A 210,169-nucleotide genomic window follows, 5' to 3' on the forward strand; every position below is an offset into this window, starting at 1 on the left:
CTTCCAGCTCACTACTAAATGCAGGAACAACAAGTTACGAAACACGTTTTAACGAAAAGCTGCAGTGAGACAATTATCGGTTTGAACATATGGCTACAATTTGGGGTGCAGTGTACATGCGCGCGGCTTCTTGTACTTTCATCATGACTCAGCATTTACTTTACAAGTCTTTGCTGCACAGACCACCTAAAGAAATTACTGGCTTGATTAAAATATAAGATAAAACATTGATTTTATGGAATAAGATTTAATTAATGTTTGTGCATTAATGTGGGTTTGGGGACATGATACATTTGATTGTGGAGTCAAGAAGACAAAAGGAAGGCGTGCTCTAAACTACACACATTCCCACACGTGACAAATGCAGGTTTACAGTCGGCCCACATATTTGGGGTGGGACCCCACCATGTAACACATGCCATGCTATGATGTAACAGCATCATGGGCAGTATTTAAAGAGGCCGACCTCTTCCCCGCTCCTGCATCTGTTCCACTTATTGTCTGAGATTCGACGAGAGGTTTGGTTATTGTCCCTTGGTAAGGCTTTTCAACTCTACAAATCATATCACAATACAGGCAAATTTTACCTTTTTACTTTTACTGTTTACTTTCCTGTTAATATTATTAATTAATAAAGCTTTGTTGGATTGCTATGTTGATTTTAAAATGACTCTTATGCAGGATTTGGAGTATGATTATACGCCTCATTGCTGTTAAAAAATCTATGGAAAAACAAGAAAAGTTGTTCATAGCTGGGACAAAGTTCAGCCAGAGGGACGCCTTTAGAGAATCCTGATCTCTAAAATATCTGTCCCAAACTGCTCCTATAAAGGTAAGACTTAATGACTTAAAATTTGATTTCATTAAAATTGCATTGCTTCTTTTTTAAACCCATGCAAGTACACAGAACATAATGAACAGCAGTCTCATTAAAGCCTGTACTTGGGGTGGGGGGGTGGGGGGGGGGGGTGGGGGTGCTGCTTTTGCTGAATAGAGGTGTTAAATGAGCTTATGGCACACACCAGCTGGAGGCATTACTAGCATAGTGAGTAAAAGAAGCTAGGATCAAGCGTGTAAAGCAGATCCATAAAATAAGCAACACTTGTCTTCCTGATGGGATGTAACTCTCATGTGTCAAATTTACAGATGCAGTTTTAAATAAAAAACATTTGTCTCTGAATGCAGTGTGTTTGTGAAATTTGTTTCTGTCAGATTTTGCAGGAACATCTTGTCGTGTTCACGTTCACAAATACAACGCTTGTGTTTTTGAAAAACACTGTGGAAAATGGTTGGATTCAGGCCTGCAGATGTGCCACCTTCGGCAGCTGTAAAGTTTGTGGGAGCAGGAACTGCAGCCTGCATCGCTGACCTGCTCACCTTTCCCTTAGACACAGCCAAAGTGCGACTGCAGGTATTAAAGTATTCTTGTGTAACAAACACAAAGCCAATTCTTGTAACCTTAGTAGCCTGAACTTTCATTGCACAGATCCAAGGAGAGACCAGAGGCTCTGCTGCTACAGGGAGCGGCTCTACGGTGAAGTATCGAGGGGTGTTCGGCACCATCGCCACCATGGTGCGTACTGAGGGTCCTCTGAGTCTTTACAGTGGGCTGGTGGCAGGACTCCAGAGGCAGATGAGCTTTGCGTCTGTCCGAATTGGTCTCTACGACTCTGTTAAACAGTTCTACACTAAAGGCTCTGACCGTGAGCATCTGTGATTGGATTCTGACAGTTGTTTATTTGGTTGAGGGGAAATTTTGACCAGTCTCAACTGACATCTCTCTCTTCCCTGGTTTAGATGTGGGCATTGGGAGTCGGCTGCTGGCTGGATCTACCACAGGTGCCTTGGCGGTTGCCATTGCTCAGCCCACAGACGTGGTGAAAGTTCGCTTCCAGGCACAGGCCAGATGTCTTGGCCGTGCCAGGCGCTACTGTAGCACAGTGGATGCTTACAAGACAATTGCCAAGGAGGAAGGCATTTGTGGTCTGTGGAAAGGTAGCTCAAGCTTCCAAAATGCGTGTTTTTAAAAGGCTGCTGCTTCATTTCTTATGATGCATCTTTGTTTTCGATGTCACACAGGCACAGCTCCAAACATTGCACGTAACGCTATTGTTAACTGCACAGAACTGGTGACCTATGACTTCATCAAGGATATGCTCCTTAGGTCCACGCAGCTGACAGGTAAAACACAGTGGCTTCACAGCAACATCACGCATGTGTATGATATAGCACTCAGCCCTGGGTTCTGTGCACTCCACAGATAATCTGCCCTGCCATTTTGCATCAGCCTTTGGTGCGGGGTTGTGCACAACAGTGATCGCCTCCCCTGTTGATGTGGTCAAGACAAGATACATGAACTCTGCTCTTGGCCAGTACAGCAGCGTTCTCAACTGTGCTGCTGCCATGATGACCAATGAAGGCCCGCGTGCTTTTTACAAAGGGTAACCCAGTGATTCCACATTCATTTGACAACTCTTAATGTGAATGAAACGAAACCAAAAATGTTTTTGCCTCCATTTCCATTTTCTTAAGGTTTATCCCGTCTTTCTTACGGCTGGGGTCCTGGAACGTGGTCATGTTTGTGACGTACGAGCAGCTGAAACGAGCAATGATGGCAGCGAATCACAGCTGCAAAGCTTATCTGTAATCTCTACTGTCTCTCGATGGGCTCGTGTTCGACCACACTCACATTGTCTTTCATTTTTGTTATCTTCCAGCGTGTTTACAGAAATATTCTGACAGAGTGCAAAGTGCAAATAAAAACAGAAAGACACGATTTGCAAATGTATCAGTATTGCTCTCTCCTGACAGACATGTAGCCACATGAACAGTCCAATCAATCATTCTGATTACACATGTATTTGGAATGTGATTAATCTTTAAAAGACAGAGCTTGCTTGATCAGATACTTCCTCTCAGTAGAAAGCGTCTCGGGGAACTTAAGGTCAAAAGTAATTATGAGGTTTCCTCTCTGGGAAGGATTCTTGGACAGCGGCATTCCTTCTCCGGACAAGACTTTTTGGTATCTAGGGCTGATATGACATGACAAACAAATCAGAGAGCGGAAACTTAATGCAGTAATGCACAAAATAAAAACACAATAATCATTAAGTGTTATAGCAGATGGTTATGCTGGACATTTCTTCCTGTTATAAGGGAGTTTTTCATTCCCACTGTCGCCAAGTATTTGCTCATAGGTGATCATATAATTGTTGGAGTTTTCTCTGCTTTTTTTCTTTTGGGGGGGGGTTGTATTTCCTTACAATACGAAGCACTTTGACGCGACTGTTTTTGCACTCTGGCACTACATAAATGTAAAAACAACCAGACTGGGAAAAACTGTTTTTCAAGACAGTGACTGAAAGCACTTACTGGACAATGTCATTGATAAGAACAGAGAGCAGCCTGCCATCTAGTGTCTGCACGTCCACAGAGAAGCCAGTTAAAGCCTGCGAACAAGGGAATCAGCTTACAGCTTCAAAGAAACCTTTTTGCATGGCCAATAATCAATCCATGACATGACTCACCATCTCCAGAGTAATCTTTGCTTTGTAGATGAGGTCATTGTTATGTCTCACAAACAGAGGATGAGTCTTCTGTCGCACAATAAACACAATATCTGCGGGAATGCTGTTTGGTCCCTGAAGGTAAAACAGCAAAACAAAATAAAAAGATTACCATGCAGCAGTCTTTACAGACAGTTCTTTATACATTCCCTCCCTGGGTAAAGGAAAGAATATACACAAACAAGGCAGTGGTACAGTCAGTACACATCATCATAATAAAAAAACAGAGTAATAAGAAGAATAGCTTTGAGCGCATAATTTCTTTTGGCTAAAATTGCCCAGAGTACAATAAGCAAAATGCCTTTTGCTTATTGTAATTGGGTGTTAAAACCGAACATGCTTACTTTTGGTAGTAAGCGTGTTCCATTTCAGTGAACCTATAAAAGATCTGCAGGAACAACGTACTTGTGTGCAGTCTATGCAAAGTGCCAATTTTAGGAGAACCTTCACAAGTAGTTAGTCATCAGTTATACTTGCAATAGCAGAAAAAGGAGTACAATAAATTATAATTTGTTAAAAATTCCCCTCTCCTTTGTCGCATTCAGCCTTTTTAATGCTTACCTCTACTATCTTTTCACTAATTGCTGCACTGCAGTAATGTATATACCACAATAACAATGGCAACCTGCTAAATTTCCCTTTAAAGCTAACTGCACACTGAAGCCTAGGATTGATTACAGCAAAAAATACATTTCTGGGTTATAGCAGCCATATAGCTCGGAAATGGCATCGGAGCCACGAACCCAACTCAGGCTGTAGGAAATATTTATGTATAAAAGGATAAAAATAATACACTATACCAACTCATGAGCTCACTTTCAAACCCCCCATTTTAAAATGATGTGTAGGCTGGTTAATTACCTGATCTCCCTCTTTGGGGAAAGTAATTCTTGTGCCTTCGTTCCATCCAGGCTTGACATCTATACTCAGAATCTTGTCTTTGATACTGGATGTGCATCCATCGTCATTCATGACCTGTAAAATAAATAAAGCATCGCACAATATATGAGGCAAAATCAGTGCTGTAGTATGTCTTTGTGATGGCGTTTTTTATTTTATTTTTTAATGCTGTTGTTTAGTTAGCTCTAAACCCCATGAGGAGCTTGCAGTCTTATAGATGAGTGAATCCAACAAAAGCCACGGGAGGGAGAAAATATAAACATGTCTTACTCTGCGAGATATCTTGATCTTTTTTGTGCATCCATGGAAGAGATCGTCCAGGCACAAATGAAGGTCTCTCTCTATTGGGGAATCTTGCGTTTTCGCCACTTGTGGCTGCAGGCCACCAAACTGAAGCGGCACATCATTTGTGTAGAAGTCTAGTAAAAAAAAAGAAAAAAAAGAAGGGGGATTAAAGGATTAAAATCGAAAACGCACATTCACTGTCGGGCTTTGATTATGTTTTTTTCTCACCTGCAAATGGGTTGTCACCCCCAAAAAACTGTTTGAATGTCTGGTCAGGATTCCCATGGTAGACGTATTTTGATGACCAAGTTCCATTGCTGGCAAACTCAAGTGGAATACCACCTCTCAGGCCCTCCTCTCCAAACTTGTCGTAAGTTGCCTTTTTTCGAGCTTTCACACAGAAAATTGGCTTTGATTCACACACATATGGTACATTCTGCATACAATAAATACAGCCTTTCCTCAGACCAAAATACACTTCACTGTATATAAGCCTGTATTACTATTTTAATATTAACTGGTATTTAAAAAAAGCTTTCTATTTCTGATCCTTATAACAGTTTCCTGCTAAATGTTTTTTTTAAACAAAAAGCTTTAAATACAAATCTGCAGTTATTTCCACTTCTCCTTTTACAAAAATGTTAGTATTGCTTATAATATAACCAATTTTAAACTGAGTTGTAGCTGTGCGTTCATCTATTGCATTGTTTGAAACCGTGAGTGGGAGGGTAGATACAATACATTACGATACTTTGCGTGGTGATATTGTATCGATAGAGAGTCACCAAATATCAATATTTTATAAAGAAATACAAATACTCAGGGAGTACTATGAACAGTAGGACTCATCTTATATTGAGATGATTTTATGTATCTCATTGTCTTTTATCCTGTCTTCCTTCTCTCACCCCAACTGGTCGCAGCAGATGGCCCCGCCCCTCCCTGAGCCTGGTTCTGCCGGAGGTTTCTTCCTTTTAAAAGGGAGTTTTTCCTTCCCACTGTCGCCAAAATGCTTGCTCATAGGGGGTCATGTTATTGTTGGGTTTTTCTCTGTATGTATTATTGTAGGTCTACCTTACAATATAAAGCGCCTTGAGGCGACTGTTGTTGTGATTTGGCCCTGTATAAATTCAATTGAATTGAATTGAATGTAAAATCAGCTCCACTGACAAACCACCCAGGACTGGACACACTTAGCTTGACAAAGTTACATGCTAATTAAGAGCGAGCTTATGGCTCATAAGTAAAAACAGGACAGCAACCTCCTTGCAGCTACAAAATATTTTTTTAAGAATCAGTGACTGCCTGCTCATAGAATTGAATTTTTTCACATTCTGCAACTGACGAAACAGTTGCCCAGAACGTGAGGGTCTCGAACACAAATGGTCAATTTTGATTGGATGGCAGTTGCAGAGGTCACCTGAGAGGAGGCAACTTTTCAGCAAACAATCTCAGTCTGACTTAGACTGACTGCAATCACTCTCTGAGAGAATGTCAAATAACTGACTCAACCGGCTCCCAGGTGGCTATATTCTGGTTTTATTTACATAGAACAGGAAGGTTGCTGGTTGCAACCGAATGCAAAATCACTTATCGCGGGAATGTTATACACCTTCCTTTGATAATTCAATTGATTTGTGCTGCTTAAAAAAAGAATAATAATAGATCATCACAGTATATCAGTTAAACTTCAGAGATATCAGTCTGTTCAGTTGGGAAACATGAACCCGTCTGAATCCGTTTCGCTTACTTTGGTTCAAATGAAAGTAACGCTGGAGAGGCATCAACGAGACAACCCCACCCAAAAACCTGACTGTTTTTGCTGTTTGTCAGTGAGACATACATGCAGCCCATGCAGGTTGCACAGGTAGTCGAGCTCAGTTCTCTTCACACAGGAGAGACACACACAAGCAGTGAGGACATGTGACACACATGAAAGGGTCTTGAGACACTGGTGAATGTTAGGCTGTCTGCCTGATCCTTCCGCATGACAGATTTGGAGGGTTCCACAGACCTCCACGTGCTGTTAGGTAGGTGATAAAAGAGTTTGCCAAGAAACAGACACATCTGTTGCCTTCTTGAGGTAATTTTCGAGAGCACTGGAAATGTTCCTCCTGTCCCTTTTTATACAAAGGAACAGACATGGGTACTGATGCTGTGGTGATGCCCCTAACTGCCCAGCTCTTAGCAGCTCCACACTCTTGACACTGCTGACAGATACACCTTCTTACATCGGCTCTTCCTGATTTGCAGTCCTGGAGCAGCTGTGCACTGACTATCTTTGCAACGTGAATAGGCTGCAGGTATCATGTCATTCCACCAGAATTGAAAAGTAAAGTCACAAAAAGCAAAGCTAGAATGAACTGAATCACGAGGGATAAGGAACGACCACTTTCATTTGCACCAAAGCAGCTGAAATGGATTCAGTACGATTAACTGACTTTTCCTTAGACTGTGATCATCGAGTGTCCCCTTATTGTTTTTATCCGTGCGGTTTCCAAAATAAAACACACTTCAGTCTCGATATTCTTCCACTTACGGTCGCTTAAAACATCATAGGCTTCACCCAACTGGGTAAATTTCTGGGAGCTTCCAGGCTCTCTGTTTCTTTTCGGATGAAACTTCAGTGCAAGGCGTCGATATCTAAGAAAGAGAAAGAAATAACTGAGGAATAACAGAACAAGCCTCATTATTAAGCATGTGAGTTTCACATGTATTAAATGACTTACGCCTTTTTGATGTCTGCATCTGTTGCGTTTCTATTTATTTCCAAAGTCTCGTAGTAATCATTACTCATTGTGAAACTAAGTATTTAAAACCACATTTAAACATCAAAGAAATATCCAGCTAAAACACAGAGTGCGGGTGCGTGAATTGGTTTCCACGGAAACGGCTGCTGGGAGACTCTCGCGAGAATTGCAAACACTCGCGGACATTGATTTAAAATAAACTATAACAAGAAACAGACTGCAGTCCAGAGAAGACTGCTCGTCTTCAAATAAATAAGAAGAAATTTAGAAGTAATAAACGTTGACGGGAGTTGCTACTTCGCAGTGAAGTAATTATTACTGACCTCTTTCGAAAGCTTTTATAGTGTGTCATTATTTAATGTCTCCGGGTAGTAGTTATTGTCTGCTTTGTAATATAGCCTAGAATCATATGCAGATGACCACGATATTAATGAATAGCTGTGCAACAATCTGATAATCACTCAATGCTAGATCCCAACTAGGTCAGGTAGATAGGGTCACTTGACATTTTGCATAGCGGATTGCTGGCATGTGTAAACTCATTGTTTGTTAAATAAAGTTAAAAAAAAAAAGATTGCTGGCATGTCTCGTGTTTGGGGGCCACCACTGCATTATTTCTTCTGTGGACTTGCAGAACAAACAGTAGGTAATGAGTCAGGCCAGTTACTGTAGCTTCAGCATACCGTGATCTTGTCTATTTGTAAATTTTTGAAGCACCTTGGTTATTTTGTACCTCGACAGTCATTTTGAGATTTTATGTAAATTAACTGTAATATTATTGGACATCAAACCTGTATGTATAAAATCAAAAAGTTAAATGTGATTTGAACACTGAATGTCTCTGACTATAATCACTTTTTCAGTACACAGCTAAACATCTACATTTCTGTAACTTTCATTATCTTGTAGTAATTGCTGCCAGAAATTATACAGAAACAGATCCAACATCTCAGCACTTAAAAAATAAAAATATTGAACTGATTTATCCAAAACACATGTCAGAAACACAGATCAATACCAGCAGCGTTGACAAGTTTACTTTTATTCTTTCATTTGAATCCATTCCAGAAACGTTAAGGACTACAACGCTATACAAACTGAACTCTCGCCTGTAGTTTTACACAAAAATTGCACAATATTTTCAGTATGATCAAAGTGCCACTTCGAGGCAGCACGTGAAACAGCAGTTGCTCGCTGCTGAGTGTCAAAGGTGGTCCAGTTTGGATGCATATTTTATTAGCGACTCATACCCAAAGTGAAGATATTAACAGCCATACAAAAGAAACAGGAATCTGATAGAAATAAATATTACAAGTCATTGTGGATTAAATACATATGTAGAATCATCACTAACAAGAAATCAATGCCAAAAAATAAAAACAAGGAAGTGTTGATAAAACGGCATACCAAACCTAATTAGATAAATCCAAAGCCAAGGAAGCCCTCTACAATTCAACTCCAAAAGGCATATATCTCCACATCTAATGTCTATTGTCGGATTTATGAGAAAATCTACAAACACTATCTAAGAAAGTTTTAGTCTATGTCAGCTAGTCTTTAGGGAAAAAAATCTATCCAAATAAAAAGTAATAGAAAATGGAAGCCAAGGTAAAAATAATCCATCTCAATAGACGTGTGGGCAGAGGAGGAAGGACGGTAATGTGTTTGATGCAGTCATGTTATGCATTTGTGCTGGTTTCCATGGTGTGTAGGTGTGAGACTGCGTGACTGTGCAGGTCGTGTTGGGAGAACTGTAACCCAAGTTTAAAATAAGCTCCTAGCTCACACTTCATGGGTGTGTAGTACACATGTCTACACCCAGCACTCCAAATAATGATTTACTTTGAAGCAATCCTACAACCTTTTCCTCATTTTATCCCAAAATGTTAAAAACAAAATAGTTTGAAGAAAACACCTAAATTAACTTCGGCCAATCAAATACAAAAGCGCTTATTGTGTTAACTGAAAAATGCACACAACACATTCACATTGTGCTTATTAAGCTTAAAGCAATATTTACTTATTTTTTCTTTTTTTAAGGATTCTCACTCTTAGACAAATACATTGATTTGATGACTTTGACACACATCGTCTTTCAGTTTGGTTCAAAATCATCTTTGCCCACAAACTATTCTCATCTTTCTTGTACTACCATCTCTGCTGAAATGACAGAAGGCTTAGTTCAAGCATAAATATGCAATGTTTCAATATGTTTCAATGCATGTGTGTTACAGTGCAAATATTCAATTTAAGTACAACTGAAGTGACTTTCAGAGCAGCCCGATGGGCTACCAGACTTCCATGATGGCGAGGATAACGGATGTAGTGTTCTCTTTCAGGCTGGGGGACAGTGGAGGGTGTAGTGAAGGATATGGGCGCAGAAAAACTGAATGTATTAGATAGAAACATTAGCAGGAACAGCCTCCTTCACTGGTAGGTTGCTCTGGTGGTTTCTCCAGCTTAATGTCAATCACTGAAAGGTTTAGGAGTTAAGAAACAACATTGAAAAGGAACTCTGAAATGCATTGGCATTGATTAAACAAATAAATAAATTAATAGCTCTAGATTTCTGCTCAAGGAAAGACAGTCACACTTTTTTGGCACAATGGTCCAAAATGTCCCATTGGTGTTCAATTAGCCTGAGATTACCGTGATTGTAAATGCCAGAACGTTTTACATTATTTTCATGATCATTAAAGTAGTCAGTGACCACATGTGCTGTACAGGTAGAGGCCATTTTCACACTACAGCAGTGGTATTGCCCAATTCACATGTATTGGTTTATGACACATTCACAATAAATTACAAAGGGACTCTCCTATAATGGAGCACTTGTTGATGGTGGGAAGGAAGAAATAGCTTAACAGAAAGAGATCTCTGGCAAAACCAGGCACCAAAAGGGTTGAGGTTTTTAAGTTTTAAAATAAAGTTCTTAGTTTCAAAAATGAACTTGTTAATTTTTAAAGACCCTCCCCCAACTAAATATTTTTCTATTTGCTGAGTCATTAAGCAAGACAATTTAAAACTAATACTGTTAACATATACTGCATTCTCTCTCTGCATGAGACAGAATGCAAAGCTGGTCTTCCACCAGAAAAGCTTCTAGTTGTTGGGCTGCTGGGGAGTTAAGAGTGCTATCCACCCACTGTACTGTGTATATGGCGTGCCAAAGTTGGAAAGTCTTTCAGCTCTACATGAACTTCTGTGGGTGTTAGCTGAAGTTTTTACCTTTTAATGGCAGGAATAAATTATCATCGTTCAGATATTTTACAAGATCAGATGCTTCAACTCAATGTGACGACTCATACTGGTCTCCATTTAACTGAGGTCAGTATTTCACCACTTATTGCTAGACAGAATATTAAAGTAATCTTAAATATTCTTATGGACACATGATGGCTTATGCTATAGTTACATGGCAAACTTATCAAAGCTGAAGTCAGTAAAAATCATAACAACATCTTTATAACTCAGTCTGAGTTCAGACTTAGGCACGTTTCTAGGAGCATGACTGACTAATGTGAATTCACTGTCTGCTCTGATCTGTATCAGGACAAACTTCAAAACCTTTCAAGTCTGTTTCATACCCTCCAAAAATAGACCATCAGTGCAGAGTGTCTTTGATATTATACTCATTAAAACAGGCATCCAGCTGAATCTCAATAGGTGTCCTCACTGGTAAAACAAATCTAGAACGACATGTGGGTTAAGCAACAATAGTGAGATGTCACAATTCTGCACTTGATTCTCCCTGTGGCCGTGCTTATCCATATGACAGACATAAGAGGGCAAAGAGACCTCTGACTCTGCTCTGTCATGTCAGATGCAGACACTGACATGTACACAAAAGGATACTGTCCTCTCTACTCTTGTCCTGTGTGGTGTCCATGCCAGGGAGGGCAGCTGCCACACGACGGAAAAGCTAGAGGGAAAGAGAACCACATGTATTCTTTCAGACAAGGAATATAGCGAGGGCATGATAAAAAATACAAAATGAAATTGGCACAGCATGTTGTGTATAATCCTAATATTAACTGATCAAGCATAAGGTCCACTTGAAACTCACACAGAGAAAGACACCCAAGAGAGATTTATCAAATTTGATCTCAGTTTAGCAGCTTGTGTCTCTGACACTGTAAACCAATTTCTGTGCTGCATCGGTGATTTGAAAAGAGGATGGAGCTGAGCTTTAGTGACATCTTCCATTGACAAAGCTTGGAGGATTTTAAGCGATGAATGGATCCATTCATAAAATTCAAGAGAAATGTATGATGATGCTCAGCATCCCCTGCCCCCACCAAAGAGCGTCGTGGAAGCAGACTTATGACATGCAGAGTTCACAGCAGCAGTAACACTATTGCTGTGGTGATCAGTGCTGTGCAGGTTGTTGATTTGCAAACTCTGGTCCCCATCTCTAAGACTTTGTGATAAAAGGTTGGCCAATACAAATCATTACAGGGGGGAGAGAGCTTGAAAAACAACCAGTTCTCTTCACTAGTGACCAGTGGAAACTGATGTTTAAAGCACACCTTTTGCACACATGCGTGTGAAATAGAAGCCAATCAGAAGAGAGGACTATGAGAACACATACACATGTAGGTGCACACGCTCTACCTGTTTGACATTGTAGCCTGTCTTTGCACTTGTTTCAATAAACAGAACATTCATCTCTTTCGCTCTCTGTTCTCCCTCCTCTGTGGTTATCTGTCTGTGATGAGCCACCGCGAACAACACACAAACACCCACCAGGACACGCACATACCCCCACAAACATCAACACAGAGACAGGGGAAAAGAAACACAGACACTGTGATTATGTTGAAGAGCATTAACAAGCCGTGCCCTTCCTGCTGCGGCTGCCACCACTGCCCAGCACCAAAGGTTTCCCAGTAAACTTCCTGGAAAAACAGGAAGAGAAGTGAAACTTCCAACATCTCAACCATAAATGTTATATTTTCTGTGTTTGACTGAAAAAAAACAGGGTTTTGGAGATCCAAGGCATTGCTAGGCCAAGACGAGTAAAAAGTTTGTAAATAAGCTTTTAGAGGAGCTTGCAGGTAACAGGGAAAAGCCATACACGAGACTGACACCCACACACTCTCATCACCTTTAGCAAGAAAGTGATGAATACTTGTTTTATTTAAAGAAATACGCACAAACAAGAGCAATTTAGACTAAGAAGCCCTTTTCAGACATGCACTCAATTCTGTTAATTAGATGGCATCTAAACGCAGAGGTTACAAACGCACATCACTTCTCCACCTTTGAGTTGCTCAGCTCACTAAAAGACATGATTGTTGTGGATAATCCCCTAAACTATAATAATGTGAGGGGAGGAAAAAATAAAGTTTTGGCATGAGACATCAGCTTTCAGCTTTTGTCCATGGTCTCACTGCCAGAAATACTGCAGAAGCCACAAAGCCACTCCTTTGATACATATGTTAAACAGGCTTTTTTATTCCACACGGGACAAAGTCCAGCATCTACACTGGTCCATAAAAATCACAACCTACAGTGTAGATTTAGTGATTCACTTAGTGGTCACTTATAAGCTTGGGGCAACCGTGGCTCAGGGGGTTGGGAAGCTAATCTGTAACCAGACGGTCGCCTGTTCGACCCCCTGCTCTCTGTCCTGGTCGTTGCGTCCTTGGGCAAGGCACTTTACCCTACCGCCTACTGGTGTTGGCCAGAGGGGCCGATGGCACGACATGGCAGCCTCACTTCTGTCAGTCTGCCCCAGGACAGCTGTGGCTACAACTGTAGCTTGCCTCCACCAGTGTGTGAATGTGAGAGTGAATGAATAGTGTGCCTAGAAAAAGCGCTATATAAATGCAATCCATTATAATTATTATAAAATTGACCTAAGTGTTTATGGTTGCAATTGCATATATACAGAATGTGGCGTAATAACCCCCCAGAATAATTTGGGACACTATATCCTACTTACTATAGTGTGAAATTTGGCGCATAGCACACAATAAAATCATGATTACTGTAGCTTGTTCTGTCAGAGTGGGGATGTTTGAAAGAAGCGTTGATGAGTATTAATGTAAAAGAAAAGCTCCATGTCCAAATACCAGATCAAAAATTTTATGCAATCCATGTCTGAAAAGGGGCAACTTCAGGAACCTAGCCTGACTTTTATTTTCAGAGGGAGACCTTTGGAGGTGAAACCCAGGAGGCAGCATCTACAGCAGGGCGTCAGAGCACGGCTCACACACACACTCTTACCTGCTTTACGTTGTAGCCCGCTTTCGCACTAGTCTCAATAAACATTACATTTAGTTCTTTGGCTTTCCGCTCACCCTCTTCAATAGATACTTGCCTGTGGTAGATAAAACGGTTAAAAGACTCACAGCAAGAGACAATACAAATTCAAAAAAAGGCTTAAAAACAAACAAAAAAAACCCCAAAACAGGACACTTTCAGGTATAATGCATGAAAGAAAAAAAATCAGTGAGGCCACCAGTAACAATCAATAACTTCACTTCTATGCTCTTCATGGAGTGCCTACTTTAACAAAGGCAGAAGGAGGGAAACACAGATTACCTTTTATCTGCAAGGTCTGTCTTGTTTCCCACCAACATAATGATGACGTCACTTCCTCTTTCTGTTCTCACGTCATCAATCCATTTTGTGGTTTGCTGGAAAGAGTTGACATCTGGAAGACAGATGGAGATAAAAGGCCTCAGGTGAGAAAACACAGTGGTTAGTGACAGCAAGGCAATAAGCAAAGAGAGTTACAAGCTGAAAAATGTGCAACTTTTTTTTTTAAATTAAAAAGAAAAATATGCTTCGGTCATACTAGTGTATTTAAATGGAATCAATGCATTCCTCAGCATCAACGATGTGAATAACCTAGGGCACTCCCAGTGGACAGGTGAGCCACATACTTGTAATGTCGTAAACTACGACTGCAGCTGCAGAGTCTCTGATGTAACTTGGGATGAGGCTACGAAATCGCTCTTGCCCCGCTGTGTCCCACAGCTGCAACCTAATCTGTGGGGCAGGAAGGGAACGGGGATGGAAAAAAAAAAAAAAAAACAAAACAAGAAAAAAAAAAAAAAAGAACAAGATGAAAATGAAACAAGAAAAACAAATAGACAAATGGGGTAAGTTTATGGGACAAAAAAAATTAATAAAAGGAAATAAAGTTGGACTAATGGGAAAAGATAAAAAGAGAGAAAGGTGAGCACGTAGTTCATGCAGGCAGTGAATAAGCACCAGAGAGAGCTAGCTTCCTGGGCCTTTGGGAGGGAAGAAAGAAGTAATCACCCTTCACTTGTCATCAGCCCTCCTCACTGGATCAAGTAAGGTGTTTAATTTCAAAACGGTGATGAGAAAGTAGATGAAAGGGTAGGAAGGAGAGGAAGAAAACTCGTGTTGAGGGAGGTATGAACAGAGAAAAGAAGGATTGTCCAGGGGGATACAACACTCCTGATCACAGTAGCAACGTACAAATGCTGTCTCTGTGTGTGTTAGAAAGAGCATAATTCAGTGGCTAAAGAAAAGCAACTGGACAAGAAGAAGAAGAACAAAAACGGAGGTACTGGTTGTGCCAAAAATAAACTTACTGTTCTGTCTTCAAGATACATAGTTTTCGACAGGAAATCAATTCCTATTGTGGCCTGAAAAAAAAAAAGAATCAACCAAATATTCACAGTCATTTCCAATGAGTATTGCTGTTGATATTAGGCATCATCAATGATTATTAAAGTTAAAAGTGGAGGTGTTAAGTCTCACTTGGTAGGTGTTGTCGAAGCTGTCGTACATGAACCTGGTGATCAATGAAGTCTTTCCCACTGCACAAACACAAACAAGAAACTCTTAAAGAGTGCAATGACCACACGATCACTTTGATTTTGGAGAAGAATTAGGTACACCTTTTCCCCCGGAAAAAAGAACTGCATTTATAACTGAATCTATTCTACATTTTCCCCCAATTAGAACAAAATTTAAAAACTGAAAATGCTTTTTACACTTTCTGAGCACCCAAAGTCTTCAAACAGATTATTTTATCTGAACAACTGTCTAAAACCTAAACACATCTAATTTACAATAACATAAAGCTAGCCAGCCGCTTTTAACTGGTTCACTAATAATTTCAGCTGTAATCAAAATAATTATTTCGGGGCTAAATAAAAGCTACGCAGATCTCTGAAAGCTTGCAGAAATGAAATGTGTTTAAAGTTATTCAACCCAAAGCAGCTGCTGTGGCCCTTTTCCACAGATGATGACCACTAATAACAGAGTAAACCAAGCAGCTTCATGTCACACAACTCCCACTGCCCTCTTGTCCACTAAGCGTGTAGTGCACAGCTGTTCAAAGTAATTCAGGAGTCAGAGGGTTGAGCAAGGCACAGAGAGAAAAAGGGCTGTAAGCAAAGTTTGCCATTTATGTCTGAACTCCCCCCACCCGTGTATCCAGGGTGCTGATTTGATCCACAATGGAGGGTTTGTGTCCATATGTAATATAAAACTCTGTAATGTTGTTTAACACACAAAACTACGCTTTACAAACTTTGCAGCTGTAAAATGCTTCAATTTTTTTCTAATCTCATAGAAAAACCATTTATGAACACCTTTAACACATCAGGGACAGTCACACAGTAGCTCTGAGTACTCGCACAGTGCTGCCAGTTCTCAGACTGTTTTTGCTGAGCTCGAGTTACATTATCAGTTACAATGTCCATCAAGGGATGGTGACAGGGCTACAGACAACACTGCTGTTTACAAGGCTTAAAGGAGCCACAGCTTATCACACACTGTCCGATAAACGCAGTGTGTCTGTCCCATCTTGGTGGGACTTACAGGTCATATTACAGCAAAAACATTTATTACAGTTTTGTCAATAATGTCATCAAGTTTTGGCTTCCTTAATTCTTTCCTAGTTTCATTTATTACAGCAGCTTCTGAACTCACATCTTTTCCAAAGAGATCTGTATTATTTTATATGCAGTCTATGGCACAGTGCGACTGAAAGACAAGTTTTATATTTTGGGAAAAAGGTGTGCAGGGCCTCTTTCTACATTTGCATTTTTTAATGTTCTTGGGTATTTTTTATAATAAATATTTGTCCAATGTAATGGTTCTGACATTTCTTGTAAGTAATTTCGTCAGTTTAGATGTTTATTATGCATTTAGCTTCCTTTTTTTACGAGTGATTGGGTTTGCTATTCTTCTCACATCACAGCAGGAGAAGCCATGACTTCTTTGTTTCTTTCTTGCTGGAAAAGAATGAATAAATAGTGCAAAATCTCATCTTGACAATAGCCCCTTTTTTGTCTTCCCTATTGTCCTTTGGTGGCTATCTGAGTTCACGTTTGATCCAAGTTTCTCTTTACCGAGAATTCCAACTTCATACTGTTTTAATAAAGCAACATGAAACAGCTAGTTCAAATATGTTGCAAGTAGATTCCAAAGAAAGAGACAACGCTGGACCAATAACCCAAATTCTACTTTAAACCCTAAAATCTGTGGACACCGCGGACGACACAACGAACAGCCACACAGCTTTACCTAAGACATGAAAAACAGCCAACACGAACCCTCTGTGTGGACACTGAAGGAGTTTAAATTAGTAGGGAGATCGCAGGAATGTTGCATGGCAAGATCGGCCAATTTGGAAGTTGCTCCAGGGTCGAAATTATGAATTTATGATCACTCTAGTATTATGAACATCTTCTAAACACAGCAGGGTATGCCTGAAGTTCACCTATCCTTCAATAACGAAGAGATACCAAAAAATAATGCTGGTGCTTCATAATTTAACATCCTGTTAAATGACACTTGGTAATTTCCGATGCCTCCGTTAATGATGTGTTATCACAGCCCGTCACACAACTGAAGTAAGAGTCCATTTTTACAGACATGATTCATTTTGAAGGAAATGAATCACCTTTTTAGTCGGGCCAAGGCGAAGAAACTGTTCGTAACAAGTTACTGTGTCGTAATACCATCACTGCCAAGTGTTAACGATACGTGGCTAACGTTAGCTAGCTGGTTGACGTTAATCACCCACCAAACTCTGGTGTTAGCTAAATGTCCAACAGAGCAAAAATGTAAATCCTACATCCCACAACACTGAAAATTACCAACAGACTTACCGCTCTGTTCACCAAGAAAGACCAGTTTAAATTTTCTTAAAGGGTTTCCGAAGTCTCCGGCCGAAGACATGACTGAATCAAACCTTGACGTTACTTTTCGGGAGCTTCCTAGCTAGTTAGCTAATGCTAACTAACCAGTTGTTGTCAGTTATCAAATATCCAGAGGCAGCGAAAATGAACAGCCCTACTCGTGGCTGACTTGAGCAAATTTTGTGCTCAAAGCGTATTCCTTCAAAGTCCAAGTCAATATTAAGCACCTCACTAACTACTGCGGCCAAGTTAGCGTAACTCTTCTACTCTGTCAATTACACCCAACCCAACGAGCCACCTCGGGCCGCTCTTCTTCAGAGACAACTTTATGGATAGATGTGTCTTCTTGGCATGTTCATGTGCTGCCCTCTGCTGGTGGAGCAAAAAAACCCCACAATGAAAAACCAGACTGCTCCTTTGGCAGAGCAACGCACTAACACATTTGATTCAGTAGATTTTATTTTTTATTTTATTTCACAAAGTTGGAAGCATTATGAGAAGAAAAAAACTACCGTGCTAAGGACAGAGAAGAACAGAAGGAAAAGGCACGGTGTGTTTTTTAAAGCCCACTAGAGGGGGCACTTTCATCACAGGTAAGATTTCACTACTAAGCAACTTTAATGGGAATCCCAGTAATGTTTAAAGAATTAGACGGTGACTTTTACCGATGGTTAAATTAAATGGAAAGATTTTTTTAACATCCATCCATCCATTCATTCGCTTATCCTGTTCAGGGTTGCGGGGGTGGGAGGTGGGAGTGGGGGCTATCCCAGCTGTCTCAGGGCAAGAGGCCGGGTACACCCTGGACAGGTCGCCAGTCTGTCGCAACCTATCCCCACTAACTGCATGTCTTTGAACTGTGGGAGGGGTCGCACTCATGATGAAATCCCTCAGAAGCAGAAGATTAAGAAAGAAAACAGGCACTAATACATGAATATTTCTATTAAAAACAGTCCCCAGTAGTGAGTAAAATTTCTTTCTTTGTTACTCAGAGTTTTTAGGTAAACTTTATTTCATTTTTTTTCCAATGTAGAATAAACGTTGTTTAAAGAAACGGTGTAACACTCCTATATAGCATTCGACAGTGTTAATCAGTCCTGTTGGTGCTGAAAGAATAGCATTCTTTTTGTTCAGCCTATTTTTAAACCTCACTGCAATGTGCACATGTTCAGCCTTATATTCGCTCTATTAATGCCAGGTTTTGCTGGCAACCATGTAGCATCAAGCCAACTGGCATTATGAGTCCTTATGAAGGAAATTAAATCACAGTTGAGGGTAGCAGTTTGTAGCTGTGAAAGTGGATGTCTGACTTGTTAGTTCTATTATGTCAGACACTTTTTAAAAATTGGTATCAGGCTGTGATGTTTACAGGACCCTGTGTAGCTTTTATTGGATTAATCATGACCTTCAGCTCATCAGACAGCTGCTGTCCTGAAGGATGAAGCCCAGAGGCAACATACAAGGTGGTTTACTTACTCCACCCAAGGACAGAAAAGATAAGATAAGATAAGATAAGACTTTATTGATCCCACGGCAGGGAAATTTGTGCGTTACCTCAGCTCAGGCACAGATAGCAGAAGAAAAATCAAAAAATCAAAATAAAATACAAACAAATACAAAATAAGTAAAATAATACACTATACACAACGGTAGCATACACAGCATGTGATTATGGATAGAGGGGTGTATGAATGACTGCCTGTCTACCTGTTTAATTCTGTTAGTGTTTTAATAAATTCTATAAATGATCCACTCTCACATACAGCATGTATGAACAGTACACCTCTGCTTTTTTACCTGCAGTCATTTAAATACCAAATCAAGATACTTATAATCTCCCACTGACTGATAACCACTTTTGGTCTCAATATTTTGTCATTCCAGCATCCTTGTTGTTAGGGTAATTTAATTCTTACATAATTCCTATTAAAGATACATGTGCTGTGTAAGGGCATGTATTATTTGTGTGGACATATCCATCCTGATGAGATCAAAGATGAGCTCAAACAGAAAATAAATTAAAATGTCAGAACCCTACAGATGCAAGTGTTTTCTTCAACTATTAATTAACCAGAGGAAACTGACTTCACCCTACTGTTCACTAGCCTGGATTACATTTACATTTTAGGGGTTTTAAGTATAAAAGGCAATGCATTATTAGTGTATGGGTACAGTATGTGAGTTCATGCCTGCTTGAGCCAGCTGTTCTAAGTCACTGAAGAGAAGACACACCTGCGCCCCGCTCTCATTCATGTGCCATGCAGCTCTGAAGTCTCTTTGCAGAGCAGCTGACGGGCTGATGCCAGCCCTTCAGCTGCTCTGGTTGCGACCCACGCCTCATTAAACTTGAGCCATCAACTTGAGCCGGCTGCCTCTCCCCTCCCTCTTTTCTCTCCCCTTAACAGCACTCCTACGCCACATGTCCTTGGTCAGGGAAAGACCCCAAATCTCCCGCCCCTCCCACTGAAGATGCTGAATTAACAAATTCTCCATTGCTCCCGGTCTCCCTCACTCAGTCATTCTCCGTCTCTCACGCATAAGCATACAGAGGGATGCGGCACGTGTGTTTCCACGCGCACAGCAAGACGGATTGCGCTGTAGACCTCTGTAGAGGTTGTGCATTTTGAATGTGCTCACGTCACTGCCTTTTGCTCATTTTTGAAAGATCCATCAGCACCCTGAATTTGAGGAGGTGCTATCAAATTTCCCCCGAAGCTCCTAAAAGTCACCCACCTTATTCTGCAAGAAATGAGCTGTCAGCTTGAAAAGCGTGTAATCCAAAATCAAAGGAGCATGACTAAAAGGAAGCATGGTGCAAAAGAATCGAAGCTGTCACCTCAAGCCATGACTTCATCCTGGTGCGCTGGTCTCATGTCAGGCCACCGCATCATTTACTTCTGCAAAACTCGACTCAGTCTTCTAGATGGGAAAACCTTGCTATGACTCCCATCTTGGGGAAAAAAAGTCTTTATTTTTTTCTTCTTTTTTCTTCTCTTGTTCAGATAAAGAGAGTGTATAGGGGATGTTTGTGCATTAGTGTATGAATCTGACTGTATCCATGTGCGTAATGGATGGAGACCATCAAATTCCCACACCACCTTGATCTAATGTCAATGTCACACCAAAGTACAACACTGTGCTCATCTCTCCCGTGAGGGAGACTGAACGCAAGGGCTCTAATGGAGGAGAGACTGATGAGGAACAGAGAGAAGATGAAAAGGGGAAATCGGAAAAAAGGGGTATGAAGGTTAGGCCAGGGTAAAATAGGTGTGTTGTATTCCCCAATACAGTAAGATAGAGAAAGGGAGGGGATACGTGGGGGATGGGGTGGAGCAGAGCTACAATTCTCCTGTAATCCTCCTCCTGGAATCATGAGGTTAGATGATGGGGGCGGGGGGGCGGGGGGGGGGGGGGGGTGTACCAGGAAGAGAGCATTTGAAGTGAAGGGAAACACACTGGAACAAAGGACTGCAATGAACACAGGGCAGGAGGCACAGTTAGATCACAACTCCGTCTTTTCTGTGCAACATCAGGCAGGAACAGGCACAGCAGTACAGTGGGAGGCATTCTTGCAAGCATAACCGAAGCAGAGATCAGAGTAGCAATCCAAGCACATTTACAAGAGGAGGCAGAGAAGGAGGGAGGGCGAGAAGGAGGGATGAGAGAGAGCAGATCTATGAAAGGAGGAGGAGGGGTGTTGCATGCTCACACAGTGTGACAGAGATAGAGCGATGAACGAGGCTAAGACACACAGAGAGAGAGAGGGAGAGAGGGGAGAGCACAGAGCAGAGATGGGGACCGAACGCTGAGACAGAGGTAGTTGGAAGGACTCAGATCTGCAGAACAAACGTGAGGAAAAGGAGGAAGAGAGTGAAGGTGAAGGAGAGCAGGAGGGAGAGAGGCGGGAGGGAGGGGGGTGCAAGATGATGGAGCCCAGAAATAGGTTTCTCAGGACAGCTTTTCATCCCTGCAAGACATGACTCTTGGTGTTGGACTGTGCTGAATTTAGCCAGGGGGACAACACAGGACAACACAGGACAGCAGGTCTGCAGCACATTGACTGGGTTCAGCCTCACTGGATGCAGCAAAGCAGCTGATTTATTACTGAGGGGATGGGTGGCAGCGTGTTTGAGCGTGTGTCTTGGAGCGCACGTGTGTGTGCATGTGTGTGTATGCAGGTTTTTATGGGTCCTTGTAGCACTCAGAGCTGTGGGAGCGACCATTCCTCCAGTCATGAAATGACATTCAGCAGGCAGGAGCTTTGTGTGCTGGCGTGGATCTGCAGTCCTCAGTAGGAAGTGCGAGAGTGGGGATTCAAAGCTGTCATCGAGTGCGTGTGTGTTTACAGTGCCATTGCTGAGGTGAGCCGAGGAGGATCAGCTATATGTGTTGTGTGTGTGTGTTTAGGTTGGAGTAGCAAGGGTGCAGCAAAGGCAAAGCTTCTACACAATGCAAGGACGATTGCAGGGGAGCACCGATGGCAGTGAGTGCAGCTAAAGTACAAGGAGTGCCCTGGGGGTAAGGTGGAGGACAAAGGCAGGGACAGAAGAAGGAGAGGGGAAGGAGAACAGAGGCAAGTGGAAAACAGAGGGTGATCATGGCTGTCATTCAGTGAGCTATAGCATATGCTGTAGCGCAGAGCGGAGTGGTGCGGCAGGGGGAGGACAAGCATCACTGCACAGGGGAGGGGGAGAAACTACGGGAGAGAGAAGGTGGGGGGAGTGGTGTGTGTGTGGTGGGGAGGCGATCAGCTCAGCACCTCTTCAGCACCTGGAAGAGGAGCAGAGCAGGACAGGCCCAGCAGAAGACATTCATTCATTCACGTGCACAGAGATGAACTGATAAGCGGCTAGGTCAACGTGTAGAGGTCAAAGGGAGCTGAGGTGTGACGGGAGTGGGTGGGTGGTTTGACTGTACTCTCTGCTGGTCCTGAGAGCAAGGCGAAGGAGTTCCCTGGAGGAAAGGGGGGTCAGGTCCCCAAGCCCTGTTTCTTCTGACCGTTCTGCCCCCTCTTCATCGCCATGGGAGAGTGGACGATTTTGGAGAGGCTGCTGGAGGCGGCTGTCCAGCAGCACTCTACTATGATCGGAAGGTAAGACATGGATTTAAGTGGGAAGGTGGTGTTTTCTGGTTTTGTGTCCGCGGTTTTATGTCAACTGATGAGCTGGGATTTTTTTCTTTCTTTCTTTTTTTTTTGCACATTACATGCTGTTTTGTATGGATCTGTGGATGGCATCTGTACAGAGACTACCCTTCTCAAGGCTTGTCCCAGTGCTCTCCTCTGTTCCACTATCCCTCACAGTCCTCCCTGCCTTCCCCGTCCTTTCTTCCTCCCTGCTCTCCTCACTCTTATCCTCCACACCCACTATTAGTTAAGGCATAACCTAATTGCACATAGTCAGCAGCAGGCATTACGGTTAAATCAGAGAGGTTCCTATGTTTTTACTAGCTAATAGCCAAGCTATTGATAGACTATGCTTGATGCTGCTGGCCACAGACCAATATGACAGAAGGAGGAGAGGGGACTAGGAGTGAGAGGAGGGGAGAGCAGAGGTGCGGAAGATGAAAGGATGGTGAGCAAGCAGGTGTGGAGGAAGAATCATGGGGGGAGTTAATGACTCTGAACTCTGAGTGATTTTATTTCCTAAAAAAAACAAAAAAGTTAATCCAATTAGTTTTGACCAGCAGACATTGTTATACTTTGCGTGAGAGTGTTTCGTGGCGGAGAGTTGAACAGACGAGCTTTTAGTTTGATTAGCAGTGGAGACATGCCACGGAGACTTGCTGTAAAATTGGTGTGAAATACGTGCCCCACATGCGTGCCCCACATCATCTCTGTGTGATTAATTGATTGCAAAAGTGGAATTTTCCACCCAGTGAACACAATCCAAATGTCCCACTTGGATGCTCATTTGGCAAAGTGAAGAGTCAACATGCTTCAGCCTGTGAAATCTGGATGTATATGTCGGCCATTTAAAAACTGCTTTGCTTTGGTAAAAACAAAAAGTAACAGTGAAGACTGTGATCGCCCTGCTGTGTTCATTAACTCAAACTCAACAAGGACATGGCCTAAACGTCTTTTTGCTTCAGTGGTCTTTTGTGTGAGTGTGTGTGTTTCTTGCCCCGTGTAAGTTAAAGGACTGCAAAATGGCTCATGTGTTCATTGTCTGTGAATAAGCCAACATCCTCCAGTGGCACTGGAACTGCGTCAAAGTAACAGAGATGATGTGAGCTACACATTTATACCAAAATTTCAGCTGATCGGCAATTTGAAGCTAAGACAGAGATCCTCCTTCCAACCAAATAATTTCAGTCAACTAATTTCTATATTTTAAAAGTGCATTAACCAACGAATTCATCTGGTCCAGTCCTCATATGGAACAATAACCTGGACGCTGACTTGATTTAAAGATGCATTAAGCAATCTCACAGTCTTGTGAGTCCCTCCCATTGATGGCTTGGGAGTACTGTTGTAGCACTGAGAATCAATATCCCACTTGGAAGCCCTACACAGCTTTCAGCTAGTTGTTTTGGTTTCTTTAAGTGGAAAAACCAAAACAATGCTGGTTCGAATGAATGTGGGCAGTCGCTCCCGGTACCGAAGCTAACTGTCCTGTGTAAAAAAACTCAGAAGAAACTGGTAAGCAAAGTTGGAGATTTAGCAAATGAAAAAAAACAAAACAATTATGAGTTGGAAGGGCAAACAAGGGCTAAAACGCCAGTGAATATTGGAATTACATTCAACAGGTGGCCAGATAAAGGAGACCGAAGGGATGTCCGTGTTGCTCTGTTTCTGCTGGATATGTGAGTAGGCAACTGTTTGCTAACATGTTAGCCATAACACCTTGATAAGCTAGATGCTAACTGTTGTGAACTTGTTTTGGAGTCTTTCCGCCCCCTAGTGGTCAAAAATTACTTAATGCAGCTTTAAAATAACAGTTCTGGAAGCTGAATCAGTAAAATCCTGTGAGCACAGGGTACAAAGAACGCTGAAAATTAATCTCTGGATGATTCACGCCACCTACAGATTTTCAGAGGCACAGAAGCAACTCTCAATTTGTCTGCTACCTCTTTCAGAAGTCATAAAGACTATTCTCATGATGCACTTGGTTTTTTCTTATATGCATAGTTTGAGCTATTTGTTGATCATGCACTTCACTGGCTGAACACTAATAAAGGGTATCCTGAATACCAAAGATGTGTTTAGTAAATCGAGTGGTACAGTTTAGAACAGGGCACTTTTTTGTGTGAGATGTGATAGCGTTTACTATATTTATTTTCTATTATGTGTCAAACTGTCCAAAGACACGTGACATTGGATAGTTAAATGATAGTAAAAAAAAAGCGCATCTCCATCATATAGTAGTATGAAATCCACAGTGAAATGCTTTGTAAATGATCCCCGTGTGTTTGGCTTTCCTCAGAGTGTTTGTCCTACAAGGCTCTTTAGTTGACCCTAGAGCATTAGCTGTAACATTATCTGCTTCCCAGTGGCGGGGTTTCCTCCATTTTTCTTCCATCTGCTATGTAAGCCAAGAAACCTTTGTTTTTGAGTCTCTCTGTACATTATTTGTTAGCATTTTTTGTTTTAGGCCCCCGAACAGCTTCTTATTTTCTCTACGCCGCTTTCGATTTTGTCCCTTTAGTTAGCATGTGTGCAGGATATCTGAAGATGTACAGGAAAACTCACAAGTACCTTGGACAGAGAGGCCGTGGACTAGCTTGTAGCAAGTTATTTTTAAGTGGTGATATTGCTTTTCAACTATAGAAAGGAAAAGAAAACATTAGACATTCCTAGGTTATCTCAGCAGTAAGACAAAAAACAACAACAACAAAAAATGCCTTGACTCCTAAACCTAAGCATGTGTCTGCATGGTCAGGAAATCAGTGACACATAATAATTAAAAGACAGGAATCATGTTTCTGGATGTACCAGCAAGTTGGAGAATTGTTCACCACTGGCACAGTTTTGTGCTGTCAAGGTGCCTCCTAGATTGTTAACGCCAAACCCCACACTAAATTATGTGTGGAGTCAAAATTGTTGCACTGACCTCTATGGGTTGAAAGGTTCAAGTCTGTTGCACCACTGACCACAGCCAACAACCATTGTTGGCTGTGGTCCATTGCACTCGTGAACACAACCGTGATGTAGTGTTGCACTGTTGTGCGTCGTGAAGTCCTGCACTTCACAGGGTGTGGCATGCAGCGACTGGTAGATGGCATCACAAGTAGGATGTTCAGCCTGTGTGTCGTTACTTTGACAACGTTTGCATGTGTTCGCTTGCAGTTTTAATGGATGCGGTTCCAAAGCACAGAACAGTGACGTTTCGACATAAAAGGTCTCCCCTGCATCCAAACTTTGGAACATGGTTGCATGTCAGTCATCTTTTTTTGAGTGCCGACACGAGGATGCAAATCCACTGTGAGACACCGACAGCATTTTCAGATGTTTAGACTGTCTTTTTGAGCTACAATTAAGCTGTTTCTTAATTGTAGGTTTAAGCTAACCTATGCCCTGGCATAGGATAGATAATTAGCTCAGGATTACAGAAGAGTGTTTGAAATAGAAACGGACCAACTACACTGTGGCATAGGTTAGCTTAATTATGGTCTTTGATCGAGACAGACAAATTGAGAGTTGCTTCTGTGCCTCTGACTAACCACAGGTGCCTTGCGTATTATGACTCATTCAGTTATTAATGTTGTGTATTGTGAAATCTTCATAAGCTTGACTTCTAACTGCACAATGTACAATGTGTGCATGGATAACCGATGACTGTACTCATGATAACATGGAAATGAAAATCATTGTCAAGGCTGCAGTAATCCACCTCTATCCCAAACCAGTTTTACAGTTATGATAACCCTGAAATCTTTTGCATTAGATAGTATAGTCAGTCTGAGTCTGTTAATTGTAACAAATTAATGACATTTCTGATAAGAATGGAGGTCAGCACACAGACCTGTATATCTATTTTCTGTACCTAATAAAGATTTAACAAAATCTGCACTGAATACGTGATGTTTGTTAGCACTATCCTCTCCAACTTAAACATTCAGGCTCCAAAATTAGGAAAACGAAATTGTTATTTTATTCTTATGCCAATGGCACAGCTCTACTTGTGTACATTTGTGTAAAACATGACACTAGCAGCCTTGATAATGTTTGTGGTTGTTTTCTATGCATATTAACTGACTTCTGGTTACAATTAAAACAATAATTTCATTTTTTGTACATCTACAGCCTTCACAATAAAAATTTTACAGCAGTAATTTACTTTTTGTTTTGTCCTATTCGTAATTCTTGCTGATATACAATCTCATACAAATTAAGTATTTAAGTGGGTGCGATAGACAAATAAATTACATGTCCATATAATACTGCAAACTGAATGTGGAGGCCATGCATCTAACACCTAGGCGCGTCATTTTTCCCAGTCCTTAATCTGTATACAAAAATCACATCATTACAATATATTTTAAAGCACACAACTACAGGCAATAAACTGTTTAATATTCACATACAGTAATACAGTTTGTGTGTGTGTGTGTATGTGTGTGTTTCACATGTGGTGCTCAAACCATTTGCAGATCGCAGGTGTGAATGTTTGTGATGTCTACCGTGACAAAAATGCGTCCGACCGTGTGAAGATCAAGCCTTTGGGTGCGAGATATATAACTTGCCTCTCCTTGACTGCATTGCTGTAGTGAGGTCAGCGCAAAAGATGAGCTGGAAAAAAAAGAGGCAGAGATAATGGAGCACTAGAGTGATCTGAGGAAGATAAAATAATAAAGGTAACCGGATGGATAGAGAGGAGATGATGGGCGCTGTAGAGGCAGAACAAAAAAGCTGCAACGGATGGATGAGGGTGGGGGTGAGACAGAGGGAGGAAGAAAAGTTTTCCCTCTGCAGAGGTTTATCGCTCGGAATCTGTGTCAGAGATCCTTCAACTGAAGTTGCTGGCTGACCCGGCACACAATGTTGACAGCAGTGTTCATGAAGCAGCTCTTTTAAATGTTCAGGTTGATTCTGAGATAAAGTAAATGCAAATGTCACTGTCTATGCTGTTAAAGCCACAAAAGTACATTTCCATAGATTACATTCTGTAAACTGCATTTCAATCAGATTAAGAATTAGTTTACAAAGTGCTGTTTGCTGTTATTCATTTATGCACTTTTAGATTTCTGCATCTATTTACCCTTTATTTGTTTTTTATTCTGTGATGAAGCTCTAAATGATCCATTATTCATCATCTATCACTCCCCACTTAAGCAGTATAAACCATAAAATCTTAATAAATGCTTCGTGCCTCTTGTTGCACGTTGCAACTGATGTCAAGTCATTCATTAAAAATGTATGCAGAGTTGACCAGCCTTTTAATGCAACAAAGTGGTGTATGAAATACACCTTGTTGCTCTGCAGTGCTGTTTATATGGCTGGAAGAACCTGCACTTAGACAGGCAGCCCGGAATGGTTTGACGTGACCGAACATATCTGGGTTCTTGTTTGTTGGCTTTAAAAGCAAGATGCACTCTTTGCCCCGAAGTTGTTCACTCCTGCAGTTTTCATGGTCATGTTCTTTTCCTAAATGGGTCAGGATATCCACAAGAAGGCGGTACCCTACTTTGAGAAGGGCACCCTAGTTCTCCCAAAATAATCAGAGATGCAGGAATGCTCTGCGTGAATTGAGGACATCATCCCTTCTGACAGAATATACTTCATGTATCATTGATAACCATCTTCCTGGATAAGATTTATTCCACCCGAGAAGGTTTTGTTGCAAAGCAAAACAACGGCGTCCATATTGCAGCATTAGAAAGGATTAGTAATCCATCATCGTTCGCCAAGGAGCAGGACTGTCGTTCAAATTAAAGCATTTTCCTGCACATCTATAGTTGTCATTAGTTTATTTGTGCAGCAGTCCCTGATGTTGAATGAAATTGATTGCACGGTTTGCCACTAGCGCTGAGCTCAGCTTTCACTCAGCGCGGGCTATTATTCATTTCAGCAACACATCAGCGGTGTGTGTAAGAGTTTTATCGGGCATGTAATGTTTCCCCTATGCATAGCCTAAATGTATATTTAATGACTTCCCACATGTAGTGATATTTTCTGATTCGATTCAGACAGGTTTTGTTAAACTTTTATGAATTGTGAGCCTGTTATTAAACACCCAAACTCCCTTAAAGAAAGCATTTTGAAGATGTTGTTTTTTAAGGTAAAAATGTAGTCCAGGAAAAATGTGCACCAGAGACCGAAGTAATGACTAATGTAAATGCTTATTTCTTTTTCTTTAACATAAACAAGGGCTGGTTTAAAAGATGTGAAGTAAGGCATGCATGTATGTGGGCTGCACTGAGATTTTTAAACTATTTGCAGTGTTCTAATTATTCATTGCTTAAAATAAAGACAAACTTTAACTTCCTCTTGGGTAAATCCTGGTGGCAAAGATGTCTAACTAGAAATGTTTGACACCGACAACCTAACAAATCTATGATACTATGATACAATATGTAAAGCTCCAATCTAAAATAAAAAGAATAAATCAGTAAAAAGTAATAAGCAGCCTATTCTACAGGTGGACAGATCAATCCCAATATCGATATTATCTATGCCAACCCTGGTATTGGTATTAGATCTATGCTAGCATGATAGGATCAATGCCTTATTTCTATCCTAAGTTCAGTAGCCCATTGAATTGTGTTATCTATTGTATTCACAGCCTATGGCACGTTTAAACAACAGAAGGTGAAAAGCTGAAAGGCGCGTTTCGTTGTGTTAACTAATTATTGTGGAAATTAAAATTCACAGTTAATTAGTAGTCATTAAAATGTGTTCAGCATTTGTCAAAATGATGATGATTCAACTCATAAATCACGACACCACTGCTCTCCCCTCCATATGCTGTCTTTATAGGTTCAAAGTATCGGTATCAGTATTGGTATCAGCAGTATCAGTCCTGTATTGATCTGGCATCAGCTCGATACCAAAGTTTGCAGTATCATACACCACTAGCCTAATCACAAACTTAGCCATCAGCTAGTGAAGGTTTAAAATATGGACAGAGTTAGGACGTGGGCATGGCTGAGTGGGAGAGACATGAAATAAGCGTTCACCTTGCACAGGTGGACGGTGCTATCATGTTATATTGTGGGAAGTCAATTTACAGGAGCCAACCACATTACTAGAGTCTGACTGTCTTTAATGGCACATTGCAGGTTTAGGAAAGAAAACACGCAGTTTGAGGGTCATTAATAACAAATACATTTCCCTCAGTTGAAATAAGAAATTAATACACACATTAGAAGGAAGTTAGGGACATTCATTAATGTGCAGATTGAATCATATTTTACTGTGATACATAATGACAGTACTTACAATAGTAAGCCACTTGATTTGGAAAGTAACCATCATGTTAGTGTGCTCTAACTTTCAGAAAGGACAACTGATTAGAATTTAAATAATCTGCCAGAAAAGCCACGAGGCAGGAAGCTGTTTCACACCCCAACATATGCAAACACAAATATTATAGACAGGTTATTGTATGCAACTCTAAGCCAATGTTTAAATGAACAAAAGCTCGCACGTTGTGATGAACAAAGCATCTGAATTCACAAAGTGTTTATATGGTCTTTCAGTAACTTCTAGTAATTAGCTTGTGATTAGAAGCTTTTAGAGCTGTAAACTCCCACTAATATAGATCTGTGTTTGCTGGTTTTATAACTAGCAAGTTATATATCATAAGTGCTTTTCCAACCTTTTTCCATGAGGCTAAAACTCCATTAATACTTTTTACAGAGAAACTTGCTACATACAATTTTACTAAAAGCCTTACAATTAAATCTTTGCAACCCAACACACAATTTAACCAGCGCTGACAAGTAGCAAAGGTTCTGTTTACTGACCTTATGTAGAGGCTACATTTTAGCAGCGGAGATATTTTTATAAAAAAATAACCATTCCAGACATTTACTAAGATTTTATGTGTTTTTTGCAATTAAACAGTCAGATGAAAAGCCCCTACATAAAAATTAAGGTTAAATATGCTACTTTAGGAAAACTTGTGAGTGCTGTTTGAAATATTAGGGACAAAAACTTCTAACAATTTGTTACTTTTCAGCACCAGATTTTTATGCTTAAGAAGATATCCTCTGAAGACAAACATACAGTGCAACCACATGAGGCAGCTGATTTTTGTCTGCTGCAAGACTTAAAGGTTCTGGCACTAAAACATATTAGAGAGACAGAGCAGAGCTGATGCATTCTGGGAACTGTCAAAATTAAAAAGGGGTCTTATGCAACGTCCTGAACAAATACCATTTAAAGTATGAGTCCAATTTCCCAGTCTTGCTATTTTGGGTAGGTCTGAAAAGGTCAGGCTCGGTGACGCGGTGATGTTTCCTGTTTTTATCAAGGATAGCTTTGACTACTTGTTATCTAGTTTGGGAGAAACTTGTGTGAAACTTCAGAGCTGCGTAAACTTAGCTGCGCTAACCTGTAATCATCTCTTTTCTCGTCAATATCAAGCATTTCATTAATAAATATATAAAAAAATATCTCCTGTAACTCCTTCATCCTCAGTAACCAGACTTCCATTACAGTGATGCTGAGTCATTTGCCCTGTCAGTCGCCCTTGTGTATTTATTTACCAAAAATGTCAATATTTTTCAATTCAATATCCATTTAATTCAATTTTATTTATACATCACCAAATAAAAACATTAAAATCGCCTCAAGGGGCTTTATATTGTAAGGTAGACCCTACAATAATACATAAAGAGTAAAAACAATCATATGACCCCCTATGAGCAAGCACTTTGGCGGCAGTGGGAAGGAAAAACTCCCTTTTAACAGGAAGAAACCTCCAGCAGAACCAGGCTCAGGGAGGGGCGGCCATCTGTACAAAAATGTATTACAGGAATAAAATGGGAGACCTGATGTGTGTAAAATCCCATCATTACGCCAAATACTGTACTGTAGGCCAAGATGTCATATAAATGGAATCTTCTGAAATTGTATATTGATGTGATCAGCAAAACGTGCTGGTTCGGGATACACAAAGAAATGCTGATGCCATTTATTTGGTTTTCAAGTTATTTTAGATAGAAACACTTATGCATAATGTTTGCCTCGCTAGCTTGAGTCGAGATGAAAGAGTAATTTTAGATGACATAAAGACAAACGGGATAGAGGAAAGCTGCATCTGGCGTGCTCTGCATTATCATCGCGCATGGTTAGGCCAAGCGATGAGTTAACAGAAACGTTGTGTGTAGGAATTTCTTCCCCCAGCTTTCTTTGAGTGGCGTGAAGTAGTAGCATAAAATAAAAATACTCATCATAAACCGTTCTAAGGCATCTTTCTCAAGTGCAGCTGTAATGGTTTTGCTGTGAAGATTGAGATCTCGCTGTTGTCTGTTAGCTGAGGTATAATTGGCACAGATACCTGTAGAGTGTCCCCCAATTAACTTTCCCGTTTCCTCCGTTATTCCTGCAAAACAGCTGGAGGCCATTTCCCTCCGAGATGTTGAATGAGCAAGTGATATAATTACATTTCTGCCCATGTTGACTCTGAGTCGTGGCACAGTGGAAACTAGCAGGATGAAAAAGCTGTTGTGGTTTGAGTCTGACGTCGCTAAACTCGGGCAGATTTTTTAAAACCGTTTCTGTTTCACACTCTAAGTAACGTATTTCAAGACAGCAGGGGTAAGAGAACCACCGCAGCTCAAGTTTAGCTTAAATTACCGTATTCGTCACGCTGACTCGTAGTTGCACTTCAGGCATTCGTGCACATCTGCCGGATATGTGGGCAAGACCTTAAACTATTAAAACACTTTAAGAGAGGAGCAGTGATGAGAGGCGGGTGGATAGAAATGTCTGTACTCTGATAATTAAGCTGTCTAATTTCAAGGCCCGGTAAGGTCTTTATTCATTATGTGCTGCCATCAGCAATCATTGGAGCTTATTATTGAGAGCGTATGGGTGGCAGGAATATTTTTATCCAGGTTTCTTCACAGCTAACTGCACTTATCCAGCGCTTCAGAGGCCAGTCTGTGCACCTTCATATATTAACAGTTACTTTCTTATATTCACAATCTATGTATGAAAGCAAGTGTAGGTTTTCTGGTGCATTTGTGCTTGTGGGCCTCTGTTCTCCCTGGAGGCTGGCGACAGCAGCTGCTGCATGAATGAACGTGTGTGTGTGTGTGTGTGTGTGTGTGTGTGTTAAAGCCTCTGGGAAAGACAGAGCTTGCATGTCCAGCCGACACACCAGCTGATGAGCAGCTAACATTACACTGCACACACAATCTTACAGGTCAATCAGCTGCCTGAGGATCACTTTGAAGGTTAACGCAACAAAATACCACCTCATTATCTTTACTTCCTCCTATTTCTGTCCCTCTAGACATAAACGTTAACATGCCCATGAGCTGCTGTTTGTCTCTGCGCTTTATGAAAATGTCAGCTGTCAGTGATGAAGCCCAAGAAAGCAGATATTAAAAAAGAAGATCCAGACGTGAACACGATCCACAGACGCAGAAGGATTGACTTCTAAATCTTATCAAATCTCCTGGACAGTGGTAGGGATTTAGAAGGTCTCTAAAAATGTAATGATTAGTCTTAGCTTTAACCGGGTCCTCCGGGAAGCAGGATGCTAAATTAGGTGACAAGTGGGGACTGATGTGGGAGACAATTTAGCAGCCATTTAAGAAACTTTTGGTGACAGGAACCATGCTGTGATATGTCGTAATGCCTGAATCTTTTTCATGCCCACTTATATGAATCAACTCTTCAAGTATTTTAATATTCTGCCCCATGGGTTTGAGACACTAAAACTTCTGACATCTTTTTCATTATTCATGATTGTTATTGAATATTCTGCAGGTTCAGGCCTTCGTGCTGTCCTAATCTTCTCCTAGTTACCGTATTGGCTAGTTATGCTGCAGGACTTAAAGCACTGATGTTTGCAGACAACGTTCGGGCGCTGCTTTCTGCTAATGCAGCAATCTGCCCCATGCTGATTATTCCGTTATCCAGCAGTAGAGCAAACACATAAACCACCACACACAAACAAACACACACAGCACTCAATACTGGGAACACCTTGGGATTTTTTTTTAATGACAAAAAAAGCAGAAGCAATGACTGGATTTTTAAATGACTGCAATGCTGCGCTACTTTAAAATTGAACAAACTCTGAGGAGGACAAGAAAACTGCAACCACAAAGTCCTTATCCCTCTATATTTATGTAAAAAAAAAAAAGCCCAGTTTTTCGTTTAGATGGTGGTGACTACAGACAAATACATACTGACCTATGTCGATGTAATGAAAGACTGGTATAGAGCACTATTTAAAATTTTTGTCAACAGATTTGGATTTGGTCCATCACTAAAAAAGCTGTCACAATGATGAACACATGACAGCATAGTGGAAAGTTTGTCGAGATGAACTGATATTACATGTTGCAGTACATCTATGTGGATGCACTCATCGGAAATCACGATGCATGACATTTTAAGAAGAAGAAAAAGCTTCAATCCTCTTACCTTCAGTCTGAGGACAGTCTGAACTAAGAATATTTCAGTTCAACATTAAAAAACATGTCGCCCATGAGTCTGTGGCATTACACACAGATGTTTACAGCAGGAAGATTCAGTGGCATTAAGTTGTAATTATGACATAGTAATTATCACTGGGCAGAGAAGCAGCCAATGTCTTTTATTACCTTGATTAGAAAATCAAGGTGGAGTGCAGAAAAGCTGCTCTTGAGCCTCTTGCATGGTTTTAAATCAACATCCAGCACTGCAGATTCTCACACTGACACTGACCTAGAGTTAGTCATATATCCTCTATCTTTTAAACAAATATTTGCATACAGACGAGCTGTGTCGACCACAGATCTTCGTCCCTGTGAGCAGAATGCGTCAAATCTTCCTGTGGTGCAGAGAACCATCAATATCATTCATTCAGCCATATCGACTGCTGTCGAACCACTAGTGAGCCCGTACACATCAGGCTAACCGCAAAGGAGCAGATGTTGACAGATGTCTTAATGTGAATGACACACAGGACCAGATTTGAACTTCTGAAAGTCCAAAGATGCGGGGGAGCTTTATTCTGCTGGATTTTTAACCATGATGGAAGTCAGTGTAGCGTGCACGCTGGCAGCTGCTCTGAGCACAGGCGACTGTGAGTCTTTGCCATTTTGCACAAGTCATACACATGGCTGACTCTTCCTCTTTGTGTCTGTGTCCTCGTGCCTGTCTTCTTCGCACAAAAAAACACACACAGGCATGCATTCGCAGGTGGAGCAGCGATAGTCCTGCAGCAAGGCACTGCTCTATTTTAAGTCTGTTTCATGCTAACGCATGTTCCCCTGGTGTACCTCTTACCTTCACCCGTCTTTCCCTTGGCTTCAGCAAATTGCCTCCTCTTTCACATCATTCAAACAAATGTATTTTTTTTTGACTTGTCGGATATTTCTAACAACTGTAGGCTATTTTTCCCCCCCATACTGGGTGTCTATACAGCCATCCTCTGCAGGTTGCTGTGGTTACTGGTCACTGAAGGTCGGTAGGCATTTTGAGCCCTCATTAAAAGATAAAGTATGGAGTCTCATTTTATAGCAAACAAGTTAGGATGCACGTGCATATTTAAAATACAACAAAATCCCATTACTTTGGCTATTGTCCTACGTAGCTGCCTTTCACTTCAGGGCCAGCTCCCATCTATCTCTATCCCTTTACTTCCCGTCTGTGGCCCCCTCTTGTGCTTGGATACAAGAGTGTGCTAAGCAACTGGCTCTTCCACACAGGGAGCATTCACATCCACGGCTGTGGCATAAATACCAGGGAACTCAATGATGTGCAGGCTTTCCTCGCTCATTAGAAAGAGCTGACACTGCAGCCCTAAAGCCAGAGTCCTCCTCCGCAGTGCCCATACTGGATCGACACCATGAAAATAACAGAACAGCTGTACTGCTCTCTAGATCCACCGGTCCCTGGACACAGCTTTCTATAACTGCAGCAAAGCACTAATGATGCTCAATGGGAAGTCCATGCAGTTTTTAGCAAATGCCACCTCCTCGGGAGAGCAGCTCCCTATAGTTGAGGCAACTCGTTCTTTTCTATGTGAGCTCTTTAAATAGCTACACATCTTAAAAGCTTTGCAACTGTGACGGTTGTTGCCCCTTAATACGGTGCATGCTTCTTTCCTCACTTGGGAGTCAACAATGAAACAGAAGGAGGTTATTTATACAGCAATATACTATTCAGTTGCTTTGCAACAGAGATATTTTGGTATGTTCGATAAAAGCTAATTAACACTAGGGGAAATATGCTAACATGCGAGACTGATTCTTAAATCAGTGGGTGTCTATTATAGCTGTTGCCATTCAGTTCCATTTCAGTCCAGCTGTGAAAATGAGTGTGAAATCATCTTTATCTTATGATTAGTGACCTGAGGTGCGCATGCTATCTAGAGCACAGCTCCATCATCCCAGGGTATTGTTTATCACGGCAGCTGCTTACAAGCACACAAATACGTGTGCACACGCACACACATGCAAAGTGAATGTAGTGTCACTGTCCCTTTAATTTTCAGAAACGCATATTCAAAAAAATCAAAACCACTATTGTCGACAGCACCTATTCACCATTAACTTTATACCGACTCACTCGTACGGTCATGCCCACATATAATGTTCCTTTGTGGATTTGCTCCTCATTAACTGATGCTGTCTTTCTCCTGTTTCACCACCTTCCCTTCCTGCCCTCTCTCCTTCTGTCTCTGCAGGATCCTGCTGACAGTGGTGGTGATTTTCCGTATCTTAATAGTTGGCATAGTGGGGGAGAAGGTGTATGAGGACGAGCAAATCATGTTCATTTGTAACACCATGCAGCCCGGCTGCAACCAGGCTTGTTATGACAAGGCATTCCCGATCTCGCACATCCGCTACTGGGTTTTTCAGATAATCCTGGTGTGCACGCCAAGCCTGTGCTTCATCACCTATTCTGTCCATCAGTCAGCCAAAGCACGTGATCGAAGCTACTCTCTGCTGCATCCTTACATGGATCACCATGGTCATGGCCACCATGGTCGCCACCATGACCACCACTCTCGTAAGCTTCATGCCCGAAACATCAACGGCATCCTGGTGCACCCCGACAGTAGTAAGGAGGATCATGACTGCTTGGAGGTCAAGGAGATCCCTAACGGACCCCGGGGACTCCCTCCAACTCACAAGAGCTCTAAAGTGCGACGGCAAGAAGGCATCTCCCGTTTCTACGTCATCCAGGTTGTGTTCCGCAATGCGCTCGAGATCGGCTTCTTGGCGGGCCAGTATTTCCTGTACGGCTTCAATGTGCCGGGGATGTTTGAGTGCGATCGCTACCCATGCGTGAAGGAGGTGGAGTGTTACGTGTCCCGTCCCACAGAAAAGACTGTGTTTTTGGTCTTTATGTTTGCAGTTAGTGGCATATGTGTGCTACTTAACCTGGCAGAGCTCAACCACCTTGGCTGGAGGAAGATAAAAACGGCCATCAGAGGGGTGCAGGCCCGGAGAAAGTCCATCTGTGAAGTGCGCAAGAAGGATGTTTCACACATGTCCCAAGCCCCAAACCTGGGCAGGACCCAGTCTAGTGAGTCAGCCTACGTCTGACAGAGGCTTCTCTGCCTGGGGGCTCAAAGACCTTTTAAATATTGGAGAAGAGCTTTTCCCTGGCCGCAGACCACCCATCAGTAGGCACAAAACTGACAACTGCATTATTATTCAGGGGCACAGATGGACTCTGTGTAGTGACGATGAACCATTACTTCACCAAGTAGAGTTTTTGACACTTTGAAACTAAAAAGGTAACTGTGTTGCTGTAACATTGAGAGCTCTGCTCTACCTAGGTGACACTAGGTGCCTTCACAGAGCCCAACTGACAAAACTGAGCAATTACAAATAATATTAATAGACTGTAGGTTTAAAGGTTGTGTGAGGTTGAATTATCTGAAGTTCTTCATTATTTGCCTTTGCTGTAGCTTAGAAATCCTCTCATTTTCCAATTATGTGTGCATATGCAAGAGCTTAAGCGCGTGCATGCATACGCATGTGTGTGGGGAAAAAAAGCCAATCTCTGACTCAAGTCAGGATAATTGAATGCTAAACTAATCTGAGCTACTGAGAGAAAAATAATGTCCACACTGTTAAGACCACACAGTGGACAAACAAGCACCTTTTGAACAACACAAAATGATCAGCACTAAAATGTTTAGTAAACTGGAACACATCATTTATTGTATCAGACTCTTTTCCTAAAATTTCTCACAAATCTCCATATTCTTCACCGCATTAGGTGCCAAACAGACTGCAGACTCACATCACCCGAGAGCTTCTGCTCAAAATAGGACACAGGGTGCACTGAAGATGAGGTAGATTACTTTCCAACACTGTGTCAATGCACCACAATGCTCCCAGTGCCTGCAAGGCACTGTTTACGTTCACACACAAAAAAGGAAAAAAAAATCAAGTAAAGTGTGCCAGTGTTTGCACTTTGGCTTGTAAAATGTTATTGCTGTTGAAAGCTTATGAATGGAATTAAACACTTTAAACAGGAAAAGTATTGTAGTCACAAATATTTTAACATGTAACCTCAAGCTTTTTTTCACAAGCTGATTTGGTGCCATATTTCAAAGTTACTGTACATAGATGAAATGTTATAATTACACTTAGTGTTTTCACTATGCGGTAGAGATAGGCTGTACTTGGGTGGGAGAATAGGGGCTTGGTTGGTTATGAAAATTAATCATAGATTGCCAGCTTTAATGAGATGTATTAATAATGTGCTCTTTGTAATGCCTTTACCCTCTGATGGAGACTGTATGTTCCAAGAAGTGACTTCCCTCTATGGACTCTGAAAAAGGCATGTAACTGAAGCATTATTAGAATGGATAGCTTATGAGATGTAACTTTAAAAAAGAGACTGTTTAATTTATTTGCATCCTGCTCCTGTGAAATGTAATACTCAGCATGCATGAAGATGAAAACTATAAAGAGATATGAGCATAGAATCTCGTTATGGGAATAATGAAAGCAAATACCTGAAAGGCGCCACAACTGCAGCAATAACAATAATAATGATAATATATAGTATGTGACAAAAAATATGTGAATAAATCATTATGCAGTGATTTTGGCTGTGCTTTGTTTAACAAAGATGTGATAATTACTATGCACTGTTGCCTTTCTACTTACGTTGTGTGGTGTTAGCTGATAACAGTCATGCAGGTACACCATGCAAAAAGGAATTTCACTGGAACACTACATCAGCATATGTTTATTGCTATTACTACTGCTAATGCGGTGCAGTGTAGGTTCAAGCGTAAAGAATGGTGAGTTTCAAAAGTCTTCATTTAAAATACATGGACGAAAGTAGGGGGCCAGTGTTCTGACAAAACACCCTACCTATCAAGTTGTCCTAGATGTTGTTACTGCGCATGCGCACAACTCAAAACGCCCATGTTTTTGGTGTTAATAGTACACACCTATTATTTGATCCTACCCGGATCTTGTGCGTGTGAAAAATGGTTAGTATTATATGTTTTACTTCTTTATTACAGTTGATACTTGTTTTCTGTAAGCTGTTGTCAATTTGTTAACTTTTCAAGCTAAGTTGCGTTTTGTTTTGTTTTTTTCAAAAATACTGCAATTTGGAGTCTCAATTGAAGTCATATTTCAAGTCTTGATTTATTACTTCTAAGTTTCTGTAAACTGGCATACAGCGTAAACCTTGTCAATTAATTTTAGTCCTCCTGCAGTTGGTCGACACCACGCTCCGCTGTTAGCACGTTTTGATAAGTGTGATTTGGCTATCAGAAAGTCATACCTATAGATATGTACGATGGAGGCATAAACCACCTAAGGTAGTATATTCTAATGAGGTAACACGCATTGATAGACATGACTATAAAGTTACGCTACGGTAGGATGTTTTGACAAAGTAGGATGTTTTGTCAGAACACCGGCTACACGTTACACCTACAGGAGCTGCTCGGTCATGGAAACCAGTGCCACGAAGCTCCCGGTGCACAATTTTTGTGCTTACGTTAATGCCACAGGAGGTTTCTCTGCAGTTACTGAGTCAGCAGAGCATTGGCGACTTTTATGGACTATACACTTCAGCAGTCTCCGACCCCAAACTATATGTGGTCTCCCACTTTTTGGGTAAGTTACTATGGTTACTATACACTTTGCAATAATACCACTTACAGCTTATCATGAAATATCCAGAAGGGTTTAAATTTGATTTCTTGTGACTAAATGTTTAAACATCACCTTTCTTGCTAGCTGTTGTCATAAATGCTAGTTAGTTAAATGTGTTATTCCTATTTTATAAATGTTCAGCGACATTTAGAATGTGATTTGACTAATGAAAATGTAATTAGGGGTTTTATATGAGGATTTTCTGTCTTTTAGACTAGTTGACTAGTCCATTTCTTTTTTCTGTTTAAATAAGTAGAAAATCAACCGCCAGAAACATTGCCAGTATCATTGGTGGCATCCTATTACAGTATTACAAGTTCTTCAGAATGACCCAAGTGTTGGTAAAGACTAACTGCACGGCTTGGTGCTTGATTTTTATACACCCACAGCAAGGGACTGAAAACACCAGAATTTAAAGGTTAGGAGGTGTGGGCCTATACTTCTGTCCATAAAGTGTACTGTAAGTGAAACTAAACAAAAACTGCATTAGCAGTGTAGTTAAAGCGAAACAGAAACTTACATGCGTGTAGAATAAGTAGCTGTCTGTGGTGGTTGAAGCTGACTTTCCAGAGGGAGCTGCTTCATTGCTGTTCCTGCTGCTGGCTGGATGAATGAAATAAAAATCTTAAATAACATAATATGACTTGTTGTGCTACCAAATGTCTAAAACATAAAGCTATTATTATTTGTTATGTATTTGAAATTAGATAAAAACACAAAACTAAAACCCCATTTAAATATCTTTTATCAAATACATTGTAAGAAGCTGCCAAAAAATAATCTTGTTAGCATCAATTCCTGTGATACAGCCTTCAGACTTCCTTTAAAAGTAAACCCGCCTTTACTTTTAAACATATATATATATCATTAGCATTATTTATATGTTGAAACCACAGATATGAAAAGATTTTATTGACATATAGCCCTGTAACCTCGTAATGAGGCTACATCTGCTAGCATAATCAGCGTTACACTGACGCTAACATTAGCATGACTGTCACAGCAGCTGCACATTTAGCAACTTCTTTATCAATAGTTCAACTAAACTTCCACACATAAAATTACCCAAAATAGTGGTTCGCTACAAAAAGACAGAGATCATAGGATATTGTGTCAATAATAAGTTACTACTAATAAAGTAAAGGTTTAGAAGAACTAATTTGGTAAGCTAGTAAGTTCCATTTCTAGCTGCACACATGACATTGCGATACAACATTAAATGTTCTGTAGCTTCATGCTGTGTGGATTACATACAGTGGGGCAAAAAAGTATTTAGTCAGCCACCGATTGTGCAAGTTCCCCCACCTAAAATGATGACAGAGGTCAGTAATTTGCACCAGAGGTACACTTCAACTGTGAGAGACAGAATGTGAAAAAAAAAAAATCCATGAATCCACATGGTAGGATTTGTAAAGAATTTATTCGTAAATCAGGGTGGAAAATAAGTATTTGGTCAATAACAAAAATACAACTCAATACTGTGTAACATAACCTTTGTTGGCAATAACAGAGGTCAAACGTTTACTATAGGTCTTTACCAGGTTTGCACACACAGTAGCTGGTATTTTGGCCCATTCCTCCATGCAGATCTTCTCGAGAGCAGTGATGTTTTGGGGCTGTCGCCGAGCAACACGGACTTTCAACTCCCGCCACAGATTTTCTATGGGGTTGAGGTCTGGAGACTGGCTAGGCCACTCCAGGACTTTCAAATGCTTCTTACAGAGCCACTCCTTTGTTGCCCGGGCGGTGTGTTTTGGATCATTGTCATGTTGGAAGACCCAGCCTCGTTTCATCTTCAAAGTTCTCACTGATGGAAGGAGGTTTTGGCTCAAAATCTCACGATACATGGCCCCATTCATTCTGTCCTTAACACGGATCAGTCGTCCTGTCCCCTTGGCAGAAAAACAGCCCCATAGCATGATGTTTCCACCCCCATGCTTCACAGTAGGTATGGTGTTCTTGGGATGCAACTCAGTATTCTTCTTCCTCCAAACACGACGAGTTGAGTTTATACCAAAAAGTTCTACTTTGGTTTCATCTGACCACATGACATTCTCCCAATCCTCTGCTGTATCATCCATGTGCTCTCTGGCAAACTTCAGACGGGCCTGGACATGCACTGGCTTCAGCAGCGGAACACGTCTGGCACTGCGGGATTTGATTCCCTGCCGTTGTAGTGTGTTACTGATGGTGACCTTTGTTACTTTGGTCCCAGCTCTCTGCAGGTCATTCACCAGGTCCCCCCCGTGTGGTTCTGGGATCTTTGCTCACCGTTCTCATCATCATTTTGACCCCACGGGATGAGATCTTGCGTGGAGCCCCAGATCGAGGGAGATTATCAGTGGTCTTGTATGTCTTCCATTTTCTGATGATTGCTCCCACAGTTGATTTTTTCACACCAAGCTGCTTCCCTATTGTAGATTCACTCTTCCCAGTCTGGTGCAGGTCTACAATACTTTTCCTGGTGTCCTTCGAAAGCTCTTTGGTCTTGGCCATGGCGGAGTTTGGAGTCTGACTGTTTGAGGCTGTGGACAGGTGTCTTTTATACAGATGATGAGTTCAAACAGGTGCCATTCATACAGGTAACGAGTGGGGGACAGAAAAGCGTCTTACAGAAGACGTTACAGGTCTGTGAGAGCCAGAGATTTTCCATGTTTGAGGTGACCAAATACTTATTTTCCACCCTGATTTACGAATAAATTCTTTACAAATTCTACCATGTGGATTCATGGATTTTTTTTTCACATTCTGTCTCTCACAGTTGAAGTGTACCTCTGGTGCAAATTACTGACCTCTGTCATCATTTTAAGTGGGGGAACTTGCACAATCGGTGGCTGACTAAATACTTTTTTGCCCCACTGTAGGTGCTGTAAATCCATCATGTTGTGCTTTCAGCTGCATAGACTCAAAACCTGCTTTAACATTCATTATTCAGCACGGAGAAATGATACATGTTTGAGAGATACATCAGTGCACTCTCTGGGTTTCTGTTGATAAATAATACATATTTAATCTGTTCACTTGCACAATATAAGACTCCCGAGTGAAGCAAATTTACCACATTACAAAGTGAGAACTTCCCATTGTGGTTTTTCTCTTTTACTCTCACTGATTTCACATTTTGATGCTAAAAAAATATCATTTTAAGATTTTTCTCATAGTCCTGCTTTTGTGTGCTAGGATTGTTGTGAGTCATCAATAAGGTACTAAATAGGATGTGATAATTTCAATAATGACCATGGTTACTGAGGGAGAGAAAAGAGAGGTGGTGGTGCTGGGAAGGAGGGGGGAAGTAAACCTTTTAGTGTTATTAAAGCTTAAGCAGTGCAGACGGCATGTGGCTACATCCTGGGAAATACCACAAGAGAGTCAAGGGGGAAGGAGAGGAGTGGTAATAAAGCTGATTGTCTGATAGGATGTAAAGTAATGAAACTTGGTGGTTATTCATTCACTTAAAGGTCAAAGTGTGTCTTTATTGACATGTGGATAGCTGTGATTGACTCTCCGTTGTGACCAATATACCTCTGCATCAACAAGCACCCAACATTCACAGGCACACGCATATGCACAGACCATAATAAATATCTAAACAAAGGCCTTGCTGAGGATGTAACCAGACTGGTTGCTGTGGTGACATGAGGGCAGTAACGATGTTAAACACCACAGAGACTGCAGCAGTGAAGGGCAGAAACAGCACTGCACCGCATCTCCTGCAGTCGCCACACAGTAGCACGTCAATACTTAAGACTCATGATGAAAAGTTAGAAACACATTGCGCTGTGTTTCATTCTGCAGCATTGCAGCAGCAGCACACAAGCATAAGATAAATAACAGGTCAGGCACCTGAGCTATTTCTAATTAAAGTGATATGTAAAGAACTTAAACTTACCATGTGAACCTCTAAGAATCTGTGTTTAATTTATGATACTATCTACTTAATAGAAGCTAAGAATATTACAATATTTTGTATTTCATGTTCTCTTAATACTGCTGTAAAATAAAGCTGTCTCAATGCCCACATACTGTACCAGCACATTTATACTATAGCACTGCAGTCCATTTAGTAGAGCACAGCCACATACACTCAAGGAGTTCACCAACTGTCTCCCGTGAATTAAAGCATGAATTAACAGCACTGGTTGCACTTTAAGTTAACTTAGAAAGTTATTTCATATTTAGTTTATAATTAACTGTTAACAAAACAATGAACTGAGAATTACTAATTTGATTGATCATTTGTTTATAAACTACTGAATATTATAAATGCACATATTCCTTAAATAAAAAACTCATTATAAAATGTAAATACAATGAAATACTGTACAGTGCATTTGCACTTGGATGAAGGTGAAATTGCTAATATTGTAACCAGTGTATAAATACACATGAGTAGTGGCAACGGCATCAAAACAAGGCAGAATCTGAAGAAAATTAACACTCAGTCAGACAATGTACAACAATATGGCCCAGACAACAAATCCATAAAATTACAACATGAAAATCCACAGTACCAAAAATCCTCAACAACTTAAAAATATAAAAACATACAGCATTAAAGATAACAAATGTGAGTGAATATTCACCCACTGTTTACTTTTGTGTGGACTAGCTGTTTGATTATGTTTAATTTAGGTGAAATTACAGCATTAACAGTGCACCTTAAAAGCACTGACGCTTAAAGCCGTCTGGTCTGTAAAAATAGGAAGCGGAGGGAGGGACGGGGGAGGCGTCTTTATAAGAAGCATGGATACGTAACGAGCCGGGAGTGAAATTTGTCTTGTTACTGCTGTTCTGATGTGTCATCACGCTGATGCCACAGGACACCTTGTGAGAAGCTCAGATGCCAGCAGCAATGTCATAACACAGTGTGAAAAATAATACGAGAGCCAATTAGAGTGTAATTATTGTTGTTTCTTATCAGCTGGGACAAATAAAATATTAAAATATAATAACCAGTTCAATTAAACTCTATAAGGAAATTAGTTTTTAATACACAGGCTAAAAACAGAGTAACAATGGTTAAACCTTAACAATCTTTAGTAAACATTGTTAATGTATCTCCTATCAGATGTTTCTTATTCGAGTCACCACAGCAGCTCATTTGCTTCCATATATATATATATATATATATATATATATATATATGTTTTTAATATATTCACTGTCCATTCTCTGACCATGTACAACTATTCAACTGTGCCTCTTTAACTTCCAACTTTCCAATTTAAATCACAATTTATTAAAGTTTAATTAGCTGAAGCTGAAGCTTACACACTGACTTTATTAAACCTATCCTACTGACAGTAACTTATTTTTCTTAGCTTAAGTTAAATAAACAAAACAACCCCCAACAGGGTGTACCCCGCCTCTCACCCTATGTAGCTGGAATAGCCTCCATCCCCCCTGGATAAGGAAAAGCAGAAGAGAATGGATGAATAGATGGAAAACATCAGTAGAACATAATAAATATTAATACAGTTGAATGAAAAATGAACAAACCAACACTGCCTGGCAATAAAAAAATAAAATTGAGTGCGACCAGTTTGCGGCGGTGATCGAGGTGCATTCCACACGTTAACGCACTTTTCAGCATCTTCACCCTGATCCACTGGGAGAAGCTGAGCTCCTTGACTTCAGTCACTCACTCTGCAGACTGCTGCCCTGCAGTATTATGACTCAGATGATGTATTTCTTATGCTTTCTAGACACGCCACCACTCATCAGTTTCACTTGTACTCATATCTGTTTCGGATTAGGCTAGCTTTTTGTGTTGTCCAGCTTGAAAGTGAGGTGTTCGTCGCATATACTTCATCATTCTTTTGATTATCAGTATAATGGTTACATTAGACCTCTCGGCACATGGCTTTTTAGTGGCTACACGAGGCACCATCTGTGTCACTTCTTTATTTGTCTTTGTTTATTTCAGCAAAACCAGATCTGACTTATGTGGGTATCTTACCTCCTCTTGGCTGTAGATTTTACTGTAAGCACATCATCAGATTATTGCTGTGCTTTTGTGACCACACAGATCTCTGTGTGAGTCTCTCAGTGCGACCCCTGGAGAATCCAATCAAGTGTAGTAATGTTTCTGGTCATGTCAGCCTTTAAATTGACCTCACCACCACTGTAAATGGATATATATTCAGAAAATAGACGTATTTTTTCCTCCTCTGTGCAATCATACCAATCCTTTCACAGAAATCCATCAGCGTCTTCCCATCAAATGCCCTTCTGCTCTGTGACCCACTCTCCACAGCTGATCCGCTGTTATAGTGGTGATAAGGCAGCAGTAAGATGGGAAATCATTTCATTATGCCTCTCCTGTGTTCCTTTGATATTTCCCTCACTGCCCACTCACTAATTCATAAAGATGAAATTAGAGTTGGCTTATTCTTCTCTGGAGCCTGTTCCTTGTCTAGTCTCCTGTCTTGGATCATCAATTTGTGTCAGTCTCTATTCTGCTCTCTGCAAGTGACTCGGTCGCCTTTTGAGATATCCCTGCTTGGCACAGTGTCTCTCCTCATCCTCTCTCTCTGTCTCCATCTGGTCCATCTCCACCTGACTCATTCTTATTTTTTCTCCCCCCCCCCCCCCCCCCCCCCCCACATCTTTATTCTGACCTCAGCTTTATCTTTGCCCTTCTCTGTCTTTACTCCTGAAAACCTGCTCTGGCTGTTTCACCTGGAGCTCACAGAGAATCCATATTAATTCCATTTGCTTTCACTCCATGTTCCTTTTCCTGTTTGTTTATATCTGTCAAAGCAGCTGAGCTTCAAATCCAGTCCGTGCCCATCATCTCCCCTCTCCTAAACTGTCTTAGACTCTGTCTTCTTCCCTGTTCTTTAGCCAGAAAGGATTTTCTGATCCCATTTTAGAAAGACTGCTGACAAAAACTGGGAACAGTTTGCTGTTTTTCTTTTCTGCTTTTAAGTCATATGTCACTGCCCAATATATAAAAACACCCAGCATGCCCCTGCGGGCGGTTTATCCTTCAAGCTCGGGTCCTCTACCAGAGGCCTGGGAGCTTGAGGGTCCTGCGCAGTATCTTAGCTGTTCCCAGGACTGCGCTCTTCTGGACAGAGATCTCCGATGTTATTCCCGGGATCTGCTGGAGCCACTCGCCTAGCTTGGGAGTCACCGCACCTAGTGCTCCGATTACCACGGGGACCACCATTACCTTCACCCTCCACATCCTCTCGAGCTCTTCTCTGAGCCCTTGGTATTTCTCCAGCTTCTCGTGTTCCTTCTTCCTGATATTGCTGTCATTCGGAACCGCTACATCGATCACTACGGCCGTCTTCTTCTGTTTGTCTACCACCACTATGTCCGGTTGGTTAGCCACCACCATTTTGTCCGTCTGTATCTGGAAGTCCCACAGGATCTTAGCTCGGTCATTCTCCACCACCCTTGGGGGCATCTCCCATTTTGACCTCGGGACTTCTAGGTTATACTCGGCACAGATGTTCCTGTACACTATGCCGGCCACTTGGTTATGGCGTTCCATGTATGCCTTGCCTGCTAGCATCTTGCACCCTGCTGTTATGTGCTGGATTGTCTCTGGGGCATCTTTACACAGCCTGCACCTGGGGTCTTGCCTGGTGTGATAGACCCCAGCCTCTATGGATCTTGTACTCAGAGCTTGTTCTTGTGCTGCCATGATTAGTGCCTCTGTGCTGTCTTTCAGTCCAGCTTTGTCCAGCCACTGGTAGGATTTCTGGATATCAGCCACCTCCTCTATCTGCCGGTGGTACATACCGTGCAGGGGCCTGTCCTTCCATGATGGTTCCTCGTCTCCCTCCTCTTTCTTGGGTTTCTGCTGCCTGAGGTATTCACTGAGCACTCGGTCAGTTGGGGCCATCTTCCCAATGTATTCTTGGATGTTCGTTGTCTCATCCTGGACTGTGGTGCTGACACTCACCAGTCCCCGGCCCCCTTCCTTCCGCTTAGCGTACAGCCTCAGGGTGCTGGACTTGGGGTGAAACCCTCCATGCATGGTCAGGAGCTTTCTTGTCTTTATGTCAGTGGCTTCTATCTCCTCCTTTGGCCAGCCTATTACCCCAGCAGGGTACCTGATCACGGGCAGGGCGTATGTGTTGATGGCCCGGATCTTGTTCTTACCATTCAGCTGACTCCTCAGGACTTGCCTGACCCTCTGCAGGTACTTGGTGGTTGCAGCCTTTCTAGCGGCCTCTTCATGGTTCCCATTTGCCTGCGGGATCCCCAGGTACTTGTAACTGTCCTCTATGTCTGCAATGTTGCCTTCTGGTAGTTCAATCCCCTCAGTTCTGATGAGGCCTTATTGGTATATATATATATATATATATATATATATATATATATATATATACTGTCTGACTAATATATTTAAAGCTGCAAAGGTTTTCATTTTCAGCCTTCTCAGCCTTCAGTCACCACTGTTCTGATATCTTAGTGGATTAACTCATCTTTGAGAAAGACAGATTTGGGGTACGTCTCAAAAGTACCCTCAATAACACAACTCTTGCAATCTGCTGAAACTCTGCAGCTTTTCTGGTAATTTTGATAAGTGGAAGCATTTTTTTTCCCTTTTACACAGACCATGCTGTGTTCATGACAAGGGAGAGTTGTGCTTTCTTCATTTTCCAGATTTATGCTTTGATGGCCTCTTTAGGGTGTTGTAAAAAGGAAATAAAGCCTGAATACTGCGATAATATTTAAGATCTGCATTTAAGATCTGGCTGTCTCAGCTTTTTCTCTATATATATATTCACTCAGCACCATGTTATGTTTAGTTGGCTTTGTCCTGGTTATTTTAGGGTTCGCCTGCACAACCCCACTCACACCTAACATTTGATCACCCATCCAGCTGCTACACACTAAACTGTTTTTTTCTTTATTTGCTGAATAAAATGGTACATTTTTGATCAGTCTGTGTCTCTCCCATTATTTGTTATGGCTGTTGAGTCCGACCATGACGAATGTTGCATGAAGAATGTTTCATGTGCAGACACACATGCAGTACATCTGTTCCCCACAAATGTGCAAAGATGCCATTTGTCATTGAATCTTTCACTGGGACCCAAATTAGCCACTGTAGCAATAAATTCAGGAAACATGGACAGCACGGGTGTTATGTGTTCTCCTTTTGGCAACACTGGCCTGGTGCCTACAAAAAATGATACATTTTATTTATAGTTAACATGAATTGCGGCTATTCATCTCCCATTTGATGCCACTCTTATTTTGCTGATCATGCATGGCTTTAAGATTGGCTTCAAGCAACCCGCAGCAGAAACCTGGAAATATAAATTTAGTGAGAAAATGCTTTTAGCTAGTTAAAGTTTAATAGTTATTGAAATTATGCCAGGCAATATGATAGGCAATCCCAGTGTGATCACATTATCAGTATGGCATTCTTTCTCACGTGGTCCTTTCTCATGAGAGGTTAGAGATTTTTTCAATACAAAAGATTAAGGATCCTAAAACACGACACAGTGTCAGACAGGTAGAGCAAAACAGAACAAAGGACACTCTTTAATCTGGCACAGTAATAGTTAAACAATTTCAAAAGCATATATTTCAAAGACTGAGATGTCATAAGAAACAAATGCAAGAAACGAAAGCAGAAAACTGTCAAAAACCAAAGGGGCTAAAGACAAGAATCAGACTGACATGAAACAAATGCATAACAAACTAATTAACTGATTAAAAGAATATTAACCAGGGCATGTAAAACAATCATAACATTGTAACAAATAGAGGCAGGAAATAAAAAGCAAAAGATTCACAAGGAAAGTAATCTGAGTTTAACTGAGACGTGAGAAGCACACAAAGACAAACAGATGGCATGAAGGACCCACAGGAGACACAGGGGCAAGTTAACCACTAAGAACCACGACAAGTCGACACGACACTATCATCTTTTGTTCTTGAAATGCATAAACAATACATATTTACCACATACTAAATTAATAAAACTTTGCTAGTACTTTGTTGGATCCCGTTCATTCTTGCCTCTTTTAGATGCCTTTGTTCTTTGTGGAATAGATTTCACAAATTTAACAAGGTGCTGGCAAAATTTCTCAGATTTTGATTCGTATTGACATGATAGTATTGCAACACTGCCACCAGCAGCCTGGACAGGAGGAATTCATGCTTTCATGTTGTTTACATCAAATTGTGACCCTACCCTCTGAATGTCAGAGCAGAAATCATGGCTCATAAGCCCATGCAACGTTTTTCAGTCTTTTGTTGTCAAATTTTGGTGAGTTCGTGCAAATTTTAGCCTCAATTTCCTGTTCTTAGTTCTTGGCCTTCTGTTTCTACAATCACAGTGTTCTGCATTCAGAGACTCTCTTCTGCAAAACTTTGTTCTAACAAGGCCTTATTTGACTCACTGTTGCCTTCATATCAACTTAAAGCAGCCTGGCTTTTCTCCTCTGACCTCTGATGTTAACAAGGCATTTTTTCTCAGAGAAGTGCTGCTCGCTAGATATTTTCTTATTTTGGACTAATCTGGCATAAACAACATGCCACCTTCAAAGTCACTTAAATCACCTCTGATGCTCAGCTTGAACATCAGCAAGTCGTCTCTATGCCCACAAGCTGCCATGTGACTGGCTGATTAGATAGTTGAGCAGATAATTCAACTGCTCAACTGCTAATGAGCAGTCGAATTAATAAAAAGACCAGTGAGTGTAGAGCTGCTGATGTCGTTGTTCTTGGAGATTTTTTTGTTGTTTGATTTTTTGCATACTGTGTGTGCATGTGTGATGACATGATTTAGAAGTGCACAGCCAAAAATGAACATGCTGCTTCATGATGTCAGCTGCAACTGCCAAACAGGATAAGTGTACATCACAAAGACATTGTCCTCACACACAGGGTGGCTCACGATTGGCTCACAATTTCAAACATCCCCCACCTGTGCACCTCTGTCCCCTGGGTCAATAAGCAGAGGTCAATTATATCTGACATCATTTTGCAATCAACCAGCAGAATGCAATTGGAATCCAATTCTGTGTAACAAAGCTGCAAATTTTCCCCCTGCATGTGCATCTGTGCATCAAAATCTGATGTGAAATGTAACAGAGCAATTACAGCCGGGACTGACTAACACGCACCATCTCCATCTTGACCACGTCTATTGCAGGGCAGACCTTCATTTTCTGCACAACTGCTTCCTGCCTCATAGCATTATTACAGGGACGATGTGGAGAACAGGAGATTTATATGGACATTTAGGGGTCGCAGTTTAGAGCAGAGTGTCAGCAGACTAAATGTTATGTTTAATGTTTTAGATCATACAACGCCCCCAAGAGGACTGTAGTGCATACTACAGCTGCAGTTTAAATCTCTTAACTGTTAGCAAGTAGTAAAGCCAGTGCTTCTCTGTACAATAGAGTTGTCACTGTACATCTTATCTGTGAAATGACAAATTTCTTTCCTTTTTTTTTGGGGGGGGGGGGGGGGGGGGTAAACTTTGGGTAAACTCACTGATAGAATTTAAATAGACTGCATGCTTCCTGTTGTGTACTTTACCCTCGAAGGTCAGGCACTGAAACCACCTGTGGTCTGAACATGTAGATTTCTTTATTAGTCCACAGATATCAACATCATGACACCTCCTGCAGTGCAAACCTGCTGCTGCTGATGTGTGGTTATATGGGCGTAAAGGGAGAATCACTTCATGTTGAAGGGTTTTTTCAGTTTATTAATATAACATTGCACAAAGAAAACTTCAGATGGTGTGAAAGGTCCTTTTCTTATCGATTATCTTGATGGAGGCTTTTCCATTCTCTGCCCTTCAACATTAACACAGCATAACAAATTGTGCATGAATTAAAAAAGAGATGAGACAATCATAATTTCCCTTTCCCTTTCAACCCAGTAAGTAGTTCACCTGATCAACAACATCTGAGGCTCTGCAGTACACAGCCATGTTAGCATTCAATCTCAAGCTGGCATTCAGCCACAAGAGCCATTATAGAAATATGCAAACAAAGTGAAGGTCCAGTACAATGAGTGCAGCTAATACATTACCAAAGGTTGAAAATAAAAGCATTACATCCTTGGACTGCTTCCAAATATTAAATTCCATTTCGCTTTTCATCTCTACCGCACAAAACACTGGCTTCAAAACACAGCAAGAGATAAGACCCTGATTTTATAGATGCACTCTATTTATTCAGTCATTATTTTTAAATAAACAAAGAAAGAATAAAAAAAGAGGCTATGCAAACCACACAGTAGTGCTCACAATGGTGAAAGTAGGCATTTTAGTTTAGCAGATTATTTTGAATTTTGCACGTCAGCACTAAGTGTGGCTGAGTATGATAGGAATGCTGCGGGAAACAAAAGCTTAAAGATGTGATCTGCTCGATGAAAGGTTATTACAATATATCTTGAAGGGGGTCATAATTGTGCAAAGTAACCAATTTCAGGACAATCCACCCAACAATTTTTTATATATTTAAGTGTGCACGAACCAACCAACAAACCTGGCTTGTTAGAACTTGCAGCTGTACCTACTTTTCTGACCAAGGACAGCCAGGTGTACCTATAAAGAGTGTTATAGCACTCTAAAGTTCATCAGTCTAAAATAGGTCTGCATTTAAATAATTCATCTCCTGGCATTAGGTTTATGGTCTCCATCTGTTTCTTTTCCTTTGCTTGATTTTACAAACCCTGATGATCTCACGGGTATTTCTCCATGGGTCAGCTCTTTTTCAATTAGCAGCTTAGCATCTCCCAGCATGATCATTAACACCCAGCGGCATGTCCACCAACCTGAAATAAAACACATTCAAATGTGTTCTCAGCACAAGGTTAAACACGGAGGGCATTTTAGTTCTCATTTGAACATATTTTAACTTGCAATTGCACTTGTTTGCACCCCTGCAGTGGGAGAAGCAGTGAAATGATGTCACCTGATATCTGCCACCCTGAGCCACCAGATGCTGCTGTTGCGCAGGAACAGCCTATAGAGATGTAAAAAACCAAACCAAAGCTCCCACTTCTTATTGAAACAGGATTTTGTAGATGGAAAGTTTAAAATCAAGAAAAGGTCTGTAGATCTGACACTGGGAACCATCAAATTCAAGGCAGGTGATTACGTCACAGCTCTCGGCTGAAGGATGAAAAACCAGGGAGGATAAGCCTTTAACCGCTTTGCCGAAAGATGAGAAAGGCTGAGTGTGTTTGACTTTTGTTCCGAGCTCACCAGCGTGTGGAATTTCTTATGTTTGTGTATATCTGATATTTACAGGTTTGCTGGATAATCTTCCCACGCAGATTTCTGTCATCTGCATGAACATGAACTTTGCTTTGGGTTCATGTAGAAGAGGAAGGGAAGAAAAAAACCCCTCATTTTGTTCTGTTTTCTCGTGTGTGCTACTTGTTTAGTTCAAAGAAAATAACCCAAAGTCAAATAAAAAAAATACATTTATGACGGTGGAAGTACAGCTGACTGCTACTGAAAGTGTGTGCAGATACAGTTTATGTGCAGAAAAGAGGAAACGTTCAACTACAACCAAACCTTTCAAGTTCTATCAGACGTCTGTCTGACACAAACCTTCACTTATATTAAAACTTCCCAGCATTTTTTAACACCTACACTCATGATGAGCGGGTTTAATTGATGACTTCAGACAGTGATAGCTTCAAACAGTCATTTCATGAGAACTCTGCAGGTCCTGACTTGCTTCTATGGACAGTGGCTGACAAGGCTGAGATGCCTCAGAGGGAGTGTCCCCCTCTATAAACTGTGCGTTGTATCTGTTGAAAGTGTGTGCAAAGCCAAGAACAAGTTTCAGCTATAAGAAAAGACACTGTGACTGAAATAAAACCCTGACAGAGAGGAAGGGGGATTTACATTTGACATCTGCTTGCTGTCTCTTTCAGTTTCGGCCTGATTTGAAAGACCACAGTGAGCAGCAGTTTGATTTAAGGCACTAAAAACTCTCGTATGTGCGCTCCCCTGCTCTCTAATTACTGGAACTGCCTTTCCCATGCTCTGTCAGGCTCCACTCGAGGATTTGATCATCCCTGCCTCCCTTCTGTCCTCCTAATCCCATCTTGTTCTTCAGTGGTAAAGGGTGAAATTCAGAGAATTCTTTTCAGTGACCACACCAAACTCTGAAGTCACATGTCTTGTTTTTCCCTTCCCGCCCGTCTCCTAAATAAGGAATTACAATTTGAGGGGGGAAAAGGAGAAAGAGCGTAGGGGCGGGTCATAAGAGTGAAATAAGAGGACCTGAAAGGCGTAGCTCTCTCTTGCTCCCTCTTTCTACTGAAGTGTAACACTTCAGGGGTGTTTGCTTCGCTTGATCCTGCCACTTCTGTACTGTGCACTCTGCACTGTGTTGTAGAGGAAGAAGAAGAGCAGACACACAGCAGCGCCAGACCAACCCCACCTGCATTCACCAGAAAGCTACTACACAAAGTAAGTAAAGGCTCCTCTTATTTTCCTCTCAGTTTTTTTGCTTTTTTTTATTCTCATCAGCAGACATTTTTCTGCTTCTTTATGGATCTTGTGGCTGATTCTGGTGCAGAAAATATGAAAAATATGATACTGCTTCTCATGCTCTCCACCCTTGCTCTCTGTCTCCTTCCCCCTTGCTTGCGTTTGGTCATACACAGGCCGAGGCAATACACTGAGTTAATATTTAGCCATTCCTATGTGGATTCTGCGTGAGCCTGTGCATTCTTCTGTTATAAAATCCCATTTTGTTTTGTCTGGCTTCTCCTCTGAACACGCACCTCGTGCTCACGGCATGTGAGACCTAACAATTCCAGGAAATGTTAACAGGTTCAGCCTCTGACAAACCTCTCATCGCTACTGCCTAATAGTATATAATTTTCCTCTTCAGGGTATGTTTTGAACACCAGGTTGTTGGTTCAGAAAGTGGCAACTGGCAGCTTGCTGCTGCCACATTTTTTGTTAGATTTATGGGCCTTGATAAAGTTTTATAGTTTGAGAAACTGACGTTAGGTGGTGACTGCTATCTTTTGTCATGAGGTGGAAATACAACAGTGGGGACTGTGCAAGATGAAGGAAGGCAAGAGCATGAAGAAATAATCTCGGTCTGGATCCACCGTGTTCACATAGTAAGGATTTCAACATGAGCTGATGGTGCAATTTTATGAAAGCTGTGCAAGCCTCTTGTAACAGATGTCTGCAAGTTACTAGAATATGATTGTTTAACAGTTTGGAGGGTGGAGTGAGACAAATGACTGATGATGAGTAACTCGGTCACATATGGAGCGACATCTGAGTAACTTAACGGTGTCTTACTCAGATTTCTAACGGTTTCTAGTTTAAACTACACAAAACAGGCATTAAAAAGTCCCACTGTGTCAAACTGAAGCAGAGGATTAATAAAACGATGGTGTACAGTAAGACGTCTGGGAGAATGAAGGCTTCAAATACTAGATTTAGTGGATTCTATGATCATGCAGTTTAAATGATTAATCTGCAGTGTTCTCCTCTCTGATTAGAAAAACACACACACACACACTATAAGACATGCACTAATTAGGTATGATAATGATCAGGAAGTGTTCAGTTATTCATCTTACACAAGTTGTAAGTATGATTTGGTCATTTAGAGGTGTTACGTACAATTTCAGCTGAGTGGCTGTTTAAGCTTCAAATCATTTTGTGGTAGTAGCCCACTGTGGGGTGAGATTGTGAGATGGGAGGGAGTAGATGTGACTTTATGATTACAAGATGTTCCCACTTGACCACTCCCAGTTATGTTTTTAAGTGCACAGCTCTATGTGAGCTTCTAAGTCACGCTTCCATAAACACCTGCGCACACACTTCTAGTTGCAGTTTTACAATTAGGTGGACAATCATCCCTGGAAATGCTGCTGCGAGTTACAGCGACATTGGCCACTCATACATCAGATTTCACGCTCAACATGGGGTTAATCTGAAAGAGCGCCTTCTCTGATTTCGTCATTCCTTGCAAGACATTCAGGTCCTGATGTTTGCAGCTGCTTGATGTAACGGGCATGTCCGGACACCACACAGATGGAAGTCGTCTGATTGAGAAACAGGCTACTTAGGAGTTTGGATGGCTGAGTATTTTCCTCGCTCTTGCTGCTGTTAACAAACAACTTTTGGAATAACTCTGGAGACAGGAAGACACTTATCCTCCGCATGACCACATAACCACTGCAACCTCAGACAATGAACAGAGAACAATGTGTGTGTGTGTCTATAGCAGCTCCAGCGTGGAGCTGTGGACACAATGATAAACTGTCAAACTTTCTACACATATTGCGTAACACTAATCCTCTGTTTGGCTAAAGGTGTGCCTGTATGTCCTGGAGCAACATCTATCTATATAATTCTAAGTGTATATTAAAGTCTGCAGAATTAAAAATAGATCCTCCAATTTTTTACGAGTCAGATGTGATTCTGGATCCTGATATTTGCAGAGCACCTGCTTACCTTAGATGTTAAATGTGCAGATATTATCACAGTAAATTAGCACAGTAAATGGAGAAAAAAGGGGAGAACGAGCTATAATCATCCCCATCTGTTATGTGGATTCGTTGTGCGACTCGATTTGGATCTGTAAAAGCAAATTGTGTATTGCGATAGTATTTCTTTCTGTTTTTTTCTTACAGACCGTTTCCATAGTGAGCAACACTATGTTGTTATGTTTAGATTCCTGTATATACACAGCTACCTTAGTCAGGAAGGAAATGACAGCTGAATGTGCAAACAGGATGGAGGGAGTAGGGTGGTTTGGCTGAGGCCAACAGGAAGTTCTTTGTGCATTAATATGTCAGATAAACCAACCATAATTACTTTCAGAGTGCAACAAAGTTGGAATTCCTCAAGTCATTAAACACTTTAATTTCCATTGTCAGAAATGTATTTGCTAAATAGCTGCACTGCTGCGGCCTGGATAATGGAAAACTCAGATTATTGTGTGCATTGCATGGTTAGTACCCTGCTCACGCTCCTGTCTTCAGGTTGTCATCGGCTTCTTTTCTAATCCATCTAACCCTGACAGTATGGCAAATATTCTTATTTGTTTCATACATAGCAGAGATTTGAGACAGATGAAGAGCGCACTAACTTCAAATGATAAATGAGCCTCTTGAGGTGTGAAAGTGACGACCAACAAAAAGATGCTCACTTTTAGAAAGTCTCCTCAATCTAAAAGTTTCAAAGTAACAGCTCCTCATAAATAACAGAACATTCAGTGGAAACACATTCACTGGATTGATTGCATCTGTGGGTGTGAGCGGGGCAGGCATCGGTATGTGAACACTATTAAATCTATCAGATATTAGAATGCTGCCAGGGAGTGGAGTTTGCTGAGCTACCAGCCTATCTAACATTGACTTTCCCTTCCATTAGGATTACAATGGCAAACAGAGGTCCCTCCTATGGTCTGACCCGTGAGGTTCAGAGTAAGATTGATAAGAAATACGATCCAGAACTGGAGGAAAGGCTGGTGGAGTGGATCGTTGCCCAGTGTGGATCTGGAGTCGGTCGGCCCCAGCCCAACAAGACAGGCTTCCAAAACTGGCTCAAGGATGGATGTGTGAGTTCTAGTTTTGCAGAAGTGTAAATGTCCTTATAAAGCATTGTAATTCACTTTATGTGCAGTGTATTGAGAGGACTCCGTGTGTGTCTAGGTGCTGTGTGAGCTCATCAACAGCCTGTATGGAGCCAACAAGCCAATCAAGACCATCAAGAGCTCTGGCATGGCATTCAAGCAGATGGAGCAAATCTCCATGTTCCTCAGAGCAGCTGAAAGTTACGGAGTCACCAAAACTGACATCTTTCAGACTGTAGACCTCTTTGAGGGTAAGATAACCAACCAACCAGAGCTTTTCTTTACTGTAACAATTGAGACTCAAGAGGGAAAATACAGTACAGGTTCTCCTCCTTGTATTTCCGTGGGCTCTGTTGATGTGAGGATGTTGCATGTCTGCAGGCAAAGATCTGGCTGCTGTCCAGAGGACCCTGATGGCTCTGGGAAGTGTGGCTGTCACAAAGGGTGATGGGAATTACAAAGGAGACCCCAGCTGGTTCCATAAGTAAGCTTTTCCTCCTTGTCCTGTAAATATGCTAGCCTCTGAGGAAAGATGAAACGCAAAGGAGGTTTGAGCACTGACTGACGTCTGTTTGTGTGTGTGCAGAAAAGCCCAGGAGAACAGGAGAGATTTCTCGGAGGAACAGCTGAAAGAAGGCCAAAGTGTCATCGGCCTGCAAATGGGCACAAATAAAGGAGCATCTCAAGCTGGCATGACAGGCTACGGACGCCCCAGGCAGATCATCAACAACCCCTGAACCGGAGCAGTTCTTAAACCGCCCTCCTTCTGCCCTCTGGAAGGCCAGTGAGCAAGGAGGAAGAGACTTTGACTCTTACCTTGGATATGAGGAAAAATGTGACCTGACTGTTTTTCAGATTTTAACGGGACCAAAATAGGGACCAACGAGAACAAGTGCACATGTAGATCTTTAACAGTAGAAATCAAACATTTAACAATGTTTCTTTTGTTTGACTCATTGTAAATAATTTTTTTTGTTACAGAATCAAAAACAGTTGCTTTGCATGTTTAAACTCATTACCTTAAAATCATTACTGGAGACCACAATATTAGACATGTTTGATTTCTTACCTTGCACAGACAGGGAGCTTCAGACCATTTCATTACAACAAAGAAAATCTGCTTGCAGGGACTTGAAACCTGCGTGAGAGAAGAAATCCCCAGAAATCCCCCACTTTCAATGTTCTGTTTGCTTTATTCTTTCCTGTAACATCTGCATTATTGCAGTCAATGCCTCTTCTCAAAACTCTAGCAGCACGCGCATTCAAGGACACCAAAGATGTAAGACTCTGTCATGAAGTCTTTAATTTAATGATAATGTTCATTATTTAGTGTACACTGTCTTTGTTGACTTTATTCTTTCTGTCCTTCTGATGACATAGCCGTCAATTCATGGACGTCAGGATGTACTTAAATACACCTCCGAGGATTGTTCTGAGTATTTTCCCCACAACAGCTGCAGTAAGACACAGATATTTTATTGTGTCTTACTGCAGCTTTTCTGGGTACTTAGTGTTACAGCTTCACAGATTACAACCTTAAGCAGGTACCAAGTTGCAGCTGATTCAATTTGTACTGGAATGAAGTAAAAACTTAACGAAAGGTAAGACACGTACAGTTTGCTGTGGTTTACAGTAATGTTAGTAGGTTATAACAAACGCATCCAGTAATACAGCCAAGTTTAATTAACTTTAGAAAATAAACTGCCTGGTTTGAAAAAGGTATAAACGACACTTGTGTGTGTTTTTACTGTTCTATTACATAATCTATTGTTAGATGCCGTGAGTCAATCAAAATGTTGGACCGCCTCTTTGAAATAAAGTTTGATTTAACTTTTGAAGAAGCCTCTTTTGTAATGAATCTATGGCCTAAGGAAGTGTGTCCTGTTCACACTCAATGATGTCACCGTCGCTATCATGACTCTTGATAACTGGTAGCTGGTAAACTGCAACCTATGTGCCTAGCAACAGATAATAAAAACATCAGTTTCTGCAGGTAGTCAGGGCGACACGTATGTTTGTGTGCCGTAAAGCTGAGCTGTACTTTAAAGAGAGGTCAGCTAAGGCTGCCAAAGGCAAAGGTGAAGAAAATAATGTAAGGGAGTAATAAATAATGTTGGACTTTGCCTACTTTGATGGAATAAGAGAAGCCAGTGAGAGACTATCGTTATCGCTGCCAGGGTTTTGTTTATACTGTGTTCTTGCTTTGGTCCAGCTTAAGCTGTTCAGAATGAAATGACTCAGAAACAGCCAGAGATGGAAAAGAGCAGCAGTAGAGAGAAAACAGTAAAAGAAGATGCTTTGATGAAAAAAGAGGAAAAAGCGCAGCTTTAAAAAATAAAAAATAAATATCCAGATGGAGTCTGGAGATTAAGGTGGCTTGGGTCAGAAGGAGTACAGGTCATGACAGAGGAGGATTTCAGATAGTAGAGAGCATTTCCAAAAAAGGACGAATCATTGCAGGAGGAGGGTTAAAAAGAGACTTCCTTTTCCTCTTCCTTCTTAGCAGGAAACTGCGTAGGTGCTGACACAAAGGGGGTAAATTAGTATAATGTAAATGGAGGTGGAACCAGTGTGGAGCAAAGACAACAACACTGTAGGTTATCCATCAAAGCGCAACATGTACTTGTGTTTTTATAGTGACTTATTTTCACAATAAAAGCATTAGTCTGAGAAAATTGATGACTTTGAAGATAGCAAGCAACTTAATACTACTAATAGAGCCCACTCTGCTGTTGATAAGCTGTGGCCCATTAGCGTCAGCGTGACAGCAGCTGTTATCTCTGCCAAAGCCCAGACTGTTATAAGAGTCAAGATGTGTTTATGATTTCAAAACTAATATTTATTTCAACACTAGCAGACACGCGTGGAGTGTTAGTGCCAAATCAGCACCAATGAACTCTTGAGTCTCACAACATGTATCCAAGTTTATTTGCACATCCACTGATATAACAAGCAAGTTTTTTCTTTTTTGGTCATTGCAACACATGACAGATAATCTACTGTATATTTCTCACTCACTGTGTGTTAATAGGCCTCTCCTGTTTTCCTTCTCTCACCCCAACCGGTCGCAGCAGATGGCCCCGCCCCTCCCTGAGCCTGGTTCTGCTGGAGGTTTCTTCCTGTTAAAAGGGCGTTTTTCCTTCCCACTGTCGCCAAAGTGCTTGTTCATAGGGGGTCATGTGATTGTTGGGCTTTTCTCTGTATCTACTGTACAATATAAAGCGCCTTGAGGCAACTTTTGTTGTGATTTTTCATCTCTGCTAAGCTCCTTTATTGACTGAATATCCACACTCCCCGGCATCTTTTCCAGGTACACCTGCTCAGCTGCTCATTTACGTAACTATCTCTCATTAGCCAATCAGATGGAAAAAGTGGAAAAAGTTGCTGGTCTGATGAGTCTTGATTTCTGCTGGGACATTTCAGTGGTAGGGTGAGAACCTTGTTGAATCTGTGCCATGAAGAATTGAGGCAGTTCAGAAGGTAAAAGGGGTTTTCAACACAGTACTGGCAAGGTTTACTTAAAAAAGTGCCATGCACATGTATGGATACACTTTTACTCCTTGCTTTTGCTACCTTATCTTCTCTTTTACATAACTAATGATTAGTTAGTGATTTATTTTTCCAACTGTTTTAGAAAGTTGTGGTAAACACGGTGCCTTGAGGTTTCACAAATTTAAACTGTGTGAATAACGTGTGCAGAAGCTCTGTGGTGGTGGGACCAGAACAAGTTATTTAAACTGGGTGTAACTTGATTTGTGTAACTAAACCCAAAACAGGAAAAACACACTTTCCCTTTTTTTTATGCATAACGATCCCTGAGTGAGGAGCATCACTCCACAACAGTGGCGCTAAATACAGTGGTTGAACTGTTTTACTTCCAGGGAGGTGCTTGTGTAACTATTTACATAGATTTAAATAGCAGTTTGAGGCAAAACATTGTTCCTGACCCGCAGTGCTGAAAGGCAGCTGAAATTAGTGAACCTGAAAAACCCATCTGTTACATTTGAATTATCCCACAAACAAACAAAAACACACGTCACTCAGCTCTTCCTCTTTTTTTTTCTCATAGTCACAGTCTTTTTTCTTTTTTTTTCTTCAGATAATTTGAAAGAGAGTAGTGGTGCGCAGCGTTTTTTGATAGAAGGCCTTTCATTCCCATCAAGGTTTTGATGAAAGTGTGACTGGGCTCACCGCAGTGGAAGGTACTTTGCTGCCATGGAGGGGCATAACAGGGCGGATTATGATCGCCTTGAGATTAGAGAAGCTACTTTTTTTGAGCCAGTTTGAATATTTGGACCAGCTGGGAAAATGTGACAGGGGAAGCTGATGTAACACCTCCTTCCCCTTATTCAGCCACTGCAGTGCTGCTGGATAAGACACATAAGGGTTGGGAGTAAAGCCCCCCTCGCTCCAGTGGCTGCAGGAAAGGGCTGATTCCATTACGCCAAAAGGTCATTTGGGAACCACTTAACTATGCAAGTTTCAGCATTTATTTATTCAGCGGTGTCTCAAGAAGAAGGTTACAACATTGCATACAGATATCATGACACAATGAGTAACTTCTGTTTAATTTCTATAAGGACCTAAACATGCAAGCAAGAACCAGTCAGACCGAAAGTCATCTGGCCCAAACCTGAAGATCCATGTAACTCAAACGGCCTTTCAGTCTGATTATCAGGCTAGAACTAATGCTACTGTTAGTAAAGTTAGTTAGGCGGGACACTGATTGACGCAGTGGAAAAGTTTTTGCACACCATTTCAGAGCCCTGGCTTCAGTCCATGACAGTAGGACTTCTGGCTTGTTTAAAGTGAACAGTGAGAAGCCAGTGAGGGATTGCATGCTTTTTGCAGGACTAGTGACTACTACTGGCTGCTCTGTGTGCTCGGTTTCACAGAGTCCTCTTCACAAACACCAACAAAAACTGCTATGGCCTCCTTCAAGAAAGTTCAAGAAAGTAGTTTGTCTGTTTCTTAGCTGTGTTGTATGTATTTGAATGAGAATTGATCCTGCAGGTTTTAGATATCACCCTGGTTCAACACACCTGAATCAAATGATTAGTTCATTACCAGGACTCTGGACATGTTGAGGAGGTTATTTAGCCATTTAAACAGCTGTGTTGGATCAAGGACACATCTAAAACCTGCAGGACACTGGCCCTTGAGGCCTGGAGTTCCCCCTCCCCTGGGATACGTAGTGTGAATGGGCCAAACCTGGAAATCTGACATCATGTTTTTAAAATACAAAACAAAAAATGGGCGACACTGCCCTGATGTTCTCATAGAAACATCATAAACACAACTTACTCTTCTGGGTCAAAGGAATGAATTCATGCAGGGACATTTTAAGTCTCACTGTTAGGTTCTCTGTTGGTTAATGAAGTATTGAAACCAAACACATAACTACTACATACATAACTAATTGACAGAATGTCCAACTTCCCCCTTCATAAAGTTCTTTTTCTTTTGTCCGAAAAGGAAATAAAACCAAAGGTAAACAAAGTGATTTTATTAATTTCAAAAATGTCTATTCATATTGTAATTATATCCTATCATGAATTATTTTATTTGCAGCAGTCATGTGGCGAACCTCTGATAGCTGCAGTATGCTAACTTCCCCAGTTTCCACACAATCCCTTTGATTTAAGGTGTTTCCATCGCCATCACAAATGAACTCCATTTATTTTTAAGCTCTTCAATCTAATCTAACAATGAAAATGAGAACTATAATCTGATAACCTAACTATCTGTACAACTATACAGTTTAATTCTAGCACACTGGATACACATATAAACTTTTTTTTAAGTTCCAAACTTCCACAAACCAAAACGTTGACAGCTGATTTATATGTTTACCCATGACTGGATCAGTTGTGTTATGATAGGCATTGTTTGTAGATATGTAATTTCATTCAGGGGAAAGTTTGAATTCAATTTATTTTTATTTTGACAATAATAATGGCTTTTGCAATAGATGTCATGCCATAAATGAGAGGGGATAAAATTTTAATGCGCTTTGTGGGCGAGTTTGATTTGTACACAATGTCAGGAAGGGACGTGAGAGGTTACGAGTGACGCCTTCTTTTCAAAAGTCACAGTGCTGGAGCATAAATCTCATCAAAAACGGAGAACAAGCAAGAGCTGTGTGAAAAAATAGAAGAGACGCACATTTTAGAGACAAGCGCAGGTTTAGAAACATTAACTTAGAACACACTATAGGTAGAGAGACTAGCTTTCAATATATATAATAACATATTTATCTATATCTATAATGTATATATTTTTATACATTAGGTGAAATCAAAAATATTGATATGCTTCTTGCACTCTGTGTGGCTTTGTGAGGTCATTAAATGACAACACAAAAGGCTGCAGATAAAGAATGATCACCTTAGGTGAAAGGCCTTTCCAGACCAAAGACCTGCTGAATTCATTTTAGGATCCAGACAGTAAAGGAGAGGTGCATTGTAAAAAATAAGTGAATATAGGAGGATTATTCAATAACCTGGTCAAATAGCAGAAAGGCCCTTTGGAAGGCTCAGTGTGAGTGAAAAAACTTTTTTTATGTATCTCCAGAGGAAATTTATGAGAAATATGGTGAGTATTTATTACACCGTGAGCATTTCACAGAGCAAGGTTAGCATTTATTTTGTTGCATTGACTCTTTATATCCACATACAACTACAACTGTGGTTTTCCAAATGCAGAAAGGCAAAATAACAGTGGGGACTCAGCTGGAGACTGCAATTTTAGATTATAAATGAATGGTTAAGGATAAGATGTCACATCACTTATAAAATTACCTCCAGCGTAGCTTCCCTGGAAATACAAGTAAACGAGTCATTGGCATGAATATAGCATCAGAAACCACAGAGGAAGGTGCTGTGGTATCGCTGCATGTGGTGTTTGCTCTTCATGTGGTGGCACTGAATGAATTTGGGTCAGATGTTGTGTAACATAAATTAGGAGGCAGGTGTTTTCCCCTGTTGGTGGTTTGAGGCAGAGGGCTGAGAGCTGAAAGGTTAGTCCGCAGTTCAAATCCCTTTGAGAGGAAAACATAGCTGTGAGGGGAGAAGGGGACGAGCTGAAAGCTCATTGATTGATTCTTACTTAGCCTGCCAAAACTCACTGTGTACTTCATCGCCTAATCAACATCAGTGTTTTACCTGACTTTGTTTCTACGAAGGTGTGCTCTTGCTGGAGAGGTATGCAGGCCTAATTGAATCGCGCGCACACACACACACACACACACACACACACACACACACACACACACACACAGGTCTCCTGGTAATAACAAATCAGACCTTCCGATGTAAATAGTTGCTCTGTAGCTAAAGCAACCACAAACAATTTATTACAGGGACTTTTTTGAGTTGTTTGAATTTCTGCTTTTATCATAACAGCTTCTGTATTTCATTTCCTCTGAAAGGACATAATCTGATTGTGACATGTGACAGGATGATCTTAACCTTTTACTTCACAAAGGTCTCAGAACAACAACAACAACATATGAGACCCATCATACACTAAATGCAAGTCACATTGTATGATGAAAGAACCAGAACCCCATGAGTGAAATATGACCAATTCAGACTGGAAATAGAGCAACTTTTTTTTAACCTCTTAGGACCTGGCGTCCACGTATGTGGACATCACATTTTGGCTTGTCTAGACCAAAATAATACATTTTGCTCTACAAAGGCCTGATATCCAGATACGAGGACGTTATACTGCCACTTTTCTATCAAAATGTAAAATAAATGTCCTTATATGTGGATCTCATTTCTCTCTGAAACAAAAATCAGGTTAAAAAAAAATCAGGAAATTCTTTGTTTTTACATTCATCAGGTCCCAACGTCCCAAATATCAAAGATAAATTAAAAATTCATGCCATGGAAGAGTTCAGCTCTCAGGAGGTTAAAGGAATGAACAAATTCCTGTTTCACAACAACTTCGTGGGGATTTTTTTTAAGTTGCAGGGTGGGAATCATAAAAAAAATACAACTGCAAAACCTTTTAAATTATTGCATTTTGTGTGTGTGTGTTTCAATAAATGGAGTCACAGGCATATCTGTGTAGCACAAGTGATTTCCTGAGCTAGGCGACTGTGCCCCCTGCTGGGTTATAGAGTCACTGCAGCTGAAAATAATGAGTCAGGCTGCTGTAAGTTGAATAAATATGATTTATGTGGGGAAAACACAAATCTAGGCTGCAATTTTTGGCTTCTGCTGTAAAAATTTGGGAACAACTTTCATGATAAATGAGCCTCTGTGGCTGTTTGTGTGAGCTGTTTATTGTCTGAGGGAGATGATCTATTGGTTTGATAGCCAGCAGCGTGTTTCATCTGCTGCACCAATCATTCCACCTGGCAAAACATTACAAACCTTTAAAACACAGGGTCATAGATAAGATGAAATCTGGGGCAGAGGTGAGCAGAGCAGGAACCGCACAAAGGACCAGGAGCAGATTACATCAGGGTGTTTCCTCTGATGCCTGCTGGGATTACAAAGTTCACGTTCAAACAGTGTGTTGACAGAAGGAAAATTGCAATATTTATCCTGGGTCTACATGGCTGGCTTTTACAGTTCCAAAAACATTAAAGGGATATTTAGACTAAGCGGTCTGTAGACAGGGTGTACATGTGTTTATTTTCATTTTTCACTGATCCACACAATTAAAAAAACTATAACAAAACCTGTCAACAGGAAGACCTCGTGCCTCTGACAGAAAGAAACAACTTTATTTGTACTTTTCAAAACAGAGAGTTACAAAATGCTTCACAGTTTGAATAAAAGCCACACATTCAAGATAAACATCCACATTCCACCAGACAGACACATTATCAACTTTACGATCAGACATTCAATCCAACATACACACAAATAGCGACACAATGGCCCAAAATAAAGGGGAAAAGATTAAGGAAAGGCTAAGCAATAAAATCAGAGCTGGGGACAGCTAGGAGACCCTGGTTAGAGGATGGGAGAGGCCGGCGTTGTGCCAAAAACTGATCGTCTGCCAAAAAGTGATTCCCGGCATTTGCCAGAAAATTACTGCAGGAATTGAAACTGTTATAAAGGACTTGTTGGCCTGTAATCTGTCATCTCTCATATCGCTCATGAATAACATGAAGTCATTTTGAGCCAGAAAAAACATTCACAAGGTAAAAGCTGTTGTTGGCAAAGTGACTTTCATATATTCTTTATTTATTTATTGGGATATAAGGTCTCAGTGACATTAAAAATGTGTTTTTCAAGAGAGATCAGGCCGAGAGGGCAGCAAAAATTGTGACAAATATAACTTCCAAGAAGGTCCCAGAAGCTCTGTCCATGTACAGCGTTTTATGTTAACATAAAACTGGAAGCCAGTGAACGGATGCAGGAACAGCTGTGACTATGGGCATGTGAAAAGTGAGTTACAATAATCAAGGCGGGAGAAAAATGTAACGTGCGCGCAGTCACAGTTGAGCAGTGCACCTAATCTGTTTAATGAGTCCACACTGCAACCAAGTGCTGTTGAAGTGTTACATTAGGGGGATAAACTTAGTGAAAGCAAACTAATTAAGCATTGAGAAACTCTATGGAGCCAAGGAACAAGCAGTGAGCCTTATTAGTGTCTTTCTCAATTTGGTACTCTGATTAAATGGCTCCCTTTGTTGCCGTGTAACACTTACACACAGCACTGAAAAATACAAAAGCGGATCCAGCACCTCAAATTCAGGTTTCCTCCTCTTATTTTACAAAATAAATCATTATTTGCTGATGTCAAAGACAAAAAAACAAAACACGATTAGGTCCTTGTTTTCATTATTTTATTATTTATTGGAATGCTTTACCTCAATAACATAACAATAAGCCAGAACAGTGCAAATACTGTGTCACAGCAAACACAGAGTCCAGCTTACAAACGTCCTTCTTCCCCAACATTGTCATTTCATGACACTCACACAATCCGGTACCGGACACGCTGTACACACCCGCCCTCATGAACGCTTAAGGCACGCACACGTACACCATTTATATTCAACACGTCACACAAATGTGCAGAGCTTAAGACAGCAGTAACATTTGACATCTCGATGCTCGACAGCAGACTCTGTCGCAAACAGTGTAGAACAGGCGGCTGCAGCAAGCTCACAGACAAAAGGTTTTCTTTACATGGCCTGTGATGCTTTATAGTAGTTAGCATGATTATAGTACGTTCAGCTTAACCATGTGGCTAGACTCCCCCCACTTCAATAACTACACCATGTACGTCAGGATGGCGGGGTCGGGCGAGGTTCAACCACAAACACGACGGGCCACAAGTAAAGAGGCAAGAAGTGAGGAGGAGAGATTACTGTACATCTAGGTGTTAAGCAGGGAGAGGGAGAGAGAGCTGGTCTGAGAATGAACATTTGGATAATGCAGTATGTAGCACATCAATCAGCCTAACTCAGGAATTATTCATGATCAGAAATACTTTAAAAAGAAAAAAGAAAAGAAAAAAGAAAAGCAGGACAGCCACTGATTTTCTCCAATCTTCTTACTTTGCTTTATAAGACAAACAAAATCAAGCATACTGTTGCAAAAAAGCAGCACATTTTATGCATAACCTATTTTAAAAACATTCAAATAATCTAATTAATGACGCTATTCCACAATGTAAACACTACTGCTAGCTCGGACAGAAGCTTCGTACTTTAGCAGAGAGGCTGGAGGTATTTTGGAAGACCTAAAGATTACCAGAGAAGTGGATTGAGCAGCATAAATCTCACTAATAAATATGCAGCAATGTGTGACATTCACTGACTGAGTAATATAACACAGAAGCCTTTTTACATTTAAGCTGAGGCTCAGTTTCAAACAAGCATGAAGCGAACAGCAAGATGTGGCTCGAACTGAACATTTGCGCAACACAGGAACCAGAATAATTTTAATCTGCGCGCGCATGTGTGTGTGTGTGTGTGTGTGTGTGTGTAGCAGTGAATTATGCAGTGATACATTTCATAGTGATTAACAGTTTCAAACAATAGTTACACATCAAGTTCAAAAGTGAACATTAAATAAACTAAGTGCTCTCGCTTCGCAGAGCAGTTGTTAACGTGCACAAAGACATAATTAGTGAACTGAAAAAACTATTAGAGTGATTTAATATGCTCTATGCATTGCAGTGTTACACATTAAGCAAAAAAGAGTTAGTTCTTTTAGATACTGCTCACTGGTAAACAGCGTGCATCTCAGCGCTATCTTCTCTGCAGCAGTTGCTTTTCATCTCGTGGACTGTTGAGGGGTAACTTGATTGATTCTTTATGATTTTTGGGAGATTGAATGACACTGAAGAGATTTAAGTGTAGCAGAAATATCTCTTTATTCTTAAAACTGACTAATGAAAGTTTATTTGTACCTTCAAAGGAAGGATTTGGACCCCCTCTGTGTTGGAAACCACTGCTCTTTGGTGTACTGGCCACACTCATAACATTGTCCAGTGTTGACTAAGGTTCTGCCATCTAAGCGCACAATGAGCAGGGACATGTGTTTGACAGAGATACTTGGCAAGGAATTGTTTTATGGATATTAAAACATGAAGAAATAAATTAGATGGTGCTTTGTGTTCCTGCAGTACAGGTGAGGGACAAAACACTCGTTTTATCCACGTGCCGAGATTAATTTGTGTGCACGTGCCACTGCAGTCCCTCGTGATCTCATTAAATCTAGTCTAAAATTAAGAGTTGCACGAACTTGGTGAATCCGTTTCACATTACTACTGCAATCACAGTGTCTACGTCGGTAATGAGGTCTCTCTCCCGCGTCGCCGCCTCTCCCACACCCAACCCTCTGTTCAAGAATGTGATCCCACACCCCACGTGGGCCCACTCACATCAGGTTTCTTCATCCCCCTGAGCGTGAGCCCTTCCTCCTTCAGGTACCAGGGGCATGTCTCAGCCACTGCAGCAGCAGGAGATGAGACATGCCTCTGGAGAAGTGTGCTTCGTGGCCGTAGCCCTCAAACCAGCGATGCTCGTCTCTCCTCTGGCGTCTCCTCAAGAATCTGCAGCAGCAGGTCACTGAGGGGCTTGGCCACAGAGTCGTAACCTGCTGAAGTAAGGTGAAGGAAGTCAAACATGTCCTGAGTGCTGATGGTTCCATCGGAGTGGACGAACTCCCTGCTCACATCCAAGAGCTGAGCCTGGCTCAGCCGTGGCAGCCAGGAGCGCAGGTGAGCGTTAACAGCAGCGTTCTTCTCCCTGAGTGGGTTGGGCCGTTCCCCTCGAGGCAACAAACCCTGAGGACCACAGAAACAGAGCTGACTTATTTACTGAAATTATTATATTAAAGGAGACATATCGTGCTAATTTGGAGTGCCATTTTTTTATTCTTGGACTCTACTAGACAAGCTCTGAATGATTCACTGTTCAAAACACTCCTTAGGCACCTCTGAAGAAGCTGTTTTAGCTTCCTCCACTCTTTTTAAGCCAAATATCTCCTGATGGATGCCTCTGAAACAAGATTTGAATAGCAGATGGTAGGAGTTCTGTGCTCAGCCAGAGTTATAACCATGATCCTACTGACTATACCGATCCAACATGAGAAAAAACTGAGCTCTGAGCTCACAGTGATGACTTGTACATAAGTAAAAGACGTGTACTTTATTAGCTACACATGTTCAACCAATCTGTATGCAGACGAGTTTCTAATAACTAATATCAAACTGTGTGCCCACAATTAAAGGAAACTAACTTTCCTCTGTCTGTTGGTTATATTGTGGCATCAACTCCTCAGTCATGTTATTTAAGGCACCTGAAATTGTATTCAAGTTGTGTGCATATCACCACGTTAAAGAGCCTTTATGTTAATGCTCAGGAACAAATGTCAATATAATTGAAAGTTCTAGCTCAAAATATGAGTTTAAGACAAACAAGCAAGACAAGATGCAACATATGACTAAACTTACCAGGACAACTATCTTTGCCTTGGGGAGGCGAGTAGTGAGCAGTTCTGCAATGGCAAGAATTCCTCCTGCAACCTGCTCTGCTGTGTGCTCATAATTGTTGGTTCCTACCCACAACACCACCACCTGGACAAGAGGACAGACAATTTATTCACTTCCGCTAAACACGTCCAACCCTGCAGAATTTATATCAAAGCGAATGACATAACATATGAGATACAACACAATTAAGCGACATTTTGGGTTTTTTTTAGAGCAATTAAGCCAAATGGATGAATATCAAGTTTAACAAAGAAGTTAAAGAGCATTGACTTCTGCCGAGGTCAATGCTGAAACTTGCACTTATGAAGAAAGAGCTCAAGATCTACATGAAAGTCACAAAACTCGGAGGTCAGAGTGTGTGAAATGTGAAACTGTGGACATCAGTGTGGACGCATTATACTGTCCTCATCTGCCTTTCTGTTAGCGGGCTCGTCTCACCTTGGGGCGAATGTTCTCCAGCTCTCCATTCTGCAGCCTCCACAGTACATTACAGGTGGTGTCCCCTCCAATGCCAAAGTTGAGCGCGTGAAGAGGGGAGAACAACTCCCTCCACACCTTTGGACAGAAAACCATGAATATGCATTTGAGTCAGGTCGATTATGATAACTAGTGCGTCATCAAGAAAAATCAACAGTGAGCAAAGATAAACGTATGGCTTTTATTTGCTGTCTTTATTGTGCAATTCAAGACACATGAATCACATCCAGATGTGTCCTGTTTAATTTAAAAATGTTTTCTAAGACTTTACTCTGACCTCATACTGATGCATTAGTTGTACCATGGAATCCCCCACAAAGAGCACGTCTGGCTCAGCATCCTTGCACTCCTGTACAAACCTTGAATGCTGTAAAAACCCAAGAGAGCTGGTGATATAGTGCATGACAGACCCGACAAATACAAGAACATCTTTAATTTATTAAAAATAAACCCCTCTCTGCTTGATTCTGAGAACTTGCCCCCTGATGTAAAACTCTGCGTTTTGACTCTCTAAATCTGAGCGGTATGATGACAGTCGTGAGCCATCAGAGTCAGATAAAAAACCTCAAGCTTGTTATAGGCGAGATGCGTCTGGTGCCCTATCTGACAGAGAGCTCCGAGTAAAACAGACTGTCTCAATGACTGCCCTATTAGCTTTGGGAGGATTAACTTTGTGCAGACTTTCTAGAAAGATCCACTAAACAAGCCAAACAAAGTGATGCACTGGAACAAACAAAGTCTTCTTAGTGACTAAAAAATTTTGAGCACATGGTTGATATTTATTTAGTGGCCTTTTCTTTGAGTCAGATCATGAGCTTATAACTACTATAATAAATGTTATCAACATTGTCATCCATTCTTATTCAGACACTAATATTATTAAGAAGATCAAAACATCAACTGACAATGGCTACATTTCACTGTGTGTTATCCTTGTATAACTATGCATGTGACAAATAAAGAACCTTGAACAACACAACTGGCTTCACGGGATTGCAGCACAGTCATAAACATCTGTGTTTAAGAATTAGAAATAAAAACATAATCTCAGACTAAGGTCACCAAATCGAAGCGATGTCTTATAGTGGCGCATCGATTAACATGAGAAATGTATATTATACTAAGCTTTAGTTTAATTTGCAAGAGTTCTCAGCAATAAAAGTCTCACATCGTAAGCGCTCCAAGCGTCACACAGAAACTCCTGATGGGGACAGCGTGCAAAATTTAGAAGACTCCTACTTATCAAAGCCACACATAGGTGCAGATCCAAAGTGCCATCCCATCTGAGCTGAATTATACAACTGGTTTTATTTATTTATTTATTTACTTTATTTATTTAAACACTGACTTAATACTAACAATTACCATGGAAACACATAAGGGAACTATCTTTGATAAATAATGCACATCATTCAGACCGCCTTCATACATCAGAAGGATATGAGGTATTAATGATAATACAGAGTAAATGTTTACAACACTCTAACAATAGAGATTCCCTAATTTCCTTCGGGATTAATAAAGTATTCTGATACCTGTGACAGCCACCGTCCATCTCCTTGAACATCTTCTACTGGCTGAGGGACTGCTGCTGGGTTCACGTCATCCCCACTCATCCTGAAAGAAATCCTAGCGCTTATTTACACATGCAATAAACATGGTGCGACCTACAGGAGGGGGAAGGACGTCATGCTGATGCCGGGCACAGAGGAAAGCATCTGCACCACCTAGCAGAGAGCAGCGGGGTGATGCAGCGGCTTAGCGTTTCGGGAGCAGACAGACTGGCCTAATGCGGATTGCAGGCCACTCTCGCTCTCAGTGCGGGTGTTTAGAGATCACAGAGCAGATCGCATTAACTCCGCTAGGCTACTGTTTATCAGACGTTAGCTTGTTAGCTGCTTGCTAATGACTGGAGACTGTTGTGGCTGCATCTCTGATACACGTCTGTCGTGCTCGTCGTTAATTTAAAAAAAATAAACAAATAAAAATATTTTTAAAAAATTAAATTACTTATTTATTTACAAGACAAACTACCTGGCAGGGTGTCACTTGTCGGCTCTCCTGGGTGACCCTTAACTTTTTATTCCCCGGCCTCGCTGCACCGCTGTCAGGGAGTCGACGCGTATGATGCTCGCTAGCAAGTGTTAGCAGCCTCGAGCTAGATGAGACAACAAAAGGTGTGTCAGAGGGAAAGCACAGAGATCGTTCCAGTGGCAAGAGTGCCCGCTCGACACCACCAGCCGAAACACCGATCGAAGGAAGAGTGGATTCTTCCGAGTTCAAAGTCTTATCAGTGCTATCGTGCACCTGACCTAAACCCGGGCACAGCTACCTTCTGTAAGCTGCGGAGGTCGCTGACACCAAAACACAGCACCGAGGGGAGGTTTTTCCTCAGGAGAAACCGCAGGGCAAAAACACACCACCGCAACAGCTGATCCCGCGAGGAATCATGGGTAGGTGGTCGCGTGTTTGAACAACTTCGCATTTTTCTGACAATGAAATTATATCAAATTTTTTGATGATGATAGTTAGTGTAAGACCAGACATGAAGACATGCTCCTATGTCTGAGTATGTCGTGCAGTTTAGTTTTCGGAGTGCGACGGTGATCTCTCGTTGATGCCAGCCCGGCGTCAGCTGACCGCATTGCATCACGGTCGTTAGAGCAAATGCTGCATTCTAGTACTGTGGAAAACACAGGAAATAAAACATTCCTGCTCTCTGGCCGTAGGTCTACATTTGGCGGAAATATGCTTTACATCAGTAATGTCAAACCACCACTAGCCCACCAGTGGCCACCACCACATACACCCCGCTTTGATCTTAAGTGGAACAAACAGTGAAATCCCCCCTTTCTGTCAGAGTAAGTAACTTTACCAACACTCTGAGTACCTAAAGTATCTTAATATATCAAAAAGAAGTGCAATTTCAATAGTATGTTGCAGTTTTTCTAGATGATAGAGAAATCCTTCTGTAGTAAATAAACAAACAAACAAAAAACCCCAGAAATTTCTATATTAGCTAATGAAAAAACAAGAACTATAATAAAAAACAGTTAATCTTTATCTACCTTTCACATTTTCCAGAAAAACAAAAGGAAGAATAAAAAAAAAAAAAGACAAGATTAAGACTGTGCAAAAGAGAATTCTACCACAAATGAGTAGGGGAGACCGGGGATAGTTGCAACATGGGTCAGTTGTAACACTTTCAATTTCTCCAATCAGGGCTAAGTTTCAAATGATGTGACTCATCCTGTGCATGCCCAACTCAGTTCTGCTATCACATGTGGAAAATCAGCACATTTTGTCAAACACAGACAATTTAACACGAAAAAAAGTAATTTGTATGCCAAAAAGTACGTTTTTCCCATTTATTTCAATTTCTAATAGCATTATCTGCTTTGCAGCGAAACTCATCAAACTTAAATTATGTTATTTGTATGTCTATGGGGATATATTCTGTGTAGGTCTTTAGTGCTAATGTTTTAGCCGTTGGCTGTAATGTTAGCTAGTTCATGGCTATAGGAGTCTGGGTCAGTTGTAACAGCAACAGTCTGGGTCAGTTGTAACAATAATGCAGATGTTAAAACTTACCACACTATTACTTTAACTTATATTAAACAAGTTGGGGCAACGACATCAGCAGAGAGAGGTTCACTGGTCGCATTTGTATATGCGGTTAATGCCATTGGCAACACAATTCCTCCACTGTTTGTGTTCCCACACATACATTATGCAGACCTCTGTGTCAGAGATGGACCAGTAGGAAGTACTGGTAGTGGAAATGGGTGCAAGAAACAGATTTCCTCATCTTTCTGAAGCACTTTGAAAACCACACCAAGGTAAGCCATGATAAAAAGTAATGGAATTGCGATGCTGGTGAACAACTACATTTTTTCAGCTTCATTGTTATGTTCAAAATTGGTGCAAGAGTTGTAGGTTATAATGCCCACTGAGCCAATGAGGCCAAACTCTAGGAAGACCAACCAAAATTAATGAAATATTCAGTTGCAGAAAATTCCATAATTTGTCTTTTTTGGGGGGTTGGAATATGTTCAAAAGCTAGATTTCGGCATTCTGTCACACACACACACAGAGCTACATAAATGGCTCTAAGTGCATTCATGTGTTGAATAAACAAAGATTACATGTTAATGTTTTGTCAGTACCCTTATTTCATTGTGTTACATTTCACCCCAGGATATGTTACAACTAACCCAGACTATGGGGTTAATTGTAACATTTCATTCTTTGTGTTTGAGACCATACCATGCAATGGGTAATTGTGCTGCAGAGAAAATAGCTGCACTATTTAATAGCAGAGACATGTAAATACTTTGCATTACATTTTGAATCCACTACCTTAACAGAGCTTCAATTTACAGACAGAAATGTCAAAAATGTTACAACTATCCCCGGTCTCCCCTACAAAACATTTTAATAAATGTCATTAATGAATCTAAGAAACAGCTGCAAGAAGGTTTGATACAGAAATATCTCTGTAATCCTATGTTCTGACAGGTGTGTTCACCTGTCACTAAAAAGGAGAGCTGTACAGTTGTTTAGGAGTGATTTCCTGAAGTGTTCAGCGAGGCTGAATGAGTCTGAGGAAGAATGGGCTCTGCAGTCTCTTTAGTGTGTGGCTAATGGAGCGGGAGCAATGGCTGTGAATGATGATCAGTTTGTTCAGTGACTTGTCCCTCACTGACTCCAACACTTCCAGTTTCCGACTAAACAAACTGAGCCTCAGCCATTGTTAATGCAGATTTTCTTTTTTTCAGTGTAAGCATTCTTCATGACTCTTGAAGAACCTGTGGCTTTTTCAGTAACAGAAATCAGCTTTATAATAGCCTTTCTTTGTTCCTGGGAAACTTCGAGGTTGCTTTTGTTTGGCTCACTTTTACATTTTACAAACTGGCAGATAAGACATGCTAAAAAAATATCCTGGGACATTTATTTAAACACAAATTGTCTTTACTTTGATTTCACATATGGCATGATTCACCATCACTAAAACCTCTTTAAATTCTTTTAGTTCTTCCTTTATTTTCTCCTGTTTGTATTATGTTTCTATAATGCCTTTTCCCTCTTAATCCTTACATTGCCCAGCCAAGTCCCCAGCGGTGTTTGTTAACCAACTGAAACAGTCCACTGCTTTTCTGCGTGTGTAGACGTGCCCTGAAAGCTCAATGAAAGGTTTGAAAGAAGTGTCGCTACTCTTAGGGAAAAATAACTCATACCAAAATGAACCACCAGATGGAGCCCCTACACATCTCTGCTTAAGTTTTCAGTAGATCAAACCAAGCCACCCATACCAGCTAAAATACCCCGCACAGTACAACTGAGCCATACCAGATCTCCAGGATTCATGTTTTCCATTTCATTTATCACTCATATTGTCAGATGCTATTTTTTATACAATACGTTTACCTCCTAAAACATACCTGGAAGACCTCTGAAAGTAAATAAACCATTATGAATTTCCCTCAATGTCAGAACTTTTAAATTTATTGTTTTGTCATTTTTTAAATCGAGAATAACTAAACATCAATTAAACTCAAATTAACAGTGCCTATCATCGGATTAGCTTTGTAAGTATTTGTTTGTTTGTGAAGACAAATCCTGAAGGATATCAAATTTATCAGTAAATAGATAAAGCCTCAAAATGAGATTTTTACAAACACTGGCATCCTCTTTATAGATTTACTGGTATCCCAGACCACAATTTGTAAAGCTATAGTGAATATCTTACTTAGATTTGGTGTGTAGACCACAGGTCCACTACGGAGGAAGACAGACTCAGTTGTAAGATAAGATAAGATAAGATAACCTTTATTAGTCCCACACGTGGGAAATTTGTTTTGTCACAGCAGGAAGACATTAGTTGCCTGGTCAGACCTAATTGGAGAGCTTCTGATTCTGCTGTACATTGTATTAAATTATAAAGGTATATACTCATCTAAGCCTGCATCAGCATAACTACATTTTTAAGACAAGCGTATGACATAGACTGTATGTAAAAGCTGGATGTAGCTACTGTTTATGTTGTCTAGAGAAGTTGGGAAAGTATGATGATAGCCTATGTAATATAATATCTCTCAGTATTCATTTTGACAGCAAATCTTGGTATTATGGTGTAAAAATGTAAATGTGTCTATCTAACCATAATTGCACAGAGAGGTAACTTCTGATTGCACCACTTCCAAACTTGTAACCATTTTCTTTGGATTTCAGTTAGTTCAGATTGGACCCTGCCTCTTGTCCTATAATAGCTGGGATATTGTAGGACAAGAGCCCCTCCACGCAAAGTGCTGTAATGCTGGTAACTCTTCCTATGCAACTCTGGGTGCTCGGATTAATTTTCAGATAGTTTTTGACTGACTGGAGGAAGCAGTTTGCCTTCAGGGCGTTTTTTGTTGTCTTATTTACTGTTTTCTATAGCGAGTTGGTAAGTTTTAGGTGTCTGACGCATTTAGCTGTGTAAATAACTGAATGTGCTCTTTGGCTACGTTCACACTGTAGGTGTTAATGCTCAATTCCGATTTTTTGATCAAATCCGATTTTTGTGTCTGCTTGTTCACACTACAAATAAAATGCGACAGCAAACGCGCTCTAGTGTGAACGCTCAAAGCGGCCCGCATGCGCAAAAGAAGACGTCACACACAACACGCTCTGTACACCCAGAGCAAACCATATTGTTTGACTGATGGGCCTTAATATAAAGACTTCGGACTTTAGAATTAAACTAATCAGATTATACAGTACATAAAATATACGTGAAAGTAAAATGTTCACGTTTCCCCAACGTTGTCTTCTCAACAGTTTCACTAACATCTACACTTATTGGCCAGGAAGCGTTCGCGATGTCTTCTCCAGAACTGATAATTGGCGTCTGTCTTGTGTCAGTGACGTAAAAGACGGATTTAATGCGACATGACCGTTCAAACAGCAGTCGCTTTCTAAAACATCGGATATGTATCGGAATCAGTACCACATACGAAAGTGACCCAGATCGGATTTGAAAATATCGATTTTGTGCCGTTCACACTGTCATACCATGATCGGATATGGGTCGCATAGGGTCCAAAAAATCGGATTTGATGCGCTTTCGCCTGCAGTGTGAACGTAGCCTTAGAAAGTAGGAGTAAGAAGAAGGTAGGGTTGAAATGTGTCACGTTTCGACTCAGCGGTTGTGAGATTACATGGGCATGTGTTATGCAATAGGCAAAACTCCGCCTACAGGTGCACTGAGGTTTTCACTGTCCAAAAAAACGGCTTTGTCCTTTTGGCAGCGATAGTCGCGATCCGGACTCTAATAAACTTTCATGAAGGGATTTATACAGAAGAATTAATCAGGCGGAGTATGTATCGGATATTACCTCTGCTCCTCCTGGGAGGATTCTTCCTGACAGGTGAGTTTTAGGAACTTCCGGGAGGTACATCGCATTATTAACGTGTTTCACAAACATGGCAACCGTGTTTAATAAAACGAAACACAAACGAAACATCAAGTTCGGAATCTTATTTGGTCTCTGAGCTGTAAAGCCCGTGTTATTCTTTGGGCGTTCACGGTGTAGTACAGAGTATAAAGTACACTTACGTGTACTGCGACCAGTTTCTGCTAGTATGCCGTAGCAGGCGTTGATAAGACCGTGTTTGGATTTGAAGCCATGGATTATTTCTTTGTATTAGATCATACTTTTAACTGACAATCACTTTATTAGGTACACATGTTCAGCAGCTTGCTAACGCAAATATCTTGTCAATCACATGGCAGCAGATCAAAGCAATTAAGCAAGGTGACCTGCCGAAGTTCAAACTAAAAAACGGGAAGGAAGGGGATCCAAGTAACCGTGAAAGTGGCATTTTTGAAATACTTAGACCAGACAGGCTGGTCGGAGTATCTCAGAAACTGCAATGGTCTGAAAAAGAAAGCACATCCAGTATCCGTCAGAGGAGAATAATGGGCCACTACCTTGAGTTTATATGAAGGCAACAGTAACTTAAAATAACCACTTGTTACAACCAAGCTGTGCAGAAGAGCATCTGAATGCACAACACATCAAACCTCAAAGCAGGTGGGCAGCAGCAGCAGAATGCACACTGTGTGACACTCCTGTCAGCCAAGATCAGTAAACTGAGGCTACAAGTTGCACAGACTCACAAAAATGGCATAACAAATTACAGAAGTGGAAAAAGATTGTCTGGTATGATGAGCCTGGATTTCTTCTGTGACCATTCAGATGGTATCCGACGTAAACAACATGAAAGCATGGATCTGTTCTGCAGTGATTCAGCCTTGTGGTGGTTTAATGGTGTGAGGGAAAGAATTTCTTTGCGCACTTTGGGCCCCTTAGTACTAACGGAGCGTCGTTTAAACACCACAGTATTGTTGTTGACCATGTTCATCCCTTTATATGACCGCATCACTCATCTCATGATGGCTGCTTCTTAAACTGATCTCAAACTGTTTTCCTGAAAATAACAATTCACTAGCTAGGACCACATCCTCACTTTAGGTTTCACAGCATTTCTAGTAGATAATGACAGATGGCTTGAGCATAAATTGAGGCTGTGGTTTGGGGAAAGCCTGAGAGTTGACTGGCAGCAGCTCTCAGGCCAGGCAAATCCCCATGTACCAATGAGAAGTGAATGAATTGAAAAAGGAAGGAAGGGAGGGACGGTGGGGCACGAAAATGAACAGCTTGTAGTGCCAGGAGGGTCGAACTACAATGAGTTCACTGTACCTAATAGTCTCCACAGTCACTAAATCTGAATCCATCTTTGGGATGTGCTGGAAGAGGAGATCATCACGCATATGCAGCTGACAAATCTGCTGCAACTGTGCAATGCTGTCATGTCAGTATGGACCAAAATCACTGAGAAATGCTTCCAGCTCCTTGTAGAATCTATGCCACAAAGAATAAACACAGCTGTGAAGGCAAAAAGGGGTCCAGCAAGGAACACCTTAGTATTAGTAAGCTGTACCTAATGAAGTGCCCAGTGACTATATATGCCACACATACCGTTACTATCCACAATTCATGCCTTAATCCATGCAAGTAATTTCATTAATATTTATTTTTTTAATATCCACTTTTTTGTGGATATTAAAAAAAAATCAACATGCCATACATGCAATGTGTCGGTTTGACTGTAGACATTTGAGAATTTAAAGGCTTCAGCAACAGCTGTAATGTTTACAATCAAAAGCCAAACACTGTGAAAAAGCTTCTTGTATAAGAACAGCTTATATATAAAAGAGGAAGTCAGAGCCCCAACTTTCTATATAAAATGACATAATATATTTAAAAAATAAATATGTATGCATAGCTGCAGCTGTCTGCAATACAACTTTATGCAAAAAACTATAAAAACGACTTTTAATTTATTTTGGAAGAAGTTCGAACATATACATTCACATTAAGTACAGCATGTTTGTGCTGCTCATGATGGATCCCATACCTTTATTTTTCCTTTATTGTGGCTTCCTTTTCTTTCACTGTGTTTCTCTGCATGTTGTCTTGAGGTGTCTTCTGACTGTTTTTAAGAATGCCAGTCACTCATCTTCCTTTTTGCATGTCATTCTGAGCAACTGACGCCAAAATCCACTTGAACCAGCTGCTATTTGCAGCTTAACTTGTGTGTTGTTTTCGAATGTAAATCTAAGCCATATGCAACATGGATTTTGCATTCTTCTTTAACTAACATGTGATACGTGAGCTGGACAGCATTTGGTCATACAAAGTCATTTCTATATCTGATATCTGAGCAGGAATCTATTCAACATTTTAGGAAACATCTTTAATTAACAAAAAATCCATGTTTGCAGTGTGATTCTTACTTCTAAACAGGAAACTTGCACATAACCTCTGACTGCAGGGTTGTTTGATGTGTGATCACAGTACTTTTGGTTTTTTCCAATTAGTTTTCATTTTGTTTAGTTTTGACTTTTTTCTCTTTAAGTCATCTTAGTTTCAGTTAGTTGTGCAGAGTGAAGTTAGTTCTCCAAGTTTACAAAATAGTTTCAGTTGTAGTTTTTTCCCCCCCAAAAGTTAAATTTGATTTTAGTGAATTAAATATTTTTTCACTTCTGGTTTAAGTTTTCAGTTTAGCTGTAACTAACAATATTAACCTTGGTCTGTAAACACAGCAGATACATTGACGGGGTGTTCCCACACTCTCGGCCATGGAGGAGATAATTGAGAGGAGAACTGAAACTGGCCTTGTTTGTTTGACCATGGCTCAGGGGGTTGAGAAGCGTATCTGTAACCGGAAGGTTGCCGGTTCGATCCCCGGGCTCTCTGTCCTGGTCGTTGTGTCCTTGGGCAAGACACTTTACCCTACCGCCTACTGGTGTTGGCCAGAGGGGCCGATGGAGCGATATGGCAGCCTCGCTTCTGTCAGTCTGCCCCAGGGCAGCTGTGGCTACAACTGTAGCTTGCCTCCACCAGTGTGTGAATGCGAGAGTGAATGAATAGTGGCATTGTAAAGCGCTTTGGGTGCCTTGAAAAGCGCTATATAAATCCAATCTATTATTATTATTATTATTTGAAGAGTATCAGCTGTGTGCTCCCACAGAGCCTTGGAAAGCGTTGATAAGTTTTTCAGTAATTCAGATTTAAAGGCAAGTTTATTTGTATAGCACAAAAAATAGTTATTTCTAAAAACGTAACTACTCTTCTTTTATTAAGGTTAATGTGGTTTCTTAACTCTTATTCTTCTGTCTGTGTTGAGCTGCTTCCTTATTTACCAGGGATCTGTTAACCATTATACTAAAGAGCTTCACATCCCATTAATTTAGCATGGAAAGAAATCCTGTGTCTTACTGGTGCTGGAAGTCTCTGAAACTGCCATCTTTCATCTGCAACATATCACTAAAATTTGAAACATCCTAATCTGTTTATTGCTTCCAGGCTGGACTATTGTAATTCATTATCATCAGATTGTTCTAAAAGTTCCCTAAAAGGGCTCCAATTAGCAGATCTTGAGGTAGATTAACACTAACCTCATAGTAGGTGTGCAAGTACAGATGTTGTTAAATTACAATTTGCTGTGTTCGTTGTTGTACTGGCAGACATGTAAAACCACAGTCAGGCTGTGGAATAGATTGTCATGTCGTTGCCATAAGAAAGTAACAAACTCACATTTTATATTGAAAGGCAGTAAAGTTCTGAGGCACATGACATGGTGTGTCAAGGACATTACTGTGTTTAATGAAATGGGCAGTTTGAACTAACTTCAATCTTGATTGTTCTCGTTTGGTCGTGTTTATTTCAGGTGTGCGGCATGTTACTGGGATAGAAATTAGAACGGAGAAGGAAATGGAAGCAGTCAACGGGACGGATGTGAAACTAAGCTGCACCTTCAGTAGTACTCATCCAGTGACTCCAGGTTCTGTCACAGTATCCTGGTACTTCCAACCCCTGAATTCAAAACCCGGCGAGTCTGTGAGTATAAAATAGATTTTTTTTAAATGTAATAAAATTCAGTCCATAAGACTTTCAAATAATACCTAATTTCTTCCTCTCAATTTCAGTCTTGTATTAGCTTCTAGTTTTATATGTTTAAAGTTTCCAGTGTGTGTTAATATTTTCTATTTCTGCACTTCCTTTTTTTTGTCTTTTTCTGTAATGTATGTGGCAGCTGTTTTACTACGAGAATGAAACGCCTCACCCTCCAACGTCTCCGCAGTTCAAAGGGCATGTAGTGTGGTCGGGAGATATCATGAGAAAAGATGCTTCCATCACTCTCCAGGACGTGAATCCAACTTTTAATGGCACCTACAGCTGCCAAGTGAGAAACCCTCCAGACTTTCAAGGCAATATTGGAGAGATCAACCTCAGAGTGATCAACAAAGGTTAGACTATTGGACCTCAATATCAAAAATGACACCTCGTGGATTGAATGATATGATTCATGATTTGGTTTGCTACACAGTTTGTTATCTGCTAAACAATCTGCTAAACTGCTAAAAACAAATAAAGGAAGACTTTGAAAACATCAGCTCACAATGATCAAAAAAGATCATGCTCAATATCTTCTCTGATCTGGACTGGATGATGTGCTAGGAGCGAAAAGATGCCACATTGTTTGAGGGAAATTAAAATGATTAATCCACAGAGGGCTGAATTCAAAGACAGAGAAAAATACAGCAGGCTGGGCTATTTAGCCAAAATTTCATTGCAGTAACTTCAAATGATGGTCAGTAGTTTGTAAGGCACCAGAGACATTTGTATGTGTATGTATTAGAATAAGTCTTTTAAAGACTGATGCGTTGCATATATGACGATTCTGTTACTTTTGAGATGAAAAGTTTGACTCATTCATCGCATCGTTATCAGAAGCAGTACAGTGAGGGAAAAGAGACATTTAAAAAAAATAGAGAACGTTTTAGTATGTGTCATATGATTGAATGAAGCAGGACAGTGTGATTAACCACTGGGTCGCTCATTCATCTTTACTTTGTCTTCTTTCTTGCTCCTAGTGTCCCTCTCTGAGATAAGTTTCCTGGCGATCATAGTTGGAGGTGCTTGTGGTGTAATCCTGCTCATTCTCACTATCATTATGGCAGTGAAGTTCTACAAGAAAAAGAGAAGGGAAGATGACTTTGAGCTGCACGAGCACGATTTCAAAGACCCAACTGTGTGGTGAGGGCCAGAGAACTCTGTCTTTTGGGACTGGTGTGGACTCTGGTTGGCTGTTGGGTTGATTTTCCTGGAGGAGATGACTAATAAGGATAAGGGCATCTTCGTCTATGTTTTTTCCTCTATTGTGAATGTCTTGAATATTAATGTATTTTTTTTTTATTCAGTTATTTCAGTATTAGAGCTCAAACACCCTTTCCAGTCTGTACACTTTTGTATGTGTGTATATACTATTGAGACTTTTCTACAAAGTTGGTCCTGATTGTGACTACTGAATACTTTGTAACAGAATTTTTTAAATGTAGGTTATGGATTATAATCATGGTTGGTTTTTATAATGGTGGTTATTAATACTTGTTCACAGCAGCAGTTCTAACTGAATGAGTGAGGCTGTTTTTCTGTATAATCTTTAGCATTTTACCATTTAGTTAGCATCTTTCAATCACAGGTTATTTTATTGTAAATTTTATAGATGTCAATTTTAACTAGAGCACCTTTTTGAGGTAATTGTACGTGGTCTTCAACATAAAGAAAAGCTGATACTGCTGCGGTGAACTGAGTTAAATGCGCTCTGCTGCCTTCTACTAATGGGTTACATTACAGCTTTGGCAGGTGAAAGCTGTCTGGGCAAAATCTTCTGCTTTCTCGGTGAGCAGCAGCTGCAAGAACAACTGTTGCTTCACAGCACTTGTCATTTTATAAATCCAAGATCCAGGGAACAGTGAATGGGTTTTAGTGCAGAAGTCTTGAACTGTCGAAGGTAAGAATCAGTTCATTGATTTTCTGGGCTCTGGGCTGGGTTGGTTTCAAGTCGAGGAGTCTGGGTGTCTCCTTCTCTATATATAATGGGTTTTTTTTGCTGAGGTAAACCAGTGTTGTTTTGTATATTTGCTTCCCTTTTGATTGAAGCCAGTATCCCACAAATAGTCCTTCTCATTGCATCTGTGTTTGTGTGTGACTGTTTGGTGGGGGTGCTTCAGCAAACCCGAGGAGGCAGAGCATCTGACAGCCTTGCAGAAGAAAAAAGAGGTCAGTTCAGACGATGAAGAGTCTGAGCCCAGCAGTGGAGATGATGATGATGATGACGATGACGATGACGACGATGACGATGATGATTAGATAGATGTATTTTTCTTGAATTCAATTTGTTCATTCACACAAATTTATTGGGCTGATCATGTGGATGTGATGCATTCAGAAAGTTTTGTGACCGCCCATGAAAAGCAAAAACTTCTGATTGAAATCTAATTTTTCCCTGTAAAGAAACTCTCCCCGTGCACCTCTGGAACACTTCCACCATAGAGGCTACTTTTAGATATTAACCTTATATTAAAATGTGAGTAAAAAGAGAAAAGCAGTGACTTGCAAATAAGTTAAAACTTTTATTTATTTGGAAAAAAAATCCCAAGAAAAAATGTTGACATATTACAATGTTTTTGTTTTGTTTTAAAATTTTATGTCAGCAGCATGTTTCATAAAATTCTGGATTTATTTCACAGTTTTTCTTAATTTCATCATGTTTTTTTAAGGAAGACTTGTTGACAGTATAGAAATGGATGTAGCTTCTGTGACACTGCTCCCTGGTCTCTGAAGTCTTTGAAGTTTTGAAGCTTTCAGATGACGTTGCCATCTTGGTTTTAAAAAACTGATATGATGAGGCTGATATGAAACCAGATCCTTAGATGATGTAATGCTGGTTTGTTTTAAGACTCTTTCATACAGCTTCTTCTTCTTTCTTTCTTTTTTTCTTGCCTCAAAGCTACTTCCATTTTTTTTATACTGTCTATGGATAAACTGAGCTTCTCTTGGATTCTCTTCTGAGACTTCTAGTTTGCTGCTCTCCAGTTTAAGATGAGCATATACAATAAAATATCTGTCAACATTTTATATCTCTTCTTAGTACTTTTTCAGTTAAATATCAGGTTATTACTGCATTCTGCTTTATTGACATTTTACTTGCTGCTTTATTGACATTTTACTTGCTGCTATAGTGTAGTTGACAGGATTAAAATATATTTGGCTGAACACACATGTTATCTTTGCAAAGCTACCTTTTTTTTCTTCCTTGCCAAAAAGCTTGCATTTGCAGACAGCAAATCTCGACCAATGACATTTCAGCTGAGAAAATCAAGTGTGTTAAGCTCCTAGCATTAAACAGAAGTCATGTGCAGGTTACAACGGTTGGCTAAGCTCACTCCTTTTTAACTATTACAAATTATTTCCACTTCCCAATGTGACGCACCAACCAAAGCTGACTGATTCCAGCTTTTTCTGCACAAATAAAGAACTTACACGACTATTTCAGTACTCCACATACATACTCCAGTATATAGGCGCCGATGTCTGAAATGTGTTGAGTTGTCATTTCATTTTTTAATAACTGCGACAAATAAATGCCAGACTTGTTCACTGTACTGTTTATGATTGCTATGTTGCTTTGTTGTTGTGTAATCTCATTGGGGATTTCTACTCAAAAACTGGACATGTATTGCCCTTCTGGGGTGTCCATGAATGTTTACTGTTAAATAATTGAACTGTAGATGTGTAAAGCGTAGGCCCTAGTAAGATGTTTCATTGCTAACACTACCCTGTTGCCAGTGTAGATAGTGCTTATCTGTGCTGCTGCCACAAAAATGTGTCTCTTTCTTTCCAAAAGTTCACCAACAGGTTTATGAGCAATGACTACTGTTTACTTCACGGACAACTAGCAAGTTTGTGTTCTGCTTTTTGTATAAAAAGTGAAAAATAAAAATTTCTGTTCAGTGACTTTGGAATAAAGTTTTTTGTTTTAATCATAAAGGCTTGTGAATTCTTTTTGAATAGAAGTGATCAGGGTGTGTACAGAGAGGCTCGATATTAACAGCTCAGTAGCATGGAAGAGAATGCAACATACCAACTGTCAGCCACTCCTCGGTGTGTGTGACAGTGAGTTATTGTAAGTCACTCTGCCCTAAAACAGTTGATTGCAGCTTACAGTTTGTGCTGGAAAGTCACTTTGATGTTTTCTGTGTCTTCAAATAATTTGAAACACTCTCACTGGGACAGTTATTGAAAGGATATTGGTGACTTTACTTTGACACTGCTCACAAAGAGCATAAATTCACAAAAACATCAAACAGATGTGGAACACATCACTGGTAACTTGAATGCTCATTTTTTGTATTCCTGAAATTGAATTACATTGTTACCTGTTATGTTCATATCTGTCCTAAGATAAATCTAACTCAAGCTGCTGGAACAATATTAGTTACTAAGGCGGGGTGGAAAGACTGGGACGTGCAGGAACCTGCCTGGAATTGTCCAAGCTTGTCAAAAACCCCATCTGTCGCCCTACTGATTCATTTTTTCATTTTATATTGTGCGGTGTATTTGTTATCATTGAAAACAACTCGCTGAACCCCTTTACTTTATTCCTTTTCATTAGATCAGTGTAAGTGTACCATATTTAACAATCACAGAACCACATAAACGTGCTGTGCTTTTTTTTTTTTTTTTTGCTGTGAGAGATTAACTTACCTCTCATTAAAAGAAATAATGTTTTGGAGTGATATGACAGTTTAGTGGCTAGGTTGGGTATCAAACAGGTGCAAATGTTTTGAAGTCTCTGGTTGGATTCTCAGCTGGATAAATAGTTCCCATCTTTTCCCACTGCCGATGTCAGATAAAGTCATTGTGGCCAAACATGTCGACTCTGGTCTTGTTTGTTCAAAGGACTTTGTTCAGATGCAACTTTGTAAACCTAATCTGAGCTGCCATGTTCTCTGCAGAGAGAAGAGGCTTTCTCCTTGGAAGCTCTCCAAACACGCCAGACATATTCAGACTATTTCTAACTGTGCTGTCATGAACTGTAGCTTTTCACATGCTAACTGAGACCTTTTCACTGCTGTTTTTTGTACACATCATTCTAACCTTTCTCTTTGCACATAAATATATCTGTGAAATGCACTTTATGAAATAATCTTCCTTTTTTTATATAACTGTACTTACAGCTGTCAGAAGTATATGTACACTCATCATGGGCATGAATATCATAGTAATTTAGGACTTTTAACGATTTCTTTGTTCATTTTCCAGGATGGAATGATTACACAGTAAACATTTTAATTAATGTAAAAAAACAAGAAGGTGCCCAAGTTTGGCATGTTTTATGAAAGTGAAGTGAAGGTGAGACTGTACCAGTTGTCAAGCATGGCAGTGGTATAACCATGCTCTGAGGCTGTTTTTCTTTAAGTGGTACAGATACATTACATGTGATTGGGGGCGACCGTGGTTGGGAAGCTCATCTTGTAACCGGAAGGTTGCCGGTTCGATCCTCTCTCCAGCTCTGTCTGTCCTGGTCATTGTGTCCTTGGGCAAGACACTTCACCCTACCGCCTACTGGTGTTGGCCAGAGGGGCCGATGGCGCGATATGGCAGCCTGCAGGGCAGCTGTGGCTACAACTGTAGCTGCCTCCACCAGTGTGTGAATGTGAGAGTGAATGAATGGTGGAATTGTAAAGTGCTTTGAGTGTCTAGAAAAGCGCTATATAAATGCAATCCATTATTACATTACACAAAGTGGGGTAAGAAGGAGAAGGAATACTTCCAAATTCTTTAGCTTCACCTCAAATCAACAGCTAGACAGTTGGAGCGTGAACACGGCGGCATACATTACATCAAAACTGGTTTTGGAATGGATAAAGCACACTAACATTAAGCTGCTAGAATGGTTTTCCCAAAGCCTCAACCCTGTTGAAGATTTTACAAACTACACTTGAAAATCAGGTCAGTTCAAGAAAACCAACCAATTTAAACAATCTCTACTAATTCTTAAGAGAGGAGTGATCAAGTATACAAGTAGATTTATGCCAGAAGCTTGTTGACGACTACCAAAAGCATGTGGTTGCAACTAGCTAAGGTAATTTTACCAAATATTAGTGGGGATGTTTGTATATATTTTGGCCTGTGTGCATACTTTTGACCATGTGTAGATTAGAGAAACTCCAAAATCCTTTCAATCTTGTGCCTCAATTCTTAGTTTTTCAAACTTTTTCAGGCTGTATGCTGTAGAATTATTCCACCCTGTAAAAAGTTCAAAGAAATCATTTAAACACCAACATTAACATCGCAGTCATGCAGCAACACAGGAACCACCAAGGTTCAAGCCTGCAACATTATGGAAACTGCTGAAACACCAGCGTCACTGTCCACAGTGAAGCAAATGTCACGTAGCCTCGGACTGAGAGTGTATCAAACAAGAAAGACACGAGAACTACGAAGTGTATGCAAACTTCTGACCAGAGCTGTAGTAAGGCTAACACGAAAGGATTTTTACTTGTACTGAAGTATTTTTACAGATTCACGTGTTTTGCTGCAGTAAATCCAGATACCAAGATTTTCTTTTAAAAGTCTGAGGTAAACTTGAAAACATCTGCAAGTCATAATGCATTATGTGAGGGACATGTCTACCAGTAAATACAATATAATTATGTTTTGTACTGGCTGTAAATTGACGTGCTCTCTGTGTAGTTACAGTCATCCTGCACAGGTCTGCAGTAGCTCTCTTGTCTTCCTGCAGCACGATGCTGTTGTTTTTTTCCCTTATTGCAGTTCTGGAAGAGTTCCCGCTGCTGCTGCATTGATACTCCAGTGGAGGGGCCTGCAGAGGAGAGCAGTGAGCCTGCAGCCTGCCCACGTTATCTCCCACCCATGAAACGTCTCCACTCTACCTGCTGTGACCTTGCACCAAACCTTACCTACCTGTACGGGTTTAATAATGGAGGCGTGAATAATCCACATCAGTAATCCCTGTTAGTGTATATTTGAAATCCTATGATTATCATATTCATAACGTACGTGGGATTACGCCATTCAGCCTCATGCTGTTTAAACAAGCACAAAGAAATAACTTTGCTCACTCAACTTCTTATGAATAATACTTTAGCTTACATACCAACATGCATGCAACGCCAAGCCGACTGATTGTATCATATACTATAGAAATAACAGTAATAACATAATATTTCTATTGCTGACTATCTGAAGTTTTGCACAACTAACACAAAACATTAATGTATTTTAAAGAGTGTATGAACTTGTAAATTAAGAAACAGAAAAGGTGCAGTTCGTTATTCCCCCCAAATAACACCTTTCTCAATAATCACAGCATCAACTTGCAAATACGAAAACACAGTTATTAGCATGTAAGGCAAATACTTGCAGTTAAAGCCCTTGGAATCGCAAATCTCTCCATTTCTTTTTCTTGTAAACGGAAAAACAAAATTTAAAAAAGTACTATCAGCAGCGGAAAACAAGCATGCATGGATGTGAGCAGATGTGAGTTGTCCCTGTGTCCTCTATTTGTCCAGCTGTACCTCGACTCAGGTGACAAGCTCTGTCACATGGCCTCTGCTGCATCCTCGTTAAAACTCACAAATCTCTCTCTTTCTTCTTTTTTTGTATTTGAAAAACCTTTTGTGACCATAGAGGCACCTAACAGATGGAGTCTGACAGGCAAATAAATAAATAAACCAGTCAAATCTGTAAGTTAAGTGCTAAGCATTTTCTGCTGCGGTGAATAGTGCTGACACAAGGCATTGCTGAGCTGTTGTTGACTGATGGTCTGTACATTTATGACAAAGAAGCTGTCGTGCTTTTAAAAAAATGACTGTACACACTCGTGTATCATAATGGACTTACAGCAGAGTTTTAGCAGATTAAAGAACAATATAACAATACACAAGATAGTGTGACTTTGTATGCACTAAATAGGGCATACTGCACATAAAATATGCTAATTCATAGCTCTGAATGGTAATGCGATGCAAGAAATCTTCACCTTACAAGACAAAACGACAGAAGAAACAAAATAAGAGTAGGGGGCAGCTTTTAATGATTACAATTAAAAGAAAAAGACATTTTAAAACAAGTCTGTGCAAACAAGAAGCTACTTTACTGCTTTCCTCACCCATTGTAAATCTCTCACGTTGCAAAATATGGTTTTGCCCAGGAAAGAACGATGAAAGAAGTATTTATGGTAGGAGCTTTTAAATGTGTGTCTTACAGGAGACCTGGGGGATCTGTGGTTACGTACCCAGCCTCCACGTCACCCTGCACTGCAGAACTTTTCTCTGAGCTTCATAAACACTGTCAAAAGTGCCTGGGTGTGTACACCAATGGGGGGGTGAATGAGACAAGGAGTTGTCTGGGGCATTGGAGGGGGGGGGGGGGGGGTGCAGAGGTGAGGTAAGAGAGAGGTGGCATGCAGCCAACTGAGAGGACAGAGAAAAGTTGGGAGTTAGCCGGAGAGAAGAACAGGGAGATTTATCTTCACTGAGGCTGTGCTGAGGAGGGATAAGAGCCCCGGCGTTTTCCCTGGATGTCTGTCTCTCGGTACCTCTATTTTTTTGCTTACATCCCCCCTCTCTTATTTAATTGTCGCTCTTCTTGGCTGGCACTGCAATGTGGCTGTCTCTGCAGTGAAAGTGCTGCCTGGCAGATTCTCCTTGAGTGAACCCTGGTTGCGCAGTGAGTGCTGCTCTGCCTCCGTCCTGTCCACACTGACTCAGCTGTGCATGCAGTTGGTCAGCCTCTGAGTGAGCACCAGCTGCAGGAGCAGGTAGGCAGTAGCAAAGTTAAACTGTGCTTATCATCAAGTCATGTTTCTTTTCACTCAGCATCCTTTATTTTTATTTTATTTTATTTTTTTAAAAAGGTTATTGTATGTGTAGGAGACTTGCATTTTCTGTGCACTAATATAACTTTTTACTGTACTGCTTGTGTATTCATCGCGACAGATTTTAGTTAATTAACCTTTTTCCTTCCTTCTCCTCACTCTCCTCCTCCTCTGCCCACCGACAGTCCCTTCTAAAGGAGTGCTACCCTGAAACAGCTGCAGGTGCAACACTTGGAGTACACGCATCCACAGAGCAGCTTCCTGATTTTTCCAGTGGACAGAGAGTATTCTCCTAGCTTTCGGGGCCAGTGTTGGATACTGCAGCATCATTTGTTTTGGAGCAGCTCTAGCAGCCATGAAGGTCCGGTGGATTGGGGTTGAACCCGTGAGGCTGGGCCCTCCACACACAACCTGTGGCCTGGTCTTCTCTTTGCTGCTTGGTAATGTCTGTCTTTCTTTTTATGTCATATGATGTGTGCAGTGTTAGAAAGCTTCATCTTTTCCTCACATCAGTATTTATTCATGTGTTTAGGTAGAATAATGATGCTTTGGTATTTCTAGGTCTTATACTGACCTTCATCTCTGACCTATGCAGAGCACAACAATTTGTGTAAGAAATAAGAAACACTATGATTATTTTTGTTTGGGTTGTCCTTGGTTTTTTTTTGTTGTTTTTTTTTTTTTTTTTGCATGATGTTGCATTTTACATATTGCTCTGAGCCAGATGGAGTAGAAGTAGGACAGTAGGTGGAAGTCTTGTAAACTAACTGGTTTTGTTAAATTCATATGAGTCGTAAAGTTTTGATGGCTTTTACAAGTAAGCACAAAGTAACAGTACAAGCCTGAGATTATTTATAACCAACAGATAGGTAATAATGTGGCTTGACACTTCAAATAATCATTCAGAGCTAATACTTGATGCTGATACTTGTGCTTTGAAATACCCACATCCTTTTTAGAGTCATAACTTAATTTCTATTCATGCCTCTCTTGGGGCATCAGTGCACCAAACACACATTAAACATTTAAAGCTCCCTTGTTTAAAACATCTTGTGTAGGAGATGTAGGCTGTAAGGTTCCCTTATTGTCCCAGTCCATTTCAAGTCCTGTAAGGTGCATAAAAATGAATCTATTGCAATAAATATCCTGTGTTCCCCACTTTTAATACCAAATTCTTTTCTTTGCATTGTGTTACATTCACACACAGGAACAGATGAGTAACTGTCACTGTCTGGCCAGATTTTTCATAAACAGATCAGCGATTTTTCACAGGTGTTCTTTTTCTTTTTCTTTTTTACAATGTAAAAGAAACTTTCAAGAAACACGTGCGGAAACTGCACAGTAGGCCAAATCTGCAAATGCAGGTGGCCAGCAGCGAGAAAGATGCTACAGCGGTTAAACCATAGCTCAGGACAGTGATTATATTACAGGAGTACAGAATGATATTTGCCTTATGTAATGCATTTATTGTATGATGCACTGTAAGGTGCTTTACAGGATATGGCTAACAGCCTGAACAGAGAGAATAACAGTTTTATAGCCACATGTAGGATAAAGAGAGGCAGGTACTATGGAAAATAGATTTTATTTTATTTCTGAGTTATTATTACTATCTGAATTATGACTTAGACAAATCATCTTATGTCTTAAGCATTATGGCATTGATGGGCTTGATTTTTAGACAGTGTTTAGTCAGAACATTTAAAAGGTAGATGTAATTTTCATGGACGGTATGTGTCTTTATTTTACCTTCAAATAATGATCTGTTCTTGTCCCCACATAGCCCTCACAGTAGTTGGTGGTTTTTTGCATACATCGATTAATAAAAAAAGAAGAAGAAAATGTTGACATATGTGGGTTAGAAACTGGAACACCAGTGTGCTACTTTTATCTGAAACACCAAGACTCACGAAACAAGTTTTAATGAACAGTACAGAAGTTGGATTTAGAAGAGAGCAGTAAATACCAAAAGGTTTTCATTGTGTTAGGGATAAAACAGAAATAAGATGGGGGTTTTTTAATTTCCTGATCTTGTGTGAGCAGCTTCAGTATCTACACTGATAGCAACAGTGTCCTTGTACTGGAAAATGTGTTAGTTAAGGACACACAGAGGGGCTAAAAGAATGAAAATAAAATCAAACAAATACTGTGAAAAAACTAGTGATAAAAGAATAAAATAAAACATGCATGCATGAGACTGCAGAGTGATTGTGCTGCTCTCTCATTACTCCTTTTCTGGGCTCACTGGACTGCATAGGAGCAGTTGAGGAAAAGATTAGAAGGTGTGATTTCTTTTTTTGTCAGGGCAAGAGTGAGCTGAGAGTGAATCGATAGCATGCACACTTACAGTGCCCCTCCCCCGTCTTTCGCTTTGTCAGTTTGTGTTTCCTGTTCCTGCAAATGGTGCTTGTGAGATGTTGACCTTGAGCATGTTATGCACAAAGTGTCCACAAACCACAGGGCAGAATCACAGGAATGTTACAACGAGTGTAGGACATGTTACTACTCTCATGCAACTACTGATCATATAATAGGTCTGTGTTAGTGTTTCTCTGCATTAAATCTCCAACCTGCAAAACACACTGTCAGCATGTACTTTACCTCACATCCTTCACAGGAAGCACTAAGCAAAAGGCACATTAGTGGTGTAGGCCAGAGAGAGAGAGGAGAGCTTCTGTCTGTCCTCGACCTGCTGAAATTATATACTGTAGCCATCTGCTGTCTGTGACCTTCACACAAAAGCAAGTGCTAAGTTCGAATGTCTTACAGTTGTGGTCTGAAGTTTACATGCACTCATCACGGGCATGAACGTTAAGGTAATTTGAGGACTTTTATGATTTCTTCAAACTGTTCGTCTGTACATCTGTAATGACTTACAAAAAACAGGGATTGGGTGTTTTCTCCAAGTCACACTGGACCAGAAATATACATTTACTCACATAAAACATTCAGTAAATGGGGTTGAAAGTTCTACACTGTTTTGGTTTTTGGTTTTTTTGACAAAGCAAAGGCTTATTAACTACTCATGGTCATGACTGACTGCAACTGGAACATTGGAAGTCCAAGGTGAAGATCTCAGGAGAATTGTAGATTTACACAAGTTGGGAAGGTCTCTTGTAGTTTTTTCAGATGTGTCACCACTTCGCTGAGGTCTGTTAGAAGTCCCAAACTGGCACCCTCAGATAAGAGGCAATTGGTTAAGAGGTCCAGGAACCACAGGGGCTCAAGCCTGCCATGAATGGAAAACTACTGGAACTCCAGCATCACTTTCCACAGTGAAGTGGGATTCCCATCATCTACTAAGCGGGCATCGACCAAGGAAGTAGATCGTGTGCCAAAATCAACACTTTAAAGCTCAGCTGAAATTTACAGCAGCCCACCTCTGTTTTAAGGTCATTATAGATGTGCGCTGTCATTTCACTCTGATAAAAGAACAGTTCAAAGAAACTGTTAAAGGCCCCAAATACCAGATCATGCATGTCCATGATGAGTGCATGTTAACTTTTGACTACAACTGTATGCCTGATATGAAAAATATATATCAGGTATACATAAATTGAACATAAATAGATAAAAAAATAATTGAATTGAAATATGTAAAGTATAATCACAGCACACTCTGATGCTGATGGATGCTGATGGTCCTTGGTGTGCAGTTACAGTTTTCACAGCAAAGTCACAGCAAGGACATTATGGTGTTCTCTTACCAAGGGTTTGAATTGTTTAATGCTATTAATAGAAATAATATCTGTGGTTTTAAATATATTTTCATAAAAGAAAAACTTAAGTGGTTGATAGGATAAATAATTTGTGATCCATGCCCATTACACGCAGTGCTAGTAAGCAGTGACTGTGTACAGGGAGTGCAGAATTATTAGGCAAATGAGTATTTTGTCCACATCATCCTCTTCATGCATGTTGTCTTACTCCAAGCTGTATAGGCTCAAAAGCCTACTACCAATTAAGCATATTAGGTGATGTGCATCTCTGTAATGAGAAGGGGTGTGGTCTAATGACATCAACACCCTATATCAGGTGTGCATAATTATTAGGCAACGTCCTTTCCTTTGGCAAAATGGGTCAAAAGAAGGACTTGACAGGCTCGGAAAAGTCAAAAATAGTGAGATATCTTGCAGAGGGATGCAGCAGTCTCAAAATTGCAAAGCTTCTGAAGCGTGATCATCGAGCAATCAAGCGTTTCATTCAAAATAGTCAACAGGGTCGCAAGAAGCGTGTGGAAAAACCAAGGTGCAAAATAACTGCCCATGAACTGAGAAAAGTCAAGCGTGCAGGTGCCAAGATGCCACTTGCCACCAGTTTGGCCATATTTCAGAGCTGCAACATCACTGGAGTGCCCAAAAGCACAAGGTGTGCAATACTCAGAGACATGGCCAAGGTAAGAAAGGCTGAAAGACGACCACCACTGAACAAGACACACAAGCTGAAACGTCAAGACTGGGCCAAGAAATATCTCAAGACTGGTTTTTCTAAGGTTTTATGGACTGATGAAATGAGAGTGAGTCTTGATGGGCCAGATGGATGGGCCCGTGGCTGGATTGGTAAAGGGCAGAGAGCTCCAGTCCGACTCAGACGCCAGCAAGGTGGAGGTGGAGTACTGGTTTGGGCTGGTATCATCAAAGATGAGCTTGTGGGGCCTTTTCGGGTTGAGGATGGAGTCAAGCTCAACTCCCAGTCCTACTGCCAGTTTCTGGAAGACACCTTCTTCAAGCAGTGGTACAGGAAGAAGTCTGCATCCTTCAAGAAAAACATGATTTCCATGCAGGACAATGCTCCATCACACGCGTCCAAGTACTCCACAGCGTGGCTGGCAAGAAAGGGTATAAAAGAAGAAAAACTAATGACATGGCCACCTTGTTCACCTGATCTGGACCCCATTGAGAACCTGTGGTCCATCATCAAATGTGAGATTTACAAGGAGGGAAAACAGTACACCTCTCTGAACAGTGTCTGGGAGGCTGTGGTTGCTGCTGCACGCAATGTTGATGGTGAACAGATCAAAACACTGACAGAATCCATGGATGGCAGGCTTTTGAGTGTCCTTGCAAAGAAAGGTGGCTATATTGGTCGCTGATTTGTTTTTGTTTGGTTTTTGAATGTCAGAAATGTATATTTGTGAATGTGGAGATGTTATATTGGTTTCACTGGTAAAAATAAATAATTGAAATGGGTATATATTTGTTTTTTGTTAAGTTGCCTAATAATTATGCACAGTAATAGTCACCTGCACACACAGATATCCCCCTAAAATGGCTAAAACTAAAAACAAACTAAAAACTACTTCCAAAAACATTCAGCTTTGATATTAATGAGTTTTTTGGGTTCATTGAGAACATGGTTGTTGTTCAATAATAACATTATTCCTCAAAAATACAACTTGCCTAATAATTCTGCACTCCCTGTATATCTACTTAAAAATGGTACAAAATAATCTAAAAGGTGACTTTTCATTGTTAATCGTGCATCTCTTTTTACTGTACAAAAAAGTACAGAGCACAACATGTATTCTCCTGCCCATGAACATAAAAAGTTGAAGGTTTTCAAATCAGTTTTAGCATGATACTGAGGAAAATGTATCTGTGTTACTGACATTATAATAACGTTGACAACTAAGATAAGAAATGTAAATGATGGGCTGACATTGTGGGAAATATCCTTTATTCACTTCCTTGTCTAAGTGCTACACTTCTGATGAATATGAACTAAAATCCAACCATCAGTAATTCTTATTGCTGATGAATTTTTATATTACGCAAAATCAAACAAAATCTCGTCTTTTTCTTGACTTAAAAGCAGCGATGAACTAAAATCTCTACAGGAATTCACTGTTCCCAGGTCAAAAACACCCCAGCATGTAGCGTCTATCTTATTTATTTACATATGTTTTTCCCCAAATTAAACAAATAAGATGCTATGAGTCAGTGGAGGTTATCAAATCTATTTTACATTACTGTGCAAAAGACTTGAACCACATCCTTCTTCTCATTTCTTTATATTTTGCAAGCAAAATTGGTGCAGTGTTTTTATCGAAAAGTGTAAACATAATGGAAATACAGTATATAGGCCAAAAACAGAGATTGTATGATACTCATGAGCTCGAAAGTCAATATTTGGTATGACCACCTTTATTCTTCAGCACAGCCTGACTTCTCATCAGCCGCTTTCTTCTCATTTCTTTAAGTCTTCCTCGGGAATAATTCTCCAGACTTCTTGAAGGACATTCAAACCTCTTCTTTGGATGTTTATGCCTTTTGTTCTGTTCTCTGTCAAGATGAGCCCACCCTGCTTCAGTAATGTTGAGGTGCAGTTCATGATTTATATTGTTAAGCTGCATGTTTTTCTATTTATGTGTGCTTTTACTGCATCGGCAGTAAAAGCACACATAAATAGGGATAATTGTTATTATTTCAGATGGTACTGCATGGATCAAAGTCAGACAGTGCTTTTCAGTTTCGATAAGATCACCAACACCGCTGGCTAAAATGAAATCCCAAACCATCACAGAGTCTCCCAGCCAGGGGGTGCAGATGGCATATTCTCACTGTACCTCCATCCTGACAACCTCCATACATATTAACAATGATTTGATCCAAGAATTTTGATTCCTCGCTCTATATGACTTGTTTATTTTCAGTCCTGTTCTTGTGTAATTTGCCATAGCTCAGCCTTATATCCCTGTTTCCCATTAAGGATGGCTTCACAGCTCCAACACCATTGTGAAGTTTGCTGACGACACAGTGGTGTTGGGCGCCATCTCCAACAACGAAAGTCTGTATTTCAGGTGTTAGCATAAGCACATAATAATCTTTCATTGCAGGTGCAACTGTAATCATGTTATACACATATTGCATAATTAAAGGGTTGAAGCTCGGTCAAGTTAATTAATGGTTTGAAGCTACGGGCAGCGCGATATCTGGCCGATCAATGGAGCAAAGTTCAGCTATTGAAAGGTTGCCTACATGTTTACAGTATAATTTACTACATATTGCCTGCGTGCATTCAGCAGCCTGCTGCACTGGAGTTTGCCTGGTAACAGATGACGTAGAGGGGGGTCATGTACTGAGGTTAACAACACAGACACATAGTCTGTCTGGGTAAACTGATTGCAAATGTTGTGTAAGTCTAGAAAAGTGTAATAACAGGATGCATCTGGGAGGCGGTGGAGGAACTGAGAAAGGAACTGTTCTGTTTTAGTGACGCGAGTTACTGGTCATCATAAGTATAAATATTACACCCACCTATTGTCAGGCGGGAGATGGAGCCTGATATTTTGCAGAGCCCATCTTCACCACATATATGTGTTTTAATAAAATCATTTGTGTTGACCCACTATGGACTTTCAGTCATATGTCTCTTCCTCAAAAATTCGAACCACGACACGGCCTACATGGATGAAGTGAAGAATCTGGCATCATGGTGCCAGGACAACCATCTCCAGCTGAACGTTGGCAAGACCAAGGAGCTGGTGGTAGACTTCAGAAGGGGTCAGCACAGAGACTACAAGCCCATTATCATCAATGGAGCTCCCGTGGAGAGTGTACAGTCCTTCAAGTATCTCTGTGTCCACATCTCCTCAGACATGACATGGTCTGCCCACATTCAGGTCCAGACCAAAAAGGCTAGGCAGCACCTGTACCACTTACGACAACTGAGGAAGTTCAGGGTCTCTCCAAAGATCCTCAGGGTTTTCTATACAGGCACTGTGGAGAGCATCCTCACACAGAACATCACATCCTGGTTTGGGAACAGCTGTGTTAAGGACCAAAAAGCTCTTCAGAGAGTGATCCATATGGCAGAACGCTGCTGCAAGGACACTGAAGATACTGAAGGGCCCGTCCCATCATTATTTACGGGTTGTACGGAAGCCCCAAACGCAATTTCATTGTTCTCTGACAATGACAATAAATACTTAAATGAAATGAAATGAAATCATGGCAACAAACTGGTCCAACTTCTGTCCGGTAGAAGGTTCCGCATCATCCGGGCAAGGACAGAGAGACTCAAGAGGAGCTTCTATCCCCAAGCCATTTATAGATTCAACTAATCAAATTATTTTTTATTCTCAGCTGTGTGTAACAATGTGCCTAAAAATACAATTTAAAATTGGTTCTTTTCTAAGTTTTCTGCCATGAATGGACACAACAATTGTTCATCCTTTTAGTTAGATACATATTTTATGCTTGAATAATTCAGAGGTCAGTGACAAAAACCATTCCTATGAAAATGGTTAGGTACAAGGACTGCACTAAAATTGAATAAAAAAGCAACCAAAGAAAACCTTTGACCTTCAGAAAGCCTGGAGAAATATTGCTCAAGAGCATTTAAAAAATGACAAATAAAACAGACAACTTGAAACAAATATAAAGAAAGAGCTGTTTAAATGCTTTTTCCCGGCCTTGGTATCAACTAGTTGGTAGGTGTAGTTGTATATTTAACAAACAGATATGAAATTACTGCCGGTCTTCTAATCTAACTCTCAGCAAGAAAGCAAATAACCAAGACAAAAAAAAATTATTACACCAGCATACAGACCTCACACTATGGTACTGCACTGTAAGACTGGTGTATGTCCTATCTTCATGTTTTTTGCCATTCCTCTGCTTTTCAGGTGCGTGGTCTGCTCAGGCCCTTGAGATGTCTGTCGGGAAAATTCCCTTCCTTCAGGCAGTGAATGGGAGCACAGTTACTTTGCCGTGCACCTATGCCAGCTGTATTGGCATTGAAAATCTCTACTTCAACTGGCAATTCAATGACAACGGCACTATGCAAAAGGTAAAAACCTTCCACGTGATTCAAAGATTTCTGTTTGTTTTTTTCTAACTTGTGCAGTCGGCAGCAGTTTTGAGATGACTGATATCTTGCTGATCCCATCAGGTCTGTGAGTCAGTGATACCTTCAGAGGGGGTGGTGCCAGATGTGACTATATTCCGGGAGCGTGTGGAGTTTGTGGGGAAAAACCATCATAATAACGTCTCCATCTTGTTGTTGAACATCACCTTTGAGGATGGGGGACAGTACACGTGTTTTGGACGCAATCCCAGAGAGCACCACAAGAACCATAGTGCCATCTTCAACCTCATAGTGGTTGACGAGTGTGAGTGGTCATGGTCTATGACATATGCCACAGTGTCATCTAATTTATTTTTCTTTCATTACAAAGTTAAATATATCCTGTTAGATTTTAAGGACATCATTGTTAAACTGTAAACCAGCTTTTTTCTGCCCCATTGAACTAGTCATTTGAATGTTCATGTTTTCACACTGATATACACCAATCAGTGCATAACACCAATGACCACTGACAAGTGAAGTGAACAACACTGATCTCTGATATGGCCACCGACCTAAGCACTGTTGCCGACCATGTGCTCCCTTTGATGGAAGCGTTAATCCCTGTGGACTCTTTCAGTAGGATATTGCGTTGCAAAACAAAAAAAAAGGTTCAGGAGAGGTTTGAGGAGCAGAGCAATGAATTTGAGGTGTTGACTTGACCTCAAATTCCCCTGATCTAAGTCCAGTTGAGCATGTGCTGGACAAACAAGTCAGATAATCAGATGCCCTGGAGCCATGCCCGGGGAGGGTGCCCGAGGGCAAGCGTCTGGTGGCCGGGCCTTAGTCCATGGGGCCTGGCCGGGCACAGCCCAAAAAGGGGACATGGGCCCATCCTCCCGCAGGCCCACCACCTGCAGGAGGCGCCATAGGGGTCGGGTGCATTGTGTGCCGGGCGGCGGCCAGGAGCGGAGGCCCTGGCGGACTGATCCCCGGCGGGTATTCTAATATCCCCTCAGCTAGCTGCCGGTACGTTGGGGTTTTTCCCGGTGGATGAGAGGGTTTGTTCTCTGCGCCTTAGGGTCGGGGAACGGGTCCTGACTGTCATCTGCGCTTATGCGCCAAGTGGCAGTTCAGAGTACCCAGCATTCTTAGAGTCCCTGGGTGGGGTGCTGGAGGGTGCTCCACCTGGAGACTCTGTTGTCCTGCTGGGAGACTTCAATGCTCACGTGGGTAATAACAGTGAGACCTGGAGGGGCGTGATTGGGAGGAACGGCCTCCCTGATCTGAATCCGAGCGGTGTTTTGTTATTTGACTTCTGTGCAAATCACAGTTTGGCCGTAACGAACACCTTGTTCGAACATAAGAATGTCCATAAGTGCACGTGGCAGCAGGACGCTCTAGGCTGCAGGTCAATGATCGATTTTGTAATCGTATCACCAGACCTGCAACCATATGTTCTGGACACTCGAGTAAAGAGAGGGACTGAGCTGTCAACTTATGGTGGTGGTGAGTTGGATCAGGTGGCGGGGGAGGACGCTGGACAGACCCGGTGCACCTAAACGTGTAGTGAGGGTGTGCTGGGAACATCTAGCAGAGGCCCCAGTCCGCGAGATCTTCAAAGCACACCTCCGGCAGAGCTTCAACAGCATTCTGAGGAACACGAACCAAATGGTGGACACCAGAGGTGAAGGGAGCCACCAGGCTGAAGAAGGAGTCCTATCGGGCTTGGTTAGCCTGTGGGACTCCAGAGGCAGCCGACAGGTACCGACAGGCGGCTCGGGCAGTGGCTGAAGCAAAAACTCGGGTGTGGGAGGAGTTCAGAGAGGCCATGGAAAAAGACTTTCGGACTGCCTCGAAGAGATTCCGTCAGGCGTCTCAGGAGGGGAAAGCGGTGCTCTACCTGCACTGTGTATAGTGCTGGCGGAGCGCTGCTGACTTCGACTGAGAAACTTGTCAGGCGGTGGAAGGAATACTTCGAGGACCTCCTTAATCCCACTGACACGTCTTCCGAGGAGGAAGCAGAGTCTGGGGATGAGGGGAATGACCCGCCAATTTCCGGAGGCGAGGTCACTGAGGCAGTTAAACAACTCCTTGGTGGCAGAGCCCCTGGTGTTGATGAGGTCCACCCCAAGTTCCTGAAGGCTCTGGACGTTTTAGGGCTGTCCTGGTTGACACGCTTCTACAATGTTGCATGGAGATCAGGGGCAGTACCCCTGGACTGGCAGACCGGGGTGGTGGTCCCCATCTTTAAGAAGGGGGACCGGAGGGTCTGTTCCAATTACTGGGGGATCAGACTCCTCAGCCTCCCTGGGAAAGTCTATGCCAGGGTGCTGGAAAGGAGAGTTCGTCCGCTAGTCGAACCTCAGATACAGGAGGAACAATACGGTTTTCATCCTGGTCGCGGAACACTGGACCAGCTCTTTATCCTCTCAAGGATACTTGAGGGTGCATGGGAGTTTGCCCAACCAGTCTACATGTGTTTTGTGGACTTGGGGAAGGCATTCAACCGTGTCCCTCAGAGTGTCCTGTGGGAGGTGCTGCGGGAGTATGGGGTGTCTGGCCCATTGCTGCGGGCCATTCAATCCCTATACAACCGTTGCAAGAGCTTGGTTCGCATTGCCGGCAATAAGTTGGACTCGTTCCCGGTGGGTGATGGGCTCCGCCAGGGCTGCCCTTTGTCACAGATTCTGTTCATAATGTTTATGGACACGATTTCTAGGTGCAGCCAAGTGGCGGAGGGCTTTCACTTCGGTGGCCTCAGAATCTCATCTCGGCTTTTCGCGGATGATATGTTTCTGTTGGCTTCATCGGGTGAAGGCCTCCAGCTCCCACTGGAACGGTTCACAGGCGAGTGTGAAGCAGCGGAAATGAGGATCAGCACCTCCAAATCTGAGGCCATGGTTCTCAGCCGGAAAAGGGTGGAGTGCCCACTCCGGGTCGGGGATGAGTTCCTGCCCCAAGTGGAGGAGTTCAAGTCTCAAGGTCTTGTTCGCAAGTGATGGGAGAAGGGAGCAACTCAGTGATGGGAGAAGGGTAGTGACCGAAAGCATGAGATCGCGGATACAAGCGGCGGAAATGAGCTTCCTCCGAAGGGTGGCTGGCCTCTCCCTTAGAGATAGGGTGAGAAGTTCAGCCATCCGGGAGGGGCTCAGAGTAGAGCCGCTGCTCCTCCACATCGAAAGGAGCCAGCTGAGGTGGTTCGGGCATCTGACAAGAATGCCTCCTGGGCGCCTCCTGGGTGAGGTGTTCCAGGCATGTCCCACCGGGAGGAGGCCCCGGGGCAGACCCAGGACACGCTGGAGAGATTATATCTCTCGGCTGGCCTGGGAACGCCTTGGCGTTCCCCCGGATAAGCTGGAAGAGATGGCTGGGGAGAGGGAGGTCTGGGCTTCTCTGCTTAGGCTGCTGCCCCCGCGACCCGGCCCCGGATAAAGCGGATGAAGACAGATGGATGGATGGAATAACTTTATTTATAAAGCGCTTTCAAACAAAGTGCTGTGCAGCTATTTGACTGTACTATAGTCAAATAGCTACAGTACATGGTAACTCTATTGGAGCCCATGCCTCAAGGGGTCAGTACTGTTTTGGCAGCAAAAGGCAAATGACACCATGTTAGGCAGATAATGGTAAAGTTATGGTTGATTGGTGTATAAGGCAGTCACAGAAAGGGTGGTCTTCCAGATGCTCAACTGGACTGGTAAAAATAAGAGAGAACATGCATGTGTCGAAGGCAAAATTACAGAGCTCCGCAAGAGACATAGGAGAAAATGGGACATGGGAGCTGAAGTTTTGCGAGATCTCGCAAATGTTTTGGCCGCATTCTTTGGAGGCCACCAGCTTCAAGCCGACCGGGAGGTCAAGGCACGATGTGCCGGGAGTGCGGTGTTCTCCCCGGCTGTAGTGGGCCTCATCCTCCTGCTAGCTTCGAGATGGTGGGTAACAGACGTCTCTGAAAACGTTGGAGCACTTTTGCAAATATGTGATGTCATGATAAACTGAGCAGATATTAGACATTTACACAGCTACATTCACGCCTCAAAATATCTTAAAAGTTTATTTTGTGATCCACAAAGAGTAAAATTAAAACTAAACTTGTTGGAAACGAATTGGCTGGGCCGCGCCATGAATTCTGGGATAGGTTGGGTTACGAAGGATACACTGACTCGGCCTTCAAATGCAACCTGCGAAGTATGCAGTCTATTTTGCGAGATCCCGCAAAAGTTTTGCTACATCCCAAGTTAGTTTTGCGAGATCTCGCAAAAGTTCATCTTAATTTTTTTTTCTCCCATGTCCCTTGCGGGGCTCCGTACAAAATAAATCAGGTCGCACATAAATGAAAAACATATATTTGTGCAGTTAAGAAAAAGAAATCTGGTGACATTTCATATATTTTTTATATATATTTAAAATATTTTTAAATGTATGTAATTTCATATTTACATTTCACAGCTTTTTTGTTATTCTAAGACTGATAAATGTAGAAGGAGCAACGGTCACAAGATCAGCTAAAACAGGAGGTTACCCTGAGACAGACAATGCCTGAACAACATGTCATCATGTTTAGCTACCTTCATCAGTTTTTACCTGGTCATTTGTTAATGCCTGCAGTGAGGGAGGTGGACAACACGCTGACCATCATCATAGCTTCGGCTGTGGGTGGGGCAATTGCACTGCTGATGGGCTTCATGCTGCTCAAGAACTTCACTCTCTTTGTTCTCACCAAGCTTGAGGAGAAGAAGTAAGTTTTCTTATAAGCAATGATCTTTCACTAGATTACACAGTTGGTGCTTGGCATCAAGTTAGATCAGCCAGTATATGTACATGCTGAGGATTTTCAGCTTTGAACTGTTGTGTGTCTACAGCTTTAACACTGTCTCTTTTACCTCCAACTGCAGTAAGGAGTGCCTTGTAACTTCATCAGGGATTGACAACACAGAAAATGGCCTCTCAGGATCCAAAGCAGATTCAAAACCAACACCAAAAAAGAAATGAGACAGTGCATGTAAAAACAAGTGTATATAAATATGACAGTGCTCATATTTATATACCTTCTCTGGATATTTGTATATGCTCATGTGTTTGCGCACATGCAAATTCATTATGTTCAAGTTAAAAGCTTAACTCTGGTTGTGGCCTTCAGAGAGGGAAATTATATCAAATGTGTAAAGAGAAGTAACTGTCCAGATGATGTACAACAATATTATTTAAAATGTGCACATCATTTTTGCATAACTGCATAATTTACATAAACAGTAGCAGATTAGAAATTAGATGAAACTTTATTAATCCCTCCGGTGGGTTCCTCCGGGAAATTCAGTTTCCAGTCGCACAGCACCGACAGAAGTTGCATGTTACAGAGTTGGAATACCAAATAAAGGGGTAACAACTAACACTTGACTTATTTAGGATATCCAGACAGTAACTGAGCCTGGTGAAATGTAACAAACAGGTAATATATTGAGGCTTGGTGGAACACGTCAGAAATCTCAAATGATCATTATCCTCATGTTGTCTTTCTGGGTGGGTCAATTAAGACGTCACTGCTCCAGCAACAGCAGTGAAGGTTTGAGCTTAAATGGACTCAACAACACAATACAACATGAAGAAAGAAGATACTTTACAAAAGACTATGTATTTCAGGAACTTGAAATTAGTTTAAGTGATTAATTTCCTATTATTTTACGGGCCCTGTAAAACAAGACGTTTGAGTAACTTCTTAAATGAATATTTGGGAATTCAATTCACAACTACAGTCTTAATCTGATACATTGTTACCAACCTGTGAAAAAATAGTAATATATCTGTCGGCATAATTTGCTGTTGTTTTGTGTTTATACTTTCACCATTACATATTATTTTATATACACAATTGATACCAAATTTAAATTTTGCTTTGTGTTATACGGCTATGTGAAAAAGAAAATACGCCCTCTTTCAGTTCTATGATTGTACATCAGGACATAACAACAACAACAACAATAATAATAGTAACAAATGTACTTAGTGTGTACACTAAGTACAAGATTCATTAGCTTGTACAATCATATTTAACAGCAATAAATTGAAGAGGTCAGTGTCTCTCATGTTGTTTTTAGAGGAATTCTTTAGTCCACTGAGATGTGCAGGCATTCAGGCACTGTATGTCTGCACACCTCTACACTCCTAAGTACTACCTCAGCATTTTTGTTTCTTTTTCAGCCATTCTGTACATTGCATTACCCAATTTAGACCACAGCTTTAGCTGTCAGACAAATGGCTTCACATTTAACATCAAACTGACTCTAGAATATTTTTGTAATAAGAGGAGTTTGTGGTTAACTCCGTAACTGTGAGGTATCCAGGTCCTGTGGCTGAAATCAGCCAAATCACCACACCGCTACCATCACGTTTTACAGTTGGTGTGAGGTGTTTTTTGCTGATGTGCTGTGTTTGTGTGGTATTGTGCATTATAGCCAAATGTCTCCACTTTGGCCTTGTTTGTCCAGAGGACATTGATCCAGAACTTCAGTGGTTTCTCAGATGCTATGTTATTTTTAGAGAGAAGGGACTGACATGTTGAGCCTTTTTTAAATTGTCGTGTCATTAACTTTAACATTCACATGCTAACTGAGACTGTGGAGCCAAAGATATAGCTCTTAAATTTTTTTCAGTTTCTCTGTACACTGCATGGTCTGACCTTGGGGTGAATTTTCTGGGATGTCCACCCCTGGAAAGACTGGCAACTGTCCTGAATTGTTTCCACATGAGAATGAGCTTACTCACAGGAAAGTTCAAATTGTTTGGAAATTATCTTATGGCCCTTCCCAGCTTGATGGCCAGAAACAGTTGTTTCTCTAAGATCATTACTAATGTATTTCTTCTTTGGGGTTTTTGGGTTAACAAACACCTGAATGCTCCTAACTGCAATATTAATTCCTAAAGATCTACTTATTTTTTTTCATCACCTGAATTTACGTAATAAAATTCCTGTTAAGAACCAGATGGTTTGTTAACATGTCGTGTCATGGAAAACCTTAGAACTGAAAGAGGGTGTACTTTCTTTTTTCGCATGACTGTACGTACTGTTGGCAAGTGCTTCTTGAAAGGATACTACTGGGTTCCTCTCTATAATATTTTAAGACTTACCTTATCATGTAAAGGCCCCTGAGATACCTGGAGCTCTCTTAATAAAACAAAAATGAACTAAACTGAATAAAGGGAAAGCAACTGCAGGCTCTTATTTAACCACTCAGAAAAAACCTTCAGTATATTGTTTTATCAAGAAAAATGAAAAAACAATTGATGTGCACATTTTATGACATCGTAAAATGAGGATGTAATGTAATGTACACAAGCAATACTGTGTGGGTCCATTGCTGAAGCGATTATTAACTGCTACCACAACCAGAGTTGGAAAAAAAATATGTGACTGTTTTTCATCTGAAGTCAAAGAAACTTTCTTTGTTTAGGTGCTTGAAACAGGGAAAAAATGCAATATAATACAACTGGTCTGAACCATCCTTTAACTAACACCAAATTCACTTACAACAGTAAATATATCTGTATAACCTTTTACACAACATTCAGATTGTCTGGTTTATTCAAACAACTAACACAGAGACTGTATCGACAGAATGCGGCAGGATTCAGCCCAGTTCTTCATCCTCTTTGCTTGATATAAAACACAGGTGCCTGTTAGTGCTTCTATGCTTGTCTGTCACTTAGGACGGCTACATGTTGTAAAGCAGTTTTTAAAAAATCAAAAACAAAAAGTAACACAACAAGCTTCTTAAAATAAAGGATAGACAATCCCCTGAAACATCCTCCCCCTCCTAGAAAAATGAATGACCCCCAAATGCTGCTTTTAAGACAAATAATCAATGCATTTAAGCATGTGCAATATGGGCAAAGCCTTTAAAAGATGTTCCTTTGGAAATACATGTTCTGCTATACCAACACCGGTAGCATCAGCTCTGAGTTAGCTGTAAATCCCATTTTGTACCACGCTAACTTCATTGTGCTAACAGTGTCTGAGGTTAAGCACTACATATTCCCTCTGCTTAGTATGCGCCTGTTGAAATGGCTTTTCTAAGCACTGACAAACAATCATTTAGTTAGCGGTTTACTCTTTGCAATAAATAATTCTTACCCAGCGCACTGCTGAGAGAAAAACTGACTGGGTATCCATGCACGTGCACTCAGTAAACCACCCATAATAATGTGGGAATATAATTGGTTGGTCTGGATTTCGCAGGTTGAGTAGAGGGGCTGTATGGCAGGGATAATCTGTTCAAGCAGGAATAAATGATGCTCACTGACTGTGCCAGACAGGTAAAGGGTGACCAGATCCCAACAAACTAAATGTGGGACAAGCTCAGTGTATGTGTGGCACAAAGTGTGACATGTTAGCAATGCTGGGAGGCATTCAAATATTTAAATCCAACTTTCCAACTCTCTTGCTCAGTAAATGCAAGAAAAATAAAAGGAAGCTGAAGTTTGGGGCTAAAAATGCTATGCAGTACTATTTAAAGTGGGACATCTGTTCACCTGAGACAGGGATGAACCAGGAGAAGAATTAATCAGCACCAGACCCAATGAAATAGTCATATAATATTTCCGGGGAGTGGCATGTATGTGTGTCTGCCATCACCGTGGCGCTCCACATTTATAGGTAATCTTAGAGTAATCTATTCTCAATCCTAAATAACGTGACGGTTTGAAGGCTTTCTGAAACTCACCCTTATGTTAATAATTATGTGCCTCTGGTCTTTTAACAAAGGCTCAAAGCAATATAGCTATTACAATGCTATTCTAAAGATATAGATGTATGTTTCTGTGTATGTATTATCCATATGAGTGTTGGTTTTCCATTGTTCAGCTAAGTTAACCAAACAGATGGTTAAAGGCTGTTGTTGAACACTGATGATGATGGTTTTTTGATTGCAATTGATGGTAACAGATGAGTGTTACAGAAAAAAATATGCTTATTTGCTTGTCCTCCTGTGAGTAAAATGATAAAATTGGTATCACTCTTTCACAAAGCTACTACCACCAAGTCAGTTAGCTGAACTTACCTGGCTTTTTCCAAATGTGACAGCACCTCAAAAGGTTTATCAATTCTGATGAACACATGTGAGTGTTTGTATCAAAGCACTCATCTAACTCTCAGCAAGAGAACAAGCAAACTGATTTCTCATTCTCAAAACCTTTGAAAAACATATTGCAAGTAAGCAAAGCGCTGGAAATATTATGGGCAATATTCATTTGATGTTCCAACTATGGTAACTATGTTTTGATTGCAAGAGTAAATCCACCTTAGAGTCAGATCTTAACTCCTAGGCTGTTGTTGTGACTTTGGAAACACGAAGGCAAAGTTGTGCAAGATCGTAAGTTAAAAAATATTTAATCGCAATAAATATATTTAATTGTAAAGGGTGGATTTTCTCTGAGTGTAAAAGATCCACTTCTGTCAGGTGTTGTTGGTTTTAAGGTTGTTGTTTTTTTCTTTTTCTTTTGTTTTATTATTGTGTCAATGAATTAATTAACTGAGGAAAATAAGCTTTAAGTGGATGTGCCCAAACAAGCTTTGGGTGAATGTAAGATGACAAGCGACTCTATGCAAATCACAACAGAACTGAATGTGAATTTGTTGTACTGTACCTTGACTTAACTGTGACAGCTCTGTATGCAATACAATAGCAGGGGATGTCGTGGATCAGGGAGTTTTAATGATGGCCCTCATATGGATAAGAAGCTGAAAGCTATACAATCCAATGGCACACGTTGTTGCTCTACATGTAAGTCGTATTAGACTTAGAGCTTATTTTGAGAGAAGTGCATGTTATGTTATATGGCAAAAGCCCAAAGAGTACACTTTAATGTAATGCATCTTTTTTAAAATTGCGTTTTTCTATTTCTTTTCCTTATAAGGATGTAGGGTGAATGGGGAACATCCAAAGGGGAGCACGGAGCTGACTGGAGCCCCTGTACTCGATCGGACCTCAGAAAACCTCAGAAAGTCATACTCAACCGCTGCTCTCAGTAGAAAAATACAGCTGTGATACTCTTGCTCGCCCTCAAATGATGTCCCCATTTCAACCTCTAATTCATGCATACCAACTCTTGATCTCTTTACTATAGAAAAATAAAGTTTTGGATATAAATCTGTCTCGTGCTGTTGGAAGTGATGCATCACTAAAGTAGATCTTTGACCTCACTGCCTCCTATTGGGCAGAGGGAAGAAGAACAATGAAAACTCACCATTTCTTACCCTAAAAAAAAAATCAAAGATTTGAAGATGCAGCAGTGGCGTATAAACACATGAACAGGGATGTGGATAAGAAATTCTCAGTGCATTGTGGGAAGTCCACCAACAGCCCAAACCTTTAGCAGCATAACTGAGGGATGGTCCAGGATCATCTGATGAAGTAGTAACTATACATTTCATCAAAGAGGACAGCTTTAAACCTAATCTTAAAAGCAGGGCGAGTCTGCCTGTTTCACAGGAGGGCTCTGCCTCTCATTCTACTATTAGAAACTCTAGGAACCACAGGTAAGCCAGCAGCCTGTGACCAAAGTGCTCCACTGGGATAATATGACAGCAAAAGACACGATTGGGCCTGATTATTTAAGACTTAGACGGATTTTAAATTCAGTTCTGGATTTAACAGAGAGCCAATGAAGAGAAGCCAAAATGGGAGAAATATGCTCCCATTTTCTAGTACCTGTCAGTACTCTCAATGCAGTGATCTGGATCAAGTGAAGGTTTATCAGGGGTCTTTTAGAAAAACCAAGGTAAAGCTATTCAGAGTAAGCATTTAGTTAAACACCGTGTTTCTGACATTTAAAGTGCCACCTATAATAACTTTAATAAGTGGAAGCAACAATATGTTTATATCCTTAAATTATCTTTTAATTTCTGCTTTAAGGGAACCTTTTTACATTCTGTGATTTTGATAGCTTTCTGGTCACAAAATGAGCTCATAGCCTGTGGAACACCATTAAATCTACATAATGGTTGCATAAAACTGGATTAAGTTTTAAAAATTGTATCACATTGAATTATGGGAAGTGTAGTATCTGGAGGTTTGTGGTTTAAAGGGTACAAACATTTTTTTAATTTTCTCTCCAGACATTTTAAAGTTAAAAGTCAGATGGCAGAAATTTTAAATAATAAGATGAACATACATGACCTGATCCCTCAGAGCACTCAGGCTTCAGATGGTTCTATTTTTTGGTAACAGCAGAATAACATTTTAATAGCTTTGTTGTATTCTCTGTATTCTATATTACTAATCCACACCTATTTATTGTGCACAACTATAGTGGTTTTTAAATCAAACGATCAGTGGTTTTGCCAAAACAATATGTACTGATTGTTTAGGAATAACAGCCATCCCTATACACACAGTTTGTACAAAGTCTCCTGCTTTCAGAGGCTCAAAAGTAACTTAGCTTACTTAGTAAGTTAGCTGAGGCTTGGTCCTTCTGTCAAATTATATAATTAAAAGTATGAACTTGATTCCAAGGAACTTTTAATACCAGATCCAAAGATGTGCATATGTAAGTGAAGGAGGCCGAGAAGTTGCCAAAATAGTAAATCACTGTGAGGAGATTTGCTCAAATGAGCCGTTTACATGTCTGATGTTAGTTCCACCAGCAGATGTCAGTAGTGACCTGCATGTGGAATTAAATGTTCAAACCTCGGGTCAGATCAGAGCACAGCAGCCTCTGCAGACTCAGGGAGGGGTGGAGAGGATACCGGCTGACAGACTTCTCTCCAAGTTAAAACAGGTTCGACATAGACTGTTTTAATGACCCCTTTAGTGTCAAACACGCATAGATGCACTTGTGCCACTTCTATCATAGGCTGTTTCCTGTTTTGGATGCTACTGCAACTTTTTTGAATGTGGAAACTGTTATTAACATTTAGGAGATGATTTATTATTATTATTATTATTATTATTATTATTATTATTATTATTATTATTATTATCATTATTATTATATAAAAACAATATTTGGTCGGGTAGTTTCACTACAAGCACTTTTAATCAACTGTTTGCCGCAACAACAAAAGAGCAATAAAAAAACCTCTTAATTCCAAAGACCTCCAAGTTGTAACTCGAAATTAAAGTATCGTCACATCACATCATCTGATTCACTTCATAGTGAAGGGCAAGTCTTAATGTTTACCTTAAAAACCCAGAATCAAAAACGAAAAAAAACCTTGATAATAGATTTTTTTTTTATTATTATTATTATTTTGTAATATGCAAAGTAAATTTGTCACGCAGTCACATTTTACACCGAATTTTGCTGAATTCGATTAATTTTCTATTGGGTTTTTTCATAAGTGTAGATCGTCGGTCTTTCTGTTGGCTTCTTGAATGCACACTGATGTGTAGCTCCAAGCAGAGGATCACTTTTCAGATTCACCGCCAGAATCCACAGTGACTTTAAATATTCCATGAACTGGGAGTGTCCTGCAACTTGCCTCTCTCCATTCATTTCTGTGAACAGTGGAACTTCACATCGCGACACGGAGCGGAGCGAAAGGGGCGAAGCAGCGATGTAGGAACTTAATCACAATCCGTGAGGGCTTCGCTCAAACCTTTTATCCTTCGTTTCATTTACCTGCGGCGCAGTCTAAAGTGTCATGCCCCACACCTTGCTACTACCTCCTCCTTTCTTTCAGTCTGCAGTGCATTTCTGTGCGCAAATGTCTACGCATATGCACGGCTCTGAAAGACAAAGAAAAAGAAATCAGTTGTGGCTTACTGACATCTGCAGCGTCTCGGCCCTGTGATTAAAGCCTAAACTGAAAGGAAAGCATAGTGATAGATTTCTACTCTCTAGGCGGCTTTTGTAGCTCCACATTGCGCAAAGAAAAGGCGATCACCAGGGGCGCACAGGTGGGTGCGCTCTCCAAAGGTGCCAACAGATCTGTGTGCGCAGCTCCACCGCTCAAACAGTGTGACAATTTGGACACAACTGGTCCATAAAACACACTGTTCGCCTAAAACTAACCATCGGCTTAGCTGCAATCCATCGTTCCGCTGTGTTTGATCAGTATAGGGAGGATGGATTTGTATGCACTGTAGTCTTGGGAGGAGAGGAGGGACATGGGCGGGGCTGAGGCGCCTCTCGTTTCCCCTCCATGCTTAGCGGGGCAGCAGGGCTGGAGAGACCTCCGGGGAGCACAGTCGCCAGTCCAGCACGGAGACCCGCCTGGCCAAAAAAACGCGCCTCACACTTGCCAGGATTGCCAAATATTCCTGAAATATATACCTGCTATTTATGGCATGTGGCTTGTAACTTTACTCCTGCTGTACTCTCTCCAAGAAGGTAAGAGAAAAAAAAGAAATGCTTGGGATATTTCACACCATTCATACTGAATGCTGGAGTTCTTCCTTCTTTCTATTTATATTTTTAAGTTGGATGAAATGTACTGAAGAGGATTACGATGCATGTGATGGTTTGGATGATTTGTGGCTTTTGCTTTTTGGTGCATCATCGAGTATTTTGTAATGAGTAATTTGTTGAAAAAACAAAAGATCATTTAAATTAAAAAAAATGCATAAAGCCTCCGCGTTGAGTAAGTAGAAAATGTGTGAAAGTAAAGGTGTGAAGTGCTTTTTTTTCACCTGGATGTGTAGTGGTTTTATGCAGCGGACCCTGATCTCGCAGATGGTGCTGATAGCACGGATTGTTTTCGCATTACCAACTCCAGTTATGAATATGTAAAATGGCTGAATAGGGAGAATGAGGTGCAAATATAGAGGGAGGGTTGAGACAGAAATGAAAACATGGAGCGGCCTGCAATTACATAAATTGATTGGCAATTTTCGAACACATTCCCCTCAAAATGTTGCCCTCTTGTAAAGTTTTTTTTTTTTTTTGAAAGGGGTTGGATGCGCGTGATTTTTGAAATCTTGACGCTTTCATTGTGTAGCATTTGCTAATTGCAGCTGTTTTAATGGGCTGTATTTGACTGCGGGCGCTCGCTTCCACAGAGATGCTCTCTCTTTTTTTTCTTTTTTTTTTCAGGACGAGATTTTAAAGGGTATTAATTGATTTTCCTGTGTGATGACAAATTGTTCCCATTTTAAAATGGATGACAAATAAAAGGCCCATTCTCCTAGAATGGCCTTATTAGTTTAATAGGTCTCCACCCACATAAAGGCCATAATTAAGTGTATTCAGATTATGTTCCCCCTTATTTAATTTATTTGGTCCTTTTGAAAATTCCCCCTTTTTAATTCTGTCTGAAAATGTAAAAAGAAAAAAAAAACCGGAGTTGCATTTGTTTAAATAGATTCTGGGTTTTTTTCCTTTCTTCTTCAGTATATGCAGCAAATCCCTGACCCTATTGCAAAGTTGATCTTCTGCTATTGCAGTGCATTATAATAATCCCGAACAAATCTGAGTCCAAAATACCAAAATTCAACACCATCTCTAGATGAGAGCATTTTATAGGCCTTTGTGTAGCCTATCTATTTAGAGACTTGTTTAAACATTGTTTTTCCTTATTAGCAGTGGCCCTGAGAAGCTGTAAATTTATTTAGCAGAAAGTCCGGGATACGGTGGATTGACAGGAAGAAGGAATATGGCCGTTCTCGGTGCAAACGATCTCAAGTAGGCCATTAGGTCCATTTGCCATTTTTAAGTTGTGATATTTTCTGTCTTTCTATTTTTTTTTAAATTAACTAATTAATTTACTGAGGTTTTTTTTAGTTATCCAATAATATGACTTAGCTATATGCGCTACATGATTTTTATTCAGATTTAATTTTGATTATTCATACAAATAAATTATTCAGTTTGAAAGCTGTCACTTCATTGCCTCGCTGGCTTCTGTGGAATCGTATTAATATATGCGCAAATTTATTTCACCAAATGAGAAACTCCAGGGGCGTGGGTGCAGATTATAGACTTGCCCGGTCATGTTCCTCGCTAATAGCGCACCTGGACCCCGCGGTAGTGTTCGCGCGTGTGCCAGCGCGTGCGCCCCGGGTTCTTGTTTGTGTGTTTGTGTTGGCGGGCGCGTGGAGGAGGGCAAGTGACTGGGACGTCCCTCTTGGTTTGGTTGTTAGCTTGTGTTTTGAATTTTCCTGAAACTCGAAGTTATTTTACTTATTTGTTTTAAATATAAGGTTCTTTACGACACAATTTATACACGAATAATGTTTTTAAAGGGTACTAAATCATGTCGGAGGGTTTAGGAGACAAGCAGGACGTAGGGTAAGTAATAAATGTTCAAAGAAAAGCACATACATACATTACAATTAGCATTATTTGCAATTAAACGAGGATTTATTTATAGCGCTAACTGGTGGTTTTAAAGTGAAATTAGGTATTTTCATTTTGCTGCTAATGAATTATAGCCACAGACCGTATTCAGTGTAACTGTGGATTAATTAGCAGGTTATAAAATCAAGTTTCATGTGTAAGGCCTGCTGTAGGCCTGTTTTGAATTTTAATCTGAAATCTAATTAATTAAAATGGCAAATTTTATGTATAGCATGTGAATGATATATCCCAAATTTTAATTGGAGGTGTGTAAAGCGCTAAGGTGAACCTGCTCCCTGCGCTCTCCGTTGCTCATCCCCCTTGCCAATAGAAATGTGAAAAAAATCCCCCCTTTTCCCTTCCCAGCCCAATTCCCTGTGCTTCTTTGCAGGGCTACACAATTAAAGCTGCAATCTGAGCTTTATGCACCACTCAATGACAGAGATGTGTGGTCCACAGGGGTGCCAATCATCACTCAGGAAGGACCCAGGCCTCCATTTTATTTGCCCTTTTTTAACCAGATCAAGCCTGGCATCATTTAATTTCACATTTAAGAATGTAAAATTAAAACTTAAAGAGGTTAAAGGAAAAGTGAAGAGCTTTCCGAGTGACTTTGCCCTTTTGAACAGTAAAAATACCCAAATTCTGACTTATTTATTTCAAACTGAAATGTTTCACAGCTGAAATATGAATATAGACATTTCTAGGAAAAATATATTTAAAAAAATGAAAATACAAGAGTTTAATGATAACTGATCAGACTTTATTTAGCAACACAAAGCCCACGTATCATTGACGATTTAACAAAGAAAACATTTCTGCAGAAATTCGTTGCCAAATGGTGGGGAAACTGCTGGTGTTCGGCAGCAAAAAAAAAGGGGGTTATTGCACTTCCCAGCTCACCAATAGGACGTCACAGCTCTGTCACTGTCATCCTGCTCTCCCATTCGCCCTGAAATCTATTATACATGCAAATGAGTTTATAAATAAGAAGTCATCAATGAAAACAAGAGAAAAAGGGTGCAAACAAATATCAATTACAGTAAGAAATTTGTTTATTTTTTAATTTTTTTGTTTCCAACAAGAACTCTGTGTAACAGCACCAAACACAGTGCCAAACAGATCCAGACCTCCTCCAAATTTTATTGGATGCCGGCGCTGCACATTTTTAGAAGGAGGGAGTGTTCAGCAAATCTCAAATCTCTGAAGCAAGTAGTTGTTTTTGTTGGATCTCCCTCTCTCTACCTCCATCTCTCTCACTCTCTCTCTCTCTCCGTCTCTCCCTCCCTCAATCGCTTCCTCTCGCAGTAACTCCCCTCCCTCTCTTCTCCCTCATCACTAGGCAGAATTAAAGGTTGGGGGAGGGGCAGTTTATGCAGACTGTGCTGGGACTTGTGATCCACAGATTTGATATTCACATTAAGAGAGAAACTGGCTGCTTTGATGTGAGGGGGAGCAGGTCCCAGGGGACTGCTGAAGTAGCACACTTTTTTTTTTACTGACACAGCACACTCGGGGGTGGTTGGTGGTGGGGGTGGGTGCAGTGGGGAGCATATTGTTGGGGACAGGGTGTACAGAAAGACAGTGGGTGGGGAACAGCGATACCCCTTCGTTGATTAGATGTAACCTCAACAACCCCCCCCCCCCCTCCACACACACACACTTCTCCACCCACCAGCCACCTACTTATGCCAGACCCTTGAGAATTATCCTTAAGCTTACACCTATCTTTATCCCCCCCCCCCCCCATATCTCACCAATATTCAATTCACACCTCTTGTGCCAGTGTGTCTTCTTCTAGTGCATCCTGTGCCGCTTTGTTTCCACACACATTTGCACTCCCTTTGCCCCCTTATCAAAAGACAACTCACAACTTTCTGTCGCAAAAACAGGATGAGTGATGGAGAGGTGGCAGGCAAGGAGTGTAGTCGGTGTAGTAGCCACAGTCTGCTTGGAAGTGAACCTGTTTCCAAAATAGCAAGAACTGGAGGAGAGGACGGGAGAAGGGTTTTGATATATGCCATGGCAAATGTAAATCCTGCTTTTGACCTTTACTGCACGTGCCATACCAGTTAATGAAAGATGAAAATGCTGTGAAAATTATTGTAGCACTGGGGAAGGAATGGGAAGATGGAAATGGGTGAAAAAAGAGGGAGAGGAAGAGAAGCAACCTGTGGATGTAATATGTTGATGGTTGGTTGCAGGCACATCTGAATGGGACTTTAAGAGTTTCTTTTCCTCCTTCATTACAATATAGTTATGAACGTCAGGTGTGTGTGTGTGTGTGCGTGTGTGCTTGTGTGTGCATGCACTCCTGTGCATACTCCCATCCCGTCCTGGAGAGGCGTAGATCAGCTGCATTATGCATGATGAAACCTTGCATAGGTTATGACTTCTGCCTCCTCGACATACATATTCATGCGTGACTCTCTGGCAGGATGTATAAAATAGTGGCTGTGACTCTGACAGCCTAAGCTTTAGCTCCAGCGGTGCCTTCGGTGCTCCAACACCTTCCAGTGAGGGCTGCTTTGCTCTCTGGTGCTGTGTCTGAACGAGCTTGATGAAGCCTCCTGGGTGCAGTTGAACTACAGCAGCAACAACACTGAAACCCCACAGCTTTGGTCAATACTGCTATTAGGGTAATGTCTGTAGACATATTGCTAGACTTAAATTCTTATTATGGTTGGAAATCACAACTCATGATTTCATGATACAGCGCCCACAATAACAATGATATCACGATACAGTGATTTTGCAGAAAAATGGCTCCTAAAAAAGGCAAAAATCAGTTGCAAAGAAACAAATGTGACAAAGGGCAGGTCTAACTGTGAAGAAGAAACTCCTACTACAGATAATCCTCCATCCTGAAACACAGTATGACCAAGATTTACAATTTTATTATTTTCTTTTCAATATGATCACCGATGCCCATAAAGTCAGCGGGAAAGTGTTTACCGAGGTCAGAGCAAAGCAGATTTAGAAACTAAATCTCATGAGAAATAAACAAAAGTTTTCTCCTGCATTTGTGCTGAATTTTAAGTTTATAACTCAACTTTTTGGGGGAGGGGATAAAAATAGGGGTGGGATGGCAATTTGGCAAACAGTTTCGCAGTTTGTGTGTCATGCTTGAGAACATGTTCTGACATGCCCCGTAGGAAGAAGATGTTTGGTGTTTGGGGGTTTATTTGGGCAAATAAACATTTGAAACCCTCACATTGGACCCTCAGAAAATATGCTTTTTTCTTTAATGGCACTTGGTGGAACTCTATATGAATATGTGATCAAATGAGGTTTTATTCAACTACCCTGTTTTTTTTTTGTCCTCTAATTTGGAGTAAGCACAATAGGCATTTCGAGGTGGGAATCACCAGACACCCCATGATGTGATATTATCTAAATACGATACTCAAAATGTGACATTAATGGGATTTTTAACATTTTGTGATATGATGAGTATTGCAATAGCATATATTGAGATTTTTAAAAATCTTTTTCAGCTCCAAATTATGTTCTCAAAGTTAAACTTTGTCAATATCCAATTTACAATCAAAACTGCTCCCAACAAACACCGATGTTTACATCAGCACTGTAACTTGCACTATTTTATCAACCGATTCACACTACAACCTGGGTTTGCCTCTTATCTGTATTTAATTTTATTTAATTTTAATTACTGTACAGTAGAGCAGGGCGATATGACCAAAAATATTTATCATGATATACATTTGAAAATTTGCGATAATGATATAACTGACGATATAATTGACACTAGACAAAATACTTTACAACTCCACAACTTTATTAGTGCAAAAAAAACCAACATCAATGTATTTTCACTTAAACAAGCAGCTGTTTTTTTTTATCTGCATTAAAGTTATATAAAAATTTAACAGTGCAAATGCAAATCCTTGCTGACAGTTTAACCAAAAGGCATTTCCAGTGGAAATTGGCCGACATATCCTCAGCATAACCATGTATAATATCCACAAAACTTAAGAAGAGGTTATACACACACAACACGGTAATATTATGTTGAAGCACAGTACGTATCACTCCGCGAGGCGCCTGCCTACGATAGCCGTAATCCTCCGACACTCCATCAAGCGCTGCGGCTTCGTAGCTTAGCAAAGTCGTACTAAAACATTTGACAGATTTTCGAGCGCCGTGTACATAAAATCGTTTCGAGGTCAGTAAACACAACCAGAATTCATACATAAGGCACACGGGATTATGAGGGGCACTGTTGATTTTCAGAAAAATCAAAGGATTGATTTTAAGTGTGCCATATTTTCCAAACAACACGGTAATAACGACGGCCCGCTAGCATGCTCTACCAAAAATAGTGCTTTGTTGTGTATCTGACGGACGAAAGCCAAACCAGTTCCACACCACTGAAGTTGCAGCATTTTTACAAACCAATTCTGGTTCATCAGTTTCATTCAACAATCCGCTTTCGTCCTTCTCATTCTCCGTCACCGCCATGCTTTTTCCGCCATGTGCGTATGAAAACAAAGGCACTGCGCATGCGCGTTTTACGCATATTCTATCGCGATATTTCATTTTCTTATCGTTGCCCAACATTGTACCGTTATTACCGTGAAAGGTATGATATGGCCCAGCCCTACTGTACAGTACACTGTTTTTGGTAACTATTGACTTGATGTAAGTTTGTAAAAAATAGTATGTTTTCCTTTCTGTCCTGTTTGTTTGTATATGTGTTTTTCTTGCTGCTGTTACAACCAAATTTCCCCTTGTGGGACAATTAAAGGATTATTCTATTCTATTCTATTCTAATATCCGTTTCAAGCTATGGGTGATGTAAGTTGTGTCACTTCCGTTATTCATTATTGATTGATTGATTGATTGATTGATTGATTGATTGATTGATTGATTAATGAACTTTAGTATAAATGTTGCAGTAAGACTGAGTCTGATATCAGTCTGTGATTGATTGTCAAGTTGACAATCATATTCAATCTATTTCTGATAATATAGCAATTAACTGATGGATCGTCAAAAAATCACATATCTGTTGCTGTCTACGAAGACAGAAATTGATATTTAAATGTTACAACTGTTTTTTTATGAATATAACCAGAGACTGATACCAAGTCAGCTTGCCAGACCAAGACAAGCTCTGGGCAATCACTTAGTCACCACAACTTAATTCTGGCATTTACACTGTAGATGTAAGGAGGTTGCTGTCCTGTCCTGTTTTTACTTGTCTGACTGAGCCGTTATGCTCCAGTGTTGGATAGTATTTTCATTTGTTTAAAAAAATATCAACATTTGCTGTCCCTGTATTAACATAATATCACCACACACAATATTAACACTATATAATTAGTTTGCACTGCACCAGTTTCAGTTAAGTTTGTCTTTATGAACATGTTGAATAGTTTAGTGTGGACTGTCTGCATTTGGCCAAGGTTAGTCTTCATCTTCTGCATCATAGCATTTGTCACCTGGGGATAACCATTACAAGCTATGCATAAACGCATGTGTTTACAGTGTTGTTGGCATTTTGATGCTTGCTACACAAGCCTTGTACACGGGCACAGGTCATAAGTAACATTTCATCTGTCAGTTTTAAATTGAGTGGAAACTCTGCCAGTCTGGCACAAACCAGTGCCAGTTCAGCTTTGGAGTGCACCTGGTGGAGAGGGATGATAATGCTGTCCCTCACACACTTAACAAAATAGCAGTTTCTGGTATGTCAGTGAGTAAAACATGTTTTTTTTAACCGAGCTGTAATGTGTGGCTGTGCTTAGTTTGGAATCTTTTCCATTTAAACATATTTGCTCACTTCAGCAGCTGTTCATATTTGGAAAAGTGTGACAGACTATGGGATTTGGTTGTTTGCAGTTTCTAAATTTAGATTGTTCAGTGGGTCATTGTTGTTAGGGTAGACTGTTGCATTGTTTTTTGTTTTTTTTTTATATTCAGTCACAGCTTTCAAGTGCCAGCACCACCATGGCAACCCGCTTCCTCCACCCCCCAGTGTGACTGAGCACTGAGAGCTACTTTGGGATGTGTATGTGAATGTATTTATGTGTCTGCATGTCTGTTTATGTCAGCTGAGTGCACGTGCAGTTTGCCTGGCTTTGACCAGCTCGGGAGTGGAAGTACTCTGATCCCCTCGTATTCCACTTCCTGCTCCATCAGTCCCAGTGCTCCCAAGCCCCGCCTGGTGCCAACGCCCCCAGGCCATATAATCTACTGTATGAGAGGTTCTCCTGATGCCCAGCCCCCCAAGCTCAGGGTGACCCCCTCACTCTAGTACTTTAGTACTGTCCCCCCATTGGGAGATTATAGATATTGCAATCTTTAATATGGGCTTTATGCTCAGGGGCCATTACCAGTAATCTGCAGAGGGGAGGGAGTCTGACCTGGTTTTTGCAGCCCACCACTGGACTGCCAGACACATTTTCATATACCATCTGTAACATGCTGCCCAGATTTATCAATCCCTACATCAGGGACAGTGGCACTTCTTTAAAAGGAAGCTGGAATTATTGACTAACCCCACTAAATGGATAAGATAGCTGCATTATTCTTCGATCTGGTACATTGAGCTTAGTCCTACCATGATGATACTGTTGATGGTGTTGATTTTTTCTGCCAGACTTCACTTGTTAATGTTTGACCGTAAACATCACCCATAGCTTGAAGCCACCCTTCACTGACTACATGCCCAAAATCTCGAAAGGTTGGATGTTCCCAACTAAAGAAATGCATTGTATGATCACATGCAGATTTTTTCCACTCAAGATTTAATGTGATAAGTTTATATCATGTCTTTGATAATAAGATAAGTTTGATAAGTTGAAAATCACTGCAACAATATGAAAAAACTTAGAACCACTCTGGGTTTTATTAGGCTTATATGACGGTTGCATTATTATTATTATTAAAAAATGATGTCACAGTAAGACTTCTATTTAGTTGATACAAAACAATTACCATTATAATTAGATCATTAACGATGGCAAATAATGAAATATTTTGTGTATTAAAACATCTGAAGATTGTTGGCTGTGATCATTGTTGTTTGTTATAATCTTCCTATAAACTTTTATACAGTAAAGTGCATCTGATGTCAAAAACACACTCAGGTGATCAAGATTATAGTGTCGTTTTGTGTCGTTTTCCGGTTCTTAAAGCTGAAACAATGAGATGGCTAATGAACAGCCTAATAGGATGAACATTTTTTGTGATTAATCCAGCAAAAATTACGAAAAAAGGCAAAAATTCGGTTAAAAAAACCAACAAAAAAAAAACCAAACAAGCAAAAATGTCAAATATTCCCTCACCGACACCTCTAAGTATTTAATACCTGCCTTTCTTTTCATGGGTTTTGAGGACTGTTAAAAAAATGCGATTTGAAAGTTTTTTCCCATTGTAAGATCTTGTTGACCAAAGTGATCAATAAAATAGTGACAAAAGTAAATGAAATAACTTAGTTGAAAGTCCTGTGCTTATATCACCGGATATGAGGTTTACTGTTATAGCTCTGATTTTGTTTTATTTATTCACATCAGAAATTTTGTGCTAAATTACGTTAAAAAAAAAAGATATTTTCCAATCCATTTGGGCTCCAAGACGCTCAGCAGTTGTGTTTTTTTCCCCAAGCCAATTTTCTCGAAAGGCTTTGCAGATTGTCATCAGATCTGTTATGTAACTGCATCAGAAAACATTTTGGGCCTATTGATATGCAATGAATGAGTGCATTAGATATATGGAGGAGATTAAATTAGGAATAAATATGAAAGAAAAAAAGAGAAACCCATAAAAGTCAGTGATCTCACCTAAATAAATACATACATACATTTATTTGAATCAGTGAATGTGATTATAACAATGAGAAAGTTATTCATTTTGATCAGTTTTACTGATTAAATTCAGTCTTTAAAAGCAGTATTAGATATCAGGGCTATTCAGAGGAACATCTGTAGGATCTATTTGAAACTGAGTGCTAAGTTTAACCTGTTTTGATCGAAATTCTTGATACTTTAGTATCGTTTAGCACCTTTGGTGATGTTTTAAAGACTTCCTGTTCTGAGTATAGCTGTACAAGGGTGACCATTTGGTGGACAGTTTGTATTAGATGACATAATTTAGAATTAACATCCACATCTGTGCGGTGTCTCCCTTCCATTTTTTCTTCTAATCTTTCCTATACTGACCTCAAATTTGAGACGGGCCTGCCTCATTCCTTTTTTTCACTGTCCTCTCAGTGCTGGAGGTGTATGTGTTTAATCTGAGTGCCAATGAATACCATTCCAGTTTGTGTGTGTGTGTGTGTGTGTGTGTGTGTGTGTGTGTGTGTGTGTGTGTGTGTGTGTTTTAAATATGTAAGGAGATTACATAGACTTAAATCTCTGCGTCTGGCATAGAAATTCCAATCACATAACCTATCTACATGCTCCCTTCCTCTCTCCCTCTCTTTCTCTTGCTTTCTGTTTGTCTTTATGTGTTTGTACATGAACTGTATGGAGGTAACAGGCTCCTCCTCTCCCACCCCCAGATCCACCTAAACCATCACAGACTTTGGCCCAAATCCCTTGCTTTCTGCATCATGTGACTGATGTTTGCAGCTGGACATTTGACACACATTTGTTATGATTATTTTGCCACAGATTTGAAGGACATTCCCTGTCTGTCCAACATTTTCACTTTACTGTGGTGCTTAATGCTTTAAATCAGTGTTGCTGAAATCTGATAAGTTTATTTTGACACTATTGTGTGTTTTCAGCATGTGTACAGCGTGTAACAGGTGTTTGTTATTGACTCTTTACTTCCATCTCTGCCTGTTAAGTGATGATGTGTTGTATGTTTGCCCCTGCAGTACACAGTGAGGATGTGGGCTCTACCAGGCTGTACTTTGTGAATGCCTCCCTGCAGAGGGTAACCTACTCAAGCTCGGTGGGGGTGTCCCTGCCCTGTCCAGCAGGGGGCACCCCCAGTGCCATACTGCGCTGGTACCTGGCCACCGGCGACGACATCTACGACGTGCCCCACATCCGGCATGTGCACGCCAATGGCACGCTGCAACTGTACCCCTTTTCGCCCTCTGCCTACAACAGCTACATCCACGACAATGACTACTTCTGCACCGCGGAAAACCAGGCCGGCAAGATCCGCAGCCCCAACATTCGCATCAAAGCCGGTGAGTTGAATGGACAGCCAGGAAGGGAATAAACTCTAGGGTAAAGAAAAGTGGGGTTATGGAGCGGAAGGTCAAAGCGAGATACAGCAAGAAGAGACTGTTGCTGAAGCATAAACTAGAGCAGATGTGATTGGCAGCTGCAAAAAGCCCAACCCACACACAGAATCACCTGCCCTAAAATAGCCTGTCTCGACCTGAACACAGATTGACCTAGAACACAGTCTACAGAGAGAACATCTGCATCACGTACTACATCAGGCCTTGGCCTTTGCTCACACCTATTTGACTGAGCTGCTGATGAACCACTGCACTTTACACCAACATAACCCCTTCATCTATGGCCTGGCACCATCTGGTAGAAAGAAATTCAAAACACAACCCTTACAGTACTTAGAGTGAAGTAGCAGCTCTACTGTGAGATATAACCACATCCGGTAAGGAGGAAAACTGTGACAAAAGGCTATATGACTTAACCGGCTCATCCTCGTTGGCAGTCCTTCCGTTTATCAAAGGTCAGCACAACAGAAGAGGAGCTTGACAGCCACTTGAATTTTTCTTAAACAAGTACCTTTAAATGCTTTGCAGGGTGTGAAAAGCAATTCACTGCATAAAAAATAAATGTGTGTACTTAAGTGTAGAGTACTAAACTTTAGGTTTATGCACTAAGTTTTATGCTCTGTTGTGTATTGTTGTGGGTTTCACTTATAGTAAAGGATACACACATAGTATACACCACTAGACTCTCTACAGTCTATTTTTGTGAATTTTGACCGGAAGCTGCCTCTGTTGCCATCATATTCCCATTTCTGTCCTCCTTCTCCTCCCTGCTCCCTCGTTCTTCAAACTGTCCTCTTGTGCCAGACTAAATTTAGCCACAGCACACTTCTTTAATTATCTCTCATTAACAAACCTAATTGGTGCTTTCCATTGATTAGCGCATGTGAGGCTTTAATAGGCGAGACCTCATCTAAAGTAAAATAGTACATCAGGGGTTTTGGGAAGCTCCAGCTCTACGACGAGAAGAGAAACACGAAGAGGAAAATTACCCGGTAAACAGATACGTCAACATCAGCAGATACATACACTTACACTACATCTATCGCCCTGCCCTCCCCCTTTCCCATCATTCATTCAGGCCAGTGAGTCCCTCCCCCTTCCCGCCTGCCATCAACATCTGTTTTCATATTCTGCCTCCCAACACCAACCTAAACTAATACTCATATTCATTCTAATACTAATACTAGTGCCAAGTTGAGGATTTGAGCCAGGACCCTGAGCTGTATGCCAGCCGCTTGCTGCCTTCATTCCCACATGACCCAAAAGCCAGGCCTCAGGAGCCGAGGGATTAGCATGAACCAAACATCCTGCAGCAAACGGCTTCAGTCAAGCCTTGGTGCACAGGTTATACAGTCAGACAGGATGTGGGTGTTTTGTTTGGGATTTTATGGCCACAGTTTTGCGCTTGCACTGCCACTGAGCAGCTATTGACAGGAGTCAAATTGAATTCAGTGCTACTGCCTCGTGGCTTACAGCAAAGTGTAAAGAAATTCACAACAGAAGGGTTTCATTATACTGTTTCAAAAGAACTCAACAGAACGGGTTTATTTTATTTATTTATTTAAAGAAGATGTAAATTTTGGCAAGTGTTTTCTTCTTGCGGCAGGAATGTATGCATGCTGTCATCATGTCTGTTACCAGGAAAGGGATTCCGAACCAGTTTCTTAGCAACCTTCAGATACGTGCTAGCTTTCATGTGATTTCGCTAATGAGCTCCTGCTCATTCAACAGAGTGTAAAATATTGCATGAACCTGAATAAACCAAAGCACCATTAACCCTTCAGTGCAGCTCAGTCTGTTGTATACTTGGGAAGTTCTGAGCAAAAACATCAGTGTTTTATTATGATGTCATCCCCGAGCTAGAAAATGATTTCCATGATTATCCTGCCTAATGGTGGCTTGTGCCATTTGTGCCAAAAGCAGAGGCAGGATTAGAAGAGTTCAAACAATAGACAGGAGTAGTTCAGTAATTTCCAGTGAATACATGCGGAGTGCTGTGGTAATTGATGAAAGGGCGTTTTGCTCTGGAGTGTTAATGTGTTGTTTTTGATGATGTAAACACGGAGCTGATTGTTGTTTTTGCCTTGGCAAGAGGGGTAATAGGACCATGTTGATGGCGCTCACACTCTCTCGACGCATCTTCTAAATGGAACACTTCTGGGATATTTTATGTAGATAATCATCATCTTTCAAATTCATCTCTTTTAATGTTCATAAAAAAATAGGGAAGTCTTTATTCCTTGGTAGAAAACCCCATTTAAAAGATTGAATCCTTTCTACATGCAGTGTGTTGTATGTAATATTGTGTTTGTGTTTGTGTAGTTTTCAGGGAGCCCTACACTGTGCGGGTGGCGGACCAACGCTCAATGCGGGGCAACGTAGCTGTGTTCAAGTGCCTCATCCCCGCTGCTGTGCAGGAGTACGTCAGTGTTGTATCCTGGGAGAGAGACACTGTTTCCATTGTCCCAGGTAGGACATTAAGTGAGTGAATTTGGAGCGAGATGGTGAAGGCACATTGATTGTTGACTGTTGGATTCAGGGTTGTCTTTATGTGTGTGTGTGTGTCTTTATGTCTGTGTCTCTGTTTGTGTGTGAGAGCGGTTGATGTGCCACTGTGCTCTGTGTTTGACCGAATTCTTAACTCGTGTCTTCTGTCTGTTCACTGTTCTGGATCACTGATCCGGTCCTCCTCCTCCTCCTTCTCCTTCCTTCCTGAACATATCTCCACCCTCACCCTCTTTCGTCTGCCACCTTCTTTCTTTGGACGGTTCCATCTTTCCAACTCTGCTAGCCCTGCTTTCCACATCACATTTAATTATCTCAAGCTAATGTCAACTAGTGCCTTTAATTGTGTTTGACACCAAAGAAAATGAAAGACAGACATCTCTTTCCACGTTCCACACTTTCTCCTCATCAGATCTATTTTGGTCCACTCCCTGCTTGTCTTGCCACTATGTCCTTGAAGAACAGGGCCACAATTAGAGATACAGGATGTCAATAGGACTGTGCCCCTGCATTCATCTTCATTAACCTCATTAGTGTATGTGAGCGTGTGTGTGTGTGCGAGAAAAGATAAATGTTGAGATCTGTCTTTATGTGTTTTTCCAGCTTTTTTTGTAGGTACATTTTTCTCATGATTTTGTTTGAGATGTGGGCCTAATTATTTTCTGCATGTAAAACCCCTTGCAATAACAATAAAGGGCAGAGGGAGGAGAGATGGAAAAGAAGAGCAAACCAAAGGAAGAGTAGCAAGGAGGGTAGTAGGGCAAGAACGGCCTCAGGTCCTGGCAGATGGCGTTTTATATTATATGTATGCAAAGCACACAGACTCTGTGTCACACATGTACATGCACCAAGGTTGCAGTAATTTGTCATTTTCAGACATTTCAGGGTACAGTATTTTTTTATAATACTGAAGCATTTTTGTGTATTTAGAGTTATTTTTTTGTCCTCAGTTACCAATGTGACTGCTTTAATGGGCCACATTTTTCAGGGCTGTGACCAAATCACCCACTTTTTGTATTTCTTGCCATACTTTTATTTTGGCATTCACTATTAACACTTAAAGTGTGTAGGGAAAAATACTTTACTGCTTTTTACTTAGCTAAATTCATGAAAATTCTCATGAATGCTCATATTATACACATATCAGCCAGCCAGACATAAATGTTCTACTCGTATGCTTTCATATTTGTGCTCTCTTTCCCTTTCCTCAGTTCGGCTCTTAAAATTATGAGTTGTTGACGTCACGCTTGGTTTACATGTGACTTCTGATGATTCCTGAACATAAATATAGTAGATCTGCTTTGGGTATGCCAGCCCTCTGTGTCTATATTTGTGATTTCTATGTATGGGGTGTTTCTGTACTGTCATGAGGCTCCAGTGTGTAATTAGGGGTATATAGGTCAGTTGATGAGCAGTGAGTGTGAGGATCAGATGCTGAACATGATGAGCTGCTCACTGAACTCAGCATTCATTTCACTACAACAGCAGCACACACAAACAGGGCAAACACTGGCAGCGTGGTTGCATTCAACCTTGACCCTCCAATCAGCAAAGTGACCTCGTCATCCTCACAGCCAATCAACATAGTCTGCACAACAGCTCATAATCTGAATATTGTTATTGCACTCTCACATGGGTGCACAATATGCAAACATACTCATGGACACATACAGTAAATGTCCATATACAGCTGATACATGTGGTTATATAAACAGTCCAGTGTATTCATACTGATCTCCTACTCCTCACTAGATCATTTCAAACACTACAGAGTGATGCTTTTTCCCTGATTGGCCAGGAAAGGACTGTCTGGATACATCTAATGAAGATGTGAAAGTTAAAATAGATTTTATGATGGAAAGCTCCCGATGTGCACGTGAGTAGGTGACTACCTGTCACAGCAGGAGATGATGGTGAAATTTGAGGAAATAAAGCCACTGTGCAAAGACACACATAGTCAGACTCATTCATTGCACCATTTTCCTTTTCTGCTTGTTACAATTTAGGGTAATGAGAAGCAGGGGACAGATAAAAATCCTGTAGGTTTTGCCACTTAACACAATAATACGACTGTCAACAAATAATATTCAAACATTTGATTAGTACTAATCTTTATTCTGATCAGACCCACTTAAATGTATCTCTGAGAGCAAATACTCTGTTATCTGTTACTGATGAGAGAGGCCATTGTCTGATGGAAATGGTCTGCAAGCACCAAGTCAAAGCATTCAATCATTCAGTCCTATGTATTGTCATCTGGTGGGCTTTGGCTAACTGTCACAAAAGAAAATGAAAAACTTTTGCTTTTTCTTATTTTCAGAAATGCATTTCAGCTGATAGCTCAGTGCATATTTATGACTTTATCTTTTTTAAATATAAATTGAGGTATTTTAGGCGTAGTGATTCACTGATGTTCCCCACCTTCGAAGCAACATTTGTGGCACCACCGAACCATCAATGAATCTGATCACAGTTCCTTCCTGTACCTCCTCCTCGTCATTTGTCCCTATCTCAAAACAAAAGCACAGTATGAGTACATACATGAATAGACAGGCCTGTTTTCTTTACATTAGTGGATCAGACAACACAAACTGAACCAAGTCATAGACGAATCTGACTGATAGCATGTTTTGGTTTTTTTATATATATGGCAACAGTGTTGCTGTGATGTGCAAATCTGATATCATGACAGCCCTACATTGAATTAAAAAAGAGTTTAAGTAGTTTATCTGCACTTCATATCTGTGCTTTTGCACGGAGGCATTGCTATGTGTAGACTCTGATCAGTAGCACAGTCACATATTGGTGTGAAGGTTGAGTTGATGACATAACACAACGCAGCCATGCCCTTTGAACCACAACAGGTTCTATTTTGTCAAACACACGTTTCCCTTCTGGAGCATTTTGTGTGTGTGTGTGTGTGTGTGTGTGATTATATATGTGCATGATTATGTATGTGTGTGTGTGTGTGTGTTTGTCCCCTTGCCTGTCCCACTTTCCCATCCAGCCAGGACAGGGGGGGTGGTTAAGAGGGGAGGGGTGCAGGCAGACTGACCTATTTCCCTCTCGCTTCCCCGTCCCGTACTATCCTTGTAGTTAAGCTTTGTGTGCGTGCGTGTCTGTGTGTGTGCCCACGCGTGTTTGTGACCCTCGTGAGACAATTGAGGTCTGCTAATCTGAGTAGTGATCTGAAGGAGGCGAGCTGGAGCAGAGACAGAGAGATGGAGGGTTTGTGGACGGGAATAAAGACAACAGTGGGACACAGAGAGGGTTCAGCTTGCCGATCGAGGCCGTCGGTCTAATCAGCAGAAAGCTAATGAGTGGGTCCGATGAATAGAGACTGGACCAGCAGATGGTTGTAGCCACATGGTGGTCCACAGAAGATGCCCAACCATGCCCCATCTAATCCACCTGCTACACTGTTTGGTCTTGTTTATGTATTTGCACAGCAATTTGATAAACATTTCCTTAAAACCTCAGGCTGAAAAGCACAAAATAGAATTACAGTGTATATATAAGATTAGAAAACCAGATTAATAAACTCCTGTCCTACACAGAGCAATATTTTCTGCTCTCATTCAGTCACACTCCAAACTCTCATCTTGTTCTACCCCCTCTCATATTTTAACAAAATAGCCGCAGTATATCATAAGTCAGGCACATTTTGTACTGTAACCTGTCATAACCTGTCAGTGTGATCAGTATCAGGCGCTAATGTAAAATTGGATTCTAACAGGAGTCACCAGGTGGCGAGGTCACTTACAGGCTACATTACAAATCAATCTTTGGCCCCCTCGGGTGCTGGACACCAGGAGGTTACATAGACTCAATAGTACACAGCTACACACACACACACACACACACACACACACACACACACACATATACAGCTACGCAAACAGCTAAAACATTGCAGCTGAATTGACTGGTTTGTAGGTGATTCAAATACACATGGGAGTCTGATGATGCTGACAAGCACACTCCAGTCCACTTTGTCAATTAATATGCAGATTATTTATAAAACAGATCAATTAATTGTATTTTTTCTCTGAAATATGCTTGTTATAATTTCTGTAGGACAAAAGGAAAAATAAAAAACTAAGTATACAAAACGGTGAAAAAAAATAAAATAAACACACACATAGGGAGTACCATTATATAACAATACTGTTGTATGTGTATAGATGGTTATACAGTTTTCCCTCTGTGTAATTAGAAAGTTAGTGTCATAAGGCTTCACACAGGTGCAGGAGAGAGGTGACAAAGGCAGAGGGACGTCATGGAGAGCAGCAGTGTGTTAGGACACCATGTCTGTAAATCTGTGCTTGTGTACTCAGAGCAGGAATACATTAATGGATACACTTGTCTGGGACACGGCAGACGCTTGTAAACACACTTTGACACACACACTTGCTTCTAGTAAGTACAACTGAACAAGCCTCTCTGCACACACAGACACACGCGCCCTTCAAAAGTAACACAATAAAGCCATTTTCAGATTTTGCATGTACCAGCCTGAATATGGCGTACTCATTAAACATTAACTTGGGATACATTAAGGCTGTGGTTTGCGCTGCTTTGTGACTTCTCGCCTGTTGTTGTGCTCGGGCCGTCTGAGTACATCAGGACGTTGTGTGATAGAGGAGGATGGGGAATACGTGGCATCCCCGGGGCTCTTGGAACATAACCCCCACAAACCCTTGGGTGTCACATCATCCCTCTCTCACCTCTCCCTCATCTACCCCTGCCTCTGTCCCATGTGGTACACAGCAGGCAATAGGGAAGGGTTAATGGGGGACTAAATCATGCAGATGAAGCCTCCACCATGAGCATACACCTGCAAACGTGTGGCAGTATGACCAAAACTCAGCAATGAGGTGCTGGAAAAACTGTCTTCCCGAGACATAATAATCAACATGACAGGGTTGAAATGTATGTCTTTTCACTTGTTTGTGGTTTGTTCACCTCTGTCAGTTGGTCTTTCACTTTCTGTAGATATTTTTGCCCCTCTCATATTTGCCCCAGTGTGCTGAGAGCGACTGAGAGCCGGACAGGAACAGATGGGTTGCTGGCAGCCATCTTTTACTCAGTTAGGTTGAGCAGACACGTGGGTGGGTGTGTTAATTAGCACAAACCAGTGAATGTGTATGTGTGTGTGTGTGCGTGAGTGTGAGCGCGTGCTGCAAGGGGCACAATAGACATAATTATCTCTGCTTGAGAAGCCCATTTGGGAGGGGATGGGGGGGGGGGGGGGGGGGTTGGAGGGATGGCATGGAGAGGCGGAGTTCAACAATGGCCCAACCACAGGCTTTGTGTGTACAGAGCAGAGGGCTGACAAGTGTCGGCTGTTATTGAGTATTTACACACTATTACACTCGCCTGCTCACGTGCACTTAACGCAGAAATGCACACACTCTGACGCTTCGGCCCTCGCTCTCGTTTGCTTTTTCGCCTCCTTGTCTCCATCAAAAACACACAGGCTCACACACAGCTATAGACACACACATGCAGCATGTTTATGTTTACAGTGCATCAGTGTATCAGTGTCACTCAGAGTAAGAGGGAATGATAGGAAAGCCCCTGCGAGCACATCAGTCTGACAGAAACCTGGCCACTATGTAACCCTTCAAGCCAGGCTGTGAGAGTATAGAAACTGAGGGAGAGAGGAAGCGAGAGTTTAGGAAGTTTCTTCTTCATTGACAAATTACCAAGATTATTTTGCTCCTTTGGCTTTCTTTTTTTTTTTGTGATGAAAATAAATTTTTTGTGAAAAGTCACATAGAGCAAACCAAGAAAATGAAACAACGCCAACCAGGCCAAATCTTACTGTTTTGAACTTTTCAACAAGTGTGACTTCTTTTAAAATGCAGAAATCAGCTTTTAACTTACATTGTAATTGAATTATGGAGACATATCGGTCAAATGTAGTTGATATAGTGGGAGAATCAAAATACCAAAATTGTAAACTTTTAATTTTCAGTAAATATAAATGGATGCGCAGTAGCAAATAATGGCATCTAAACAGAATCTTAGTAGCTTAGTTACTAAAGTTGTCGCATTATAACTGAAGACAAAAAGCTAATATGAGAAGGAAAGCAGATCAATAAAAGTAGTTTATCTTCATTGATTTCAGGTCATATCCACAATCCTGAGCAATCATTCCAATCAGTCAGTATTATTATCGTTGCATTATTATTGACACTTTTTGTGATATCAAGGCAAAGAACGGGTCCCCAGTGGCGTTGTAAGAGATAGCTGTTAATCTGCATTTCCGTCCACATCCACAGTCATTAAGGAAAGTGAAAGCAGGAAGGCTTGTGTCAAGGCTTAGAGTAAAAGAGTTGCAGGGTTTATGTGGCGTGGATTGGGTTAAGAAATAGGATTGGAAGCAAAGAGGTTTTACCCCTTTTTTCCTACTTCCTTCCACGCTTTTGTTTAGGCAGGCGAAAGCAGGATTAGAGCGAGGAGATTACAGCAGGATCTACTAAGAAATCGTATTTAAGGAAATGCTTATTTTCACAACCACTCACAGCAGAGACTAGAAGTTTCGTGTCCCTTTCTTTCTTCATTTCTGTGTTGCTTTCATTATTAAAGGCAGTGATTTGTTCTCTAATCCTGGCTTTCTACAACGCAAAAACTTATAGCTTTACAGTGTTGCCCCACTGTTTTCTCCTGAAATGTTATCATATTTGATGTGTGGGATTGTAGTAAAAATATATGTTTACATACGCTCAAAATTCTGGTATCAATTTTCTACTTTTGTGAGTCTCTCTGTGTGAGTGAGAGGTTCTTTTCCTCATGTTTCTGTGAATGTGGTTTATCATTCACAGTCTCATGAGGAGGCATGATGAGGGACTGGATGGGATCCCCGGTGGTCATCAAAGTGCCATGTTCCTACATGACCTCTCAATCAGACCTATTGATCCGCTTCACTATTAGCTATCCAAACACGCACAAAGGCCAGATCAACATCACAGACCCCGACTGATTATAGCGTGGGTCATAGTGAAAAGCTCCTCTGAGGTCTTTATGTGACAGAAACGCCTGTCTGAGGAAGAGGTGGCTTGTTGCTTATAGATTAGTATGCACATAGGAAATGTTCAATAATTCATTATTTTTGCAGTAGGTGAGTGGTTTGATCACTATAAAGTGAAACTCTGTTAAGACATCAGTCAATAACTGAGCATATACATACTATGGGGAAGAAACAAATAGCAGCCCTCATTTTCCAGAGCATTGTGTTGGTAAAAGGCTTGGTATCCAGCAAAAAGTGACAATGAGATGCAATGTTTTATGCTGCAGGGGAAATTCATACATTGAATACACACACACACACACACACACACACACACACACACACACACACACACATATATATATATATATATATATATATATATAGAGAGAGAGAGAGAGAGAGAGAGAGACAGAGACAGAGAGAGAGAGAGATATGCATCTATCTTATCTATCTATCTATATAGTGCAGTATGCACTTATGAATTTAGGAGGTATGTCGCAAGAAGAGGAAGACAAGTGGTGTAAAACAAAGAACAAGAAGCATAATCAGGTTTATGAGTCCAAGTAGGTGATTTAGTGCCTGTGTCTGCATCTGGATCCAGGAAATTTTGAGAAAATTCCTTATTATTTCTATATATAGCATCACAGCGTTGTCCAGATCTGTATATCTTTCTGGACGCACGGACTAATCCATGCACGGTGTGGGGGGAGAAATTTCATATCTTCACACCTTGGCAGATATATGCAGTAACAGGCTGTTCTAGCTATTTTGAGCTAATTTGAAATGCTAACTATGAAGACTGACAGCAGAAGAGTGAGTGTACTTCTATTGTGTGTACACATTTGTCTTGTGTAGCGTTACTGTGAAGCTGGACTCTGTCATAGGGTTACAAATTCAGACTGACAGCCTTTGGACTCTTGAGCATTCGATGCAGACTCAAGGAGAAAGTGCATCATAGAATTCACATTCAGCATTTGCTCGTGCTGTAATGTAACTGTAGCTATACTGTACGCTAGACATTTTCTTTTCGGTTCAGTTTCACCTACAGATAATTTTTACATATTACAGTCACAAAGAAGGTCACAAAGAAGGTTGCTTACACTGTTTCAGAACTAAACTTTAAAAACTGAATCTTTTATGCTGACAGAATAACCAAGTCAGTGGTTCTTTAATCTGTGACTTCCACCTCTCAGATGGTGATCTCCATTCTTTAATTGCAGTAACGATGATGAAACTCAGGATATTTGATACTTTGGTTATATCAGTCATGCCCCCCCCCCCCCCCCCCCCACCTCCTTTCTCTCTCCCTCTCTCTCCCTCATACTGGGCAGTGACACTCCTCTGCCACCAGCACTCTAATAGGGAGGGACCAGGCAGCTCACTCAGTGCTGCTAATGCAGCTCACTGCCCCAGGCCATGGGGCTAAGCTGGAGTACACTACATCTCATCTCATCTCTCTCTCTGTCTCACACACACACACACACATATGATGGCAGACACACACCATAAATCCAACATCGTCTCTTATCTGCAACTAAATGAAAACAAGGTGGAGGAGTGGAAAGCTTTTCATTGCCGGATGTTTACTTTTATACTGAGGTGCATTTTTTGAAGACCAAAGTTACTTCAGTGTTTAAGCTTTAGTGCACAGAAAATTAGCTGTTCAATAGGAATTAATGGGACATCCAGTAAAGAGAAGGTGTTTGGACAATAGTGGCACGTGTCTCTACGATGCCATGCATTGGGATACATGTGTGTGTGTGTGTGTGTGTGTGGTTTCTGTCTCCCGGGACTCTCATTATCACTGCTGTCCCAGATGTCACCAAGCACATGAAACACACGTCATGAATAATGGAGTCCTATTTCTACATCTCTCCCCATTTCTCTCCTATCCGCCCACTCTCTTTCCCCTGCATCCCTCGTTTCCTCTGATGCTTCCACTGATGCTTAATTTTCTCTATCTGAGATGGTCCATTTAGCTTTACGCTGCATTGTCGCCCTGTCTGGTTAGGGACGGCTTTATGGGGGGTAACATGGCACCTCTGCAGCGTTCTGTCGAGGTATATCTATGCAAACAATGTCTTTTGCATACAATTGGTTTCATGTCTGTCCCCGACGGTCCATTCAGTCTCTCGATACCCCCCCACAAACCCACACACACACACACACTTCATCCCCTCCCCCAGTGTTTACTGTTTAAAGTCACACAGGGCAAATTGGGACAGAGCAGTCAGTGGAGCAGAAGAGACGTGGTCCCATCATGGTGGAAAACTGGACTCTGCTTTCTTTTCTACCTCATCCCTCTGTTTCCCTGCCTCTTCTTAGCCTCCATGTTTGCCTCTTCCTCACTTCTGTCCCCCCAACTTTATGTCATTCGTTACCCTCACGGTGAGTTGGTGTACAACATCACGCAGCGGCAAGGGGCAGGGCAGGGAAAACATGATTGAAAGATGAGGTAAGCAGTCACAATTGGTTAGGAAAGAGGAGAGCAGTTAGGATTAGACAGTGAAGCGTGGCTTTTTAATGAAAACATGACAGAACCGCGGCTCCCTCAATGCCCTGCAATCTCGACTCCTTTCCAGAAAATGAGCGAGTGACAAAGAAGCGAGTGAGAGAGAAAGAGAGAATCGAATGCTGACACACAGATATTGTTCATGTGGCTTTAGTCCTATCTCGCACATTGACTCATGCTCTGTGTGTTGTTAACAAAGTCTCTCGCATTAAGGAGATGCAGTGGCTCCAGTCGCACAATTCGTTTTTACACCTCAGTTGTGCCAATAAAACCTGCTTTGAATATGAATTAAAAGGAGTTAAGAGGGTGCCATTCATAGATGTTAAGTAAGTGTGCAGCAGAATAAAAGCCAGGACAGTGTATATATTTAAATGGTTGACACCTGCTTCTACTTGGGCTTTTAATGTACACAGCATAGAAAAGGGAGAGAACAGAGGGAGGGTTGAGAGGGCTCCCGCTTTGAATACAGATGTAACACCCCCTTTTTTGCATAAAGGAGTGGAGAATACAGACATGGGCTGTTATCTCCTTCTTACTTTACCCAGCATCATGCCCTTTACTTCTACCCTTTTTCTTATCCTCTCTTTCTCGTTATTAAAATCAAGTCAATGACTCATCGATGGCCCTCTTCCACTTTAAAGCATTCCTCTAGTGCAAAACTGGTTTACTGCCATTCACAGGATCCACTGTGCTAATTTTAACACGTAGTTTATTATTTTTTGTGCCAGCAGGCTAATAGTTTTTGTCCTATTTTAAGCCCGGTAGGTGTTTCTTTGTGTGTGCACGTGCCACACACACACAAATCCAGGCCTCGTGTGCCTGGATTTGTGAGCACCAAGCATATTCCAGCACTGCAGAGAATATCTCCGGAATATGTTGTGCTTTTTTTTTCTTTTGTCTTCTTTCTGTGACAGTCACAAGTCTTTGATCTGCTCCTCCTCCCCTCCTCCGTCTTCTCACCTTCTTTCAAAATCTTCTCTGCAACTTGCCGTTAAGAGCACAGGTATAATGCAGAAATACAGAATGCAGTTTTTCTAAAGTGAGACTCAGAATGCTGTTTTTTTAGCAGCTCAAAATCATTTTGGTGTTTAACCTCCTAAAACCCAAACTCTTCCATGGCATGCATTTTTAAATTCTCTTTGATATTTGGGCATATTAGGACCTGATGAATGTAAAAACAAGGAATCACCAGATTGTTCTTTTTTTTTTTTTACCTGATTTTTGTTTCTAAGAAAAATGAGAGCCACATATGAGGATATTCGTTTTAAATTTCGGTAAAAGAGAGCCAGTACAATGTCCTTGTAAGTGGATATCAGGCCCTTGTAGAGCAAAATTTAGTATTTTGGTCTAGACAACCCAAAATGTGATGCCCACATATGTGGGCGCCCGGTCCTAGGAGGTTAAAGGATATAAAATCAATTTCAATTAGAAAAGACTAATAAAGCTTTGACACTCAGGTGCAGATGCATTTTTGTAGGTCTGGAGCTCAAACCCTTCTGTTACCATCTCCAATCAAAATGTCATCAAGGTTAATTTCTTTCCACTGTAATTAAATACTTTGAAAGTATTGTGAAGAATTATGTTTTAACTGTAAAAGATACACTGCAAAATGTGGCATACTGTACTATACATATACTTAATAGATACTGACAGGAATATTAACTAGCAGTAAACTGTTATTTTACAATGTCCCTACTGTATTCTACACTAACAATTTCTTACATTGACATATAACTGCATGTCCTCACCCCTGTGCCTCCTGAGACCCCACGTTTTCATATGGGGACATTTTACATTCTGGGTTTTCTGTACTTTACACTTTATTCTGCTCAATAGTGCAGATGCAATCTTTAACAAAGTGTTAAAAATGGCATCTGTATCGTTTATGCTACAAAATAAACCCACTGTCAGGTTTATTATTTATAGTTTTATATATTCTAATTATTTTTAAAGTCAGATTAGTTTCAGGTAGCATCCAGATTGGATTTACTAGGTTTTTTCAGTTGAGCTTTAATTCACTATTCAAAAAATAACTTTGATTGATGATGATTCTTTTTTATTTCTTTATTTTTTTTATGTATTTTTACATCTTAGGTTTACTCACTTTTTTGAGATGTAAAAGTACCAGAGCTCAAGTCTCAGGTGTAGTTTTTGTCCTTATTTATTTAATCAATCAATCCCCCGACTTCCTGATATTCTTTCGGAATAACAAACTGTCAACACTTTGTGGTCAATTATTAAATTATTAAAATGTTTAATAGTTTAATGCTTGTGATTTTAAAAAGTATTGTACAGTATTTAAAAAAAATTATACATTCAGTCACAAATTTTCCTGCATTTTTACAACAGCTTGTTACAATGAATCAATTTACATTAAAAGCCTCAGGTAGATATTAAACATCAGTGTTGTGACACGTGAAATGTGCAGAGAAACGACAGTCCCAATTTTGTTTGAAAGCCTCTGTGTAGAGAGATGCACTGTAATGTTGTGATTGTTTGAAGGAATCTAAAACCTTTGACCTTCTCCGTGTGCTACCTTACACTCGTCATAATGCGCAGTAACCTTCATTTAACTGGGAAAGTCCTTAGAAACAAGCATCTACTGCCTTTGACCATCAGCAGGGTCGAGTAAGATGAAGAATCCAGGGGTCAGATTGTAGTGATCCACCAGGAGGAAAACAGGAATCAGAGTTCGATAGCTCATTAGCCTTTTCCAAACTCATTAGATATGGGGTCCATACTGGAAGTCCCATGGGAGCAAAGGTGTTTTACTCAGACCTGTCAGTGTTTTGTTTTGTTTTTTGTCTTCTTGTCATGTACACTGGAAAATCTGAGCAGGTTAGTATCATAAGAAAATTCTTGCTTAGGTGCCTTTAATATAGGATATTGTGGAAATTTGCACCTCTAAACATGTAGGTCGGATTCCCTGTTGGGAATAGTGCTGAATAAACTGTTCATGAATGAAGTTCCAAATATTTTATTAGTTAGTTAAAGGAGGTGACAAATTGTTAGTTATTTTCATGATTTTGAGGTGCAGAACTGGATTAAATGATTTCTGAAACCAGCAAACCTCCAACTGAGGCTTAGGAAATCGGGAAGCTATAACGCGGTGCATTGTGTTGTATGTTTTTGTAAAGTATTTGTGATTGGATACAAAGCTACTTGCATGTGAAAAGCTATATTTAGCCACTTCAAACTGATCCTACTTTTCTTTATTGATTTAAGCGACTTCAACAGCCAGTTTGCCGTTGCGATTTTTGCATTCACACAACACCTAGGGTATCAACATTTGGTCCTTGATGATTGTAAACACGCTGTGCTTTAATAATTGCTGAAAGTACACCAAAATCGTAACAGGATGCCAGTGAGAAGACCCTAGCAACAGGGAGAGGATGAAGAAAGCGTGAGAGTGGGAGGGAGGGGGAAAGATGCAGAACATCAATAAATAATGGCCCCACTGAGGAGGTGGAAATATGGGCCTCGTTATCTTTGCGCCGACGCCTTCATTTGCATGTGAGAAAATGAGGCTGCTACTAACTCGCACACATGGTGCGCACACATACACACTGCTGGACTCGCATGAGCTACATCCTATTTATAGACTATTTCTTGCTTTTATTTTTTCCTATTCTCTCACACATTTACACTTCTATTAATTCCCCTTTCCTTCCTTCTCTTTGGAATTTGTCAGAGCAGCAGCTCTGGTCTGTGTGACTGTGAGGCTGCCGGCATTTTGTTGGTTTAAAAAATAAAGTGAAAGCACACCTTTATCACAGGCTTGGTAGGAACTTTAACTTTACTAATGCCCTGTTTAACATTGCAGAGCATACAGCTGGAGTATACACCGCTACAGAGTAGTTGCCTGGTGAAACACCATTAAGTGATTGGGTAAAGCAGGTGGCTTTTGCAGTGCCTTGCTCATGAGTAACTGGGCTCTCTTATAGACTTAGAATAGCAGACTTAACCTTAGTTTATCTCTATGTGCCAACATTTACATAAAAAAAAGGGGAAAAAGAGCAAATCCAATTTAGTTATTTTAAAAATTTCATCAAAACTAAAAAATGTACACTCCTGATTAAACCGTTAAATTATCCACACTATATACAGTTTTTTTCTGTCAGAAATAAAAATCCCTTTCCCGTACATGTAGCTGCAGAAGGAGATAAAAATAGTTCCCCTCTGGACCTCATCTGCATCTGGGCATCACCCTGTTTTTGCCTGTGAATGCATCTCATTGAGAGTGACCAAACTCATACAGGATCTAACAATGTCACAATCCTCTAGGCCATGCAGCTTCTTTCAAAGCGCTTCTTCTCGGGTGAAAGGACTCTTTAAAGAATCATTTATACATGATACAAAATTATTTAACCTTTTAAATGGTTCTTTCAGAGCATTTCTGAGGATCTGTAAGTGCCTCGCTCTGTTTCTTTTTTTAAAATTTTACAGCCGTTTTGGTTAGATGTTAAACAGGCTGGTATTTATATATTGCTTTTTTTTTTGTTGATCAGTGTTTTAAAATCTAATGCTAAGGTAATAAAACATTTCAAAATGCAAATCTTAAGCTGTGTAAGTGCTGGGTTATCCCTGGATTATGCTTCAGCAGGAAATCTACACAGTAACTTACAACAAAACCAGAAGCTCCTACAAAACGCTATGCTGCAACCTTTCACATAACCTGAGATGCACTTCCAGAGAAATGTAAATACACGTTGGTTCGACGCAGCCCGAAAAGGCTTGAATGGCAAGGGTTAGAAAGGGGTTTGTGGTGATGTCGGAGGTTAGGACGTAGATTTCACAGAGAAGTCTAAATCAGACTTTAGAATCTTTTTTTTTGCGGTTTATCTCAAGAGTTAACAGTTTTCCAACTTAAGTTTTATCTGCTGCACTTGTGTTTTTGCATCTTTCTTCCAAATTAAGTACATACATACATGTGCATGGCTCTGACTTCCTTTATGCTTAGTATACATGGACGAGTTGAAACTAAAGACAAAATATAGCTTTGAGTCTGACAAATCCAATCCAATCCATCATCTTCAAGCTCTGTAAGGGTCTGTGTAACATGAAGGAGGCACAACGGAAAAAAAACCTGCAACAGAAACTACTGTACTGTTTTTATATTCAGAATGCCTGTACAGTATGCATGCATTTCTGCGTATTCTCCTGAAGCAGAGTGTGTGTGTGTGTGTGTGTGTGTGTGTGTGTGTGTGTGTGTGTGTGTGTGTGTGTGTGTGTGAGCGAGAGAGAGAAAGATGTACAGTTCTGTTTCTCATTGTCTAGTCAAGTCAGCATGAATAAAAGCTGAGGGAGCACAGTGATTTCGGATTTAGTAATTAATATTTTACTCTGTCTGCCACTCTGCTTAGAAACTCAGAGCAACAAAAAAAAAAAGAAAACAGCGAGAAAGCGAGAGAGCAAGAGGAAAAGGGTGAGACTGATGATGGTTCACACAAAGACATGAAGTGAGTCAACCAACGATAGACTGATTCTATGAACAAACCACTCAGTTGTGATGGCTGGATAGTGAGAGGACTAATGTGATGTGTATTGTGTAATAAGTGTTGTTTAAGAGGCTGCAGATGGGATGAATTCAGTTCACTGCTGCAGACAGGGACAGAAAGAATGGCTTTGACAGATCCTGCTGACTCTCTCTCTCTCTGTTTCTCTCTCCCTGCCTATGTCAGAGTGTTGTGACAGGCTAGTCGTCGGTGTTGTGGGAGTAGCAGTCTTAAAGTGCTCATTATCCTGTAAGGCTTCATTCTAAGGGGGCAAACAAAGGCTGCTGTGAAATTGCAGCCTGTGCCTCCTCCCGGGTCATACAGTATATTCGATGCAAACACATTCACAGTGCATAACTGCTACCTTCCGTATACCTGCTCAACCCTCTGAAAGACCCTGATAAACACAGACTCTGTAGTTTAAATATTGATGCTGGTGAATGTGAAAGCAGCCAGTCCAGTTGTTGCCCCGTGGTTGGATGCTAAAAGGCACAATTGATAATTAATGCTTACAAACCTAAAGAAATCTTATTGTAATGACTGTCACACTTAAGGTAAACTATGAGATTATTTGTGCTGTGAGGACATAGTACAGCTTCGTTAATGTGAGGTTTGTGGACTTTATCAGGAAATGTAAGATAGCTTACCTTTATGCAAAGAAACAATGTTCTGTATAAATTACGCAAGAATATCTTGGTAAAGGGAGTCATTGCAAACTGATGTCTGCCTTCACTATACACAGCTTGAAGACTTTGTAATGCTGACATAACTGTTCTTTGAGTAGCATAAAACAAATGCTAAGAAAGAGAAGACACAGAGGCACATTTGATCTTTGGCCTTCCTGTTTTCTTATCATGCATAAAAGGAAGAACACTTAACGAGTTTTGTGATGGTAGTTAGTGTGATGTGCAAGAGTTATAAGCTGTGTGTGGAGGGAGACAGTAAATCTGTCTCTCCTCTGTCTGTGGGTGGTGTAAGTGACCGCTGGGTGTCCTCCAGGTCTTGAAAGAGTGCCAGGCTTTGGGAAGCAGCATTATTAGGCAGGTAGTGCCAACTGTTCAGGCAGCTGTTTGTTCTAAGAACAATATGGTTTTGCAGTATGCACTATGTATTTGAACGAGAGTGATCATCACGAAAGTGTGGGAACAGGAGGGAGTGAAAAGTTTTTTACACACAAGGTCTTCGGAGTGATGTTTTGCCTGTTGTCACTTCTCCTTTAAGAAGATTAATGTTGATCTTTTGTTAATGTGTCTTCCTCAGGTAACAGGTTCTCGCTGACCTCCTTTGGGGCTCTTTACATCTCCGATGTTCAAAAAGAGGATGCTCTCTCTACATACCGGTGCATCACCAAGCATAAATACAGTGGCGAGACACGGCAAAGCAATGGAGCCAGGCTCTCTGTAATGGGTGAGTAACTGGTGTGTGAACTTACCTTTTTCTCTTTGTCTTGACAAAAATGTAACACCATGTCTGCATTCCAGACCCCAACGAGTCTGCACCCACCATCCTGGACAGTTTCCAAGCAGGGGAGGTCTACGCAGGCCATAGTATTGAGCTCCCCTGCATAGCGGGAGGATACCCAAGCCCTACTGTGCGCTGGCTGAAAGATGGTCGCCCACTACCCTCAGATGCCCGCTGGACGCGGCGATTGACAGGGCTGACCATCAGTGACCTGAGGCAAGAAGACAGCGGCAGCTATGCATGCGAGGTCACCAACAGTTTTGGCTCAAAGGAGGTGTCTGGACAGCTTCACGTGATAGGTGTGTGAGGCTCATTACACACAGATACGCACACACGCTCACACACATTTGCAAAATATCTGGCAGACTGGCTCGTTGTCTTGTCAGTGAATCAGCCTTGCAGACAGACATAGTTGTAAGCACCTTTAAGTGTTTGGTTTGGGGCGCACATGTAAGTCCAAGCTAAAGTGTGTCTGTTACAAACATATGTGTGAGCTGTAGGATGTCCCATCATATCAGACCTCAAAAGGAAAGACAGGGCGGTAATTCGCTCAGGCTGATTCCATATCACAGCTGCCAACACCATTTACCATCAGAAAAGAAGAAGAGTGAGGAAGACAGAGATAAAGACAAGGGGTCATGCGGGGGGCAGTCGGACACCCAGACAGTGCTGGAATGACATTATCTACAATGTAATAACGAGATAATAAGAAAGGCTGAGCTAAAGTGTGTAAAGTATACAAAGAAACAAAGGGAGTGAGGCGAGATAGAGCGAGAGAATAGAGAGGCGGTAGGCTTTGCCAGTGGGCACATCATGGCAGCACAGTCTGTGACTCTGACAGGGTGAGTAGGGGGGGTTGGGAGGCACAGTGATGCCCCCCAGCATACACCACCAGCTGCCTTATTGCTCACTGACATTTGCGTGCACACACACACACATACACACATGTAGACACGCGTTCTTGCTGACACACAGACACACTCACACACACAAGTGGACAGAGATGTGAAGCGATATCTCCAGCTGCTTTTTTAATGAGTGCGTCCAACTGATTGAGTCACCACTGCTGATTGTACTCGCTCTCTTTCTCCCCATCTCTGTGAATGAAAACGCCTACTGTAAGCACCATGTGTCATGTTTTGAATCCAGTTTAATGATTTTAGAGTGATGCAGGAAAGGCAAAAGACACAAAAAACACCTTTTGAAATAAGATAACATAATTAGTAAATAAAAAGGTAAGTTAGCAGGCTACAAATCACATTGATGCCTTTTGATTATTATAGCAGATATACTATTAAAGTGATCCACATTTTTGTTTTATGAACTCCTGTGGTCTTCTCTCAGATCCACTACGAGTGACCTTGTCCCCTAAGAATCTGAAAACGGGCATCAGCAGCACACTGTTCTTCACCTGCACTGTGGAAGGCTCTCCAGAATACACCATCACCTGGTACAGGAACACAGAGCCAATTGTCCCAGACGAGCACATCTCCATCCAAGGACAACACAATGACACCCTGCAGATCACTGCAGCACAGAAGCTTCACTCTGGGGCCTACCAGTGCTTTGCTTCCCGAAAGGGCCACACTGCTCAGGACTTCTCTATTATTCTGCTAGAGGGTACGTGGACAGTGACTTAAATAAGTGCAGGTATTAGGCGCCATAGTCTTTGTGTTCAAAGTTAATATGTTTGCTGTGGGCTTTGCAACTTCTCAAGTATTCTGCTTTTCTGTCAGAACTTCTCACTTTCTATTTATGTCCTTCTGTTTCCTCTCTCCCCCTGTCCTCTCAGATGGTACTCCTCGTATTGTGTCTTCCTTCAGCGAGCGGGTGGTAAACCCCGGCGAGCCTTTCTCCCTTATGTGTGCGGCCAAAGGAGCCCCACCCCCTTCTATCACGTGGACACTGGACGATGAACCTGTGATTAGAGATTCAACCTACAAGACCAGCCAGTACACCCTGTCGGATGGCCTGACTGTATCGCACGTCAACGTCAGCAGTCCACTTATTCCAGACGGAGGAGTGTATCGTTGCGTCGCACGCAACTCGGCCGGTAGCGCCGAGTACCAAGCGCGCATAAACGTAAGAGGTGCCTGTCTGCTTTTCAATATAAATGCACTCTACACCTGAATCTATACAAACATACAGGACCTAGTGAGAGGCATTGCACACATCTATCTATCTATCTATCTATCTATCTATCTATCTATCTATCTATCTATCTATCTATCTATCTATCTATCTATCTATCTATCTATCTATCTATCTATCTATCTATCTATCTATCTATCTATCTATCTATCTATCTATCTATCTATCTATCTATACACACAATACACTGAGTGAATATGTGATTAGGCTAAAATCAACAAATATCCTCTATCAGATTTTAGTAAAGGGGGCACAACTAACCTCCCTTTCCACCTGTCAACTGGCCCCAATCACTCTATCCCTCAACCTTTATCTCTTCCCTTCCTGTCTCCGTGGCTGCCCTCTATATTCTGCCATGACCTCCCTCACCTCATCTCCCCCTTTCTCCAACCTCTGTGTTTCTCTCTGTCTCCTCCCTCCATCCCCTCCCTCTCTTCCCCGTGTCTCCAGGTCCACCTCGAATTAGACCCATGCGAGACATCACCGCAGTGGCGGGCAGAAATACCTATATAACGTGTCGTGTGATTGGGTACCCGTATTACTCCATTAAGTGGCTGAAGGACGGCATGCAGCTGCCTGATAATCATCGTCAAGTGGTGTTTGAGAACGGCACACTGAGGCTCACAGACGTGCAGAAGGGCGCAGACGAGGGGACCTACTTGTGTAGCGTTTTGATCCAGCCCCAGGTGTCAATCAACCAGACTGTCCACGTCACTGTCAAAGGTAAAGCTGAAGAGGAGTACGGATGCACTGGGCAGTGTTTTTGGTAAATTTATACCTATTTTATGAACCCAATTTATAGAATTAGGCTGCAGTAGAGATAAAGTGACACATCAGTTGACAGGGAGATATTGCATCTTCACGCTTTTCCCAAATCTATTTCAACTAGAGGTAATGCTCCATGCATACCCAAAATTCAAATTCACTTAAAACAGTAGTGAAAAAAAATCTTAAGAAATCAATCACCAATACTAATACTACTTTGGTTTTCAAACTGCTTCCTTTAGCTTAAAAAAAGATGGGGGAAAAAGCGATGCAAGTAAAATTTCTTGATGAAGAGCAGCTAGTCACTGCTACTTGGGGGACACCAGTGTACAAAGCTGTCAAGTGCAACTTTAGTAATGCTGTTGAATGCAGATGAATGGTGTTTTGGGGGTAGATTTATGTTTGTCGTGCGTATTTCATTTAGTCTGTGAGCGGGATAACGATGGCAGTAAGCAGGGCAGCTGCAGAGGTGTTTGAGGGTGTGTACATGTGCCTGTGTGTGAGTGTGTCTCTGATTTAATTAGATGAATAATAATGAAGCCTAGATTAAATCCCCCAGATGTCTCAGCTGTAGTACCCCCACCTCAACCTCCATTACCATGGCAACAGAATGACTTCCCCCTGCCAATTGGACTGTAACCAGAGCAGCTATTATGGGCTGCAGGAGATGTGGGGTGGTGGGGGGGTGCTGAAGAGGGGCCCACTGGCCAATGACCTTCTCCCTCTCTCTCTCAGACTCTTAGCATTGCTCCAGATGGCCACATTGCCGCTCTTCAACATCTATCACTGCCTTTATTCCACTGATTTCCTTTCTCTCTCCTCTAGTGCCACCGCTCATCCAGCCCTTCGATATCCCCTCTACCTCAGTGGGGAAGCTCATGTACATCGCCTGTGTGGTGTCATCTGGGGACATGCCCATACGCATCACCTGGCACAAAGACGGCCAGCTCATCGTGCCAGGCTCTGCCTCTGGTGTTGCAATAGAGACCAAAGAGTTCATGAGCTCCCTGCAAATTTCCAATGTGACACTGAAGCACAATGGAAACTACACCTGCATCGCCAGCAATGCTGCTGCAACTGTCAGCTGGGAAAGACAGTTGATTGTTACTGGTGAGGGGTGACGTGTAATGTGTAAAGTAACCGTAGAACTGTTTTGTGATCACTTACTTTTTGTAACTTCTACCAAGTTTTTCCATTTATATAAAATCAGGATTTCTGTTTCTCAGTGCCGCCGCGTTTTGTGGTGCAGCCCAACAATCAAGACTGTATCTATGGAAAAGCTGGAGTACTTAACTGCTCCGTGGAAGGTTACCCCCCTCCAAAAGTCATGTGGAAACATGCCAAAGGTAAAATCTGCACATTATCCTCATGGCATTGCAGTAAAAGCTACACACGAACAAGAAAAAGTATCAGGCTTCCATACATATGTATGTACATATACATCCAACTGTATATGGTTGAAGTGACAATAAAGTTGAACTTGAACTTGAACTTGAACATGCTTTGTGTTGTGTCCTGCAGGCGTAGGAAACCCTCAGCAGTACCATCCTGTCCCACTAACTGGCCGTATCCAGATCATGTCAAACGGTTCTCTGCTGATCCGACATGTTCTTGAAGACGACCGGGGGTACTACCTCTGTCAGGCCTCCAACGGAGTGGGCTCAGACATCAGTAAAAGCATGATCCTTACTGTCAAGAGTAAGTGTCAATCCTCTGCTTTTTGGCATGAACCCACTTCTTTTCAAACCCACATCTCCTGGATTGCGCTGAGATAAGTCTCAGCTTTTTGGACAGGGATCAGCTCTTCTAAGATGCACTTTTGCCCCAGGCTAGTGCGGCCTGTGCTTAACATAGCCTAACTTAGTCTGTGTCCTGCACATCCTTCACTGGGGGTGCCTTTCCTATTGACTGATGTTCTCTGGCTGTCAGCCTGTGCGCTACAGAATGTTTGGTGGGGAAAAGGGTTGATGAATTAGTGATGAAAGCAAAACCACAGGAACCTCTTCAATCAATAATCTACGTCTAAGTAACAGAGGAGGAAGAGAAGCGAAAGTAGAGACCGAAAATAATAAAAAGAGGGAGGAGGTGGTGTTAGAGGCCAGTGGGGCTTGAAGCATGAAATGAAAATGGGGAATAAAATGGAAAAAAAGAGATGTCTATACATGTGTAATATATCCTTGCTCAGTTTCCAATACTACACGCCCGTTTTCCCTCATGTCATTATTCCATACAAAACGATTCATCATGCTGACACTTGTCTATTTGCTCAGTCCCTGCCATGATCACCAGCCACCCAAACACTACCATGGCAAGGAAGGGCCAGATCAAGGAGCTGAACTGCACAGCACGGGGCGAGCAGCCCATTATTATCCGCTGGGAGAGAGGGGACACAGTCATTGACGCAGAGAGAAATCCCCGTTACTCCATCAGCATCAACAAAAAGGGGGATGAAGTCATCTCTACCCTAAAGGTCAGATAATATATACTTATACTCTTCAGGCCTTTAGTGTAGCTTAATGCCATTATACCGAACTATGCTAAAAAAAAAAAATCTACTTCTACTATAGGCTATTGCAGGGTTTAATAAGCTTTAAAAAAAGTCCTATTAAAGGAAGTTATTATGGGAATATTTTTAGGATATTATATTCCTAAATTTCACACGTCATCTTTCCCTGCTTGTGCTGATGCTCGCAGCTTAACCCAGCCGAGCGAGGAGATTCTGTCTTCTTCTCCTGCCATGCCATCAACTCCTATGGAGAGGGCAGAGGGCTCATCCAACTCACTGTACAAGGTATTTCTACAAACAACTGCAAATCCCTCTTCTTTTATTTAAATAAAGAATTAAGGGGGAAAAAAGTATGTAAACAACCTAATGAGGAAAGGTTATTTAACGAGATACTGATGGTGGTAAAAACAAAGGAAAATTCTTTTTTTTTCCACCCTCACGCAGAGCCACCCGATCCTCCCGAGCTCGAAGTACGGGAGGTGAAGGACAGAAGCATGAACTTGCGCTGGATCCAAAGGTTTGATGGCAACAGCATCATCACCAGCTATGACATTGAGTACAAAAACAAGTCAGGTGGGTTATTAAAAACAACAAGCCTAATCCCTAATGTAAAAGTTATTTCAATAATTAAAAACTGAAAAAATAAACCTCTGCTCATATTCAACAGACACATGGGATCACATGTACACAACCAGGAACATCTCACCCACCAACAATCAGGCCAACATTGTAGAGCTGCACCCGGCATGCGTTTATAGTATCCGCATGTACTCCTACAACAAGATTGGCCGCAGTCTTCCCAGCAAAGAGCTCACAATCAGTACCGAAGAAGCACGTAAGTGATTGTTTTTCTCTAAATATCACGTTTTTTTGCCTATCTAGTATTTGTTTTTGCTGTCTCTGTATGGAGTAGAGCCATCACTATCTGATATCTTCCATCAACAGCACCTGACGGGCCTCCGATGGATGTAATCCTGCAACCGATGACATCTCAGAGCATACGAGTCACATGGAGGGTAAAATCACTGTTGCTTACGACTTCATTTAAGTATTAAGCCTAGTATAAGTGGAAATAACTAGAAAGCAAACAATGATGGGATATAAAGATATGCTCCATGATTTAAAACAACAAGGTTTCAGTGATGTCACAAACAAATCCAAAATGTTAAGAGACACCTGTGAAATTGTTGGTTACAGAAATGCAAAAATTAACTAACTAAAATTTAGAATTTATCTCGTTTAATTTCTTTTCTTTTTTTTTTACATATTGCTGTCAAATTTCATAGTAAAACTTTTTTTCTCCAAAACTTTCAGGCTCCAAAAAAGGAGCTGCAAAACGGCGTGATCCGCGGCTACCAGATTGGATACAGAGAGAACGGTCCAGGTAGCAATGGCCAGTATAGTATTGTGGAGATGAAAGCTACGGGGGACAGTGAAGTGTACACCTTAGACAACCTAAAGAAGTTTGCCCAGTATGGGGTGGTGGTCCAAGCCTTCAACAGAGCTGGGACTGGCCCATCCAGTACTGAGATCAATGCTACCACTCTGGAAGATGGTAAGTGGACAGCAAGATGAAGAAAACGAGGAGAAGACTGTGAGATACAATTTAGGAGAGTATGGAAGGAAAAGAGGAGGGACTGTAAGAAAAAAATTTAAACATCCAAAAGGAACACATGAAAATAATAGTCAAATGCAATAACAGGATGAAACACTCATGAATGAACATAACATGCATGTAGAAATGCATGCTCAAACAAAATGTTAGAAATAAATTTGCAGCACATCCCCCATTATTCTTTCCACTTTAATTAGCACCTTCATTAGGCTGGTAGAGAGCGAGAGAGGAACAAGGAACCCCATTACTCTTTAAATGTCTGCCCACTCTACCTCCCTTTTCCCTGGTCTGCCTTCTTTATCTTCCCTTTCTTCCCATGGGTTCCCTTGTCATCCTCCTCACTGGTCCTCTGTCTATTATCCGTGTTTTTATTTCTTATACTTTTTTGGACCCTTCCTGTCTGAGAGGAGAGTAATGACGGGCACTTGGATGATGAAAATTGGCCACGCAGGTAGTCAGAAGCTGCCTCTACAGCTTCAATTAGCTTAAACAAGAACATTGTCTTCCTTTAGATTGTATCCTCCACATTTCAGCTCACACCCTGCTCATCTGCATTTTGACCCCTTTGGTGTAGCTCTTTTACTATTCATGTTGCTCTCTCAGTGCTCTTCCTCCTCTCCATCAACCCCCCTCCACTTCTACTCTCCTCTCTAAAAGCTAGGAATGAACAAGGAGCTATTCAGGACTAATTTGAGCTTGTTTGACTGATTTATTTCAGCGGAGATTTCCTGTGGTTTGTGACATTGAGTTATTATTACTTATCAGTGCTTCGGCTGCCATGCTACGTCGGACCAGATTTCAGTAGAAGCCATTAAAACACTAAGAGTACTCAAATATAGTTTAACAGTGCAGCACTAACACTCACTCTCTATGTTCCCCAGTGCCCAGCGAGCCTCCGCAGAATGTGAGAGCAATCTCTGTGACATCAGATGAGGCAGTGATCACATGGGCAGAGCCTCCACGGCTGACGCTGCACGGTGTGCTGAAAGGCTACCGGGTTGTGTTTTGGTCCCTCTTCCCTGACGGAGGTGGGTGCTGTGGGGGCCAGGCCCAGTGGCCAATGCAGAGTAATTATCACCTATCTCATTCTAAGATTCACCAACCCGTCCTCCCACTCACCTACCTTTCTGTCAGTGCTGTGAGTCAGAATGTTTTAATGTGTATCCACACCTTTCTCATAAAGCACTTCCTGGTCCTGTGTGTTTTTGAATTTGTCTGTTTGTCAAATAGATTGTATGTCCAAGATGGAGATATGGCTCAACTTTAGCTTAAGGGCTAGCCTTTGATTTGACAGAAGTGACCACATTTAGATGAGAGGGTGATGCACCCATCCATAGACAGCGGGGGTGCATCACACAGGCACAAATACCTATTTACTACATACAAATAAAACTCTTGGAAAACTAACAGTTAGTTGCACAGCGTGCTATATTATTTGCCAGATAACTGCTCCAGAAGCACCAACACCCCAGACACGATCAACATCATGCACCTAATAATACAAAGCATAAGTCCTAATCACATTTAATTGACTGAGTTATATAAAAAAGATGCCTCTGTAGAGTTCTTATGACTTGCTACAACATCATTTTTATGTAGCATATTGCAAACATGTTTTTTTTTTTTCAGCTCTTAAGTTAGTCATTTTAATTTGAAAGTCGCCTTAAGGTATTTGAGTTTTTGGCACTTCTGCACTTATTTTATTTTTCACCCCCAAAGATTTCTGTTAAGTCTGTCATAGTTTCTTAGATTTTTAATAAAACTTGTGATCAGAAAGTCACACAGTATAGCAATGAGTGTCTGTGTGTTGTAGGTCCAATATCTGTGCAACTCTGTTTCCTAAAAAAATATTTACTCCTCCTTTAGACACAATTTTGAAATAGGAAGGTAATTATATTCATGAAAAAAAAAAGTAATGGCCACGTATTACATTACCAAATAAATGCAACTGCAAATAAATATATTTTTTAGGAAACAGAGTTGATGTGTGTTGTTACTCCTATCATCACCTACAGCTTCTAAAAAGAGTTTTTCTCCTCTCCCTCAGAATGGGGAGAGATGCAAAACATCACCACCACACGTGAACAGGTGGAACTGCGAGGGCTCGAGAAGTTCACTAACTACAGTGTTCAGGTGCTGGCCTACACACAAGCTGGCGATGGGGTCCGCAGCAATGTCCTCTATATCCAAACCCGAGAGGATCGTGAGTATACAATTCATTTGTTTTTTACATGAAGAAAAGTGTGCAATGTAAGGAGATGGGAAATGGGATAGAGGTAGATTTTAAAAAAGGGAGCTGGTTGTATCTCAAACCCATAACAAAAGCTCATAACAAGCTATGCTGGGAATCTCCATTAGCTGTGCTAATGAGAATTAAGAGGCTTTGAGTCCACAGCTCAGGGCTAAGGGAGGTGTTTCGGGAGGAGGAGGGAGAAGTGATGTCTTAGAGCATATAGCATCCAGGAGTCAGCCATCGGCCTGGGCCTGCATCCTTACCACCAGCCCTCTTGCCATAGGCATAGGGATTAACTCCTTTTGGATTAGAGAGAATTAATTTTGTGCTTACACCATTGGAGGCAGGATTACAGCCAGATCCATGTCTCTTTATAAAGGAGGAGGAGGGGCCTGGGGGGCTGAAGATGGAAAGATACAATGGCGATTGCACAGCCCGTTCTTGGCTGACAAAAAATAACGAGTGAAAAAATTATAAGAGAAACACCACAGCTGAGGTGTTTGTTTATTTGTGTCTAGACTGCTGTCCTCTTCTGATTGACTCAGTGTTCCATCGTGTATTTTTATAAATGAGACTGTTCACTTAGTAGTGTTCTCTTCCTCATCATCACTTGGGTTGTGCTAGTTCTGCAGCAGACTGTCTTGGCAGACTGTCTGTCTGTGTATCTGTCTGTCTGGAGTCCTGGGCAGATTTTGGGCACCAGATGGGACCTGACTGTCCCATCTCCTACTGGTGCTTTGACATGGGGGTCCAGTTATGATAATGATAGCCTCCTGTGTGCCTCCCTGCTGCCATTGTTACATGATCCCTGTCACTTTTTTTGTCCCTGCTTACTTCGTTTAAAACTTGCATCTCTGCTTTCTGAGTTTTTGTTGTTTTCTTGCCCACTCATGTCCTCTGTAGGGGAAAGAGATCTGAGGGTAGAGAGCATCAGGGGGCCTCACAAAGAAAACAAGAGGAATGGGGGATGGATTTAGAGGGCTGGGTCTTACACTGTGGTAGCCTCCTTCTGTAGAGGCCAGATGAGGCCCACTGTCAGGCACAAGTTATATTTATGGTTTGGTTTGAATAGGGTTGATAGTGTGGACCCAGTACTGTAAGACCAATGAAACAAAAGCATTATTGTTCACCTTTCACAGTATCCAGTGTCCTGATGTGTTTTTGTAAAGTGTGCATGTTTTTTAAGCCCCTTTTGTGCCATTATCTCGTAATCAGAGTATTAAACAGTGTCCAGTGCCAAGCTGAAGTGGCTAGCAGAGGATCAGACACTAATGTCTAATCTGTTTGAGAGTTTTGAGAATGCTGGGTGTCACAGAGTCAGAACTGCTGACCAGTGTCTGAATGAACATATGTCACAGCCATCCCCTCAAAAGGATGTTTTTCAAAGTCCTTCCAGAGCAGCTTAGTACAGGCTAAGACTTCCAATCCGCAAAAAAAAGCCTGTTCACTTTAATAGCTATCCAACACCCAGCATGTGCCTGCACAAACACAAACACACACACATATGGGTGCCCGCCATGCTGATGTTGCTATGTCTTTTCTCCTAGTTCCTGGTCCACCGGCTGGCATCAAGGCAGTTCCCTCCTCCTCAAGTAGTGTGGTTGTGTCCTGGTTGCCTCCTCTCAAACCAAATGGCATTATCCGCAAGTACACCATCTACTGCTCCAGTCCCGGATCTGGACAGCCAGTAAGTGCCTCCTCTGTGGGTGTGATTCATATAGGGCCAATTTATCTCTGAGGTCCGTGTAAACCAAGTAACTTATTAAATTACCAATGGAAATAATTCATTTGTAAGCGCTGTTATTAAATGAACCTGTATGCATGCATTTGTGTGTGTGTGTGTGTGTGTGTGTGTGTGTGTGTGTGTGTGTGTGTGTGTGTGTGTGTGTGTGTGTGTGTGTGTGTGTGTGTGTTGCGCATGTCTCTCTTTCACTGTGTTTGCACCATCGCTTTATTTCCTGCCCTCCCAGATGAACAGATGAGGTTGTCTTGGCAACGTGATGAGACGTAGATATGCAAATGAGCCAGAGAACAAGCTCACACATGCACACTGCCGCATCAGAAGCACACACTCACAGAGACATCACATTTCGACATTTTCTATTTATACACATACGTGCAAGCATTTCAATTGTGGTTAGATCATGTGCACACAAACACCAGCACACGGTGAAGTCTGATATCAGGCTAGAATCTCACTTTCTTATTATTCACAAATACTCCTCCCTCTCTGTGCATGAGTGCCATGTAAATGAGCACAGGCAGGGAGGAGAGAGGGAAGGAGGGAGGGGGGTGGAAAGAAGGTTGAGAGAGAAAAAGAAGCACACCATTAGAGGTAGGGAAAGACCGAGGGGAAATGAGAGAAAAAGAGAGGGATGAGGGAAGAGGGAGAGACAGGCAGGGTGGAATGGAGGAGAGAGGAGGGTATCAGTCACATCGAGATGAGAGTGCTTTTGTCCGTCTTTTCATTATCTCCCTGTATCACTCCCTGGATCACCACAACACCGCCACGATGCTGAAGGAATGTTCGAACCCCCTGCACACAAACACACACACACTTATGCACATCCTCCCCTCCCTGTGTCCCTCCATCCAGTCCTCTTCACTGAGCTAGACAGAGAGGGAAAGAAAAAGCAAATGGTGAAAGAACACAGAGATGAACAGATTAAAGAGAGAGAACAGCGGATCATCTTAAGAGACAACAGTCTTTTTGTGCATTGCCATGTATGTGTTTGTGTGGATGCAGGTGAGTGTGTGTTCATTCTCAAAGGTTTGCTTGGAGGAAAAATACATCCAAGCAAACCTTAAATCCAGTGTTGAGTACAGCATTATAAGTAGCTGTAGGTCATTTGCATCAAATTTATTTTGAGTTGTGGGACAAATAGACAGCTCCGCACAAAGGTTTACATTTTCTGTTTTGCCTTTCTTGTGTTGACCTAAAACCTGTGTTCAATTCTGAGCAATCATACTGCTCGCTGTGCATATTTTCTATAGTTTTTGTTTAAAAAAAGACATGGTTTTATGGGTTTTGCCTGAACAAAAAAAAAACAAAAAACAGAGAGAGAGAGAATACCACATACCACATCTGTTTCTCCTTTACAACCAAAACACTCTGCAAAAAGCTTTAACTCCCTCAAAACATTCAAATGATGTCAAGTTGTATACAGCATAAGATCTAGGTTGTTCAGACAATAAATTCACAAGTTGATCTGGGTGGAAATGGAATCCATAAGGAGGTCAGCCATAGCTGAGAAAACCCGGCAAAAATAATGCACAGTATCATCCTTAAATTTTGGGAAAGACAAATAAAGAAAGAGTCAAAAATGCAAGTTGCTGTCAGTGTATCAGAGACAAAACATCTCAGTGGACTCTATGTTTGTGCTTTGGATTTAAGTGATTCGAGAAACAATATATGTATCATTTCTGCCTTTTATCACGAGGCAAACACTGCCAGTGAGGCTAATAAGTTAAAATTTTAAACAAACAGATGACATTGACAGATGTATTTGGCTTTCCCTTTATTTCTCCAAAAAGTATGCTTTTTTGTTGTTTCAAGATACCGACAGTGTTCAAGGAAAATTGCACACCTCCTTTTTCACTGAGCGCATTTTGATGTGTCACAATAGGAAAAGGACAGATGTAAAAAAAAACTGTTTAATCTGTCAACTGCAGGAGCATTAGTTTCAGTTTCCTGGTGTCACGTATGTTATGCTGAAACTTAAACAGAATAGAGCCTAAATTAATGTTATGTTCATCTTAATTTCCTTTGTAGCTTTATAAAATGTAGCACTTTAATCAAGTCCACAAGCTGCCACCACTCCTGTTATATTACTGTTTTATTTGCTAACATGACATTGCGTGCCCTCTGTCCCAGGCTCCCAGTGAGTATGAGGCCAACCCAGAGATGCTCTTCTACCGTATCACGCACCTTACCCGCGGTAAACAATACCTCATCTGGGCTGCAGCTGTGACAACTGCTGGAAGAGGCAACATTAGCGCAAAGGTCACTGTGGAGCCTGCTGGGAAAGGTGGGTCCCCCAGGCATGCCAGTTGTAGAGAAGAAGGGTAAAGGGATTTGTGCAAAGGTTATCAGGGAGAGCGCGGTAAACATGGCTATGAACTGGCAGCATGATCTCCTTTACACAGATCACTTTCATCAGTCTCCCTCCCTCTCGCTCTGTGTACAATCTCTGCTATTGATTGACAGCCGTGGTATTGATTGAGCAGCGGCTGTGTTGCAAGAAACGTTGTTGTTAATTATGTGGTGATGAACAGGGCCTATCCAGTAAAATGACCCTTGGGGAGAGAGATAGCAGGCAAAATCAATAGAAGGGAGGATTTATGGAGAAATGATAGACTCGAGACTAAGAGTTTTGACAGGGGGCTACATTAAAACACTATGGTACAGCTTTTTAATCCCCCAGGAAAAACGATTCAGGCCCACTTAATCATCCAAAAGCAGACACAGAAAGACAAGTTGAAGTATGAATAGAGTCATTTTGGTGTAATGCTTACTATTTGAGTTTAACATCATGTGCTAAAGTTGAGTTTTACTGGTTGCATCTTTGTGTGCAGTCCCAGCTAAAATCCTGTCCTTTGGGGGCACTGTGACCACTCCCTGGATGAAGGAAGTACGTCTGCCCTGCAGCTCAGTGGGAGAGCCTACTCCCACAATTAAATGGACCAAAGACAGGTCAGAGCGGTCACTGTATACCCTTAGATATCAGAGATATCATGCACACATGCTGATGCTATTTCTTGTGAGGAAAATTGATTTTTTTAAAACTGCTCTTAATCCTGAATAACCTGTCTGCTCTTTATCAGTGAGGACTCTGCCATTCCTGTGACAGCTGACAGCCAACGGCAGATCTTATCCAATGGTACACTGGTGCTACGCTTAGTCAAAGCAGAGGATTCTGGGTACTACACCTGTACGGCCACTAATACCCTAGGCTTTGACACCATCATAGTAAACCTTGTGGTACAAGGTAAGAAGAAACAGAAAATTTATAAACTTATTTGAGTGAAACAGACACTTCTGTCCTGGTGCTAAGTTATTGTCTGTGTGTGTGTACATCCAGTTCCTCCTGACCAGCCTCGTCTGACTGTCTCCACTACTTCCACCTCCTCCATCACCCTGGCTTGGATTCCTGGGGATAATGGAGGAAGCTCCATCAGGGGTATTTAAATATTGTTGACCTGTTTTTTAAGGGTGCTTCACACTTTTGATGTCATATGTACTTATCCAGTTGTGCAACAAGCTTATGTTTCTAGGTAAAAGGAAGTCAAACCGCAGCTGGCTGTAGCTAATTGTAGCTGATTGTTGCCCCCTGGTGTCCAACAGATGGAGCTGCAGCAAGGATACACCACCATTAGTAGCTGTGTTTGACATAAATGTGTACTGGTGTGCCTGCAGGATTTGTGCTGCAGTATTCTGTGGACAACACAGAGGAATGGAGAGATGTGTTCATCAGCTCCAGCGAGCGTTCCTTCAGGTTGGACAATCTCCGCTGTGGAACTTGGTACAAGGTCAAGTTGGCTGCCAAGAACAGTGTGGGCTCAGGACGTATCAGTGAGATCATTGAGGCAAAGACGCATGGAAGAGGTGAGGGGTCTAGAGAAAAGTGTTGAAGCTGGAATTAAGTCGAAATAAATCTTCTCTTTCTTTACTGTCTGTTCTTGTAGCAGCAGTTACAACTTTCTTCTCAAACATGAAGCCATCAATGCATCACAGATAAATACATCTTAAATTGCTAATTTATGATTATCTTTCTAACCTAGTGTCTTTTCCTTTTCCAGAACCGGTGTTCAACAAGGACCAGCCACTGCTAACGCACATCAACTCCACTCATGCAGGCCTCAACCTTCAGGGTTGGACCAGCGGGGGCTGCCCTATCACTTACCTGATGCTGGACTTTAGGCCCAAAGGTACTTGGGCCTGGCAGAGCCTCAAGGCCAATTCCACAAATCAGCTTTTCCTCAGTGAGCTGCGAGAGGCCACCTGGTACGAGCTCAAAATGAAGGCCTGCAACAGTGCTGGGTGTGGCAACCAGACCTCCCAGTTTGCCACAACTGACTACGATGGGAGTAAGTCTTTCCTAGTTTTTTAGGTCTTGGTGTATCTTTTTCCTCTCATTCATGTTTCTGTTACTGACTCTTGTAAATTTTATCAAATTTTTCTTCTCCTTCTACTCTCATTAGGTACAATCCCTCCCATTAAATCAGCTCGTGGAGAGGGGGACGATGTGAAGAAACTGTTCTCTATCGGCTCTCCTGTCATTCTGGTTACCCTTGGCGTTGCTTTGCTCTTCATTATACGAAAGAAACGCAAGGAGAAGAGGCTCAAACGACTTAGAGGTGGGAAGTAAACTATTTAATATACTAACACAAGTGACAAGCTGAAAAAATATGTCTTAATTATATAATTATACCGTCTTCTCGCAGATGCTAAGAGCCTTGCAGAGATGCTTATCAGGTAAGAGACAGCTTTATTTGTTATGTGTACTGTATAGAATAGCTGTATTTTGCATAAATAAATCACTTACAAGCAATTTCAGGCTTAATATATATGTTTTTGTTTTTTTGTCTCTGTGTAGCAAGAACAATCGAAGCATAGACACTCCAGTGAAGGGTCCTCCTCAAGGACCAAGGCTCCATATTGACATCCCACGTGTCCAGCTCCTCATTGAAGACAAGGAAGGCATCAAACAGATAGGCATGTGACCACACATTGACAGCAACACGGCTGCCATTCATAGAGGGGTTTTTAGAAGCCTCTAAAAGATCTTAGTAACTCGTTTATTTCCTTGCTTGCAACAGGAGAGGACAAGGCAGCAGTGCCGGTGACAGACACAGAGTTCAGCCAGTCAGTGAATCCACAGAACTTCTGTACAGGCGTTTCTCTGCATCACCAAGCCCTTATCCAGAATTCAGGCCCTTTGATTGACATGTCAGACATTCGGCCTGGCACAAGTGAGTTTGTTTTAGGTTCATATTTGTTCTGCTTGTCACAGCTTTCAGTGAAATAGTTTGAGGCTTTAAATATGAGCAACAGATTTGATCTTTTATTGAAGTACATCTCCAATACATTTGAGAAAATATAGACTTATTGACAGCTAATACATGGATACCAAGCATCTTTGATCCTTAGATGTTCTCTGATCCCTGTGACCTCTCTCTTCTCAGACCCAGTGTCACGAAAGAGCATAAAATCAGCCCACAGCTCTAGAAACAGATACTCCAGCCAGTGGACGCTTAGCCGCCCAAGTCAAAGTCAGTCAACAGCCTCTGCACGAACTCTGACGTCTGACTGGCGGACGATGGGCTCTCATGGCATCACAGCCACCGAGAGTGACAGCTACAGTGCCAGCCTCTCACAGGACACAGGTGGGTTAAAATTAAGAAAACTTACTCTCTTGTAACTGAGTAGCTAAGTAAATGGTTGAAAAAAACTACACTTCTTTTCTTTCAGATAAGGGAAGGAACAGCATGGTGTCCACAGAGAGCGCGTCCTCCACCTACGAGGAGCTGGCTAGGGCGTATGAGCACGCCAAGCTGGAGGAGCATCTACAACACGCCAAGTTTACAATCACAGAATGTTTTATCTCTGATAGCTCGTCTGATCAAATGACGACAGGTACCAATGACCCAGCAGACAGCATGACCTCCCTCAGTACACCCTCTGAACCAGGCATCTGCCGCTTCACTGCCTCACCACCCAAACCGCAGGACTACGACCGCGGTAAAAATGTGGCTGTGCCCATTCCCCACCGTGCTAACAAAAGTAAGTATCAGAGCTGAGACCCATGTGGGGACGCTGTTCTTTTGATTTGTTGTTTGTACTTGTTTTACATTCAGTGCACATGTAGAATTACACATAATTACAGTTAGGACACCCATATGTATGTATTGCATGCCCACAATTAAAGACACACAAGGATGAGAGTAACAAAAAGCCACTGGTTGCTAAAACAACAACTAGATTTTTGTCCCAAGCCATTTTGAAATCTACTTCCACATCAGTTCCTCATTTTCATACTATACAGTGGCTTGCAAAAATATTCGGCCCCCTTGAACTTTTCCACATTTTGTCACATTACAGCCACAAACATGAATCAATTTTATTGGAATTTCACGTGAAAGATCAATACAAAGTGGTGTACACGTGAGAAGTGGAACAAAAATCATACATGATTCCAAACATTTTTTACAAATAAATAACTGAAAAGTGGGGTGTGTGTAATTTTTCAGCCCCCTGAGTCACTACTTTGTAGAACCACCTTTTGCTGCAATTCCAGCTGCCAGTCTTTTAGGTTATGTCTCTACCAGCTTTGCACATCTAGAGACTGAAATCTTTGCCCATTCTTCTTTGCAAAACAGCTCCAGCTCAGTCAGATTAGATGGACAGCGTTTGTGAACAGCAGTTTTCAGATCTTGCCACAGATTCTCGATTGGATTTAGATCTGGACTTTGACTGGGCCAGTCTAACACATGGATATGTTTTGTGTTAAACTATTCCATTGTTGCCCTGGCTTTATGTTTAGGGTTGTTGTCCTGCTGGAAGGTGAACCTCCGCCCCAGTCTCAAGTCTTTTGCAGACTCCAAGAGGTTTTCTTCCAAGATTGCCCTGTATTTGGCTCCATCCATCTTCCCATCAACTCTGACCAGCTTCCCTGTCCCTGCTGAAGAGAAGCACCCCCAGAGCATGATGCTGCCACCACCATACTTGACAGTGGGGATGGTGTGTTCAGAGTGATGTGCAGTGTTAGTTTTCTGCCACACATAACATTTTGCATTTTGGCCAAAAAGTTCCATTTTGGTCTCATCTGACCAGAGCACCTTCTTCCACATGTTTGCTGTGTCCCCCACATGGCTTGTGGCAAACTGCAAACGGGACTTCTTCTGGTTTTCTGTTAACAATGGCTTTCTTCTTGCCTTCCATAAAGGCCAACTCTGTGCAGTGCACGACTAATAGTTGTCCTATGGACAGATTCCTCCACCTGAGCTATAGATCTCTGCAGCTCATCCAGAGTCACCATTGGCCTCTTGGCTGCATTTCTGATCAGCGCTCTCCTTGTTCGGCCTGTGAGTTTAGGTGGACGGCTTTGTCTTGGTAGGTTTACAGTTGTGCCATACTCCTTCCATTTCTGAATGATCGCTTGAACAGTGCTCTGTGGGATGTTCAAGGCTTGGGAAATCTTTTTGTAGCCTAAGCCTGCTTTAAATTTCTCAATAACTTTCTCCCTGACCTGTTTGGGGTGTTCTTTGGACTTCATGGTGTTGTTGCTCCCAATATTCTCTTAGACAACCTCTGAGGCCGTCACAGAGCAGCTGTATTTGTACTAGAGATGGACCGATCCGATATTACGTATCAGTATCGGTCCGATACTGACGTTAATTACTGGATCGGATATCGGAGGGAAATAAAAAATGTAATCCGATCCATTAAATATCAGAAAAGAACCTCACAAAACTTGCTACATGGCCTAACTCGGCTCATAACCTTAGCACGTTGCAGCAGTATGTGTCACGTGATAGAGCGGCTGTGTGTATTTGTAGCCTTGTTAGCAATCCCGCATTTCATCTCCGAGGAAGTGATCCCAGAGAGAAGTAAAGCAAGTGTGTAAGTTCATCTCTGAATGTTTGTAAAGCATTCCCGCGTTAAGCTTAACAACTGATATATGGAGCCACTGCCTCTTCTCTCTCTCTCCCTCTCTTGCTGCTACTTCAGTCGTGAAACTGATCAATGATCAGCTGATCGGCTTTTCTGTTGCGAGTCCGTCTCTCTTCTTTGTTTTTGGCCCACTTCATGCCAGAAAGAGGAAACCAGCGGCTGAACAACAGCAGCACGTTTAAGCTTGATAAGCTGTTGTTAGAATTTATTTAACATTACTTTCTACACCAGGATCCTTTTCTACGTAGCTGACGGCTGGTAACTGTGCAGGGGCGGGTCTAGCAAAGTTTAGCCAGGGGGGCCGATAGGGCATTAACAGGGAAAAGGGGGCACAAAGACATACTTTTCTTTCTTATTCTCATTTAAAATGTCAAGCTTTTAATACATAATTATCTGAATCTTACACCCAAAGTTTTAATCTGATGTAAAATGTATAGAAGTCCATTACTGTATATAGTAACTGTTAAGTCTAATATACCCTAGTAAGCTATACTACTTTTTCCTTTGGGAAGGGATGATCTGTGCAGTCTGCAGTTCTGTTGAAGAAAGATGTTGAATCTATTTAATTATTCTTCAAAATTAATTGATTTCTGTGCATTTTTTTCACACTGCATCAAATTAAAGTTGATTACGTCGATTAAGCATCATGAGGTGGAGCGTGAGGGGTGGTTCCCTATTTTTTGTTTGGTTTTTTTTGCTGGGAGTTTTAGAGCCCTATTGGTTAGGTTGCTTACTCTTTAAAATACCAGAATAGGGAGGCTGGTGCAGGTTTAAGTTTATTAGATTGATCAGTTTTGCTGAACTATGAAATATTTTGGGTGCAGTGTATTTTTTGCATACAGGTATAACAGAATAGCTTTAGTGTTTTGTTTTGTTTTTTAACTTGAGTATGAACTTATACAAAAAGCAGCAAGATATTAAAAAATACGTTTTATTGATTAAAAACACACTATATCGGATTCATATCGGTATCGACAGATATCCAAATTTATGATATCGGTATCGAACATAAAAAAGTGGTATCGTGCCATCTCTAATTTGTACTGACATTAGATTACACACAGGTGCACTGTATTCAGTCATTAGCACTCATCAGGCAATGTCTATGGGCAACTGACTGCACTCAGACCAAAGGGTGCTGAATAATTACGCACACCCCACTTTGCAGTTATTTATTTGTAAAAAATGTTTGGAATCATGTATGATTTTCATTCCACTTCTCACGTGTGCACCACTTTGTATTGGTCTTTCACATGGAGTTCCAATAAAATTGATTCATGTTTGTGGCTGTAATGTGACAAAATGTGGAAAGTTGTGGGGGCCAAATACTTTTGCAAGCCACTGTATCTGACTTTCATATCACTGATGCCTGCTCTGTTCTGTACTTTTGCCATTTGCCTTTCATTAGACACAATGAAGGGCAAAGAGGTGTGATCAGGTCAGAATATTCAGATTGGAAATATTGTAATGGGAATAAAAGGTCTCTGCGTAAAGTTGGCATTTGTATAAACAAAGAAAGGTTTTTATTACACAATGAAGATAAATGTGCAAGCCAATGAATTATTGCTACTCTGGATGATTCAAGGATGAATCAAAAAATATTTAATAGCACTAATAATTGCATGCACGTAACAGACTTGTGATACACAAGCAAAATATCCAACTTGTGTCCGTTATAGGAAGTGGTTATTACTCATATGAATGAATTGTATGGTTTTGTCCTGACTCTTCTGTGGCTTTTTTAGGTGAATTCTGTAACCTGCCCCTTTACATGAAGACAGACCCATTTTTCCGCAAGCAAGGGGAGCTGCATGACCCATGCCCAGCAGTGCCGCCGCGAGAAGCGTCGATCCGCAGCTTGACGCAGCGGGCGTATCACACCCAGGGCCGTCACAAGACTCTAGACCCTGCGAAGCAGCAGGCCCAGACACTGGGCCACTCTGGGCTGGGCAGCTTGGGTGCGAGCTCTGGCACTGCCACCTTGCCTCAAAGGACTCTCACCATGCCCAGCTCCAATAATGCAGCAACAGCTTCCACTTCCAGCACGAGCAGCAACCCCACCAACAGTAACAAGGTGGGGGGCTCCAGAGACTCGCTCCTAGAGAGCAGCTCCTCTGCACTGGGGAGGTTGCAGAAACAGAGTGTGGGGGCCTACTCCAAGTCATACACGCTGGTGTAGTCCATTCTTCTGCACAGACTGCTGTCCCACTCCTCAGCCAGCCCCACTCTGGCGCTCTGCGATCTGGGTCTGAATGGGCATGCAACCATTTTTTCTTCAAACCCAATTAATGGTGAACTGCCCAGCATCCTGTCTGATTTACCTTGGGAAAGATGTTCTCCCAGACAGAGACCCAGCTAACCCTACTTTTCATGTTCATGTGGGACTCTTATAAAAGAACTACTAACTCCAACTAACAGTTCCAGCCGGCTGGTGCTCAGCTCCACTCAGCTCCCGCAGGAGCTGCACAGCGAAAAACCAGGAAGCGATTCTGTGGTCATTTTGAAATACTGACTGTAACCGAGGAGCTAAAACCTCTGTGTTTATGAATATGAAGACTACCATAGCCAGTATGAAGCTGTGTGGCCATCCTGTCTCATACACACACACACACACACACACACACACACACACACACACACACACACACACACACACACACACTGTCCTCCATAGTTTGAGTATTATTGTCAATTTGCAAGCCTTCCGATTAAGTTCCCTCTTCTTACTGTATCTTTCACCCTCTTTGTGTCTCTTAAAGCCCCATAATGCTATTGGCAGATTCTATAATGTTGATTCCCAAAAGTAATGATTCAGGTTCCCTTCCAAGAAGATTTTAGTCACATTAGCATCCTCCACACATCACTCTGCAGCTGAACATTGTCTAACTTAAACAAATCATGACAACCCAAATGAACCAGCTATAATTTCTCACATTACAAATACAGAATATTTGGTATTATAAAGAATTTACATATATATTTCTATGTAGGTATATTATTGACATTTAAGTGAAATTATGACAAAGTATAAATTTTACATACTACAATAGTGTAGTATTATATACAGCAATTTAATGTTAATGTCAAATTTTAAGAACGAGACAATCGCTCAATCATGAAATTTTAAAAAGAGGAATTAAAAAAAATGAAGGTTCGACTAAAGAGAGAAAATGTTTAGTATATATACAGGATGTTTTGTATGTTACTGTATGTAGGGTGACTAGAAGAAGGGTGTTTTGCTTACGTTTGGACAGAGAGGGATGCTTTCCTATCCGCACGGTGTCATGGGAGAAGTGAGACAGTGCAGCAGAACACGACATCCTTGGATCGCAATGCCTCCTTGGTTGTTTGGTGAAAACAATCATGACACAAGGCCTTCCAGGATTTCTGTAATAATATAAGTCTACCCATGAGGATATAGGCTCCTTGACTTTTTATTAAGCGTGTCAGTAGCCTGAGTGGCTGGTAAATACAATAACATTCAGAAACCAAATCAGTGTCTCAGAGGATCCCCGAGTAAGTTTTATGCTGGGAGAAGGTTTGCTGCAAAGTGGTCACAGACTTTTAGTTATTATAGAGTATTAAGGCTTCTATTTGTGGCACGGGCGGCAGAGATTGACAGTCACGGATAGAGCATCCTGCCAACTTCTCCGTCAGCCGTGCCACACAGCTAGGCTTTGCTCTTCGTAGATTAAAAAGACAGCTAGCTGAAGGAGTCCCAGTCATGATGTGAATGAAGTAAGATAATTTAATGTCGAGAGATGTTATATGTCAGGGAGTTCAGTTTTGAAAATTATATGATCGATATCATTGTTGTTGTCCAGTTTTAAGTACTGTAAACGCCACACTTTCTTCATCTCGATGCCCCTCCATTTTTTTGCGCTAACGTGCATTCACACAAGAAAATAATGGATCGATTGTTTTAAGCATTTACAAAGCAGCGGTTTTGTGGTTTTATATTTATTCATCCATTTGCTTTGTTTGCTTGTTTGTTTGTTTAGGGGGAGGGGAATCTGTTCTTCGGTTGATTTTCACGTTTTGATTTTCCGTTCAACTTGTTTGGTCTAAATTTTTTGGTACCAGAGGCCAAACGGTACAAAGCTATGTGGCCTGTGGCTAAAACTAGTTCAGCCAAGTGAAAATCAGGGACTCATAGCTCTTTTGGTCACACAAACTACTGTTGTATTGTGTATATACTGGACAGGAGTCTGTCTGTAAACCTGAATCGTTCAGGCTCCTGTCATTTAAACCCCATTCAGATAAATTTAAGTAAAAAAAAATTCAACACCCTATTCATACAAGATCCATCATCTCTACCTTTGTCAGTGTTGTTTATAGATTAAGTCTTGTACATATACACAGTTTTGTATGAAGAGCTATTTTTTCGTCAGAATAAATCAGGGGACACATCAGGGTTGAATGCCCCAGTTTCAAAATTGAAATAGTATTAAGAAAAAAGTATTTTACTTCTGAAATGGGCAAAAAAACAACAACATTTTTTCTTTCCCTTTACGTTTTTTGATACTAATTTGTTGAATTTTTATTCTTTTTTTAAAGTCTTTTGATGTTGTCATTTGTCCTTTTTCCTTTTTTTTAATTAGCATTATTTTATATTTTGTTCATCCTCAAATTAAGTCATTGCATGCTTGCTAAAAGGGAAAAATTGAAGGGAAAAAGTGTATGAAAATCCAAACTTAAAAAAAAAATGTTGAGGGTATCCCAAACATTTGTTTGAGTTGCTTGTTACAGCAATTGCTTGTGTTCAAAGGTACATTTTCTATGAAAAGAAAGCAAAAACTAAAAAGATCATTTAACACCTTGTGCAATAAAGCTATCTTTCATATGTCACGGCTTCTGTCATTATCTAGAGGTCTGTTTGTATGTCTTGTGAAAATGTCTGGACCTACACACGCATGGAGTTTACAGCCAAACCAGTGTTCATGAACATATATATATATATATAAATATATACATATAGTAAATGAGCTGCCACGTGAATGAAAAAGTCTTGAAAAGTTACATAATTGTGGTAATCTGTGGCAGACTGACATCATACAACATTTTAAGAGGCTACGTTTGATGGTTGACCTTCTGTTTTGTCATATGTATGCTGTTATTATGGTGGATGCTCTCTAAAGGTCATCTTCCATGGATTTCCATAAGCCAAAAACTCTTGGAAATCAAAAAAATGTTTGAAAGATTCTCTACAAGACAGATTTTTCTACACTTGGCTCCTTATGATGCCTAATATCCTCGATAAGGTCATCATAGGTACACGGTTGTGGCGCTAAGCACAAGAGCCCATCCTGATCAAACCCTTCTTAGACAGCTGGCCTAAAAGAGGGGAAAGGGGCTAACACAGATTTAGGCAGACAATGAACTGAGGGAATGGACCTAGACTCAGAATATGACAAACAAGGATTATTTTGAACTGTGCAAAGCCTCTCTAGTGAAGTCCATGAACAGAAATAAGTAGATGTTTTATGCTTTCATATTGTTTACACTAAACTCTGACCCTACCAAATGCTGCAGTAGAAATCAAGACCTATCAAACCAGACAACGTTTTACATTGTCCAGTTTTCAGCCCGTGCAAACTGAAGCCTCCATTTCCTGTTCTTAGACAGAGGTGGCACCTGTGCGGCCTTCTGCTGCCGTAGCACATCTGCTTAAAGCTTTGATGTGTTGTGTGTTCAGAGATGCTCTTCTGCATAACGTGGTTGCAAAGAGTTACTGTTGCCTTCCTGTCAGCTCAAAGCAGGCTATTCTCCTCTGATCTCTGTTATCAGACCATTCTCTGTAAACTACAGATCCCCATTCTGATGTTCATTCTGAATTTCAGCAGGCCTTTCTTTATGCATTTATATATATGCTCAAATCCATCAAGAATCCATTCTCAATCATGTGATTGGCTGATTAGATATATGCGCTAATGACCATCTGCTTGTATTTCCATTGGATCTGCATACTGGAAAGAGAAAGACTGAAAAAGAATTGACTTGTCCAAAATACTGAACTCTACACCTTCTTTCAGCTCAGGATTCCTTAGTTTTATTTGAATAGTGGAGCCATGATAGGTAATAATATTATTATGACATCATGTGGTTTATTTTCTGACACTTCAAGAAGTTCTTAAGCCACAGAAGTGATCGTGTTTTCACAAGCCCACCGTAATAAGTAAATCCAATAGAAATGTACAGCAGTACATAAGGACAGACACACAGAGACACACGCTTGTAAAGATTCGCCAGAAAACTGTACAATATGGACGAGATGTAATGAAACACCCACCCAGTGTCAGATCTACGGCCACAAGAGGGCGACATAACGCTATAATGTTTGACCCTTCCCCACAGAGGTTAACAGATACTGTGACGACAGTACTCGCCCAAAAGCGTGCAGTCACTCATGACGGATACACTGTGAATAATTGATGCTTTTCAGAGTCACAAGCACCATGTGTGCTTCACTAATAGCTCCTACTACTACTGTAAAGGTATTTCTGCATGCATGCTGTGGAGAATAACCTTATCATGATGATGATGATTATTATATTAAAAGTTTCATACAACACAATCTTCAATCATTGTCCTTGGCAATATGTGCCAGCAGCCATGTAGACTATTCATGCGTTGCTGTGCTTGTTTATTAAGCTGTCAATCAAGAAAATAGTAGTAATAGAAAAAGCACACTTATTTACTCCACAGCTAAAAAAGTGGAAAATAACAGCCTTATATGTTGTCGGGTGGGAGCACAGTGCAGAATGGCTTTTCAAAAACTGTCATTAGCCCTCCGCTCCATTTTCCCACAACAGTGACTTTTTTTAACTTACAAAATGGGATGATTGATATTTTTTAATTCCTTGGTCTCTACTGTTGTGACAACCTTCATCTGGCTGCTATTGTGTGGCTTCGCAAAGTATAATCAAAAGAATGCGCTTTTTTACCAGCGGAGCTCCAATCTCATTTCAAACCTGAACGGAGAAAAGGATCAATGGGAGACAGAGGCAGCAGCGAAAACTGGGGACAATTTTACAAGATTTAATTTATTAACTATTATACAGTTCACATAAGGCCTTCATCTTCAAACACTATTCTCAGTCAGACAAATTCCATGGTTTGCTTCTGGTGCACAGTACATCAACTTTCACGTTGCAGCTATTTTCACTTCAGTATTGGTTTTCTTCTAATTTCACGTTTTAAAACAGGGAGGGAGGCTTTCGTCCTTCTCCCCTGGTGTGTGCGCATGTGTGTGTATGTGTGTTTTGTTTATTTTTTTAAATCATGCACTAAACTCAGGTGGCCTCGAACCATTCACAAAATTGTAAAAATGGACTTTCAATCATTGAAATACACACTAGAAATGTTTTCTACCATTGACTAAAAGGTGGTGTCCCCCTCCCCTCCCCCCCCAAACATACAAATAAACAACCATCATAGAGTAGTACGCACTCACTTTTTTTTTGCCTCAGCAGGATCTGCCGAGGATGGGCATCGAGAGCGATGCCGTAACATTTATATACTCCAGGGAATCGTGTTGTCTGGTCGGTTCTGCGCCAGGTTCAGCTGCAAGCACTGCACGGTTTGAGGAAAGCCCTCATTTTATACTCCTGACGAACAGGTAAAATGACTGACTTCCAACAGCATCATGATCCCAAAAAGTACCAGTAATTGTTGATCCTAAATATTCATACAGTTGATCCCACTATTCTGTGGTCATAGCAACCGAGAACTACAGCAGAGCCGCAGTCCTCTGGTCCACATCTTCCACCTTCATTGAAAGAGACAGTGCTTCCTCTCATGGACTTAACCGTTATTAAAGTTGTTAGGCCTTCATTATCAGTGCTGCTTGTTTTCAGCGAAAATGAAGGACGATATTGCAGCACAAAACTAATCAACTAGAGCAAGTAAACTGCCACGGGTGCTTCCTGAACGTCTCGATCCGCAGGCACATCACTTCCACTGGTCATTGTGTTTCAATAGCAGGACTAGCAGTGACAGTGCGTTGAGAATACTAAACCTTCAGAGTTAATAGTACACGGATACAAAGCGCTCGGTTTGATAAACAGCCACAGCAACACGTCCGGAAACCTATCATGTTTCAAGTGTTTGGTTTACGTGGACAACAGATGCTAGCGTAAAATTTGCATGTATGGCGTTGCTGGGTTACACATTCAAAATGGCAAAAGTTTTCTCCTTCACTTGACCGACGGCAGGCAAAGCCTTCACTGATATTCCAACGGCCTAATCGAACTAAGCATCCCTATATACGCCCACTCTGATCGACCAACAGCTAGAAAAGAGGACAAACAAAACGAGTTTTTCACATGGCTGGATGAATGAGGAACACGAGCGGATTTGGATTTCCCACCGACCTAAAATGGGAAACCCCCACCCACCCACACCGGATCCACTTTTTTTCCTTTTCTTTTTTTTTTTTTTTTTTTTACAAAAAGGATCTTGTTTCACAAGCCTGTACTGATGCCACACTTGACCACTACACAAACAAACATGAACAATGAATCCGTGTGGCATTTCTTCATATTTAAACACTACACTATTAAAAAAAAAAAAAAAAAAAGTGCTTCAGATAAGTTTGTGGATACAAAAAACACATCTGATGTAAACAAAGTTTGATCTGCCAGAGCTCTGTCGTGGCAATGGGTATGGCTGTTTGAGCTGTGAAATTAAAATCACGTAAGAAAAAAAACTATGTCAAAAAAAAGAAAAACCCCTTTTGAGGAGAAAAAACCCAACAGTGATCATTAAAGTGCATCCCTGGATGTGTTACTCCCAACCGTTCCCTTCCCTCCCATCCCCATGCTGACCCCTCAAGTAGAGCCGATGACAGAAACCCAAAAGGCAGACACAGAGGAAACTCTGCTATATGGAGCAAACTGCTGCCCAAAGGACCTACAGAGGACCAGACTATAAATCCAGTGGCAGTACTTTCAAGAGAAAAAGAAACTAAAAACAGTTTTTACACATACTAAAAACACGGTGGCCCCAAGTCTTTCTCTTCCAGCTTGGCATAGAGGTCTCTATTTCTTTGTATTATGGGATGAGTGGTGGCTCGCTGTGACCGTGACCTCTGCCCTCCACTTCTCTGACCCGACATCCACTCATCCAGGAGATCAGAGGGCGGAAGGAGCTTCACTGGTAATGGTAGCCTCCGCTCCAACGCACACAAGCATAAACATAATTGGCAGGTTGGGGAAGTTCTCATAACCTGGGTTGTCCATCATGATCAAAAATGAAATGTGCATGTGCACATTTTTTTCTTTTACTTCTTTTTGTTTTTTACTCTTTTTTTTTTTCTTTTAGTGTGTGTTGGTGATAAGGTCCAGCATCATCATGGGCACACATGGTTTCATTGTCTCTCACAGTGTCTCCTGTTCAGCGGGGGAATGGTGGGCGTGGGGGTGCTGGTGGAGGGGAGGGAGCAGAGACTGCAGGGGAGACTGGGGGGTAGTGGGTGGGGACTGCTGCAAGGGGCTGAAGTGAGGGGTGGTGTGAGGTGGAGAGGAGCGGTAACAAGAGTAGGCAGAGCTCCCGCCGAGGGTGGTGGTGGGCGAGGCAGGGAGGCCCCCCAGGCCGGTGGGGGAGTCGAGGAGGGGCTGGTTGTAGAAGAAGAATGCACACTGGTGGATGAAGGTCTCAATGATTGTCTGGTAGGTGCGCGTGGCAGTCAGAGCATCCATGGTGGAGAAGTCTGGCCTCATGAGGGTGGGCCAGAAACAGATGGACAAGTTCTCACTGGTCATCAAGTTCACCCTGTTCAGCTGGCTCACCCTGAGAAAACACAGAAAGGTACACTGACTGATTCCTTCTCATATAGCGGAGGAGGGGTAAAAAACAAGCAAACAAAAAAAAAAATAGATGACAACGCATGAAAGTGATTTAAACCGTAAACAGGGGACTTACTTGTGTAAGTGGTTCGTTACATATTTGAAGACATCATAATTCTCCTTGGGGAACCTCCTCAGGACATCCTTCATGGTATACAGCCTCTGTTCTCTATCACTGATTTCTGCACAAACAGGATGTTTTTTTAAAGACTTCATCACACACAGTGATTTAAAGCTGAAACGTCTCTCTACGCCGTCAGAAAAATGTTTGTCAAGACTAAAACACCTAAAATGGAGCAGCTCTGCCAAAACCTTCCCACCCCTGTTCCTTTCTAAAGAAATAATCTTTTTATGTTCTAGTAAAGACTCTCCCAGCCCAGCAGTGTTTGCTTACTGAAAGCATCCAGTAGGTCCACCTGCAGAGCACAAGGCACCAGGGGCTCAGGCAGTTCAGAGAAGAAGCTTTTGAGGCCTCCAGCCACAGTGTTTATGGAGAAGTCTTTCTCCACTAGGTCTAATCCGTGGTCTGCACAGGGAGAATGACAGTTAACACCCGTCAGTCGTAGCATTCATCGGGAATGAGTAATGAGTTCTGTGTCACTTTCTTCCAGTAACCCTGCTCATGTTTTGATTAGGCAGTCACATAATTACAGCTGGTTCAAACAAGTACGATGAGCAACTCACCCTGCTCAAACTGCCTCTGCATGCTCTCCATCTCCGACTTGTTGCCGCTTACGCGGTACAAACCCTCCGTATTCAGGCCTGAAGGAGAACGAGCGAAGCAGAGAAAAGGGGAAAGACGTGGATGGGTGTCACAGTGGGAAACAAGCAAAGCACAAACACTTCATCAGCCCCTTTGCAAACAGACGAGGCAACACAGACGCCGAAGATTAAACAGATGCTGAAGATTAAACGCACCCTACTATTAATTTCACATTGCATTATGGTCATGAGCAGGTGCATGGGTTTAGGAACTCTGCAGGAATGTGAAGATGATTAATCACTAAAATAAATTCCATAAAAGACCTTTACCAAAAGTACAAATTAAAAACCTGATAAGTGATGAGTGCAGTGAGAATTTCTCTGAATGAAACTTTAAACACAATTAAAGGAACAGCACGAAATAAGCTGTTAATTAACGAGGAAAAAAAGGCACTTACCTGTTGTCTCAATGAAGCGGACACACTTTTCAATGAAGAGAGGGATCGGTCTGTCTGGGGATACCACATTCACCAGGGGGACCCCGAAGTAGTTGCTCTCCAAGGGCTTGGGAATAGCTGGACGGGGCTTTGGTCTAGTTTTCTGCAGGAAAAAAGGCAAAGAACGAAACTCTTAGTATCTCAAAGCAATAATTACGCTGACACCAAGGTGCACTCCATGGCTTCTAACAAAATGTCCAGTCATTACACTAATTTGAAAGCTATGCAACATGACAAATGGCTTTTCTCAATAATAACACACCTTGGCTGTCCGCCGCAGGCTCTTCAGAATGTTCCTCTTCTTTGGGTCTTCGCTCTCCTCATTCACTAGACTTTCACCTTTAAGGGTCCCAAAGTCATCTTCTTTGGACTTTGGAAGAGCTCCCATCTCGTCATCACTGCCTATGAAGCTCGTGCGAAAGCTACTGAACTTGCCCAGCCGCTTAGAGCGGTCACGGTAAAGACGAGGCTTCACGCCAATTGCAGAGAACTTCCTCCTTCGTTCCAGAGAGCTGCTGTCCGCTTCGCTGTCTGAGCCGTTTCCATTGGAGTGCATCCTGTTTGAGTTGCGGATGGTGATGATTTTTCCTTGTGTGCTGTCATGTGGTACCGAGTAGATGATCTCTTCGTTGCTCGGGCGGGGTTTTGAAACGGCGTCAATGGGTTCGGCGTAGTCTGAGGGATCGTATCCCATGTCGCCGCCAGGAACCCAGGTGACAGCAGAGGGTAAGGACCGCCGATGACCCAGCGTGTCGATATATGGGTTACGGCTCATTTTCCGGAAATCGAAAGTGACGCCTGGTTTCACTCTCACTTGGGGGGGTACTTTGTTGTTCAGTTTGTTCTCAAAGTCCCTGATATCAGATATGACAGAGATGTCACTGGAATCTAAGTCGGGCATGTTGAAACCGCTACTGTGAGATGTGAGCGTGCCATCATAGTACGGTGGCGACGGCTCTACGTCGTCCTCGGAATCCAGGAACATAGTGACAGGACTAGGAGAGCTGCAGCGCGGGGAGTAGACATTTTCATTGGTACACGCTTCAGCGACATTATCGTACATGTGCGTGGCCTCCACAATGTTGCGCTTCTCTACTACCTCCATCAGAAACGGATGAAACATTTCTATCCTGTGGAGGCCCCCCACCACCCCTCCAGACCCACAAACCACGCTGTTGAAGCGACCCTCAATCTCATGGGCTAGTTCCTCCCCCTGGATCAGCTGTTCACAGGCATAATCGCTGTCAGTGAGCTCTGCCTGGCTATCTCCGACTGCCAACAGCTGAATAGGGATGATGTCCTGCACCTCGCACAAGAATGCACAAAGGGTCTCCAGGGAGGCCTTTCGGGAGACCGAGTAGACTGCAATGTAGCCGTGCACTAACCTGCTCTTCCTCAAAGTGAAGGAGGCGTGGTATGAAAGCAGAGAGAGCTCTATAGCCAGCTTATGTCCACCAACTGTCTGCTCCAGCAACACGGAGGTGCCGCTATTAGACATGGGCCTGCAGTGCTGATGCATTAAGAAAGGCGACAGGAGCTGCTCGGTGTCGTAGGGGTCTCCACACATTAAGCACATGACAATGCGAAGGTCTGCCTCTGGGACTGGCTGAGAGTCTCGGAGACCTGGAGGCTCAGGGAGGAGAGGTGGGGAGCTGCTACTAAAAGATGTGCTCCTCCTGATATCCAGAAGGCCCCTCAGCACCTGGTTTATTTGGGTCTCACTTATGTTATGGCCGTAGCCCACACCGGGGGAGGCGGGGTCTAAAAAGCTACACTGCAATCTCCTTGCAAACTGCTGCCCCTGTGTTATCAAGTTTAAGGCAGTGTCACCACCTATATCAACGTATGATCCTACACCTCGTTTAGTGACTAAAAGCAGTGAAGTCGGCAGCTGTGCTAGCTGGCTATCTCTTCGGCCCAGAGTTGACTCCCTAAGTCGCTCGAGGCTTTCCACCACATAAGAAAGTGATTCTTTTGAATTATACAAACACAAACACCCATGAGGAGTGAAAGTGGGGGTGTAGAAAGAATTTACCGGAAGACGTACATTTCCGTCAATAGGTCGCAGCGTCAGTTCGTACATCTTCCCGTCTAACACATACCAGTCATCGTTTGTGCAGAGAGCTCTAATCTCATTGGCAAATTCTCTGGCTAGTCCATCCTTCCCAAGTATAACGAGGTTTATTCTGTCAGCCTTGGTGTCCCCAAAATGAGCTTTCACGTCAAAAAAGGGGTAATGGGAGGGAAAACGTGATGCTAACAGCTGCTCAATCTTAGAGTCTACGCAGTGTGGACTGCTAGGGCAGGTCTCCTTGGTGGGATGATAGACGAAGTGGATATGTTTTAATACCAAAGCATCTCTTTCAGCAGGAAGCTTCTGTAGTGCCTTGAACCTCTGCTCCTCCCCAAGAACCTCTTGGATTGCCCCCATCTTCTCCTTGCTGGGTTTAGCATCCACTTCAAGCTCATAAAAAAGCTCAGAGTATTCCAGCAGAAGCTCCTGGAAGTCTTCTTTAGCACGGTCAATGATCTCCTTCTGGTGCCGATTATAGAGATCCAGGTATTCTGGCTCCTCAAGCCACTGGTAGAACTCTTCATTCATGATGAAGCTCCGGGCCTCCTCCCAAGGTTTACCAGGTGTTACGAAGGGGGAGGAAGCCAGTCTCTGCTTAAACTCCTGCCTCATCTCCGCCCGTTTGCACTCATTGCGCAGATGCTCCAGGTGGGCATTAAAAATTTCTTCTGCTTCAGCAGTCTCCAACAGGTCAGAAGGGATTCGCTCATCTTCCATGTTGTCGATGTGAGACGTATCCTCCCATGGCGAGTCCTCCAGAACAACAAACCAGTGGGTGAAGTGTTGCTTGGACTCAAGGACTTTCTGTACTCCAGACCAGCTCAACTGATCAATCTCATCCAGGTCAGGCACTAAAGAGCTAAGTGCTAAAGGAAGAGTGCTTACGTATATTTTCCGACGCCTCTCAATATGTTCCTGCTTCAGACGGTAGACATGCTGCTGAAAAAGTTTCTTGCATTTAGCCGTTCCCTCCAAGAAGACATATTCTTTGTACTCTGGGGAGTTGTTCATGCGTCGACTGGTGTTTAGCCAGGTTTCATTATGATTCTTTACTATACGGTTGATTAGCCATTCATAGCGATCCTTAGCAGAAGCTATCTGCTGACTCTGGAGTTTTAGGGCCTCAAAGTATGGGATGATCTTAGGCTTGCCCCTGCTCTTGTCGATAAGCTGAACCAAAGTGAGAAAGGCGAGGTCCACATTTATGTTTGAGCGTGCCGATGTCTCAACTACCGGTAGACTCTTTTTTGTGATAGCAAAGGTATGTGCATCTTTAATGTAGCGCTCTACTCCTTCGTCGCATTTGGTGAGGACCAGCACAATGGGCTTCTTAGTCTTGCTCAGCTGACCATACAGGTTTGAGACAAATTTCAGCTGGTCGTCAAAGTTTCGATTCATGCCACGGCTTACATCGACACAAAGGAGGAAGCCATCGACCTGCAGCTTACCCTCTGGCATTTGCTTTTGCTCAAAGTCTTGCTCCAGACCTAGCTGATCCGTACAGAAGTACATGAGCTTCTCTGCTGAGGCCAGCTTGGTTGCTGCTGCCCGTTTGATATAGGGCTGCATAGCAGTGCTACGGTGTGGCTGAAACGTCTGGTCATCAATGAATTCGGTCTGCTCCACAACATGCATCCTGCACTCGGGCCCCTCCTCGAGAACCCGTGACACCTCCCCCCAAAATAGGAAGTGATCATTATTGACCACTCGACCCCCAAAGTCGCTGGTGCTCAACACGGACGTGTGATCCAAGTAGAAGTCATCAGCGCTAGGACGCACAAACCTATTACACAAGCAGGACTTGCCAACCCCACATTGTCCCTTCTCTTTCTCTGTTCCGGACAAACCCACCACAATGAGGTTGTAAATGGGCGACCGCGCATCTTGCTTTTTGGCCATCATAGCCTGCTGACACTCATCCTGCCTTAAACAGGCACTGTATGAAGGAGTTCACTTGAATGTTTGTCCATAAAGTTGCTGATTTACAAAGGAGATCAGATTTCTCTTTCGTCTGCTGGGGCTTAAATTATAATAAGACAGCGCCGCAGTGATATGAGCAGACGGTTCTTTCATTCACTCGTTGCATGAATCAGATCCTGTCAAAAGAAACAGAGAACAAAAAAAATGAAATCAGACAAAATAAGCAATCAACCAAAAACTCATTTTGAAATAAAGGGGGGAAACAAAACAGTATGAAAGAGCAGCTATAATAATAAAAGTAAATAGCATTATGCTACTTTAAGATGTAAAAATGTACTTGTTAGTTTGAATGAGGCATTTTTTACTTTTATCCTTCTTAACAACAGATGCTATCTATAATAATAATAATAATAATAATAATGGAGGCACATATTAATCCATTTTGTGCTTATTCCCTTTGTTTGACAAAGACTGATGAATCCTCTCAATGGTAAATGCCACAAAGAACCCATAACACCAACCAATACTGGTTCTCATTATTTTTAATTGATTTCAAGTTGCCCGACATCACTGCATTAATATTATATGCACACTGGCATACATCCTGCCACCAGCAAAGCGTAATGAAAACAGACATATAATAACAGGAATACCAGCAATGTGGTCTCCTTGCAGGGGGCCAAACACAATCTCAAATAAGGAAGAAGGCTCATTTTTGCACATTCAATTAATGAACTGAATAAAATGGGCAAGTACACTTGACTGCGCTTCATCTAAATTTTTGAATAATCTTTTATCTGATCGACAAATTTATTTAATCGACTCATTTCAACACCGGCTGTACTGATCGCCAGAATTCCTTAAAAACATCTACAGAGGATCAAAAGATGACATTAATCCCTGGAGAAACATGTTGGGAGTGGTACTTTTCCCCCCCTTTTTGTTAAAATGACGACCTCAGCTGATCAGTGAGTGGGGTGACAAGCATTAAAATGACTATGGTGAAAGCGCCTCAGTCAACACTCTTCAGCCTAAGGGAAACAGCAGCTATCTTTAAAAGCATCTTCCCTGACCAAAAAAATGAATGAAGAGCTTATTAAACAGCCTTAGTCACACTTACCATCATTGCCAAAGGGCTACGGACTTGCTCACACCTTTAAGACACTTAATGTTACTGCCAATTTTATGGCACTGACTAATGCTTCCATTATTATTATTATTATAGCACTGATGCAATTCTGCTACAATAGTCGGCACATAATGTGATCTAAAAAAAATTAAAAATAAACCATATGCAATTAATGTGTAATAAGATTTCCTGAGTGAAAAAATCCTGCATTTAAAAATACAAAACAAAAAAAGCATGAGTCATGAAGAAATATTTAACCTGCCATATGACCATGACTTCATAGTGGGGTCGGAAGCAAACATGGGCAGTCCAAACAGCTCAGCTGAGCAAGGCCTGATATCCAAATGAGCAGACAAGTTCTTTTCAAATCAAGAAAAAAAACCAACCAGCATGCCTTTACCAAAACGCCATCAGCAAAACAGCACACCAAAGTGCCCTTTTAATCAATTCCCTTCACACAACCTACTTTTTTTAAAGCTAAGATTGTGTAACCTTATATGTTCTGCAAAAGGATTAACAGTTAACACGGGCTTGAGGGTGCACAGAGAGGGGTGACCACGCCAGGCCTGCTGTCTACATAATGAAATGGCAGCGCCGGAGAGCCGGGATAGCCTTACCTCCTGCACACCGACAGACAGACAACCTTTCACGGGAATGTATTTACCCAGCTGTCTTGGGGTGTAGCACTCGACAGCTTCGCTAGGAAATAGCCAATAAAGCAGAGCGAGCACGTAGAATACATACCATTGCATTTCTCCCCCTTTCTCCTCTTGCATCTGTCAGGCCAGCTCTTGCCGCAGCCCTCGCCGCCGCCTGATGTGCATAAGCAGCCGCAGAGAATGCACTGTGGGTCGGAACTATTCGCACATGAAACCAATACCTCTACAATTTGTGCGATGTGCTCATCTGAATACAATATCCTTCACCCATGTCTGGATTTCTCCTGTTTTGTTTTTTTCCTTGCACTAATGTTTTAACTGAAATCAAACACGGGAAAGGCAAGAAATAAATATCCCGAACAATAGAACAATCCGATTTCTGTTCCCGCAACGCTTTCTTCACCAGTGCGAGATTGAGACGCGTGTTTAAAAAAAGGAAAAAAAAATCTACTCAGTCGTCTTCTCCTCCCGGTTCACCACGTTGCTTTTTCAATAATTATTCTGTCCATTGTTGTGCCCACATAACGCTGGGCCGGTCGCGCACACGAGACAACGGTGAGTTTGATGCAATCGCCGGTGCTGTTTCGCTTAAGAAATGCCTTCTGCTGCAACACAAACTGCTCATGTCCCGATCAATTTAGGAGCAGATTGCGCGTGTGAAAGTGGTATTTCTGTCAGCTTTCCGTAATGGCGGCCCTCCTCCTCCCCGGACCTAGTTCTCCTCTTCTTTTCTTTGGGAAAACGGAGCTGTGGAGACAGAGGGAGCGGAGAGAGGGATTCTCCCAGTGGCGCCCTCACACAACTGCAGCAGGTCAGCGCTCTCACTGTTGCTAGCTCGCCACACTATGCGGAGAGGTCGTTACTGAGAAGTAATCGATTTCTCCACGTTCAGTCCGAGTATTTCGACAACACCCGCCTTACAGCAGCTCTTTAAAGTAAACTGTTAACTAGTACACTGCATAAAGAGGGCGTCTGCATCCTCTCTGTGAACTTTATGTGTGTAAAAGTGATTTAATATCAGGATAAAGGTTTGTAATTAGCATACAGCAATGCTACATAAAGTTGTTGTTGGCTAGCATGCAGATTGACAGTCTGCTTTTTTAGTAAGGATAAACCACTCTTAAGTGAAAAGTTTGAACTATATAGACCAAAAAGTAAATTACTTATGGTTAGTTTTCAAAACATATATATTTTGTATGAGTTTAGATGTCAAAGTAAAGCAAAGTTGCTGGAAAAACTAACATTTACAGTTGTTTATCTTTATACCCATTTCAAAATGCACCCGTTTTAACTTTAAATGTTTTACTTTTAGCTTAACTTTTATATCTTGTGTTTTTGTTGGTGTTTTGCTGTTGTTGGTGTTATGGACAAGCTTTAAGAAGTTAGGCTAGGCATTAAACAAACATTGCATATGGTGGCAAAAAAGTAAAACTAAAAGCTACAGAACCAACTGAGTTGATTGTCTATACTCACAAAACTAATTGAAATAAAATATAGAGGAAATGCCTTTAGTTTGAGTTTCTTTCAGTGTGTTTATGCTTGTTTGTTTTTTACTTTCCCCTTAATCTTTATAATGTGGCATTGTGTTTATATTGCAATATCTATTCTGACCTTAAAACTTTCCCCTGAAAAATTAATACCCACATTATAATAATATTGCAACTTAAGCTGTCAGTGAAATGAATTATACTCAGAACAAAAATGAATATTATTGAAAAATAAAAGCTGAACTGAAACTAGCAAACACACTGGAAACTAACCAAAAGTAAGCAGAACTGAAAGTAAAAATTCTAAATAAAATCACAATCAAACCAGTGAAAAAATATAAAACAGTAATAAAACCAATGTGCGCTGACTGTCACAGTAGCTGTGGAAAGGAACATAACTTAGTACATTTACTCAAGTGCTTCATTAAAGTGCAGGTTTAATGTACTGTGTATTTTCTCTTCCAGTTCTACTTTTTTTGCATGCATTTGTTTGTTATATTCCATACAATTTATCTGCAACATAATAAGTCAGCTTTAAAATAAATGGAATTGTATACATCTAATGACACAGCAGTATACGAGTGATTAAAGTCTTCCACAGCTGCAATTATCCAATAAAATAATGGCCTAATTGTAATTCTGAGAAGTCCCAGTCTCTACTTAATAAGGACATTTTATTTAGGTAGCTTATTTTGAATGTACAACTTGTGTACTCTTAAGTCGCTTAAACGGGGTGTAAATTTAACTTGAGTAAAGGCTCATAAAAGTTTTTCTTTTTTGCAGAGCATTTACCCAGCACAAGATTATGTTTAATTCATGTGCAGTTGTACTTTACATGTAATAAATCTATAATAGGATGCAGGGCACGAGCCTGAAAATTGTGTCCAGTGTTTTATACATAATTTTCTACACTTTTATTATTTTATTTAACTGTCTGATTCCCAGTGGCTCACCCCAGCCTTGCTCTTCTCCCACCACTGCCACCGCCATGCCATCCCAGCAATCCAGGACACCGCTTTCCTGCTCCGCTTGCCCATATCTGACACTGACAGTCAGACTTCTGTCAGAATCTGTGTGTTAACCCACACTACAGGTCCAAATTTTGGCCACACCATCTCATTTAATGGTTTTTCTTTCTTTTTATGACTGTTTACATTGTAGATTCTCACTCAAGGCATAAAAACTATGAAAACACTTATGGAAATATGTGGTAAACAAAAAAGTGTGAAATAACTCAAAACATGTTTTATGTTATAGATTCTTTAAAATAGCCACCCTTTGCTTTGATTTTACTGCTTTGCACACTCTTGGCATTCTCTCGATAAGCTTCAGGTAGACGGGTAGTCGGTCTTGAAGGAGTTCCCAGAGATGCTGAGCACTTGTTGGCCGTTTTGCTGTCACTGTGCGGTCCATCTCATCCCAAACCATCTCGATTGGGTTTAGGTCGGGTGACTGTGGAAGCTAGGAGTTGGCTACTGGAACTCTGTGTGGCATTTATGTGGGCTCTAAACTGAGGTGCTGGTGACTTGCAATATGTGAGGCTGGTGACTCGGATGAATTTATCCTCAACAGCAGAGGTGACTCTTGATCTTCCTTTTCTGGGACGGCCCTCATTTGAGCCAGTTTCGTCGTAGCGCTTGATGGTTTATGCGACTGCACTTAGGGACACATTCAAAGTTTTTCAGACTGACTGACCTTTAGTTCTTAATGATGAAGTAATGATGGACTGTCGCTTCTCTTTACTTAGCTGGTTGGTTCTTGGCATAATATGAATTCTAACAGTTGTCAAATAGGGCTGACAGCTGTGTACCAACCTGACGTCTGCACAACACAACTGATGGTCCCAACTCCATTAAGAAGGCAAGAAATTCCACAAATGAACCCTGACAAGGCGCACCTGTGAAGTGAAAACCGTTTTAGGTGACTACATCGTGAAGCTTATTGAGAGAAGGCCGAGGGTTTGCAGTGCTGTCGACAAAGCAAAGAGTGGCTACTTTGAGGAATTTAAAATATAAGACACATTTAGAGTTATTTATCATTTTGTCTTTGCTACATGATTCCATATATCTTGCTTCATATATTTGATGTCTTCAGTATGTGTCTAAAAAGTAGAAAGTAGTAAAATTAAAGAAAAACCATTAAATTGGTGTCTCCAAACGTTTGACCTTCCAGATCAAGTCTCTTCAGTGGTGGAGCTGTTTTGCCCTTCCAACTCACAGGCCTGCTTAATGCAGCCTCCTCCCTCAGGCTGCCCTAGCTCTTTACCAGGCTCCTGGAATTTTTTAATTGTTTGAAATAAGATGCGATACTTAATTTTTTATTTTTTATTTTTTGCAATGAACACTGTTCATTGCAAACACCCCCAGAAAACTTACTAAGTAAACAGGGACAAAGTACGATCTGGCATTACTGAGTCATTGAGTTTCCCAAAAGTGCACCACATAAAATTCATTTAAATTGTGACATAGTAAAGGAAACTCATACAGGAAGCCATAAGCTGGTCTGTTTTCTACAGTAAAAGTACAATACAAGTCTTCCACCTTTGACAGAGGCTGACTTCAGTCATCTGCGTCATATCTCATTACTTTTAGCAGACAATTAACTTTAACATTACTGCCTCCTAGTGGATTTAGAGTCTGTAAATGGCCTGACATTTTCTATTTCCTTTGCAGAGAAGTCTTCTTTTGGTCACAGATTTTAGCCTTTAAAAAAAAATCAGCCTTGTAGTCTAGAGTGCCTGTGCTTTTCTGTAATTCTATCTGTTTAGACTGTGCAGGTCTGGACTGGAGTGCATTCAGTCCCCGCTGCTGTAGAAAATCAAGCCAGCCTTGATGTAGTCTGCAAGCATCGCCTGGAGCTGCACAAGTAACCGAGGCTGTGGCTATGACCTGACTTCTTCTGGAGTTCAGCCTGATAGAAAATGTTTATGTTCTATTTGATTAAAAACTTAGACCAGGTAAGCATATAGTTCTTTATTTATGTTTATGCTACATTACAGACATTTATGTGCAATATATTTATATGTCTCTGTGTGTGTTTCTGTGATCTATTAGATGTTTGCTTGTACTGCACTTTAGTACGCTTCTGTGAATGTTTTTGTGCTCAACAGAGCTGGAAGAAACATGGAGCTAGATCTTAAATGCCAGTAGACTTCAGGGAAAGTCCTGGAATCGTATTTTTATGTTCCCAGAAAACGAAACATTAGGTTTCACTTTCTGGGAACCAAATTTAATGGTAATCCATCCCTTTAAAATAATAGCAGAGGAGCCTGTTCACTGTAATTGATATTACAACCACTAGGCAGAGCCCTAAGCCTTCCTTTAATTTAGGGCATCAAATAAGGCTTAACATATTAAGACACTCATGCTTGTTATGGTGAAATGATCACGCAGGGCGAGCTACAAATACTGAAATTCATCCTCGTGTTGCCTTTTCTTCTTATTAAAAGTGAAAAAACCTAAGATTGAAGGAAATAGATTACTACACCCAGTACTACATGTTCATTCTGGATTGTTGTAAGTTATTCCACAGCTTGTTTCTTCTGTTGGGTTTAGTTTTACACCTTGGTCAATTTATAAAGCGGTCTTTGTCGTGTAACAGAGATCTGGGGGATGAGAGGCAGCGGAGGTGAGCGTGAGGTGAAAGGGACAGCAGATGGGTGCTGATGGAGCTCAGTGCAGATGGACAATAGGGTTCCCCACGGAGGAATAATAAACAGCTGGGTTAGCCAGGCGAGGTAACCCAAACGATATTAGAATGTCCTTCGTGGTTTTAGTTAAATTTATAATATTCATGCATAGTGTGTGTGCAACAGAGGGGAAGAGAGAAACACCGCTTTTCCCTCCATAGCAAATAAAACACCATTCCTCTATGATTTATTGTTCTACTGAATCAGAAAACCCGAGCGACTTAAATACAAAATGAGAAAAAAACATTATTAAATCTTCGTCTCCACAGCTGACAGGCAGCTTGTGACAAGAAGGCTGGGATCTCTGGATTTCTTCCATAATGTGTCAGATGTTCAGAATTACTTTTTGAGTTTATAATGTGATTATCTGAAATTGAACTCAGGCAGAGGGTTGTTAGGGAAACAGCTGGAAAAAAATGGCAGAGATGTGCTTCACTTGACTTGCTTTTGAGACGCTAAAAGAATATTTTTACAGCGTTTTAGCACCGAGTTTGACAGAAGTGGGGCATCTGAGGTGAAGCGTTGAGGGGTGTGTTTGTAAGAGGAACTTAGTTTGAGTCAATCAGCTCAGTCTTGTCAACATATTTTAGTTAAGGTAAGGATTAGAGCCCAGGTCATCAATACACATTACTTAACCTTTATTTTAAGGCGCTAATATACAGTTATAGAAGATGTAATGAATAATTAGAAAAATATTTATCACATTACAGTCAAACACAAAGCCCGCTAATAAAGGAAGATCCTGAACATCAGGAAACAGGAAGGAAATCTCTCTTACGGGAACTGCTAAACAAAGATAGGAACAATGATTGAAAAACAACTCAGCTGGAAAATAGCATATCTTAGGAGGTGGGAATGGACTCTGCCATGAAACTGCAATTTCTTCATCACTGACTTTAGTATATGTGCGAGTTTCCTGGGCGTGAGCCTGACAGTGTTACGTATACTGTCTGTGGAGCAGAAAAATGCAGATGATGTTGAGAAAGTGCGTTCATGTTTTACATATGCATGTCATTGCACATTCAGTATCTTGGATATTTGCTGCCAGCAGTCAGCCTGGTGCATATTATGTCTCAGATGCCTGTATAGTAAGAACGCTTTAAATGGACTTTTCTGTAAGCTTAAATACTGCAAATGGAATTAAGTTTTTACCACAGAGGTATTTGGAGAAAAAAAATGATCATATAAGAGGAAGTATCATTTACAAGCCACCAAACTATAAAGAATATTTCCACATTGTTTGACTTCAAAAGGAGAATATGCTGTGGTTTTTATGACCCAACTTAATGATCAATTATCAGCTCATTGTACACACTTCCTTTTATTTTTGTGCTTCATATAAAGCTGACCTGCAGTGAATAGAGCTACACAATTGGAGGGGGTACGGTGAGAGAACCGAGTAAACAAAGGACATGTTGTGCATAAATCTGTGTACTCATGTAAGAAGTATTTCCTGTATACTTTAGGAGGCAGCACGAGAAATACTCACACCAGCTGACATACAGTGATCAGCCATAATGTTAAAACCACTCATAAGTGAAGTGGATAAATGTATCTTCTTGTTACAATTCAATGTTCTGCTGGGAATCATGTGGCCCTGGCATCCATGTGGATGATGCTTTAAGATGAACCAGCCATTTAAATAGAGCATGCACACCTCTCCATTGACAATAGCACTCCTCAGTGGTAGAAGCTTACCCCAGCAGGACAATGCATCACACCACAAATAGTCCTTAAGAACAGATCACAGACTCCACAGCATTCATCCAACCTCCAGACTCTCCACATCCTAATCCAGCTCATCTGTGGGATGAGCTGAACAAGCCCACACCACAGAGGCCGCACCTCACAACACACAGGACACAAAGAATCCCACCAACTCCCAGAATCAAAAACCACAGCACATGCTAGGCTGAGGTTTGATATCAACATCCTTAAGCGTCAAAGCTGTTCTGATAGCGTAAGGGAGACCTCTGCATTATGAAGTGAGGCTGACTGGTTTAAAATTGGTGTATTTGTGTTTATTGCTTATACAAAACTGTTTATCTCTTTTTAAGCACTATTGAGAGTAAGAAGGGAAAAAAATGTAAAAGGTTTTCCCATCTGGGCAGCATTATTCAGATTCCTCTCTGTTGGATATTTGATGCTGGCATGTGAAAGTGGGTGTGGCATGGAAACAGCCTGAGCTACAGTGAAGTGAGAGGAAAGATGAGGAGTGGGGAACCAGAGGAGGGTGCTGTTCTGTTAGAAAGGTGATGTGGCCTTGAAAGCACACACACATAAAAAAAAATGCCTTGAATAGGAGGGAGGATAATAAGAGAGGAATCTGATAATTCATGCGCACGGCTCATACGTTAAGTCAGTGTTAAGTTAAAAATGTGTTGCGTTGTGGTTGTTGCCAGGAAAAGGAAACAGATGGGGAATGTAACACTTCATATTAATATATCTGCGGAGTGATATTTCTATGATGGTGTAAGTTATTTCGTCAGCAGTGGATGACAGCCACTAGGAGACAGGCAGTCTTGCTGGTGAAACACTTCCATAATTCACATCCCATGTGAATCTGCCTCGGCTTGTGGGAGAAAAGGGAGGGAGCAAACTAACAGGGAGGGAAGGAAAGAATGTCCTAAGGGCCAATCATGTGATTTCTGTTTTTTTTTTTTTTTTTTTAATAGCTGCACAGTGATTACATGTTTTTAGTCTGGGGCTCTTAGCAAGTTTTTCCAAACCCTCTCCACTCTCTGTTTTCTCTGGCCCTCTTTTTTGTCTCATTATCCAACAGCATACTTTCCCTCGACTTTTTTTTTTTCTTTCAGAGTGACGTGTGAGTGTAGTTCCTGCCCTTGTTTCATGCAGAATAGTTCAGAAGGAAGGACAGGGAATCACGGAGAGGCGGTGATTTACTTTGACCTGTCATGGACAAGATGAATTGAAGGTGCAAACAAGAGGAGCCGCTTGTGTTTTGGCCTAAGTGTGTGTGCACCGGGGAGTCAAGCAAGGAAGCGCAAAGACGTGACGGAAGAGACGCCAAGGCAGAGAGAAACAGAGAAAGTGACCGAAGGGTAAGACGTAAAGTTGCCTAATTGTGTTGCCCATGGGCAGAGGTGGATGAGAAGCTGCGTTTAAGAAGTCTGTGAGACAGGAGGAGGAGCACCAGCCTGAGGGGGAACCACCAGTTCAACCTTCTTCCAGCAACAACAGGACAGGATGAGGTACCAAGCCAGGGTAAGGTCCATGATGCTCGTTGTTTTATTTTCCTTTTTATTGCGGCCCACCTACTCGCGATTTGTGGTTACTTGTGGCTATGTTTAAGCATTTTCTGTACTGATACAATAAAGTCGATATCCGATCAACCTATTCCCTCTTTCTGCCATGGAGACACCAGAGGGGGAAAAGCAAAACAGAACAATGAGTCACTTGGAATTTTTTTCCTGTGTATGAGTCAGTGTATATTTGGGGTTTTGTGTAAGCCTTAACTCAAGCAGTCCGGATAAAAGAAAAAAAAAAAACATAAACACTATTTTTCCATTATATCCCTGCTGGCACAACTTTGGTCAGGAGCCCACCATGGTACCACTGCTGCTTATCCCTGGGACAGAGTGGTGGGGCATGCCTTATAAGGAAGACAATCCGAAATGAAGTTGGCCCTGCAGAGCTTAGTCATGAGGCCTAGGGCCAAGTCCTGCTGTTAACTTTCTTGCAGCTGCAGCTGCACCCACAAACCTGCAGATTTCACAGAAGTTCCCTGATACTCAGAGTCAAATCCTACATTAAGCTCTCATGCACCATCAGCTAGATCACACTCAAGGTGCTGTAAAAAGGAGGCCTCAGGTCAGTTCACAGAAAACAAAGCTACAGGGATTACACTTGATTCTGGTTAAATCTCCATCCCAGAGCTATAGCCCTTAACGTAACTGAACCACATATTACCTCCAACACGAGTGGTAGCAATCTTTCTGATTTTGGTATCAAAGAAGAGTACTGAATGAGGCCTCTGATCAATAAAGTTGACAAAAATCTTGTAATGAAAGAAAGCAAAAACACATAACTTGAAAAAGATCCTTACAAATTCAAGCTGGACACTGTGCAGGTACTCTGAGCACAGCAGCTACTCCACAGCACAGAAACTCTTAAGGTATGAGGGCAAAGCAAGTCCTTTAAAGCCCAGAGCTTCAACTGTGGCCCAGTCATCTACAGCGAGAGAACACACTGAGATGAACTCTTGAGTTTCACAATAATGTGGCAGACCCCGTGACACTGTACAGAATGTGATGAGTTGCAACCTCATACACTGACTGTTATCCAGGCACTTTTCATTACAGCTGTTGCAGAACATTTGAAAACTGAAAACCTGCTACATCATTGCACCCCCTTTGTTAAAAGTACTGCAAGGATAAGTTTTTGTCTGCACTGCTCATTGCTATATGAGTAGAATGAGTAGAATGTCAAATTGCATCAAAATCACTGAAAGCATGCCCTAAATCTGACCCTGAAATTCTTGAGACATATCCTTTTGGAAAATCTGACTTTGAACAGTAATTGCTTTTTGTAGGAAGCCCACCTGCAAGTGGGAAAACAATAATACGAGGTGAAGCAGAGAGGAGGGGCTGCAGTGGAAGTGTGCGGTGACTTCTTTGCGTTCACTTCTTGGCTGTCGTCCACTGTTGTCCTCTTGTGTTTTTTTAAGGATATTCCTGCATGAAGTGGTCAGAGATAATGACCTTTTAGCAGCGTTGGCCGGCCAAATGAGACCCTCGAGAGGCTGTTGCGTTCAAGAAAAACAAACGTCCTGTGGAAGTCTAACCCCTTTGTTCCACTTACTGCTTGTATTTTATGAATGTGAAAGAGTAGGGCTTGTTTCTTAAATGAGCCTTTGATACCGAACATAGAGCACCTTTTGTCTGGCTGTGGTATATTGTGCATTTAATATACGCTCAAGTGTTTTTCTGGATATTTCTCATCAGTAAGTAATGACTGCTGACATTTCTTTTATCTCTTTGCATGATGCTGCATGTTGTTGTGTGTATGTTATATCTGACTTCAGGGCATATCTAAGAATTTCTCTAGTAATTCGTTTCTGTCTCCACTATGATGTTTATCTTCACAGTGGGGTTGACATGTACACACATTTTTCTAGTTAAACCCCATCTGGTGATATAAAACTTTGTGTACTGTGTACACATGATAATACACTGTCTCTGTCGAAAAATAGAGGAGTCTATCCTGTCTGTTTATCATTAGGATTCCTTAAATTACTTCTTTGTTTAATCTTGGCATGCTTGGTGGAACTGTTCTTCTTTGTGCACTTGCAGGACTTGTTTCCACAGCCAAGAAGCACTCTGTAAACTTTAGAGAGCGCCGCTTGGGGGATTTAGGCCTGATTCATTTGCCCTGGCATTTTGAAAGTGTTTTGAAATAAATATCGTGCCATCAAAATCATGTGGTAATTATTGTTTTCTTGTGCGCTGCGTATTAACCTGTTTACTGCTGGGTGAAGCTGGAAATATGAATTGTCCTTTTGTGCCCCCTGCTTGTCAGCAGCATGTAATTGCTTATGTTAGATATTTATAAGAAAGATTAAAAACCTGTCTTCGATTGCCATTTAAGGCAGGAAGTGACTCAAGAATGAAGAGAAATTCACATTCCATGTACGTTTGTAACGATTCTTTTTCTCCTTTTCTGTGTAGGAGGTGGACATTGAGGGAAGAGTGCGTCTGGTCATGGAGGGTGCGCTGACTGCCCGGGACAGGGTTGGGGTGCAGGACTTTGTCTTGCTGGAAAACTACAACAGCGAGGCAGCCTTCATAGAAAATCTGCGGCGGCGCTTCAGAGAAAACCTCATTTATGTAATCATTTTTCTTCCTATTTTCTAAAACATTTCCCGTGATGTGATAAGCCATAACTTGAACGTGGTGTCTACTCCCTGTGTTTGATGTCAGACGTATATCGGCTCAGTGTTGGTGTCGATGAACCCGTACAAAGAGCTAGAGATTTACTCCAAGCAGCAGATGGATCGTTACAGAGGGGTCAGCTTCTACGAAATATCGCCTCACATGTGAGTCACTTCAGGCTCCTCAGGCGTTTTTTTATTAATGGTTCAGTTTGATAAACACCAAACAAAAACTAAATGTTGCTTCAGTTTTTGCCTTTTGTCTGACTACAGCTCAAAAAACCCTAAATATTCAGTCAGGATGAGAAGAAAGAAAATCACATGAGCAGATAATTATGAACTAAATCTGATATTTTTGAAATATTATATATTATTTATAAAGTGATTATAAAATTAATCATGTGGAGCTACTCGCTGTGCCAACCATTTGTGAATAACAGAGTAGCTGAAAGTGGCTTTATGTAAAGTTGGCTGATCTGAGCTTGCTTTTTGCACATATCCGTAAATCTCATCTTGCTATTTAAATTATTTTAGCTCCCTACAGCTGCAGCAACCCTTACAAGCTGCTTGGAAACCCACCCTAGCTACTTATAATCATAGTAGTAATCTTACTGCTCTCCCTACCTTAAGCTTTCCACATATGCACACATATGGTCAGGGAGGTCCCATAACAGATCCCTACTACCAAATACAAATTACTGCAGATGGAACAACAACCTCTCTGTATTTGCTTTGGGTTTTCTGGATCTACACTGATTTTTGTGTGACTTTATTCCACTGCTGTGTTTTACCTGCATGTTGATCTGTAGCTGAACCTGCATTTTTGTTTTTTCCTCAGCTATGCCTTGTCAGACAACACTTACCGGGCCATGCGGACCGAGAGAAAAGACCAGTGTATACTCATATCAGGCGAAAGTGGAGCAGGTAAAACAGAGGCCTCCAAGAAGATCCTCCTCTACTACGCTGTCACCTGCCCCACTAATGATCACATGGCAGCACTTGGTGACCGCCTGCTACAGTCAAACCCTGTCCTGGAGGTATTTAAAAATTAGGCTTTTCAAGCTGATTAGCCTGTATTTGCAGTGCATGATATTATCTGACTTATCTGTTATTTTTATATGGGATTTTTGTGGGATTTTATGTTGCATTCTTTCTTTTAATTTCACTTCCTCTCTCTAATTTCCTGTGTTTTTTTTGTTTTTGTTTTTTTACAAAGGCATTTGGCAATGCAAAAACACTAAGGAATGACAACTCCAGCCGCTTTGGGAAATACATGGATGTTCAGTTTGACTTTAGGGTAAACGCTAAAACTGATATATTGGATAACATCATATCAGTCATCATAGCATCGAAAAGCAACAACTCTAGAAGAAAACTTTAATAGTTGCTCTCAGCTCTCATCTTTTTGTGTAACCTCTTCAAGGGGGCACCGGTGGGTGGTCACATCTTAAACTACCTGCTGGAGAAATCTCGTGTAGTACATCAGAACCACGGCGAGAGAAACTTCCACATCTTCTATCAGCTTCTGGATGGAGGAGAAGATGACCAACTCAACACACTGAACCTGGAAAGAAACCCCCAGAACTACCGCTATCTGGTTAAGGTGTGTGTCGCGCAGTTTCAAGAATTACAAATTGTCTGCACCATTAGTTTTAGCATCGTTTTAAATTGTTTCTTTTTTCAGGGCAACTGTCCCAGAGTCAGCTCCATAAGTGACAAGAATAATTGGAAGGTTGTGATGAAGGCCCTTCCTGTCATTGGCTTCACAGAAGAAGAAGTGCAGGTCAGTAACAGTCAGAGTTTTACCATGTTAAAATCATTTTATATCATTGCAACACTGGAATCCTTAATGAGCTCTTTTCTGACAGTTTTGGTATAAATAATGCTATTCTGAACACTACATCATCATCGACGCATTTGAAAAGCAAATTGTTCATCTGTGAGGTTGTTGCCAGCTGTTCTTTCTGTCTCCCGCGTCAGAAATTGCTGAATATCATCGCCAGTGTTCTCCATCTGGGAAACACGCAGTTTGGGGAAGGGGAGGAAGGTGAAACCTATATCACCACTGAGATTTCTAATCTTGCAAGGGTCAGTACAATCCCGCTAGTATTGACAGATGTTTAAATATGCTTAGAAATCTTACAAAACAGCCTGACTGAGAGCAGATGTGTTGTTGTTCTCCAGCTGCTGGGTGTCGATGGCTCAGCCCTTAGGGAGGCACTCACTCACAAGAAGCTCACAGCCAAGGGAGAGGAGGTCATCATCTTTTCATCATCACTCCTCAGGTTTTCAGTTGTTCGATGCACATGTTTTTACTGGGCTGTTTTTATGTTTATGCAGATGATCACCCCGCTAAATTTTGAGCAAGCGGAGGCTGCCCGTGACGCCTTAGCCAAGGCTGTGTATGGCCGGACCTTCACGTGGCTGGTGGAGAAGATCAACCAGTCGCTGGCTCTTAAGGTGCAGCACTCATAACAACTTAAAGATAACAAGAGAAATTCCTCCATCTTATTGTGAGGCCGTTGTTGTCTTCTATCTCTGTCTGAATGATGTGCACTGTATATGCTGTGCAGGATGAAATCTACCACAGCAGCAAAGGTTCCTCAGTTATAGGGCTTCTAGACATCTATGGCTTTGAGGTCTTGCAGCACAACAGGTATGGATTATATTCTTTTCCTCTTCACCGTCATCTGCTTCTTAGCGCAGTTCGTCAACCGGTTTCGCTGTCAAAAGTAGCCTTCAGTGTCCCTGCAATGTGTGGTAGTTTTGTTCTGTTTTAAAAGAAGTTTCCCGCCTGCAGTTTTGAGCAGTTCTGCATCAACTACTGCAATGAGAAGCTCCAGCAGCTGTTTATAGAGCTGACCCTCAGATCTGAGCAGGAAGAATATGAGACGGAAGGAATTGCAGTGAGTACAGCTGCTAATTGCGTAGTCAGTGTGAAACAACTATTGATATCGAATTTCGATGCTAAAACTACATTCTTTCCTTTCACATGCAGTGGGAAACTGTGCAATACTTTGACAACAAGATCATTTGTGACCTGATAGAAGAGAAGCACAAAGGCATCATCTCCATTCTGGTGCGTAAAACAGCGTTGAGTTTGTATCTTTGATTATTTATTTCTCTTTCCCTTTTTGAGAAATTAAATAGCGTGAATAACTTACAGGACGAGGAGTGCCTAAGGCCCGGAGAAACTTGTGATGTCTCCTTTTTAGAGAAATTGGAGGACACAGTGGGCGGCCATCCCCATTTTGTCACGTAAGCATCATCTTATATCAAAGACTTGTACTTGTACTGTACAATATATGTGAGTAAATCTATATGTGTGTGTTTATTTCAGGCACAAGTTGGCAAATGGAAAGACTCGCAGGGTGATGAGCAGGGAGGAGTTCAGACTGCTGCATTATGCCGGAGAGGTCAACTACAATGTCAATGGTAAACTGTTAAGGCTGGATCAATAGCGTATTCATACTTACATTTCCTGTTATGAGACAACACATAGAGAGGATGATTCACAAGCAGCTTATTCCTCAATCACCGTGTTTTTGCTTCCATTCAGGTTTCCTCGACAAGAACAATGACTTGCTGAACAGGAACCTGAAAGAGGTGAGGATAGTGAAAAGGGACAAGGTAGAGCCTCACCGCAACCTTTGAAAACCACTCTGTCTCCTGCCATTGCTTGAGTGAAGAGGAAGAGGGGGGACATCTAATGTTGACTTGTGGTTTTGTGGTTTGGTCTCTGTTCAGGTCATGTGCCAGTCAGACAACCAGATCCTAAGTCACTGCTTCCGCAGAGAGGAAGTCATAGACCAGAAACGCCCAGAGATGGTAACAAATCAGTCACACTCTCTATGTTGATCATTTGTAGGCATGATTTAAAAAAACAGAAAATACACTCTGAGAATTTCACATCATTTAATTTTCTTTTGTTGATCATTTAGGCTGCCACTCAGTTCAAAAACAGCCTGATGAAACTTACAGAAATCCTCAGGTCTAAAGAGCCATCCTACGTGCGCTGTATCAAACCAAATGACGCCAAGCAGCCAGGTACATGTTTCACATCCTGTCATATTAATTGGGATATATAAGCGTTTTTATTTGGGAGGGTCCGGGTCTCAAATAAAGGCTTTATTAGAAGATCCTAAATACAGATCAAGAAAAACAATGTAAAGGTTACTCGTCTAATACTGGCTGCTGTGTTCTCAGTTTTGTCACACGGCAGTGAACTAGAAATGATGTTTAGTTGGTGATTCATAAACTAATTATGTTTGACCTAATTATTTTCTTACGTTTCCCGTTCTCAATCAAAACCTCTCAGAAAAGGAAATACCTTCTTAAACACTCTAATAGTAAAGGTGGAAGATGTGTTTTGTTTGATTCAACAACAAACTAGCATGTGATTACAGAAGGTTATAAGTTAATCTAACAAAAGGAATTTTGATTTAGTCGCAACTTTTTTAATAAAAATGTCCTTTTTATTTCAAATAAATAAAACCCCCAGCTTCTTAATGTATGTAATGAAGCTTATCCTGCTGTGTGGATTGCGTTTCATATCATTGGCCAGAAATATTTCTTTGTTACTAATAAATACGGTTTCTGTCCCTGCAGGAAGGTTTGATGAAGTTCTGGTTCGACATCAGGTGAAGTACCTGGGCCTGATGGAAAACCTGAGGGTCAGGAGAGCTGGCTTTGCATATCGTCGGCGCTTTGAAGCCTTCCTGCAGCGGTAGTTCACAGTTGCAGTGGCTGTTTACTTTATGTTCATTCTTCTTTTATTGTAACCGTTCATAAATGCTCTTAGGTATAAGCCCCTGTGTCCTGAGACGTGGCCCAACTGGCATGGCAGACTCGCAGATGGAGTTTTGACACTGGTTAAGCACCTGGGATACAAAGATGAAGAGTACAAACTGGGGAGGTAACTTGTTTAATGTTGTATGCAAGGCATTTAATCACACTTCATTGCAATAAGTGTCCATTGAAAGGCACACTGATTTTGTGTTGATCACAATTTTTTTTTTTTGGCTGCTTTCTGCAGATCAAAAATCTTCATCCGTTTTCCAAAAACTCTTTTCAATACTGAAGATGCTCTAGAAGCGAAAAAGCCAGAGATAGGTAAGCAGCAATAGCAAGGATTATCAAACTGAGGGCGTCACAACTGAAATAAAATATAAGGTAGTGATGCAAATATTCATGAAACACACTTCTAATGAGTTTAGAGTGTCAAAGATGTGAAGCTTCAGCTTTTTGGGAGGTTTTAGTGAAACAGCTCCTGACTTTAATCATCAAAATGAACACATTTTAAACACAATCATAAGGTACGCAGTAAAACTATATTCCTCATGTTTCAGCACTGACCCTGCAGACATCATGGAGAGGCTACAGAGAGAGGGCCAAGTACCAACGCATCAGACGTGCAGGTCAGACCACCTCCAGCTGTTGGCGCTCTCATACTTTGCCACCTTTCTCCTTAAAGAATAGCCCCTAAAATGAGAATATACAAGTGTTTAATGTGTTTGTATAGTATTGTTACATTGGCCCTACCTGCTTGGTACAAATGCATAAATCTGCAATACAGCTTTGTTTCATTTCCCCAGCATTCCTTTGTGGGTCTAAACTGACTTTATATGTCTGCTGCACTAACGTTGGGGTGTTCTCTTTGGCTGAGTATAAGAGCTGTCTTGGTGTTTATACGTGCATGTGTGTATATATATATAGTGATAGTGATCCAGTCGGGGTGGCGAGGGATGAAAGCACGCAGGAGAGCTAAAAGGCGTCGCCAGGCTGCTGACTTAATTCGCAGGTGCTTGAATGAAACTTTTTTTTGGCGTCTAGTTTTTGGTGCTGTGTTTTGCAAAATATAATAATTTCCATCATGATTTTTGCATTTTTTTTCCCAGGTTCATTAAAGGCTTCATCTACCGTCATGGGGAATACGGTCCTGAGAATGACTATTTCCTGGATCACGTTCGTTACTCTTTCTTGAAAAATCTACGCAAAAACCTGCCCAAGAGTGTTTTGGACAAATCCTGGCCGACACCTCCTCCGTCTCTCGATGAGGTGCAAAAACCCCACATTCAAATTGAGTCCCCCCGCTGTCTAAGATCATTGCACACAGATAATATGATATTTGAATAGATAGTCTGCATTGTTAATTCTTTGGTCTCCTACAGGCATCGGAGCACCTGCAGAGGCTGCACATGCGGAACATGGTCACAAAGTATTGCTGGAGAGTCCAGCCCGAATGGAAGAAGCAGGTACACTGATAACAGAAGATGGTCTACCTGTTATCTTGTTGTTGTATTTTCCTGCAAGATGGTCAGATTGCAGCTGACTGGCTTTCATTTAGTTGTTTTGTTTTAATCTTTATTTAAATCTCACTTGATTTTTGTTTGTCCTCTAGATGATGCAGAAGGTTGTAGCCAGTGAGATCTTCAAGGATCAGAAAGACAGCTACCCTCAGAGTGTTGGAAAGCTGTTTTTGGACTCCAGGCTTGGTACACGTTTATGTATTCATTGTCTTTGCACTTGTTATCCACCACCCACTGGCAAGCATAAAAAATTCACAGAGCATTTCTACTGCTTTATACAGAACGTGAGCAAATCAGTCTCAAAGTCGTCCAGACTCTGGGCAATGACAAAGTGCAGGTAGGGTTTGTTTTTTTTTTGTTTAAAGCCTGATGCCGATAATAAATGCTGCTATGGAGTAATGCGTCTCCTTGTCCTTTTCAGTACGGTGTTTCAGTCATAAAGTATGACAAAAGGGGTTTCAAGCCGCGCCCTCGCCAGCTGCTCCTCACTAACACCTTTGCTGTGTTGGTGGACAAGACCAAAATCAAGCAGAGGATCGACTACACAGCTCTGAGAGGTGAAAACCAGCCCTGAGAAGGGGACAGTTTTACAAATGTGGTATATTGAGATAGTTATTGAGATAATGTTCTTGAATTCATCACTTGTAAATGCATATTTTTTGTAAGGGAGGAATCTTTACAGTTTTAAATCCTGCTTCTTCTGTTTTTTTAAACGTCCATCTGCGGTCACAAAATCTAAACGGCTTTTTCTGGAAACTTCAGCTCAGTCTCTAGAGACTCTCAAGCAGAAGTTTCCATATCTGGATGATAAAGTGGACTGTGAACTTATCAGCTACTGCTAGCAAACTATACAGGTTCAAGTTCACGCACGTATTCTAATTAGTGCTGTAAAACAATGTAATAAAAACCATCACAAATTCGTGGATGGGCTTTACATGGGAAGTCGTTATGAGTCAGATAATTCTCTGCAGACTTGAATCAACAGAGGGGATGTCTAGCAGGCAGCTGTTGACTACAGCAGCTGCCTCTGCAGGAACACTCGTTACTCATAACGGTCACAGACTTAACTCCGCTGTGCATATGAATCAGCTAAGAATGATTTGCCCCATACAGTTGTTATCATAGGGGAAAACTATCCACAGAGATCAAAACTGTTTTGCACCAGACTGTAAAAGATGTTGTAAAGTTGGGGACTTTTAAGATCGGAGTCTACGGGGAATAACTTGCTTTTGGAGTTAGCCTCAAGTTGCTATTAAAGGTTTCTGGCACTTTTGCAATGGCTTCGTGTTACAGTTCAGGAGGTCACCACAACACTGCTAGGTATTCCATTATGCACATTGTGACTGTTCAGTGTGCGTTTAGTGATTTGTTTTGTGTTTTTTCTTGAAACAGATATCGCTTTGAGCTCTCTCAGTGATGGGATGTGTGTTCTTCACATCACAAGGGAGGACAATAAACAGAAGGTACAGTAGGACACAACAGTCATGCCTGTGTGGAATAAAGCAACCATGCAGCCACTCTAAAGCCCGCTGTCTCTCCCACAGGGGGATCTGCTGCTGCACTGCAGCCACTCGATCGAGCTGGTAACAAAATTAGCCATGATGGCCAACAAGACCAGCAACGTCAACATCAACCCGGGCAGGTAAGATTCAGACTGACTGCTTCTGTGTGGTGGTCACCATCAGTCCATCTTATCATCTGTTCTTGGCACGCAGCATCCAGTTTACTGTGGCCCGAGGCAAGGAAGGAATAATTGATTTTGTGAGGGGCGCAGAGCTGAAAGTGACCAAAGGCAGACGAGGACATTTGCTAGTGGTGAGTCAGCGGCTGCTCTGATATCATGTGGGGAGCCTGCAGACAGGGAGGGGTGTTTTGATACCAAAAACATTTGATAGCTGACTGTGTTCGATCTGATTTCACTCTTCAGACTGCCCCTCAGATCAACGCCACATGAAGACACAGAAAACCAGCTAACTGATCAGTTTGCAGCTTACAGGAGAAAACCACAGAATACAAAACATGCCCGACAGAGTGCTTATTGATTCATATTCTGTACATCTTCATTATAACAAGATTATCTTCAGTGTTGCATTAACTATTGATAACCAACGATGAAAATTAAGACATGAAGTAGTCGCCATTTCAAATGCTGTAACTCTTTATTGAAAAAAATACAAAATATTTATCAAATATAAAATGTCTTCTGTAAAACACTGTATTACATATTGCAAGAGAATTAAAATAAACCACTTTGAAATAAATAGCATTGTAATAAATATTTCAATAAATAGCAAAATATCTTTGGAAAGTCCACTAGATCGAGGGCGTGGGTGGAAAAACAGGATGTTGGGAAGCGTTCTCGCCATTCTGAAAGCTCATGTCTAACTTACAGTCAGAGGTGAGACAGAAACTCTGGGAAATACCCAAGAAAGCCCTTAAAATGAGAAGGAATAAAAAGCAGACTCGCAATAATCAGAGCCCCTCGCGAAATGTTAATAAAAACACTTGAATGAAAACTATCACAATCTTTCCAGTTTGATCAAAGTGCTGAGAGTCAGTTCAACTATTTCTTCCTTTTTTCTCTTTGACTTTGTGCGCATGTGTGTGTGTGTGTGTTGTCTTTTTTTCAGTTTTGAGTCATGACTGTATTTTCGTAGCCAGTAAAAGAAAGTCTCTTGCCAGCTTGGTGAGGTAAAGGTCCAGATCCCTCAGGATGATGTAACCTTCCACTCGGCTGTCCCATACTGTCCTGGACCTGCTTGCTGGGTTCAGGCGTGTTTGTGCCAAAGCAGCTGCTGGCCTTTTCCAAGAGCTTCTCAAAGAGCTCATCTAGGGGAGAAAGCAAAACAAATCTTATATCAGACCATTTTTGATGTCACTTCCTCCACAGGGAAGGGGGATGATGAAATGTGGGTGGATTTCAGTAAAAAGACTGTTGATACCTGAGTGCTAACTTGGCTAATCAGGTCCCGCAAGTCCAGCTGAATGTGTCTGATGTTCTGAGTTAGAGTTGTCCGAGCATCCTGCACCATCTTCTGATCTTTCTCCTCGTTCTCCAGCTGTATTCTCTTCCACTCCAGCATATTCCAGTAGGTTTTCATGTCCCAGAAAGCGGCATGCAGTCGTTCCCACTCCTGAACGCACAAGTGACAAGCACATGATTACATAATGAAGCGTTGCACAACCCCATCTGTGCTTGAAGTTTCAAAAAGGGGAATTCCATGCAAATTTTTACAAGCATTTTTATTCTGTAAAAGCAAACCTTCTGACAGAGTCATCAGGTTTCTTTCTTTTTTTTTGTTTGTTTTTTTGTTCTCCTCATAATGGAAAAGGTCAAAACAAGAAATTCTCAGAATAACACCAAAAGTTAATCAGAGAATGATTTTCTATGAAAGTGTTTTGAAACACAGAGGGACTTACTAACCGTCAGATTAATCCACCGATAGAATTCTGTGGAAAGTGAGGGCAGATCCTTCAAGTGTCGGCTTCTGTCCTCAAACTGCCCGTTTCCCAGCTGCTGCTCCTTCTATAAATATTACACAAAACAATAACTTATAAGTTTAAGCTGAGAAAAAAAAAAAACAACTAGTGTCAGACCATGGAGTAGAACTAAATTTAGTACTTACATATTTCCCTAGCAGCTGTTGCACACGAGTTCGAGTGGACCTTGTGTGCTTGAAGCAATTAAGATACAGGGAATTAGTCTGAGCAACTGGTAATGAGGCGGATTGCTCCATGCAGTCCAGTATACAAAAGAGGAGGAAGAGGGCTTTCCAAACAGCCATCTGAAACATCGGAGACAAGACCAGAGTTATAGGTTAGAAATCATCTGCGACCACGTGCGCCTTCATGGGATAAACTAATGAACGAACAGTTTGTGCAGCTGCTTAAACTCCCAACGATTAAGTAAAATAAGCTGACTTGGACTTCCTGTAAAATTGCTATGTATAGAAAGTAACACTTCTGAAGAAAATGAATATGGCAGATGGGAAATTTAACAACATTTCTCTAAGAAATTCCACGCCTCATCTGTCATCCCCTGCCACATGACATCCATATGCTTTCTTTCTTAAATTCCAATAAATGGTTAAACTGTGAAAAGGAAGCTCTTTTTTTTCTATGTCCTCTTCTTTTTCAGCCTTGCACCTAAAAGTGTCTGTGCAAAGACCTGAAGTCAAATCTCTTGAGTACAGATAAAACTGACTTCAGCAGGTGGTTGCCACTGCAGGAATCATGTAATTAGAAGCATTGTATGTCTTGTCCCTTTCAGGTTTCCTGACTCAGTTGTAATTAATCAGCAGAAAAAAGAAACAAAAATCTTCCTTTTTTAAAAAAAAGTTTCTTCTTTTTGTTGTTACATATGCTCTCGATGCAAAACAGTCTTCATGCTGAGTCAGTCAATCACTTATTAACTGGAAGGATAACAGTTCCCTGATCTCCCAGTTCAATGTACATTAAGACAGCACAGTCATTAAGCAAACATAAACACACTGTATATATATATATACATACATACACACATATACACACACACACACACACACACACACACACACACACACATATATATATATGTGTATGTGTGTGTGTGTGTGTCTGTGTATGTATGTATATATATATACACAGACACACACACACATATCAATATCTATATATATACATATATAGATATTGATATTGATATCTATCAGAAAAACACAAACACCCTCAGACTCTTGTAAACTAGTGTAACATGGGCTTACCTCGGAGGAGTAGTGAGTAGTGGTGTAGTGCCACTCGCAGCAAGATAATTTCATGCTTTACTGGCACTCACAAACACTATATATTCTCATGTTCTTGCTTTCGGTTTCACACGGTGTCTGGACTTTTTTGTTTTTTTTTTCCTCTCTCTGCCGTCTCGCTCTCTCTCTCACTAAGCATCTTGTGGTGACTGTATGATTCAGAAAAAGTCATTCACTGTGAAACTAAAATAGGACTGCCGTCTTTATTTTTTGCTATCCCCCCCCCACACACACACACACTTGTAATCATCATGCTTGTAAACTGCTTTTCTTTTGTGTCTTTCTATTTCTATACTCACAAATCTGTCCATTTTTAGGTCATTTAAACATGGACGAATTGATAAGACAGAAAAGAAAAGGAAGCATGAGAATAAGCATCTACTTTTAAAAAAATCATCTGTTTGAGCTGTAACTGCCACTCTGGCAAGTTGACCGCAATGCTCAGTGTTTAGTTTACACAATAAATAAAAACATAACTTTCTTAATTCCTGAAATGTCCAGTAATTTACTGGGGAAAGGTGGAAAAACACTTCATCAACATCAAACACTTTTTGACTGTGCATCTTTAGGGAATATTTCAGTCTCATGATGTGGACAAGTTACAACAAGCAGTTTCACTGAATGTCAGGGAAACAAGATGGAAAAAAAGACCAATTTAAAAAAAAACACCCATGATGTCATCAATTGCATCACTTGAAAGCTATACACAGATTATAATTAAAGACTTCTGGATCTTTTTTTCGTTTTACATATATATAACGAAAAAAAGATCCAGAATTCTTTAATAGTAATATATATGTATTTATATATATCTTTGAATGATGTTATCCTAAATCCTTTTGAGTCCTTCTTCTTGTATCCTCCTTAAAGGTACCTGTTTTGATATCAGCATTCCCTTATAAGAATAAAAAAAAAAACACAGTTTAAATAAATAAAATTAAATAATTAGGAATTCATGATATTTTACTGAAATTTGTGCTGCCTGGTTTGAGGTATTTTGCAGCTTTCAGGTAGGTTCAGGTCTCTTCAAGTAAAAATCAAAATCATTCAAGTTCTATTCCAGAAAATTGCTTAACTGTAAAGGGGTTGATAATGATTTTGAGGTAAATTCCCAACCAGACATGAATTCAGTGCCTTCAGTACTGGAAGTCACCTGAGATTAAAAGAAAAGAAAGCCGGAGCAGTAATCTGTTATCATGTTGAAATTTGATCCGTCGTTATTGGACCAAATATAGTTTTGCACGGTACGATGCCATGGAAAGTGCATCTGATTGTTTTTTGTTTGTGTTTTTTAGTGCGGAAAATACATGCCTGCTGAATTTTTACATTTGACGCAACTTAAATCAATTTCTGACTGTTTGGTACAAATCACAGCATTTTTTTAAATCACAGATTTAAATAATTCTCACATGATTATTATTTTGGTTTATTTTTGTGCAGAATTCATTGACTATATAAAAACATGTTCCTAGAGTCATTTCACAGTGTGCCAGTTGAAACTGTGTAAGACAAACTTCAACAGGTAATGCTACATGAGACCCATCACAATATATTTCGTTCATGTGTAAATAATGTTCTACATAAATATTACATTTAGTTTTTTAATATTAGATTTTAATGAGTTAGCTTAGACCTGTTTTTCATTTGTCTTGCTGCCTAATTTCCTAACTTCAGCCAGTAAATTTCAGTACAGAAGCAAGTTTTATCTTGTGACAGAGCAATGTGTCTTCTCTAACAGTTTACCTTTGCTTTTGTGTTGTTTTACTCTGTGTAAAATTGATCTTTCAGACAGTGGAGGAAACTCAAATGGGCAGCTTTACTAACAACCAAGCTTAAGCTAAATAAAATGCATTTTCAGAACAACTCTGAAGAGGAACATAAAGATATTCTGTAAGATCTTAAATTAGGTTTGGGTATTCACACAGTGTTTTTTAGACAAATTTCCAGAGTCGGTATGTTTTTGTGAAATTTCTGATATGCATTTGGTTTCAAACTATGAAAAATTCTTATCCCTAGAAATTTTATTGACAGGAGGTTTCACCCTACCTCTTTGTTGTGTGACAGTTTCACTTTGGCATTTAAGTTATGGTTTCAGTGAATTCGCTTGTTGAAGCCACAGGTTGTTTTTATCTAGACAGTCATAATAATTCTGTTTTTGGTCTGTGCTTTTTTACTAGCTGCTGGTTATTAATCTGTTATTAACTTGCTGTAACCAAATGTGACTGGCTTTCTCCTGTGCGGCCTTTTTAGACTCCACTGATGACGCTTCTAGCACAAGTACAGGACTGTGTTTCTCACCTGTCTGACAGAGTTCATAGAAACAACTGGGACACTTTGTTGGCAGAAAGAAGAACAAGAGCCAGCTGCACACTTTGTAGTCTTGAAAACAACACGTTTCTGACCTGACTTTTACAGCGATACAGCAGAAACACCCCAGGATTTCTATTTAGCTTGGATTACTTGTATATAACAAAAACGGGGTACGAATGTTTTCGTGGGGTCAGGTTAATTCACTTCTAACGCTCCAGCCTTTCATGCACCTTCATGGTGGGGATTTTGAAATTTGTACTTTGTACTGTGAAATTATGCATTTATACTTGGCTGGTTTTCTTTTTCTGCATCTACTGTTGTTTTTTTTTATAAAGCAAAGATTACAATAAATCAAATTACACATTATGTTTTTTCACTGAGTCTTGTTAAACATACAGTATAAAGATTTAAAATGTTGGATACTTAGGATTCTTTTAATTTGGAAATGCTAGAGAGACGTCAGGTTATCCTACATTTATTTAAAGTATCTGCTGTTACATAAAAACATTTCACACAGTCAGACTGGATATGCTAAACGTCTATATCAGTGTTGGTTTGTTTAACTCCAGAACAATCTCTAAAGTTTCTTTGAACTGCGCAAACAAATGAGGGCTAGGTAAAACTATTTAACTCTTCACATAGTTATTCTGATTCTGGTTTACAGTTTTTCACTTGTCATTTCGAACTAGGGTACTACTTCCTTGCCCTTAATCTCGGAATTCAGGTGTTTTCAGTCGTATTGCCATGGGTATAAGATGAAGCATTAAGCCATGCAGTCTGCCTTCACAAACATTTGTGAAAGAATAAGTCTTTCTAAAGAATTCACAGAATTTCAGTGTGATACTGTAACAGGATGCCGCTGTTGCAACAAGTCATGTTGTGAAATTTCTTCCCTCAGACATATCCCATGATGTAAGCAGTAAGTGGTAATATTGTGAAGCTGAACTACAGGAACTCAGGCACATAGCAGACCACATAAAGTTAGAGTCACATATAACGAGAGAGGAGTCGCCAAGTGCAAGGCGCGTAGTACAAAAGTCACCAACATTGTGCTAAATGAATAAAAATAAATGAGTTTCAAACCTCATCTGCTATTAACATCAGCACAGTAACTGTGCACTGGGAGCTTCAAGGCCATGGAAACCCTTCCTTCTGTGTGACAACTGGGTGGCTCGGTGCTTTTGCCCATGCAGTTTAAGTTGTAAAAACATTAATATTATAACTTTTTATAAGCATTATTTAATTATATAATTCTTTTAAAATCACACAAAGTACTTCATTAGCTTAACATGATAGCATTTTGCAAAGGCTGATAGTTCAGTCAGTGCAGAGACATTGATCTATGAGCTCTGTTTTTAGTTTCTGTAAGTACTCCCTCCAAAGCACATCGGACAAGCTGAAGGCTTTTCAGAATTTTATTAAATCAAAGTAATAATAAAGAAGTATGGTAACAGTGTGCACTGGAAGTAACAAATTTGTGGATTTTTTTTTTCAATATCACCAAACGTGGTAACTTAATTTGTATCCGAATTTAGATGCAGGAAATTAAAGGGGTTTCAGGTCCATTTGTCTTTTAGACACTCTAACTGAGCATAAATGGGTTTCATCCATGTTGCAATGGAAATGTACTTTCAATATTTCCTTTGAGCCTCTAAATGATGGAGAGTATCAACCCAATGCTGTAACCCTGGCCTTTTTATATCAATTGATGTCTTCAAGGTAAGTTAGTGTTAAGGGTTGATGATAGATTTCGGCCTTTTTGCAATATCCTCCTGAGAACCGTGGAAAAAACTGCACCTTTTTGTGATTTCCTTCCTCTCTGGAGCTAATCAAACACACGAGAAATCAATGGAAAGCCCAGGATGTCCTCTATTTCGTACATCAAGACTTAGTAAGGTACCTCAAATGAGTCAAACGATATAGATCAAAAACAAATGTCCATTATAGAAGACATAGGAAATAAGGCTGGTTCTCAGGAGAATATAATGTCACTGTGGTGGAGCGTGGACTGCGGTGCCGTGCGCACGCACGTGCATGGCATCCGCAATCATGCCCACTGTGTTAAAACACGGGGAATAAGGGTTGGGGAAGATGTGTGGAATGTGGTGTGATGGCTCTCAGTAACAACCTCTGGACCCACCGTGTCTCAATCACACCACAGTCACTACATAAAGAGACTATTGAAAATTCATAGGGACATGTACACTGCAAGCTTATAAAACCTACAAGACAATAAAGTGGTCTGATTTTGATGCCGGTCATAAAAATCTTACTTCTCTATGAAAAAGAAAATGCTGAGCTCTTTGTGAACTGTCATGTGGTCAGTGGGGAGGGAAGGGGTGAAGTCGGAAAAGGGCTTCCCTCATTTTCATTACCTGTTTTCGCTTATTTTCTTGAAACAGTAATGTTAAATCCCCCACGTTTTGTACAATTTACTCTCAGCTTATTTGTGTTTCATGCAATTGTGGTTTTGAGCATCCTTTTAGTTTTGCTATGAATTTCTTCCAGTTTTTCAACTTTTTCTATAAACAGCAAACCCAGATTTCGGCTTATTGTAAACACATACAGTCACGAGAAAAAGAAGTCTGTCACAGGACTCTGTTTTGTGAAAACTAAGCACATGAACATGAAGTTTGCAGGCATTTCTTCAGTGCACAGCTATGTTAAGGTCCCACGGCAGCATTTCAATCTGCTTGAGGTCTGGACTTTGACTGGACCACTGCTACACCTAAATTCTTTTCTTCTTCGGTCATTTTGTTATAAATTTGCTAGTGTGCTTGGGTTCACAGCCTCAAGTTTGACTCTAGAATACTCAGAGGAGTCCTGTAACTGCAAAACAAGCCCAAATCATCACCCCTCAACCACCGTGCTTGACAGTTGCTGCAAGTTCTTTCCACTGGTGCGCTTTGTATTATGGTCAGACATCTGCACATCTGCACCAAGGGACATTGTTCCTCAACTCCTGTGGTTTGTTCAGCCTTTTTCTAATTGTACTGCCATGAACGTTAATATTTAACATTCTAACTGAGGCCTGTAGAGGTGTAGCTCTTGGGTTTTTTGCAGTTTCACCGAGCATTCTGTGGCTTGGGGTGAATTTGGTAGGATGTCCACGCCTGGGATTGTGGCATTGAATGCTCCAACTTCTGCTTTTGCACAGGCACTCACGCTTGCTTGTTTAGATTTAAGACATGCTTGTAATTCAGTAACTGGATAAACTTGCTCCATCTGCTTATCAACAGAAATGTGTGTGTAATATGTTGAAAAAGCAGGTGTATAATGCAAAGTATTAACACCAGAGCGAGGATTTGGTGTAGAGGGTTGATTTAAAATAAATATGGATCTGACTAAAGAAGAAGAAAACAAAACTAAGAACTTTCAATTTGAAAATGTTGTTTGTGTGTGTTTGTTTGTTTGTTTGTGGGTGTGTGTGTCTGAGAGATTGAGAGAGCGAAAGAGAATGGTGCACTGACAGCAAATAATCCACTTGTTTACCATCGGAGTACATGCCTGTATCAATCACTGAAAAATATTTTTACTTAAACATAAAAATGGAAACTTTCAGATCTGCATCACACAAAAAAGACATTGTCAATCATATATATTTCACTTCTGTAATATTCTGAATATTTATAACTGAGCCATTTGTATATATTAAAGCTATTTCTTATATATTGTAAACTTTGTAATATATTGTGTTATTTAATGTATTTCAGTCTATTGCTGTTATTGTCTTAGAGCCACTGTAACCACATAGTTTCCTTTGTGATTAATAAAGTATTCTGATTCTGATTATTTTATATTTACTATTTTTAAACACATGTCTTGATCAGTAGAGTCATTTCATGATATCATTTCCCGGCTATTTTAAATTCAGCTTCTATTATTACACATCTGTGAACTATTTCCAAATTACAGTGTCATAAAAACATGATTCGTGGGTATAATTAAGACTTTCTTTGGAAGACCAGTAAAATATAGTCAGGTGTTTATCTGTCTGCAGAGAACTCTAATATATTTTAGTTTTTCTCTGCTGCAGTAAGTGACATAATATTTTGTATTATTAATTTTTTGTTGTTGTTGTTGTTGTTGTTGCTCAGTTTTGCTTTAAGGAGTTCTTGGACCTTGTTGAGATTGTATGTGTTTGTTTTCCAGCCTTCGGGTCTTATTTTGCCCAAGTGCGATATAGCAGGACAAGATGGGATTCATTCTGGCTTCAGTGTCTCCTGATGATTGTCTGCAGAAAGAGGAAACTTCTGCAGACAAGGTCAGGACAGCCTTAAACACTAAGAGCTAAACTGCAAGACAAAAAGTGCCCAGTTTGTGAGGCAGGTCATTAATAAGCTTACTTCCTCTATGAAAAAGAAAGTGCTGAGCCTGTCATGAACTGTGAACAGAAGGGGAAGCAGTGCATTGAGAAAAGGGCTTCCCTCATTTTCCATTAACCCCCCCCCCCCCCCCCCCCCCACTATAGTTCCTTCAAACAGTGATGTTAAATTTCCCATGTGATTCCCGCAGTTTACTCTCAATCTATTTTAAGTCTGAGTTGAACCTAGTTGTTTGTAATGTTTGTGGTATAAAGCATCCTTTTAGTTTTGTTATTCATTTCCTTTCTATTTTGAAAGAGAAACAGCAAACTGCTTAGCTGAAATCCAGATATGTAGTTTATCGTAAATCAGTCTTCTGAGACAAGTAGGTGTTTTCATAAATTATATTTGAAATGGAATTTGAAAGTAACAGTAATCAAAAAATAATGAAGGAAGGAAAAATGAAATGCACAGAATACACATTTATTGCCAGTGTTCTGGTTTTTTAGTTCTTACCAAAAGTCGAGTCAGTTGAAAATATAAAAACTACATTCAATGATTTCTTTTCACGCAAAACTGAAATGAGAGTAGAAGAGAATTCATTCATCTGGGTTCATATTAAAAAGAAATCTGAAAATCTCAATGCAAATAAAATGAGCTGAAAATCATATAAACAAACATTACGGAGCTTTTAGTGATTACTTGTTAAAAGTAATCACCAAACATACCACTACATCATAAATACTTCAATGCAAGTATGCCAGTATTTTATATGCACTGATTCATATTTTCAAAAGCCTGTTATTGATGCATGTTTCTCACCTGTTTGACAGAGTGCACACGATGTTAGCATGAAAACACACATACACACACAATTTTGATGGCAAGTAGAACAACAGACAGCTGCACACACTGAAACTGTGAAAACAACACGTTTCTGCCCTGACTTTTGCAGTTGATCCAGTATACACACCCCAGGATTTCTATTTAGCTTGGATCACTTGTATAAAGATAAGGGTAAGAGTGTTTTTTTGGTGGTGGTGGTGTGTGTGTGTGTGTGTGTGTGTGGGGGGGGGGGGGGGGGGGGGGGGGGTGTCAGTCATCACAGTCACACATTTAGTACTTTTTTGTAAAATTGTACATACACCAGGCTGCTTTTTTCCCTCCTTTGTCTGTGTCTCATGTGGAAGTTCAAAGGTTACCATGACTCAAATCTAAAAAAACATGATCTTTTTATTCATTACTGGTCGTACAGAAGCAAGGCCTCATCAGTTGTCCTTTCTCCATGAACGCCATGACTTCAAGTTAAAGAAGCAGGAGTCCTTGTCCCTACAGTCAAATATGGCAGATGAGTGCTTTGACATCAAAAATATTTAAATATCAATTAAAATGCAGCACAGTGCTTAGCACTGTTGCCTCACAGCAGGAAGGTCCTGAGTTCCTTTCCATCGGGGTCTTTCTGTGTGGAGTTTGCATGTTCTCCCCGTGTTTGCGTGGGTTCTCTCCAGGTACTCCGGCTTTCTCCCACAGTCCAAAGACATGCAGTTAGTGGGGATAGGTTAACTGGTAATCCTAAATTTCCCATAGGTGTGAATGTGAGTGCAAATGGTTGTATGTCTCTGTGACAGACTAACAACCTGCCTCTCACCCTAAAACATCTGTCATCTCCAATGACCCTGGAAAGGATAAGTGGAAGAGAATGCACAGATGCAATAATTTACATGTAGCTGTCAAACATATGATGAACATGACATAACAACACAAACTGTAAAATAAATACTATGATGTGGTTTGATGCTTTGTAGCGGATAAATGCAAAAAAGGAACGTGAAACCAGTTCCAAAAAGGACACAGGCCATATATATAAACAGAAAATGCCATTTTACTGGATATAATCTACTGATAAGTTTGATTTCTTAGCCACCTCCAGCTGTCTTTTTACTTCCTTGGCTTGCCAGCCATAAGAGAGAGGATGTGCGCTTAAAGGATTCTAACATTGTCTTAAATGTTAGTCAGCTTTCATTAAGGAATAGAGATTCCCTGGTTCAGTTTCAGTTCCTAACAGACATTGGATGTATAACTAACACATTTCACTTCCAACCCCTCCGTCAATTCACACACAGTCTTAGGCCTACAACCTACAGTCCTACATTCCTCTTTAC

At 41.1% G+C, this 210,169-nt stretch overlaps 12 protein-coding genes across 19 annotated transcripts; 7 read left to right on the top strand and 5 right to left on the bottom strand.

Moving 5' to 3' along the window:
• Positions 1-481: 481 nt before the first annotated feature.
• On the top strand, positions 482-2,776 carry LOC146565500 (dicarboxylate carrier UCP2-like). The gene is made up of 8 exons (XM_085288637.1): positions 482-537; positions 682-832; positions 1,213-1,411; positions 1,487-1,703; positions 1,798-1,995; positions 2,080-2,181; positions 2,261-2,441; positions 2,533-2,776. The coding sequence occupies exons 3-8, from the start codon at positions 1,286-1,288 to the stop codon at positions 2,645-2,647; spliced, it is 939 nt and encodes a 312-aa protein (XP_085144763.1). The 5' UTR covers positions 482-537; positions 682-832; positions 1,213-1,285; the 3' UTR covers positions 2,648-2,776.
• dnajb13 (DnaJ heat shock protein family (Hsp40) member B13) lies at positions 2,769-7,649 on the bottom strand. Its single transcript, XM_085288636.1, has 8 exons — positions 7,481-7,649; positions 7,291-7,394; positions 4,980-5,141; positions 4,737-4,885; positions 4,428-4,541; positions 3,528-3,641; positions 3,373-3,449; positions 2,769-3,032 (listed from the first exon to the last, which is right to left on the bottom strand). Exons 1-8 carry the CDS (start codon positions 7,546-7,548, stop codon positions 2,873-2,875), a joined length of 948 nt encoding a protein of 315 aa, XP_085144762.1. The 5' UTR covers positions 7,549-7,649; the 3' UTR covers positions 2,769-2,872.
• Positions 7,650-8,523: 874 nt separating this feature from the next.
• Positions 8,524-17,961, bottom strand: rab6a (RAB6A, member RAS oncogene family). Of its 3 annotated transcripts, XR_014894125.1 has the most exons (9): positions 17,608-17,961; positions 15,245-15,303; positions 15,076-15,129; positions 14,395-14,500; positions 14,051-14,162; positions 13,733-13,826; positions 12,116-12,209; positions 11,357-11,423; positions 9,904-9,974 (listed from the first exon to the last, which is right to left on the bottom strand). XR_014894125.1 is itself a non-coding variant. In XM_085288641.1 (8 exons), exons 1-8 carry the CDS (start codon positions 17,675-17,677, stop codon positions 9,910-9,912), a joined length of 627 nt encoding a protein of 208 aa, XP_085144767.1. In that variant the 5' UTR covers positions 17,678-17,960; the 3' UTR covers positions 8,524-9,909. The 3 variants fall into 3 exon arrangements, 2 of the variants coding, with proteins under 2 accessions (XP_085144767.1, XP_085144766.1); XM_085288641.1 differs by lacking the exon at positions 12,116-12,209 and having other exon boundaries at positions 8,524-9,974; positions 17,608-17,960; XM_085288640.1 differs by lacking the exon at positions 13,733-13,826 and having other exon boundaries at positions 8,524-9,974; positions 17,608-17,959.
• Positions 17,962-22,376: 4,415 nt separating this feature from the next.
• LOC146565503 (gap junction delta-2 protein-like) lies at positions 22,377-38,813 on the top strand. Of its 2 annotated transcripts, XM_085288642.1 has the most exons (3): positions 22,377-22,729; positions 24,385-24,441; positions 36,432-38,813. In XM_085288642.1, the coding sequence occupies exons 1-3, from the start codon at positions 22,659-22,661 to the stop codon at positions 37,294-37,296; spliced, it is 993 nt and encodes a 330-aa protein (XP_085144768.1). In that variant the 5' UTR covers positions 22,377-22,658; the 3' UTR covers positions 37,297-38,813. The 2 variants fall into 2 exon arrangements, with proteins under 2 accessions (XP_085144768.1, XP_085144769.1); XM_085288643.1 differs by lacking the exon at positions 24,385-24,441.
• A 15,318-nt stretch (positions 38,814-54,131) lies between these two features.
• On the top strand, positions 54,132-59,287 carry LOC146565504 (transgelin-like). The gene is made up of 5 exons (XM_085288644.1): positions 54,132-54,307; positions 57,245-57,431; positions 57,526-57,697; positions 57,828-57,930; positions 58,033-59,287. The coding sequence occupies exons 2-5, from the start codon at positions 57,252-57,254 to the stop codon at positions 58,181-58,183; spliced, it is 606 nt and encodes a 201-aa protein (XP_085144770.1). The 5' UTR covers positions 54,132-54,307; positions 57,245-57,251; the 3' UTR covers positions 58,184-59,287.
• A 7,956-nt stretch (positions 59,288-67,243) lies between these two features.
• On the bottom strand, positions 67,244-73,486 carry pafah1b2 (platelet-activating factor acetylhydrolase 1b, catalytic subunit 2). The gene is made up of 7 exons (XM_085288645.1): positions 73,228-73,486; positions 72,930-73,053; positions 72,431-72,512; positions 71,173-71,262; positions 70,857-70,973; positions 70,380-70,502; positions 67,244-69,710 (listed from the first exon to the last, which is right to left on the bottom strand). The coding sequence occupies exons 3-7, from the start codon at positions 72,509-72,511 to the stop codon at positions 69,432-69,434; spliced, it is 690 nt and encodes a 229-aa protein (XP_085144771.1). The 5' UTR covers position 72,512; positions 72,930-73,053; positions 73,228-73,486; the 3' UTR covers positions 67,244-69,431.
• Positions 73,487-77,907: 4,421 nt separating this feature from the next.
• mpzl2b (myelin protein zero-like 2b) lies at positions 77,908-86,332 on the top strand. The gene is made up of 5 exons (XM_085288647.1): positions 77,908-78,304; positions 82,173-82,342; positions 82,539-82,752; positions 83,380-83,542; positions 84,520-86,332. Exons 1-5 carry the CDS (start codon positions 78,256-78,258, stop codon positions 84,656-84,658), a joined length of 735 nt encoding a protein of 244 aa, XP_085144773.1. The 5' UTR covers positions 77,908-78,255; the 3' UTR covers positions 84,659-86,332.
• Positions 86,333-90,779: 4,447 nt separating this feature from the next.
• On the top strand, positions 90,780-110,125 carry scn4bb (sodium channel, voltage-gated, type IV, beta b). Of its 2 annotated transcripts, XM_085288649.1 has the most exons (8): positions 90,787-90,910; positions 90,998-91,136; positions 91,379-91,633; positions 99,820-99,983; positions 100,086-100,305; positions 104,592-104,721; positions 104,879-109,759; positions 109,893-110,125. In XM_085288649.1, the coding sequence occupies exons 3-7, from the start codon at positions 91,549-91,551 to the stop codon at positions 104,973-104,975; spliced, it is 696 nt and encodes a 231-aa protein (XP_085144775.1). In that variant the 5' UTR covers positions 90,787-90,910; positions 90,998-91,136; positions 91,379-91,548; the 3' UTR covers positions 104,976-109,759; positions 109,893-110,125. The 2 variants fall into 2 exon arrangements, with proteins under 2 accessions (XP_085144774.1, XP_085144775.1); XM_085288648.1 differs by having other exon boundaries at positions 90,780-91,136.
• A 2,946-nt stretch (positions 110,126-113,071) lies between these two features.
• LOC146565508 (cell adhesion molecule DSCAML1-like) lies at positions 113,072-167,256 on the top strand. Of its 2 annotated transcripts, none has more exons than XM_085288650.1 (33): positions 113,072-113,309; positions 124,102-124,422; positions 126,802-126,948; positions 143,270-143,416; positions 143,491-143,769; positions 144,815-145,090; positions 145,263-145,559; positions 146,072-146,344; positions 147,212-147,496; positions 147,613-147,732; positions 147,908-148,084; positions 148,657-148,856; positions 149,081-149,177; positions 149,337-149,465; positions 149,560-149,727; positions 149,838-149,908; positions 150,207-150,447; positions 151,389-151,574; positions 152,555-152,710; positions 154,288-154,427; positions 156,615-156,768; positions 157,316-157,433; positions 157,565-157,728; positions 157,822-157,920; positions 158,157-158,345; positions 158,540-158,827; positions 158,942-159,097; positions 159,185-159,215; positions 159,337-159,455; positions 159,560-159,712; positions 159,926-160,126; positions 160,212-160,523; positions 164,159-167,256. In XM_085288650.1, the coding sequence occupies exons 1-33, from the start codon at positions 113,087-113,089 to the stop codon at positions 164,590-164,592; spliced, it is 6,351 nt and encodes a 2,116-aa protein (XP_085144776.1). In that variant the 5' UTR covers positions 113,072-113,086; the 3' UTR covers positions 164,593-167,256. The 2 variants fall into 2 exon arrangements, with proteins under 2 accessions (XP_085144776.1, XP_085144777.1); XM_085288651.1 differs by having other exon boundaries at positions 151,389-151,535.
• A 2,562-nt stretch (positions 167,257-169,818) lies between these two features.
• On the bottom strand, positions 169,819-179,476 carry arhgap35b (Rho GTPase activating protein 35b). The gene is made up of 7 exons (XM_085288652.1): positions 179,325-179,476; positions 173,720-177,627; positions 173,419-173,560; positions 172,943-173,020; positions 172,653-172,784; positions 172,335-172,440; positions 169,819-172,202 (listed from the first exon to the last, which is right to left on the bottom strand). The coding sequence occupies exons 2-7, from the start codon at positions 177,431-177,433 to the stop codon at positions 171,791-171,793; spliced, it is 4,584 nt and encodes a 1,527-aa protein (XP_085144778.1). The 5' UTR covers positions 177,434-177,627; positions 179,325-179,476; the 3' UTR covers positions 169,819-171,790.
• A 451-nt stretch (positions 179,477-179,927) lies between these two features.
• On the top strand, positions 179,928-198,873 carry myo1ca (myosin Ic, paralog a). 2 transcript variants are annotated; one of them, XM_085288653.1, is made up of 34 exons: positions 179,928-180,050; positions 183,494-183,682; positions 187,231-187,639; positions 190,102-190,260; positions 190,354-190,469; positions 191,143-191,341; positions 191,521-191,601; positions 191,728-191,907; positions 191,989-192,087; positions 192,285-192,392; positions 192,489-192,560; positions 192,645-192,764; positions 192,878-192,960; positions 193,105-193,210; positions 193,303-193,383; positions 193,471-193,562; positions 193,645-193,739; positions 193,864-193,910; positions 194,052-194,132; positions 194,246-194,351; positions 194,913-195,030; positions 195,106-195,219; positions 195,340-195,416; positions 195,653-195,721; positions 196,020-196,104; positions 196,202-196,361; positions 196,475-196,558; positions 196,705-196,798; positions 196,894-196,949; positions 197,034-197,169; positions 198,005-198,075; positions 198,157-198,254; positions 198,328-198,427; positions 198,540-198,873. In XM_085288653.1, the coding sequence occupies exons 3-34, from the start codon at positions 187,622-187,624 to the stop codon at positions 198,564-198,566; spliced, it is 3,132 nt and encodes a 1,043-aa protein (XP_085144779.1). In that variant the 5' UTR covers positions 179,928-180,050; positions 183,494-183,682; positions 187,231-187,621; the 3' UTR covers positions 198,567-198,873. The 2 variants fall into 2 exon arrangements, with proteins under 2 accessions (XP_085144779.1, XP_085144780.1); XM_085288654.1 differs by lacking the exons at positions 179,928-180,050; positions 183,494-183,682; positions 187,231-187,639 and adding an exon at positions 189,237-189,377.
• Positions 198,867-201,373, bottom strand: LOC146565511 (uncharacterized). Of its 2 annotated transcripts, XM_085288656.1 has the most exons (5): positions 201,355-201,373; positions 200,239-200,397; positions 200,037-200,138; positions 199,555-199,746; positions 198,867-199,441 (listed from the first exon to the last, which is right to left on the bottom strand). In XM_085288656.1, exons 2-5 carry the CDS (start codon positions 200,395-200,397, stop codon positions 199,250-199,252), a joined length of 645 nt encoding a protein of 214 aa, XP_085144782.1. In that variant the 5' UTR covers positions 201,355-201,373; the 3' UTR covers positions 198,867-199,249. The 2 variants fall into 2 exon arrangements, with proteins under 2 accessions (XP_085144782.1, XP_085144781.1); XM_085288655.1 differs by lacking the exon at positions 201,355-201,373 and having other exon boundaries at positions 200,239-200,502.
• Between the last annotated feature and the right edge of the window lie 8,796 nt (positions 201,374-210,169).

Source organism: Mchenga conophoros, linkage group LG10 (genome assembly GCF_057382185.1).
Source record: "Mchenga conophoros isolate Kocher_MC1m ecotype Shallow Benthic linkage group LG10, M_conophoros_male_GT1.1, whole genome shotgun sequence".
Classification (NCBI taxonomy): domain Eukaryota; kingdom Metazoa; phylum Chordata; class Actinopteri; order Cichliformes; family Cichlidae; genus Mchenga; species Mchenga conophoros.

What these genes read in the sequence shown, in the direction of transcription:
- LOC146565500 (XM_085288637.1), top strand. Translation starts at nt 1,286, where the DNA reads ATGGTTGGATTCAGGCCTGCAGATGTGCCACCTTCGGCAGCTGTAAAG. An exon ending in CTACACTAAAGGCTCTGACC is followed by an intron (nt 1,704 to 1,797) that starts GTGAGCATCTGT and finishes TCCCTGGTTTAG; the next exon opens with ATGTGGGCATTGGGAGTCGG. An exon ending in CATTTGTGGTCTGTGGAAAG is followed by an intron (nt 1,996 to 2,079) that starts GTAGCTCAAGCT and finishes GATGTCACACAG; the next exon opens with GCACAGCTCCAAACATTGCA.
- dnajb13 (XM_085288636.1), bottom strand. Translation starts at nt 7,548, where the DNA reads ATGAGTAATGATTACTACGAGACTTTGGAAATAAATAGAAACGCAACA. An exon ending in GGGTGACAACCCATTTGCAG is followed by an intron (nt 4,886 to 4,979) that starts GTGAGAAAAAAA and finishes TTTTTTTACTAG; the next exon opens with ACTTCTACACAAATGATGTG. An exon ending in AGATCAAGATATCTCGCAGA is followed by an intron (nt 4,542 to 4,736) that starts GTAAGACATGTT and finishes TTTATTTTACAG; the next exon opens with GTCATGAATGACGATGGATG.
- rab6a (XM_085288641.1), bottom strand. Translation starts at nt 17,677, where the DNA reads ATGTCTTCGGCCGGAGACTTCGGAAACCCTTTAAGAAAATTTAAACTG. An exon ending in TGTATCTTGAAGACAGAACA is followed by an intron (nt 14,501 to 15,075) that starts GTAAGTTTATTT and finishes CCTGCCCCACAG; the next exon opens with ATTAGGTTGCAGCTGTGGGA. An exon ending in CGGGCTACAACGTAAAGCAG is followed by an intron (nt 11,424 to 13,732) that starts GTAAGAGTGTGT and finishes CTTTCCCTCTAG; the next exon opens with CTTTTCCGTCGTGTGGCAGC.
- LOC146565503 (XM_085288642.1), top strand. Translation starts at nt 22,659, where the DNA reads ATGGGAGAGTGGACGATTTTGGAGAGGCTGCTGGAGGCGGCTGTCCAG. An exon ending in CACTCTACTATGATCGGAAG is followed by an intron (nt 22,730 to 24,384) that starts GTAAGACATGGA and finishes TACATTCAACAG; the next exon opens with GTGGCCAGATAAAGGAGACC. An exon ending in GCTCTGTTTCTGCTGGATAT is followed by an intron (nt 24,442 to 36,431) that starts GTGAGTAGGCAA and finishes CTGTCTCTGCAG; the next exon opens with GATCCTGCTGACAGTGGTGG.
- LOC146565504 (XM_085288644.1), top strand. Translation starts at nt 57,252, where the DNA reads ATGGCAAACAGAGGTCCCTCCTATGGTCTGACCCGTGAGGTTCAGAGT. An exon ending in ACTGGCTCAAGGATGGATGT is followed by an intron (nt 57,432 to 57,525) that starts GTGAGTTCTAGT and finishes GTGTGTGTCTAG; the next exon opens with GTGCTGTGTGAGCTCATCAA. An exon ending in GACCCCAGCTGGTTCCATAA is followed by an intron (nt 57,931 to 58,032) that starts GTAAGCTTTTCC and finishes GTGTGTGTGCAG; the next exon opens with AAAAGCCCAGGAGAACAGGA.
- pafah1b2 (XM_085288645.1), bottom strand. Translation starts at nt 72,511, where the DNA reads ATGAGTGGGGATGACGTGAACCCAGCAGCAGTCCCTCAGCCAGTAGAA. An exon ending in AACTAATGCATCAGTATGAG is followed by an intron (nt 70,974 to 71,172) that starts GTCAGAGTAAAG and finishes TTCTGTCCAAAG; the next exon opens with GTGTGGAGGGAGTTGTTCTC. An exon ending in TGGAGAACATTCGCCCCAAG is followed by an intron (nt 70,503 to 70,856) that starts GTGAGACGAGCC and finishes CCTCTTGTCCAG; the next exon opens with GTGGTGGTGTTGTGGGTAGG.
- mpzl2b (XM_085288647.1), top strand. Translation starts at nt 78,256, where the DNA reads ATGTATCGGATATTACCTCTGCTCCTCCTGGGAGGATTCTTCCTGACA. An exon ending in ATTCAAAACCCGGCGAGTCT is followed by an intron (nt 82,343 to 82,538) that starts GTGAGTATAAAA and finishes TGTATGTGGCAG; the next exon opens with CTGTTTTACTACGAGAATGA. An exon ending in CCTCAGAGTGATCAACAAAG is followed by an intron (nt 82,753 to 83,379) that starts GTTAGACTATTG and finishes TCTTGCTCCTAG; the next exon opens with TGTCCCTCTCTGAGATAAGT.
- scn4bb (XM_085288648.1), top strand. Translation starts at nt 91,549, where the DNA reads ATGAAGGTCCGGTGGATTGGGGTTGAACCCGTGAGGCTGGGCCCTCCA. An exon ending in ACAACGGCACTATGCAAAAG is followed by an intron (nt 99,984 to 100,085) that starts GTAAAAACCTTC and finishes TGATCCCATCAG; the next exon opens with GTCTGTGAGTCAGTGATACC. An exon ending in ACCAAGCTTGAGGAGAAGAA is followed by an intron (nt 104,722 to 104,878) that starts GTAAGTTTTCTT and finishes CTCCAACTGCAG; the next exon opens with TAAGGAGTGCCTTGTAACTT.
- LOC146565508 (XM_085288650.1), top strand. Translation starts at nt 113,087, where the DNA reads ATGGGCGGGGCTGAGGCGCCTCTCGTTTCCCCTCCATGCTTAGCGGGG. An exon ending in GCTGTACTCTCTCCAAGAAG is followed by an intron (nt 113,310 to 124,101) that starts GTAAGAGAAAAA and finishes TTGCCCCTGCAG; the next exon opens with TACACAGTGAGGATGTGGGC. An exon ending in TGTGGAGCCTGCTGGGAAAG is followed by an intron (nt 156,769 to 157,315) that starts GTGGGTCCCCCA and finishes CTTTGTGTGCAG; the next exon opens with TCCCAGCTAAAATCCTGTCC.
- arhgap35b (XM_085288652.1), bottom strand. Translation starts at nt 177,433, where the DNA reads ATGATGGCCAAAAAGCAAGATGCGCGGTCGCCCATTTACAACCTCATT. An exon ending in CCGCTTCATTGAGACAACAG is followed by an intron (nt 173,021 to 173,418) that starts GTAAGTGCCTTT and finishes GTTCTCCTTCAG; the next exon opens with GCCTGAATACGGAGGGTTTG. An exon ending in GTAACGAACCACTTACACAA is followed by an intron (nt 172,203 to 172,334) that starts GTAAGTCCCCTG and finishes GTGTTTTCTCAG; the next exon opens with GGTGAGCCAGCTGAACAGGG.
- myo1ca (XM_085288653.1), top strand. An exon ending in AGATTTCTAATCTTGCAAGG is followed by an intron (nt 192,393 to 192,488) that starts GTCAGTACAATC and finishes GTTGTTCTCCAG; the next exon opens with CTGCTGGGTGTCGATGGCTC. An exon ending in GGTCAACTACAATGTCAATG is followed by an intron (nt 193,740 to 193,863) that starts GTAAACTGTTAA and finishes GCTTCCATTCAG; the next exon opens with GTTTCCTCGACAAGAACAAT.
- LOC146565511 (XM_085288655.1), bottom strand. Translation starts at nt 200,406, where the DNA reads ATGTTTCAGATGGCTGTTTGGAAAGCCCTCTTCCTCCTCTTTTGTATA. An exon ending in AACAGCTGCTAGGGAAATAT is followed by an intron (nt 200,139 to 200,238) that starts GTAAGTACTAAA and finishes TAATATTTATAG; the next exon opens with AAGGAGCAGCAGCTGGGAAA. An exon ending in TTAGCCAAGTTAGCACTCAG is followed by an intron (nt 199,442 to 199,554) that starts GTATCAACAGTC and finishes TTTCTCCCCTAG; the next exon opens with ATGAGCTCTTTGAGAAGCTC.